This window comes from Cyclopterus lumpus, chromosome 19 (genome assembly GCF_009769545.1).
Source record: "Cyclopterus lumpus isolate fCycLum1 chromosome 19, fCycLum1.pri, whole genome shotgun sequence".
Taxonomy (NCBI): Eukaryota; Metazoa; Chordata; class Actinopteri; order Perciformes; family Cyclopteridae; genus Cyclopterus; species Cyclopterus lumpus.
In genome coordinates, this window is record NC_046984.1 from 5,843,878 (window position 1) to 6,121,358 (window position 277,481).

Genomic DNA, 277,481 nt, shown 5'->3' on the forward strand with positions numbered 1-277,481 from the left:
CTTGCTGCAGAGATAATTGAACAAGGGATGTCTGCATCAATCGATGGAGACGTGTGAATATACGTCTTTGTCTCTATTTGTGTGTTTTTCTATTTATTATTATTTCATCATGGAAACATCAAGCCAATAATTATGTACAATAACTGTGCCTTTGTGTTTTAACCAGATCTGCTGATGTCCATCTTTCATATTAGCATCTACCAATACAATGAATAGATTTAGTCTCATATATCTCATTTGGTATGTGATATGATGAGCTCGGAGCTGAATACACTGTGGCTCAGGTAATACCAACACGGTGAAGAGACCCAGCCGAGTTCCTCCTTTTCTGGTTCAATACGAACCAAACGTATTAAAACCCTTTGGACTCTTGGCCCCTGTGAAATATGGCTGCCGTATTTAGGTTTTAAAGATATGGGTCGCTAAAAAAATGTCCTACAACTAAACAAACAGTCTGTATGAATCTGACCAACGTCCTATCTTTTCTGCCTCATTATACTGTTGTGTTTGCTCTCCTGGTTAGTTCCACTGTCCTTGCCTGTTGTTTTGATTTGTTATTACACCTGAAACATGCTCAGTGTTAGGTGTGTCAGGCTAATTGTTTGTTTTTCCTTGTAAAGCTTTCACTTCTATTCAGTGTATTCTTTGTTTCTAGTGTATTTAATAAGCAGAGTCAATGTTCAAGTGTTCAGTCACTGTTTGCGTCGCCGTCTGTCAGCATGTGAACGTCTGTGTTTGAGTTTATACAAAACCCAAACAGAGAACTGACGACCTAACTTCAGACCCTGGTGTATTGTGTATTGTGTCTGTGTTGCCAGGTTGGGTCAGTGGCTGCCTGTTTCGTCCCAAGGTGTTAAAACTGGAACTATTGTACATTTATAGGTGGTGTGTTGCTTTGACAGGTGTTGATGTCCATTGACTCAGGTGTTCCGGAGTCATGTATTAAACTAGCAAATCATTTGCGCTGGTGTGCCCTCTAATGGTTTCCAGTGAGACAAAACGAGACCTATGTGCCAAAGCAGAAATCCAGCTGTCTGAGACACTTTGTGACAGGGGGCTCTCAAAATAACCGCCCTAGTTATTATAAATCCACTTTGTACCGACGCCAGTGAGGACTAAGACAGGCTAAACTCGAAAAGAGCACAGAACATTATTCGCACTATATTACCAAAATAATGTTTCCACACAGGTCTGTGAATACAGTAGTTTTATTCAAACTTCAACTTAATGACAAAAAGACAATGTTACAGTGATTTGACTAAAACTAAAAGTGCTCGTGAACACAATCAAGCCTGTTTGCCTCGCAGTAAGGAAACCAAACAGATGCTGCGTGTTTCTAATATGTTCATTCACACGCATGGCGACACCTCAAAGATGCATTGAGACGCCTCCAGCCGCGTTCCCGCACGATGAAACAGAATCGACACGTTCTACGTTTAAAAACAATAAATCACGACAAATGGTACAGATTGCCAAAACAACCAAACTGCTTGTTAATTTTCGAACACCACATAGTTATTAAAAATTTGACATAAAATGATGTAGAAATTAGAAACTTGTGTTCGGAATTTTTTTTTCATCAATGATGACATGACAGTAGCAAAGAGATATTAACAGGGTAGTATCATTAGAGTGAGGTGTGCAGTGTATTCAAATAGGCTTAACTTTGCACGCAAGTACTTATAAATGCAGCTTTTAATTACCAAACCCCTGATGGTCTCATAGTTACAAATGAAAATAAATAAGTCAATAAATAAAGTCTTTTTAAACTTACACCAGGAAGCCGTGGTATTTCTCACAGTCGTTTGCTGTAACGTAAGAAACTTACTGAACTTTCCACCTAAAAATCATCAGTTCATCATCCTCAGCTTGACCCTCCTCATCGTATGTGGTCCTTCTTTTTCCCTTCATGGGCTTATTTGACTCTAATCCCGGTGTTCACGATTGCACATGCTTTGTACCATTTCAAATCAAGCTGCATCAGCAATCAAGTACGTCTACAGATAATCACTCCATCCTCCGCCCGTTCCCCCACAGGTCCTCTCGCTCTGCAGTTTTACTTCCCCAACCAAAAACCCTCTGGCCTGGTTTCTCAGTGGCAGGGCCACACTTCATCCAGCTGCTGGTCTCTACCACCAGAACCTAAGACCGTCATAGGAGATGGCTACAATAATACTGGATTTTCTACACTAGCCAAGTAGACAAAATAGAGTAGTGCTACAATACTAAGAAGGAAAATAATTCCTTATTTATAGAGCTTGTCACAGCTCTCAAGGCCGAAACGCATTAAGAGCCATTTGTGTCAGAGTTTCCATGCACTGTAAGTGCATTGATTGTTTCCGTTTGGCCGCCATGTACCAGCAGGCCTTTTGTGGTACCTCAAGCCACCTTAAAATGTTTCTGTTTTCTGAAGGCAGTGAGATGAAGACCGATCTGATCTGAGCAGCTGTCCCTTACACCAGCTAATTAACAAAGGAGACGAAAAATCTCTGAATCTCTGAACCTCTTGATTCTATGTGCTGCTGTGAGGCAACCGTCTCCATTAGTCTTTGTAAACACAACATAATATGACTAAATTGTGCATTTTCTCAATCGGATGTTTGTCACATGACTTTTGGCGGTGCTGCCATGTAATTTACATCTGTCGGTGGCTTATAGAAAGAGGGAAATTAAAAGCGGGAATGAAATTCAGAGCTCCATTGAGTTGGTCCCTTACTTAAACTCTCCTGTCTGGAGTGTGCAAATGGAGCGTCGATGTAGCAGATGAGTCAGATTTGCTCAAAACGTGATTCGGCCTCTCGAGCATTGGCTCATTGATGACATTGCTTCAACAACATCTCAGCGAAACTATATTCCTCGGGTCAAAGTAAAAAACGTACCCACAAGCCCTGAACCCTAACTTTCAAACCCTGTATTGAAACACGTTAACCGTCAAAGGAAAACATTCAAACAAATACATTCAAAGCTTGACTTTCGGACCAAAACCTCAAACAAAACACCAACATACTTCCATAATCCGGCCCCCGCAGGCCGAACTCCGCAGCACACCAAGCTCCGATCCTTCTTCCCAAAACCTTCTCCCAAACCTCCCATCCTGAAATACATAAAACCCCAAACTAAACCCAAATCCTCCTGGTCCTTCGCAGCCTTTGCAGCCTGGAGCGGTGGTCTAGGAGCTGATGATCTGACCTGACCAGGTCTCGTGCTTGGTGACTGGATTCAGGTGAGTGAGCACCACCTCGACAGCCTGGATCTTCTGGTTCTTGGGAGGGATGGGGCACACCTTGTACGTGACCTCGTCCCCTTCCATAGGCACGTACTCTCCATCAATGCTGTCCAGGAAACACACACACAGAATGAACTCATTCATGGGCAATGTTTTCTCATAGCATAGGGGGACAGATTATCAAAAATGATGCAGCAACTATATCCTATTATGGGTCCAGCTTCAGAAAACACTGGATGCAACATCTCCCATAATGCAACTTGATTACAGAGATCCTCCTTGTCTGGTAAAAGCCTGTTTCTTTCCTACCGTCAGATTATGTTTATGTCATTTTATGTTAAACACACTGCTCAATGAGTAAAGGGTTCAATTCTTATATTTAGACTAAGAACCTACACAGCAGGTGAACAAAACTAATTGACTCACTCAGAGATGTGGACGAAGATGTCCTCTCCTCCGTGGGAGGGGCGTATGAATCCATGACCCTGAGACCTGGAGAAGTTTTTACACAGCCCTTTAAATACCGGACCTGATTTGGCTCGCACTGTCCTGCAGAGGTAGAGAGACATAGATGGAATAAGATGGAGAGAGAGGAGCCTTTAGTTTTAAGCTTTTGTATCTCCTTAGTGGAACAGGGACATGACAATCTTTGGGTTCTGGTTGTGGGCATTTATTAACTATTACGCATACTATTAAAAGTGAATACAATTTAACACAATACTGAATTTAAAAAGTATATAATGGCTTGCATCTCTACTCACGCTGAGTATGTGCGGGTGCGCTTGGTGGGCAGTGGGCTGGGCAGCTTCCCGGGCTGCGGCGGTTTCCTCTCCCTCTCCCAAACCCGGCTGCCCTCCCTCAGGAAGGGGAAGGAGAGCTGCAGGGGGGTTCGGGGGGAGGTGAGAGGCAGTATGTGGTCTGCCGTCGAGGAGGCATCAGGGTCTGACATCTTGACTGGTTACAGGTTGGGATTGTATTTGTTTTCTTTTGTAGGTCGAAGAGGAAGGAGGGTTACACCTCCGGCATGGCAAGAGGGTGTCAGAGGGTGAGGAGCCGCTCAGAGAGGAGGACGTAGAGGTGGAGACACAATACCCTGCGATGAAGGTGCAAGGGAGGAAAGGAAAGAAGGATGTTATTAATCATCAGAGGTGACAAAAACAGCAGGTGTCATTTTTGTGGCCAGTCAAGTTGATGTGTTGCAGTTGAAGGGTGCTTGGCGCTTGTCTAATTCCTTAACTTAATATAAAAAACACGACCCTCTTTCCAAATACCTGCGGTAACTCAAAGAGATCCATACATTACTCTACCTGGAAACATAGAAAAAATCGAATCATTTAGTCATGAAAGCTTTCTGTAACTTGCCGACTCTCACACTGTCGGCCCCACTGAAGGTTTAGTGAATGCAAAAAGGGAAACCGGCCCCCTTCAGGTTTTTGGCCAACACACACAAGCAAAATCTCCAAATATGGTGACTTTGAACATTTCAGATAAACAGAAGGATTAAATCCTCCTACGTGAGTTCAGACAAATCTCTTACTTCAGAAGATAAATAGATCATTTAAAAAGCCCACATGTGCACTCTTAAGTGACAAATAATATATATGAAGGATATTGTGAGAAAGGACGACACAAGTATTGCCCAGTTCCGATAAGGTGACCCGTATATTGTATATTGTTGTTGATTCCCACCAGTGTAGAAGTGTTTCGGGGTGTTTCTATTCAACAAAAACAAGCCGTTCAACAGCTCGAAGCTGCCGTGAGAGAAATGAGACTGAAAGCGACTCGATTTCCGAGCGCCAGGCTGTGATCTTACCGGCTTTGAAAAGGTCCCAAGATGATGTGAATAAGAATCCTGCCCCGGAGGCCCTCGGCTCAGCTCGCCTCATCACACCGTATCATTTTAAAATCCCCTCTCGCACAAGACTGACACCCATTACAGGATTGCTCTCTGCTGTGTTCAAACAACAAGCTGCTCTCGGAAGAGACTCATTTCAGGTCGAATGAGCTCCATCACCGGGCCGTTACACAAACCCAATTATCATGTTGTAACTGTGGAGTTGTGATGTGTGACGCGTCATTTTTTGACGCTCACAACTGCAATGAAAGCCTCCGGGACACAGTTCTCCAGAGGTTACACTGAAACCTGCAATCCCGACGCGGGTGGATGTTATTGGGGTTATGTGCAGCCGCCTCCCCGTGAATAGTGTGAGTTAGTATCGGGGTCACATCTACAGGCTGAATGTTTGACAGAGACTGATGAATTTATCGTGTGTCGGACCGAATCCCACATTCAATATCACACTCACAGTCTAAATATAGCAGTGTGTCTGAGGTGGGAGCTGTCTTTCATGCCGGACAGCGGGCTTTAAAGCTTCCTGAGGCCCCTGATGCTTCCTGCATTGGGATGTGAACACACTTCATATCATCTGTGCCGGTCTTCACTTTCTCTCTGTGTTGTTTTCAGCACTGCTCCTTGTCATCATCTAACCCTCATCCGTGTCCTCATCAGTTTTTTGTATTGAAAATAGGATTGATAATAAATGGGTTTCATGTAACAGGTTACATTCATACATAGTCCTTATACTGCAGGTACCATTTCTAATTGTGAGGTAGCATTTATATATTCATCTATTCTCTGTTAATGTTCTGCAAAGCCATTTCAATATACAGTAACCGTACTTACTTATCATTAAGTATTAACTTTAATGAAACAACGTCTACTTGAAATAAACATATTTTCCCAATCAAACGGATCAAAACAGATGATTAGAGGAGGGCACACTGCACTTGAACGTAACATGGGGGAACTATTGAGTTTAGTTTGGCTTCAGGCACGTCTAAATAGTACGAGTGTTCAAAGGTCCCCAATCAGGACCGCAGGAGGGGCTTTATGCCCTCCAGTTTATAGAAGATGGTTCAGAGGAATGATTCTGCAAATGATGAGTAGGGTGTTTATCCTCCTGGTATCATGATGATGATAATAATGATGAACACACACTCACACACACACACACACACACACACACACACCTGTCATGGTGGTGGCACAGGGGAAAGGGTCTTACATCATGACGGATTGATGACAAGACATAAATATGTAGCCTGAATAATTCAGCACCCTGACTGGTTGGGCTCCTATTTCATTGGCCCCTTTTACGAGGGCCTCGCGTAGGCCGGCAAATGGACTTATTTACTGGTCTGCAGTGATTCTGTGTCGGATGAGTTTTTTAAAACATTTAATCGTGAGGGTGGGAGAAAGAAGAGAGAGAAAAAAGAGGTCAGACCGGACTGGGGGAACGGAAGAGAGCGAGAGGAGCTTTGAAAAGACAGACAAAAGGCCAACAGCAGCTCCCTGTGAAACCAGGGCACTGTGGCTGTCTGTACTCCTCTCTGCATCAGCATGGGAGTCACGTCAACACACACACACACACACACACACACACACACACACACACACACACACACACAGCCCCTGTCCTTAAACTTTATATTAGCCCTATTGCTTGCTTTATGGTATAATTAGTTTTGAAAGTGAGGCTGGCAGATGCTAAATAATTCACTCCAAAATAAAAGCCCTTCCGGCGGTTGTTTCCAGAACATTCATTGTGGCAGCTTGAGACAACAAGGAGATGCTCAACTGATGCCAAAAGAAAGGTGACGCCAAAATGCGCCTCGACATAAACATATCTGCTATAACGCATATGAAGGTTCATCTGAGATCACCACCCCGGGGTTTGATCACCATGCTGCCGTGAACCGACACCGTCTGCCCGACCCGCAGAATAAAAGGCTCGGACGTGAGCCACGCTGCCGCTCACACAGGACCCCGATGGGCCGGGCGATCACTTACCTTAAAGGCGGCGATCAGCTGTGAGCCGGACGACGTGCGGCCCCGCGGTGCTTTTTGGAGGGGGTTCCAGCTCAGTTACGTTGTTACATCCGGAGAAAAGCTGCGAGCATCATGTGCAGAACAAGTCCGAGGATCTTGGTATGGATGCAGCGCGCACGGGCGGGATGAGAGAGCAGCAAATGAAAAGGAGGCAGTGGAGATGGGGCGGGGGTTACTACGCTGTACACAACAGCTTCACACTACAGGCTACTCTTTGTTCTCCTGGTGGATGGGAACGTTTCCTAATGTCTTCTTAAGCGCACCAGTGAGATGCAAATCAATGTTGCATGGACTTTATTGGATTTACTTATTGTGTGCTGCATGCTCAATGTCTCTTTTATTAGTTGGAATGCTTCAGCAGTCCAACTATTGTTCTTCACTTCTTTATTAAACTTCTTCCACTATTTCTTTCGTACGTATTTTGGACCTTAACTAGGCCTTCGTATTTTCAGCTATAGAAGCTGTTCAAATATTAAGAAATGCAGCTTCTTCAGGAATCGATGGCTAAGACCTTTCATATTTCTAATTCTTCAAATTGTGTTATTATAAATCTTTTTATGGTTATTATTTTGAAAAGGATCCTATGGAGAAAGTCTTCAACTTAAAAAACATGTCAAATCTTCATACTTTCAGCTAAAGACATCATTTAAATTTTAAAATGTTGACAGAACCAGAGTGGATCATTTTTTTCTTATTATTTTGCCTTCAGTCCCACAGTTTTCACTCCACACTATTTGAGGATCGAAACCTATAATGTGCTTGTCTTTTACACATCTGCTTCTCTGAGCCTGAGAGCGACTTGAACTCCAACCAACTGCTCCATTGGACTTCATGTTAAATCTGTCCATAATTTTCTCTCATTTATTACATTATTAATGTAATTACATTAATACATAAGTATAGAACAATAATTGAATAAATGGAACAATAAGTAGAACAATAAATGGATAAATGGAACTATAATTGAATAAAATGAACAATTGAATACATTGAAAAATAACTTTAAAAATTCAACCATAATTGAATAAATGGAACAAAATAAGAACAATAATTGAGTAAATGGAACTAAAAGTCGAACGATAATTGAATAAATGGAACAATTAGTTAATAAATGGAACAATTTGTAGAACAATAATTGAATAAACTGAACAACAAATAGAACAATAAATTAAAGAATGAAACAATAATTGGATGAATTGAACAATATTTTAATAATTTGAACAATAACTGAATAAATGGAACAATAAGTTGAACAATAATTGAACTTGAATAATTTAATAATTTGACATTTAAAGTATTTGCACTTTACTCTTAACATCCTAATGATGGATTTAAAGTCTTATGTCGTGCATGTGATGGATTATCATTGAGCAAAACACTCATCATACCTGATAATGTGGTCCAGCATTCAACGTCTGCTCTCAACAGGTTCATCTGACTGTGTGTATGTGCTTCATACAGATGTTGTGACAGAGATAATCCGTAGATTGGATATTTTAGAGACATAGAGCAACGTTGAAATCCTGCTGAAATCTTTCATTTCAAAAAACGACATTTCAGTCAGTGAAGACAGGTCACCTCCCCTTGTTTCCCTCATTATGGTCTGTATTCGGAGAAGCTGGTTTCTTCAGGACGTCGTAGCAGACCTCCACCACCAGAGGGCGCTGCAGTACAAGTACATGTCGGGGAGAGGAGTTGAAGCAAAATCATAACAGAAGAGGATGGAGAGCAGATGCATACCGACCATGATGAAGGATTTCAGTGGAATAACCCTTTAATGACCTACTAACATTCATATCTGCAGACCGGATGGCTCGTTGTGAAACTGGAGACTCTTTTTAATGACCTGCTTCACTTTCTAATGAATCAACTTTATGACTATTTTTATGTCAGGAAGGGTTTTTTCTTTAAACAACCGATGTCTATAAACTAATGTGTATAGAACTAATTATAATTAATAACTAATTAATATTAAACTAATGCATTGTATATTTGCCAAGCCATGGTGCGTCACTCACAATGGAGGTATGACAACATTCTTACATGGTCCCGTTGGACCAGGACAACGAAGAGAGGGGCTCTTCAGACTGGCTTCCTATCCACTTCGACTCGCACCAGTTGATGAATGCAAGTCAAACTACTTCAAAGATAAAGCTTAAAAAGAGCAAAAACTCTCATTTTCTCTATACCAGATTTTATAAATCAGAAGCTGTCAAATGCAAACTCCCTCCTCTGTAGGGGCAAGACCGACCTTAATGATTTAATGTTCCTTTTTTCTCCAGACACATTAACCGATTCATATTCTTACATTTATAGACATGATAAACACTTGATTCAAAACACTAATCCACAAGGAACATTAAGCATCACTAGATTTGAGTTGTAATGCGTTTTTCATTTGTTCAGGATTATCTGAGCCACATTGTGCATTACTTAATATGAATGAAGGGATCAGTTCTCCCCATAACTGTATATCTCTACAAATAACCATAGACAGACTGATCACGTCACTGGAACAAAACGTAAATAAATCAGATCTGTGATTGTTTTTATTTTTGAAACCGATTGGCATTTCTGTTTTACAGAAAAACATAATCTTGTAGAAAGAGAACACTTGTACATGAATGGACATGTAACTAAACACGTCACATAGTCGGTTAGAGGAAGATAGTGGTTTAAGCCTTCATCTGAATAACCTCTCGATGCATTTAGTCAGCACGGACTGGGAAGGGAAATAAAACAGTCATAAATACAAAGCACATCTGGTAATGATCACCATGATGAGGTTTCGGTTAGTTACATCCACAGAGTACCAAAGCCGATCTGGGGTTCTCATGAGCTGCCACGTTACTGATCATTTACATTACAGTCTAATGTCAGTTTGACATTTTTCCAGTAACAGACTGTTACTTCCATTTTCTTCAATACAGTTGGATTTCTGTTGAGGTAAAAGTGACATGGTACACTACAAAAAAAAAAAAGGCGACTGAAACCCCACGACGGACAAGGACACTGGTGCATGTTGAACCTGTGCTTGAATGAGAAGGAAGTCTATGGTAAAAGCACGCAGGAAACCACATTATGTTTGACCTTGTAAAGAGGTTCAGGACTGGTCGGGAGGGCAGTTTAAGGAGGTGATGGGCTCAAGAAGAGGGGTGTTAACTGTATTCTCACACAGCATTCAAGCATAGTATTACTGTATATCAGGAAGCGTCAACCTTTTGTAACATTCACATCATGTTTTTGAATCGGCTGAAAGAATATAGATACAAAACCGACCCCTAAATCCTCTCATTAGATGTACAGTAATCGATCTGTGGTGTTCACGTTACACTACGTTAGTTTATTTACTGTTATGTTGGGTCCACTTGCACTCATACTGGCCGATGCGACTTACTACAGTTCCAATAATGCAGAAAAAAACAAAGCGCTGCTTTCAAAACTGTAAACCAGATAACATGATGTCGCTGCTGTGCCTCGTAGACACAACAGTAACTCATCATGGCCACTGGGGGGCAAACAGGTTGACCACAAGTAAATGAGTAAATACACTAATGCATGTTTCCTTTGAATGCAGGTTGAATGAAGAAAAATACAGCTGATTATTGCATATGGCGTGTGCAACACAATCCTTAAGCCAGTGTGTGACCAGCTGGCTGAGCTCCAGAGTGAAGTGGCTTCCACGCTCCACAGACCAGTTTGAACAGCTGCAAAAACAACAGAGGCACCTCAGCTGGCGTGGCTGTATGTCAAAGCTCGCCGTGTTCAATGTTTGTTTACAGACTCCGGCTTCTAGCGTTTGACTTAACCTTAAGTCTTAGCGAAGACCAGCACCTACCGTTGCACCGTCAGCATTAGGCTGCACTCAAACAGTTGAATGTTGAGCAGTTCAGTCTGAGTTATAGAGTCACATTTCTTCAGTCCAAACTGTGCACTAATGCAGAGGATGGAACAGACATTAACAGCATCTTACATTCTTCTTCCACACAATCCTGAATGCCCCGTTTCCCCCCTGGAAATCCTCCTCCTCCACATGTCCTTTCCTCGTTCCACCACCTCACTGCATCTCCTTCATCCTGTTGAGGGCGGAGCCGGCCTGGAACCATTCGATCTGCGTCTCATTAAAGCTGTGGATCAGCTCCAAGGTGTCCTCGCTGCCGTCGCTGTGCTTCACGGCGGCGGAAAGAGGCTAGAGAGAACGAGAGGTTCTCATTACAGACGCCATACGCGAACAGCTGGAGAAAAGTTACCGCGAGCAGGCCCCCTTACCTTTCCTGGAGCGAAGGCTTTGAGTCCTCTGATGGAGATCTTGTCATCGGGACAGATCTTGTCGTAGTCTGATGGGTTGCTAAAGGTCAGTGGCAGCACACCCTGCTTCTTCAAGTTCGTTTCTGAGGATGGGAGGGAGACATGTTTGTTAATTAATTAATGACTGGACAAGTGTAAGATATCACACAGTCCTAACTTCAGATAAAAAAGTATTACTTTACATAAATACAGGAAAAAATAAAATGACTGACCATTGTCCGAATAGGCCATCTAAGACTTCCCTTCACACATTGAATCGTAAGAGAGTAACCCCGCCTCTAGCAGGTGTTGTGCAGTACCATGAATTCTGGCGAAGCTCTTGACAATGATGGCTCTTCCTCCCAGGTGCCTGGGCTCCAGGGCGGCATGCTCTCTGCTGGAGCCCTCACCGTAGTTGTCATCTCCGACCACAACCCAGGACACACCGTTGGCCTACAACCAACAGGAATAAAAAGGTATCAAGCCTGGCTTAATCCTTGGTGCAAAGGGTTAACGGGAGTCCCGCTGTAGGTTGATGTTCAGTGTTCACAGCGTGGTTCACCAGCACCCCTCAACACGTATGATCAGGCTGCATCTGGATTTAATTTTATTCCCCACAGCAACCGTGTTTGCAGTCTTTCATTTACTTTGTGAACTGTTGGTTCTAACATATTATATTTATAATGACGAGGATTAGTAAACGGCAAAGAGCAGCAAATCCTCAAATTCCCTCATGGTTTGAGTTTGTTTTCCCCCTTTATTTGTCTTTAACGCGGCTAATCACAGCCACTGGGAGTTACCACTACACAAGGTAAACATTTCATGTCTAATGGTCCATTTCACAATAACAATGGAGCATTGCATGTAAACACAATGCTATCAAAGTTTTTAAAAAAGTATCATTAGCCAGTATTTTGCGGGTGTTTAAATTATTGTCCAAATCTCTCAACATCATTTCCAGGTGCTTGACTTGTTTTTAAAGCATGAATAAATAGAAGGAAAAAGGGAAGAGATTAACGGAGGCCCACTCCAAGTCTGTGAATCCAAATTTAAAACCAATACAATGCTAACAAACCAGGAAACCGAGGAATGTATTGGTGTGCTGCCAAAGAGCAGCTTTGGCCCAATGATCCAGTACCTGTACCCTTTACCCTCTGGAGTCCTCACCTTGTAGTGACGGGCCACATCGGGGACTCCTCCGTACTCCCCTGTCAGGTAGTTTTTGAGCTTGTTGATGGCATCATTCTCGCTGTTGACTGCACCGATCAGCATGTTGTTGGAGATGTTATCCAGGTGACCGCGGAACTTCAGCCAAGGTCCAGCAGCGCTGATGTGGTCGGTGGTGCATTTGCCCTTCACCTGTGGAGACAGAAAAGGGAAAGTAAAGAAAACACATTTCCATTGTCAACACAGCTGCAGTGAGAAGGTTTAAAGACTAACTGCTACAGGTGTGGGTGCCACTACAAAAGACTTGACCTTGATGAGGACCTTCATGTCCTCGAGATCACTGCCGCTCCATTTGTCAAAGGGCTCGAGCAGCTGTAGCCGGTTGCTCTCGGGGCTGACGTCCACCCTGATGCTGGTGCCGTCAGGGGGCGGGTGCTGGTACGTGTCCTGGCCTGGGTCAAAGTCCATGGCAGGCAGTTCATCCCCATACGGTGGGTCCAGCTTGAACTTCTCACCGTTGGCGGCTGTAAGGTAATCCGTCTCTGGGTTGAAGTTTAACGTGCCGGCGATTGCAAGGGCAGTGACAATCTGAGGGAGAAGAGGGGATGGGAAAGAATGTAGCATCAAAATGCAAATTGCGTGTACATTAACTAGCCAAGTGTGGATTTAGCGAGCATTTACCTCGGGGGAGGTAACAAAGGCGTGTGTTGCAGGGTTAGCATCGTTCCTGGCAGTGAAGTTTCTGTTAAAGGACGTGACGATTGTGTTCTTCTCTCCCTTTTTCACATCTTGCCTGAATGCAACACACATAAAACAAATTACCTCAAAGAAAACACAAGTGGGATTGAACTCTGGATACTAAGTCCTGTTACAAACGCTTACCTGTCCCACTGTCCAATGCATGGTCCGCATGCGTTGGCCAGGACCACCCCTCCTACATCACCAAGGATCTTTGACTACAGGAAGACAGACACATTTTAACTCTCCTCATGTCATCCGGGAATATATCATCAGTTTAGGGGAGGTGTCACTCCCTGCTTTCTTTGTGCTCAAACACTCACGTATCCATCCCTCTCAATGGTGGCACGAATCTGCTCGGAGCCAGGGGTGACTGTGAACTGAGCTTTGCACGTCAGGCCGTTATCCAAAGCCTGCTTGGCCACAGAGGCAGCGCGGCCCATGTCCTCGTAGCTGGAGTTGGTACAGCTGCCGATCAGTCCTAACAAGGGGGAAAGAGCCAGATTAGATGTCAGAGAGCATCTCGCTGAAAACGTGTTCATGCCCATTCTGACATGCAGCGAGGTTTACAGCAGGAGTAAGACCAAAGCTGCGCCGCCTGTCCACCCCTGGTCAATTCTTACCAACTTTAACCTCCAGCGGCCAGCCGTTCTTCTCAGCAACAGCACCTATTTCAGACACTGGGTGAGCGAGGTCCGGGGTGAAGGGCCCGTTAATGTGAGGCTTCAGCTAGAAAAAAGAAGAACACAACATTGACGTTACTCATGTCATTCTCACATAAACCTCTATGTAATTGAAGCCGTCAAGTCTCATTTTGCAGCAATTTACGTCAGTTGTAATGGTGCAATGTGTATTTGGAGATGGAGAAGAACATTCTGATATATCACACCTCTAACTTTACAGAACTAAGTGAAAGATCTCCGTCCAAGTGTTCATACCATTTTCATTTATTCTAACAAGAGTGAAATAATAATAATAATAATAATAATAATAATAATAATAATACAGTCTGGGCTATAAAAATACTTTAGCAAACCTGAAACCTGTCACTCTACATGCATTTCCTGATGCTCTACACTTTGAAGTGCCAACGAAGGCTCAAATAAAAAGTGCATACCTCGTCCAGATTGATCTCGATGAGCTGGTCATACTTGCAGCCTTCATCGGGTACCAACAAGTCTGAGAATTCATCAGCCAGGGCAGCGATCTCTGGGAAGAAACAAGAGTGTTGAGACACTAACAAGACACAAAGCTTTCATTTATGCCAGGCAGGTTTTCCATAAAGATATAAGCATTGACCTACTCACTGTTTAGAATGCCAGTACAGATTATTGCATCCTTCTTTCATTTGTTTATGGCATTTAATTTAATTATCGGCACAAATCTAATGCAAACATTGATAACTTTGTTCTTTTTCTAAGATTAATTCTTCCGGATTAATTGTGTGCAGTTTTGCTGGCGTAGGACAGCTGGAACAAATAGTTTCATGGCGGGATATGAGAAATGATAGTGATCCTGGCCCGGATGCAAATACAGGATATTACCTACTTTATCGGAACAAAACCCTTTTGTGTTCATCGTTTATGGTTTATATAATTGTTTTGTCTTTAATTAATATTGTATGACCAAAAGCTTAAACATACGTCCACGTCCTGTCTTCTCCAGGTACGTCTTCATACGGTGGTTGTAGGGAAACACTGAGGTCGTGGCTCCAATCTCTGCTCCCATGTTGCAAATGGTGGCCATACCTGCACACATTAGTATTACATTTGACACAAACAGCTGTGAGGAAAAAGAAATATCAGCTTGGGGGGGGGGGGGAAGCTTATTTTTTTTCTTTTCTTTTTTAACTGACCAGTGCAGGAAATGGAGTCAACTCCGGGTCCGTGGTATTCTACGATGGCTCCAGTGCCGCCCTTCACCGTCAGGATGCCAGCCACCTTCAAGATGACATCCTTAGGAGACGTCCAGCCTGAGAGGGAACCGGTCAACTTCACACCGATCACCTTTAAGGAAGAGAATGGTGAATTAATTGTGGCAAGAAAGTTTGGCGGTAGAAAGAAACACAACTACGGTTGAGATAGAAAATACAGGAAAAGTGTGACGGTAAGCTTAAGTCAAAAGACGACAGTCCACCGAATGTGTGCAAGATATCGTATTCCTCCAACCTCGGGGCACTTGAGCTCCCAGGCGATTCCTGCCATGACATCTACAGCGTCCGCTCCTCCAACGCCAATGCAGATGGACCCAAGCCCACCGCCGTTTGGTGTGTGGGAATCTGTGCCAATAAGCATCACTCCGGGGTAGGCGTAATTCTCTAGAATTATCTGTTTTTGAGCAAAATCTGAACGTTAGCGAGCTAAATTTACAGTAGCTTGTCATTGCCAGGCCATGCATCCAAACTACAGCTGTGATACCTGATGGATGATTCCAGAGCCTGGTTTCCAGAAGCCAACTCCATATTTGGCCCCAGCACTGGAAAGGAAGTTGTAGACCTCATGGTTGACCTCCTAGGATGAGAACCATGACGAAAATGCACGTCAACAAGTGATTCCTTTCGAGTCATTAGTATAATTACGGTAAACAAATAAGATCACTCACCTTTGCTCTGGCTAGATCCTTCACCCCTCCGGTCTTGGCCTCGATCAAATGGTCACAGTGAATAGTGGAGGGCACGGCCACCTTCGGCAGGCCGCTGCTGATGAACTGGAGCATCGCCATCTGGGCTGTGGCGTCCTGCATGGCCACGCGGTCGGGACGCAGTCGCAGGTAAGTGCGACCGCGGTCGATCTCCTGCTTGTGGGGGTCATCGAGGTGGCCGTACACGATCTTCTCCGACAAGGTGAGCGGCCGGTTGAGTCTGGACAGAAAAATTAACCATTTTATTTGTAGTCCTGCAACATTAGATGAAGATTCAGCAAGGAACAGGTCAGACGATGACAATACAGCTACAACATTAAAATAAATTAAAGAAGAAAACAAGTGAAAAGGTCAGGCTGACCGGCGAGAGTTGGTATATGATGGAAAACTGTGATAAAAGTGTTTGGGAGAAATAGTGCTGTGAGACACAGCAAACAGAGTAGATTAGGAGAACGCTGACCTTTTTCGCACAATGTCAATATTGGACTGGAGCCTCTCATAGTTGACGAAGGAACTGGGCTCAAAGCGGCTCATGGACACGTGGGCTTGGGCTCTGTAGGCTGCCGATACATGCAGGCGCCGTGCACCATGACCCAGAGCCAGCTGGAGACGACAAGGACCAAAACATACAAGAAATCAGAGCTGCAGACAAAAACAGACGCACCGCTGTAACTTCTGCACCGTTTCCCCACTTACAGCGAAAACACTTCAGTATACATTTCATTTTCTTCTTTTGAAAGCCAATTGAGCAGAACGAAAAAAATGTGTGCCTAGAAATCACACTGATATGGAAAACATGACTTTTGAATGCAAGGTTGTTGTCCAGTCCACTCTCCAGTGTCAGATATCAGGGTGATACCAGGTGAACGTGATGTCGTAAACAAAAATAGTGCAAAGATAATGATTCATTGACAGTGACAGATGGTGGTGACCTCACAACCTTTTAAACTACAGTCTCGCAGGTCCTTGAAGGACATAGGCCACTGGGCATTAAAAACAGTAAAATGATCATTTATGGTGGCAGCAGTGGATGTCTATTGACAGTGTAAGACTGATTTACTGTAAGAGTTACAGCCTGCAGGAAGAAACTGTTCTTAAATAACCTTAAACATCTTATGTAATAAAGTTATCAAAGAAGACACACAAGAGAACAAACTGTCATACAACTGAAGGTCTTTAATGATCAGACAGACAATGTGTGTTAAAGATTAGCTGTCAATTAGTAAAAGGAACTGAAGTGAGCAGCTGACTTTTGGTATCAAGTTTCTAGTTGCAAAGAGTTGCTGTCAATCAATTAAGGAGGCCAATTCCATAGTTAATAGTTCAATTGAAATTCTAATTGAGGCTTCAGACATCAATAATAATCAAACGTAAGATGGCCAATATATTACTTATTAGTGACGTATACTAAATGAGGTTATTTTTACGAGTTGAAAAGCACAGAATGTATTACCATTAACGTAACATGTTTCTTCAACCCTTAACAATGCCAGCAGAAAGTGACATCTATTCATGTCATGAACTGAAGAAAGAAAATTACAAGACTACACTGGATTTTCCATTTGACCAAGCCTACATGTACACTGTTGTAAATGTCGGTATCAGAACAAGGTGTTCTGGTTATCTGCGGTTTGAATAAACCTGAATTAGAGCTCACTTTGGGTTTAGATATTAAGAGTTTAGACACCTGGGGGTCTGTTATTATTATTATTATTATTAGGTCAGATGAAAATATCTTGAAAGCACACTGTTGTTATTGGACACATTAGAGAAAACCACCCTGTTCTCTTTAAAATAGGCTGACTTAACTAGTTTCTTTTGAAGCGATAGCGTTTTAAAAAGTGCAAGACTGTGGGTAACACAAATAAATGTTGCTGCTCCACTGTGAGCTCTCACCTTGTGGTTAACCTTGCTGTTAAACCCCAACCTGCCCTTCTAACCTCCCCTTTCAGAAATAACCTAGCTATGTTTATTTAAGGACTGACACAATCTGCCATGAGTGTGTGGTAAACGGAGACATTAGCCGTGTGTTTTAAACCGGTGACACATTAGTTAGTAGTCTCCCACTGGATGCGTCCAGTGCAGTCAGGACACGATGACCTGACCAATGAGCTGTGACCGTTAAACAGCTTTATTATCCTCAGCAACCGCTCTGAGAACTTTAAAATGTCGGTTTGACACTACAATAAACGTATTGAACGCAACACAGTGAATGACATCCTTTACTGTTTTTTTTTTAAATATGGTAGAATTAGCAAATGTTCGTCTCTTACCTGGAGCCGGGCGACAGTGAGACAGTAGGTTGCCATTTTGTTCACTGACAAAGATGTGTCAGACGGTGGTGACGTCACAACCTTTTAAACCGCGGTCTCGCAGGTCCTTGAAGGACAAATATTTACGATAGTTTTACTTTGATCTAGATTGTTAAATACATTTAATCTCAACTGAGATTTATCCATCACCATTTTATGTTTTTCTTTACATTTGACAAAAAAATATATGTACATCAAATTAAAAGTCACCCTTGCAAGCGTTACTATATTATTGACCTTTATAACGCTGAAAGGACACTTTTGAATAACTTTTTATTTGTAAAAAAAAATCTTCACAGCCACAGTTTTTATGATCATCAATTATTATAATGTATTTTTATATTCAAACACAAAACTATGAATATAGGGCATATGGAGCAAGACCAGAGAATCGATATCGTTTCCTTTTTTCTTCCTGTTGGAGACGCCAGGTGGCGGTAACGCGACTCCTCGTCCAACGTTTACAGGTCAAAGGTCACTACTCAACCCATTCTGCAGCGTTCTCCTTACGTTAGCCGACAATGGCTAAACATCACCCAGATTTGATCTTTTGCAGGAAACAAGCCGGTGTTGGTATGTCTAACACTATTTAAGTTCACGCGTTTGTTATTGTTATTATTATTTCTCGTCAGCCGGGTGTCTGTCTTTTACTTTTTGCGCGAGCTCACGTTAGCTGCCATGCTAACGGTGAGAGCATGGATTCATTGAACGAATGTTAGCCATGGTGTTAGCTTAGAAACGTCCACACGGTTATGTCGCCAGCGTGAATAACGTTACAGTTTCACGGGAAGTGACTTCGGTGTATTTAATAATGGGTTTTACTCTCACTATGAGGAAGGTATAGGCTATTAACTAATGTATAAAAGCGATATGAATCAACTGCTAGCCAGCCTGACGGTACTCACTGGGGCTCTGACTGCTTTTGTTTTTGTTCCTCAGCTATCGGGAGACTTTGCGAGAAATGTAAGTGTTTCCTTCTGTGATTAATACCACAAATTGAGCGTGATGTGTTTTCCTTTGAGCTCATAATTATTAAAGTCGGCTGTCTTTATTATTTTTTTCCTCTTCTGCATCTGTAACAGTTACGTTAGTCCTGGACAATTAATGACATATTAGTCATACTAATCTTGTGTATTAATATATTTCCACTGTTATTAAACCTTTGCATTCATACAAGCATCGGATTACATGGCACGGTTTAGAGTCATGCAACAGTGTGCACACAGTATCACAGTGTTATTACTGTTACCTGTTTGCCAGTGAAGCAAGTTGTTCAAAGATATATCCTTATGTTGTCTATAGTTTCAACAATGACTTGTTTTATTAGATACATTTAAAAAGAATCAATCGGTAATGAAAAAGTATGTGGCTACTGTAAATTGACAAACACAATGTGACATTATTGTCGAGTAAAGATTTAGCTCACAGCACAACTTTTTTAGCAAACTAATTTATCCCCAACATTGTTTCAAAGTTAATTTAGTTGCCATGATACACCCTATTTTCTCAATAACTTCTCATCGGTCTTGTCCCCGTCCTCTCAGGTGATGGAAAATGTGTCATCTGTGATTCCTACGTGAGGCCGTGCACTCTGGTGCGCATCTGTGACGAGTGTAACTACGGCTCCTATCAGGGACGCTGTGTCATCTGCGGAGGGCCAGGAGTGTCTGATGCTTACTACTGTAAAGAGTGCACCATCCAGGAGAAAGACGTGAGTGGCCTGAGGCCCACTTCCCTGTATTATCCGTCACTGAAAAGAGACTGTATAAGGATTCAACCAGTTTGTCTCTGAATAGTTTGTCTGGCTTCTATGAGATTGAAAATGACAGGCTCTTTGTTTCCTTTCACAGCGAGATGGCTGTCCTAAGATTGTGAATTTGGGCAGCTCTAAAACGGATCTTTTTTATGAAAGGAAGAAGTATGGCTTCAAGAAGAGGTGAAGACACCACGGTCCGATTCTTGTTTTAGTTGTTCAGCTTTTGCAGATTTTCTTTAAAACCTAAAGAAACATTTTTTTGACTTGTCAATAAAGCTCTGTTTTGTATTTCTCTCTTGTTCCTGTTTTGAATGTTGAAATACTCAATAAGCATATTCATGGAAAAGGCTTGTAACTGATTTGATTTTTATGTTGAAAAACCTACAATAAGACTTTTGGCACAGATGTGGAATAAAAATAGGAAACCAAATATAAGATTAGAGATAGGTCGCTAGAATAAATAGGATAGTATCAATTTCTTCAGGGATGCTGAGTGAGCTTGTTTCTGTTTAAGTACTGAGGAGCTTTATCCAGCTGCTTTTTACAGTCTCCAACTCCCACCAGATGGCAATGTTTCAAAGTGACACGGGTGAAAATATGGGTACAGAATACAATTGCTGTGGACCTATCAAACTAAATTATATGCAATCAGAAAGTGGTCAATATTAATTTGTATATTGTCTCCGCTAATTCCAGCCTAGACTCGAGCAAAGCACAGTACCCCTTCAGTTTATATTGGACATGAGCTATAATTTATTTACATCAGACTTGGGTCTTTTTTTTAATATGAATTGCTCACTGCGAGAACCTAAAGAAACATCTCCGTAAGAAAAGAACTAACACTTCCAGACTCTCAACCAAGCTTTATTTATACATACTGTATTACAAGACAAAGTAGCTGTACTTAAAATGCCATAAAATGTCTTCAAAACAAAGACAGGAAGGTTACACCTCCCTTAATTTTGTTATTAGATCGGCCTGTTCCCGATAGAAGGCAGATGCAATCTTTATTGAAGCAGAAAGCATTACAACATTTATTAATGTAGAAATTGCACTTGTGGAGAAAGTGACTTTTTAAATATTGATGCAGGAAGTCAAATTATTGTAAAAATTAATGTGACTGTCCTGACTAAGTTTTACTCCACAAGATTGCCTTTAGTCTGTTAAATTTAACACAAAAACATGTACTATAATATAAAGATGCCTTTACTGCTGGTAGTAATGTAAAAAAGAAAGACCATCATATTTTATTTATGGTTGAAAAGTATAGTAACCAAAGAACAAAATGGCTATGAGTGTAAAAACTTGTGCGTCACAATTTGAACTAAGGATGTTATTCCGTTAGATAATATGCCCCCCTGTAAACCCACAATACAGTATTACTGAGGCCTCCGGGTTCGTAAAAAATAAATCTGCTGGCAACAGACACTGCCAGCGTTCACACCTCAGACAGAAAAGAAAAAGCAGTTCACACCAACATAAGAAAAGTTGGGTGATAAAAGCCAATAAATGTGTCCAACACAAACTAAAAACTGTTGATACAATCTAAATGCACATTCACCCCAAATAAAACGTTTTTGAGAACCTAGTTTTGAGATCATTTCAAGCAACCCATTGCAAACAATAGGAAAGCATGAGCTGGATTAATTTAATCTGCAGACAACAAACACGCTTCAAACCGAGGTGCACTGTGATGTTTTTACACTGAACGAGTCAAACATTTCCACGCCAGTCGCCGTTAATAAAGACAGCTCGCATTAAACACATCATCAATGCACATGTCCGCTCATTGGAGACAGAGGAATTTACTTGAAATATATCCCAAACTTTGTTTTTAAATGTCCAACAATAATGAAATCGTGGGGGGAAAAAAAAAGTCTAGGAAGTATAATCTTAGGCTACAACTATTTACAGTACATGCATCAGTGGATTGTACACACACACGTATGAAAGGTTACTGACGTGAATGGAGACGAGTCAGCGCTGACAACCTGCCCCCGGGGGCGAAGCAGGCGTCCTACTCTGACAAAAACGGCACAAGAGCGACAGCGAGCGCAGTGCGTGTCTCTTGAGATCCGGTAATGAGCGAAGAGAAAAGTGAACATGGCTGCACTCTTGTTTCTTTTTTTTTTGCAACGCAACTGTAATTACCTGAAGAAGCTTACATTATTGGAAATGTTGCAGTTAAAAAGTGTTTTGTGGGCAAAGAAAAGCCCAGCTCTTCACATAACCTGCCATATTATATACATTTGAAAATAAAACGGTCAGGCAGGTGTGGAACGAATTGGAAACAACCTTCAAATCCCCGTTTCTAGAATACTATTCTAGTCTAAACTATTAAAATGTCTACCCAAGTATCATCTATCATTCACGAAATTAAAAAGCCACAGTTTTTCCAAAATAAACATCACAAATGATCTCTTTTGGCCAAAGGCATACAAAACATGATAAAAGTCCACTTCAAAGTTGTGTACTGAAGAAGCACTTGAATATCTCTCACACTCCTCATTCACATGGATAGTAAATCCAATTCTCAAAAAAACAAAAACTCCAGAAATGAAAAATAGATATCAGGTCTTCACATGCTAATTGCATCTCCATGGCAACGGCAGTCAAATTCCTCCTCTTCGTCATCTGACCGATTCTAGTGTTTGCACGCATCAACTTTGTTGCGTTGATTGATTTTTTTAAATCCAAGAATAAATAAATCAACTGCTTTCTACTGGTCTTCTTCCAGCACCGCACTTGAAAGAGAACAAGGATGACAAGGGGGGGGGGGGACGTTAAACAGCGGCAACATTATTCACACAGTCACATGGTTCGGTCCCTGATAGATAACTTCTGATGCGTGTCGTCTGTCTGACTCCTTTCTAAAAACTAATGCTGACCCAGCTCTGGTCAACAGGAGGGTCTTCTTTTTGAGTTTGACTGCCAACTCAGAGTTAACCCATGTGACTGTGCTGCTCTCAAAAAGGTATCGCCTGTCTTCCTTTTCACCTGTGGCCAACTCCACCCGAACAAAACAGTGACACACCGTCATGTCAGCACTACAAAGGATCTGCCATCTGCTTTATGAGTGCCCAAATAAGGTTTCGAACCAGACCAGTGAAAATAAATAAAAAAAGAGGCTGATACCGTCTTTTAAGATGTACATTAAGAATGTGTGCATTTGCTTTCCATGTTCCCTTACAGTGGTCCATATCTGGCCTCGTAGCGACCCGCTGTGTTCTTGTAGCGGCCGCACTCCTTCCGCAGCTCGCCCACTTCTGTCCGCAGCGCCGCGTTCTCGCGCTCCAGGAAAGCTGCTCGGACAGTGATCTGGTTCTCCTTTAACCTGCGGGCATCACGGGACCGTTTGGCAGCCACGTTGTTCTTCTTCCTTCGGTTCCAGTACCGGTCATCCTGTAGAGTGTAGGGAGAAGATAGAAGCAGCAGGTTGGACCGAGTTAAAGAAACACAACACCAGACCCTACGATGCCTTCTGAGCTCAGTGACCAGGATGACCTGGTTCGACAGCTTTGTGTATCCGATTGTCAACACGTCGACCCAAATGTGCCAAGTGCGTAATATGACCTGCAGCCAGGCTCTTCTGTCTGTCTGTCTGTGTGTGTGTGTGTGTGTGTGTGTGTGTGTGTGAAACCTGTGGTCTCGGGCAGACTCGGGTAGATGGAAAACATCAACTTAGAATATGTCTGACATGGCCATTGCTGCGGTGTCTATTGCTTTCATACCAGTTGTGCATTTAGAAACCAGAGGAGGAAATTTGAAGCCAATAAAACGGTTACATTCCATTTCTTTAAATAAACATTTTTTTAACGAAATCCAATTTGCAAGATGTTTTTCAGCACGTCTTAAAAACATAAATCACTGTGCAGGGACAAACGTTACAGCATTAAGCAGAGACAGTGGGTACCTGTAGCCCTACAATTCATCTTTAAAATATAAATGAAGGTAAGAACATGTGTTCAAACATGTGGTGGGATATTGCTAAGAGTTTCGGGGGGAAAGAAAAAAAGTGTCACACACAAATATTTAATCCTTCAACTGTGCATGTGTTGAATGAGACCTCCAAGCGCACTCCAGAAAGTAGTATAAACACAAGCCCTGCACATCTGTGGTGTCCCCCGCGGTAAAGGGAGTATATATTTATTTATGAACCTTTAGAAGTAAGCTTGGTTGTTCTAGCTCACGGTCATAATTTAATTAATATAAACTGAATTCTGATCAAAACTAACCAATCTATTAGTGTTTTCCATAAATCGAGCTATGCACAAACAGTGAAACAAACTGCGGCCCCCTCCCCAGCATACCTTCCGCTCCTCGGGCACAAGCACTTTCTTGGCCTTCTTGATCATCGGTTGTGGCTTGAGCTCATCTTCAGAGAACTTGTGCTTGCGAGGATTAAACAGCTCGCCTCCAGGCACACTGGACAGGACCAGGTCAGTGGGATCTGGCTCATAGTTGATATCGATCTCAATCTCATCGGGGTCAATGGGCTCGGGGGTCGCCCGGTCACTTTCAGTGGTCACCTCTGAGCAGACAGAAGAGGAGCACAAGAACTGAAATATTGGACGGCTGCTAATTAAAATAAAAAGGGCAGGTACAGTGTCAGCACCATGAAAGCATGCATTTATTTGAAGGAAAAAAACAAAACATTTATTTCCTCCATAACAGACAAACATTCCAACATGAACCGACTGCTAATAGTCTTTTAGTGAACTGTGCTATTTTTGCTATGCAAATCCCTCCATTGCCGCTGCATATCAAGTAATCCTGATATCTGGTTTTATGCCTTGTGAAACACACAATTTGCATCCCTCTAGTCTCTGATCCACCCACCTCCACCACTCACCTGCAGTAACGTCGCAGATGATATCCGAGTCACTCCTGGTGATGATCACCACTTCGCCCTCACACTTGTCCAATTCCTGAATGGGTAGGAGGCCCAGTGGGGACACGCTGGCTGTCTTGGCAACCGTCACCTGTGCCTCTAGTTTCTCCGTCTTCATGGAGTCTCCTTCTGGGCTGCTCTTTAGAGAGTCCACATCGGGCAAGGTGGGGATGCCATTCTCCGTGAGGAACTCCTCAAGGTCCATGTACTCCAGGTGGAAGTTTTCACCATCATAAGGAATGGTTTTCTCCCAGATAGCAGGGGTCAGGGCAGCGGACGGACACACATCGCTACCTCCTCCGCTGAGGTCAACATTACCTCCCAGATACAGCTTTTCCTTGTCGGTGTCTGAAACACAGGGAAGATGCACATTTCGATAAAAGAAAGTCACAGAAATTGGTTAACTTGTTTGTCAAGACCTAGAAGGCCGTTGTGTCTATTTTTCATGGAAGACAACCGGTCAACCCTTGTTTGTTTTTCATCTCCAAAGAAACGCAATACAAAGCGGTCCCTCGGGCACCAAAACTCAACCAACAAACTGTTGTTATAACATGTAGGGACTAGTGGGAACTTTCCACAACTGCTACGGGTGGATAATGGAATTCTCTACGGCAATCTAGTACAAAACAAGCCAACTTTGCGACAAGACAACTTTTTTCTAAGCTTCATCAGTCGGCCTGAATACCGGAGTTGCGTTGTTGATCACATTCAGAGTCAGAGTTCTTATTATTTAATCTAAAACCTTTAATTTGACCAAAAAGTCCTCTGTGTCCTCCTAACAGCTCAGCCCTCATGGAGACCCATGTACAGTGTACAACAATCGAAAGCCCCAGAAAAAGAAAATTGAGGAAATAGGGAAATGTTTCTGCTCAACACAGCTGGGACTCTTCGCCCATTAACGTTGCGCGCGTGTGCGACAAGCGTTGACATGTCAGGCACTTCCCTTGATACATTAACAAACAAAAACAAAAACAAAAAAATTAAAAAATGTTTTAAAAAGTATTGCAACTGGGAAGGGGCTACGTGATATACCCGGACACGGGGACATTCAGGGAGGCCGAAAAGCCTCGCTAGTGAGGAGAGCCCGACGTCAGGCCGACCGGTCCACACAGAACCGACCCGTCAAAGCAGAAGCCTCGCGGCCAGATGAACAATGACAGCGGCGACCCCTGCTTAGTGCCCCCATGTCCGTCTCCGTGTCTTCGCTCTCTGGTCGGCGGAGCTCGTGTTTCTACGTGAGCTCCTTCGGCACTCACCGTCGTCGCTGTCCAGAAGGTTCGGCGGGGGCATTTCCAGGATCTTCTTCAGCACCACGGGGAACGAGCTCGGGGCCCCCGCGGCCGTTTCCAGTGTGAGGATCGCCTCGCCGGACATATTGCTCCCGGGTTTGTTATCCGCGAAATAACTGGCGAAAAAAAACAAACTGTCCTATTGCCCGCCGTCTCGGCAGCTCTCGGTTCGGCCTCTTCCTTCGGAAACTGAGGTCGTTTGGAGTTGGGAACAAACCGCACCTGCTGCACAAACACGTCCACCCAGCCTGGTGTTGATAGGCGGGCCGGGCCCTCGTGGTATGAATATTAGGAGAATTAAAAAAAAAAGGGGGGCGGGAGTATAGCGAGGAACCAATAGCGGTTATTATTTTGCAATTGGCCGAGATCCGATTGGTTGACAGTTATATATCGACGTTACACAGAATAAATTAACACAAAAACGTGCCACGAACAAAAAACCACGAGGTCGTAGGGTTCGCTGAAGAGTTACTAAAGTGTCTCCGCAGTGCCATCACAGTCTTCAGAAATACGCACGTATATTTAACTCGTGTTCTCCCTGTCATCATGCTACCTCGTTCACAAAAAACATCGCCCAGGGAGCTCTGCAACTTATGTCCATGTGTTGCTGCCACATATGTTGTCCCCCCCCCTCCCCTCCCGTGCAGTCACGTGCAGCTGCTGCCCTCACATATCTGCAGGCTGTGTCCAATAGAGCGGCGCTCTGTTTATGTCACTCACGTGCAGACAGGAAGTGCGGCGCAGCAGTAGCCCTACATACGCCTCACCTTGAGGTTTAAGTTGCAGCCCTTGTGGGTGCATTGCTGCAGAGGAGCAGGCAATCTCAAGGGCAAAGATTAGAACAGAAAGTGCAGAACTTCCATTTTTTCTTTTATCAAGGGAAATATTTTTAAAACAGGATGTACTGTACTTGGTTTTCAATGCGTTTCTTTGTCACTGAATGGATGGTTCGGTCCATTTCCACGGATACATCTCTATCATTGGCTGCAAAAGGCAGCTCGGCACACCATCGTGCCCATAGGGTTTTAGTGGTGGTGGGAGGGGTGTTTTTCTGTCCAATGTCACTTGTTTGTATCTCACAGATTCTAAGTCTTCAAGGTCAGTTTCTACAGCACATGAGCGAAGTGAATGTTTCTACATCACTAGTGAAGCACCACGTTGCCTCATTTAAAACCTCTGGCAATACACAAACACAAGAAGGCTATTTCTATTTGTCACATAAATTACAAACGTGAAATTTGAGCTCTGCATTTAACCAATTCTAAGCATGAGAAGCAGTAGCAATGGGCTGTGGTAAAGTCCAACTTGTGGCTGCAGTGTCTCGCTCCAGGACTACAGAAATAAGCATGCATTATATGTAAAAATACCCTGACTTGACCCTAACAACCTGCCATTAAACCTGATATCACAGGCTACTGGCTTCTTTTATTTTGCCAGAAATCTCCTTAGTTTGAGGCAACAAACATACTTGGTTATATGTGTGGGTTCAAAATATCCCTTTCTGGGAGAAAGCCCTAAAGAGGCAAACTTGTGATCATTAGGTGTGATAATGACATTCAAGGTATAGTCCATGTGTGGCTAGACACAGCCACCGAACACTCCCCAATGCCGTCTCGCAAAGTTAATAAAAAGTGAATACATTTTTCTGAAAACAAGCACTATTGTCAGCATTACTGATCAATTCGCACAAAAGGACTATGACGCCATGAATTGAGAGACATGTCACCAAGATCCCCAAGTTCTCATTACTGTGTGTGGCGTTGATGAGTTAAGTCATTGTTTATTATCACACAATTTAAATGCACAGAGTATAGAGCATAACGCAATGTGATGCACACAGGTCATATGTTGAGTTCTTCTCCTCGGGTGCTCCAACACCACAATCTAAAAATAAAGAACACTACAATCTAAAAAACACCACAATCTAAAAATAAAGAAGCCTACATAGCAAATTCTTAACAGCAGCACACTTCCCAATAATGGCATTACTGGACTCTAATCTAATCGAACTAAACATGATCAGAGAAGGCAAACAGGGCCATCTAGTGATTTAATCATGAATCGACAAAGCCCACCAACCCCGTTACGCACACGCACATAAATGCAAGCAACATCAAACAGATCCACTGTCATCTCATTTCATCAACACATTCCAGAAATTTGCCAAGAAACGTGTGTTTTTAGTACTGACTTTTGTATCCCATTATGCATTTCAGATTAATAATAGAGATACTTATTGGCTGACTTTCTCAGTTATTTAGATATTTAGGGGACAATCTAAAAAAATAAACCTAAAATGGTGGCGCAAGTAAGACACTGTTCATCACTTACATCAGCCATAAATACTGTTTATATATATATATATATATATATATATATATATATATATATATATACATATTCATATTAGGTTAAGGTCAATAAAGACAATATTTTAAATAGGCTATATAACAAGATGTTGATCGCCATGCAGAATAACACACTAAACACTGAAACTGTATATATGCACTACTTTCAGTCGGAGCTGTGAGGCACCGTTTCTGTCGTCTTGTTTATTTATTTTATGAATCCCTGTCAGTTTCTGGACGGGAACTAAAGCCAAGACGCTTGCAGCCCATCAGCTGACACTTCCCAGCCAGCTCAGCTACGGGGATTACGCAACAAGCACGCAGTTTGCCGTCATTTCACCCTCGCTGCATGAAACTTGAAAAGACAATTGAAACAAAACACACCTGCGTGTTTGATTTGACAACCACTTACCATTATCGTCAAAGTTCGGGAGAGTAAACGGAAACTCAAAAAGAGCCCTGAACATCTCCGGGATCTCTGTAGTGTCCGAAGTCATGCTGGCTGTTTCTCTAAATGAGGTTGAACCGATATGTCACAGCTGGTCAGCCGCTCACAAAGAAGCTACAATCAAGTGCAACGAGGTCGACTGAGGCTGACACGGGCCTACCAGCTCCCATGAAATGGTGGAACTACTAAAACCTTACCAGGTCATACATTATGAACTCAGAATTTAAGTTACTTAACGCAGTCCGCCCACTCGGCTCCCCCGCAGCCAATCAGCAGCATGCATTCCCCCCGCAACCAATAAGCAGCATGCATTCCCCCCGCAGCCAATAAGCAGCATGCATTCCCCCCACAGCAGAAGACGGTGAGAGCGCCGATTGGCCAGTTAGTGCGTTAATCACAGCGGTGACAACCAATCGTGAGCCTCGTCTGGATTGCCTAAGGTAAAAAAGACCAAACAGAACTTGTATAGCCTGAACATAGCATGCTGTTATGTATGAAGGCAACACAGAATACTACATGGTTAGCATATAGACACCACCTGTAGCTCCTCCCAATTAATCTGTGTGTACTGACCGTGGATGAGAAGTATTACACGTATGTTATTTATGTCATAGGCTATAGGAAAACCAAACATATATGCTACAAGATGCCTAAATTCCTTAAATGTCAAAGTGCACCATTGGGGATTTTAGTATGGGCTGTATAATACACACAAATTTGAAGATAACACACGTGCACTTCACACAGCAGTCCTTTTGTCTGGGGGCAGGGAGAACACAGGTGAATTGATCGTGGCTCGTTTCCAATTGCGTGTGCCTGAAAGACGAGTGAGCTAGTACACTGACACACCAGCGAGGATTATACTTTTTGATAACTTGATAAATCATGTACTCTGAGGAAAAAACAAAATGCACAAAAACCCTACAATTATTTTTGTGTGTAGTCTCAGACTGAGGATTGTTTCATAGGTCACTGAGTGTAGTTAGTACACAAGCAACAGAAGGAAAAGACAGAAGGAAAAGTGAGACACGAATCTCTGCCTGTCTGACTGACATCTCTCAGTGGATGTCCGCACACCACCTGAAAATTAACCCGGACAAGAATGAACTTCTCCTCCTTCCAGGAAAAGGCTCTCCCACCCACGACCTGACTATTAACTTCAACAACTCAGTGTTGGCTCCGACTCTGACTGCCAGGAACCTCGGAGTGACGCTCGACAGTCAACTCTCCCTGACTGCCAACATTGCCGCAATAACACGCTCCTGTAGGTACATGCTGTACAACATCAGGAGAATACGACCTCTTCTCACTCAGAAGGCGGCACAGGTTCTGGTCCAGGCTCTGGTCATCTCACGGCTGGACTATTGTAACTCCCTCCTGGCAGGTCTACCTGCTAATGTCATTCGACTTCTACAGCTCATCCAGAATGCAGCTGCTCGACTGGTCTTCAACCTCCCGAAATTTACCCACACTACTCCGCTCCTCCGCGACCTTCACTGGATACCGGTGGCCGCCCGCATCCGCTTCAAAACATTGGTACTTGCGTACCGTGCTGCGAACAGATCGGGTCCGGTCTACATCCAGGACATGGTCTAACCTCACACCCAGGACATGGTCTAACCTCACATCCAGGACATGGTCAAACCTCACACCCAGGACATGGTCTAACCTCACATCCAGGACATGGTCTAACCTCACACCCCAGCTCGTTCACTTCGCTCGGCTTCTGCCAATCGGCTCGTAGCTCCGTCACTTCGAGCTAAACACTCAACAAAGTCACGACTGTTTGCTGTGCTGGCTCCTCATTGGTGGAACAAGCTCCCCATTGACATCAGGACAGCAGAAAGTCTCTACATCTTCCATCGCAAACTAAAAACACATCTTTTTCGACTATAGGGAAGGTAGAGCCGTAGTAGCACTTTAGTAGCACTTAAATGTCCCTTACCGATAGCACTTTGTAGTTTAACGTTATTGAAGAAATTGTACTTGCTTGATTCTTGTTGTTCTGAGTTTGGACTCATGGTTTAATGCACTTATTGTAAGTCGCTTTGGATAAAAGTGTCAGCTAAATGACATGTAATGTAATCTTTTTGTATTTTCACTCCTGCCCCTTAGACAGCATGTTTCTGTGAACTTCTGAAGGAGCTGTCTGGCCCCAACTACAACCAAATAACACCTTATCGCCCAACTGGATGCCTCTGCTCGACTCTCTGCATCCAAAATCCTGGAGAAAGTCGAGAAGAGTGACGGCCGTTACAGCAGCATTTTTATGTCCATGGTTTTGAAATGAGATGTGAAATATGTATTAATTTTATTCTTTGTGACTGGACCCAAAAAACAACCCTTTGTAGTTGATTAGTTAATTGTTTATTACAATTTGACCAAGCTGTAAATTATGATCTTCAATAAATGGAAAAACACTTCTTTTCTAAAACAATCTGTTTATTAAATGCCTTCAAGAGATTTGGTCCACTTATGAGATCATGAACTTCCAACCAGGGAGGAGAAAAGAGAAAACAAAGTCAAGAAGATAAAACAAAATGTAAAAACACAGTACAAAAGGAGGCCTTGTTTTTCCACTTCTTACAACCCTGGTTTCATCATCAGAGTCGTTGAAAACAATTCAAAGAACCAATATTTTCAAACTAATTGAAACCGATAAATTAAGATTTTTTTTTGTGTGGCTGTGTAGTTGTGTGTTGGTGCTGGGAATCAAGTGACCAACTGTATCAGAGGGCAGGAGCATTACCAAAAGTAACTGTGTCTGCATGCTAAGGCCCACACGCACAGGGAATAATCACTTAATAATAGAACGAACGGCAGTGAAAGGGCCCGCGCGTGTGCTGGAGGTTTCTTGTACTGCAGTCACTGTAAATATCGTAGCTAACAGAAGCTCAACTACTAAGTCTACTGTTATGTGTACGCACAAAGTAGCAGAAACCTGCCTCCCCTTTAGTTTGTGTCATGACTTCCTTCAACTACACACAAACAGAACAAGCAACGCAGGTTCCGCTGTGCAGTTACATCATTAGTACCGTACTCCAACAATGGAAGAGGAGCCCCGCCCCTCACCCTAAATGCTCTGATTCCTTTTCTCCTTCACTATAACTATTTACTCCAATGTCTTTATAGACAGGAAGTCAAATCTGAAAGGACTGTTTTGTTTGTCCACTAGTCCGAGTAGCCATTACATATAGATGCCAGCAATAGTCCTTATTTAATGAAGCCAATTATAAGTTTAAAATAAAATTCCACCATGTGGTTATTTAACCAAAGACATCTTTTTTCAGACAAAATTAAGATTGACCAAGTTTTGGCATGTGGCTGGTGATATTTTTCCATCCCGGCTGCTTTGCAAATATCCTGAACAGACTACTATGGAATGCCAAAGAGCATTTGAGTGTGCGGCCCGCTCCCAAAAACTTTAACAAAAGATGAGAACACATTACTGACCACAGAAAAATCCTCACAGCCACAGAAAAAAAAAAAAAAAACTCCACCATCTCTTATCTAAATTACCTTATATGGGTGTCTAAGTATTATAATAGGTATCAGGTATCATATACTGTATATAGTAAGCAGGAATATACAATAGGGGTATGTATCATCTTATAGGTGTAGTATATTGAATAAGGCGCTACACTGGAGTATATAGGCTACTATGTATGCTTCTGTTTCCATATCAGTCTTTGCTTAGTGAATCAATTTAGACAAAAGCGCACAGCACAGGCAGTGAGCAGCGAGCTCCGTTAGTAGGATCTACACTGAGGACTATCATTCATTCATATTTTTTTTATATATATATATATATATATATATATATATATATATATATATATATATATATATATATATATATATATATATATATAAACTTGAGTCATCAACTATCTTTTTTTTGGGCCAGTGCCTAAATAATGCTAAATCTTTACGAGATCAGACAACATTAATATATAGCAGCTCTACTGTACTGTGTGAAATGTCTTCTACTACTGACAACCCACAGGTAAGATGATAACTGACGTCACCACCTGTAGGAATAAACCTCAAACTCCTTACATTAAAGATCAGAAACTGGACGTTTCCTGCTCACTGCCTCCCAGAGCTGTGCCCTGCTGCATACACAGACGCATATTTACTGTTAATTATTATATTCTTACATGGACACATATATAAAGAGAGTTATACATTGCAATAAACATACATATATCAATAGCATATAGAGAAGAAATAGAAATAGTCAATAGATAGCGATCATTATCATCATATTCATCATAATACTAGGAGTAGTCGTAATATGATCCTTCAAAGAAGTTAATACCTGGGCTGTTCCAGACGAGGGCTCATTATCAACAATCCCCCCCGAAAAAGTGGGTCCAACTGCTCTAATTGACCTTAATGTTCTGCTCGAGTGTAATGTAATTTGGGGAATTGAAACCGTTTTGTTATTTTCTTTTGCACTGAGCCAAAGTCACTCTGGACAGGAAAATTAGATGAATGCTTGAAATATAAAGTACAGCTTTTGACCCACACATTGTCTAGTTTAGTGATACATGTCATATAGCAATACCTCAATAACAAGAAGTTCTTCTATGTAATCAATACAGGTTTTCAGGTTATATATTTATTAAGCTTAACCGCTAAGTTATCAATTATTATTAGTAGTATACCATTATTTGTAAATATGTATAATATGCGTGTATATGTATCTGAATATAGGCATATCTCCATCGTGTCTCCATCCACATTAAAGGCTAGAATAAGATGGCAACAGATATCCTGCCTCTGTGTGTGTGTGTGTGTGTGTGTGTGTGTGTGTGTGTGTGTGTGTGTGTGTGTGTGTGTGTGTGTTGTGTTGTTTAGAGGCACAACATGTGGTGAGAATTGTTTCTCTGTCTCAGGCTAACAGGTTTCCCATAATGAAAGGTTAATATTAGGAGCTCCGGATAGCCATCAGGAACATAACAAACGGATGCATATGAGGAACACTGGTTTCCCTCTGAAGGCCTGTGTTGTTTTTTTTTCCTGTGAAATAATGACACCAATTCAACTGAAGGAGTGGCAACATGCCCTTACTATCAAACCATCTTAAATATTCTCACAATCAACTGTAGAAACGCGTCTTAATTATTATTATCTTTTTTTTCTTTAGTAACTATTACAATACTTTGTGTTAACAACAGTATTTTGACTTTGACCCAGTCCAAGTGAGGTCATTATTTCTTAATGGGCATCTGCGGTCTGAACTGATCTAATGCCGAGAGCAGCTGGAGCTGCAGTCACTTCTCTCTCGCCCTCCTACACCCGCTTCACATCTCTGTCGGCTGCCAGTACATGATGGTGAAAAACCCTTGGTTGCTTTGGCAACAATTGATTTGAGCCATTAGCCACAGGTGGTTAGTTAATCTACACCCACCTCCCTTTTGGGAACCTGAGATGGCCGCTATTCAGTTATGCTTTGATTCACCTGGAGACCGGCTGCCTCCCACGACAAGGTTATTATCTGATGAGTGTGCGTCTCCGTGCTAGTCCCATTCAGGGAAAGTTGGTTTGATTACATAACCAGCTATTAAGAGGCCATCGTATATCTATAGAGGGGAGGGTGGGCTGTCATGTTACACAAGTTTGTTTTGGGGCATTAAAATATACTTGCATACATTCCACAATCACTGCAACATTTTTAAATGACTAATTTCCTAGTTTTAAAGGCCCATGCAGGCATTACATTCATAGCGTTCTACCAATATGGCAGACAATATAACAAGGAAGAGCAACTCCCCATGGAAAAAAAATATGACTCAAAATCAGTAATCTCCAGAAAGCTATTTCGACCCGCTCGTAATACTCCCATGAAGGAAGAAGAGTGGGTTTTGGTTGTTGGGCAGCTTATCGAGGAGCGTCCACTTAGAATCTATTTTTACAATTTTTCATAGTTTTTTAAGTCTCTGCCATTGACAGCATTGTGGGCTTAGCACTCCAAAGTAAAAAAAAATGTTGTTTAACTTTCAGTTTTAAATGATCACAAAGCTAAATTTAAGGGCTGCGGCCAGCGCACCCACCCAAGAATTGTTTCAGTGCTGCGAGGATTTTAACAAAATAAAAAATAAAAAAGTGGCGCCTGGTGGACACAGATTCTCAGTCCAAAGAGCACTAGGGAATACTAGTTTATTATTTTTAGTCAGAGCAAAACTAGGTGTCTGTGGAATTTCTGCAGTATAATCTGCTGGGGGGGAACCTAAAGGTGCCGAGTGTAACTGAAGCTTCATACTAAAACAAAAAGTCCTTTTCCCTCAAAGCTTTCTAAAGAGGTGCCTGTGATTTGAGAGTCATGTGCTGTGTGGACGTGTTTGTATGCGTGCGTGTGTGTGTGTGTGTATATGGGGCTCAACCATTTAGTTGCGTGTCCATCTTCTCCGACATTGCTGGCTAGATGTTATAGGAGGTCAGACTGGCAAGATGGTAGACTGTTTAATTGCAGCTGGTGTGGTCGGCCAGTCTCTCTGTCTTTGTCTGCAGCTCAGCGGCAATCAGCTGCCTCTAGTCGACACAGCAACTCTCAGAGATCGTCCCCATCTGACAACCGCCGGCCTCCCTGAAACAATAAGTATCAACACGGCTCATTTCTCCCACTAACCAACATCATGTAAACTGAGCAAGCTATATTTAGTTTCCAGGCAGAATCGTGAACATTACTATATTTTAAAATCTTTTTTTTAAATTTTCTTTATCAAATTTTCCTGACACCCCAGGAGAAAATCTATGTGCCATATTCACAAGAACAGAGGGGTGGGCCGGTTTAATTGCCGATGATAATGTTATAACCTCTCACCATGCTTTCTGCATAATCCGCTGTTATGGTGACCTGCTTGTCCTCCGGGGGCGGGTTCACAACAGAGCTTTCTGTGCGTCTACTCTGATTGGTGAGCTGCAGCCACAGTTCGTACATCTGTTGCATGTCTCTCACTGCAGTGAGGTGAGGAGGAGAGAAAGAGAAGCCGCCTCAGTAAACAGTGTTACGCAGAACAACAATCAGTGTGAGATAGGTCACTTCAAAATAAGTTACTGTAGTGGTGGTGTGCAAAAGGAGGAACATGTAAGGAGTAACATGATGATTGAATCTAGATCTCAATACACCGCCACTCTTTTGTGTACTATATCCAACCGTTCTAAATTAAGTGTTCTCAAAACACTGTGGTTGAAGCTAGGAGCTTACAGCTGTTGTTCTTCATGTACGTCCAGACGTCCCTCTCCTCCAGGCTGTGAGCAAATGAGCAGTTCCCAATATAGTGGCACTTCTTCTGCTTCATCACATGCACACACATCTGGATGAGACACAGACAAGAGTTACATTTTACAGACCGAGCCCAACAGCATTGCAACAGAGGTTCCTATTCCATTCATTTAGCCCAGTTCATCTCTCAAATAATTTGTACAAATTTCACTTTGTTGTCATTTGTCAATTATAGGTCACGATTGGAAAACTAGTCTTGCAATTGTTATGGTTGCCAGTGAGAGTTGCCTATTGTAATCGTACAATTACTGTGTTATTTAACTCAGTTGATCGTGTCAACATGAACACACTGTCAAAGACACACTGGCAGCAAGAGAAAAACAAGACACAGGTAAGGAGATTTACAACAACATCCCCAGGGAAAAAATGAGAGAGGTGAAGGGGCTTTGAAGAGAAAAGAGTGCAGAAGTACTCACGTCATATTGCTGTGGATAGGTGCGGGAGAAGGGCAGAGGCCGAACAACAACCCACTTCTTCTTCTCAAATGATTTTACCAGCAGGACCCGGCGTTCCTTCGTCCAGCTAAGGAGACAAAGACATGAATTCAACAGCTCTGAGTTTCAGTTTGTCCTTTGGCATACAGCTCTGCCGCTACAGTAACAACCAGTGTTGTAATGGCAGCAGATGATTACACGTCCTAAACACCCAAATCAAAGTCTGTGACGATGCAAAATGGACAGTCAGCCTTAAGGACTAGACTGGAAAACACTGTCTTATTGCATTGCATTGCATCATGGGACACAAATGGTGGCGCTTGAATGTAAATGCTGGAGACAGGCCTCACCTATGCCGTGCTTTGGCAGTGCAGTACTTGAGGTTCTTGTCGGGCTCATTGACCTGTCCTTCTCTCCAGCACTGGCCGCACACAAACTTCATTTTCAGGTTGAGCGGCCGCCCTCTTCCGATCCCCGCGCCCAATCCTCCCATCCCCAACCCACCCACTGGGCCCACACCACCCCCACCGATGCCATCTCCCCCTCCACCTCCCATTCCCCCCACTCCTCCCGCTGTCATGCTGCTGCTTTGATGTGGGATATGGATGGGCTGAAAGAGAAATGAGGAGTTAACATTGACAAAGCAGACTAATCCAATTTAGCTTTACCCATATTTTGCCAGAATTCTATGAAAATACGTTTAGGCTTCTTTCATACATAACTAGAGGATGGTTAAGCAGGATCTTTGAGGGGATAGAATGAACTTCAGTGCTCATTGTGCTCTACGTGTGACGTTCCTCATCAGGTGAAAAGAACTGGCTAGTTGACATGGGTATCAGAGCATGTATGTGTCTGTCCTCACCATACCGGGCTAACAGTACATTTACTAGAGTAATGCAGTACGAGGGAACCGTCATACTTATTTGGCAAGAAGCAAACCAAGATGTCCAACTGTCTCAGTTCCCTTTGCTGTCTCACCTTCTGCTGCTTCTGTGCATTCTGCTCCAGCCTTTGCCAATGTCTCTTGGACTCCTGCACCATCTCTTCGTGGGTGATACCTAAAGGAAAAATTAGGGAGCAGCTCTGGGAAAAGAATCGTCACTTACTTTACTAGAGACGTGTGTTCATAGTCAAATAAAGCATACATTTGGCAGGACCTTATTTTAAGTATTGTCAATATGGCAGACCTCTATTATTAATCTTGGAAAGCTACCCTATGTAGCGGAATATAATTTGCTAGTTAGGGGCTAAATGTTTTTTATTCCATTCACATGATTTTTTTTTTGTTTAAATGTAAAAGACAACCAATGTGTGTGCGCGCTCTACCCACCTGTATCCTGCTGCAGGACCCAGCATTTGAGCTCTATGACTGAATGAGCAAAGGAGCAACTGTCCTCACGCTGGCAGCCGTAGCGAACCTCGTGGCGACACACGTCAAACTGGCAGAGGGGGTGCAGGGGACGCACCTTACTGTAGCGCACGTTGGCTGACCTCACCACGTGCACCAGGCACCTGCAGCAGGTAAACGAGAGCAATCATTGAATTTTTAAGGGCCAACAGACAAAATGAAATGACATTTTGGGTGTATTTATCCCCTCGGTGTTCACACACTATTATCAAACCTCACCAAGGCGTTTTTTGTGTGGAAAAAACGAAGACAGAAACTCACTTGTTGTCGTCAAACGGGTGTCGAGCTGTGAGGTTTGAGCAGACCGACAAGTTTTCTTTGCTGCGCTTGCTGATGATGCGAGGCTTACTGTCAAAACATTCCTGTTGTGAAGAGGAAAGTGATGCACATAAATCCTTGTTCAAAGGCTCCAACAGTGCAGGTCTCAAGTGACCAAAAAGAACAAGAGAAACACCAACCACTGTGGTCTCACCTCACAGAGGAACATGAACATGCCCATGTGGAGCTGCAGCAGTCTGGTGACGCTGAGCGCCCGTCTCTCTGTGCTGCCCAGCGGATCGAACAGCAGCTCTCGGCTCAGCGCACCCTTCCTCTCCTGGGTCCACACGTCAATCTCCTCCTGGCAGTAAGCAAACGTGCAGTTCTCCCCATACTGGCACTCCTGACGCTCCTGCACCTCTGTGCAACCCAAGGAGAGAACATGTTTAACAGAATACAAAAACTTTTTTTGCCACAGTTCAACTCCATTTGGTTGTTGGGGCTTTGTTTACATCTAAAATAGATGTTCCCCATATTCAAGTATCTTCATCATAATAAATACATACCTTTACAGAGTACAAAGGCCCCCAGGAAGTTGTTCCGCGCTGGCCTTGGGCGGATCCTCTTCCAGGTTGGGTCATCTGTGTTTTTAAGGCGGCACAGAAGCACATCCCTTTTACAGCGGTGTGCTGCCTCCGGCTGATACTTGTAGTCCATCACTCGAGGACCTATGAGCAAGAGGAGGAAAGAGTAGTTTAATTACCCCGTAAAAAGAGTAATAACTAGTTACGGTGAGCTACATTCTGTAAATGTTGTTGCAACTGGTCAGGGATAGAGGCTGAGCCTAAAAACAATGTCTAGATATTTCACATAAAATAAACACAGGTGGTGGGCTAATGAAGACGGCAAAGCTAAACATACCACTGTACATTTTTGTTAAGGGGGTGAGGGCGGAGAGAGAGAGTAGCCGGTCAAAGGTTAATAGGAGAGTCAGCTTGAACGAACCTATTCGGCTGTAACAGGCATGACAGGCCTGCCGAAACTCATGTGTGACTGCCAGAGGATTCCTGGAGAGCAGAGACAGGTTGGTTCCTGCTGGACCGTTCTGAAAAAGAAAACACACAGATGTGACATTAAACACAAAGGACACTTAGCAGCATAGTTAGAAATTGCTGTTAATTAATTTTTTTTTTAAAACAACAACACCATTAAAGCAGTTTGCCATGGAAGAGATGATGCCAATGTGTGTGTGTGTGTTACTCACTGCATGTGCAGCATTGTGGTTACGCATTCCAGGGATGAAGCTGTGACACATTCGTCCCCCTGAAGACCACAGACACAATGACACTGATGTCAGACACGATATGTAATGGTGCTGACTCACACTGTGTGCTGCTGATGCACATCTCAGGCCTAGGACCTGTGCTCTGGGAACTACGTGAGAGCAAGCTAACACATTGTACCTGGTCAAAATGTTTGTACTACTTCAGTTATATGTAGATGTATATACATTATAGATGGCATGCTCATAATTCCACACTCTTTTTATTAATAAACAGTACTTGTAGCAAAGTCTACATGCTTTTCAAAGTTTAAGGTGTACTTCGCCATTTATAAATACATGCAACAATGTAGCGAGTCCTATTTTCAATGTAATTCTGGTGTCAACTTTTCCCCCTGTTGACCCATTTGATTTGAACCATCACGTCAACTTGAGCATGCCATGTGTTACTTACATTACCCCTTTCTGGTGATAAAGTCTCATCTTCTTCAACCAACATGCGAGAATGTTTTATTGTATTTTTTGTAACTGGTTTCCCTAAATAAGATAACAAATACATTAAGATATAGACTCTTTGCTCACCAGGAAGAGTATACTCAGACAACGAGTCCAGTCCGCCAGCAGCGATTCCTGCCTTCCCTTCTCCATCCGTGGCCCCTGTGGGAAAGCCTCCCAGTGCGTCCTGCGCCTGGGTGGAGCCCTGGTCCCGCTGGGCTAGCGGCGAGTAGGGCTCCAGTGGGGGCATTTCACTGATAGAGGAGCTAAAGAAGGTTGGGGCAAGCTGGGGTGACAAGGCTGGAAGGTTTGGAGAGTACGGCGGCCGGAGACCCACTGCCGTATTGGGAAGGTTGGTGGGGATAGCACCCTGGACTGGACTCTGTCCCAGGAGACAAACAAAGACTAGCATTACCTCACATAGGGGACCTACCAAGTGAAGTCCCCCCCCTACTAAAAACACACGTGACCCAGTTGGGTACAATTCTACCTTTAAATTCATTTTATCTTGTGATATTTAACTCTGCCATCACACTTTGTTCATAAAAAAAATTAAAATAAATAAAAAGGGGGTATTTTTAAATGTAATCAAGCAAATATTAAACAAAGCATAAGTGTATGTGCTTAAATACATGTGAAAAAAAATATATAAATTCTGGCCCCATACTTGGTTGGTAAATTTCTCCGCTCTTCTGTCCTTCACTCACCTCACTGACTTTCTTGGGGATGCACTCCAGCAGACTGTCCAGCTCGTCCTTGATGACGCTGCTGCTGCATTCATCCATGTGCTCCGACACAGGAACGGAGTACGGCATGGGAGGAAGGCCTTGGCTGCTGGGGCTCTCTGACAGGTCAGTGCATGGGGTCACCTCAGGGGACGCCGGGTCATCACTGACTGGGATGGGCGTGGCCAAAGGAGCAGGGATGCACTGCGCGTTAGACAGGTCCTCTGAGGGGTACGAAAACAGCGATGGTGTTAATAAAATGAATATGGTAAATAGAGAGTAAATAGGGTTGGCGTTAATGTTCAGGGTGTGCAAGTTGGTCCTACCTGGTCCCATGTCACCCAGAGATTCCAGCCCATTGGAGGACATCTGAGAAAAAGAGAGTGAAATAACAGATGTGATTATTCTCTCATTTAGTCGCTAAGTAACTCTATACTGCGACAACAGCACCCACCTCTCCTGTGGGTGGGGAAGTCTCCCCATGACCCTCCCCTTCAGTGGCTGTGGACTCCGTTTGAGAGCTGACGTAGGCCTTGCGGCCCTTCAGGCCCAGTTTACTGGCCAGATCTTGAGCCAGATCATTTACCTGCCGGTCCTGGAAGACGAATTACAAAGAGGTCCAACTTACTAAGAATAACTTTCATTCACTTTAAGGTAAACTATTACAAGGAACACAATGTAGTCCATGAAGTCATAATTCATGACTACACATATATCGACACTGAATTTCACAACTCTATTCCAGATCGGCATGAACTTAAGAGCTCATCAGCTCCTCTACTTAACTTTGAGAGGTAATCTTTCACCTTAAACTAGATCGCTAAAAAGATTTGGGGGAAACGGTCATTTGTATTAATATTTAAGAGTTGATGACATACGTGTGGTGCTGTGAGTAGACATTTAGTTCCACAATCGTAGGCCTCCCGGATTCGGCCCAACTCCCTCAGACAGATCGCTTTGCGGTACAGAGCCCTGCGACTGCCTTCTGACACACACAGTGCACTGTCACAGTCCTGAACACCACGCTCGTACTCCCTCTGAGGCCGACAGACACAGAGATACACAGTAAGAGCTAGAAAGACGTTGGAATTCAAGAGTAATTTTACAGAGAACATAAAGAGACTTGCACAAGCATTAAATCATTACTACAAGAAAAGATCCCTTTAATGCAAAAGAATTTTGAGAGTGCACATCATGAGAGGGACATTCCTAGTGAAAAGCTAGGTGTGGTTTTTAAAAAACATCAATTAAGAATTGTCGAACTGGCAATGATACCTTGATGTAATATCCACAAAGAAGAACAGTCACCGACTTTAAGCCTGGATTTCACCACAGCATTAACACAGATACGGTGCGTCTCAACATTATTCTCAACATTTCCCTATCAACCACACTGTTTGCTGTCAAAAAAGGTTTTGGCTCCTTGCTTCCCAGGCAGATTACTGTAGTGCACACAAAATACAAAAATGAATAGAACCAAATCTATCTTCATTAGAAGTTGTGGGTCTGTGCAACGGAAACTACGCTGTTAAACAAACTATTAATGTAAAAAAGCTGAAGATGATTTCCCAGCTTTAGTACTTTTATTAACAGAACAATACAGAAAATTCCCCCCAGATCAAATGTAGAGAAATCGTTACACATGTGACACAAACATTATTTTAAAAAGTTGACTTTGTTGGTTTGTAACCCATATTTAATCTATAAGTCAAACTGATATACTACTAGTAAACTACTGCCTTTTATATTTGTCCACATGAGCATCTGCCAGTGGCACATTCCCTCGTTCCCCTTCTCCCTCACCGTCTGGTAGCAGGCAGCCGCCCTGTTGACATAAAGGCTCTCCAGCAGCTCGTGAGGGATGACGAGGGCCTCAGCCTGAGCGTAGCGGGCAACACTGATCCCTTCTCCATACTGCTGGCTGGCTTGACGACAGTCTCCGTCTCGAAAGCAAGAATTGCCCTCGTCGAGCAAGTTACATACCAACTGCATCACAAATGCCTGAAGGGAGGCCGTAGAGAAAAGGTCAAAGGGAGAAAATAATGAGAGGAGGGTGAGAGAGGGAGGAACAGGGTGGCAAGAAAAATAAAAGGTGATGGTCAAAAAGACACACAAATGGTAAAAGAGAGAGAGAGAGAGAGAGAGAGAGAGAGAGAGAGAGTTAGCCAATCACAATGTCTGAGCTCAAATCTACATATAGGTGCATGTGATAACAGAACCAAATGTGAGCATGGTGAAGATCACATCTGAGAGTAGGTAATGTAGGAACAAATAGTTGATGATGGGATGAAAAGGATGAATGCAAACCTCATAGCGCTCTGGCTCTGGGAAAGGCAAGGAGGACCTATGGACAGAGAGAATAAGAGGGCCGTCATTGCTCTCCAAAAGGTGTGAACTTTGCTCATTACGTTGTAAAGGAGACATTCAAAATGCGAAAGGTTGACTTGTGTACTTACTGGATAAAGCTCATGGCTTTCTGAATTTCCTCCCTGCGTTTCTGCCGATCAGGATCCATAGCCTGAGGGTTCAAATGCAACTGTTTAAAAACTCAACTTGTTGCACAACAGCGTTGACAGCTACTGATACGGCCAATATGTTCACACGTGTGATGGCTGAGGATTTATTCTGCAAAGGTTGTTGTTTTCTTTACAAACCTGCGAACTACCCAACGAGACGAGCCAAGGCCTGCCACTAAAAAACGCTAAGCAAGCATCGGACTCGCGTAAACAAACCACGGGCACAGCTAACGGTGAAGGCCGCTGGTGGGTGTCGTTATCGTTGACATGTTATGAATCTGTGGGGGACACAGGTCGCCAGTATTCCCCGTATTAACTGTGGGCATTTGAGAGAGGACTACTGGACATTAGCTGCACAGTTTAACCGTGAGCCATAACAGAGTTGGGGAAAGGAAAACGTTAGCCGACGCTGTTGTGCGACATGGAGGCTTATAGACGAGGCACCGACAGCGATAAATATAATTACAAAATATACACCATCTGCATCTGGTTCTCTGCTAATGACATCAGAGTAATTACCGTTGTTTAATCACCGGTAGTTGGGATTAGCGAGCTAACTTCACGTCAACGCCTCTCACTCAGCCAAACATGCTAATCACTCAAATGTAGCTTAGCTAACGTTAAAAGGAATGCAAAATATCATTAAAGAAATGTTGATGTTTTTTCGAAGTCACGGGCGTTGTTTTGTCTTTAACGCTAATGACTGACGAGCTGACATGGATGGCTACACTGCTTATAAACCCGTGTTAACCAGCTACCGGTTAGTTAGCTAGCTAACTAACTTACTAATGGAGCCCAAACCCACCTTACACTCACCGCGAGTCACGGAGGTGTCTTCACACAGAGACAGGACTACCTATCCGTGTAGTGTGCCTGTCATCGGTGTGTGGACGGAGCACGAGTGTCTCTGCGCTACGACTGCTGCTCAACACTGGATCAATATGAGCTAACTGCTAGCTTCTAACTGCTAACTGCTGCTTCGGCGAGTGCAGCATTGCAACAAGTTTTCCGGGAGACGTTTGTCCGCGAGGGGGCAGCAGAGAGCGCGTCACTGCTCTGGTTGGGTTAGTTTGGGAATTTGGAGCAATTAAAGCGGCCATGTACTTTACTACAATTACCCTTATTTAAAATGTAAATGTTGCTTAAATAAAGTGTTTTCACGAAATGAGCAGAGTGACCTTTATGCATACTGGATTATTATTAGTATTATTCCAGATGCAATCATGTGTGAACAGCATTTCAATAGAAGTTGGATGGAGCTAATTTTGCCCACTTGACATATACTACATTGGTCATTGTATATATATTACAATCATATACTGTAAAAAACATTTTTCTACGTACATGTTTTATCAGCAACGGAACAAGTTAGAGAAGAGTAAAACGTTCAGTATTTGATGTATGAGTAGTACTGGAGTAATTATATTGTTATTTCTAAATCATCTTTGAATTTTAAAACATCTCCAAAACACCTTGCTTCGATTACATTGTAAAATAATACAATAATGTGAACAATCCTTGCCTCTTTGTTTTGTTATTGACATGATCATATACGTTAGCAAATAAATAACATGGAATCTTGCCCGTGTCTAATTGTAACTTGTGGACAAAGACCGGCAAACATCTGCGACCCAAACCCAGCAAAGCCATCTATAGCTTCTCGAGCAACTTTTACTAGTTGAGCCATAACCAGGCTGAGTGAGGGCAACAACCTGTCCCAAAACCTCTCCCGGTGGTCCATAAACCCTCTCCTTTCTACTTTGCGAATGTAGTATTAGTCTCCGTGGTGCTTTCCCTCGGCACAATGAAACTAACCCGTGTTCAAGGACACGTGTGCACACATTTAAGCTAATGTAAGCGTTCAGGTAGGCTATTGCGCTAGTTTGAGCATTGATGCCCTTGTTCACAATGACGTCAACCAGTTGCTGCTGATCGGGAATACACGTTGTTAGTTTAATAACGTGTTTGAGTATAAACCCAATTAAAACAAACACGGCAGTTAAACTTACAAAAAATGAAATAAAGAATACATAATTACTAACTTTATTGTATTACTAAAATTAGAAGTAAAATAAATTAAAATGACTTTGAAACAATCTTTACAGAGACAATACATTGTAAATTGACTACACATAATGTTACAGTATATATATATATATACACATACACACACAAATTCCATTCATTATTTAATTAAAATAATAATTAGTTAAAACTATTAGATTGCAGTGAAATTAATCAAAAGCAGTTCGGGATTGTAACAGCAGATGGCGGTAAAAGCGCGCAGATCAATTTGAACTGACGTACACGGAATCGACGAAAAAGAAACCTGGGCAGCATGACGTCACGTGGTTGAGCAACCGGCGCGCGGCACGGAAGAGCGGCGTGTTTTCGCCATCGTTTCCTTGGAAATGACCAATTAGCTACTCTTTGTGGTAAGGTTGATTGCCAGTGAGATGTTTATGACTAACGACACAATGACCGAGAGAACACGAGGTGTTTACAGTGCGGACTCACAGGCGCGTTAGTTTGATTTCAGTTAACTTTTCTGATGTTGCGCACTTCTACTGGCAGGCTAGCACCGACGGGGCTAAATAGCTAACGTTACCATGACTACTGTTGTTGTGGTCTTGTGAGAAAACGATCTGCATATAATGTAACGTTATCTACTGATATGGAATATATCTTTTCTCGATTTCGAGCAAACTACTGTACTTCTGCTGAGTTATGTGTCGATAAAGTTACTAAAATCCGATCCTTGTCTAATGTCTGACTCCTGGATGCTTCCACAGAGTCATTATGGCCTCGGATGACATCGCTCAGCTGGCGGATGTGCTTTCCAAGATCCACGTCGGGGATGGAGAGTTGGGCTTTAAAGGCTCTGGTCTGAAGCTGGACAACGCAGAGTCAGGTGAGATGTCGAGCGGTGTGCAGAGATCTTCTCCTTTGGTCCACCACCGGGTCAGACCTGACACCCTGTTCTCTGCACTTTCAGTGGAGGAGCTGATCCGTGAGATGGAGCAGTACCCGGGCCTGAGAGCGTTGCGCCTGGAGGGGAACACATTGGGGGTGGATGCAGCCCGGGCCATTGCCAAGGCTCTGGAGAGCAAAGACCTGCTCCAGGTGCTCGCTCTGGATTCCCTCCTGTCCCATTGTCGTAGTAAAGAAGGCTCACTTTGCTGTTTTCTATCTCTTAAAACACTCTTTGTGTCTTTCAGAGATGCTATTGGAGTGACATGTTCACCGGAAGGTTGCGCTCTGAAATCCCAACAGCCCTGGTGAGAAGTTCAGACGCTGATTCATGCAGTTGTGGTTTCTGGATTTGCGTCGTGATAAAGTTTAGTGCTAGACTTCTTTGATAGCCACCCTGAGAACATGCCTGCGTCACATGTCGTCTTTCTGTGCGTTCACCAGAGGTGTCTGGGCGGTGCATTAATGAGTTCCGGGGCAAGGCTGACCGATTTGGACCTGAGTGATAATGCCTTTGGGCCAGATGGTCTGAAGGGAATCGAGCAGCTGCTGAAGAGCCCGTCCTGCCACACTTTGCAGGAGCTGAGGCTCAACAATTGTGGCATGGGGATCGGTGGAGGAAAGGTGAGTTCTATAGCACTGTAAATCGCTCAGCCACCTCCAACACATTTCAAATGGTACTTTTAACCTCTCCTCACACAAACTGCAAATTTTCCACACAGGTCAAGTTTTAGTGTGTTGGCATCCCAGTGCAGATCGTTACAGTGCTGTATGCTTTGTGTAGATCCTGGCTGAAGCTCTGATTGAGGGCCACAGTCAGTCATCAGCGTACGGCGCTCCACTCAAACTGAGAGTGTTCATCGCAGGGAGGAACCGTCTGGAAAATGAAGGAGCCAGCGCCCTGGCTAATGCCTTCCAGGTAGAAAGAGCTATTTGACAATCAGTTACATTTTAATAGGGATTTATCAATCATTTCCTAATTCAAGCATCTGAAGGATTTACAATCCTAGACTCCTCTCTTTTTTTCCCCATGTAAGCTGATGGGCAGCCTGGAAGAAGTCCACATGCCCCAGAATGGTATCAACCACGCAGGTGTGGTGGCGTTGGCTTCAGCCATGCAACACAACCCAGAGCTCCGAGTCCTCAACTTCAACGACAACACCTTCACCAAGAGGGGGACGCTGGCCATGGCACAGGTGAGGCCTGTTCTCACATTGCCTCTAAGTAGAGGAGATATGCAGCCGTGCGTTTGAGTCAAATATGTTTCTGCAAAATATGTTTTTCTCGGCCGTGCAGGCTCTGAGGCACCTGAGGAACGTACAGGTGATCAACTTTGGGGACTGTCTGGTCCGCTCAGAAGGAGCCATCGCCCTCGCTGCTGTCCTCAGAGAGGGACTGCCGATCCTCAAGGTCAGTTCACCCTCAAAGTTCAGCCTCTGTCTGCCGCGTCACCCGGCTGATTGCAGTGCTCTGCGGTGTTCCTTGTTTTCAGGAGCTCAATCTGTCTTTTGGTGAGATCACAGAGGCGGCAGCTCTGGTGGTCGCTCAGGCTGCGATGGACAAACCTGACATGGAGAAAGTGGATTTGAACGGTAGGCTGACTGTGGAAGGGCACGCACACACACACGGTTCTCATGGCAGTCTGAAACGTGATGGAATTAGTTTCCAAAGAATTGCCTTTGAAAAATGATTAAATAGAATGAAAATGTTCTGAAAGTTATGTCACATTTAAGTTAAATTTAAGATGTATATCTTTTTTTAACCCTAAAAAAAAGTTTCTCTTCTATGTGACTCTTACAGGTAACAGTTTGGGGGAGGAGGGTTGTGAGGCTTTGAGGGAAGCTATGAAAAACATGAACAAAGGAAGCATGCTGGCATCACTCAGGTAACACACACGTTGGTGGGATGTGAAGTGATCCAGTGAATATCTTTCTGAAGTTCCTTCAGTACAAACAAAACACAACTTGTCTCTGATCAGCTTGTTAAACGAAACAAATGTTATTATCGTGACTTCACTGTAGTGATGATGATGGAGAACCTGATGACGAGGGTGAAGATGCCGCCGATGATGCTGATCATGATGATGCCAGTGACGACTGTAGTGAAGACAATGAAGAGGACAGTGAAATTGTGAAGGAAAATGGAATAACAAGAAAAGACGACAGTCCTGCAAAACCTCAGAGCCCAGTAAGATGCCACGAAATACACGCTGCCTATTGTTCACGTCTAAATAAATGAAGGCGTTGTGTTTTGGATTGTGACTTTGTGTCCACCCTCAGGCAGAGATCATGTCTGTCCTCAGCTGCCCCTCGGCAGAGAGGCTCCTTCAGCTGGGAGAGATGAGGATGAGCCTGCAACAGCAGGTAGGACTCCAAAAATAAAAGATGATAGCGTGTCCCAGCAGATCGTTTGCTGTTCCTACAATCTGATATAACTCTCCCCTTTGGATGTTTAGTCTGCTAGGTTATGTGTACAAACAGAATTTATGTGGATATAATCTGTTCATAAAACTTCCCTTTTCTCACCAGGTGGATGCATCTGACCCACACAAGGCCGCCGACATCCTTCTGAAAATCGCTTCTCTGTACAGCGAGGAACCAGAGACCAAAACGGCTGTCCTCGAAACTATTGGTAAATACGATGCTGCTTCTCATGAAGTGCTCCACTAGTGGTTCAAATGGCGTTGTGGATGGAGCTCAGCCTTTTCTGGAGCCTCATTAAATGACCCGCGTCGCCGTGTCTCACAGATGCCGTGTTGAAGAAGCTCCTCTCCGGCTCAGTTTTCCAGTCATACTGCTTCCTCTCCTCGCTGCTGGTCATGATGGGACTCCTCAAGGTATCACCCCCAACCCCGTCTCTCCAAACAATCTGAAAACAGAACTTATGGGCCCAGGGATTGTTGTTTTTTTAATAGGAAAGTCCAATCACATGAAAGTTTAAAGCTACAACAAGGAACATCGATGTTGGCACTCCCAGTGGATTTAACTGCAGCTGGATCAAACGGTCTCATCACTGTTTGATATGAAATAAAATAATTAATAATACAAAATTATTTTTAAAAATCTGTTCATTTAGGTTTTTACTTTTCCGTTCTGTTTTTCAGGGAGAGGGGAAGATGAAAAAAGTGTCACTGGTCCCAGGTCAGCTGTTGTGTTTGGAGCATGCTATCCAGCAGGAATACTTCCTTCAGCACCACGCCGCGCTGCTGCACACCTTCATGTCCAAGTATAGCATCATTTTTATCTCACATTTCACCTATCAGTCAAATGTGAATAAAAGTAGTTTGTAATCGTAAAAATAAATATGAAAGTCCCACTACATCACTTTGAAGTCTTAGCATTGTGTACGTTTTGTCTTTGTGAATCCGCAGGAACAGTGGAGCTCTGGAGTCCTGCAGCACTGCTAGTGAGCGGCTGAGCTCCACGCTGGAGAAGAAGTGCCACGATCAACACTGATAACCCGCTGCCATCCCCAGCACTGGGACACAGACACACACACACACACACACACAGACACACACACACACACACACACACACTGTACCGACTTTACGGTCTTCAGTAACAACCAACAGGAAGCTTTACACTTAAAGAAGGGACTCAGACAGCTACTTAATGTATCTCCCCTCCTGATATTTTACGAAGGCAAACACTGCAGAATGTCTTAGTTTTTATTTTTCTTCGTATGCTTGGGACATTTGTATTTTTATTTTTTTAAATAGAAATATAACTAATTCACAAGGTAAAGTTTGGGTGAATGTGTAAAAATGGAACTGAGTGGTGGTGCTAACATAAGGCAACATGTTCAATGTTTACAACAAAACGTCTATTTCAAACGGGTTCCCTATAGCTTCCGGAAATGTCCAGGTTTACAGATTATTACAGGTTTTTTTCCAGGTCTTGAGTTTGGATATTGTATAGTACATTTTGTAAAAGTGGCAGATATTGTGATAACACAGCTAGAGATTTTCTGTATATTTTAGATGTATATCTCGGATACTTAACAGATGTGTTGCTGTTATGGAGTGCTCAGACAGGGAGGCCTGTTTATTCATGTAAAAATGTATACAATCTATTAATCCAAATAAATCTGTGAAAGATTACAGGCTGACTTAATAAATATATATATATATATATATATCCAGACTCCAGAGGTGGGAGGTAAAAGGTGTGCGTTTTGTGTCTGAGGGGGGCGTGTCAGTTAATGAAGGGTTAAACGGAGTTTGTTTTGAATGGGGGACAGCCGGGGGAAGAGCGCAGCAGAGGGAGCATAGACCGTGAGAGAATCAGCGGCCAGTAGACGACCAACAGCCGGACGGAACCACGACCAGAGCACGGTGAGTCTGCGTAAAAAGGATTCCTACACTTACTGTAAATAATACGATTTGTGGATCAGAGGAACACGCGGACAATTTTTTTTCGCCTCAAAATAAAAAGGCATATTTTAAAATCGTATCACACTGAATCGAAATCTTCATGTTTTCTTTGTTGTAATAACCTGATTTTAGAAATAATAAAACAAAACATATAAGGCTGGTATTTATTACTTTTTTTTTTTTACAGATTAGACTATATGGTTTTTGGCATTTCCAAAATGTACGCAATTACGCACAGAACAACAACATCATGTTTAATATATATATAGTTAAAACATGTTATGTGTTTTCTGGTAAAAAATAATAATTTAGAGGACATGGAGAGTCGTTTTTACTCACTGTCCCTGGCCGAGGGACGCAGGTTTTTTTCCTTTCAAGGGGAAACGCATTTTGGCACAACACCGGCGGCGAAAGACACTGCGCGTCTTTGTGCGCGGCCGGCGCGGCAGCTCCTCTGAGGTCTGGACTGTTGATCCCGGAGGGACGTGGACAAACAGCTCGGCCGGAGAAAATTCCTCCGTCTCTAATTTCTTGGCCCCTCTCTGCTCTGGGGGTCTTGGGAACAAAGCGTGGTATGCCGCTAATATATCATAAAGGACTACAGTACAGTCAGCGTGATTTCCATGCAACCTTAAAGTTGACTTCAAATGAACATTACAAATCTAACCTGTATGCTGTAATTCACTCAGTCCACTCCGCCAGGTCCATCTCTGACTCAGCAGTTTGGACGGAAAGGTTTCAGCATGGCACCATTTCACCGTGCCAACATTTTGAGACCCCAAATTTCAGAGTGTGGAGCTATTCATGTCCATTCCTGCGGATCAAGACTGTTGATCCGACATGGGAATGTGGTTTTAAGGCATTCCAGTGAGGACTGGGGCAGCGGAGTCTGAGCAAAATAAATCTAATCCCCAAAAGTACAGAATGATGGAGATATTGTTAAATTGAGCTTTAGTGAGGGAATGTCAAACAATGGGACACACGCCTTTCTCTGATATGGAGTTTTTCAGGCGGTGGTAAATCTATAGAATATATGCAGTGTAGGTCTATCCTAGGGGCCCCTGATTGTTTCTGAGCTTGGCATCATCTTTACATTTATTATTTTGTGTGCATGGGTCTTCCTGTTGTTAACAAGTTCCTGTAGTATATGTACCAATAAATACTCAATAGCACCAGTGTTTACGATTCTACTTCAGTATTATCACGTAAAATGTTCTGAAAGTAAAACTACTCGTTCTGCAGAAAAATGTCCCGCTGTAACCGATTATAGATTATACCGTTGCATTGAGTACTGTGTAATGAGCATTTTACGTACATTAAACAGTTCATGTTGGTTGTCCAGTGGTTTTATACATTATAAAAAAAGGATGGCATTCCAGCTTGAAAAAATGTCCCTTCAAAGCATCACCTGAAGTTGGAGACAATACAAAGCAAAGTTCTGTTTCCCAAATCTGTGTTGATTTTTTTGGGACTTTAGAGTGGAAATGTCTCTTTGAAGGAACAACTCTTGATATCTGAAACTTGACAAGTGGCCCCAACCGGACACTGCTTTTTTGAGGGGTCAGAAGCCAACATGGTTGCCTTGTATTTCCGAAGTTGATATCTTTTTTTTTTTTTTTTATGCAAAATATTAATCTGAGCCAGAGGTGGTCTGTGGTCCTGGTCCATCCGTCTCATAGCATTCAACAAATGTATATAGACTACGTTAAATAATTAAGTTTGATGAATATTAGACAGCCCAACAGGTTCTGAAGGTCTAGCAACAGGTTTTTACATTGATCCTTAAAGGGAAGATATTAAAGGACGTTTAATAACAAACTATGCAGGGTCATAGGTGTGAAGCACTGCACACAGTTCAGCAGTGTGCCGAGAGAAGAAGAGTGAATGATGTTGATTCAGTGTTTTTCTCTGTAGTCACTGCCTTGGCCAAATAAGTGAACTGTGAGGCAGTGAATGAACTAATGGGTCAGTCGTGGTACCTCAAATCAAGTCAAAACAGCAGCCAGTTGCTGGTGACTTGTCACTGCGGGTGAAAAAGGAAAACTATTTACCGTGTCTCTGGCCAAGAGGAGCGTCCGTAAAGACCACATGCAATAGCGTGAATGAAGTAAAAGCTGTTATTTCCCCCCTTAGATGTTCTCCCAGCTCTGTCCTGACACCCTCTGGGTCCTGCTGCTCGTCGGCATCCCTGCGGCTCTCACGGCAAAATGTCCTCAGCAGTGTGTCTGTGACCAGATCCAGCTCACGGTGACCTGCGTCAACAGGAACCTGACCCAAGTTCCTCCTGCCGTTGACGAGGTCTCTTACTCACACACACACACACGCGCCGACATATCTACAGTAGGTTTAGTTTCGATCTGGTTCTCATGTGGGATCCGCTTTCTTTATAGATCACAGTGAAATTAGATCTTCGAGGCAACGACATCCAGGAGCTGGCCAGCGGGGCTTTCAAACACACTCCTTATCTGACTCACCTGTCGCTGCAGCGCTGTAACATCCGCAGGGTGAAGGAGGGCGCTTTCCGTGGCCTCGGCCGCCTGGTCTTCCTCAACCTGGCCAACAACAATGTCGACATACTCTACCAGGTCTCACAATTGTCCACAGCCATCATTTATTCCATGGTTTCTTCAAACCCCACCACACCCAAACGCTTTTTCAGTTCAGCAATATGATAATTTCTGTCTTCCTTTGTGAGCCCAGGAGTCATTCGACGGCCTGTCCTCGCTGAAGCAGCTCATGATCGACCGTAATCGCGTGGAAGAGATCCAGCCTGGAGCTTTCTCTCAGCTCGGCTTCCTCAACCTGCTCTCCCTTACGCACAACCAGCTGGTCTACATCCCCAACATGGCCTTCCAGGTAGCAACATGGCAAGCTGAAAAAGGCGGTTTTGAGAACATGCAGACATGTCTCCTGTTGTTGAAATGTGTCAATTAAAATGGCGACATTTTCTCCCTCCAGGGCTTGCAGAATATCAAGTGGCTTCGTCTCAGCCACAACTCTCTGAACTACCTGGACACCGAGGCCTTCGCCGGTCTGTTCACGCTCACCCGTCTCAGTCTGGACCACAACGAGCTGCAGTTCTTCCCCACCGAGCCCATGACCAGGTGGGCTGCTTGGCATGATGACGCTAGTCACTGGCATCTGTGATCTGCCATATCTATACATAACTCTCAGTCTACTTAAGGACACTTTTTCTAATGAAAAGTGCTACATATCGAATAAAAGGCCCAAAAAAAAGACATAGGTTAACATCACAGTTGTTAGTTTCTTGGAGGGGAAATAGATCTCATCGCTCTAATATGTTGTAACATTCGATTGGACTAATAAAGCTGAAACTTCTCTGCCTCGCTATCCAGACTGCCTGAGTTGACTCGCCTCGATATGAGCTACAACCCAATGACTTACCTGGGAGAGGAGGTTGTGTCCATGGCCAAACTGACCCACCTCTTCCTGGACCACATGTCCCTGCAAGACATGGCCAACACAGCTGTATCGAAATGCCCCAGCCTCATCCACCTGGACATCAGCTACAACCAGCTGCGTGTCGTCCAGCCCTTCTCTGAAGGTTCACCAAAGCTGGCACGCCTCAACCTGGCTGGGAACCCCATCTACTGCAACTGCTACTTGCGTCCACTCAGGTACAGCAGACCATTGTGGATCTCAAACTAATGGCAGCCTGACTAGTCCTCAGAGCTTTAAGTCCGTCAACCAAAAGATCCTCTTTGTATTTCTTTACCTCACTCCAGGGAGTGGTCGATCCGGAGCAAGGTAAAGCTGATGGGGACATGTGGAGGACCGGCCCATCTGTCAGGAGAGAACCTGGAGGCTGTTCACCCTCCCGAGCTGCGTTGTCAGAGCCAGGAGGCCATGTTGAAGGCCGAGTATGAGGAGGCAACCAGGATCACGCCACCGCCCACACAAGTGCCAGAGAACAAGATCAAGTGTCCCGTCAACTGCGTCTGCGAGGTACTACATACTGGGCTGTGTGATGTTTTGAGATTTGTTTTGTGTCTGCATAGCATTTTTAATCTCATTCTTTGGACAAACATAAAAAGTTTAGCTTACAGCCTCCTGACTGTAGCTTCATATGTAGACTATAGACGTGAGAGTGGTATTGATTTTGGTAAAAAATGTTGTAGTTCTGTAAGCACATTTCTTAAAATGACGACCTATTCCTTGAACCATCGGTAGCTAATGGTAACACTTTAAACAGAATGTCAATCTCCCTGTCTTCAGGCCGAGACACACCACTCCTCGTGTGAGAACCGCGCTCACTCCAAAGTTCCTCGGGGTTTCTCTTCCAACACGCGTCTCCTCGACCTGCGTGGCAACCACTTCCACTACATCCCCAGCAACAGCTTCCCCGGTGTTGCTCAGGTCGTGTCCCTACATCTGCAGCGCTGCAAGATCACGGAGGTGGAGGGCGGGGCTTTCAGTGGAATGAAGGGACTGATCTACCTGTACCTGTCGGAGAATGACATCACTTCCCTCAGCCCTGACGCCTTTAAAGGTCTTTTCAATGCCAAATTAAATTTGTAGAAATTATTCTCATTCATCTATCAGTACTCAAGTTCAATTTCTATAATCTAAATCTGCAGGCCTCCCTCAGCTGACTTACCTGCACCTGGAAAAGAACCGCTTCACCGGTTTCCCCAAAGGAGCCTTCCAACTGGTTCCCAGCCTGCTGGCGCTTCACCTGGAGAACAACTCCATCCCCAAGCTGGAGCCGGACAGCTTGACCGGAGCTGAGGGCCTCAGAGCCCTCTACCTCACCGGGAACATCATCAATCAAGTGTCACCCAGGGCTCTGGACCAGGCCGGTGACCTTGATACGCTCCACCTGGGAGGAAACAGGCTGAAGGAGGTGCCCACGGAAGCGCTGAGCAAGACGGGAAATCTCAGAGACCTGAGGCTGTCTGGGAATTCAATCCGCTGGGTGGGGCCGGATGCTTTTCGACCACTGGGGAGGTCACTGAAGGAGCTGTATCTGGATAACATGGGACTGGAGAAGGTGAGTGGGCTCTTGACGCGCCGCTACACTTTCCAACAGAAGCCGAGACCTTCCTCTTCTTTTTTCTTTAACCTGCACAGCTTCAGGATCAGCCACAAATTATTTCACAGAAGTTATTCCAGTTGTCTGACCAGATCTCTCGTACTCAGATGTCACAGACCTCCCTGGCAGGTCTGAGTCCAGGGTTGAGGAGTCTCTTCCTGGAAGGCAACCACCTGGAGGAGGTGCCTGACCTTCACCCTTTTACTTCTTTGGAGGTCATCAACCTGGCCGACAATCCTCTGATGTGTGACTGCCCTCTGCTGCCACTACGCATGTAAGAGGATTGCAATATGAGTGGAGTCAGAAATGACTGGGTTTTGAACAGGACTTTTTAAAGCCCGCAATTTTTTATAGGGATGATGCTTTATCTATATATTATTAGTCAACTCCCAATGACCCAATCAAAAAGTATATTTGGAACCCTTGATTACATTCCACTCCGAGTTGTAGCTATGCCCGTGTCATATTGTAGCTTCTAGTACCATCCTTTGTGATGGATAATTTAGTGTTTGGTCATTTTTTTTTACAACATTACTTGATTTTGCCTCTTCATCTAGGTGGATTGAAAAAGTCAACCTGAAGGTACGAGCCACCTGTGCCAATCCCCCTGAGCTGCGTGGTCGCAGGGTCAAGGACGTCCACGTCTTCAAGGCCTGTCCCGGGGGCGAGAGCCTCCCTGCTCCCCCTACCGCCACCCCGAAGCCCGCCAAGGCGCCCAAGGCCACCAAACCCAAACCAATGCACCTCAACAGTCTTCGGCAGGTCAAAATGCTCAGAGCCAAATCCAAACTTCGCAAAAGTCTGAACACAAAACCGTCAGTAGCCAAGAAAACCACCAAGAGAGGCAGCATGGCTTGAACCAGCTGATACTGATGGTTTAAAAATAAAACCTGCTTGAGGTTCAACCATGGATTCAACTCTCTAAAACTGTGACCGTTTCCCCATTTTCCATCAGCAAGTGTAGTTTGTTTTGCAGTACAGTATTTTCTCTTTGCGGTCTAATCAATACCGTTAAAAAGGTAAACAAATATTTTTCTAGTCAAGAAAATAAATAGAAAACCAGTTCATCAAGCTCTGTTTCACTAGATTTAGTTACTAAATGATGCAGCCTTTGGCTTTATGCTCACTACCCTTAACCACTACACCACAACTGCAGAATGTACCGATTTAGATACCTTGAGACAACATACAAAATCAGCAAGTTGAGGAACAGTGTTTTTTCTTTTTTATCAGTTATCTCATATTAACAACAAAAAAGACAACATCTGGATATAAAACAGGAAACAATAAAACATTACAACAAATATTTGTCTGCTATGCCAACCCGACATTCATATTTACAGGTTTGATGTGAGAACTTCAACATGCAGAAAATGAGGTCGCTGGTCCTTGTGAACTACACACAGTGGTCAATTAAGTATTTAAACAAAAAAACTGTTTCTAATACTATTCATGGCCAGTGTATTTTCCATCAATACCTATTCATTGGATCTACAGTCGAAGCCCAATCTCTTCACTCATCCGGTTGTCGTCTTCATTCTTCAACATACTCATCTCATGTCTCCATTCCTGCAGCCTCCCCTGTGGTGTCCTGCTCTGTGTTGCTCTCTAAAATATCAACGTCATCTCCTTGGCTCCGCTTGTTTTCGCTCTGCTCCATGTTGCTCTCACCACTAAAGCTCTCTTCCAATGATTCACTCTCTTCACTTCTTTCTGATGTCGGTTCAATGGGCTTTTCATCTCCTACGTTTTCTATGCTTCTCTGCTCTGGTGACTGATGTCGTCCTGACTTACTCGGCTCCCCTCCCTTCTCCTGTTTCATTATACCAAGAGGGACTTGTTGAGGGTTGTCTGGAGGTTCAATGGGGGTCTCCATCTCCATCTCCTCCACTTTCACCTGCACTGCAAAGACTATGGAGACAGAATTATAATCACCAAATTACCAAAACTGTCTCACAAAAATTAGAAGAAAATGAGCAGCATGTTGTGCACGTCTGTCCACTTACTTTCCTGCTCCTCTGGCTCAGTCTTGGGCTGGATGAGAGACACTTTTGGAGGACGATTGTGGTCTTCTAGCACTGGAGGACCGGCAGTGCTACTGGCCTCAGATTGCTGACCAACATCATCTTTAACTTGGTGCTGAGAGAGCCTCTTCTTTGCATTTTTCTTTCCTATTGAAAACAAAAGGAGATGAATGTTACATAGATAGTGGTATAACAATCAGAGGTAATAAACTACTAAATATGAATCTGTTTTCTGTGTCAAGACACAGTACTCCACAGTCAAAACTTACTCCTTTTCCCATGCATAGGGGCCTTGTATTTCTTATTCTGTGCCGGCTGGTTTTCCAAATCAACTGGAAAACAGAATGAAAACACCTGTCACTTTTATACAGGGTCAAAGTCATCCACACACCGCTAACCACTAGTCACTTCGCTGTGACAGCAAGGACTACAGGTTAGAGAGGCAAACTGGAGTTTTCTGCCCCATTTGGTCTTTGATTTCACCACCTGATGGAAACACCTCAATCCCAGTACACTGGCTCAGATTTCCAGCTGAGGGTATTGTTATTGAATGGGCCTTTTACCGAGTCCTGGGGGAGGCTGGAGCTGGTAGCACATGAGGTCACACCAGCCAACGGGGTAGATGTCTGGGGACTGGTAGTCGATCCACTGGTCAAACTCATCCTCCCAACCGTCAAAGTGGATGAGCAGCAGGCGGCCCACGTAGCGCTTCACGGTGGCCACGCACACCAGGCGCGGCTCCATCAAGTCCACCGCCTCCAACTTCATGTTGGGGGAGAAGCTGTGGCCCGGGTAGTCCTGAAGAAATAGACACACTGGGGGGTTCAAATGCTGTTCGAAGAAGTTTCTTTTTCTATCAAATACAACATTCTGACTACAAACAAATTGTGGATGTGATCACATGTGTATGTTGCTAAACAGAGAGCACAAATGCTACACAAGGTTTGGACTTCCTGTCTTACGGCGTTAAACAGTCGTGCCGGTGAAGCTTTAGCGTTGGTCTTCTTCAGGTATTTATCCCAGGTGAAGGTCTGATAGTCATAGTCTGCCGAGACACAGAGAAACCAGGGCGTATCTTCATTAACAGTGTACTGCTTTAGTTTTTACCCCGACTTAATTAGACAACACTTTTCTAGAAACGGATAATAAAGCAAACTAGTACCAGCAGAAAGTGCACAAGTGTGAGCTGAAGCAGAGACGGAATGGAGAGGCATGTTTGCATTTACCTTGAGGCACTGTGAGAGTGATGTTATTCTTTTTACAGAAGTCTACAGGAAGGATGGCATGAGATGAGGCGTGGTAACAAAACCAATCCGAGCCGTTGTTCGATATGGTGCCATCGATACCCACCATCAGGTAGCCATCCAACAGCACCTGGGAGGAGTGGAGGGCAGCAGAGACACATAAGAAAGAAAGAGCTAACAATATAGGAGTTAGTGTGTCAATGGAATATAATTAATAACCACCTCATTCAATGTTCAGTCTGGTCTTACACAAGATTAGACAAACACAACACACAAAACCAAACCAACCAAAAACAGCAGTCTTACCTTGTGTACAGTGGCCACACAGATGCTTCCCAGGTTAAGAGGGTCAATGGCCTCCAGCTTCATTCCTTCCTCAAAGAAACTTCCTTCCATGTAAACAAACCTGGGCTGCAGGTCACACAGGGGTGAGTGGTTGAGTGATTTGTATTATACATATTCCATTAGTAATAAGTGATAAAAACAAATTACTCTTCTTACTTATTTTACTTCACATGTTCTATTAAAGCTGCATTGTTATTTCTGAATGATGTCTTGAGCAATGACATTGTCCTTACCTTCTTAAAGAGCAGGAATGAGCCATCGCAGGTACCCTTCCAGATGCCGGCTGCAGTTTGCACAGCATTTACTATTTTTTTAAAAGTGTATCGTCATGTAAACACACATCTTAAAGTTAAAAGCTTTAGTTCAAGACAAGTGTGAAATGTGTGTGTTTGGAGGTTTAGTCTTCCTGCATTCTCGAAGTTTAAACTGCTGACTGCTCAGCTGGTTTGTACCACTCTCTTTCCCCAAATCTCCATTTATAAAGTTTTCCTTGCGACTTATTCAAGCACGTTTTTGTTTGTTTACTTTTCTTCTGTGTTTCTGTCTGTACTGCATGTCATCAATCATATGTCTGGAAACAACTAAATCATTGACCTACCAGGTGCTTTAATATCATGACCCACTCTTTTGGACCAGCCTATTGGGTGCAAGAGGGGACTCCACATGTGGCACCAGAAACCAGAGAGTGTATTGTCGGCGGCGTCCATTTGGTCTTCGTACACAAGCCGCAGACGGCCGCCAGTACTGGATTCTACGATGGCCAGGCGAGTCCGACTCACGTGGTTGGGGTCCACCACCTCCACGCGCATACCCGTTTTGAAAGAGTTTCTCATGCTCTCTGCCAACTACAGAGAGGACAGAGCGAGGACGGCAAGGGGACAGAGATTAAGTCCGTTCCATTATCCAAACTCCAGACAGAAAGACCGCCGGGGGATCGGGCCCCTTTTGCTGTGAAGTGGTAGTGGTAGCCACTGCACCACCGTGCAGTCCAGAGATTATTGTGTTTAGTATAATTAAAACACACTTGTGTTGTACAAGACAGATGGGTTATCATGTATCAAATCATTCAGCATTCAGTTATACCTTCATGTAGAAGTCAACAGGTAGAGTGTGGGCCCCCACAAGCGTCACCATCAGATACTCTTTCCAATCTGGGATGTTCTGCTTCACATCTATGGACACAGAGTTTGTCAAAGTAGAGCATGTGCTATTGCTAAATACTCATCACATTTGAATGAATCCCTCCATGTTGTTTTTTTCTAATCCTGAAGTGTGAACCCTCCTCACCTTGTGGTGGCACCAGCAGTTTGCTTGTCATAGCGCACCATCCAATCGGGTTCACCTCCCCCGATACGAGGCTGCACCAAAAATCTCGGCTGCTGTCGTGTTCAAAGCCTTCATATCTCAACAGGGCTTTGTATCCTGGAGATATGGGATGGAAGGAAGACACCAGTCAGTTTCGGACAAACGATGAATTGCAATCAACATGCAGTTCTGAGTTTGGTGGGCTCCATGAATGTTTTGCTCCCAGCCAGCATGACCTAAGGGTGACACCGTAAGTTGGATGTTATGCATGTCCAACACCTTGAACAACAAACTGTTGCAGAGGCTGCCATACGAATCTAATCTAAATGCTCATTCACACCCCAATAGCAAAGACACTTCCACACGCAGACTTGAGGAGCCGGGTATCGAACAGCCCTTCTACCGATTAGTGGATGACCTGCTTTACCTCCTGAACACTTGGCACACTACACTACAATTTGCTGTGGATATATTTACATCAGAGAATGACAGAACAAAGTCTCGTGTCCAGTTTTTGGCCAGCCATTTTCGTATCATGTAATAATAACTTATTAACAAACAAAGGTTCTCTGTTTCTCGGCAGACATTCAGTGTTACTCATCAACACTCATCATTGTGTGTATCCTAGCAAATGTGTTGAATGCATCTCTTTCCTAATAAAACATTTGCACCGCTGAGTTTTATGGTATTTTAAATCCAGGATTATTTACATCCATGGGTCTTCTTCTTCATCTTCTCCTTTTATGCCTTTGCTGGTGCAATGCAGCGTATCGTGGCATGACAGATGCTGTAGAGCAGTGAAATAGTGCGAAACCATTGGCAGGAATGTGTACACATGCATCTACGAGATCAAGAAAGTGGAGGCCAACTTGTGTTAACACAGATCCATAGGAGCCAAAAACTCCACGGAAAAGCTTTCAGATTGGCAACAAATAAGAAAATAAATGCAACAACTGCTCAAATTCATAATCATAAAACAGATAATTCTATGGTGGAAAGGCCTGTCAAAATAAACACTGAGAGACAGATGTACACACCAGCAATCTGGATGACGGTAGCAATCCAGTAGACTTTACTCGGCAGCACTGCGTTTGTGTTCAGGACCTCCACCTTCATCCCCAGAGTGACGTCGTCCCACTGGGCACACAGGGAAGCCTGCAGGTGGGAGGTCAGATGTTTCCTTACAGATCATCAGTGTGGGGACTTTTACACGTTCATACATTACCAAGGGATCTCAAGAGTTATTCTCAAGACTGCTGAGAGTTTACTTCTCATGTTTAACGGATTATTCAGCAATGGATGCTGTTCTTTATATGTTCGACTGGGGTTTTTTCCATGCTGTTGAAAATACTGTTTGAAAGGCTGTTTGTATGCAAGTCTAAGTTTTTACATAAGTTGGCATGATTGTCCCTACTATAACACTAGAGGCAAATCAGGAACATATTTTCCAATTACACATCGCAGCTCAGACTCACATGTCTGAAGCAGGACACTGAAGCAGCCAGAGAGTTTTCCTTCTCCAGGTAGGCGCCCCATTCAAAACCTGCAGCCGATGCTACAAGATGGAGAGAGAACAGAGGAATTCAGATTTTGTGAGATGTTTGCGTACATGTACTCTGTATGCAACTGTTAATGTTCCCAAACAAACACCAAATACCTGTTAAAGTTGTGCTTTGCAGGATAAATAAATGGTCGACTACAAAATCGTATGGCCCAGTTCAGACCTAGTGTCTTGTGTGAAGACATGTTCGAGTACACACCGGACTTCATGTCTCAAATGTAAGATACTTTACTCCTTGAAATCTGACTTTGTACGGCCATGATGTAATTTTGATTCCTTGTGTGTTCAGTGGCCTCACCATTCAGTGCTGGTGGGGCTGGAAGGAGTTTGTTCACCTTGTTCAGCACTGTGGCTTTTTTTGAGGGGGGCCTTCCCTGAAGAGAGGAACACAAAGAAGGATTGAGCAAAGTCGTCTCATCGTCCTCGTTTTTTGTGGTCACTTCTCCACCTGAAGCAAGTTGGACCACATTGACGCATATGCTTGATAAGGAAATTGGGGATTTTCAAAGAGAACACTGGCAAAGAAACACATGCGTCTGTAGTAAGTTGGTTCTGTATTCATAGGTGAACAGCAATATTCTGAAAGTTAAAATGAGGACTACTAGTAGCTTTAAAATGCCAAGATGATTTAGTCAAAAATAAAACTGCTTGGGAGGGAAATTAATTAGCCCTCCTACAAAACTTCTCACAGAAAGAAAGACCTGGCAACATGTTTCCCTTTATTGCAGAATAAACTAAATAACATCCAATAATATCAGAAATCTGTACAATCATGTTTTTCCAGCATTAGAATGGAAGAGACATACAAAACACACACACAATAAATTACTTTTACAGTTACATATAATTACATGATGAGAAGGTTTGGCAAAGGGCTGCAATGAACAATGGTTTTCATTATCAAGCAATCAGCCAACGATGATAAATAAATCAATTCACTGATTTGTCAGAAAATAGCACCAAAAAAAAGACAGCTCAGTAATTTTTAGACAGCCAAAGTTGATGTTTAAAATGCTCAACAACAACAACCACAACAACAACAACTTTAGTCTGCTGTCAAAAAGGACTTCTGTCTCTTTTTCTTCCCCTTTTTTCTCCAATGGGGAGAAGTTGACTTTCTTTTGGTGAAATACTGCCACCATGTGTTCATAACTAAGTTATGAAAATATAAATATACCCAACAAATGCATACATTTGGTGTACTGAATGTCTATCTCACGTTGAATTTTGGGGAAATACTTTTTAAAAAATGTGTATGTCCATTTGATAGATTGGATTGGTGCAGCCATAAAAACATCCAGTCTTGGATCTGAATGCGTCTCTCTGTGAAACATCCCATAGTTTCAACTACAGCTTTTCTTTGTATGATGGGATAGTCTAAGAGTGGAATAAGATGATTTTACAAACAATAAAGCTACTTAAAGAGTAGCTTTTGGCCGAGTATCCTCTTTAACAACTAAGGAAGCAATGGCTATCACAAATACCCCAAACATGGTTTAATCCGGATGCTTTTCAGTACTGAAACAAGAAGTAGCAGACCACACAGACTGCATGTTCCTTTAAGTCAGTGCTGCGGACACTTTGCATGGCTAAAAATAATCAATCATCAATCATCGTTACGACGGTGGGGAAGAAATAGCATTGAAATAATTCCAAAATACAGTTGCTTATACTCTAGAAGGAAGGCTAGGATTATGTTAAAAATCTACCAACATTCTGTATTCAAAATTATTTGTGAAGCAATGCAATTAGAAAACACTCACTCTGGACACGAACATTGTCCCCTATAACTAACTTACTGTCAGATACAGCATTAGTACACACGGCAGACAACCACCGACACAAAGAACATGTTTTTGATGAACACTTCTCTTCGAACAAATGTGTACGCTCACCATAATGCCAAAATTCAGAAAAGTTAGTGTAATTATTTAATTATGCAACATAATTAACTACAACTGCTCCATTGGTGTCAATTCCAGCGCTGTGTGTAAAACTCAACAAATGAATAACTAGAAAAGGTGCACTTGGTAGAGTGTAGATCTCTGCCACATGTGAATGCAACAACCAAAGACAAGCGAGGATGAATGCAGGCAATCGGCTCGGAAGTCGTCGCATGAGACTCGTCACGCAATCCAATCCAGAACTAAATTAAACTCAGCAAGCTGTCTGCGTAGCAGCGGCAAGTGGTGACGATGCACTCCGCTGTGTTATCACTCGTGGCCCCTGCCGGCCAAAGGCCAGCCAAGAGTAGTGGGTGAGGAGTCAGCAGGTAGTCAATGGATGTATGAAACGGGCAATAAAATATCTTTTGAGTTAAGTGTGAATCACCGCAACCACGAGAGCTCCTTGAGCATGCAGCCATAACTAGCCACCGAAAGATATTATGCAGTTTGCATAAAACAAACAAGTACAAACTTTTGCTCTTTGGTAAAAAAAACAATTAAAAAAAAACAGATGAACTAAAATATTTTGTCACCTGCAGTCGTGCCAGTATGGAGGACTTCTTGGAGTTTGATGAATAGGAACGTGAACAGGATAGACTGCAGAAACGCTTGGTCTTCGAAAAGAAGGTGCTAAAACTGCCGGTGGTGCCACACATCTCACAAACCACTGTAAAGATAAATAAATACACGCAGTCATCAAATCTTATCATCAAATCTTATTAGCACTGCCTTGGGAATGTACATATAGGATTTGTATTCATTCAAGTGTTTTGTGGAGAAATTCCATCACTTCTTTTGGCTCTCTTTAAGATTGTTGAAATGTCATTCAAATGAACAGACATTTACTTTTAGACTTTCAACTATTATTCTCTCTTGTTCCTCATTTGCATCTCACCTGGTCGTTCTTCTTTGTTTTTCCCCCCCTGCTTCATCCCTACTCCTGTCAGATGTTCTTTGTACCCTCCTCCATCCGTTTCATCTAACTGTATGGATGCTGTTTCATTATTTTCTGCCTGTGAAGAGAGAGAAAAAAAGCAAAAAAGTGGCAAATAAAATGTTTTAATGTTACTTTACTGCGTAACTGTAAACAACAAGGAGGATTGTTTAAAGCTGTGAGACACTCACTCTCTCTGCAGTGAACCAAGGTAATAACTACTCACAGTTGTGGCACACTCTTTTGGTTCAGCAGTAATCCCTCGACATTGGATGGCGGGTAGGCAGTTACTGCAGCCCACTCCATCACAGGAGAAACAGTGCGGACGGACAAAGACAGTCGGAACAGCTCCAGGCTTCAGAGTCAGAGCTGCTGTTGGTGGTCTGGGCTCAAAGTACTCCTTGCCAAAATGCTCTCTGCAGAGGTGAGAGTTAGGTGTGGCGACCCACTGGGTGCGTGTGCGCTGGACCTGCTTCTCCCACTTGCGAAACTCCTCATGGTCCTTGGGGAATCTAAACAGCCTCACCCCATCTTCTACGGTTTTGCCGCATCCATAAGCCACACAGTGGTACGGCATCCCGTGGTCCGATCACGAGTAGACCACCAATACCTCAGATTACAACCGATGCATCCTTTCTTCTTTTGAGTTACCGGGTGCTGTTCTCTGAGCTCTGCAGAGGAAAGCGATGATTGAGTGTTACAATTAGCAGATAATGTTCAAATTCTACCACCGAAAATACATCTATAACATTGGCTTTCAGGTTAAACCTATTTTAAACGCTAGTCACAAGGAGCAGACACAGGCAGAGCTGGATGACAGATGAGATATCTCTGCTGGTTCTTGATCTAAGATGTCTTTGTCTTACATGCTGCATTAAGTGACACAGGAATTCCTGCTGAAATGATTGATGAATAAAGCTGCTGCCTGGCTATTACATCCATTACATTAGAAAGTCTTTAAATGCTCTACATCTATTCATCTGTCATTATTATCGGCCATAAACAATATGAACATTGTGTTTCATTATTGATATCTAAATTAACTGTTTAAGAATCACAGTCTAACCATCAACATATCTACATGAGACACTGAATCGTCAAACTTCTACAAATCAGAACTGGGAAACATTTGTTAAATACGCGCACACACTGTAACGTCATTACTCCACGTAACATGCGAAATAACACTTTAACATGAATTATGCTGTGAAACTCACTGTTTTGAGCAAATGGTCTGAGCCAACAGGTTAATAAACTAGCTGGTCAAAATGCTACTCTACATGCAAGCTAACGATAACTGCTAATAGTGCTACTAGCACGTTTGTGCTATTATGAAACGTGTTATTACTTTGAGTGGCTACTTAAATATAGAATAATAATCTAGGCCCTCATTTAAATGTTTAATCAACTGCAAAACTATTGGATATAAGTTGTTCAGTTGTATCTTCTTGGTAACGGTAGGTAGGTTCTTTGGTTAGCCCCATCTGTGTTATGGTCGCATACCTCTGACGTCATCATCATCTTACTTCTCGCGCAAGAAGAAAGCATTATGGGAGTTGAGGTTCAAGCAGATTGGAAGCGAACAGTAGTCAGATCTCCTAATCTCAAATAAATGGTGGTGGAAATTAACGATGCACATTTACGATAGAAAGTATTGAAGTAGTATTTTCTACTTGTACTTTCAGTATTTTCTTCTCGTTGTGGGATACTTCACTACTTTTCTGACAGCTAAAGTGTCAATACTTCTCTTATTCACATGTCGGCATGTGTATCAGACGGTATCAGCAATCTTTGTTTCTTATCTATATTTATTTAAGCATGTAATACTGTATCAGTGGTGAATTACAGTTCACAGTTATATTAATATACTTGGGTTATGCAGAAGTTGGCATGTGGTCCTCCAATAATATTATATATGACAGCCTTTGTCTGAACATTTACATCTTCTGAAAATGTTTACCCTGTAAAATAATATTATACAGATCAAAAGAGCAGATACAGAACACTTTAAAATAAGGTTTGATCACTTATATTTGTTCAGAAATAGATTCTAGCACCGTCATTCTCATTACATTTGATGCCAGCAAGACAATGAGGAGTATGATGTTTGCTTTTTCAATACAAACATAATGAGAAAAGAATCGGATAATCCAACAGACATCTTGACTTGAAACCCTTTACTGATTAAAAAGCAGTATAACTCTAAGTAAAAATGTACTTATAGTTCATTTTGGGACTATATTTGTGAGCAAATTCAGAGTTTGGGTAGAGTTTGGCCATAAAATATATAGATATCATTGATATCCAGTAATAACTTTCAATATTGACATAACAATCAATACTAAATTACAATGAGACGTTAGTTACAAAGCATACTTGTGTCCTTTAAGTAAGTATCCAGTTAGGGACCTCTCCATGGTTTCCTTCACCTGCTGCCCAGCATCCTTGTGTCTGTGCCAACACCACAGCAGCTTATTCTCAGAGGATTTTTTTCATGCTGTTTGATGATTATGGAATCTGTGCTGAAATGACTGTGCTGGGGGCAACCCCTGAGGAAAGGAATGTTAGTCAGTGGGCCTGTCCACAACGTTAGTGTGGACCAAAAATATTTTGACAGCTACGTGTAGAATTGCATGGTTTTGATTACTCTTTGTGATTTTGGTGATCTTGTGAACTTTCCATTCACAATATAATATGGTCAAAACATACCCTTGAACAACATGTTTATCCATACCAAACCATCCCTATAATGTAACAGCTGGATTTTGATTCAGTTCAATCTACTGTGGATAATAATGATCCTCAGAAGATGCATCCTAATATTTTTGGTGACCCCCTGACCTTTCCTCCTGTTGCCCCTTAGTCCAACATTTCCCGTAAAATCTAACAAGCAGTAGCCAGAATCAAATCTCAAAACTCGTGCTCACCAGAAGATGAACCCTTTATATTTACAATAAATAACCCAAAGACTTTTAATTTGGTCACCCTCAGGACAAACTTTACATGGTTAGCGTCACTATTAGGTTATAAGAAAAGCAAGAGCAAAATCAAAAACCTGTTGCTTGTTCCATCCAATACTTTCAAACTACAGTGTATAACAAAGACTGCAACTTTTAGCAGTAGATTTGAGGTTTTAGAAGTTTAGTCCTCTGTGCCAGTTTCTGATTACAAGCACAATATACGGTCAAATCGAAGTCCAAAACGCAGAATTGGAAACTGCCATCCAAAGACAGGCCTATCAATACAGAGATCAATACTAGGCAACAGCTGAATTTAATCCAACGATGCACACTTATGTTGTTCAATGCATGTTACCATCAGTAATATTTGTCAAAATAAGAGTTGAACTGTCTCAATTAGGATCAGCTGACAAAAACTGACTTGTCCTTTATTACAGTTAGTAAAGGCTTTTTTTCCCACGCAAAATGTTTGACTTGTTGTAAGAAAAGCACAAGTATTACGAATGACATTAATGATTGTATTCAGTCCTAATATGCCATGACAGTGTGACAGTGAGCCAGCATGCACAATACAAGTACCCTGAAACTGACGCAGCTAAATGGAATTCAGACATCATTAACGTAAGTTATTTACACCTGTGCTTTTCCTGTGACCTCTCAAAATGTCTCCAGTCTTATTTTTTGTTATTTGACAGTGACCCATTGTTGGCTTACCGTGGTAGGCATGGGCCACTTGATTAAAAGAAGTCTTTATGTTTGTATACCATCCAAAAAAGTGTATGTGTGGTTCCTGGTTGTGGCTAGTTTACTGACCTGGTAGAGGTGGCATCTACTGTAGGACATTGAAGGCCTCGGGTTCACAGTGTCCATTGGTCTGTCTGAATTTGCTTGAATGCACAACTGTTTATATTTGGTGATCTATAACCATCTGAAGCTTCACGAATTGTTTCAATCCTTTGCATTCATGGCAATTTCTCTGTCATGTTTCTTTCTGTGCCGCATTGGAAGCCTTTTTCCCCCCATTCTTTATAATGTATGCACAATAACAACTGCAATGGTTGGAATCTTCAGAAGGGCCAGGCATGACTGAATATTAAATATCATCATATTTTTAGACCCTGTACAAACAGGCACTAAATATTTTTCTTCATCATTTCATGAATGTATAAAGTAATGATGATTACTGACAGAGTTGGAGACAGATACGTGTTTTGCCCTGGGGCCCTCTAGTGGGTTAATCTAGCCATGGTCCTGTGACTGGGGCATGATACCCACACTACCTGGGTTTGAGTCTGAGTATAAGGTATGCACCTGGTCTTGTCGCCAAGCAGCATGATTCACTGATGTGCAATGATGCAGGTTTGGTGAAGCCTTCATATCAGTTTTGTTCATGCAGGTGGAATCACACTTTTGAAAGCGGATCATTGGCTGTGACGACTTGAAAAATGTTAAAACCAGCCTAACAGTGCTAATAAATTATCTTGAAGATACATGAGATCTGTTAGCAACTAACGTTTTCATCTTCACCAAGATGGACTTAGGACCTGTGGTGGCCTTGTTGCCATGCCCTGGAAAAAAGGTCAGTTTTTTTTGTTCTTGAAACCGGCAACCTGTTTAATTAGAAGAACATTTATCTCTTGGAAAGATTTGCATTCTTACTTTAAAGTATGTCCATTGGGTGCCCTTATTAAAGATGATGAATGTGTTGTGGTAAGCCAAACTGGGGAGAAAAAGATATAGAAGCCCATGTTTTCCGACCACATTCCTAGGACATTTGATTACTTACATCTCCAAAAGGCCTGAATCCAACAGGTTGAGAAAGACACTTTACATAGTGTGTGTGCGTCCTTTACTCCTCTTCCTGAATCTTTCCCACTTCTGGCAGAAAACACATTTGTTTTTTTAATCTTTTACAAATGGTGCTTGTCCCACTAGAGAAACATTATGAATACTAAGTGGCCAACACACATTTACCAAAACTTTATTCTCAATTGTAGTACAGAGGAAGTTTTGAAATGTAAAATCTTTCTGTATTGCTGAAAAAAAAGGGTTTCAGTTGATCCAATTGTGCAGTAACAACAACGCAATTTCCGTATCCCATTATTGTTTTGTGAATGACACAATGAATGAATGAATGGCTGTGGAGTAGTTACATCTCCAGTATATGTACACTCATGAAGGTTTAGAAGAAAATGTTGGCTTTTCAAAACAGGCCATTGCTTTCTAGTCAGAATTCAGAATTCAGAATCAGAATTCAGAATTCAGAAGCCTACAAGATGATGGGATGATTTTGAACACATGCTGGAGGTTTCATTCAGTGTGAACCATATATAGAAAAAATGAAGTTTTTACTTCATTGCAGCACAATGCAGCACAAAAACTCGACCACAAGTGGCCGAGTAAAGACTGACAGCTGTCTTGTTGCAAGAACAACACATTTCTTTAAACTGAGGGAGCCAATTTACAAGCAGAGTCAACACCGAGATGAGCCGAGAAAAGTGTATGATTTTATGGAGTTGTAAATGTATGCATGGAGTCACCATTTTGCCAAAAAGAAAGCAAACAAATCGAAATAAGGCAGACATGATTGTTTTAAAAAAATAAGTGATTGAATCAGTTATTGAGGTTTGAAGTTCCAACAAGTCTTTCCAGTTATGCATCCAGTTTTCACTGTTGGAATCCATCATGGTCTACTACTCCAATTGTTTATTTGTGCTCTTTATAAAAGTTAACATTACTGGTTGCAAAACTGAGAAACAATTAGATTACTTGGATTTAAAATAACTGTTGAATGTGATCCAACTTTAATCTTTGCTAAACCTTACCAAAAAAGCAGCTGCAAGTTCAGCTTGTTACATGGATGAATTTCATAATAACAACTTTTATAAAAAGAAATGTACATGCAAAGCCCAACGAATAAGCGTAATACGTTATCCAGCATTGCATCTGCATATTTGTCAGCTATATTTTTTTATTTGCATCTTTTCATCCTTACCCGCTGCCACCAGCAGCACAACCATCACTTCGCAGGCAAACAAGCCTTTACTGCCCGACATTGTCTCCATCCAGACTCCGCTGGAAAGGAGGTTGAAATGACGGATACAACCATGGAAGATGGGGGACAGTTTATTTACCTTCAAAGAGGCTGTGTAAGTTAAGAGGGAAGCCGCTGCGTGTGTCTCCCTCTTCACTTTCACCGACCCCCTCCTACTCCGCTGGCAGAAATTTATAAAGAACAAAAAATCCGACGAGGGAGGGGGGTTGATATACGCCGAGGCTGAAATCGAGAGGCGAACCCAGGGAAAGAGGAGTAATTTGTACACGGGACTTTCCCCCTCTTAGTCCCCCAAAAGGAGGGGGAAAAGTCGCAATATTGGAAACGAAAAGGAATGAGCTTCTAAGGGCGTGAAAACGTCTGCAATTGTGGATACTTTATATATTTTTATTTCGAAAAAATATGGCCGAGAACGTTCTGGACTCTGGCCCGCCTTCAGCCAAGAGGCCTAAACTCTCGTCTCCGGCACTTTCCGCCTCCGCCAGCGATGGAAATGGTGAGTATTGTGATAAGATATCATTTGTTACGCTGTTATTCGTTAAGTTAGTTGTTTTTTGGTGGCTTCGGTTAACTTGAGGGAGCACGAAGACGCGGGATTACTCTTCTGTTTTCGTCGTAGCTCGCTAGCGTTAGCTCGCTGGTAGTGAGTGTGTGTCGGACGTGAAGAGGAGCTAGCTTGAATGCTAACAGCCATTTTAACCGGAGGTAGCTGTGTTAGCATTAGGCTAGCTAGCTGAATGCGGGTCCACAACTGACGGTCCCGGGTCTAATGGCTATTGTAGCCGGGTTGATCATAAACTCACTGCCAAGCCAACTTATGATAAAGTTGTTGGTGTCTTATAGTTGTGCCACATTGACAGCCAGCTGCAGCTACCCCCGTTCTGTTATTTTAGTTTTCAAGGCTTCACGCGTCCAAAGCGATCTGTTGTGTTGCCCCATCATAACTCGGACCTTTCCCCAACTAACGTCAGCTATCGTTGATACTGTTCGGCAAAGCAGGGGGTGCGGATGGTGGGGAGGCTTGCCTTGTGTAAGAGATACATTTAGGCCCAAATGTCCGACTGATTGTTAAACTCAGATTGCCATTGTTGGTTTGTTTTTTGGGGATGGCGTGTGACAGCAGCTGGAATAGTGTCCCGAGAGCCAAACTGTGGAGCATGGACAGCGCCATGGCTTTCCACCGCGATATTAACCAGCGAGTCAAGTTAGCAAGCAAATACTGATTCAAACGTACAATAATCAATTTAATCCCTTGATGATTTATTTTGGAAATGAACAGCTGCAGCTTGGGCTGTCAACTAAACTAAAGTTGTCTTTCCTGGCAGTCAGCATCTGTGGAAAGGGACATTTACGGTTAAATAATTCAGACGTGGCTAACATTTATGTTACCTTGCATGATATACTTTGTGCGCTGTCAAGTAAGGAATCTCTTTTATAAGGGGGTGCAATGTATTGCACTTACATTGATTGTCTCCTAATATTATTTGTGACACTGCCATGCAGTGTTCATAGTTAAGTTGAGAAATAAAAGCATATGACAATTTCAGAAGATTGATGTGAGAAATTGTTACTTGCATAGTATTACTCAGTGCTTGTAACTCCAAAAAAGCAGTTTGTAAATAATGTTTGCTGCTGATAACTGATTTTCAGATTTAGCTCATTAATTATTAAGATGGCAACTGCAGATTATAATTATTATTGTAGATAAATCATATGTTAGCTTAGTCACAATTCATTAAAATGAAACAATGGCAAGTGACAATTAAGACTAAATTAGATGTTGTCCTTTAAGAAAGAGAAAAGAGGGGGCAACATCATGTATCTTGTTTGATTGCCTGAGCTGTTTGCTGTTGAACTCTGGATGGAGACTGACACAGTGGTTGTGCATCTCCACCAACATGGCTCCATTTTGTGTCGTTACTTCTACATCCATTCGTCACCTGGTCTGTACAAACCTGTCTTTGCAACATGTTGAATCACTTTACTGCTAAGGGATTCTCTGTGTGAGCAGGCCATGTGGACATGTGTGTTTTCATATATGTTTGTGCATGCAGCTTTACATGCACAAGTTATTCTGAATGTCAATTGAAGTTTAGTGCTCAGTGTGTTACGCTTGATGGTATTGTCGAAACACCTCGAAACGGCTTTTATCTGTTTGTTTTTTTTACATATCAATCATGCTCTGTCATGCTAAACAATTAAGGATTATACAAGTTTAACACATGGCTCTTGCCCATTTTTATCTTCCATTCACCTTTCCCTGCATTGTCTCCCATCTCATTGACTCTCCCCACCTAAACTTTGCTTTTCTTCTCCATTTTAGATTTTGGCTCACTGTTTGACTTGGAGCATGATCTTCCTGACGAGCTTATCAGCTCTAATGAATCAGGCCTGGTTAATGGTGGGGACCTCAGCCAGTTGCACACTCTGGGAGGGGGACCTGCTGGGCTGGGTTCTGGTGGAGTGGCAGGAGGAATGGGACTTGGCCTTGGCGGAGGCCAGGATGCGGTGGCCAAGCACAAACAACTGTCAGAGCTTTTGCGTTCAGGTGCACCCACCTCGACCCAACAAGGGCACCAAGGAGTCATGGGCAGCCCAGGAGGCCCCAGCGCTATGGGGCAACACTTGGCGAACATGAAGGCATCGCCTGGCCAGGGTCCTCCGCAGATGATGGGCCAGGGGCAGCAGCAGCACCTCTCTCCTCAGCAGCAGGCCAACATGATGCAGCAGCAACAGAATGCTGCAGCTGGAATGATGGGTGGCATGAACAGGGCCATGATGGGAGCGCAGCAGAAAGGCAATAATGGACAGCAGCAGCCAGGCATGATTGGGAGCCAGGTGATGAATGGCTCCCCCAGGATGAGCTTTGGGAATCAGGGAATGGGTGGCAACAGCAACCTGTTGGCTGAGACCCTACAGCAGCAGGGAGCTGGGGGCCAGGCTGGGATGAGAGGCCAGCAACCGGGAGCAATGAACAAGGTAGGGACTCTTTCAATTAGGTTTTAAATGGCTTAATACTGCATATAAAACGTTTCATTCACTTTTAAAGTTTTTATGGAGGTTATAGAAAATATGAAAGTTGAAACTGCCATATTGGGTGAAACTGTGTTGTTCTCCTTAATAGTAATTTGTTGAACTCTCATTATCTTCTAGTTTATGCTCAAAACCTTTTATTCTTGCCCAAATGAAAACGTACCTTTTGAAACGGAAACATGGATTAATTCAGGCTTCTGCTTGGAGTTGAAGTGGAAGGAAACTGCTCTCCCTTGATTGACAGTCCCACAGGAGTGACAGTAAAACATTTGCAGTGGAAGGCTGCTGCTTCTGCTGCTGAATAAATGTGGTAGAGACACAGATGTTATCCATAGAGATCAAAAGCAGTGAGAGGGCCATGTTAGGTATAGAAAAGTTTTAAAAAAATGCCGTGGACCCTCTAAAGGGGGAACAACATGAAAGAGACTGGGGTACATCTAAGGAATGAATCAGTGATTTAAACTAAAGTTTCAATAACTCATTCAAAGTGCAGGGAGAAGAGAATAACTATTCATGTCAGATTGCTTTTACACACTGCTTGCTACTACCGTTAATTATGTCGATGTTAAGTTTTGGTTTGCATTTAATTACACATTACTTATTTCAATTCAGTTTATTTTCTATAGCCCAAAATTACAAATTACAAATTTGCCTCAGAGGGCTTTACAATCTGTACACATACGACATCCCTGTCCCAGGACCTCACATCGGATCAGGAAAAAAACCCTCTCCAAAAACCCTTAAACGGGGGGAAAAGGGAAGAAACCTTCAGGAGAGCAACAGAGGAGGATCCCTCTCCCCGGATGGACAGAAGCAATAGATGTAATGTGTACAGATGAACAGCGTCACAGAGTTACAACACATTCAATGAATATGACAGAAATGTATGAATAATTAATAGTAGGCAGAGACCTACTACTTAATAGTAGTTAATGCGGTAACCTGTTTAACTGGTTGAGAAGGACATTTTCACTTTTCATTAGAGGGTAACCCAATTAGACTTGAGCAGTAGAAAGCTCTAGTTCATGTTCTTTTGGGAGATGGAAACTTTGGCTTTTGAAAGTGTCATGGTGTGAAGAAATGTCCACAGGTCCTGCTCAAGATTTGAAATATTTGGGAAACATTGGAAGATTATCTTGCAAACCGCCAGAACGCAAAATACTGTTGCATGTACAGTTACAATGCAGTCACTAATAAGATATGTGAAATGTGGTTGCATCCCACTACACTCTCTTCTACTCTTCATAGCTCTTCATCGTTCTCACTAATTCCCTGTCGCCACGTTTTCCATTTTTATTCCTAGATGGGGATGATGGGGAACCCGGGTGGCCCTTTTGGAGGTCCATATACAGGGCAGGGGAATCAAGGTCTGGGAGGCGCAGGGCTGGGCCCTCAGCTCCAGAACAAAGGTCCTCTGGGCAACAGCCTGGCCCAGTTCAATGTCGACAAGAAGAACCAGCCCATGCAAGGAATGGCCGCCATGGTAGGGAACAAATACAAACTCTGAAAAAACATTTGCGTGTCAGATGCAAGTATGAGTTTTACTATAATTCTTTTACTTTAAGTTGACAAATTTAAGTATCGGCTCAAAATTATTCCCCTGTCTTTCATCTCTTCCATCCTAACTTTCTTCCCACTGCACCACTGTGCTGCTCTGAGTTCCTGGTTTCTTTTCACCCAACTTACTCGCTTCTTATTGAAATTTAAACACCGCTGTTCTTGTACTGTTCTTCCTCTCCCTTCCCTACTCAATGGTACATTATACCATTCCTTTCCCTATGTCTTATCTATTTTCTGCCCTTGTCTCAACCACGTCACCCCTTCTTATTCCCACCTATTTCACTCACCAGGGCTCCCAGCAATCACAAACAGGTGTGGGCGGTCCCTCTGGCGCACCTGTGGGAGTAGCCCCAGGGATGCTGCCCAACACCCAGGCAGGTTTGGTTGGTCCCGGCGCCCAGGTTTCAGCAGCATCTGCTGCTGCCGGAGCACCACCCACGGCTGACCCTGAGAAGCGCAAGCTAATCCAGCAGCAACTGGTACTCCTGCTTCATGCACACAAGTGCCAGCGGCGGGAGCAGGCCAACGGGGAAGTCCGGCAGTGCAATCTGCCCCACTGCCGCACTATGAAGAACGTCCTCAACCACATGACTCACTGCCAGGCTGGCAAGTCCTGTCAGGGTAAGTTGAAGGGATGCTGCATTCCCCTGCATTTAGTGGACAGTTATGATATGTCCCTGTGTTTGACAAGCACGTTGTAACAGAGACATTTGTGTTATGAAGAATAATACAGAGTTATTTAATCTTTTACATTATAATCAAAAAACCCAATCAGCCTACGATTATCCTTTATTCATATAGTTAAGAAATATTGACTGTGTCCAAAAAAAACAACATTCACACTTAAGGAAGACATCTTTTATTGGCTGACATATTCCTTTCCTTATGATTGACATGGCCAGCATAGTTTTATTGTGAAACAGCACTGATTGTTTTGAGTAGCTCTGTCTTGGGCAGATGCCACCGTGCATGCTCAGAGATGAGATTCAGTGTTGACACTGATTGGATTTCTGAGGTTGACGAGCTGAGAGAAATTAACTACACTGGCTCCTCATAATGAAGGAATATGTCACCCAAAGCAAAGGTAAAACTCTTTGGCAAAGAAGGCAGGAGGCATAATCCATATATAAGGTTCTGGCCACACAGACAATACTTGTGTGTATGTTTATAGCTGTGTTTTGGGTAGCACTAAAAAGATAAAATAACAGCATCATTAGATTAACTTGCTAACAGTTTTCTGTGTCAGCAGCTGTTTTAAGGCAGGCATCTCTAGGTTCATTTAATCTCTTTTTCCATGACCTCACTTTCTTTTTGTTTTTCTTCTGCCTCTTCCCCCTCCCTCATATACCTCTGTCTTTCCCAACCCCGCATGTCTTTCTGCCCTTTTTTATCCTCAGTTCCTCATTGTGCATCATCAAGGCAGATCATCTCCCATTGGAAGAACTGCACGCGGCATGATTGTCCTGTCTGCCTGCCACTGAAGAATGCTGGAGACAAGAGGAACCCGCAGTGTGAGTGTCTGTATCTGACCAAATAATGTTATAAATTCCTTTCTTCACACTACAATGTACGCTAAAATCTTGTTATATTGTGGTATTGCTATATCATCATTAATTTTATTCATGTGATTTTGCAAATAAGTTGCTATAAAAAGACAATTCCAATAATATTGTGATGATGATATTGCCTATCTCAGGGGTGGGCAAACCTATTGGCTCAGGGGCCACAATGACTTTTAAAATTTGAGTGCAGTCCCGTGGGTTTGATGTGCGTTCGTTATGCCGAGGAAAAATACTCTGGATTCAGCTGTCAGTTAATTTTACAACTCTAAAACTCTTGTAGTACGAACCCCGTCTCCGGCGACAGAAAGTGACATGCCTAATTCAAATTACCGGAACTCTTCGAAAGTTAACGCTTTCCAGTGGTATGCGGTACATTACGGTAATCGTAAAAAAAAATAATTAAAAAGCCCAACGGGCCGTAGTTTGCCCATTCCTGGCCTAGCCTCACTCTGTCCTGGATTTGAGCTAAACATAATCCATAGTGCACAAAATGACAATAGGATTATTGGCTAAGTTTTTGCATAAATATTCAGTCCCAGGGTTGTCTTATGCTTAGTGTATTTAATATTCTGTGGAGCAGATCAGATGTATTATTAACACTCTCCACTCCTCTTATGTGTACACAGCTCTACTCGGTGCAGCCGCTGCAGGTCTGGGCAGCTCTCTTGGGGCAGTACCCGGTGGCCAACCAAGTACTCCCAACCTCAACCCGCCGAGCCAGATTGACCCCAGCTCCATAGAAAGAGCCTACGCAGCCCTGGGCCTCACCTACCAGGGCAACCAGATCCAGGCTCCGACTGCCCAGCCCAATATGTCCAACCAAGGTTTGCAAGGCCCGGCTGGCATGAGGCCTCTGAACCCAATGGGTCAGTTAATTTGCTTCACTCTGCAGAAAGATTTACTTTTCCCTGATTCTGATAGCATTACATTACATTTCATTTAGCTGACTCTTTTATCCAAAGAGACCTACAATAAGTGCATTCAACCATGAGTACAAACTCAGAACAACAAGAATCAAGAAAGTAACATTTCTTCAAGAAAGCCAAACTACAAAGTTCTCTAAGTAAGTGCCATTAAGGTGCTACTAAAGTGCTACTTTCTTTATTTAAGGTATAGCCAGTAAATATGTGTTTTTAGTTTGCGACGGAAGGTGTAGAGACTTTCTGCTGTCCTGATGTCAATGGGAAGCTCATTCGACCACTGAGGAGCCAGGACAGCAAACATTTGTGACTTTGAGTGTTTAGTTCGCAGTGACGGAGCTACAAGCCGATTAGCAGAAGCCGAGTGGAGTGAACGGGCTGGGGTGTACGGTTTTACCATGTCCTAGATGTCCAGTGATGGCACTGATGGTTTAGCATTTTTCATTCCAGAAAGGAATTTTCAAAAAGACTTGACGGTAGTCAGGTATAGCCAGAAGGAACTCTTATAAATGCCTGCCAAAAGTATCTTTCAAAGGGCTCCAGGTAAAAACATAACGTAGCCCCATAGATGCTGTCTGAACAGCACCTCAAGAATATGCTTTTAATGCCATGTAGCTTGAAAAAAAATGATTGGGTACATGTCCAAGAGCAATATATAGCAGTATATATCTTATCATTGGTAGGGAAACAAAAGGAATGCAGAGTTATAAATCCCATCCTTTCCTGTGTAGGTGCGAATCCTATGGGAGTCAATGGAGGTCTGGGAGCTTCCCCTCAGAGCCAGCAAGCCAGCCTGCTACAGGATACCATGATGCACCTCAATGTGAACAGCCAAGGGTAAGAGGGAACACAAACATCCCATATTGTGGATACCTTAATTGGAAGTACCTATCATGGCTACAACTGACATGGGCACACACATCTATTGTGTTTAGATTTTTGAAGAAGTTAATCATTAAAATGATGCCTTTCTATCTCTGCCAGTCTGTTGAATGATGCCAGTGGGGTCGGGTCCATGCCCACAGCAGGCCCTCCCTCTTCCTCGGGCATGAGAAAAAGCTGGCATGAGGACATCACGCAGGACCTACGGAACCACTTGGTACACAAACTGTAAGTATTAAAGAGGAGCGCCACGCTATTTCTAATCACATTCCGGTTGTCGTATCATTTTTGTACAAGTGTTTTTTTCTTCTTTCATCACACTTTGATATACCTGCATACCATGTTGTAAATTTCTCTATAAATTAGATCCAATTTATTTTGGGCGACAGTGGGATGTATGAGATGCTCGTTGTGGGTTGGGAATGTTGTTCATTTTCCAATTCAACGATGAAATGTAATAAATAGAACTGAAATAAAGATATTTCTTGCTGACTAACAGTAACGTTAAAGTGCCAGGGCTAGAACTATGCACTGCAACTTTGCCAAACGTACGTGCACACTCACCAGGTAATGCCTCATGTAGGAGAGCCACTAGCCCGGCTACCAACATAGGTAACCACACAGAATGAGACTAAAATGGTCTTCTTAGTGTTTAAGCAATACTTTTTACTGAGGCAGGACTTAACAGTTAAATGTTTCACTTCATTTTCTCCTCTTTTTGCTCTCCTTCTCACACCCACAGTGTTCAGGCCATCTTTCCGACTCCAGATCCTGCTGCTCTCAAGGACCGCCGAATGGAGAACCTGGTGGCCTATGCCAGAAAGGTTGAGGGAGACATGTATGAGTCGGCCAACAGTAGAGTAAGTTGCTCTCTCCTCTTTAGATCAGTGTGTTACAGAAAAGAAGGGAGAGACTGCTGGGAAGTTTTCCTGTCATTTTGCAGCTGAAGCCAGCGACTCAAAAGTAAAGAAATTCCCAGTTTTTAGACCTAGGTAAGAAACTCATAGCGTATGAGCTTGACTTGTGAATTACTTCAAGTTTACTGCAGCAGCAAAAGCATCTCCTGTGTGTCTTACTGTTGCTGTCAGAGGTCCTCAAAAACATTTTCTGTAGTGTTATTTCAACAGTAGATTTTCAAAGAACTCCTCCATGTTGGAGAAGTTTATACCCTCGCCACATTTTCATTATTTCGTTGCCCTCTTTTCGACAGGCTGAGTACTATCACCTGCTAGCGGAGAAGATCTATAAGATTCAGAAGGAGTTGGAGGAGAAGAGGAGGACCCGGCTCCAGAAGCAGGGTCTGGGCCTTGGTCCTGCTGGCATGGGCCAGCCCCCCACTGGACTGCCTCCAAGTGAGTGGACATGGAGCATATGTAGACTTTGATGAGCTAATGTTCAGCATGTAACATTTCAGCATCGTTTAAAACAAACCAATGACGAGGGACTGCAGTTTGTCACTGCAGGAATATTTGTATCATATTGTATGACATATTGTCCCAATGTCATCTTTTTACAGCATTTGAAGATATAGGTTGTGTTGTGTATTGGGCCAAGGGTGCCGCCATCAGATTAAAAAAAGTTACACAATGGACTTGATCTTGGCTTGTTTGTTGGACAGTTGTCCTACCTGATTGGAAAATGTTTAACGTGAGAAGGGGAGTTAATGTAAAACACATTTCCACCTTTCCCTCCCTCACATGTTTCTAGAGGACAGCTTGATTTTCAAAATCTAATGTTCCTGTTTTTACAGACGGCCCCCTCCCTGACCCATCAATGGTGCGACCAGCTGGACCAAATCAGATGGTCAACAGGATGCAAGGCCCAGGTAAAGAATCACTGGGAACCAGGAACCTTTTATTTGATGTACCAGAGAACATTTTGTTTTAAGTCAAAGAGACTGAAACAGGAATGCGAGATGTTCAATTTTACAAGTGCTGTTCTTTGTCCTGGAGTTGTAACTGCATTGTGGTTGGGACACTGCTTTCAATTTGTGAACAAAATACCATATGTAGTGTGGTTTCCAAATAAAATGTTATGTGTACCATTAACAGTCTCTGTGCTCTGTCAGGTATGAATCAGTTCAATCAGATGGGAATGCAGTCTATGGGCCAGAGGTCCACGCCCCCTCTCCCCATTGGCGCATCTGGGAACCAGGTCAATACTGAACACACCCGATTTATCACATAGTTTTGTTTTTAACGTGCCCATAAACACAATTGAAGCTCATGTGTCAACACACATACTTCAGACTACGAAACCCTTCAGCACAATTCCATTCTTTACACTCTAATATAAAGTTGATATCCACCAAGACGGAAATCTTACGCATAGCCACTAAATGGACGGAAAACGAATTGTTACAAACAACATTACAAAAATGCTGCTTTTACCAGTCAAATGGTTTGCATAGGCATTTGTTTAACCCCTGTCCATGCCCTTTGGTACCTCCTAGATGGCAATGGTCGCTCCCAGGATGGGGCAGCCTAATGTCAACCAGTTGCAGAACCAGTATCTGTCCCAGGGACAGTTTCCTGGCTCAGGAGTTGGGTCACCTCAGCCCGGGATGGCCCAACCTGGAGCACAGACAGGCATGGCACAGGTAAGGTGGCCTAAAGTTATTTTGTTGCTAATCAGAAGTCCCTTTCACAAAGAGATTCTGCAATATTGCCATAAAGAAGAATACATATTAGAAGGATACAGATGAAGTTACAATTGGTAGATTTGTATCTTTTATATGCAGCATAGTCTTTGATAGTGTACTTTGTAACACTTGTTGGCTCAGGAAATGCATTTAGAAATAAATAAAACGGGGTTAACAGTACCTGCAGTGAAAGATGCCTAAAATTATACAATTGAGGATTGAGTTAAACAACTTCTCCTGTCAAACATGCTTGATACCTTTTTAATGTATTCATTCTCATCTGCGACCCCTCTTCACCCTCGTTCTCTTTATCCCTAAGACGCAGATGGGCACTCCTCCCTCTCTTCCAGTGGCTAGTCCTCTAGCACAGCCAGGTTCTGCCGGTGGACCCAGTGGCGTCTCTTCAGTGGGGCCCATGGGTCCTCAGAGCGTGGGTAGCGGAGGTCCCAACTCAGCTGTTGGAGCCCCTGCTTCCTCGATGACTCCACCTAACACAAGCCAGCAACCCAACTCCATCCCCCACATGCGTGGCTCACCCTCCCCTGCTCACAGTCGATCTCCTACTCCTCACCAAACACCCCCCAGACTAGCTGGGTCCAAGACCCCACAGCCGCACACCCCGAATGCATCACAGCTGGGTCCACCTTCAGCCCCCCAGCAGAACCAGCTTGGCCAGGGCCCCGGCTCCAACAAGCCTCTCCAACAGCAGCACATGGGGTCCTCTGGTTCGACCACTCCATCTCACCCTGGGTTGGCTTCCAGTTCAACGCCGCATGGTGCTCAGCTGCCACGCACTCCGGTCAGTGGGATTTAGCCTTTCTAGATACTTGAATGCTTAAGGACCAGTTCACCTTATTCCACAGATTTCATTGATCATGTAGCTTTAACCAATGGTATATTTTAATCTGCGGCTTCTCGCTCTCTCTCTAGTTGTCCCAAAAGGGTTCATTTCCAACAGACAGTCAGGCCCATACTCCAGCCTCTGTTAGCAGCCTGGACACTTCCTCCCAACAGCCACAGTCAAACGCTTCAACTACCAACCTCGACCCCAAAATGGAGGTCAAACAGCAGGATGACGAGGACGAGAGCGACACCGGCAGCTGCTCCAAAGGAGGAAAGCTCAGTAACATCAAAACAGAGGAAAAGCCAGTGAAATTAGAGTTCAAAAAGGAAGAGTGTTCTGGAGAGGGAGGTAAAGGTGTTCCCATGGATACATCAACGACAATGCCGACAGCGAGTATCAAGATGGAAGACAGGAAACCAGAGGTAAAGAAGGAGGTGAAGGAGGAAGAGGAGACGTCTGACTCGGCTTCAACACAGGCCCCAGTGAAAAAGAAGAGTGAGGATGACTTAAGTTCTTACTTTACTTTTGATCTTATATGCTTCGGGTTAGGCTTCCTTTTTAACATCTACTTGTGTATGAAGCACTGTAAAATGGAGGTGATTATTCTTTCATCCCATTCACCTCTCTGATCTTTGTTTTATCCCAGTCTTCAAGCCAGAGGAGCTTCGTCAGGCCTTGATGCCCACACTTGAATCTCTCTACAGACAAGATCCAGAGTCTCTGCCCTTCAGAATGCCTGTAGACCCCCAACTGCTGTGCATACCTGTATGTATCCCGCCAAGCTTGAGATGTATTTGTTTCTGTGCCTTGAATAAACGGCACTGCCCCTGTCAGTGTTCACCGTGTCACTGCATTCTCCTCACAGGCTTATAGTCTTTACCGTCTTTGGTAGTAGTTCCCTAACTTTGTGAGAATTTGTGTGCAAATCCAACATCTCTTAATCTCTTGAATGCCGTCGCTTGAGCTGTATTTACCATACATCAGGATGTAGTTTTCCATACATCTTGCTTTACTTGTGTACATGATACATAAAACTGTGCAAAACGTTGTAACTGCACAATGTAAAACATGCCCGTTGTGTTCTTTCAGGACTACTTTGATATTGTGAAGAATCCCATGGACTTGTCGACTATCAAACGAAAGCTGGACACAGGTTGGTACAGACAAGACATGCTTTGGTCATTTCTGGGAAATATAATGGACCACAATTAAAGATTAATCAAATTTTGGAGGGCTTTGCAGAAGTTATAAGTGTGTGTGTTTATGTTCAAGTAAGTAATATAAAGACAACCCGTTGTTGTTTTTCCCCATTGCATTGCACCGTTTGTCATGCTGTGTTACAAATGACAGTATTCTGTCAATTGACACGATATACAGATTTCTAGCCTGTTTCTAAGAGATGCTCTAATGAGCCAACTTTGTGTAGTTTGGAAAGTTTTGTTTTTTTCATTCCATCATCCCGCGCTTTGTGTTTTGGTTGTAGGTCAGTACCAGGAGCCCTGGCAGTATGTGGATGACATCTGGCTGATGTTCAACAACGCCTGGCTGTACAACCGCAAAACATCCAGGGTCTACAAGTACTGCGCCAAACTGGCTGAGGTTTTTGAGCAGGAGATTGATCCTGTCATGCAGAGCCTTGGCTACTGTTGTGGGAGGAAGGTGAGAGAGTGCTGGATTAATGACTAGATGGGTTGAATTGGAAATGCATGTTGGTGAGGAACAATGTTATTGTAGAAAATAAAGGAGAACGTCTTTATTTTAAGATGCTCAAGGGTAAGAAGGAATGTTGGCTGAAGTTGAAAGATTACTTTTTGATTTAAATGTTGTTTTATTATTCGACATGAGGCTGATTTGCCTTTTTTATACATGCAATTACACTTGTCAGTTCTTTATTTTGTGGGATCGCTGCTTCTATATTTAGTCTATGCAGCAAAGTGATGCCACCAAACTGTTTCAAACTTGTGAAACAAACCGTGTGTCTGTAAATAAATACGCTTCAGATGTAGAAATTAACTCCCATCATTCATATCTGAAAATGGAAGCAGTGTAGTGGGTTCATAGCTCAATTTGGCTTTGCATACCAACGCCATATCTCATTAGATTCTGCTATTTTGGGGTTTTGCAGGCAAATAACAAAAGTGATATATATATATATATATATATATATATATATATATATATATATATATATATATATATATATATATATATATATATTTGTTTTTATTTCTATGGTCCCAAATATTGTTTAGGATGTGAAGATTTCAATCATTTATTCAGACATCAATAATGTGTAGAATGATAACATGAAAATAATTTTATAACATCACAGTTGCACTTTAAGTCCATCAACTACAATTCTTGTTTGACGTTAAGTTCACTTTAATTGTCTCATATGCAGCACCAGTTAATGTAAACTACCCTTGATCAGCTGAGGTGTGACTGAAGTTACATTGGTGATGGTCAAGTGATTACTATGTTCTTAAATGGGTTTATTTTTGTTTCTGTCCTTCAGCTGGAGTTCTCTCCTCAGACACTGTGCTGCTACGGAAAGCAGCTGTGCACTATTCCCAGAGATGCTGCTTACTTCAGCTACCAGAACAGGTATGGAGGGAGTGACATGCCCATGTCGTAAAGGGTGGAGGGATGACTGGTTGGATGGATGGCTCCGTAAAAGAGGAAGGGATTATAATAGAGATGACTTGGGAAATGAGACTACCAATAACACAATCGTACATTGAACTGAAATCTCCTGAGGCAGATTAGTGTTCATCTGATTAATTTTGTTTCCCCAAACGCCTCCCTCCACTTCATGTTCCCTGTATTTATACCTTCATGTGGTGCCACTGGCATTTTAACAGTCGGTTCTATCGTCTCGCATTCTTTAAGTTGTTTTTGGTGTCATTAAACTGATCTAGAAATAACACCTGAACAATGAATGCTTGATACATTTTTTCTCAAGAAAATATCTTGTTTTGTTAGTGCCATTTGTGCTTTTGCATAACATTGTATGGGCATTTTCTTTGAGGAAGAAGCAGCAATAATGCAAAAATCCTACTTTAAAAAAAAAATTCTTCCCAACATGGTGGTCCGTTCCTTTCAGATTTTTTTTTCTTTTATTCTTCCTGTCGGATTTCACACACCCATAAAAACCTTATTTGAATGTGAAAGGACCGACTTTAAAATGAACTGCTTGTGTGAATGAACAGTTGTCTGTGCTTATTTGTCCAGTGTCTGTATTATGTCCTGTTGCCACATCACAATGAGCTCCTGTTAATTCTGCTCCTGCTCTGTTAGCGGTGATGGTGGCTGTTGTTGCTCATCCTCTTATGTCTAAATTGCTAATCTGTGCGTTGCCTCGCGGCTCTCTGCTGTGTGTCGTCTCGGACGTTCGTCTCGTTCTTGCTCCATTTGACCTGTGTCCGCCCTTCCAATGGCTGTGATATCAACATTGGCTTGCTTTTGTCTTTAACAACCATGCGCTTCCAAACCCACCCCCATCCCCTCACCGCCCTCACCCCTCCAAATCATGACTGGCTGTTGCGATGACGACTTCCTGCTGTCCTGCGCGCCCACTTCCTGCTTGTACCACTTGTGGCACCCTGCCTTGCCCATGTCCTGTACCAATGGGTGACTGCCCTCCCGTGCGCTGTCTATGATTGACTGATGCTGCGGGGAATGGTGTAGTTCACCAAAATTTGGGCTTGTTGCTGACAGGTACCACTTCTGTGAGAAGTGTTTCAACGAGATCCAGGGAGAGACTGTTTCCTTGGGCGACGACCCCACCCAGCCACAGACGTGAGTATTAGTCTATTCAATAAGCTATGTATAAGCAATAATAGCTATGTGTATCTTTTATTTTCTACCTACTCTGCTGTATTTTAGGGAAGCTTCTATTGAGGTTTTTGAATGAAGATCATATCCATATTTTATGAATCAGCCTAATAATCAGCCCACCCAAAAATAACAAAATAGATGTCATTTACTGTGTAGGTTATCGCTGCTACACTTCCCTGTTCAATACAGGTGTGTGGCTCCCTTTGTGTGCAACCGGTACAGCAAACCGTTTGCATCACGTGTATGCAGCCACAACTTGAATCTAATGCTAGAAATAGTGTAATAGTAAGGCTGAGTGTCCATATAGTGTTATTTATTTTGGCAGTGCTACAGTCACAAGTGACGCCGCCAGAGTTCTTTCTGAAAAGTTCAGACATTTTTAACTAGAAGCACACAGTTTTATATTGACTCTCTGTCGACTAGTCTTTATCTGCAACTAAGCAGAAATACTAGAATAATAGAATTTAAATGTTGATGAATGACGCTTTAGACTATTTGGTTCAGTCTTAGCACATAGTGACAATTTCCCTTTGTTCTATAAATGTTCATACTCCTTCTTAATTGATTTCAGATCAATAAACAAGGAACAGTTTGAGAAGAAGAAGAATGACTCACTGGACCCTGAATTGTAAGTTCACTTTCTGTCATTCATTGAATATTAGCATTTGGGAAATAAGATGAAATCAAATTATTTTCAAGGACTTATTTAATTTGTATCTTCATCACTGTCCCTCTCAGGCTTGTTGAATGTACAGACTGTGGGCGCAGGATGCATCAGATCTGTGTCTTGCATCATGAAACAATCTGGCCATCGGGGTGAGCTGCAACTTTTAATTCCAGTCTTTCTCAAGGTTCATGTGAAAGTTCTGGTGTCATTTGCAATTTCTTTTTACAAATGTAATTAAAATGACTCAACCTTTCTCCCCCCTTCCTATAGCTTTGTGTGTGATGGCTGCTTAAAGAAGACAAACAAGACCAGGAAAGAGAACAAGTATTCTGCCAAACGTAAGTGGCGATGCATCTTGTGATTCTATTCCAGTTCATCCAGATGTGTTTTTTTCATTCTTGGATATCTTTTTCACACACTGATGTACTGAATTTGTGTTAATCCCTCACTTGACCTAATCCTATGAAACTGCTGTCACACATTTAGCCCATGACACCATTACTGACTCAATGTAACAAGTAAACCTAAATACATATCTGGATTAAACAGAATACCATATCGGGTTTCTTTTTCTTTTTTTCCTCCCTGCTGTTTTTAGCAGCTAACTAAACTTGAGTAAATAAAAATGTTTTTTGCTCTCCCCAATTCAGGGTTACCCCAGACAAAGTTGGGCAGTTACTTGGAGATGAGAGTGAATGACTTCCTAAAGCGTCAGAGCCACACGGGCGCTGGAGAAGTCTCCATTCGCGTCGTCCACGTCTCTGACAAAGTGGCAGAGGTCAAACCAGGCATGAAGTCCAGGTACAAGACACAGACACAATGCACAGTTTGCTGCTTACAAACACGTGCGTGTGTGCGTGTGTGCGTGTGCGCGTGCGCGTGTGTGCGTGCGCGTGTGCGCGTGCGTGTGTGTGTCATGATTTTTTTTTTATTAAACATCATTTTATTTAATATGTGGAAGAAATGTGTTTAGTATTCAGAATCAAATCAAATATCTTCCATTTGACTTGAAAGTGAGAACCTGGTACAGAATAACTGGCTGATATCTTCTTAATGTGTATATATTTTCTGTTGCTCTATTTTACAATCAGTAAGTTTAGATGTTTCATGTTTTTGTCTACAGATTTGTGGACAGTGGAGAGATGTCCGAGTCTTTTCCATACAGGACAAAAGCCCTTTTTGCATTTGAGGACATTGACGGAGCAGACGTCTGCTTCTTTGGTATGCATGTTCAAGAGTACGGATCCGACTGCCCTCAGCCCAACCAGAGGTAAGGACATCACTATTTCAGAAACAATATAAGTGTCGTCTTTTTTTCTTCTTGTATATGGAATGATCTTTGGAAAGATCAGTTATACATTACAACACATTTCCTCTCTCACCCACACAGGCGAGTATACATCTCCTACCTGGACAGTGTTCACTTCTTCCGGCCTCGCGGCCTAAGAACAGCAGTCTACCACGAAGTCCTCATCGGCTACTTGGAATATGTCAGGAAGTTGGGGTGAGTGCTGCTGCTTACAGAAGATTTATTTTTGGTCATGAGTATGCAAATGTTAATTGATATCTTAATTGTCCCATCACAAAGCTTACTTAAATCTGCAAATGAATTTTGCTTATTGTGTACGGCCTCTCGTGTGTCCTCCTCAGCTACACCACTGGGCACATCTGGGCATGCCCACCAAGTGAAGGGGACGACTACATCTTCCACTGTCACCCTGCAGATCAGAAGATCCCAAAACCCAAACGCCTCCAAGAGTGGTACAAGAGGATGCTCGACAAAGCTGTGGCAGAGCGGATAGTGCACGATTACAAGGTAGAGGGGCAGTATTTATCTTTATCTTCCGCAGGAATTGTATTTAATTTTTTTTTTAGATTGAGGTGTGTGTGGCACAGCAATGAAGATTAACTCCAGTATACATGCATGTAAAGGTAGGGTTGATGGGAATGACTGATTTTGATAGCATCCTTAAAACACTAACTTTATTTTCCAATTTGCCTCAATAGGATGTCTTCAAGCAGGCGACAGAGGATCGTTTGACCAGTGCCAACGAGTTACCGTACTTTGAGGGAGACTTTTGGCCCAATGTGTTGGAAGAGAGCATCAAAGAGCTGGAGCAGGAGGAGGAGGAGAGGAAAAGGGAGGAGAACAGCACGTCCAATGAGAGTATTGATGTGAGAATGCTACGCCTTATTAATGAGTTCATACATTCTGTATTTATTTTGCTGTGTGGGAGAGGTGTGGAGAAAAAAAGTTTGGCGTTATGAAGAACGGTTTCAGCAGTATAAATTCGCCTGAGCTTGTTTTTAGGTGATACTGATATTCCCCTTCTTGCTTGTGCAGGACACAAAAGGTGACAGTAAAAATGCAAAGAAGAAGAACAACAAGAAGACGAGTAAGAACAAGAGCAGCCTGAGCCGAGCCAATAAGAAGAAGCCAGGGATGCCCAATGTCTCCAATGACCTTTCGCAGAAACTCTATGCCACTATGGAAAAACACAAAGAGGTATGACTTTAAAAAATAATAATTATAAATCGCTCATACTTATTTACATGCATGCATCTTATCACTCTTAAGCAATTTACAGAAGCAGAAGAATGCGTAGACTGGAAAAAAAGCTACATTATTGACTAAATTTTCAAGATTTTACTGAATTCTGACACAAAGTGGAATTGGTTTTAAAAGACCACATTTCATATGTCTCTCATCTGTTCCCCCCTCTGTTTCCTGTTCTAGGTGTTCTTTGTGATCCGGCTGATCGCAGCACCCATGGCAAATGCATTGCCCCCTATTTCAGACCCGGATCCCCTGATGGCATGTGACCTCATGGACGGCCGTGATGCTTTCCTGACATTGGCCCGTGACAAACACCTAGAGTTCAGCTCACTGAGGAGGTCCATGTGGAGCTCCATGTGCATGTTGGTGGAGTTGCATAATCAAAGCCAGGACCGCTTCGTCTACACTTGTAATGAGTGCAAGCACCACGTGGAGACTCGTTTCCACTGTACTGTCTGTGAGGTGAGTTGGGGGAAGGTAGTTTGGGTGGTTTGATTTGGGGACAAAAAAATAAATGTTTCATTAGACTTATGTTAATATAAAATCTGCTATGTATCATGTCTAAACGACTCATTCATACCTACCCTCACAGGATTACGACCTCTGCATCACATGTTACAACACTAAGGGTCATGTGCACAAGATGGAGAAGTTAGGCCTTGGTTTAGATGATGAGAGCAGCAACCAGGCTGCCGCAACCACTCAGAGCCCTGGAGACTCTCGCCGTCTCAGCATCCAGCGCTGCATCCAGTCCCTCGTCCACGCCTGCCAGTGTCGAAACGCAAACTGCTCTCTGCCGTCCTGCCAGAAGATGAAGCGCGTTGTTCAGCACACAAAAAGCTGCAAAAGAAAAACCAACGGTGGCTGCCCAATCTGCAAGCAGCTTATCGCCTTGTGTTGCTACCACGCTAAGCACTGTCAGGAGAACAAGTGCCCAGTTCCGTTCTGCCTGAACATCAAGCACAAGCTCCGCCAGCAGCAGCTGCAGCATAGACTCCAGCAAGCCCAGATGCTACGAAGGAGGATGGCCAGCATGCAAAGAGTTGGCCAAACTGCTCCTGGAGGAGCTCCTGGGGGCAATGGCCTGCCTTCTCCAGGAGCCAACAATGGAGGAACTGCTCCTGGTACCCCTACATCTATCGGCACACAACCTCCTACTCCACAGACACCCACCCAGGTGAACATGCCTATCCTTCCTCAGCAGCAAGGAGTTGGGATGGGAGGAATGGGAACACCGGGCCAGCAGCAGCAAGTTCAGCAGCAAGTTGGTACCATGCCTCAACACCATCTGCATCAGTTTCAGACGGTGGGTGGAGCAGGTGGAGGGGGGATGATGACCTCTCCTCAGCAGCAAATGGTGCCTCAGCTCCAGCAGCAACCTCCCAATATCCAGCAGCAGCAGCAGCAGCAGCAGCAGCAGCACCCTGGTAATTTGCCTCCATACAACCCCAGACTGCCTGGGGCTTCTCCTCTCCATCAGTCCATGGGCAAGCCTGGCCTGGGTCCAGCCACTCCACCGCAGCAGCAACAACCAAACCAGGGGCAGGGGTCCATGCCTGTTCAAGGCCAGCAGCAAGGGCCCCCTCTGGCTGCTGTAGAGACGGCCCTAAAAATCCAGCGCCTGGCAGAGACCCAGAGGCAGATGGCTCAGGTCCAGGCTCAAGCCCAGATACGTGGCTTGGGACAGGGAGGCATGATACCCCCACATCCCCACCACCAGAACACCCAGGCCCAGATGGGCATGCCCCACATTGGGGCCCAGGGCATACCCCCCCAGGTTCAAGGAGTTGTTGGCAGGACTATGTTAGACCCACAGCAACAGGGAATGCTGGCTGGAATGCAGCAAGGTGGCCCTCAGTCGCAGTTGCCACCTCAAGTTCAGCAGCAGCTCCAGCAAGTCCAGCAGGGAGGTGTTGGACAACTTCAGCAAGCAAACCAGCAGTGGGGTGCTAGTGGTCCAGCCATGAACCAACAACAAAGGCCAGGCATTTTGGGTCATATGGCACCGCAGCCAGCAGTTGTTCAGCAGCAGCAAATGAATCAGCAGCAGCCGCAACCAGGAAACCGCGGGCTGATGCAAGTAATGGGTGTATCAGGAGGGGCAGCAGGGGCACCTAATTCAATAGCAGCTGCAGCTGCATCAGGAAATCTTCCCCAGGCAGCACTACAAGACCTCCTGAGAACACTGCGCTCTCCAAGCTCACCCCTTCAACAGCAGCAAGTCCTCAACATCCTTCGTTCCAACCCAACCCTTATGGCTGCTTTTATCAGACAGAGAGCAGCCAGATATCAAGGTGGTCAGGGTGGCCCAGGAGGAGCAGGAGGGCTGCCACAAGGGGGCCCTGGAGGTGTGAGGTTCCAAGGGGCTGCTGGAGTACTGCCTGGTGTAGGAGGGCCTGGGGCTAACCAACTTGCTAACATGGATGGACAACAGCAGGTTAATGTGAGTCAGCCAGGGATGAACATGGCTCAAGGTGGAGCAGGGGGAGGGAATATGCCCACTATGGCCCAGCTTCAGCAGTTGCAACAGCAGCAGCAGCAGCAGCAACAACAACAACTGCAACAACAACAACAACAGCGGCCAATGTTGCCTGGCAATCTACAGCAACAGCAAATGGCTGCATTGCAGCAGCAGCAGCAGCAGCAGCAGCAGGGAGCATTGCAAGCAGGACAACAAGGCAACATTAACAATATGACGCCGCAGTTCAGAGAGCTGTTGATGAGAAGACACCTGCAGCAGCAGCAGCAACGACAGCAGCAACAACAACAACAGATGGGAAACCACGGGCAGTTCCAGCAAACTCAAGGACTCCAGCAGCAGCAAGGCCAGCAAGGTTTTATCCAGCCTGGCCAAGGACAGCCAGGGATAGCCCCCGCTTCCCAACCCCAACCTGGAGGTGGAGGGGGTCCCCAGCAGCAGCAGCAAGGAGGACCACAGAGTGGGCCAGGACCGCTAGTCCAGCAGCAAGGCTACTCCAACTCAATGTCACAAGTAGCTGCAGCGCTCCATCAAAGGCTCCAGCATCAGATGCAGATGCAGCAGCAGCAGCAGCAACAGCAGCAAAATTCAATGAGTGGGCTTCAAGGACAAGAGGGAGGGCCAGGTGGAGGCACGGGAGGACCAGGAGGGCCTCCGCTCCAGCCTGGACAAGGCGGACCAGGGCAGGGGCAACAACAACAAGGTGGTGGAGGTGGAGGGCCCCCACTGCCACAGACGTCCCAAGGCATGCTTCACCAGAACATCCACCAGAGGCTCTTGCAGCAGCAGCAGCAGCAGCAGCAGCAGCAGCATCTTGGTGGGGGCTCTCCAGCCCAGCACAGCAATCCCATGAGTCCCCAACAGCAGATGGTGCAGTCCCCCCACCCCCACCTACAAGGACAAGGAGGACTTGGTCCATCAGGGTCGCTCAGCAGTCAGGTCAGGTCGCCTCAACCTTCGCCGCGGCCGCAGTCACAGCCGCCGCACTCCAGCCCATCCCCACGCATGCAGCCCTCCCAAACTCAGCCCTCACCTCACCGGATCTCCCCGCAGACCCAGACTGGCTCACCCCATCCAGGCCATCTAAGTCAACATCCCCCAAGTATGGCTCCACCCCAGCCTCCACAACCCCAACAGCAAGGGTTATCTCAGCAGCAGCCGGGTAGTTCTGTAGATCCTGGTCAGTTCAGCTCAGACCAGAACTCCATCATGTCCCAGCTGAGTGGGATGACAGGGATGCATAGTGGGCAGGGGGCACAGTCGGACATGTTGGGTGGGAATAATAACAGCAGCAACAACAACAACAACAACCAGGAGCTTGGAACGAACATTAACCATAACAGTTTAGACCATATGTAGCCTTGACTCCATACTGTCTCTCTGTCTTGATGCTCTGATCAGTTGCCCCAGATGACAAACTGCCATGAAAGGAGTGAGGCAGGACTACTGCTTTGGGGTTTTAGAAGTTTTTATTTTTTATTTAAATATTTTTGTGATGTATAAATAAGAACTGAAGCTTCCTTCCTATGGGAGATGCAACATAAATCTTAGAAGTCAATAAATGAATAAATTAAAACAATGGTAAGTTATTGCTGTTAATATATATCTATATATTTTTGCCAATTGTGTACAAAAAAGGTGGAAGGGCAGTGTTTCAGGTTGAAGATATTTCTTCATTGGTCTATGAAACAATATTTTTGGGGACTGAGAATTTTGCCTTTTTATGAATATTTTTAAGATTTTAAATGTGGCTAAAAATTAAAGTTGACACAATGTACTTTTTTTATGTTTTGTTTTCCTCAAATACCACCATGTCATAATTGTATCTATATTGCAGAGAGTAAGTATATTTTATTTCTGAATTTATTTGTATTTTTTTGTTTTTCCTTCCTTAATGGATCATCACACAAGCATCAACATATCTTCTGTTACAGGAATGTTTTTCACCTAACTAGGAAAGCTGTCAAAATCAAACTATATATAACCCTAACCCAATATAGTTTGATTTTGACAGCTTTCCTAGTTAGGTGAGTTGTGTTTTTTTGGGGGGGGACCGGGTTTATAGGTTGGAATTAAACCTCAACAGTGTTTTGGGGAGTGGGTGACACTGACGGTGGGTTTGGTCGGGATTTTTTTTCCCCCCCAAAAAAATGGCCAGATCCGCAGAACAAAACCTTGCACCCATGGGCCACCTCTCCACCCTCCATGTCCTATGAATGTGCTCACCTTATCCCGATTTCCCTCCCCCCGGACAAACTGTTGATGTCCAATCGCCTCGCTGTTAGAGGCGTATTGTGCCCCTGTTTGAAGCTGGCCGATATTAAAAGGTTGCCTGTGTACATATATTACAACCTTGTTTATTAACTGTGACGTTGAGAAGAGTGTGTTTTGGGCTGCAGAGGTTTAAGAACACCCTGCCTGTATCCTCAACGGTTCCCTTTGAGTACTTTTCTCTTCTGCTTTTGTTCCTCATCCTCATGGCTGCCCCTCAACCACAAGATTTAATTCAATGTTAGTACTGTACAAAGTAAGAAATGGTGGACTTAGATACTGTTTTTGTAATGAAAGTAAAATATGTATAAAAAAAAAAAAACTGTACATACTTTAAAACCTTATGAGCAGATACATTATTTTCTGCTGCTTGTTTCCCCTCTTGTTTGATTGGATATTTGCTGTATCTGTAAAAAATAAGAAAAAAAAAAACTACAAAAGTACTTCTGAGCTACTGTACAGTATTGAGATTCTTTTCTAAAAGGTACAGTGTAGGGTGTAGTAGGTCACAAGCACCAATGCGCCTTTTCTGTGTATTTTTGACAAGGTTTTAGGGAGGGAGGGGTTATTGCAACAAGTCACACACCTGAACAATCTCAAAACTTAGATGTGAACCTGCACGATGTTAGAGCCGAGACGGGTTGATTTAGAGGTGTGATCTGAAAGTTTAAATTTGGTCATTTAGCTTTTTATGGAGAGGACTGAAGACACAATTCACATGCTCACTATTTTTCTCAAAAGGTTGGGCTTGGTGGGTATGGGGGAGGGGACGCATCAGAACCAGGTGGCAATATATCTTGAGACTTATTTTATAAGAAAAAAAACAAGGAAAAACTGTCTTTTATATATAGATATATTATTTAATTTTATTTTTTGGAAATAAAACTTGAAGCTACAGGAATTATTAGATAAAACATGTTTTGTTTTGTATTAAAGATGTTATGGTGATGCAAAAAGACACTGCAGACGGTCATTCAGTTTGCGCGGGGGGAGGCCGTGGAGTATATTATACCATCCTTTTTCAGAAGTGTTTCATGTACATGAATATAGTTGTAAACATACTGAATCACTGTACAAACTGATGGCAACTGAACAAATAGTTTTGTTTTAATCATTTCTTCTCCTAAAAAGAGACTGGAAATAAGACTATTTAAATATTTGTTTAATATTCAAATGGAATCTTTGACCACTTTTTCGTTCCTCTTAACAATTATTGGTGCTTGCTGAGAGAAGGCAAAAATAACTATTGCTCCATTTTCATTAGTTTCTTTTTTTTAAGTTATTTTGGTGGTCTGATTGTTTTTTTGCCAATAAATTAATTGTACAATAAAGTATGTTTGTACCATTGGAAAAATACTTAACTGTTGCTTTGTTTTTCACTTTTTAGTAAGATATTTTCTGCAGGTGAATAAATGAATATATATAACACACATTTGAGCTTCACTATATTTCAGTTTCTGTAAAAGCAGGACCCCTTCCAGCGCCGCTTTGATGTGTCATAGCAGGATAATTGTTCAAATTAATTACGGTCCCTATTCTATTGAGTGAGTCGGTCATGAGGTCATATACGAGGGCCCTGAATCGCCTCAATGAAACTGGACCGCAATTAATGTTATTAATCACACCTGTGTTTGCCCTGCACTATTTTCAATATTTTTTTTGGCCCTCTTCCCTTGACTTTGTAAAAAAAACATCAAAAATAGCATCACCGTCCCCTAATATCTCAAAGATATATTACTGTACCCAATGTTGACACATCCAACTGCATTAGTAACTAGGAACAAGGCTCTATGGTATGTGAATAAGCAGCCAAACAAGTGATTCAAATAATATTAAACATGAGCAACATTTATTTTAGTATTACCATAGAAATATTCTATACACAATGACACTTGGTAGACTGGAGCAGCTCCACATCACAGTAAAGTGCAAGGCTCTTTGCTCAGTGGTGGACGAAACGGCACAAACGACCACATTTGGCGACGTCAACATCCCAAACCGTATGAAAACTATTCTGTTCAGTCATCGGCGTGACAAATACACAGGTATCTTTTAAAGGATAAATATACATTCAGGTCAATGTAGAAAAATACATGTTTCTGCCCTGAAGTCCACCCCACCCTCTTCCTCCTTTGAAGTCTACTCATATTTCAAGTCTTACTAGCATCAGTGGAGGATCATTCAGACATACAGAAACCAAATAAGCTGGGGGAGTATCAGTGAATGTGTGTGTGCGTGTGTAGAGAGAGAGGGAGAGAGACATTAGCCCTAAAAGCTCCACAGACAGAACAACAAAATGATGCAACATCAGGCACTTCCATTCCCTGCAGCTTCATTGTCACACAGAGACAGTTTCGAGGCGCTGACCCATCATCCTCAGTGCGGAGTAAACAACTTGCGGACCAATGGGACGCCACCGTTCAGGAGATTCAGTGGACATGACGCCTCACTTCAGCTCCTGTGTCCACTGGGCAGGAAGCCAGCAGGGTTAGACCTTCTCTTTTTTATTATTTTATTTGTGATATCGGTCATATCTGAGTTCATCGATGGCCGCAGCTACTTGAGGTCAGTCTGTGAAGCTGAACATGTTTTTAATTCGATGTGTTCTTGGATGTATTTGAATGCTTCTTTGATTGGTAATGTGGTCTTTTATGCACATTAGTCTATTTCCTCGTTGGTGCATTCAAGTGGCTCTGGGAATGTCCCATCCCATGCTTAGTGCAGAGGTTCTTGACTATTTTATTGTATGGATAGGTTCACATGTAACATAATCTCTGAGGATCTCCGGATCTCTTAATTGTCTGAACAGGAAAAATAATCCTGTTTCCCTTATCAATACGGGCACCTTGATTTGAAAAATTTGCGAACCTATCCTTTGTTATCAGGGAATATCTCGTGGCAACCCCTCATCATAGCTTGCATGTCTATAAATTGTGAGCGGATAATTTTTTCAAGGCTTGAATGGTTGTACTAAAGTGTATCGCAATATAAACGCAAACATTGGAGAGGAGTCGAGGTCTTAAAATTACCGATACCAACTGCATTATTACATGATTGATGTAATACAGTTTAATAAGTAAATTGACACACTGTCAGCTGTGTTAAGAAGGCAAGATAACGTAATGAAATGTTCAATGCTATCGATATATATACAGTATATATTGATATCTATTATCAAACAGTGTGGCATTTACCGTGTCGGTCAAACTCTACAAACGGACACAAAAACCCTCATGATGTACAGCAAATACAGAGTTACAGAGTACATGACGATATCGAGTCTCATCTAGTTTCTAGTTACTTTGATGTTGCATGTTGTGAGATGAACTACAGGCCACCGTCTTTGCACTGATGTAACTGCACTGGAGGAGAAAGGCATGCAGGCGGATCACCTCGCCGTAGTCCAGAGTGTGTGCAACACGTTCTGATTGGTTAGTTTAGTGTGGAAGAGAGTAGGAAACAGCGGCCATGTTTACAGACCTCCTTTCCTTCCTTCTGTTCTTCTCGATTCCTCGCTTCACTCGACCTGTATTTTTAATCTCCAACTCTGTGCTACTTCATAATCTTTAACAACTACACTTATCTGATGCATGTAGTTACTACTTTTCTGGGGAGATGCACAATTGAGAGCTCAAATCGGACTCGGCAAATTGTGTCATTTGTGCCAATCGCACAAAATGAGAGCACGAGAGGAGATAATAACGCAAAAATGTTCATGCATTAGGCCGATTCTGTTAACTGCGTTAAAAGGTACCACATGGAGTTTTTGGACCACCAGTAACCCTATGGAGCAATGTTTTGATGAGTGGCTCCCTAGCTGCGTTCACACTATTCCACAGGTCAGAAAGGCACCAAAACAAGTAAGAACGCACCAGCAGAACGTGGACGTATGCAATGCAGGATTCATAAAATAAAAAGAGCTTTACGAAATGTTTTGTGAGGAAGGAAATGCATTAGGCACGTTTGTCAGACCTCGAGAAAAATAAGTTTGTTAAGAAGCAAACTCTACGGGCTACCTTGAAGGTGTCAACAGTTAAGACCCATGACTTATGAAATATCATATACCTGTTATAACCAACATTAACACATCACTAAACTCAGCTACTTTGTCACATTATACACAGATGGACAGTGGGAGATCCAACGATGGCCCTCGGCTGGCCCGAGTGCTGCTAACTGGAAGTGTGCAGCCTGCCAATCGACCTACACCTGGCAGTCATATATGAGCCACAGCTCAGCGTATGTCCAGGTGCATGTAAACGATCCGCCGGCCAGGCTGGAAGTAGCAGGCGAGGGGAAGAATAGAGCGAGAGGGAATACAGACAGCAGCCCCGTCTCCCTCAACCCCCTTTCACACGCTGAGATTAAACCGGTTCGTCTCACTCACAGCGCCCAACCCATTCAGACTTCACACCTACTGGCCCCAGTCTCTGAAGAAGCCTTTGGGCACCCTCGACTCACGGAAAGTCACTGTGAGGGAGTTGAGGGTGACGTCTGTGACTGTCACCTCCCTCGGGTCGAGGACGGGCCTCCAGACGGCGTCCGGCTTCTCTGGCGCAGTGACCTCCTCGTCTGGTCCGAGAGCGGAGCTCCACTCGTCTGCCCTGTCCTGTCCTGAGTGAGACAGGAACACGGAGAGAGGAAGACGGAGGGTAGAGAAGAAGGTAGAGTCGCAGTCGGAAAGTGATCGCATCAAGCCTACTCTGATTGAGTTAACCCGCCTGTCGGGACTGGATGGAATCTCTCTGCTCTGAAAGATGTTCTCACAGAGGCCGATATTTGGCTGCAAGAACAGACGGCTCTAAGTGCTTCTGAGGCGATGCTGAGAACAGGAGTGTCACATTCTGCACTCCACGCCATCATTTTGGGATGAATTAGTGACGTCTCACCTTGAAAATCACTCAAATGTATTTTACGTCTGTCTCGTGTCATTTATCAAAGATTTACATCTGCTGTGGTGTCAAACTTTCAAGCAAAGGGATGCTGCAATACGAGACAGACTGAAAACTTCAAATGCACAGCCTTTAATGAGTCTACCGTATCTCTTTAATCCGCTCAGGATGGAGGACGTTCAGTGTTTTTGGTCGCATGCCTGCTGAACAAAGCCTGTGCACGGCCGTGCCTACAAGGAGGCGCACGCAGAGTCAAGTAAACTGGGTCGCGATGGTGATTAGAGTCTACTGGTTGACCGACTGACACACTTACCATTTAAAGTGCCTCCGCTCTTCTCTGTCTTCTCCTTTAGAGCCTCCTCTTTCTCTTCCTCCTCTCCATCCTCTCCACTTTCTACATTGTCCTCCTCCTCTTCCTCCTCTTCCTCCTCTCCCCGGCCTTCCCAGTCCTCCTGTGTGGGACTTGGAGGGTTTGAGTCCAGGCATGTGTACTGCGACCTCCTGGGTTTGCTCTCTCGATGTGCCAGTTGTGGGGCCTGCTTGCAGGCACTGTCCGGCTGCTCCTCGTCCCCGGGGAGCAGAGAGCGTGCGAGGGAGAGACGCAGGCGAGGCGGAGGTTGCTCTGGAGTTTTGTGAGCACTGCGGAGATCCATGGTGTAGACAGTATCCTGAATAAAGGTCAAAGAGAGGATACATGGACATTGTAACTCTTCAAACAGAAGGATTTCAGTCACACGCTGCGCTGGTTACAGAGGAGAGGGATGAGTTGGTGTAAGGGGAGAATAAAGTTGGATTAACTACATATAGAGTATAATCACTGGACAGGGGCGGACAACATTTTATTTATAAATGTTAAACTTTACCTGCAGAATGAGTCTTTTGGCTTTGGCTCCTTTTCTCCTGTTCCCCAGAGCTCGCTCTCTCTGCTCCCTACAGAGACCAGCACACTGTTAAAATGGCAAAATGTCTCCTGTGCGAATAATCGCTGACCATCTTAAGAGTCGTTCTGAGGCTCTGTTTGAACACTTGCTCTTTCACATGACAAAAGAAGAAAGACAAAAAGCCATATCCAGGGAATGAGCATCCCCATAACAGTGCCCTATGGAGCATTGACGTCAACAATGCAGGTGTATAAATTAAAAATGTTTCGTCAAACAATTCAAGCAACCAGTGGAGTGGAGCCTTACTTCTCTTCATAGGCCTGCACCAAGCGCTGGTCCAGAATGTGCTCCTCAGGCTCCCACGTGCTATACCTGCGAGAGGTTACACAAAAGTGTGCGGTCCATTATCGCAGCATAGTTTGGTTAACATTTTGGTAACAACCCGAACGGATAACCCGTTGCACGTCAATATGCAACGTGAATATGAAACCCGTTTTGTGACTTTTATTAAGCATATTCCGTCCACCCTACGGATGAAGTTCGCACACTTACTTCGGAGGCCACCCTTTCCACTTCAACAGATACTCCACATTCCCCTGTGGAGACACAACGTTTGTGAGTGGTATGAGCCGAGAAATGCATTTAATAAATTACATCACAGAATATACTGGAGCCTTTATGGCTACCTCAATGCATGTATGATGTGTCATTCTCCCAAAGACATCTATCAAATGGGATTTCTTTGCAGATGTCTGACTTTGATGTTAAAAAAAATATGAAAGTGTTTCTTTTTTTAAATCACCTACTGGAGCTGCTTCAATCAACAGACACGCCTATACGACCACGTGTGATATCTCAGACACGATTGGGGTATTCAGGCTGTAACTGCTCCAGCATTGATTTGGATTTCATTGGAACTCGCAGGGTGATGCACCGTGTTGACGATTAGCCCCAGGGTGCCATCGTCCTTCTGTGGGAGGTGACATGTTTGCTGGCTTCCTGTTAAGCCCTTATTAAACCCAAACCAGAGAAGGTTACAGCTCTCACCTCAACCAACGTTTCCATCGTGGATGTCTGCTTTCTTTTCAGCACGGTGTAAGAAAAAAAAAACACCTGCTCACATTTCACCAATTATCAAAATAGAGTTCCCCGAGGCAGATACAAACCATTATGAATTATACATTCATAGTATCATACAATAAATGAAGATATATATGAAAATAGAGTAACTTAAAAAAACATTTTACTCCATCTTCTTAACAATTTGATGTCGATATTCCATCATATTATTGCAGTTGATTGCAGTATGTGTGGCAGGAAGTTCCCATGCCATCAGACAATACTTAACAGATCATTTGAAATGTCACAAATGTTTTCCATATACAAGCCAAGCCACTCATAGTTAGTCATCCGATAATGACATCATCCGATAATGACTTCCAAGGTCTCAAAGTTATTCTCAGCGGGTGAAGTCACCACTTTTCCAGACTTCATTTGACTTCCCCAGCTCCCCTTTTACAGTAAAAGGGCTGTGAGACTCAATATATTCCATAAGCAATGTAGTTTGACCTGTAAAGCATGTAAAGAGCATGCTGTTCTGGGCTGAATAGTGGCCAATATAAATATAAATGTTATTCAAGCAAACATGCCACACCCTTGCTGGATGTGAAGATCTTGAAAGATGTTATATACTTGTTAATTAAATATGTTTGTATTATGGATTGGTGGCAAGATGAAAAACAAAACAAAGAGAAGAATCAATAGTCCAAGTAACCATTACAGTTGCAGCCTGCATATTTTAAGACGTGACATTTTGAGACATTTACTCTCCAATAGAATTAGCTGCTATTTGACAGTTTTCAACTTGGACATTTCTTCAAAATTAGAGTTCCCTTTGTATCATAAGGCACATTTGACTGCCCCAGTCACTTCAAACAAGTCAACGTGAACTTATTCATAGCAGTAAACTATAGAGTTTCAGGGGGGCCCTCGCGCTCGGTCATTTCTAGCTGCGCACCTGCATCTGTCAACACCACATGGCAACTTACTCCTGAGCAAAGGGACCAGGCCCAGAATTAAAGAGTTAATAACAACACATGACATGTCAAAGCCGGATAGAGACATGGCAACACGACACTGAAGGAGCATCCTCCTCTGCCCCTTTGGGTACAGCCTGCAATGAGATAACCAGATTAGTCGCGCAATTCTGTTCATTTAATCGCTCAAGATGTCATTAGCACACACAAAGTAGCAGCACCCATTCGTCCCGAAAAAAAACTAAACACGTGTCACCCACAAACCGTGCCGCTGCTAAACGGAGCGGACCTGTCGGCAACATCTAAAAGGTGACCTTTTTAACTCTTTTCTTGACGATGGACTCCACAGCAAACACTTGCTCTCCCATCGCTGACAGCTCCATCTCCGCGCGCGCCGCCGGTCCTCCGGGCTCGTAGCTGTCAAAGTAAACCGGGCTACCGGGTCCGGGTTGTGACGGCGCGGGGCGTCGGTTCCGTCCTCTTCCTGCCGTTACTCCCCCCCACCCCCACCCCGGTCGCCTGGGTGCTTTCCACCGACAGTTTACCGGCCCGGAGCGACTTCCTCCAGCGGGTTCTTTCCCGTGCGTCCAGTGACTTTACAAAAATCTGCGACACATCTGCACACCGCTTCGCTCGCACCCGATTGCGCGCACGCGCAAGCGCGCCCCCCCTCCCCCCCCCTTTTCGACGAGTCCGCGCTCGCAACCAGCTCCCTAATCATTCAGTGTTATGGATGGATACCGAAACAGAGTTATTAAACAAAATTGAGTTACGATTTGAAAATACTCTGCTGCAAGTAAAAGTCTCGAAGTAAAAGTCAAAGTAGAAGGTAAGAGTTATTATAGCCTGTTATTACATAATTAGATTGGTAACAATAAAGATACCAATAATGATACACGATAAATTAAAAAGTAACATTTCACTGTAGTAGTTGCTATTTGAGTCTGCGCAAGATAAATCCAAGGGGTTGGGAGATTATTCAGAAGATATGAAGAGAAAAAAAATACATCTGCTTCACAATTCTGAATTCACTTTTCGGAAAGAAACCATCTGAAAGGTTCAAAAATGTTGGAAACCACTTTTTATTTTTATTTTTTCAACAATGCATTGTATTTTTTTAATGCTTTCCATGTTTGATTTTCCTCTGAAATGTATTGTGGTAGGAGCATGACATTCTTAAGAAAAATAACCTCACAATTGTATTGTGTACTTGAGTAAATGCACTGAATTACTACTGATGAAAACAGGCTGAAAAGAGACCCTTTCAAAGAGAGTAATGACCCATTTAATACACCCATACTGTAGCTTATACATAAAGTGCCGATAAAAGCATTTTATTTCTATGCAAAAACAAAACAAAAACAGTGACAATCAGGATTCCTTAAGTAGGACGAGCTGGATGGATTGTCATGGCATGAAAAAGCACACATTGAATGTGATTGTGAGACACTCGTCATGATGTGATTGGGTACAAAAATTAACAACAGCCTCTCTGATGTTTCGATGCCAGTTCACTTGGATATATTATGACATTAAAGGTCTAACGGATTGGGCTTGAATCAAAGTGCTTTATTCCTAAATAAGACGTGCACCATTGAACATGTTCTCTTTATAAAATCATACTATTTCAAAAACGTGTAAATTACATAAAGCCCTTGGCAGCAAAAGTTAACAAACTTATACTTGATGAGCTTCAGAGGTTTCTCTTTATGATAAATTGGTGCTTTGGAATAAATCTCTTGAAATGGCATCAAACTGCACAGCCCCAGCGTAATCTTTCAGAGGAACACATTTCTTTTTCATGTAAACAAGTTAAGGCCAATATTGTCTTGGAGAGACAATACACATAGTGTTGACAGTTTCTCTTAAGCTGATAGATTAGACAGTGGAATCTCTCATAAGGCTTATTTTTAAATAATCAACACCACCAGCTGGAGCTGTGCTCACTAGCCAGCCCGGCGACTTTCACTTTTCTTTCCACATTTTCTTCTCTACCCGAGGCACACTGCGCTCCATCTCCCCTCCCACCGCTCTGTCTCAAACTGACAACTTCCCTTCACGCAACCAACCCTCAAAACTTCTCCTCAGACTGAAACCGTAACACATTACAGACCCCCCGCTGACTACTCTCAGAGCAGTGTGAGTCAGGGAGAGGAGGAGGAGCCTGCTCAGCTCCTGTGCTACAGAGGGCTGCAGTGAAGGTGGCCCTTGGGACCAGTGCGAAGCCAGAACATAATGCAACGAATAAATACCACCCCCTGTGGGGCATCCTTATTTTCTCATCTGTGGGGGGATTGGGACAAATTAAAACAGTTTTGGACAGTATCATCCAGTCCTCAGCAGACACTCAAGAGCCAAAGAACCACGGGCTGGAAAGTAAGGTTGTCATTATCGATTAATCTGCCAATCTTTCACGATTAATTACGTCATCAAATACCAGACAATTGTGATAAATGTCCATAACAACTTCTCAGAGCCACGGTTTTCCTATTTAAATGGCATGTTTTGGTAAAAGATATTCCGTTTACTATCATAAAAGGAGAAGTTTGGCATTTGTTTGTGTTTACTTTTTTTAATTTAATTAATCCACTTGCAGTTTTAGCACTACAAGAAAGTTTGAACATCTTAATTTCTCTGGCAACTCGGTCTGCTGATGACAGCCGTGTGATACGGTTGAAAGCTCAGAAAAGGACCGTCTTGGTAATACCAAGTACGGCCAAGTTCTGTAATGTAATGTTTAATTTGTATCAACAATTTAGACAACAGGTTTTCTTATCACCGTAATTTGATTGATATCAAATAATGATCCAGTATTATTCTACTCAGTGATGACAGACGTTAGTATTGCATTATTTCCTCGATGACAAGCACTCTTCATTCCTACCAAGTAATTATTTGAACAATTAAAAAGCTTGATGAATGATGCGGTTACTTTTCCCTTGAAAGGAACCAGAGGCAAGCGTCCACTAGGTGGAGGGCTTGGCCCGGGCGTTGCATTGCTTTGTTGCATATAAAACTGTTATGTCCACACGGCCTTGGTACAGTGCAGGCTCAGACTGTGCCAGAAGTGTTTCGTAAGTGGATGAAATACAAAGTTGGCAGCGTGATAAATCACTGATTATGTAAAAGGTGTCCGATAGGAGGAGTGGGGTGGAGTCACACCGAGGCAAGAAAGGGCACGCTTTGGTGAAAGTGAAGGACGCGGGGGGGAGGGGGGTCAGGGGTCAACGAGACATTCACGACGTGAAGAGAGGGACTGAAACAGTGAACATCATGACTGTAGCAGGGAGGATCACTGAGGGACAGCAGATAAACACAGCATTGAGCTCCCGTGACTTTGGAAACTTGAACAGTAAAAAGAAATTAAAAATAAAAATAAAAACCGACATTGAAAAATAGTCAATATATATATATATATATATGTAAAAACAGAATAGCCGAAACAGAATAGTAACTTCTTAACTGTGTTGTGAGTGCTGTGATCCTCCAGTCCTCCCTGTAAAGTGTTTGCTTCCTTCATTGCTTTGCATCCTCTCCGATAAGAGTCCAGCAATGGCTGTGTAAACAAAACCCCAAAAAGGAGGGGAAATATATCTGCGACTGTGCATCCATGCGATCGGCTGCGCACTACGTTACGTCCTCTCCTGTTCATTCTGTGGCCAAATGGTGAATTCCTTTAGCCATCCGACCGCCACGTTTGGTGGGCCGCCACTTCCTCAGAGACCACCGATAGGAGTTCACAGTTCTTCCCTCGCAGCTGCTGGCTTAGAAACTTCCTGGGTTTTGGTAAAAGACGACAGCAACAGTTATCATGATCACAAGCGAGATGCTTTATATCTATTTATATGAAATTAAAAAACACCCGCAAGATTTTAAAGGGTAGACCTGCTTTTACATGGGGAAGCAACAACTCACTTTCCAAAGCTGCCTAACAGACACTTATTTAGAGGGATGTTAGCTGCCTGATGAATGTAAGACCAATATTTACTCTACTTTTAGCTCTGTTTTGGTCTTCACAGACTCCTCGGGGAAATCTCTTGCTCATTAGCAGTTAAATGCTCCACTATGTTCACAAGCTAGTCACTAACTTTGTCTGTTTGTCGAGCAGGTACTGAAGCATACAGTGGGTTATGCCTGAAAACAGCTGCCTGCTGCTCCTAGAAACAAAGCTTTTTCGGGCTAAAAACACAAAGCAATGAGCTAAAAGATGTTAAAACGCTCCATAGATCTGAGAGGAACTGTACAGTCTGGGGATAATTATCTGTGGGTTTGTCGCTATGAGCGACGACTTTCACACTACACATTATTCCTTTATAAAGACAAATCTGAAGACATACACAAAGTCATTAGGAAACACACCTACCGGTACATAAAAGGAAAACATAGACAATAAAAATATTATTGTGTGGTTCCGCAAGCCACTAGAAATAATTTGGCTATATCTTTTGTTTTTAATGTCTACCTCCAGTTCTGCAGCTCCCATGTAAAGTAGAAATGTAGCATTTGTGGCTCTAGATTATATCAAACTATTTTCTGATCTATTCTCCTTTTCTGTGTTACCACAGCTGTAACGATTTGTGCTACAGTATTTATCTACTGGAAAGTGAACTCTGCACCTCCTGCAGCTGCTTCACAGTAAAGCACCTCCCATCTGTGAACACATCTATTGCTTTCATGTGTGAAATGGCCACAGAAAGTGCTAATTAAGTCACAGAGGTGAGTACCAAACTCAATATCAGTGACATGGCAATCTGGCCAATACTGCAGTTGTAAATAAATCTTACTCTGTACCAAAGTGTAAAAATAAACAGGCCAACATAATCATCCTCATCCCATCACAATCACCACCACCCTGCCGCTAACAAGGGAGCATCAGCTCCTGCATGTGATGGATGAATCCACGATGGCCCAATAGTCCTAATAACAGCAATAGATGTCATAGTCGGGAACACGTGCACGGAAACACACAGCATCCCTCACCTGAACTCATCCGGGTTGCCGATGGGTTGAGGGCTACGCAGCTTGGAGTCCAAGTTGTAGTAGACTCCGCCCACCTCTCTGACTCCTATCCAGTGCTGGCGTTTGAGCGGCAGCCGGAGGGGCCCCCAGCGCAGGTTGGATGGCACGTTCAGAATGAAGCCCGTCACGTTGGACAGCTCGATGCTGCCCACATCCCTGGAGGGAGAAGGGCCATTTATTGTCAGAGTGAATGTTGTCTCAATGTAATGCGGTGCGTTGAGCACGCAATTGCAATTATTTTTTACCGTCATGTAGAAATGGTTATAATCCTTACATTACTGTTGCCCATTTTACACTCACTACTTTAAAGACAACTTTCAATTCCATATGATAACCTTACTCCTGAAACCTACTTGAGATGGTTATCATAAAAAGGTTCAGTCTGTGTAAGATACACTGCTCATGATAGTAAGAGGAGCACAGTAGTGGCAATATATTAAACAGAAGATTACTGCAACACATTATGAACTTGATGTCACTGGAGATGAAAACAAAACTAAAGTAGGTTGATTTTCAAAAAAGGGAGAATTAATCATTTTAAACAAATGCAGCAACATGAAGAAGCTTTCAATCCATTAAATGTTAAACAGACACGTTTATGGCTGAACTGCCACACATCTAAAGATGTAAAGGACTTCACAAATTATACTTCACAAAAAGGTTCTCAGTATAATGAAAATATATTGGAAAAGGGTGTTCCATAATATGTTGCTATATTGATTAGTTTCCCTCCCTTAATCATCACGTAGGCTAATGTTCTTGCTCTTTGGCAAAATGACAATGTATATATATATATATATATATATATATATATATATATAGTGTAACAAGCAAACATGGATGTTGTAGAAGAGGAGCACATGAATTTGGTATCTTGATGTATTCACAAGGTTGTCGTTTGGAAGCTGATTCTAAAATCGCGACTGCCAGAATGTCCCATGAGCACTTGAATGCATCACAAAGAGGTCACAGCTACACCACACACATAACTTTGACCAGAAAACATATCCTTACTGAATATTTACAATGACCAAAATGTAAAAGCTCTAATTACATGCCATCGGTGGAATCACCACTGCCTGCGTCAATCAGCATCAGCGTTGCTGTTTTGGCACTAAATAGCAAGAGAAACCAGAATATGTCTTTTCTGATAACATCATTGTTTGACTGATAAAAGCAAGTCTATGGCAACTGTTGTTACCAACATTCACGTAAGACCGTTAATGAGGGAAACAGGAATGCTGATAAAACGGTCTCTTAGACTTCGTCAACTGACGGAATAGCTGACTAATCACAGAGATCATTCAGACCCTGCTGATTGGGTACAGAAGCAAGGGTGAATCAAAATCTAAAGATAAATAATAACATTACTGTCATTCAGCTCCTTTACAATTCCTAGATTGAGGATCGAGAATAAAGACCACAGAAAAGGACGTTTTCATCACCAGCCCCACATACCTTCTTTTATCCCACCAGACTGCCTCAAACCCTCGGGTCTGCAGGGCTGCCATTATAACGTTCACATCATAGTTTCCGTTTCCCAGCATGCTCTTCTTGTGAGGCGTCACCAGAGTGCCGGGAGAAAGCCTGCAGCATGTTGACAGGATTGATCGAACAGATTAGCCACAACATTTCATGTACACCAGCTAAATAGTGATACGGATTGGTGAGACAGCTTTCCCACCTCTGGTATATCTCCTGCAAGGTGTCCCTACTGAAGGCCGTCCCGTCCTGGAAGACGTTATTGAGCGCGTGCAGGGCGCACAGCTCCCTCCGCTGCTTCTCGTGATAAATGGCTGGAGGTGTCAGAGAGGGTTGAGGAGGCAGTGGGGGGGAGAGGGAGGAAGAGGAGGATGAGAGATCCTGCTGCTGCTGCTGCTGCTGCTGCTGAGAGTCTGTGGGGTCCCTGCACCTCCTCTCATCCGCTCCCACCGCCACCGCCACCGCCACCTCCCCTCCTCCTCCTTTCTGCTTGCTGACCTTCCAGCGCATGCAGCCCAGCTCTTGCAGGCCGCCTCGGCCCTTACCCTTCCACTCACCAGCTGGATACGGAGCGCTTCCCATCCCTGGACGATCACCACCGCCGCCACCACCACCTCCACCTCCTCCAGCTCCACCACTACCTCCACAACTACTACCTTCAGGATGCTACATCGGCATCGTGACAACCATTGCCATAGCAACCTCTCAGCCGTTTGGAAGAGAGGAGCTTGGGAGTCTCTGTGAACGGACGAGGGGGAGGTGGGGGTTGCGGGGTAAATGAGACCTGTGGCTGTTTAACACCTGCTCTCTCTAAAATGATAGAACGGTGCAGAAAAGTCAACAGGAGGCAGGAGGTAAAAACTGGAGCCCACGATGGGATCGGCGACAAACAAAGACACTCCAGATGCTCCCAAACAAAAGATTACTCCTCCCAAACGAAAGATTACTCCTCCAGCAACACCACCACCACCACCACCAGCGGTGTGGTCAATCAAACTGCTGCTGTTCTCTGTGCGTTTCCACTTCCTCCATCTTTATGTGTGTGTGTGTTGACAGCTCTTTCCATCCAGTCACCAAGCCTATAGCTACACAGTTCTTTCCATCACCGGGCCATGACCATGACCATGACGCGTCACTTCCACTGGAACGGAGATGACCAGGATGTGATGCTGAAAGACACCTGAAAGAAAGACAGAGAGAGAGAAAAGCTGTGTTTTCATGATCTGCCTTCTGATTAAAACAAATTCCCAGCCCAAGTCAACAGAGCCCAGAATGACATCTTAAAAACAGCTTACTTAGTCTGAAAAACTTTTGAAAACCCCCCCCAGTTATTGATGATGATAGATAGCTGGGGGTGGGGGGCATTATACGCTTCTCCTCTTGGTCTGCAGACCCCAGAATGAGAAGAAGGTAAACATTTCCAGGAGCCTGGACTGGATAGAGGAAGCACCCTGTTCAGTACGCTAGCAGAAATGTGGCAACAGCTACGAACAAAACAAGGACACACACACACACACACAGACAGACACACACACACACACACACACACACACACACACACACACACACACACACACACACACACACACACATACATACAGACAGACACACAGACACACACACGGCTGTTCTGGTCTGAAACCACACACGGACGGATGCAATTCGTCCTCGATAGTAACAGATATCTGGCGATAATCTTCTGGCTGCTCTACGTGACTGCTGCGTCCACAGCGAAACACAACCACGGCGCTTCCTTTCCCGTCTTATAACTTCGTTTCCTCCGCCCGACCACTCACCTGGTCGCTCCCCGCCGGCGGCGTCACGGCTGGTCGATTACAACCCGCTGTTTAAACTACAACTACTCTTTCCTGGTCCCCTAAAGGCGGTTCAGTCCTTTGTCTTTGCCAATCTTTCCCTAGTATAGCTCTCTCTCTCCCTCTCTCTCTCTCTCCCTCTCTCTCTCTCTCTCTCCCTCTCTCTCACAGTCTGTCTCCGTCCGTGCAGACGCGGACATGCGCAGTGGCGTCTCTCTGGCTCCATATTGCTGTCACCAGCATCACCAGCGCCTGCGTCAGTCGGCTTCGCAGTCCCTCCCCTGAGACCGCGAAGCCCCATATTTTCCACTTTGCGGCCGTGTTTGAAATAAATACAGTTAATAAGTTCTGTTTGCAGCAGCGACGTGAAAGTAATGAACAAAAGAGTTTGACTTTTAGTTAAAGTTGGTGAGTGATTTTAACACGATCGCTTTGTGTCCCCTTTTAGCTCATTGTTTTGGTTTTCTGTTTTTGATCACTCAAAACTCCCAAACTTTCAACACTTTAATACAAAAATGTAGTTGATAGGAAGTAAAACACATTTGTGATTTAAAAGTTTTGTTTGCAATCTAAAAGTTTTGTTTGCTGGTCCGATGCTGAAAAAAGGCCCGTCTCTATTGGCCCGTCTTGATTGGAAGGACATCCATTCTGCGTTCATAACTACATACTATTTATTTTTCTTACTTTTAGCACATGCTTACAAAGTATAGCTGAGGCATGCAGTATGCATTCAATTAGGTCATATTTATTTACTCAAAACATTACATCTTGAACTTTGACCCTCTTGCTCGTGCTCGCTTGCATACTGCAAAATGCAACTGGATGCAGTATGAACATCCTGGTATCTTTGGCATAATGCATGTATTTGGACAAACACAATCTTTTGCTGGCATACTAAATAGTGGTAGTATGGGGGTTGGAACGCACAGCTATGGTAATATGATTATGGACTCTGGATGTGCACGGCCGTGTCAAATACAATCTTTTTCAAATCAAAATGTTCTGTCAAATTGCTTATTTCTTTAGTATGTGGGCATGTAATAGGTGTGATAATGTACAGCGAGCGGGTCAGTATTGTGAAACGAGGGGTCAATAATGTACATTATCCCTCACATGATGTTAAGATGTCACTCTGAACACAACTGTCCAAAAGAGACGTGTTTTACATCTTTCAGCGTAGGTCCCACCAACGACGTTAGGAACAACAGTTAATATTTTTTTTTGATTTGCAAACAAGGTTTTTTGATTTGCAAACAAAGCTTTTTGATTCGCAAAACATTTTTAATTTGATTTGCAAAACAAATGAATTTGTGACTGGTGGAGTCTCAAATTGCATAGTTTATGCACGAGGGAATCACTGGAAACAATGGATTCACACACCGGACATGATGTGGAACACAAAAGATGCAACAAGGGGACACTTTAGATAACCATGACATTGTTAATGGTCCTTTTTAGTCTACTGAAGAGAAACATTATGACACAAGGTTTGCTAACGCTATTAACGGACACAGGAGTTGTTCCTCTTGTGTTGAATGTTACACATTTATACATCATCATGTATGAGGAATGTGATCGGTCTGTTGAAGGTCTTCACTGTTTGGACGAACGCTCTCTGACCAGAGAAACGATCTGCTTTACTCGACGTGGGCAACATGAACGGTTATTAAATAAAAAGGGTTTACACTGCACTACATTGACAACATATACTTGCAAAAAAGAGATAATACTGATAATATGTTATCAAAGTAATGTAAGATTGAGTGATATCATTATACCATACATCGACTTGTTATTGTCATCCGTTGACATACTGATGAAGATATTTTTTCTGATCACAACTTCGTCCTTTATTTCATAAGCAGTTGTTCATTTGCCATTTCAGAGGCCTCTGGAGAAAGCACAGTATACATTCGAACAGTACCGCTGAACTCTAGTCCCAACGTGACTTCGGTTTATTTTCCCTGATCGTCTTTAAAGTTTGATATCTCTTATGAATTATTAAAGATAAGGGAGGGCCAAGCCCTTTGCTTACAACACACCAAACTGGAAAAGAGAAGTGTGATTTCTAACCAAAAGCATCTGCGGCTTGTTGAAAGCCAAAGGCGGTCACAGGTATTAAATTCATCTGGAACAGTGGTAAACCAGCAGAGTGACCAATATACTTCAAGCAAAGAATCCCCCTCACACTAAAGGTCAATATTGCTATTTTAATCCTGCCTCCTTATTGTTTCACTGCCCAGACACACACACACACACACACTTACACACACACACACTTCACCTTCCCCCCTCTCATTTGTGTCCCCCCAGTTTTCCAGCCAGTACGGAGCCCATGTCAGTTAGCAGCTCCTCCCTGATGCGGTCCTCCCTCCTCTGCAGCTCGTGGACGAAATGTCCCCCGTTCATCTCCGTCACCCGCCCCACCAGCTGCCTGCGCATCACGCTCTTTGCCTCTGGGGGGCAGTCTGGCCCGTTGTCCACCAGCTCTGACCTCTGGTTGCACCGAGACAGAGCCCTCTCCAGACCTTCAGAGTCCGCATCCAGCATCTGATCTATCGTATGGTTTCGACCCAGGCAGTCTACATGGGTGAGTACTGGTATTATGTACGTCGCAACCCCGTCTCCAAACAGCTCAAGGGTGGATCGGATCGCCTTAGCCATATCCTGATTGATCCCTGTGCTGGAGCCCCCAGCTGGTATCACCAGCAGGAAGGCGTGTGGTCCAGGACTGGAGAGCTGGAGGCTCCTCAGAGCTTCCCTGGCTCTTTTGTTGTTCCCCATTGACGGCCCTAAAAGATCTGGGGTGTCGATCACTATAACCTCTCTACCACCCATGACTGTCCTTCTCTTGGTGCTCTCCATTAGGGGACCCATGGGTGCCGTTTTCTCGCTGCCGCCCAACAAAGTATCGGCGAGGGAGGTCCGTCCTCCACCTGTGGGCCCCAAGAGGATCAGCCTCAGGCCTGGTTGGTTGGCGCTGCTGGTCGGATCCCTCTCTGACCCCAGTGCTCCATCTCCGGATGACCCTGCAGAGGTGACAGGATTTCTTTAGATAAATGATACAAGCTGAGATTCTCAGCCCAACTGGGTCTGAGTGAACAGATTTTATGTTTTAAATATCTTTAACATTTAACAGGCCAAACAAGAAACAGTAGAAAAAAGAAAAAAAATGTAAAAAGAAGGTGAACTGACCTGTGATGACAGCAACCAGCCACTTAAACTTGGAGGAAGATGCTGACGGAGGAGCAGATTGTAAGGCAGTTGCTTAATTATAGGCCAAAAGTTATTATGCAGCTCTATCACATAAATACCTGAAACATTCAGATACTAGATTGCTCTCTTGTTTCTGCTGAATGTCCGTGGCTCTTCCTCAAACTACCCAAACACATGTTTACCCGCACTTAAAGTCCAGTTGAAGCACTCAATAAAGAGTACACAACAACAAAAATAAATACACGCAGGCGGCACTCACTTCCGACAAACCCCCAAATTCGAGACAGCCATTTACACAGGCTCTGGATTCCTGAGACATAAATAGAAAAGTTAGCATAGGACTTTCGGTGACATGTGACACATTCTTTTGGTTTTATAACCTGTGGGTCAGAAATGAGATATGTATATTTCCTACCACGAAGGGTTCCCACTAGGCGGCTCACCCAGCTCCAAAGAGTTGACAGACCTGAGGCAGAACGCACATGAATTATCTGGTGCTTTTATGTCACATTGTACACAAACATAACCGTGAGGGGGAGGACAAAGTGACCTCTGATATATAACTCACCAGTAAGAGAGCAGAACAGACGAATTGGCCATCGGATCAGAGACGGGAGTGCTGCAGGGGAAACAGACTAGTATCAGTAGCAGTAGTATAGCAGGGGTCATCATTGATTCATTGTTGGTTTTGGACTTCTGATAGGACCGTGTGACAAGTATATAGTATTACCGGCTTTATCCTTTAGAGATGATTGTTTTTGATCATTTAAAGAATGTGCCCAGGAGGCCGGTTGATATTTGCCACTAAACATGCAGGGAGGTAAGGGTCCTCCTCACCGAGGGTGACCCTTACCTCCCTCCATAATTCCTGGCTGAACTCCTGATAAAACCATCAGGGATGTCAGTTCACATAAAAACCATTTGTGCTTTCTTATTTCCAGACTCACTATCTCTGGGGAGGTCAATCAATCAGAGAAACCTGATGGCTAATATTTCAGGGGAACCTTGTGAAATGAATATGAATGTGTTGGTGAGTGACTGACTCTGAGAGAATCTGTAGAGGAGATACCCCACCACAGTAAAGGCTCCCATCTGGGGGCTCATCCACCAGCCTAAACAGAGAGGGGGAGGGAGGAAGGACATTATTAATGCAATGTTTCACAAAATTTATTATGGGGTTTACCTTTCACCAAAATGAGAAATCCAGAAGGAAATACTTTAAATCCCAGGAAAACTATATTGTTGAATTCAGGGTGTGTGTCTTGAGATGGGAGGTTTACATTAATTTTAATCATTTAACTCTTTAGCACAGTTCGAATTTTCTCAAATTGTCAGAACTGGAAAGTTAGGTGCTCTTGATTTATTATATTTATTTTGAAAGACTATCCCGGAAGTCTAAAAGATTTTGCTGCTAACTTGATGTTATAGATTACATACTGCCATGCAACCATGAAGACACGATATTACAATGAGATTTAAGATTAAAATAAGACAATTAAGTGAGAAGTGAACAACTCATTATGGCTATATAAAATGTACTTGCACACAATGGAAGGTAAAATAAAGATAGCGCTATGTACTCTCTGAAGTAGCTCAGACATCTATGTCTTTTAAAGCATGTTCTAAATCTTCCATCTCACCTGTAGCAGCATCAGAGTTGTCCTTTTCACATTGACACTCCATTTCTCTGCAGCTGACAGACTTTCAGCCCGTGTCAAGGTAACGAGAATATGTGACAGCACTTCTGCCCAGAACTGTTAGAAGCACTAAAAGATTACCTCAACACCCGGGTTAACAAATGCAACTATACAACAATTCAAAATAAGACCAGGAACAATATCAGGAATACATCTATTACTATAGCAAAAGTAAGGTGCCTCAATATCAGACAGGGTAAACCAAAACAGAAAACCTAACACAGGAAAAGTCTACATAAACAATATAATGTAGTTTAAATGTCTATTTAAACCTACAGCAATGGCTAAATGATCCTAAAGCTCCATTACATGCGGCGTAGTCAGATAATCCTCCACGGGAATGCTATCTATATTCAGTCTGTTGTCAAAACCTGACGCAACTCACGTAGAGGTCAAAGTTGAGTGTGATCCCTTCTTCCTGCGCAAGCACCGCCTTCAAGAGGAACGTGGCTCTCCTTTTATTGAGCTGTGTTCAGGTATGTTGATGTTTTACTTTGGATGGACACACCTTGTTTCTTTTCGACAAGGAGAACTGGAAGTGCCGCTTAACTTACAGTGTACTGATTCATGCACTGAATGAAATAAAACAAACTGGATGCAGGGCTGGAAAAGGTTTTAGATTTATTACCAAAAATGATCAACAATTGTTTTTACATTCAAACATTATTCATGTAATGTGGGACATTAGCACGGAGCTGTACCGAACCATGCTGCCTTACAAAAAAAGCCTTTTTTCTTTGGACACAGTATCCCGGTCTTACCCAAAATTCACAAGCCACACAGTTGATTTAAAACTTGTTTCCTGCTTTTAATAGATCACTACATTTGGTGCTTTCAAAGTGACTGAAGACATTTCTACACCTGGTACCAAGTGCAACAACAGACACACTGATCTGAACAAGCTGGCCTGCTCTTGAAGGCACGGTGAGTTGTATATTTAACTCCTCATTGGCCCAGCTGGTCCACCAGAGCATCTATCAGCTCCTGCTTCTTAGTCCCGGTGGTGTGAACCCCAAACTTCTTACAGGCCTCCTTCAACACGGGCACCGTCAGCTTTCCCAGGGTGCCGTTCTGCACGTGGGCTCGCAGCTCGTCTTCTGGCACCTCCACTTTGGGCTTCTTCTCAGCTCCGCCTCCGGTGTCAGCTGCCGGTTCATTTATGGAGAAAGCATTCAGTTGAAAGAATGATCGGATTTTGACTGTACTATAACACCAAATGAACACAGCAGCCAGTGACGTATTTCAAAATCCTCAGTGCTGATAGTTATACCAACAAGAAAAACACCTAAGATACAGTACAAAAAACTATTTTGCTCAGCTAGTATCTGTTATGACGAACCTGTTTTGCGTTTGGCAGCTGGTTTGCCTTCAGGGTTGTAGTCGGCAGGGTAGACCAGGTCTTTAAACTCCTGAACCAAGGGACCCAGACGTTGGTCCATCTGGTCCACCTTTGGCACTGAGGCCGAGAAAGAAAGAGAGACAGACAGGTACAGGAAGTGTTAGTCGAAGGAACAAGAAGTCGTTGTAACAGCCGCAAGGGGTTTGTCTGCATCTTACTGATGAGGTCCTCGGTGTCCTCTGGAGCCATCATATCCAGAGCCAAGGCCTCCAGGTTCCTGTACTGCTGCTGGATGACTGGATTCTCAAAAGCATCGCTCCTGCATTCCACGACAAAGAATGAAAACATGTAGCCAAACAAATGAAAAATGACCTTGTTATGAGCAGCGGCCATTTTATAATGTAGTCTACTTTTGTTAATTAAATGTATTTCTCTCAGAAAAATAGCTAAACAAAACACACAAAATACACTTTTTTTCAATCTCCAGAATTTGATATAACACCCTTGTTTATTTCCTGTGTGCAGCTTCCTGTGTGCAGCTACCTGTATTTGAAGCGGAGCTTAGAGACGATCTCCTTCATCTTGTCCACCTGTCTTTGTGAGGCTGTTGGGCACTGGGGAGGATCCAGAGTCCGCATGTCGTCAGCGTATGGCAGATAGATGACGTGGAAACCTGATACAGGCACGAGACACAACATTTTGCCATTAGGCTTCTGTACGCTACAGTGACCTCGACTGTTTTCTTTTAAAGAAAGAAATGCCAAATACAGTGGTAGAAATTGCAAAGGGAGCTAAGGTTTGTTAGCCTCCTTTGTTGAGCCCAGCAGTGTATCACCTGAAGGTGAAATCTGTACTTTCCCCTCGTCGACCTCCTCTTTCTGAGGCACCAGAGCAACAAATCGAGGCGGGTAGTTCCGGCGAGAGACGCAGCGGCACAATGCGAACACGTTCCTCTCGTGACACTTTGTCAACAAGGCAGAGAACAGACACGCGCTGCCTGAGGTGGGAAACACAGGATAGGGTTTGGATGCTGTAACACACTCAATGCTCAGGGTTTAATATTGCTTCATATTAGTTTAGAAGTAAATCGGAGACACAGAGGTGAACAGTGGTACCTTTCACTTCATCCTCCTCAGGATAGATGAAGGCAGCAGGGCGGATGTGGTGGTGACGTTTGAGCCTCTCCATTGGTTTGAATCCGATGAGAAACATTCCAGGATCTTCAAACTTCTTTATGGCGTCCACCTCGTCCTTCTCCATCACTATCTGTTTCTTACCATACACCTATAGCGAGGAACAAACAAGTCAAAAAGAGCAACAACAAAATCACTGACAATCACTGAAAGTTATGGTGATCAGCAGATAAATTCAGATACATTTGAGCTGATAAACTCTTCTGTTCAGATGTTTTAATTTCGGGTGTATTACAGGTTAGCTACTATAAAGCCTGACTCAAAGTGTACGGTTTATATGACAATCTAAGCACAGTTTTATGAAACAACCAAACCACAATGAGCATACATAAAGTGTGCTCTTACCTGGGATTTCTTTATCTCACTGGGCAGCAGCAGGCTGCCAGTCTGAGTGTGGAAGGTCCGGGTTTTGCTGCGGACTGGCTCGTTGGTTTCCCTGTAAAGTCTGATGGGAGCTGGTTTCCGAGCTGTCACAGCAGTTGCATATATTCCCACAGCTACATTTATGCCCTCACCAAGACACAGGTGTAACCTAAAGATGGTAGGGAGGGATGGATGGATGGATGGTGCGAGGAATAGGAGAGTGATTAAAAAGACACAAAGATGAACCACAAAGAACCAAGAAAGCAAATACACAGGGTTGTAAATACAAAAGCAAAAAGAGGTGACTAGACTACACTCGGTCTGGAAATTGAAATGTTCAACTTATCTCTACCTGGCCTGGGCTCTCTTCTTCTGCTCTTTGGCCCGCACCCTCTTCTGGAGGTCCTCCAGTTTGTCACAAGGCTCCAGCTGCAGCCCCAACTCGCTCTCATCCTCAGGTGGACTTATAATGTCACGAAAGAAGGGCGCTACATCGAAGCCGTCTGGTTTCATCAGATGCATTAAATCAATGATGACACCTATGAGAGAAGGGATAAGTCTCACATGTCAATGACATACAGGCTAAACGCATTAAAAGATGATTTGCAGACAAACAGCAAAGTTCCTAAGGGCAGCTTCAAGCTTGAATCTAAAACAGTATAATTACAGATTACAGAAGAGCAGCCTTTGCTGAAGACCTACCGGTCTCTTTGAGGTCACCAGACTTTGTGCGAGCCTGTCGGTCTTTCACACTGTCGCCCTCGTGTGGTTTATCCCTGCAGGTGAAGATCATGAGCCGCTTGTGTGAGAGGCGCAGCTTGATGTCACTGTAGAGGTTGGCGCAGCACCACAGGGCATCCCCTAACGACGTCTCTCCGCTGCCCATGGTCTCTGCCGCTAGTTGGGCACCTTTCCCCCCGCGCAGAGCGTCCACTTCCTGCACTCGCTTTGCACCTGCGGAACATAAGGGAACAGAAAGATGAGGAACAATAGAATGAATAAGGACGTACAAAAGATTTGTTAAGCAATTTGTGGAGTCACCAATACTGTTTTCTGATCCAGAGCCTGATTAAGAGGAATGTCTTAAAGTGCTTATTTATTTGCATGGATTGATAATAATAGCAACTGCAACGCTGCACTGGTATTTTTTAGTGCTCTTGTGTTTGCGTGAAATAACAAGTTAAAAAGTTGAATATGTTTTATCTGAATACAAGCGAGGCATGAAACATGTGCACAAGAACCGTGTCCATGTTTGCAGCAAAACAACAGCAATTCACATTAAGTGATTAAGATCGCTTGTTAGTTCAAAAAGTGCAACGTCTCACCAGGTTCATCAAGGTCGTGGTACACGTAGACATGCTTGAATGACTTGCTGGGATCTTTGCTCTGCTCTGTTCCGTAGAAAACCAACGCCATCAGATCCCTGTGACTGCTAATGATCTTACTGGCGTACACACTGCGCACCACCTACGAGGTCATCATGAGACAGAAGGAAAAACAACCAATGAGGCCTATAACACTGATATTCAGTAGCTGTTTTTCTAGTTGTATATCAAATTCCAACCTCAACCTTTACATACTAATCAAGATAATTCCAGCACGTTTACTTTAATTCCAACAAAGATAAAGCAAAAATAAATAATAAATAGATAGCTGGCCATCTCACCTGCATGGTCATGTCAAAGTTTGAGGGCTGTCCATCTTCTCCTTTGATGAACATTTCCTTGGAGGCATCAACCAAGAAGACCAAACTGTCTCTCCCTGTGATCTTGTAATCTCCTAACAAAGACAGACAGACAGACAGAGTTGAGACAGTGTCTTACTTGTTGGTATCAAATGCTATCTGATAGGTTTAAACTTGAGTTAAATTACATATTAATAGCTATAGATCATAACACTTAACTGCATGACATGCAAGTGTGATCAAATCAAAGTTGTCATAAATAGTTCCTTTAAATGGTGAAATACAAAGTAAACATAAAAGGGTATTGGAGAGGAATAATGACCAAATCAGAATTTTCGATGGTATCTTAGAGTATTGCATTATTTACACTTCAGATGTAGTAAGAAGTTATGAGGAGGCTTTAATCTCACCTCCAGATTGCTCTCCTTCCTCTTGCTCTTCTTCGTCATCTTCATTGCGGTAGTAGGCGTTCCACTCTGCCATTTGTGCTGCTCCTGGTGCTGTCAATAAAACACAACAACAACAACAACAGGAAACATGCAACAGTTTTAATACTGTTAAAACATAGAGGATGTTTAAACTGTTAGATCATGTCTATCTTTGTATCGTTGAGCTCAAATGTTTGTGCTCCATCAACACATAACGTTACAACATAACTGTTGCGTAACGTTACAAGTTCTTAAACAAATACAAATGTGTTGGTAATTTAATCGGATAGCAATAATTAAGCAAATAACAACGCGACCCATTCATTGGGTTTAATTAAGATACACGTAATTAAGCTAGCTAGCTAATGATAGTTAATGTTCATCCAGGCAACGTTAGCTAGTTAGCTTGTAATTAGCCACTGTTAGCTTCATTAGTATTTTGTGTTCGCTTCAACAAATATATCTTTCTACTGATGCACACACATTAAAAGGACTGAACACATTAATACAATAACCTGAAGATACATCAAGTAATTGTGAGCATACAGTCACTCGCCGTGCTCTGCTTCTCTCTGACCACAAGTCCACACAACTTGCAAACGCGTGCGCGTTACAGTACGTGAACGAGCACGCTGTACGGAACGGCTCGTCGTCTATTGGACGCGTGTCTGCCAATCTAAAGTACTGACCAATCCCAGTGAAGTAGGCAGGGGCTTGTTTGTAGCGCGGCTCGATACCGGAAGAAACGCTCCTCTCGCCATGCGAAAGCACTTTGTTTGACAGTCATGTTATTGTTTACAGTTGGACAGTGACGCAGCACTAGCAGTCAGCACCTTTGGCCTGTTATTAGATTATTAGATTTATATTGGCTCCAGTATTATTACTCCTCATGTGAAATAGTGTGTATCGTATGTTTGTGTCCATAACAGTGCCACGACAAACTTTTTATTTAAGTGTTGTTTAGTAGGTAAGCTAGCCAGCCCTCGGTGGATATTGGACTCTGTTAGCTGCACTTGTCGGGTTGAAACAGTCCCTTTGTGCCATCATGGACCAAACTGACTCCTACCCGGTGAAACTGTACATTTACGACATGTCCAGAGGCATGGCCCGACAGCTGAGTCCTCTCATGCTAGGTGAGTTTTTGACGAGCTCACGTTAACTTACCTGTTGCCTGTCCGGTGTTCGAGATTTACTGTTTTTTTTTTTAATGAACTGGTTTTGTTTGCGTGAGACGAGAGAAACCAGGAAAAAACGGGGATGCTACTCTGGCTTCAGCTATGACTTTGTTTTCTGCCAAGTAGTAAGAGTGGAATAACTCAATTTTCATTTAATCTTGTGTATTCTTATTTATTTTTGTATCATCACAGGGAGACAGCTTGACGGGGTATGGTAAGTAGACTTGTTTGGTCAAAGTTCTCACTAAAGATCCTGTTATCTGTGGTCTACTACTTGGTTGTCATTAGAACATGGTGTTTTGGTATTTCATAGGCACACTGCGATTGTGGTCCATGGAAAAGAGTTCTTCTTTGTGGGAGAAGGCGTCAACAATTGTCCACCTGTAAGTTTCAGCATCATCCTTTTCTCAAGTACAAAGCACATCATATATAAACACGTTGGCACTGATGTACAGGGAAACGCAAATACTTAGAAAATTAATGGATCAATAAGTAATTTTTAAAAGGTTTTGTAAAAAGACATACTGAGGTGTATATGTGTGTTGCATACTAGAGTGGCACCCCCTTGGGTGAGCCTGACTCCATCGTGGACCTGGGCTCCACTGAGGTGCCTGCAGATTTATTTATGGAGTACCTGATTTCACTGGCAGAGTCGACATACAGGTAAGGGCACAGGCTCATCACACAGATTCACATTCCAGTAAATTCTTTCATTTTATTTTTGACATTATCTTGAATCCTCTGTACTTTCTCTTCAGTGCATTTAAAGTTGGGTCGAAAATATCTGTAATATACCTAAGCAGCATAATATTACCTTTTGTGATACTGTATAGATTCTCTAAAATGTTCTACTGATATTTTAATTTGTAGTTTACATGTAAAGATGTGGTTCATTTTGTGTTGTGTTTAAACCTTTGACCACTAGATGGTAGTGTTATCTTATATAGACAGGAAGTAGCATAATGCACAGCAAATTTAATTGTATCCTCATGATACTTATTGTATCGCAGGATTCCTGCTAATGCACAGCCCTAATTCCAATTCGCACACTTAGTTCCTCCTGTTATCTCTGAAAATGTGTCTATCTTTTCCTGCTACTCACCCGCCCTGACCTCCACCCTGTTCGGCTTATCTGTCCTCAATTTCTGTCTCTTCTCTCTCTGCTTCCTTCTCTGGGTGCCAGCGGTGACAAGTACAACTTGTTTGAGCACAACTGCAACACTTTCAGCAACGAGGTGGCTCAGTTCCTCACAGGGAAAAAGATCCCATCGTACATTACAGACCTTCCATCTGAAGTTCTATCCACGTGAGTTCTAACTTCTGTTAGGTTTTGTACTGAAATGCAATCTTCCGGACACCCAACCACATTATAAAAAACATAAAACTTGTATGCACACTTTTTGTGTTCATTTTATGAATTGCCACTTTTCTTGTGAATGCCTGGCTGAACATAAATAACAAAACAATGTAAGTGGGCAAAAAAAAAAAAGTCAATTGCATGACATCACCCCAAAATAAAGCCTGAAATGCACTGAACATCCCAGATTGATGATGTCTGGTGTGAGACTGTGTGGTGGTGGATATTTCCTTTGATGGACTGCACTTCTCCCTCAGGAGGCGACACTCTGGCAATATTGCATTATCACAATATCCCGCCTCGCACCATTTCTGAAATATTAGTATTACAGAGCAATCACTTGCAATAGTTCTGAAGTCAAATTTCAATTGGTTATTGTGACCCTGACGTTTGTGTGTTATTTGTCTATTTCTGTCTTGCTGTGTGTGATATTCTCAATTGAAAGACTCTGGTCTTGTGCTCAATTGGTTTACTTTCCCCCTCACCTCGCTCACATACTGTAATTGGTTCAGACTTTCTTTTAGCCTTTTGATTTCAGTGTAACAGAACTGTCTGCTGTGTTTCCCCTTTTAGGCCTTTTGGCCAGGCTCTCCGCCCGTTACTGGATTCCATCGTCATAAATCCTGGAGGCAACAACATAACTGGAAAGCGATAGAGAGCGCTGTGCACATCAAAGAAAAAATACTTTCATATAAGGATTTGGGTGAAAAAGGGACACTCGCCATCAGCCAATAGCTACACCCTGATCACCTCTTTGCCGGTCGTTGACAAGTCGGGCTATGCTCTAAGTCTCTTTTCCAATTAACGAGTCATCATTTGGACTAACTTCTCTGTTCAGTCTCTGTCTGTTCTACACATCAGAGTTTTAAAGGTGTGCCAGCCACTTGAGCCAGGGGGCAGAATATATTGAAATATTTCCTTTCTTGATAAGAAATGTTTCGCAGTTACAAGTTTGTGTGGGTTCACAAAGTGAGAGTACTTAAATCATAATCCTCTTATTATTAGGGTTAGCTTGAGTGTTTTGAAGTGTGGTTGTATGATGTACATACATTTTCAAGTGTGTTACAATCGGATGACCAGTACAGAACTTGATTGATGTGTAAAGAATCAGATATTAGAAGATGACAATAATAATAATAATAAGAATGAGTAATTTAAGCTGCTTAGAGCTATACAGTTTATAAAAGTATTTTTTTTCTTCATATTTGCTCAAACTGTCATATCCTGACAGTGCATGAGACCGATAATCTGGGAACAAATCTGGTTTCCCTGCCTCCTTTTAAACCAACCAATCGGAGCCAAGGAGGCCTGAACTTGGCTCCGTCACGGCAATTTCCATCACTGCTCGCAAAGCTTGTGAACTCTGATCAAACTGTAAAACTAGGAAAGCTGATCAAATATGGATAACGATTTTGGGTCTGTATTGCCTATTTCTGGCATCAAATGTTTTATTTCCCACAGTTTAGCCGTCTCATGTATCACTGTCGGCATATAGAGACAATTTTAGCAAACATGACAAAAAGTTACCAAACTTGACCAACTGTAGCTTTAAAAAGATAACACAACTATATAACCATCTCCTACCTTTCTAGCACTATAGCAGTAAAGCCTGACTAATCCTACCACTGGTTTGTCTTATCACCAAACAACAGTTTGTCATTCCTCTGGTGACAGAACTGCTTGTTTTTTTTACGCTCTGACAAAAGTGACGTTTGCCACCGCAAAATCTCACCTCGCAAGTTTGGTATATACAGATGTTTAGCCCGCTACAACAGTTGCCATGGCAACAGTACACATAAAAGTGTCCGCTGCTCTTAGCATCCTGCTACATTGTCCGTTCTACACCCATTTCTATGGGTGCACCACATTTTCCCTGCAAGCCCTTTAGAGCTGAGTATTTCAGAAAGAAGGTGAATACATGTATGTTCAAATGGACAGTATGAGAAAAATAACGTGTTTTCTTTTTTTAGACTATAAACATGTTTGAGGGGTAACCCAAAAACTAATATGAATCTGAAAATGAAGAATGAGAATGATATGTCCCCTTTCAGGCAATTGTCTTAATTTAGTCTCTTTATTAACTGATTATTTCTCTTCTTTCTGGATCTGTATCAAAATGCACATAATATTACCTGTACTCCTAATAATTCCTCTTTTAACATGTTATTTTCTGTTTTGATTTTTTTGCCAATGGTCATTAATATGTCAGGACTGTACTCCAGGAGCACGGCCAGAGTAAGTGATAATTAAAAGGAAGGAAACCACTCTCAGTAAAATAGTTCCCTATCTTTGTATTCAGTGTTGGAGAAAATATAGTTTGACCAAATGATGATAATGAGTTTTCTTATATAACTTTTGATATGCTTGTTTCAGTCAGGAACATCTAATGGTCACAGAGCATAGGTTTGTGTTTTGTTGTTAATACAGAACCAATCACTTGTACATCATTCAGTTGCTTCACTTGCCCATAATTTGTTCAGTTTCTAAATCCAGCAAAAATAAATTGTGCCTGATAGCACTGAATATTGAAGTTTTGTATGGTCTGTGTTTACAAGGCTAACAAGGCATATCACGTATATTAACAATATGCAAACAGCCACTTACCTGCATTACTGTGGCTCCCTCCTTGAAGTAAAACAAATTCCATTAGTGTCATTATTCTCATTTCAGTTTCCTTGGAATTATTATTTGGGATGTTGAATATATATTAAATACATACTCTTTAAGCTATAATGCTTAAAGGGTGTCTGTAAGTTGTTATAACATATTCAATTGTCTCAGATGTCATTTTACATCTACACGGACTGTCAAGTTTATAATTTTCATAAATTGACTAAAAAGTCTTTAAAAAATAAATCAAAATAGCTGTTCTCACATTCAAAGAGTGCAATATATGTACAGGATAAGAATGTACGTTTTTAATCAGGTTAGGAGCACCCTGCCGTTAGATTGGAGGATTCATATTTCAGGACAATAACTAGAAATGCTTTGGGTTCGTGCAGTTTCAGGAACGGCCACAGGGTGGCACTGTAGGCACACTGCAGTGTGGGCAGCTCGTTAGTGCCTTGATGCACCAATCTGTGTTTCCATTTGAAGAATTAACGGGTGAATTGGTGGTTACTAGGACATGTTTGTGATTGTCGTTGCTTCAAACCCCAGCTGGGGAAAATACTGCAGCAGTTCTGTAACTTCTGGTACCGCCAACTATTCCAGAGGAGCTGTATTAATGTCAGGAGATAACCTTATATTATAGCAGTATTTACTCTTAACGAGAGTTGGTCAAAGTGATCTCAAATTGTCTCTTAAAGCCACATTTAGTAGTTGTGATGTTTCACAGTTAACAAAGAACTAACTACTGGCTGCTGACTAGTTGCCATTTAGTTTGTGGCTGCAGGGAGTTTCAATGTGTTGAGTATTTAGTCGACCCGATTAAGCTTCCTGTTGCTTGTTGCAGTTTTTTGCTCCATAAAACATTTCTATGGTACAAACACAAGTCAAACCAAAAGCATAACTGGATTTCACAATCTTTAATGTTTCATATCATTAAAAGTGGCATTAATTGCTGCACAATCCTCTGGAAAGAACATCTATAGAACATGTTGGGTATAAATTAGCTGTTTTTGTTGCAATAAGAAGTACAGGTACAGTATATACACATTTTTGCCACAAATTGTGTATTACATCAATACACTATGTATTTACTTGGCTATTTGTATTTATACATTTATCAGATCTGTTCTCTTATATATTCTTTTGTTAAACATACTATAACTCCAAGATGATAACCTGAAAGGGTTCATAGTGCCAAAGTATCTGCACACGGCATTAATAATGATAATCTTCTCTGCATGTGCAAACCAGTTTTAACCACACTGCAAATCAGTTCAATTAATTAATCAGATCTAAAACGACTTGTTTTTGGCCCAGTCGTCATTGTGTAATCGCACAAAAGCAACATTATCATTGCTTTAGACAACATGTCTGCTTTATGGTTGCGTTGTCCTAATCTACAGTTAATTTGTGTCACTTTGGTTTTGCCATCCGCTGCCATAATGTGACACGCAGACCTACTTTAAACACCTCCATTGCACATCAACTCAGCTAATGTAGATCTCTCTCTATGTATCATGTTACTAAAATCATTAACATGAAATCAAATATTCTGTTAAATTCTCACGGCAATCATAACAAATACTCTTTGACTTAAAATGACTTAGTTCAGACAGCCCTTATTCAACATAAATATATACTGTATATATATATGTATATATATATATATATATATATATATATATATATAGGAAATTACATTGAACATATTTACACAATATTCATAAATAATAAAAGGAGAACACATGGTTTTTCCAATGAGGTTCGCACTACATAAAACCTACAAAATATTGTGTTTAAAAAGATCAACTCATAATGTACACAAAATGTGAAACATTTATCCGAAATAGATGAAAACAACAGAGGGGCGCCATTGTTTTAGGTGAGGTAAATTCATGATTTCATAACGAGAAAGACATTGGAAGCACATAAAAAAACTGATTTTATGTCTCTAAACCAGCAGAGCTGAGCATTTTTTACTCACAACATCAAGAATTGAGAGAGTGCGGTTCCTTCCCAGGATCCTTTGCTGCACTGGTCATGAGAAAATTACTTTTGCCTCAATCTTGGGGAAACAGAAGGAGGACAAGTTATGCGTTCAGTGTTTGGTTTGTGAGACGCCGTGTGATATTCTGTGTGTGTTTGTGCTCATGAGGACAAACATGGAGTGTAGTCTGTATTCCATTGTCAAAACTTGGATTTTTCAGATACCTCTGTGTAGTTTTTGGGTTCCACCTAATGGCATTCTTCAAATGTACAATAAAAAATACTTGGTGACAACTTTTCAAACGGAATGCACTTTATAGATGCTTTTACCTTCATCTGTTTATTTCTTATTGAATCTTAACACAGCTGACAGTGTTAGTACCTTGCTTTACTCATGGCGCTACATTGGAGGGGATGGTGGGCGTCCAATCCTCCCATGTGGAAAAAAAAACCAAACTATCCATAGGAGGCAAAACTGCAGCAGAGATATAACAGTATAGTTCAAATGTATTGTCACTATGTGTTGCAGCAAAGACCACTTTGTCTTTAATCTATCTTTACTTTCATAATGTTAATCTTAATTGAGGTGTTTTAACATGTTATTTAAAATCCATTATGGACACTTTCCAAAGCTTGAGATTCTCCTGGGAAGAATTTCTTTGAGGCTATAAGACATAATTTTCTAATACCGATGCATCAAAAGATTAGTTTAATCTGAAAGGGGTCACTTGAAGTGATGAATAACCCTATCGAGAATTCTCATCCAACTCTGCAGTTCCCCTCAACTCCCGGCAACTTTATTGTTTTGATTCACTCTCGGGGATATCATTACTTGGTTTTAATGTTTTTTTGTTTGTTTTCTTTGATAGAAAAAGCTTAAAATCCCAATGTACACTCTACCTGTCCAGCAACAAAACCAAACAGGCATAGTTAACGTCCAGCTAGTGAACATCGTTGAGCAATTAGCAGCTAAATAGCTGGATGGATATTTACCCAGGAGTTAGCAGAGAACACACTGCAGCTAAAAGGAAAGTTATTATTGGCCAGAAAACATGAAATGAAAGATAATGTATCTTCTAGATGTGTAAATAAGCAACTGTTCGTTAACAAATTTGCCAAGTCAGTGTGGTTGGCAGATGCCCCAAAGCGGCCATAAAATCAATTACTGCAGGCTTAAAGGACTAGTGTGTATGATTCAGCAACCAATTGAATACCCTCTCACCCCTCCCTTGTCAAACGTGTAGAAGAACATATATCTTTGCCAAAATTCAAGCTGCCACTTCAACGTTGAAATGCAAAAGGCTCTCTTTAAAGCCAATGTTTAATTTGTCCTTTCTGGGCTACCGTAGAAACATGGCGGTAAAACATGGCAGAATATGATGAGGACTAGCTCCCTATGTAAATGTAAAGGGCTCATTCTAAGGTAACGAAAACAGGTGATTATACACTAATAAGAACATTATTATGAATATTCAATTTCTGCCAATGGATCCCCCTAAATCCTACACACTGGTCCCTTAAAAAGGTGTTTGCCAAACTTAATTGACAGCATGTCCTGCATATATTAAGAAGGCTGTTTTCAGATGTTGTACTTCAATATACAGCATGATATAAAAGGAGTTGATGAAGGTTAAAACTGCAGCTCAGGCTTGTACGGGATTGCAAAGTCTATGGCAGCACTTATGTATTTGTGTGTGTGTGTGTGTGTGTGTGTCAAAGCTGGCACCGCATTTATGGTTGGGCTAAACATGGTGAATTTCAATGACGTTAGTGCTTTATGATGCTCTATGTGTGTAGTTTAGAGGCAAAGTGGGGTTTGGACATTTAGAAGTGCTGTGCTTTATACCGTATTGTATGATGTGTCCATGACTTGCGTTTGTTCTTTTTGTTTCGCCTCTTTTTCTTAATTCAGCCGCGACAAAAGCGCTTCACTCTTGAACCAAATACAATGTCCATCATCATAAAAACCTCTCTGCTCTTACGGCACGAATATTAGTACAGTCCCCAATGTAAGCTTTTCTGGACACGCATGCAATCATTGTTCACAGTTCACTTTCGTTTCCTGAGGGTGTTACAGCCATAAACTTTCACCAACAAGTCCGGTGAATGCTTTGCATTAACTGTTGCGAGTTCATAGCAGCAGCTGTGGACACTGTCCTTTGCTGTACAGGCTTCAGAGACAAGATGAGAAATGTCTAACGCTCCAGGCCTGGAAGTGCTTCAGTGAATTCCCCTGCAATGTTGCCCGAGGTTGGAAATCGCAAACAGGCATCCACACACGTCCACACACTCTGAGTTACGACCCAGACAGCTTAGTAGTGGGAGACCCAGATCCACAGTGACTTCTTCCCTTTTCCCATACCCCGGGGAAACAAAACACACGGCCATGTTCATTTGTTTTTCTATTTTTCTCATCTCTCTCCTCCCTTTCTCTTCTTTTCTAAAGAGTCCTAGCCTCTGGCCCTTACACTGTCCCTCTCTCTCCTCCTCTCCCTCTCTCTAGTCGGGATGGAGGCTGATGGGAGCTGACATGATGGTGGCATTGTCCTCACCGTCAAGTTAATGTGACCCCGGGGATGCTGTCCCTGTATGCTTGGCCTGATGGTACAGAATGTAAAGCGCTTCATCGCGGAGAGAGGGTGGGAGAGGCCGAGACGGGTGAAAACAGCTGTGCATGGAGGTAGACCAAGAGATGCAAAATAGTAGACAGGAGGAAACTTATCATAGAACTGCACAAAAAGGCATTTATGGGGCCTGGAAATTACATAAAATTAGTTATTATTGTCAAACGTATCTAAAAAATGAATACTAATTAAAATTTAGGACATACTAGCAACCATAGCAAAATCATATATTGCTCCCCCCCCCCCCCCCCCCCCCCACCTTTTAATCTCATGATTATATTCCAGTATTTATAATAGAGATATATTAACCTTTTCATTTTAAGTTTCTAATAATTAGCTTGCTAATGTACAAGGGTTCAACATTTTGGAAAATATGGTTATTCGCTTTCATGCATGGAGTTAACAGAGAAGATTGACACCACTTTCAGATGCGAGGGCTTTGAAGAATTTTTTACATTCATGCATTTGCAATGTTCAGGTCCATCACCTGATGCCATAGGGCCCAAAAAGACTTTCTCCCAAAGACTTACATTAGAGGAGACGTGTGTAACTCAGTGGATAATTAATTTTTTTAAGTAAATCAACTTCCAATATTTAAATCATTAAGGTACTAAACTCTGTAAAATGCAACAATAGCCAGTCCAGAGTTATTTTCCTACCATCATTCATGTGAATAAGCCTGAGATCGACGCTGGGCTGGGAGGCGGGGTTAAGGGAATAGCAGTAGCAACGCAGCAGTAGCAACGCAGCAGTAGCAACGCAGCAGTAGCAACGCAGCAGTAGCAACGCAGCAGTAGCAACGCAGCAGTAGCAACGCAGCAGTAGCAACGCAGCAGTAGCAACGCAGCAGTAGCAACGCAGCAGTAGCAACAGTAGCAACGCAGCAGTAGCAACAACGCAGCAGCGTTGCAGTAGCAACGCAGCAGTAGCAACGAACTACGGCCCCATGGATGCGGAAGATCCGGGTCATTTTATAAACATTTTTGGCTTCTCATTATACATCCATGCAAGAGAGCTTATAAGTGTCTTTCCCAAATGATTCTCTCTTAAGGGTGAGGGAGTTGAGGGTGGATTTAGAAGTAGGCTACATGCCTACTTGTGTTGCAGTTCCTATTGGTTGCCAATGAAGGTAAAATATTTTCAGCGTCAAGTTTAAGGGAACGTTTCCTGAGTTCTGACTTGCGTAGGTGAACCACAGAAATTAATCTTAAAGGTTATTCACTACATTTACATCAAATGCAGCAAACCTGCCCATTTAATTACCTGGCTAACAAAAACTCATTCTGCATTTTTGCCAAATCTGAAAAATAAAACCTCCTCACAGACAAAATCAAGCTCCCCTGCTCTAAGATCTGGTACACGGAAGAGTTGTTCTATTCCTACAACGCCTGTACAAACCACGATGAAACCACAAAAACTGTTTCGGTTGAGAATTTGTGAAGCATGTGTGTGTGCTAGTCCGAGAGTGCTAGATTTCCTTTCAGGCTCAGTCTATATACTTTATATGATCAATGTAAAAGCCCCCTTGCTGTAGTACAATAATAATCCCTACCTAATGTGTAAAGAGTGGTGGTTCTGCTTCGCTGATTGTCTTCTGAATCTCACTGCTTCCACTCCTTTTCATCTTGTAAATCTGAATGCGTCTCCCGGTTTAATATTCCTCACCTGTTGGGCCAGCTGTCCCAAACTCTGGCATTTAGCTAACACCAAAGCTCTTCGTTAGTATGTTTGACCTGACAGCGGGCCGCTCTCAGACGGTCACCTCAGTGGAACTGTGGGTGGAGATGCTCTTCTGCCTGTTGTGGTGGTGGTAGGAGGGTTGGGATGAGTGTTGCCCCTGTACGTGCTGCCCCTGCCCTGCCCCCCCTCCAGCTCCTTTGTACATCCCTCTGTAGGGCTGGCTAAAGAGGTCCTGTATGTTCTCTATGCTCTGCTGCCTCCGGGTGGAGTAGCCATGTCTCCGGGTGGAGTTGTGCATGGCGGAGGGGGTGTGTCCCGGGTTAGAGGCCTGCCTGTGGACCTGGCGGCCAGTCGACTCCCAGGCTTTGAAGGCCGAGCTGGAGAGCTGCGGGTGCATGGTGGTTTTGGGCAGGCGCGATTGCTCCAGGTGGCTGGAGGGGATGGAGATGGAGAGAGGGGCGTGGAGGTCGTGGTGCCCCGACACGGGCTGGTGGATGTATGATTTCTCTTTGGGCTGTACGTGGACAGGCTGGAAGGCAGGAGGTGCCACAGGCTGGTACTGGGAGAAGTCCATGAGCGGGAAGCTCTTGTAGTAGCTCCGAGATGCACTGTGCGCTGTAACAAAGAAAAGGGCGAGTGAGAAAAGGTAACGTACAGACGTAAGCGTCCGACCTACCATACTTACAGTGGTTTTACTTTAGATAGCGTTCGTCCGACCGCTTCTTTCTGGCTCTGTCATAGTTAATTGTAACAATGTTCCCAAATCTCCGAAGTTACTGTAGTGATTACCGTGCTTCAGAAACGATCACCGAAGATACAAAAATAAAAAGTCCTGATAGTCCTCAACGGCACGCCGGGTTTGAAAATGACCCACGGCCCTTTGCTGCATGTCGTCCACTCTCTCTGTCCTGTCTATCTAATAAAGGCAAAACAACTTTAACAATTAGGCCAGTACAGCAAACACATGCTACATTTGGTCTCCTTAAACTTGTTTACACTTTAGAGTCATTTTCAATTTATCACAGTCTGATGCAGTTCTGAGTCACATGCAGAAGTAGCCTTAAATGAACTGTCAATGTGTAAACACAGAGTGTGTCATTGTAGAAACACTTAATCACACAAGTAATCCATGATGCATTTATGTTTGCACCTCTAGGCTCCGACCTGTCAGCTATGTCGTCTCCTCTGCTCCTCAAAGTATTTTAGAACATTTTAAAGGGACACCATGGAGCTTTGGAAAGAAGAAATCAAACATTCTTCTTCTTACAAATAAAAACTTAAATTCGTGAACGGTCAAACCCTCTCTCAACTTGATACACTCAGGCTTAAGCCTCACTTGGTCTGTTATGACCACTAGCTTATGGTGGCCAATGTTAGCTCATGTACAATATGATAGTTTATAAAGCGGGTTAATGAACAAAATAATAAAATAAAAAGTATAAAGTCAGTGCCTAGCAGGGAGGGGCAGTGCGCACCATCAGAACCACTAACAAGAGATCACGTTTTACTTAATTGGCGTCCAGAAGTGAAATTCAGAAGAAGAAAAAAAAGACTTTAAATGAGTTGAACGATCAGACACAGAGAGAACCAGAGGAGAGCAAAGGATGGTCAGGATGAGGGGAAGGGTTTGAAGAAGATCAAAGGGGAAAGCTGGAGATTTAAGTATTTCCAATTGGTGAATGCCCTCAAGGTGAATTCTATAGCGGTATTCCTCTCTCGCTGGAATACAAGAGGGCAGGGAGAGCGATTGGGGGGGGAGAAACGTAGGAGTGGAGATGATGGAGGTAAAGGTATGTGTGTCAGCGTGTAGGGACATTGGGATGAAGGTTTATAAATACCCTCGCCCTAAGTCCGGAGTGTGCGCTCGTGTATGCATGTGCGTGTTATTGGCTAGCATGAATGTCACTGAGAATTATTTAAATAAACTAACAGCGGAGGTCATCGCCGCTAGCTTCCTGGCTACATTAACAGTAACCTTGTCTCAATGTGTTTATATAATTTCTTTTCAAACACTACTATTTTGTATTTTTTTGGTAAAGTTATACGTCTCGAGCTCACTTTCTATACGTCTGTCTTTTTTTTTCTCAGTCAACCTTCCATAGTTAGGGTTAGAAGGTTAAAACAATCGACCTTGACGAGTAAGGGGTTTGCCTTTGGCTCCCTTTTTAGAGGATTGTTTTGTACACTATTACACCCACGGCTATTCAAGGACGACAGCACATGTGTGCGTGACCTTTGCCCTCAAAAAACGGTGCGTACGATCACCTGGTAAAAACCCTCCAGCCTCTTTTCTGGACTGCAGTTATATAACACATCTCTGTGGGCAGGGACAAACAATATGAATAATGACCAAAAGTACAATGTTAGAAAACATTTAGATGTATTACATTCTGTAAAGTTGTGCATCGAGACAATAATCGGATTCGATAGATTTGTGACCATTTGAGACACTGTGAAGTATCTTTTTAGCCTTTTGCTGTATCCCAGTTCAAACTCAGTGGTTTTCTCAGTAGTGGGAAATAAATTTGGATTTGGGACAGTCATGAACCAACGTTATTGTGTGTCACCAGAGGATGTCCTCTTAACTGGTGTAAGTGCTGCATCAAATATTTGACACATCGATTAAATTAACTCAGCATTGTGACTTTTATTGCCAAAATAGTAACACTTTATAATAAGGGTGCAAATCATATCTGTGCTTAAAGGCCCAGCGTGTATGATGTGATGCATCTGGTGGTGTGGGGCAGGTTGCAACCGACTAAATACCCCTCTGCCCACCCCTCCCTTTCCAAGCGTGTTGGAGAACTACAGTGGCCCTCAGGTCGAGATAGTTATCTTTTCTTTATCTTGTTTATAGAGCAGCAACAGGTATGTTTACAAGTCACTTTATAAAGTCATTAATATCTCACTGGAAACATGTAAAACGTTAATATAATAAATAACCCTTCTTCGTGAAGTTTAACGGTCATTACTCCTGTCCTCTGTCCTCCTGGCTCCTTTGTCTCAGCCAGCAGAGAAGTCTACAACAAAACAGCTTTTGGCCGTCCTGCGTGCTGAGTTTCACTTTAAGGTATTGTCCTTCAACACACACATATTGGACATGTGGAATAAATACCACTGAGTCATGCAGCAACATGTGAACGTTTGCATCTGACGACCAGCTTGATTTTAAAAAAAAGACGAAAAAAAAAAAGCTTCAAATTTCTATTAAAATAGGTATTGTTCTGCTTTTAGAGGGGCTTAGCAAATGCATGGGTCTGAATTCATGATGCATCCTGCAGTAATTCATGCATTAAATCATCATGAGTCATGCATTACCTAAGTATATGATTCATACCCTTTTTATAAAGTGTTTCCCCAAAAAGTAATGTAAATGCTGTGATGTCATGAGAGGAAGTGTCATCAATGGGAGATACATCCCCTCCCAGTGGCTGCAGCAGAGACTACAACCCATCATGGCAGCTGGTTAATGAACTCCAATTCCCATAGTCAGCAGGGCAAAAAAAGTGTTAAAATCATCAGTTTCCATAGGATTCATCACATTTTTCCAAGCCACTGATTTTTCGAGCTTTGCAAAAATATTGTCACACAGTGTTCTTGAATTTAATAAGATCCCAGTGATGTTGATAATTAAAACAAAGACTTCAGACAGTTCCCGAGACTTGTCTGTAGGCCATCATTCGTCAATCAATCAGTCATATTTAATATATCGAATATCTAACCGACCACACCACAGACGGGAACAGCGTGGGCTTCAAGATCAGCTCTGTTTCCCAAGATGCAAACAGTCGTCAGGTGATTGCTCCTGTGCTACCAGCCTACTGTACTTGAAAGGTTACTGTGCCAGTTGGAGTCAGCATCAACGCTGTGTGTGTGTGTGTGTGTGTGTGTGTTTGTGTGTCCGACTTACCCACAGCTTTGAGGGAGGTATACTTGTTGAGTCCCACCGTGCTGTGGTTGCTGTGTGGGTGTGGGAGCCCTTGTCCAAACGGCCCGTAAGCAGAGTTATTCAGATGGTACTGTTCTGTAGGAGACAAGCAGACAGAGAGGCACAGGCAGTTTGTGGAGATCACAGTAGTTCAGAGTGTGTCCTGTCGCATATCAGCAATTTGTGTTTTTTTCCCATCATAACCCCAACCTTCCTTAGTGTTTTAAAGATGACGGAACCATATATGCAGATAATGAAGACTTTTGAAAATGATGGCATTGGTTTGGCTAATTTGATTTATCTCTCCAGGAGGATTTTGGGATTCTTATGCGATAGAAGTCTTCTATTGAGTAATTATTTTTCTGTCAAGATAGCGCATGCTGTGTGTGCATGTTGGCGGCTAGCTGGCCGTCAGCTTGTGTTCAAATGTAATCTTCTTCTTTTTTTAACACTGGTTGCACTGGGAATCTTTCAGGTGGGAATGTGGACTGTGGAAGCGTCACCTAAATGCTGGATTAACACGAGTTATCTCCCCCCAGGCTGGGGACTTTGGGTGAGACAGCAGTCCCAACCCTGACGGCCGGCCAGCCCCGTGCTAAATGAAGTGAGGCTAATGAACAATGGAACTAACTAGCTGAGAGAGTGGAGACCTGGCTCTTAGCATTAATGAAGTCCATTGATGCAGCCAGCACACTTGATCTCAGCCTCAGGGATGGATGAGCACACATGTAGCACTCACGAATGTCCGATGACACACACACACGCACGCACGCACGCACGCACACACACACACTCATGCACGCACGCACGCACACACACGCACACATATGCACAGAGACAAAATGCTTTATCAGGTCATTTGGGTGACTGCAACAAAACCAGTGGTGGCATTATTTTACAGTAACAACATAACTCTGAGCCTCTACTTTATATACACGCACACGCACACGCACACGCACACGCACACACACACACACACACACACACACACACACACACACACACACACACACACACACACACACACACACAGAGGGAAATCATCTTGTGTAATTCAGATGTGCTGGAGAAGGTCCTTTTTATACTGTCATCCCCATCATTACCACCACCATCATCATCATCATCATCATCGTCTACTACCTTCTCGTCGTTGTTGGAGCAACAATAAATGACAGATTAAGACATACTGCTACTGTATATTAACTAGTTGTCATGAGTTCTCACATCTTTCTCCCAGGGTTGTATCAAGTTTTTGCTGATGATTTTAGTATCATAATCTTGAGATTGCTGGCAAACTACAGCTTTATCCTTTATTGATAATCTATAGCCATATGACTTGGCTAGCATGTCAATTAACTGTATTCTGGCTCCCACAGGAGATTTGTAAAACCATTTTGCATTGAGCTTTGGAGGAAATTAGATATTTGCTCTGATTTTCTCCCAAAATCAACTAACTTTATACTATTATGAGCCACATACTCAATGACCTCACTTTACAGGAAGTGGTACATATGATGCCCTTGTTGATGTCCTCATGCCCATCTGCACATACACTCACCCACGCAGAAATACAAACAAGACCAATTAATGAGTCTGTCTGCTTGGCCTGTGTGTGTGTGTGTGTGTGTGTGTGTGTGTGTGTGTGTGTGTGTGTGTGTGTGTGTGTGTGTGTGTGTGTGTGTACGTGTGTACGTGTGTACGTGTGTACGTGTGTACGTGTGTACGTGTGTACACACACACACACACACACACTCCAGCATGGTTGCACATATTATTTCACCATTAGGCACCACCAAGTGAACATCTGGCATTGGGATCAAGAACAAGAGGGCGAGCGAGACTGACAGATCTGAGGGATGAAGAGAACGACTTGGTCCAGAGTGGAGATGGTCGCCTGTGTGTGTGTGTGTGTGTGTGTGTGTGTGTGTGTGTGTGTTAGCCCGGCATGTCAAAGATATTCTGTAAAAGTAGTGATACCACAGTTTAGAAATACCCTGGTACAAGTAAAAGCATTCGGATTTCTACTTGAGGAACTGTACGGACAGCATTACAAGTAAAAGTACTGTCTTTGCAAAATGGTCCCTCTCAGAGTGTTACATTACAGAGCCTTCACAGTCCTGGAAGATCTTTTTATTTTTTAAATCTTATTCACACAAGATAATGTTTTGTACACTCGTGTTATTATTGTGTGCTACAAGATTGTTTCTCACATAAATCCCAGCATAGCAAGCCAGGTCTTTAATCTATACCAACACTTCACGTTTCATAAAATGATCATACATTTGATGTCAAATCAAAGGACCTAGTAATTAACGCTGTCAAATAATTGTATTGGAGTAAAAGGTACAATATTTCCCTAATGGAGTGAAGTAGAAGTACAAAGTATCAATACAGCAAAGTACTTGTCAGAACTCAGCCAGCCGGACTCCCTCCTCAGCCCGTTCACACAGTGACACCCGGTACCTCAGAGCGCGCTGCCAGGGAGCTACGGGCTTGGAGGCGGGGACAAGCCAGGGGCGCTTCAACTCACACCTGAAGCCACTCAGCTCGTCCCACGGCTGCAGCTCGTCAGCTCGTTGTATTCGGGGGGATAAAGATCAGGACTGTCTGTGTTGACGTTGCGAGTTCGTGCCATGATGTCCGTGGACTTTCCTCCTTGTGTCGTCACTGAACTTTCCCTCGTGTCTTTGCTGACTTTTTTGTGTGGAGTATTTTCTTGGATTTTTTGGGGTTTGATGTTCGATCACCCGTGGACTAAGGGGACACTTTGAGTTTTTTGTGTTTCTTTTCTAAGTGACTTGTTGTGCTCAATAAACTACGCCGTGTGTTCGGCTAGAACTAAACCTTGCTGTTGTCGTGCGCTTGGGGTCAGAGACAAACCATAACAGTACTTCAGAATTGTAAACTTAGTACATTGATTTAGTTACTTCCTATCAGTTTTAGAATATGTGGAGAAAGTGATATCCACTTTAAATATATAAACTCTGATATAACTTATATAACTTGTGTTGAAACTTGTGATAGTGGGAGCCAGAATACAGTTAATTGACATGCTAGCCAAGTCATATGATAGTGATAGTCAGTCTTGTTAATGATGACTTTGAGTAACCATGATACCAGTTTACATGTGAATACGCCAATAAGCCATGTTCTCTAAAGTTGGCCATCTTTTCTTTAGAAGAGGTAGAAAAATATATTAAAAGAATTTAAAAAAGGAATGCAATGCGGAGATCAAAACATTCTCTGATTAGCAGGGTTTTTTGGATGAAAAGAAGAATTCATTTTTCTCCCATGTGAACTGCTTGGTTATCAATAAAATAACAGTATTATTTTACACTGGACTGGATATTTTGTTTCCATTCATATTCAGGTCAGCAACTTAAGAAGAGTTTACATTTTTAGGAGTAGTTTAGGAGTTTTTGATGTAATGGGATTCCTTTCTCGCTCTCACGCACACACACACTCACGCACACACACACACACGCCCCTATATAATCTGCCTGCTCTTGGCACTCGCATTCTATTGTGAGTGCTCATGACCGTGAAACACAAAGAAAGCCAGTGAGGTCAACATGTGTTTCTGAACATAATGTGTATCTTGTGTATGAAATGTGCATCTCCGAGCGTGTATTTGTGTGTGCAACTTGTCGTAAGTGCCCTGGGGAAAGTGACAAAGGAGAGAGTGCATTGCGTGGTGTCTGTCATCACCAAGATGAAATATGAACGTCCACGTGTGTTTGTGGGAGAGAGAGAGTGCGATGGTACCAATAAGCAGACTTAAGTGCAGAGAATAAAGCTGGAAAGCAAGAGTGTGTATGCACGCCTGTCGTCAGTGTTATCGTATGTGAAAGTGTGTGTGCATCAATATTTACTGCAGCGGAGTCAGAGCAGAAGAACACAATCCTTTCTAATCCTACGCACTTAATAATCCTCGCTCGGTGGCATCTGATGTGCTGAGTTGGTCGTACGCAAGCCTTTTGTCAGAATAATCAACGTGACACAAACGGGGGAGCAAAGATTCAAACAGAGATAATTAATTCATAAGAATAAGTAGTTTGCCTCCCATGACCTCAGGGAAGAGTTGAGACCAGTGCTCAAAAAGCAACTCTTCTGACAGCCGAGTATAAGAAAAAAAAAAATAGGTGAAATTTGTGTAAGGAAGAGTGATTTGTTACTGGGCCATGCTACTTCTGCAGTCGTCTTTGATAAATAGGTCATCGCTTTTTGCTTCAAGCTTTCTTTCGTCAATGAGTCATGTTTGTTGGAGACTTTTAGGATAAATATTTGCCTCCTTTGATGGCTCATGTAAATATAATAGAAAAATAGGAGCTCTGATTTCTACCTGTTAAAGTCACAGTGAAACAGACGTGAGAGTGTCTTTGTTTTATAATGTACAGTTTCCCCCAGTTTTGTGAAATTAAAACAAAAAACTTTTGTTGAATCACTCAAATGCGACCGTGGCTTCAAGATTGTCCTCAAGAAATATGACTACCTTTTCACAAGGTAAAAAAGAGAAGAAAATTCTGATGTAAACAAACTCACCAGAAATGTTAACACACATTTAGCATCTAACGGGATATAAATGAATAATCAACACAGGCCACAGGGTAGAAATGTCATTTGAAGCATCTTGTAACATCCCCTAAACTAAGGAAGACTCACGAAGGAGGTTAACTGACCCACAACGGTCTAAACTTTAGACTCTAAAGTGTGCTTACATTAGCTTTAGCTAACATTAGCCACCACAAGCTATTGGTCACACCAGACCGAGTTAAGGCCGTAGCAACCAAACCCAAATGGAGTGTGCTGAATGAAGCAACGGTGGGTTTTATTGCTTCTGAATTAAACTTTTCAGGTGTACAAGAAAGACTTTGTCATTTTCTTTTTAATCAAAAGTTACATAGTCTGGTTTTAAAGAGAATGACCGCCACAGAGAGAATGGCAGCAGGCCTTTTAACACTAGCCTCCAACCATTTCAAATGTGTTGCTGTGTGTGAAGAGCATTACTTTTTCCAAAGGCCTTTGTCTGCCATCTTGTCTACTGTGGAAAAACCAATACTGGTCATCTGTTTTCTGCCCAGGCAATCTATTTAGTGTTCCACTTTGTCCCGTGGCTCAATTAGGGAACACTTTGCATTACAGTTTGAATTTGCATACTCATCATACGGAGTCTCTGTGTCTCAGACAAATGAAGCAAAAAGGTTCCTGCCACTCTTGTACCGGTGGGAGGTGGTTCATGATGGGATGCACTGACGTGTTGACCTTCAAATGTCAACCTGTGAGTTTTCTTAAAACCCTGCTTTGAGCAAAAACAATTCAACGTGGAGACAGGACAAAGATTTTTAACTTTTTTTTATTTTCCTTCCAAACAACACCTGTCATAGTGGGTTCAGATGTTATGTGAGGATTTTTGTTTGTTTTAATGGCACAAAGCAGCCCACTTTTCTATCTGTTTTTATGGATCGCAAACAGCCAGTGGACATTTTCCCCCTCTCGGAAGAGGGTTTAATGTGCATGGATGTGGGACTCATTAGCATCAATAGGTATCATCACTGAATCCTCCTGCCAGATCTCCTGCCTTTCGCTACACTGTCACTTCACATTAGGAAGTGGACTCACTCGAGTCCCACGCCAACATTTACTGATTCAGTTGTTATTCTCCACCACATGTTGGCTTCATTGCTAGACTCCAGCATGTGCTTGAAAAACATGCAGTAGTTTTAGGATATCCGGCCCCGCAGAGGCTGCTGGATGATCATGTCATGCCAAGCGGTCGGTGGTTCTCAGCGGTGGGAGATTTCAAACTTCCCAGTACACTGCTGACAACTAAATGTCACTTAAACCTTTTTGAGGGCAGTAACAGGAGGAACAGCTGGAGTGAGCTCAGTTAAAAAAAAAGTGAGAAAATGTGGATCAATGTAGTAATTATTTGGAAAGAGAGAGAGAGAGAAAACCAGAGAAAGTCCAGAGAGTGGGCTATAACGCAGTAATACATTACAGTAATTTAAAAATATATTGTTTTTAGTAATGAGATGAGTAAAGAGTGGGAATTTAGAAAATCAGTAATTAGTTTGAAGGAGGGTTGACATCTGTCTGGTCAAAAAACAAACTTGTCCAATATTGGCAGGGTTAGAGGTGTGTGGAGGCAGCGAGCCTCCAACAAAAGAGGAGAAACACTCTGGTAACTCCAAAGTTGTTGTAATTATATGCTGGCTGGGACATTCTCAAAAAAGAGTTTGTAGTGGTCGAATAGTGTTTCCATTCTTTTCAATTTATAGTCCTCCCCCCTCAAGTCTGGTTGGTTTATATTACATTACATTACATGTCATTTAGCTGACACTTTTATCCAAAGCGACTTACAAAAAGTGCATTTAACCATGAGTACAAACTCAGAACAACAAGAATCATGAAAGTACACTTTGTTCAAGAAAGCCAAACTACAAAGTGCTATAAGTAAGAGCCATTTAGGTGCTACTAAAGTGCTATTTTTGTGCAGTGGAGCAGAAATGCTCCCCCGCGAGGATGCTGTTCTGCTCTCTGCACAGGTTTTGAGACTAGTTTCATGTTTCAAGCTCTTTATTATCATATACTCAACAATCTAAACGAAGAAGTCGTTGGCAATGAAAATATATATATAAAAAAGGAAATTATACATGTAAAAGCAAAATGAGAATTATAATATAGGGATACAATATAAACATAAAAACATATATAAAGTAAAGTAATACATATATTTGTTAGACAGTATTTCAAACGGATAAACGGAATGTAAACAGAAATGTAATGTGTACGCATAATGAGAAGTAACATACAATCACGTATATATAAATATTTATAGTTTAAAATGACCACTAACTAGTTGATTTTAATCTATTTTAACTGAACTTTGAGCTACTTCCTGTGAGGCGTAAACTTGAGCATCACTGTTAATATGTCAGGAATCAACAGAGTTCAGCGATCGTTGTATATGGTCATGATTAATGTTCCTTATCTACTTAGCCATTGTGTAGTACTGTATGAGCAAAATACCCATTCATTTCTCAAATAGTTATGTGTAGTAATGTGCAACTTACCAGGAATCCAAATGGTGCCTGCATAAATCCTCCCATACCACATTTACATTTACAATTGTTCTCTGGACAGCTACATGCTCTGGATTTCATTTGGACTAGCAGCAGTGGTCGTCAGTCATGCCGACATGACACAAAATTCTGTAGATATTCTTTTCAACCGAGCATAACAAGCAGCTAATTTCATCACACTGACAGTAGAGATCATGTTAGCTGAAATCATCCATGTCCATTCACATTTATATATATTTATGATAACTGCAGGGCCATGAAGTTCTGTAGTATCTGAGGATTACAGACCAGCCACCTAACTCAATTCTTCTATTAACTCTGTGAGGTTTTCTTGTGTATACAGTTTGGTTCTTCTAACTCCCTCAGGAGATGAAACAATTAATAAAGCTGCTGCTGGTATGGAACATTTACCCCCAAAACACGTTTCCTTTTCTTTTATTCATATATTGATTCCAACACGTGAATCTGCTGCCCTTTTTTAATATGATCAAAGACACGCTCACTTTAAAGCGTCCGCCACATGCACAATGTCATATCATGTCTTTAGCAGTGTGTGAACTTCTGCATAGCGAGAGCTGAGAGATGCACCCAGCAGGGGGACTCTCATATCAAACACTCCACCCCTCTCCTTCCCTCCGACACTCACATGTTCACATGCATGCCACGAAAGAAGAAAAGAAACGCATACTAATCCATACACACGATGACACACATGCACAGTCAGTTGCTCTTTTGCACAGACCAAATTAAACAACAGTCCAAACATTATAAAATATGATGACTCTTGCTCTGAACTCTACATGTAAAGAGGACCTGGTCATAGAGTTTCATGCAGACTGCTGTATCTACACGTAGAGAGAATGTATGGGAATCAAGCACACGGGGCCTGTAGGGGCGCAGCCTGCATATATTAACATACTAATTAATCAGTGTATGAGTGTTGCACGTGCAGCAAGTATGTGTTCTACTTACAGATGAAGCTCTATTGTTCAGTCGAGTCTCACTCAGCTCGAGCTAAATAAGTTTCAGCAGCCAGTTCCAACCATGTGTATTAAAAGGCTCTGCACTATGTCCTGCGTTGGATCTGAGTGAAGTCGTGTGTGCTTGATGTTGGATAGATGGCCATACAGCCACGGAAAAATCAAACTAATCTAAGATGAAAGGGAAGTCTCGCACAGTTGTCCGCAGCTGCTACAAAAATTATTTCGCAGAAAATAAACTGATTTACTTCAATTGTGAAGGATCTTAAGTAAAGCTGCACAGTAAATGATTGTCAATGTCCTGTTCCTGGAAGCTCCATGTGCTTTTCCAGATTTTAATCAGAAACGTAGTCTGGGGCTCACATACAGTACTAACATGCTGAAATACAGTACTATTCATACTATTTATGTATGTGGATTGTGTGTATGCGGGAAATTCTGCGTATGCATATACGTGATTAGCAAGAATTTCTGAGTATAAGATGTGAGCTTACAGGACACACTCAAATGCATTGACAGACTGAAAGAGCTCTTGTTTTCCAAAGAAAAGTTCTACTTTTAGTCTGAGTAATGTGTGTGTGTGTGTGTGTGTGTGTGTGTGTGTGTGTGTGTGTACCCTTAGTACTCACCACTCCTGCTGCGCAGCATCCGGGCTGAAATGCCGTTGGATCTCTCTCCGTTGGGCGAACTGGCTGCGGCGTTCTCCACTGAGCTCACCTCTCCTGCCTGCTGTTTCAGCAGGTCTGTCAGTGTCCTAGAGACCAACACACACACACACACACACACACACACACACACACACTGAATGTAAATTGGTGTTGTCTGAGCCTTGATTACTTGCACACAAGTGAGGAGGATGGGGATTAAACATCATGAATTCATATCATTTTATCATCTTTCAACTTCAATAGATCAAATATTATGTGTTCACATTGCAGTCGTTGCACAGCTTGATTCTAAAAACTACATCCGTCTGTCACTAACAAACATCATCTGGTAACCAGATGTGTATAGTTGATCCCCTCAGAAACACACACACACACACACACACAAACAGCTGCTAACACACTATCAAGCACTCCATTTACAGTACTCATCCTCTCATCCCAGGGGAAAGGTGTTTAACTTGAGTACAGGTTGCCTGTGTCTGAATGTGTGCGTGTGCATTTTTTAAAGTGATTCCTACCTGCCTGTGTTTGCGTGTGGTTACCAGGTGTGAAATGAGATCTTCGTGTGATGGAGTTTGGGTTAACAGATTGACAGACATCATCACATGCATGTTGCATGCAGTCGAAATGGAACGCCCAGCGAACGTCCAAAGCCTTTTGGATGTTATTGTTTTGCCTTTGTTACATTTACGTCTGGGAATTAACCTTTTTTTCGAGCAGTTAGGGAAAGGGAATCGGGTGAAGCGGTGTGTGAGAGAGTACACGTGTTTATTGCTGTGTGTCCTCTACGATAAATTGCTGTGTTTGACTGGCGGCCTTTCAGCTGAGCGACATACGGGCAAGATTTCCTGCAATATGGTCATGTTTGGACTCGGGGCTTGTTGTGGTTGGATGCAAGAAATGCAAAAGAGTGACAACATCTCGTACACACACACACACACACACACACACACACACGCACGCATACTCATCACTTTGAATAAACACATTTCTGCTCCCTGTGCATTTGCTGAATTTACAGGGTTGATGGTATTCACTCCCTTGATCAATAATTCAAACACTGGTGCCTGTTTCACTAACGAAGCTCATGTGTTTAGCTTCCACCAAACACACACACACAGATATGTACAGGTGCACAAAACACACTTGACCTAGAGTGTGACCGACCTGACAACGACAGCCAGGGGCGGCTTGTTCACACTCAACCTTCCAAATAGGAAAGTGAGCCCCTTTGGCCACTTCTCTGATCATCCACAAAGTGTTTGTGTGCGTGATGATCTCAGCGGTGTGTCTCCTCCAGGGACATTGGAGCTGCTTCAGTGTCCAATATCATAATCATGCTTGTTTTATCAGCCACAGGTATGTCATGTAGACACATGGTGCGTGCGTGTACAGTTTATGTGAGTGTATGCGTGCATGACCTTTTGTATTTGACCCCCAAGACCAGTAGTAAAGGAGTAATCTACTTTTTAAAATGAACGGTGTATTTCTGGCCAGATTTTTGGGTTGTAATAAATGGCGAACTAAAGTATAAAGTTAGTAGATGAGAAATGTCAAAGGAGGGTGAACACCAAAAAGATAAATTACAAAAAGAAATACGACTCAAAAATCAATCGTTTATGAGTTGCACTGGAAAGCTATTTTGTAACAGAATAATTATATTCATTAATTCAAATCAATGCAGATCTTAATCATCTTATTGTGAATCCTTTTAGATGTGCTGCGCATACGTGTGTGTGTGTATTAGATTATGAGGTGAATTTGTCCCCTTCTAAACATATGCAATGGGCAACAAAAAAGGTTTTAAGCGATCTCTATTCCTTTTAATTTTATTTAAATCACTTTTTCTCTTTTTTATTTCTTCACTTACTTTCTTCTTTCTCTCTCTCTCTCTCTGCCCCCCTCCACACCTAAACTCAGCCCTAATTCTGTCTCTTTCTCCTCTCCCCCCCTCTTTAAACCATATCGTTTGTCTTCCTCTCCTCCAGCCTCTCTCTCCGCTCCTCATCCCCTCTCTGACTCATTGGTGTGCAGAGCCTCGGGCCTCCACGCACTCTTCTCTTGGCTCGCCGCTCAAACAACTTGCTGATTTGGACTTTTAATCTTCAACAAAAACGGCACCTGTCTCCGGGCTACGTCGTGCTTATGGAGCGTTGGCTGAGCTTCAGGAGAGTTTCTGCGGATGCCTTTGAAAGAGTGAAGATGGCCGTGCAGCTGGTTACAAGATTAAGACTTGACGGGTGGGATGGATTGACAGAATTAGCTTGTGGTGGCCTCAAACGATGAAGTCTAAATCAGTGATGTTATGAATGAGCAGGTGGTTTGTTAATAAATTGCAGCCTGGATAAATGTTCCATTTGTCGTCACTACCCTCATGATGTCATTACAATTTGTCATCATCCTGTTGCTGTTTTTTGCCATCTTAGGTCTATTTACCTCAAAGTTGTTTCAACAAAATAAAAAGAATGTGCACATTTCTCCAAAGATCACAAAGACAAATACATTAGAAAAATGAGCTTGTTACTTTGTGACCTTTCAGTTGCAAGAATTACTACAACTCCATCAAGTTTTCATCGTACATTAGTTTGCATGCACATTTTTCTTCCAGGCCCCTGAAATATTTTAACAAAACATTGTCAAACTAGACAAAATATTGCAAAGTCACAATTTTCTTCATCAAATGATCCAGTTCATGCTATGAGTCCCAGACGAGTATTATCACAGCTCAACAAACCGTGTAAATTTTTTGAGGGGTCGGCTGTAGCTCTCACGGGGGAGAGTGGTTGTCCGGCAACCACAAGGTACACGGTTCGATCCCCGCTCTCCCCATAGTTGCATGTTGAAGTGTCCTGAACCCCCAGTTGCTCCCCGGGCGCTTCACTGCAGCCCACTGCTCCTTAGTAACTAAGGATGGTTCAAATGCAGAGAAGAATTTCCTCATGGCGATCAATAATAGTGTAAATATCTTTCTTTCTAAATGCCTTTTTTTTTTAAAGGGACTTTGTTGCCCTGAATTGAGATTCTCAGGCCGAGCTCTCTCCGAGACTCTAAATCAATCTTATTTTTCTCTGCTAATGTTCAGGTGTGATTTGAAAAATTAAACTAGACAAAATTAGACAAGTCAAAAAAAATACAAAATGTTGCTATACATTTGAAAATTTGGGCTGCAATTTCTGCAAAAGCATTCATAGAAACCGATTCCTGTTTTTCTCGGACAGAGAATTCTCTGCCGTTGGGAAAACGTGATCAATTATATGATATGTAAATATTACCATGAGTAACCTTCAGGTTACTTCTCCCACAACTTTCAAACATGTTACGCAACAGAGATGTGCCCAAGATCAGTGGGATCATCATCAGTACCTCCATGTTCTCTTATCACATTACAGCCACATTGATATGAGACGTTGCTAATGTCCTGTAACAATCAATTACTCCACCCCCATCAGACACACTGTGATTAGTGCTGATATTACAGAAACTCTCCAAACGGAGAATCCCTCTCTCGGTCTCTCTACAGAGTTCCTTACTGTTATGTAAAGATGTCCTGACTGGATACACACTTCTATACATACATTACATGTTTTCTGTACATCCTATTCATGCATTAATGCACAAATATGCCATTTTATCTCTACCACTCGAATTAGAAATTGTTTGTTCGCTGTCCTTTCTGCAGCTTGTGGAGCTTGAATAAAAAACACACACTAACAGATAAAAGTCACTATTTTGGTGACACACACTATCCGTCACACTCATAAACAAACACACACGGGGACGTCTCCCCCACTGGACTGTTCTGGTCACCCTCCAGATTCCAGACACCATCTTTCATGCGATTCATATATAAAAGCAAAACTTTCAGATAATCCACTGAAAAAGTAAAATGGCCGTGGCAGATATCTCCGTGTCACGGTGTCTTTGTTCCCTCTCTGTTGTCCTTGTCGCTGTCACTCATCTTTTCATCAAAGGTACAGTTAAAGCCAGTTTCGCTGTCGCTGACGATTAATGAGAGAGAGTGAGAAGATGACAGCTTGCATCTTAAACTCTCACACTCTCACACACACGCACACACACACACACACACACACACACACACACACACACACACACACACACAAAAGCCTGCACACATAAGTAGTTTTGTGTTTTTGCAGTGCAACCCACTTCTGCTTCTACTTTTAGATTTTTCTCATGCCATGTCTGCCTGGTCTCATATCATTAGTATTTTAGGTGCTATGATTTTCTCAAAAGTAATGCTGGTAAATGATCAACATAACATTTAAAAGGAGAGTGAATGTGATTAGGAGCTTAACGTTAAATCCAGATGACAGATTATTGAATTTAGACCTTTAGGTTAACGGAAACGCATTCAATTCATTTGTGCACCAAATAAATGTAGCCAAACATTTTTATGCATTTTCTTTTTCATTTCAAACGCTGCAAAAAGCATGGACGCGATGAGGCATATACACTTACATTTACATCTGACCGCTTATTTCATAGCCATGTAGAGAGCTGTGATATAATGTGTGTGACAAACAGGATTAATGGTGACACATATGGTGATCTTTCCGTTTTCAATAAGCCCACATAGCTACAGTATGTGTGTTATTGTTCAACTTTTAGATGCAGGCAGAGTGAGCGGTTTTATTCTAAAAGAGCCAACATGTGAAACTTGTGACTTGAATTGCTCTTGTGTAGTTTATATTATTAATGCTATTCTTATTGCATATGTCTTATCTTATTTATTCTTATGTTCTGTCTTTGTGCTGCTGCGACATCTAAAATCTGAGATCTGATCTAATCTTATCTAATTGTATCTACCGTAACTGGTATTTAGTGGGTTCTGTTGTCAGAAATTAAATATATTATTGATAAGTATGTTTTCTTTAGTGTATAATCACCTGCAAATAGTAATCGTTGTGTTTTCGGGACCTTAGAATGAGCTGTTTATATCTTACATGTGGAGCGGCTCCTCTCCACAGTTCTATGGTATCGTCAGTTTAGAAGTCGCCTACTGTATTTAAATATCTGTGTTGTTCAGTTTTTAGACGCAGACTTTCGAGCGGTTGGGTTTAATGCTAACGAGCTAACTTGTTAATTCCCCCTCCATGTGCTTTTTTTCTTTTCTTTTTGGCCACCTTGAAAATGAAAGAACATGTTCTCTGGGAGATTCTTTCTTTCTAAGTACCCTACATAGTTTCACATAGGTCCTATTCAGCTGTTTGATGTAGGTACCATCTGAGTGGTGTTGTTCTCATGCTAATGAGCTAACTTGTAGCCTTTCCCTCTGGCTGCCAAGTGATTTTTCTTTATTCAGCCAACTTGAAAATGGAATAAATGCAGTTTTGTGCTAAATTAAAAGTTTTCAAGTAGCTTCCACAGTTATCGGGGTTGTTTAGCTGGTTTTCACGCCTATTTGAAGCTGTAGACAGATGGCCCATTATAAGTTTGGGAGAAGGATGAAATGGAGCCACAGGGGCCAACTCGCTGTGTGTACGCTGCTCCTGTGAACTTCACTTTTGACTCATATGAGTTTGACTGTGACCGACAAAATGTTTAACATAAAATCAGCTATTTTATTCAGCCTTAAATATTGAATTGCCACATCAAGGTATGATGGAAAAAAAGCTGCCCATCTTCAACCATTTTGCTTCCCCCATGATAAATAGATAAGCTTTAAAGACAAACACATAGCCAAACCCTTGAGTCAGTGGGCACTGACCCACAATTACGTGTGTTTGGTCCCAGTCAAGCCCACAACAAGAGGAGCAAGAGGAGCAAGAGGAGCAAGAGGAAGGTAAGTCAGCTGGAGGTTGAGAATTGTCACATCTGATACAGCCAGGAAGGTGTTGACTTATGTGTCCTTTCACTTTGGAAGGATTTTTGGTCAGGCAGTGATGACGCAGGAGCATACGGGTGCACACTTTAATACATTTATGAGCAAAAACATATGCATTCAGACATGCTCACATGCACAGTGACAGTGCAACCCTGAGGGTAATCAGAAGGCAGTGGAGATTGAGGAGCACTGAGAAAGTAGAGCAGAGGAGGCAGATACTTTTGGGGAAACTCACTGGTTTCAGAAAAAGGCCTTCAAAAGTTTATAAAATATTTGTGAATTAAAAATAAGTAGGAAACTACTGTTCCCACCAATAGGCTATTACACATAATGTGCACATCATTCATTACATGGTAATGTGATTAAGTTTGACCTCTTATTTACACTTTGTTGGGGCCATTGAAGGCTTTAAACACAATTTCTGAACTGCAGTTCACGTGTCATTAATATATATATTAAAAACAGGTTTAACATTGCCAGGTTGTAAAAAGTCCCTCTGGCTGTTGTATATTATGTTCTTGCATAACCTGCGTTGTTGTTGTTTTTGTCTAAACTCTTTAGGAATTATTCAGAACATTCTGACATTTATTAAGACGTTATTAACATGAACCGCAGCATCCTGCAGATTGTGGTAATGGAATCAATTTATATAACTGCAGATCTAACGTCTAATTTGAAACTCACGACCCTTTAGCAACCTTCTAACAAATCACCAAGTCTGCAGTTATGAATGTCATTATGAAGTGTCACAAGTTTCTCACTTTCTAATAAGCCATCAAGACAGATTAAACAGCAGTCAAAAAGACAAAGCAAGTTGTACTGGATGAGAATGAATACCATGCAGCCAAAGGGATTTCCTAAAACCAAAAGCTGCTCCTAATTTATAAAGCATTTATTAGTTATCTGTTCGAACTTAAACCTTTATAAAGCATGTCTTATTAGAAAGTGGAACCAACATATTACGTGAATACACAGCCTGAGGGTGTAAGAAGTGTTTCTGAATGGTGCTCTGTTTAAGTGATGGATCCCCGCCCTAGTCGATGTGTCCTTGAGCAAGACACTTAACCCTGAATTGCTCCCTGTAGCTGTGTCTATGACTGTAACATGATTGTAAGTCGCTTTGGATAAAAGCGTCAGCTAAATGACATGTAATGTAATGTAATGTAATGTAATGATGGTATGTGCGTTGCAAAAGTCATTTTACAGCTGAATATAATTGCACCAATTGTCACAAGAAATCCCATCAACAGGTCAAACATGCCTTTGAAATATTATCCATGACCCCAAATCCTGGTGTCAGTATACTGTGTGTGTCAAAGCAAGAGGGTGAAATGGAAAAGAGATGCCCGTTGGTGCGTGCGGTTGTGGTCCATATGTTTGCTCACGCTGTATTGAGTATTGCTTATCTGTCTGCTTTAAATCAGGGCAGAGCAGTCAAAGCCTTTAAGTGACAATGCCCTTCATTACATAACATAATGGCTGAAAAGCACACTGTAATGCGAACACACACACACACACACACACACACACACACACACACACATATATATATATATATATATAAGTAATTCGCTCAGGTTAATCATACACACACAAGTATATTTGATTATATTTGCTCTATATTGGAAATACAAGTTATTTTAATCTGTTAACAGTATCTTAAGAGCTTGATCACACAAATGATACATACATGAACACGCACACACTAACGCTCTCTCTCTCTCTCTCTCTCTCTCTCGCGCGCTCTGTTTGAACCATGTGACCTCTGCTGCCCCCATATTGGTCGTCGGCCTCTCACACTTAGGTGTTAGGTGGACATTGTATTGCAGTGCATCTGGCCTCCTGGCTATTCTCACCCCTCACTGTGGTTATCTGAACTGTGCTCACACAAATCTAAATGCCAGGACTATCATTCTTGCTGTTAATTGAACTATAAATCACTGTGAGTACGTGTGTAAATCATGAAGGTCATCTGTGTTTGTTTACTCTCTGGGTGTAAAGCCAGCCTCGCTCCAGTTGAGGCCTTTCATTAGACGTGACACCTATGACCTAAGGCGGCGCTCTCCGTTCCCCTTGTTGTCTGAGGAACAGTGCAGCATGCAAACACAATGATTTGGTTGGGTTCATATATTAGTAAAAGGTGTGCATGTGGGAGGAGAGGAGGATCACTTTGAATTTTAACTTTCAAAGCTGATTTGGGAGAACTGGTGGGATTTCAGTGTTAATCCTCCTCTGCTCGCAGGATGTGGAGCCAAAGTGATAGACAGTGGGAAGAAAAGAAAGAGAAATCCAGGAAGAGCAGGTGCATGGCAGAGTGCAAGAAGTTGCCTTCTGTCCTTCCCACTCTAAAGTGGGTGGGCATATGTACATATTTATGCATTTCACCTCAAAAGGTGCATGCAGTACATGAGTTCTTAGTTGCATGTATGCTTATGGACCTGGGATTTATGTCAGCAGGTTAATAAGTAAATGAGCATGCAGGCAGAGCAGTCCAGAAATGTTAAAGCTGTAATCTTGGTGAAATTTGTTTAATCGCGGCGAGGAGAGGTAATCTGTCGAGATGGGCTCCCTGAGGGAGGGTGTTTATGCAGCTGGAGTGTTTCTATTTCAGAGGGGTGCCACCCTGCAGAAAATATGAATCCTGGCTGTGTGTTATCCGCTGAATGAGTTCTGTCGCTCAGGTTAATCAAACGCACGACGGAGATGCTGGTCGGTGGAGGTTCGATGGGGGCTGCCCCCGTTGTCCACTTTCTCATTGTAAAATGCAAAACACCATTTAAAAAAAGTGAACGCACGGGGAGAAGAGGAAGAGACGAGTGAGATGTCAGACTGACCGTAGAGGAGGGTGATGGTGAGGGATAAGAGAGGAAAGGGAGGAGTGAACAAACGTGTGAGTGGTTGAAGCTGTCCCCTGCCTCAGCTCTCTGGGCCCCCAAAAGAGAAACAAAGGGGATGAAAAGAGAGAGCAAGATTAAAAAAAGAGAGGAAAAGCAAAAAAGAATGGACGATGGGGGCCAGTGAAGAGGACTTTGAGTCCTGTGAACAGTGTGATTTGCGCTCGTAGAAATAATAAGAATTGGAGATGCAGCTAAGAGGGTGAGGTAGTTTGGGATGAAAGGGGGAGATTTGAGCACATGCCGCTGTTTACTGTAATGATATCCTGAGGCGAACAGATTGAACCATGTATTTAGCCCAAATGCAGCGGGAGTGTGTGTGTATACATGTGTGTGTGTGTGCATGCTTGAATGTGTATCAGACTGAAGTATTAAACTGTACATGCTAAATATCTACTTTACACATGTTCATTAAAGTGGGAAATAATCAGTTTGTTCAGCAATTGGAGACAACATTTGATGACATTTCCACAGCCCATTGATTTAAGGAGTGATTTAAATGCGCTCACTGAAACACCGTGCACACGCGAGACACGCTAAAAGAAGGAATTATTGTAGAGAACCGTTAAGACTTTTGTTCTTAAAGAGTGATTTACACCAACTGAACACGACAGCAGCAAAAATGTTTATTTCAAATATAAGTCATGCTAACAAGCAAAGCAAAGGGTGCACAACGGGTGAAATACAAAAGCACATAAAAAAGAAAATGGAAAAGTTGAGAAATAAAGAAACAGGCAAAAATAAAAATGGAAAAATTCAAAATTACAGACATAAAAAAATGATGAGAAAAAGCAAAATAAATGTGTGATATATTCAGTATGTAGGTGTGTAGCACAGGTATGGTCTCTTTCACAAACTGACCAGTGACCCACAGAATGACATGGCTCATAAAGCACAGTGACATGCTTATCTTGAACCACGTCAGTCCTCTCTTTCTGAATCTCCGAATAAGAATTTCCGGTTGATACTAAATTTGCCAAACTTTCCAGTGACAGGGTTAGGTTACGCCTCCCTGACAGACTCACAGGTTTGGTGAGGTCGGGGTGGGCTGGTGAAACTTGGCGATGTGAGAGATCGGTTTGTACACATGCAAAGACATGCACACGTGAGCCTTCATACACATTTAGAGTTGAAAAACTCCAAACATGAAGCTGCATCTTGAAAAGGTTTCTACTTTGTTTGCCTCTTTTCTGCTGGAGTGAAGTCAGAATTTCCAACTTTCAATCATGCCTGCAATGCATCAAAACAACGCATGCAAATACACACACATACGTGCATTCACAAACACACAGAAATACACACACACACACACACACTATATCTGCTTTAATCTATGCTCTATGTGCTGGCAAACAGACCCCCTTCCACATACACACACCGAGACTCAGCCTCAAGCTCCTCACCTGGAGTTGAGGTCACTTTGCCCTGTCGCCACTCCTCCTCCTCCACTTCCTCCGCGGCTCTTCTCCATGCCCAGTTTGGTGAAGATGCCCACCAGCACCATGATGGCCACCACGCCGCAGATGATGTAGACGATGAGGTGCGTGCGGTCCCGGTCCTGGTCCTCTTGGCCCTCGGTGATGGTGGCCACAGGCTTTCCGGTGTTGGCCCAGATGGGCGTGTCGTAGTTGGAGCAGATGCTCTGGTCCAGCCGCTGCTGCCGGAACTGGCAGCAGAAGCGGTAGAAGCAGGTGCCGCAGCAGTACAGAAAGACGCCGGCGTTGCAGTTGAACGGTGGGTCCCATTGGCCCATCACGTCGTAGTAACCCTGGCAACGAGTCCCGCCGGAGGGAAGGGCGTCCTCGTCGTCCGCGTCCCCGCCGCTGCTGGGAGTGGACAGCCCTGTCTCCAGAGGAGAGTTCTGAGTGGTCTCCACGTAGCTCGGAGTCGTCTGGTTGGCCATCGTCGTGGGGACGAGTAACGAGTCACCTTCGGTTACCGTCACCGTGGTGACGGATGGGTCCTGGGTGAGGGCAGGATGAGTTATAATGATGGAGAGGAGGAAGAAGAGGAGAAGGTGGCAGGAGGAAGGGTTGGTGTCCGCCATACTGCTGGGAGAGCCCTACTGTCCCAAAGTCCCGCCTGCAGGTTTTGGAGTGGAAACGAAAAGAAGAGAGAAAGAAAATTTGTTTCAGATGTACTTATTTTACTATTATAAGGTAGAAGTTATTTTATTATGATAATTCAAAACCATCTTTGTTGAGTTTTGGAGATGCAAAGCGAGACTTTTGCCATACATAAGAACGCACTAACAAAAACAACAAACACTTTCCTGCAGAAACTCAGGAGAGAAAATAGATTTTTAGCCAGAATTATTAAACAAATTATGTTTCCATACAGTGAGACATGATCAATACCCAACCTTTTAGATTTAAAAAGAGCAACTCATTGCAAAGGAAATGTTCAGAAACAGCTGTCCTCTAAAACATGAGTAGGTAGATTATTTGCTCTTTAAGTGAGAAACCAAATCATGGAAAAGTAAGCATAAAAAGCTTTTTTACCTTCAAAATAAGTATGCAATACATAAACAACAAATTAAAGCCATTGGGAGTGCCTTCTCACCGTTTTCTCTTTGCAATCTGCACACAGCGGTCCGTCCTCTGCGACTCTTTCCCAAAGTTCAAGGGCTAATAATTCCCTCTAGAAATATCCACAAACTTTACTCAGCAGCATTTTTCCCCTCAGTGCCCCCGCAGATCTCTCTCTCTCTTCCTCATGATCCACGGGGGATTCAACAAACCCAAAACGACACGCTCCTCTTATCCTCTTTTTTTCTTCTTCACTTCTTCTGTAAGCGCTGCTCAGTCTGCGCTGGCACGGACTGTTAGGATCTTCTGCTGCCAAGACCCCTGTGTGCTGTATGTGTGTGTGCGTGCGTGTGTGTGTGTGTGTAGTGTATATGATAGAAATGTTATAAGAGAGTGTGTGTGTGTGTGTGTGTGTGTGTGTGTGTGTGTGTGTGTGTGTGTGTGTGTGTGTATGATAGAAATGTAATAAGAGTGTGCGTGTGTGTTGCTGCACTGAGCGCTGCAACAGTTCAGGAACCAAATGAGATCTCTTCCTCTATTTACCTCTCCCCAGTGCCAGATGAGAGCGAGAGAGAGAGAGAGAGAGAGAGAGAGAGAGAGAGAGGGTGGGGGGGGGGGGGGGGGGGGTATATCCAGCTGCATCTCCCATCATCCCCAGAGGGAAAAAAAAGGGAGGAGAGAGATTGGGGGGGGGGGGGGTTAAGGGAAGGGGTAAAGCTTAATGTGGACTGTAACTGGGTGATTAGTGACACTATTTTGTTCTGTTTCCATCCCTGTTTGTTTGTTTGATTGCATGTGTGTGGGACAGAGATTTATGTCCCCACCCGTGTTGTGGGGACATAAATCGGATAACACAGTCACATTGAGGACTCACCTTCCTTTTTGGGGACAAAATGCACTTCCCCATAACGTATATCGTTACATTTTAGGGTAAAGACTTGGTTTACGGTTAAAGTATGTTAGGATTATGCTGGTAGTGGTTATAGGGTAAAGGTTAGAGTAGGTCTCCAGGAAATAAATGTATGTGTGTGTGTGTGTGTTACTAAGTTAAAAGTGGTTGCGGTGGCGGAGGACAGTCAACAGCTGCTGCGGTCACTCCTGTTCATCATCTACTTATTGCTCTCCCTGTACCGCCTGTTTCCTGCATCTCCTTTCACTGCACACACACACACACACACACACACACACACACACACACACACACACACACGCACACACACAAATCATCATCAACCCTCCCACCCCTTCGCTCTCTCCCCCACCTCCCAATCACTCATCTCCTTCCACACCATCCTTTCTTCCTTTGTCTTTCCCTCCGAATTCTGTGTCGAGTATGGGCACGTATGAGAGTGTGTGTGCGTGTGTGTGTGTGTGTGTGTGCGTCAGAAAGATTCAGGAGTCAGCGGGGTCCAACTCCAGCTTTCCCACCTTCTTTTGTTTCAATCACAACCTGCGCAGGTGATGCCAAAAGCAGTAGGCTGGCACACACACACACACACACACACACACACACACACACACACACACACACACACACACACACACACACACACACACACACACACACACAACAGATGCCACTGCTTATAAGAGCTTTTCTCAAAGTAAACTACCACATGTACACATTTAATGGAATTATAAGCCAGATTGACAAGGAGCTTTTTGTTTTGCTTTCCGCTAATCGCCTCTCCCAAAATCCCCTCCTTTATGTCTTGTCATTCCGGAGTAAATTCAACGCTTCCTCCACTTTCCTCTGATTTTCACTCAATTGCGTGCTGGATATCAGCGAGGAAGAGAGGCAGGGCGAGGGAATGTGTAACAGAGAGAGTGAAAAGAAGAGAGTAAATGTAGGGCAGTGGGGAGGAGGCCTGACAAGAAAAGAAAGAAAGAAGGAGAGAAAGGAAGGAAGTGGGGGAGGGAGAGGTGGAACAGTGGAGGAGAAACCATTGGCCGAGGACCAAAGAGGAGAGAGAGCGAGAGAGCGAGAGAGAGAGTGAAAGAGAGAGAGAGAGAGATGGGTTTAGAGGAAGAAGTAGGAGGGAGAGAGTGATTTTGGGGAGGCAGAGAGGCGACAGGTGAGGGTGGAGGAAGGAGGGGAGAGATGATCGGAAAGAAGGGATGATTTGTAGTTGTGATGAAGGGAAGAGGAAATTAAACAAAATAGGTTATATCTATTTTTCGCCTCTATATGCTGATAAGACTCTCTATGATGTGTAACAGAGTGTACATAGTGTAAACACACAGATGTATGTTATGTAAGGATGAGCAGTGAGTATTGATTGGACCGTTATTAAAACTGGAAACCATCTCGAGCTGAAAGCAGCTGCAAGATGTCATCTAGGTCCTTTCCGTCATCCTTAGAATAACAATTTCAAGTGTGTGAAAATATGAATGGTACAGTATGTCAGTATGCAAGACTTTAACTACGCGTACTCATTAGGTATGGCCAAGAGACGCTGAAGCTGTTTGATTATCTGAAAAATATTGTACATCCTTTCAGACAATCAGAGCCTCTTTAGCCATATGATAAATAAAAAAAACATAATCGCTAATAATTGAAGGCCTTTCTTTTAGTTCCAACTATTACTTCCTTCCTTCCTGAATGGGTGCTAACGTGCTAAAAATTATATTGTGAACTTGCTGAACATCAGCATGTCTTATAGATTATAAAAGAGAGGTGGTCAAAACTGAAACCTGAGCTCCAAAAACACTGGATCCTACATTTCCCAGAATGCACCTTGTGTCTTTCATTAAACCCTCCCTACCTGGTAAACGCCTGTGTCTTTCAAACTTGTCATGCTTTCTGTTTTCAGGAAATGTTCTCAGAGTATTGGTTGTGGGGCGCACTTTGTGGAGAATATGTTTTTTTTCAATTTTACTTTCAAACTTACATGTTTAGTCCTATGACTGGAGGATGTGGAGGTGTGTAAGTGTGTGTGTGTGTGTGTGTGTGTGTGTGTGTTGTCCTCTATCACGCCAGGTGTTTCTATTGATAGTTCACGGGCTATATGTTGCCCTTTATGGAGATATTTGTTTGTGTGTATGTCTCCTGCTCTGACGCAGGTAATATATAGAAAATATAGAAAATAAATTGAGTGTCTGCAATATGAGTGTGCAGATGCTTTGACTTCTTTGCATTTGCTGTCCTCTCTTGATTTAGGGTAGTGTACAATAGCGTGGGAAATTGTCATATAGTTACCTGCACAAATTGCTTTTCTCACTTTCTAAAATGGTACAAAAAAAGATAAGCCTCCAATGAAAATGTCTATGTTGCATTTCTGTTTTCACCCTCGGGGGAAATGGAGGTCGAGGTGTCTAAACGTGGTGAAAAGCATGGTGTGTTTTTGTGTACCATTTAATAGAAACAGGGAAACGAAGAGGATGTGTGAGTGTTGGTTCCCACGCTGTTGTCACCACATGAATTCTAAACAATCCTGTTGAATTATTCTTCATCTTCGACTAGATTCACAAAGTGCCCGCAGGTCTCTGATTTACTAGAGCAGTGTTGGCCCCTTCATTAGGAGACACTTTGAATATCCCGAACGTGTTGAATATTTCATTTGATGATTTCATAGCGTCTATGAATATTCATACTTTGGCTTTGTGTGCTTCCACTGACGGGTGTAAAACACACGTTCACACCAGTGGCGTACTCGGCAGTTTGTGGTCCTTTTTGTGAAACCTTTCTCATTTGCGGGCAAACGGTGCAACGACGGAGTTTAACGGCAGCGATCTGAAACAATAAATGTCTGCCTCTGAAATCAAAGTGCTTTTTTTCGGGAGCCCCCTCTTCAGATCCATCATCGCTGTAGAAGAGGCAGTGCAGCCTTGCAGCGCGTTACTGTACATCATGTGAATGATTAGACACGTCATGGGCAACGTTCTGGGAGTTGCCGTAAATCACTTACTAAAGTCAAAATAGTTGGACAAAAAAAGGAGGACTTACTGTCGCCCGCCCACCTCCCTCACACACACACACGCACACAAACATACACACACACACACACACACACACACACACACACACACACACACACACACACACACACACACACACACACATTTAGCCAGACAGAAGATTTAAGTGTGAGAGGATCAGTCCTAAAAACATTTAAACTCTAGATATTTTTTAATTTAATTAATATTCCCAAGAATTGACTTAATTGTCTTGCAAGTTTTTCTCATATAGAAGAGATTATGCGGATAACTACTTTTCATATACATATATGTGTATATATATATATATATATATATATATATATATATATATATACATATATATATAATGTCTAATTTCAGACATGAGGGCTGAGCAGATTTAAAACAGAGGTACAGCAGTTAGAGAGAAGATTATGCCTCATTTCCTCATTCCTATTAAAAATCCTTTTAAGAGGATGTGATTTTATGATTCTAAATTGGCGCTGTTGAACGCTGGGCTGTACAGTGTGTGTGTGTGTGTGTGTGTGTGTGTGTCTTCTCAGTGTGTGCGTGAGAGAATGAGTACTTGAAGTTGAAGAGCCGAGCAGGGCTGTGATCCGAGGGAAGCCCCTTAATGAGTTGATCCGAGCGTAGCTTTGATGCAGCTCTTCTCAGGGGACTCTGGAAAATAAAAGGGAGGAGGTGGATAACAGAATGACCTTTAAACTTTTTATTTATCAGTAGATAAACTACGCTGCAGGGCTACAATACAAAAAGTCCAGACAATACCTCATGCAGTAGTTTGGCGAAATACCTTTTTGCATTTTGAAGAGCTTCCTGATAAATTATGCATTTCATGCACTGTCTCTTCGAATTAGATTTGTTTTATGCTGTTGTGTGTATAGACATTGTATTGACAACATATTATAAATATCACTTTGAAAAGCAAAAGGTTAATTTTTTAATTGTAAAATTATTATTTTGCAGCTTTTTAACCAGTTAAACATTTGGGAAATACAAATAACTGATGACTTCCAGACATGGATATAGCGGTTAAAAAACAACAACACTATCAGTTACTGTAGCTTTCTAATCTTTATGTTTTATCTTTACGTTTTAAATGAACTCTTAATTAATAAGATGTTGAGAAAGAGTTTCCAGTAGTGACCACCTGCATCTACAACCTCACATCAGTCAATGTCGTCTGCACATTTTAGAGAGCTGTCGTTGGGCCTTAAGGTGTGTGTGCAGGAATATCAAAGGTTATGCAGAGAGTTAGCCAGCATCCTGCACCATGAACTGGTCTTCTGATCTACCGGTACTAGATATCGTCTGACATAAGTCTGACACCTAACAGTAAGACACTAAAAGTAAGCTGTTCTGTTGCTGCACGGTGGCTCCACAACAGAAAAAATACATCTGGAGTACTATGTAGATAAATGTAATTTGGTTCCAGGATTTTGATGAAATTAGCACATTTAGATGTCATCTCCTCCCGCGTCTTGCTTCTCTTGTCTCTACTAACGAGTGTTTGTTGAGGCCATCATGTAAATATATATTCAATGCGTCTGGGATCTTGTATGTGCAGCAAATATCAAGCAACCTGAAACTGAAATTTGAGCAGCAACAAACTGTAGGTCCTAACTATTGTAAAGGCCGTGGTGTTAAGAATGTGTCACATACTGTACACCCAACAAAACACACGCACAAACACACACACACACACACACACTGGTCTGACGGTGCAGGCTTTGGGTCAGGCGATTATAAGATGAGCTCCTCTGGGACCAACAGACTGGTCGCACCATTTAAACAGGAAGACTATGCAACACAAACATTGGCTATTCAATCTCAATGCAACTGCATTGTGACAGGTGCTTTGGATGTGTGTCTGTGTCTGTGCAGACTGTACAGAGGGCTTGTGTTTTTAGAGTGTATCGCATGACGGGATTCAATGAATGAAAATGACAATTGTAAACAAATGCAACCAAAGTAGAGATGTAGCTGGGAATGCTTTCACTTGTTAAGACCCCAGTTCCCACAAACGCTGATAGTTTGGAGGTGACTTTCTTTAACATGGACAAAAAAGAGGCTGTCGGTCTATCTATTTATGTTAAATACAAATATACTGTAATATTTAGTGAATAGTGTGTGCATTAAGCAAAAAGAGGTGCAACCACAAGTCAGAGAGCTCATTTCACTGCTCAGTCAAACCTCAATTCCAATGTTAGTATTCTAATGAACTTAGTTTGATAAAGCCTTTGCTCATGCAAGGGTCTTTTAATGAATACCAATTACATACGTTAATTTAGGCAATTTATCTGGTCACGAGTGCACACTGGGGTCTGTGTTTTTCTTAGGGTGCAGTGTGTGTGTGTGTGTGTGTGTGTGCGTGTGTGCGTGTGCTCTCATTAGTTCAGGTCTCAATGGACCACATTCTAATATAATGCCTTCATACTCCAGGGAGCTAGGAAAAAGTAATTACAAATTATAATCACCTTGTGAGGCAATGTATGTGTGTATTTGTACATGTAAGTGTGTGTGTGTGTGGGTGTGGGTGTGTGTGTTTGTTGTTTGGGGGGCGGGGGTTTGTGACCGCGGTGTGTGTGTGTGCACCTGTATTCACGTGCAAACACACATCCAGAAACAAACTTGGTAGGAGATGAAATAGCATTACTTGCAATGTTGTGGTGATGCGGCGTCATCGTGATGTTTGAGGTTTATTCTCTTATCTCTCACACAGTGAATGCTTGATCTTGAGTCATCAGCTGTCAGCTCTTCGGCTCTTATCTGCTCACAAAGCCTATGTGTTTATGTATATATGAGTGTGTGTGTGTGTGTGTGTGTGTGTGTGTGTGCACACAAAGCTAATGAGCGAGTGTGATGTTTCCGATGCTGCAGGACTGAACTTGTTTGACTCCACACACAAAACAACACAGTGGAGCGTCTGACAGACTGACACAAAGACATTTAGCGCTCCGCATGTTTTGACCAGAGTAGATGCTCTGACTTCACAGCCCTCCTCGGGGTGATGGTCTTTGATTTGTTGATATGAGATGGTACGTCGGGAAATGTTTGCTCTGGTTCCATTTTGTTTGCCTGGAGAATAATTTAAATCTCTCCCTCTGTCGCTGTCTGTTCCCTCATGCATTGACACAGCAGAGAACATGTGAGGTCATGTGTTGGTTGATGCTTTAATAAGGGGACTTGAGGTAAAACATTGCACCAAAAGGAAAAAGATTGTTGCTGTGGGAGTCCATGACAATTAAGCTGTTTGCCAAGATGCACAAGGAAAGATTTTAGGTTGAATTCATACTAGTCTTACAAAAAGCGTGATCTTTCCCAAATGTTCAGTATTTCTGACACTGGGCACTTCTCTGTCCTCAGCAGATGATTATTCAAGGTCAATGTCACCTTCTGTATGTAGCACAATAGTGCCTTCTCAACACAAGAAAGGCAACATTAAAAATGTCCTCGTAATAAACCTTTTTTTTTAAATTTCTATGAATGGTACACAATATGGATATCTGTAACTGTCAACGTAAAAAGCGTAACCACGAAGATCGAGAAGAGGTTGCGCAAAATGTCCACAGCTTTAACTTTTTACACACAATATTTTTTTCAAAATGTGAAATATTTCCATTCGCCACAATTACCACAACACACAAGTTGTGTGATGTTACAAATGATGCTCGTACGTGCACGTCTTGAACACAAATTTAGGGTGAGGTAACAATAAATGAACACAGGGCAGCTGTTGAGACTTAAATCATTATTTGGCTTCATCATCAACATAAAATAGCATGCATATAGTTGTAAACTGAATAATTGAACAATTAATTGGTCCAGAATGACCTTTAAGTTGAGGGTTACCCAGATATGCATATTGATCACTCACTGGCATGTATGTCTGTCCCTTCTTGGTTGATACCAAGTGCCTTTATCCTGGTATTCAAGTTAAGGTTGGTACATGCGTACTGTTTGAAAAGATTAGGATGATCTTTATTTTCAGAAAAGCAGAGTTTAAATGTTTCAGCCACATAACCAGAGTTTGTTGAAACCCAATCCAATGCATGGAAAAATAACCTGCATGAATATGATTGGATGTTAAAAGTCAGCTGGTAGCCACAGAGCCCGTCAGTGCTCTGGCTGAACTATCATTGTGCTTCATTCATAACCTCAGTCCTTACATTAATGAGAAGAGCCCCCATTTAACAACAAAGTCTTCTTTAAAGCTTATCAAGACTTCCACAAGTCTTTATTTCTTTCTCAATAAATTAGTTTCCGGAACTTCACAAGCTAAATGACATAGAAACCTCGACATGCCCTGGAAGACCGAATAGACAGAGAAAAGGTGTTGAATGAGACACAGTGACCGAGATGAAGGGCATCGTTATTAGTCAGTTAGGTGAATGATTAGTGATGTTCCTCTGACTGTTTGGCTGCAGTCAACCAATTAGAAAAACAAAGACAAAGAGGGCAGCAGAGCCCAGAGGGCCTGAATCAGAGAGCAGGACTCCCACCCACAACATTCCCTGACACACACAAAACACTATTGCTGTCTGCTATTTGGAAACCGAAAAGCACAAAGAGGATAAAAGAAAAAGAAGGAAATTGTGTCAGTTTGGATGATTTTTGCAAGGCAAGGAAAGCAAAGAGTACCAGCATTGTCTCCGTGTGTGTGTGTGTGTGTGTGTGTGCGTGTGCGTGTGTGTGTCTCTCTGCACTGTCCCCCCTGGACCTCCCTGTCAGTAGTGACCTTTACCAAGTTAAATGAGATGCAAATATGAAGCTTCATTTGGGCCTATTACAACTCCACACACTGCGACTTATGGGAGGGAATGAGGTCTGCGCAGACATCCAGGGAGAATAGCTGTCAGTCTTCTCGACCGGCTTTGATTAGCAATCTGAAGGTCCTCGGCCCCCAGCTCCGACTCTCCTCAACAGAGACAAATCAGCCCTGACGCTGCCTCCTTCATTACTGCCACCGTTTCTAGAGAGAATTGTAATGGATCTCATTTCCCAACAGTCTTCGGGTCTCTCCGCCCCGTTTCTCTTTCATCGCTCACAGCTTTCACACCACTGTTTTTTGGACCTGATTACTCTTTTCATGGTATGCACTTTCAAAGATAGTGCTGTGACTTTCAAGGTGCCGCTTGCATCGTCAGTCATTCTAATACCTGAAGCCAAAGATTTCAATGATGCGACCTGTTGTATTTACCCGTACTTATACGGGCATACAGTTGTTAAAACACACACACACACAGACACACACACGTTCTCAAAACATCAAACTACCCGTAAGGTTTAATACATAGAGGTATAAGAATCCGGATCTAAATAAGCAGAGTCTGTTTTATAGAGTTTGTATAAGAAGACAACCTTTCGTTTCCTCGACAAAGCAAATCAGTTTAGAAGAAGAGACTAATAACGTTCAACTTTTGAATACTGGACTGAAATAGATGCTATTAGGCATATTATTTGTATTAATGGGACAGATCCAATCGCAGACCTAAATGACAGACCAGTAAACGAAGGGTTAGCTCAGAATAAGTGTTTTGTGTTTGACGCCGCCGCCGCAGACCTTAGTCTAATGACTGTGTCGTAACCAATAGTGTTTGTGTGTGTCAGGCTGTAATTACAGCAGGTAATATCATAACCTTACCTGCAAGTTTGAATTCACCCTAAACATAATACTGTCCTATGAGGCCACAGTCACAATGACCATTGCATCGCACCAGACCTTAAAGTAGCCTATTACACCACCATAAATCTACATAATCAACGCCTGCATCACCACACATTTGAATATGAACACCAAGGATGTGCATAACAACACCCCGTATCATTGACTTTGACAGTGCACAGAGCGTTTTGAGGTGTTTCCTGCACAGTCAAAGTTAAACAGCTTTCCTGTCTAGTATGTTAGGCTACATCATAAAAATAAGCGGGTGTACAGTGAACAATGTCATTTTTCACTTTTGATTGGTGAACAGATTCACAACATCCCGGAGTGTATTCCACATAACGCTGCTTGTTCCCGTTGAAATGTCTCTGTTAGCATGGACGCTAACACCTGTACCGTGCATTTGAGGAGGAATACAATTGTGCATTTCTCGATCACAAAATAAACAAACATCTAAATGTTGGTAATGCTTGTTTATTTTTCAATTTCAACCAAAATGCATAGCCTACATCTTGTTTGAACAAGAATAAGATAAATCAATTTCAAGTTGCATACGCCAAATTCTGCCCCTACTATCTGAATGTTGTCATAGCTGGCAATGTTTTTCCATCCATCCATCCATCCATTATCACCTGCGTATCCAGTAAAGGGGACAGCAGACTGCAGAGGAACTGATGCCTTCGGCTCAAACCAGTCTGTCCATTCTCCGCTGGCCTCTGCCATCAACAAGGCTGCCACTCACTGGTTAATAATAATAATAATTTATCTTAAAATAATCAGCATTAATACAAATAACGCAGAAATTCAGAGGGATCACACAATTCAAACTGCTGGCCAAATACACTGGCTGGTTGATTTACTGCAGTTAGTCATATTTTAGAAGAGGACAGTGAAGCATAACACAACTAAAAGCTTAATTATCCTAACATGCATAATACATACTTTTTTATCACTTTATAGTTATACAAACAAACAATGCTATACCTAGTTGCAGTCAGTCAGAGGGTTACTTTATGCCACTGATTCCCTTCAGATTGTTTTCATTTTAATAATTTTAGAAGCACAAGAAGAGGGAAAAAAATGGTAAAGAAAACTAAAGTTGTGAGGATTAATCAGTGCTAGAAGTGTATGGAGCTATTGTGGAAGTCGGGTGTTGCATTAAAGTTACTTTATTGTTATCACACACACATATTCAATAATGTAATTGAGCTGTGTAGGTCTGTGTGTGTGTGTGTGTGTGTGTGTGTGTGTGTGTGTGTGTGTGTGTGTGAGAGACAGACGGATAAATAAAGTTAGATGCTCCTTAAACCGCTGAGTTTCTCCACACGGATACAAAAAAGATGATTCTTAAATGTCAGAGGGTGAAACAAAATCAACGGTACGACATGAGACAAAAAAATCCATTGATGAAGTCAAGTCATCGATTTCTACTCAGCCAGAAACTTTTCTAACCTGTAGCTGTAAAAGGTCAGGGTGTCAACGATCGCACCGGACGTTCACCGGACAGGGCCGTGTGTCTGTCAGAGACTGGGAAAGCTTGATCTGGTGGGGATATAAAAATGTTATCTTGGATCAGAAATGGAAATATAATACATGATTTAGATGTGCCAATAGTTTTGAGTGCAAATCGTACATTATTGTGATGAGGAGTAACAAAGTGAAGAAGCAGGAAGCTAAGAACCTCCAGAAACTGCAGCTTAGTGTAATAAATACATTAAGTTTACAAACCCAAGAAAGCAGGTAACATGCAGCAGGTCAGTGATCAGGTTCCTCCCCCGACCTCATGCGTTACGGAGCATTTCAGTCCTCACAAAACGAATGCGTTTGAATTATACAAATAGCCAAATATTCAGCAGTGGAATTTTAAACTGCTGCTGTTTCGGTTTTCAGTCCGACTTTTGGGTGGAATTATTCTGAACGTCGCCTCAAGGGAACGAGGAGTGGGCTACAGAGGTCAAACGTATAGTCCTCAGGCCTCAGCTCTCTCCGGAGCCACAACGGCTTTATAACTTCTTCTTTTTTTAACGTCAGCATTAGCCCTCCCCAAGACCTGTAAACAACCCTTAAAAACCCGAATTTTAAAGTTGAGTCATAGTCACTCTGAGGCTGAGTTAGTTCAAATAAAGTGGGTATCTTCAAAAACATCTCTTTCTCAGTGAGAAATCCCACCCCAACTATGGCTCAACCACGATCAGGGGAGACAGTAAGAGGGACGTTTGCACTATAAAGACTCGGCTGCTGGGAGATACCCCCATGATTGGTCTAACTCAGCCTGTTGAAGCACCGAACAAGCTTCAGATGAGCTTTACAAATCATTTCTGCAAAGAACTCGCTTGTATAGGATTCATGTCATGAAGGGATTTCTTCACAGTATGAACAGTGGGACGGATTAGAGCCAGCCCTTTTCCAACCAGCACCAGTGTCTGCTTCTTTCCCCCACTTCTCCGTTAAGCAAGCGATCGGGCCTTTAAGACCACGTTCACACAAACACAGAGGCTCATTAATAGAATCTTTTTGTGTATTTTGTATTATTCACAAAGTGAAAGGCAGCAATAGATAGAGGCCGAACAGCCATAGATGCTAATGACTGGAGATGAGTAGTGAAAAATCACTGTTAATATTCTATAGATATCACCTTTAAACCACAGATAGTGCATGTTCACCTTAGCGTTCCCCACCTCCCTGGAACAAGGACACATTCTTCCTGCACATCGGGCTTCCTATAGATGCTGTGATGTACCGTCTTGTCGTGTACATTTGCAATGCTAAGCAGCAGCCAGGTGAGTGGCAGTCGCAGTAGTTGATTTTAATAGGGAGCAGCTATTTCGGTAAGTCCTCCAGCAGGCTTCTTTCTCTGGAGTTAATCATACTGAACAACACACCACAATGCTGCGGCTCCTTTCTCCTCCTCTCTGGGGTCTCCACCGGCTCCCCCTTTTCTTCTGGCTCCGGTCTCGTCTCCTTCTCAATGCTGCTCCTGGTTTTTATTTATATCTACATCTGTATCGCCTTCCCCCTCTTCTCGTTTACATCTCTCGCTCCTCTACGCTGTTTCCTCTTTACTCACTTGGTCCAGAGTCTCTCAGGGCTGTTGGGATCGGATGTGATTGTGTTGGCTGCTGGGTAACGATACCTGTTAGTTACCCCTCCTCGCTCACAGTGTCATGTCTTTCCTCCACTAATCCTAAAACAATCAGTATTAAACTGCCTCTGCTTCTCTCTATTCATCACCAGTACTTTTGATCCTATTCACACAGCAACCATTTTGAACATCTTTGTATGAAGATGTCTGTCGAAAGCTACAAATATCAGGGATTTAAATATCTATGGTGAAAGATTTTCAATTGGATAATTAAAAAGGAATTTCTAAAGAGAATTGCCCGTCATTTTGTTTTTTGTTGTTGTCGTGGGCATTTTTGCCTTTTTAATAGACAGTTGACAGTGAATGCAACAGAGGCCCCTGGCCAGAACTGAACATTGCGAGGCTGTAACCATCCGGTTACCACGGTGATCCATTTGGCCAATCTTTAACAGTTTTGCACATTTACCAGATTACACACAAAGTCAGACAGAGGCACCACTACTAACAACAGTGTATCCAGATTATCTAAGGCCCCTTGTTTACATGTCCGTACATTATGCGACAATAGACATAAGTATAATGGTATCAGCGAAGTTGAACTAGGGAGTCAATCTGTAGACTGTTCTGGATGTTGATGTTTATGAAGGACTCTGCTTTTGTTTTCCTATTCAAAATAAGTTTGACTGAGCTGGCAATGTGTTTGAAGCCTCTCTGATCATCTCACTGCTCGTGTTTCTTGACCTGTTGGACTTCATGTCTGCGACGCTGCTGCATTCTGAGATCTCAGCAATTCACATTATTATTGTGGTTATTATTATGGTGTTTACATTATTATTACTGAGAGGAATGGTGACCAACTATGGAAACATGAGCCAAAAACAATCTGAACTTTCCTTAAGTATACCATCAATTCAGTGACCACTGTAGATAAATCTGCATTGATGCAATATTATCATAATGGTGTTCTTGATATATTTGTTTACATTTTTAATGTGAAATATATGTGTATTAAAACTATCTTCTCAGAATATTCCTTAGCAAAAATGCTAATTCTACCATCTCACAGTGGCTTGCACTTTGCTCTGCGTGCATTCTCAAAGTTAAAAATAAGACCCAAGTCATCATTAACCAAAATCATCTGTTCAATGTAATTAAATCCTGCTCCTACAATAACACAAACACAGGCACAAAACAAGAAAGATTGTCTAGTGCTGCTACATGTGAGCTTTGCGTTTGAAACATTTGTTATTTTCAGCACTGAAAGTGAAATAGTTCCCTCAGATTTCAGATCCAGTAACCCAGTTACCGGTCCCAGTAATACCACTGCTCTTATTATTGTAACTGATCCCAGTACAATCGTTCTGATCTCGTGTCTGTTCTGTGGCTCTTGTCAAAGCGTCTGAACTAATGCTTCCCTCCAATTAAACTGAGAGCTCAGAGCTGTTTGGGCTGAAGCGATCAATTAATTGATGCTTCCATTGGGATGAACCTACTTTCATGTGCACTCATCATGTCCATGGAGTATTATGCAGAGATCAATGACACGGACACAGAAACAGGAACTACCAAATCTATTCTTTGCAATTAAATGACTTTTTTTTAATGTTATGTTAGTGAAGTTTTCTAAACAAATCTCTTGTCTAATATGCTTCTAATGGATCTACTTGGCTCCAATGGGCCCAATGCTGCATGTCAAACTGTCCCATACCTCTGGTATGCTAATGAGGATTCACGGATCTAGAATGACATCTAACTCGACATTCATGCTTCATAGTCAACATACTTTCTTTTTTTTAACTCTCCTGTTACGTGTCACGTTATGTTTGTACAGCCCAGTATCACAAATCACAGGGCTTTACAACCTGTACAGGACATCCTCTTTTCTTGGACCCTCGCATTGGGTTGTGTTGTTGAGAGCTACAGGAGTAAATGAAAACCATAAAGTTGTGGGCCGTAAAACCCAAACAGTTAGCTGAGACACTAAAATGCTACAAAGACTGAGGGGAATTAACCCATTGACAATATTCCAAATATTGATGAGAGCAGCTTTAAGTTTTATCTAAAACAAATCTCCATCAGTAGCACTGCCACACACTTTTATTGAGTTCTTATTTTTTATTTTGTTAAGCCAGTCTCAAAGAGGTATTGACTCAACTCTATGAAGCGTTGAAGGTGTTATTGTTCTGGAGCTGTTTATTATGGAGCAGGTTGTTCACGGTCTTCCTCCTCCCAACAGTCACATCAGATATGAGCACTATAATTACTGGCTGATATTCAGAGGGTGGATCAATCGTTAGGTTGGTGAGCTCAAAGTGACGATGTCCCCTGCAACTGTCTGGCTTGCTGTCTTTTCTGCCCACTTACTTTCAAACGAACAGGTGTAGAACAAAACACTCCTGCTATTCTCTCAGCGCCCTCCTCGCCCCTTTGCCTCCCTCTTCGCCCCTCCCCCCATCTCCCCATCTCCCCCCTGCCCGTGCAAATGTCAGCCTTCACATCCTCTGCTATCAAAGGCTCCTCAGTCGCAACAGGATCCAACCGAATCCGTCTGCTCTTCTCGCATCATACATACAAAAAACTTCACACAAAGGGGGAGACGGAGGCATGACGAGAAACATTCGCTGTCCCAGAAACACAGACAAACAAAATCCTGCGTGGTCGGGGTTGGTTTTGTGCAACTTTTTGGCTCAATATCAGGTAACAGAGGATCTGATTGATCCCAGTGTACATAAGATACAACGGCTTTGCCTTTGAGACCACTTTCACTGTCGTTACCAACTTCAATTAAATCATCATCAAAATGCACTTCATCGCACCTCGACTTCTATCTGATGGTATCACAACAGGATAATGTCTTGATAATAGATATGAATGATAAGGGAGGGTCTAACGATAACATGGTTTTGAGTTGCATTTCTACTAAGGACTCTCTCCCTCTCTCTCTCTCTTGCAACTAAGCCCCTCAGCTCAATGGAAGTGCAACGCTAAATCACTGAGTCCCCTTCCAATGTTCTGTGTGAAAACACAACTTGTCATTTCTTCATTTCTGTTTGTGTGCACATTTTAAAAACAAGATGCAACATGTTAATTATTAAGCGCCGTAGGTGCTCAGAGAAAGCCAGACGAGTTAGCCCTGTTTCCTGTCTTGAAGCTAAGATGAACACTTCCTGATAGTTACTTTACACACACACGCCACGTGAGGGTGGCATCGATCTTCTCATCTGACTCTCAGCAAGAAAGCAAAATAAGCATCTTTCCCAATCTACTTCAAGGGAAGTAGAAGAAAATCATCCAAAACAAACCTGATTTTAGCAAAGATGGCCGTCTTGTGGGGCGAAACACAATTGTATTTAATTGCCCCACGCAACATTCACATTTTGGTGAGTAAAAGGTTTTCTGAGCATCCGCGTCTGTGGGCTGCAGGGTGGTCAGTGCTGGATGTAGAATACAGAGGAGATCTTTAGACCTTGTGGCCCTTTGGAGCTCACTGTAGTTAATTAGTGGCATGGCTTCGGGACTTATCTGCTCTGTGTATGAGAGCGAGTGAGAGAATGAGAGCGCGAGAAAGAGAGAGAGAGAGATGATGCTGATGCGGCGGCACTGGGGAGCTGCTGCGACCTGTGTGTGTGAAGTGAATCTGTTAGAGCGAACTGAGCTTGCATGCTTGCGTGTTATTAATTGAATATCTGTGTGTGTGTGTGTGTGTGTGTTCTACTGGGGGCTCATCAGGGTCTTTGAGAAAGGATGAGGGGCTGCCTGATTGAGATTTGAAAAGCTGGAAAAAGGGAGTGAGCCAGTCAAACAGGGCATTAGGGCTCGATTCAATGCGGTGTGGCACAGAACAGATAGAGGAGGGGGATGATGAAGGGGATGATGAAGAGGATGATGAAGAGGTCACTTTACCCTCGCTGTTCAAAACAAGAGCTCTCTAATTACTTACACGTCTCCTCTTAATTCTGGTCTGGCAAAGAGTCTCTTTTCATCGAGGGACTTCTCGCTGCAGGAAGATGGTGGTAAAACCTGAACATTCACCTCTGATGTGTCGGATCCCCGACAACCTTTCTATCATTCTCTACGGTGCCTGCAGGAAATATGTAAAGATGACAACCTAGAAAACAAGAAAAAAGAAAGAGAAGACTGGGTGGGTGGATGGGAGGCTTTTTTAATTTAACTCATTTGCTGAGGTCAGGGTTGTGTAACTCTTCTGAAAGAGCAGCAGAGGGTCTGATATGTATGTGTTATGCTGCATTTCTATAGTGATGGGAGGATTCTTGAATATAAACAATGCTTGGGTGGGTTTGGCTTCAGCTCCCCTCCCCGTCTCTTTGATCATGTAAAAAATTCAACAAATGAAATACTCACTCCGACTAAAATAATGAAACAGACTGTTGCCATGTCAAGCTGTATTCAGAATGCATCAGTTTGTGTTAAAATACAATCTTCAGAGTGTATGTGTGAAAAGTCTCAACAGGAACCAGCAGACACTCTTGAGCTGAAGAGTGCAGGTGGAAACAATGAAATAAAAAAAGATGACCAAATAGTGCAACACAACAGCAAAGAGTGAGCAGACCATATGAGCAGGTGCAGACATGTCTGCCACAGGAAATGTTTTGCTTCTGAAAGAGTGTTATACATAACAAAAAATATAAGGGAAAGATATCTCTTGATTCTCTATTGGAAGAGGTTTTAGTTTACTTTACAAGCCATGTATGTTTCTTCGACTGCAGTTCTACACTTCACATCAAAATCACATCCATAATTGAGTATAAACAGAATCATTAAAAGTGAACAACCAGTCAGCAGAGAAGAGAAAGTCAAGCTGAACTTGACTGTAGGCCTCTGACCTAGGCCCTGCTTGAAAATGACTGTAAAACTCACTATCACTATATGTATGAGTTCCACCAAATTACTGGTTTCGGCTTTGTTTTGAAAATTCATTTAATCAGACTATATATGACCCATTATCTTTGGGGACACCTCGTCGAATGCCAATGCCTTCAGTATAAGTGCAGTACCACAATCCATCCACCGGACGGAGACAGACCTTGTTTTTACTTGGGAGGCTGAGGATGCGCCATTCAATGCCGAGGAATGCTGCTTACAACCGATCAGACGGCTGACATGGACTCAAAAATAGAATTGCCGTTAGCACCTTTGATATGCCCTGAAACACAACTTTTGATCACGAAAAAGCGTTTATGTTTATGGCCGTCGTGTTCTCTTCTTTGGCTGCTGATTCAGTGAGTGCGGTCGGCTCACCGCTCTAAAAGTAAAGGTCCGGTGTGTAGGATCTGGAAGCATCTAGCACTGAGGTTGCAGATTGCACATTGGGCCTTGTGTATCAACATTCTTCTTATCTTTACGTTCTCTTCATTTTTTGGTGTGTGCCACATCAGACTCAGCAAACGCGTCTAACTTCAGATAAATGTGCAAATGACCAGCGTAAACATGATGAATGCCACCCGTGTGTGTTTGTTCATAAATGTTTGTAACAGCATTCTTTACGATGGCTCTCTCTTGTGGTCTGATATTACCATAAAGTAACAAAAGCATGTCACCGATGATATTGGAAATAAACAAAGTAGTAATGAATAAAGCAAGCTCAGATGTGCTTCTTTGTGAACTAACTGTTGTTGTTTTTCTCATATGCTACACTTTGTTTTCTATGCCTTCATCTGTTGTGAAAATGTAAAAGAAAAACGGAGACATCTATTGTGATTTTATAATATATTTATTTTTTTTAACTTTTCTTTCTTAAAAAAAATGACGAGGTCCACGTTTTTTGGAAGCCCTGCCTCACCCTACGTTCCCCAGCTAGCTAGCTCGACTCGAAAGCAACCAGCAAAGAAAAATAGTCATATGGACGATTGATAATATACACCCCATATACAGCAATACATAGTGGTCTACCATAATGTTACCAATAATACACAACCTCCTATGAGGCTTCATTTCAAACTGTTGCCACTGATATGGTTCATTTCAAAAGCAACTGCCAACTATACATGGCGGTTGTGGTTTTCGACTAGTGACGATGGGTTTCAGGTTGCCGCAGTGAGGTGACGAGGTCACACTTTTAATGGCTCAGCTGACTAAGGAAGCTTTCACTCAGACAGCATTATGATTCGGCTGTTGACCTGAACACCCCCCTTTAAACCAATCAGATTCAGCATAAGTGCAAAGTTTAGGAGGCACTGACACCACCTGCTATGTGGAGGAGCCCCGAGTAAACACTGGCCCCTCCTCAGCTCCACTCTGTCCAACCGTTTCCAAGGGTTGAAATGTGGTTACAGTGACCTACAGTTTCTAACTCGGTCTCTTTAATCTTGTAATGAAGCAGGTCGGGACGCAGGAAATGGGATTGTATCTGCTGTATGGATCCCCATAGAATTAAATTTCAAAAAGTCCACTTCAGTTCAAGTCCCTCCTATGAATTTAACTTCTACGTTTCTTTTTTTATTTCGCCTCATCCTGCATACAGTAACAGCCAGTGTAAGACAGGGCAAACTGTGTAAAAGAGTGTGTGTTTGCATGTGCCAGTGACCCCCGCAGTGGTGGAGACAGCATAGAAAAGATTTCTATATGTGCATGAAATAAAGACGGCACCTGTACACTGTGTGTGTGAGCAAGTGCGTGTCCGGGGGCCGTGCAGGGCTACAGACACGACTCCCAGTGCAGCTGCAGGTCCGAGCTGTCCAGAAAATCCGTCGAGAAGACGCTTGGTGGAGTGTGCGGCACCAGCGGGGCCAGGCTCGTACCACCGTCTCCGTCACCAGCGCCGCCTCTTCCTCCACCTCCGTTGCCCCCACTCCCACCGCTGGCACTCCCCACCATGGAAATATCCAGCCAGTCCATGCTGTCCAGGGTGGGGTCGCCAAAGTCCAGCCCCGTAGAGTGGGGGGAGAAGCCGAGGTCGGACGTGTCCATTGGGGAGGACCGGTGGTCCAGGATGCTGGGCGTGCTCAGCATCTGGCTGTGGAGGTCGTCGATCAGCGTCAGGCCGCCGTCGGGCTCCACGCCCAGCAGCGGGCCGCCTGTGGTGCTCTCCAGGAAGTCTTCCAGGCGTCCGCTGCCTGTGCAGGGCTCTCCCACAGAAGGCTGCGGGGAGATGAGAGGCTCAGTAGGGGTAGGAGGGGAGAGGTGGAGGGGAGACGGAGGAGAGGGTGGGGAGGGTGGTTCAGAGAGGAGAGGGGCGAGGGAAGGGTCCGGGTTGGCCTTAAAGCCGGGGATTTCTAAAGGAGGACAGAGAGAGAGAGAGAGAGAGAGAAAACGCCATGAGTACAGGAGACAGCAGACTGTATTTCTCTCACTAATGTTTGTAGCAGAGTTTATTACCTCCACTCTTGAGCAGGATGTCAAACAGGTCGTCCATTTGCTGACTGTTGACGCCATTCTCCTGCTAACATATGATTTATTTTTACAGTCAGCCACAATAGATATTCTGGATAGACAAACATGCACTGAAAATGGACACATGCTTTTTGGTTAGTTTCTTTTCTTATTTCTGTGCATTACTTATTTTCTTACAATACTTTTTCTACTCAAATTTCATCCCATATCCCTCACGCACGTCACACGGCATATAAAATTAACTTCAACTTAGTTAAAAATAACTTATGGCAATATCAAGTAAAATAAAATACAGGTCAAGATAGAATTTAATGTTGCTGTGCACATTTCCAGAATGTTAAAAAACAGCCTGCACACATTTTTCAGTCGTCCGCTGCCTCTGACCAGTCAAAGTCCATTTCCTTCTGTTGTACATGCATTACTACAATGATTGCTACGCTCAACACTGAGCCTGAATGCATTATGTGTCGACACAGACAGAGGACTAAGGTTACAGCCACACTAATATGTTTCTGTTTTGAATACAGGATTTTAAAATGAAAACAAAATCCGTCCACACGGGCATTTCAGCATCGTTTTAGAACTGATTTCCATCCATACTAACATGGGGGAAAACGAATATCACATGATTATTCACGTACACTGGGCATGTGGGTGTAAACAGGAAGTACATTGGAGTATTATTGTACTCTTTAGTAATAAAGAGGGCTTGATAGTAGCTTTGCTGGCGGCCGAGGTCCCTGTTGTACTATAGGGAGCATTTGTACTTTTGTTATTTTACAGTACAACAAGGCCAGTATTGACTTTAATCCGTTTATCCATGTTGAAACAAATCCTGGTAGATCTGGCTGTTTGTTTTGAAAAAATATTGTATTGAACCACTTTGGGAACCACTGATCTAAAAGGTTAAAAACAACATCTGTTTGAGTCCGGTTGTCTGGTTTTAGGTTGTTGTGAAGCCTGTATGCAAATGAATAGGGACATGCTTTATGAAGTCTCGACAGACCAGAATACAATGTGTTGTGGTTTGAGCAGCAAGTAGGATTCTCACTTTCTCATTACTTGAAACACTTGACTGACCACCAGTTACTTTTTCTACCTGCAGGTGTCCCGCATCTGAATGCAAGCTTCAATCACTCTCACTCTACATCGACGCGTTTTCCCATAATGCTTTTGGAAGAAAACTAAACCTCAATCCCTGTAGTACCCTAAACATTAAAGGATTTTCCTCTAAGTTAGACACAAATGGAAAACACATTCATACAGTGAATCCCACCCAATACCACTCCAAACTCTCTGCCCAAAACCTTTCCAACTGACTTCAGTTCAGTAACATGAGCACACAGCTCAGTGTGAGAAGCTGAGAGATGGGAAATGGAGGGACAGACAGAGACCGAAAAAAACACTAAAAGACAGGTGGAAAAAAAGATGTTCAGGAAGACATACTTTGCAGCGTTGAGTAGGAAGGGAGGTGTTGGGTTTGGGAGAGGGAGGGGTGAACAGTGTGTGCCGATCATAAGGCGGACACACCTCTCTCTGCAAGAATGAAGTGGTGAAAAGAAAAAGGGAAGAAACAAGGAGAAAAAATTAATGAAGTACCCAACACGCCTGATCAGAAGAGAGGACATGACGACGGGAACTATGGGAGCGAAGGAGTGGATTGTGTTACCTTAAGTGATGAGATTAAGTTGCTTTGGCTTTCACTGTCTGACATGTCTTCAAAAAAAGGCTGCAGATTGGGCGGAGCAGTGACTGACAGGTTGGGTTGAGGTACGCCATTGGTGTTCAGGTGCAGCCCTCCCTTCTGTCCCTGAGCGAAGAGAGGCATAGACATATTTAGTATGCACAACAGCAGAAACCCATATGTTGAATACTAAGTTGTGATTGGCTATTCTAGTCTAAATAACAGGCTGCTGGCTCACATTTCATCAGACTGCAGTCTTATTTGATTGTGAGGATTTTAAACTGTGTCAGTGGTGACACCTTGTGGCAGGAAGATGTTACTGTGTGGAAGATGCATCAATGTATATTATATGTTTATGTTTATGTTTATACAAAGTATCAAGCACTTTGCAATGGAGGCATAAAGAAAATTAAGTAAAAGTGAGAGAAGAATAAAAAAAAAAAAGGAAAAATACATGTATTTTCCCTATACAAATAAATATAAATTAGATAAATAGCTGTACAGTAAGAAAAGTAATTTAAAAATGTGACAGTTAAAAATTGATGAGGTTATATTGTACCTTTTTGATTGGCTCGGCCTCTGGTGGCTCCTTTGATTGGCCGTCAGTGCTGGGGAGTTTACTTGGAGTCGACTGCAACCTCTAAAAGAAGACAAGAGAAAGTCGCAGAAAAACATCAGATAATAATCACAGATTATTAAACCTGTGCAGTCCACCAACGAATAACAGATTTACTGTACCTGCAGTGTGATGCGTCCGTTGGCTTTGGCCAATGAGGACCCTCCGTTCTGTCCGTCTGTGGTGTGACTGGTCAGAGCAATCAGGTAGTGGTTGCCGTTGCTGTCGGTGACTAGTGTCGGTGTGCCGTTTGCCTTGAGGAGGTCTAATGAAAGAGCCTGAGTTTGGATCTGAGTGCCGTTCTGTTGGTTGATAAAGACTGGGGTCACCTGGAAATGGAAACCAAACAATGTGTTCACAGTTGTGATTTTATTTAATTTTTTTAAAACTTAAAACACATTTTATATAAATGAAAAAGTTGGTGTTGAAATTTCAAAAATGTTTCATTAAATATAGCTGCTGGGACATCACCTGTTGTGTGGGGACAGCTGCCGTTTGTTGTCTCTCCTGCTGCCGCTGCTGAGCCCTCAGCTGCTTCCTCTGCTGGGTTTGGCTCACTGCAGGCCTCTGGATCTGCACCTGAACTTGCTTCAGCTGCACCTGGTTCTTCTGTTGGCTTTGTTGAACTTGCCCTTGAGTTTGTTTGAGCTGGCTCTGCTGCACAAGCTTCTGTTGATTGAGTTTCTGCTGTGCTAACTTCTGTTGTGCCTGGAGCTGTTTCTGTTGGGTTTGCTGTATGATAAGTTGCTGCAGTTGCTGCTGCTGCTGGAGCAGGATGTGGGACTCTTTCTGCTGCTGCTGTAGTTTCTGAGGGTTTGACATAGACTCTGCCACTTTCTGCAGTTGGTGCTGTTTGAGCTGCAGCGTCTGTTTCTGCTGCTCAGCTTGTTGGATCTGCAGCCGATGAATCTGCTGCAGCCTGAGTAGAGTCTCCTGAGAGCACTGCATCGGCTGCGCTGCTTTCTTTGCCTGGAGACCCTCTGTTACTCCCTCCATTCCCTCCTCAGGCTCCGCCTCCTTCTTCACCTTCACCACGATGCCGTTGGGGAGAGTGGGGGGCTGAATGGCAGGGGCTTTTATCAGAGTTTGAAGTTTAACCTCGGGGGTTCTACTCTTCTCACTTTCTTCCCTCTTCAACACTATTCCACCAGTCACCTTGCCCTGCTCCAGTTGGGACCTGAGGGTCTCCACCAGCCTCTGCTTCTGCCTCAGCATCCTGGTCAACTCCTCAATCTGTTTGTCCTTCTCCTGGAGCATCTGGTCCTTTTCAGAAGAGGATGTGTCCATGGCAACGCCATACAGGGGCTCTGAAGGCTGACATAAGACGGGTGAAGGCCTGGAAAGGCTGCATGAGCTCTGCATCTCCTCTTTGACCTTGGAGAGCGGAGAAATGTTTGATGGGTGCTGAGGAGAAGGGTGCAGAGTGAGCTGGGTCAGGGGAGAGCTCACCTGGAGGACAACAAAACAAGAAGAGGATGTTAGGGAAAACGTTTCAAGGAAGATGTTCAATTATTTACCAGTGTCCTTAACAAAAAGTCATAATTTAACATAATGTCAACCAATAAACGGGCTACTTGCTAGAGCTCACCATCTCTCCAAACATGTCTCCATTACAGCTCGTCTCATCTGGACTCATCCCGGCCAATGACCTCTCAGAGGGAGTAGGTGACATCGGAGGGCTGGAACTGGTGCTGCCGAATCGCATGACCCGTCCTGGAATCACCTGAGCCAATGATGACAGATCCAACTTAAACCCACTCTCTCCGAATTGGTGGTCAGTTGTGGTAGTTGTGGCTGGAGAGGATGTGATGGTTCCACCAGCTGAGATCCCGCCCTGCAGGTTGCCATTTTTCGAAACCACTGTGGTGCCACCATTTTGCTCCTGGTAGTTGCGGAGCCTCTCGATAAGATCATTCTTGGTGCCCGAGACGGTCAAACTACGCAATTTTAGTTCCTGTTTTAACTCGGCGACCTGGAGGATAAGAAAGCAGACCAGTACTCACTGAGCAGACTTTGACCCAGAAGAAAAGAGAAAAGAATAACTTGATTATGTAAGAGACAACAAGTTGTAACAATAATTTCTGACTTACTTTGAACTCTTCCAGGTTGGCGGGCAGAGCGCCGGGTTTGGCTCCTCCCACTGCAGTTTGACTCTGACGGGCAGTCCCGCTCTGATTGGAGGGGACGGGTGTAGTCGTTGTGGGAACACTGCGGGAGGGGGAGGGGCCAGAGTTTGTTGTAGGATGCTGCTCGGTTGTTGGCCTGAGAAGAGGCAGAAAACATTTTGAATAAAGCCCCTGCAGTCAGTCATCCTCACTTCCACACCACACTGTCATGCTTGACACTCACTTGGGAGGGGCGGGCAGGATGGTGTGGTAGTTATAGTGCTGCTGTTGCTGGTTGAGGATCTGCAGTTGCAGGAAAAGTTGTTGCTGGTGGAGGAGCTTCGCATAGGATGAGTCCATCTCGAGCGGACGCTCTTTATCTGCCTTCTGGTCTGGAGGGATGTACTGGTGGTACTTCAGCTTCTTCACCTACACCCGGGAGACAAAAGGGTTAAGATACAACTCAACTCTTTAATACTTTTACTTAATCTAGCAGTGTGTGACACTCATCCTGCTTCCGCTCAGTCTACATCATTTACTGATTGCTAACATTGAAAAAACATTTTGAAATCTCTGAATAAAGCTTGTGCATTCAGTACATGGAGGTGGAATAATGAACAGTTATGAGACAACTACCGTCAAAGAGCAATTATTTCCAGTTCAGTCTGCATTCTGGTGTATTGAGGATATAGCATATGCTCTACCACTATGGATTTCTTCTCTTATGATTGATAAATGTGAGTCTAGAGAGAAGCCCCGACAACAAACCCACAGGGAGAGCACCTTGATGGACTAGATGAGTGATCAACTCCTTGGTTGAATCTGACAAGCACAATCTTAGCAACAGTTTTGCACTCGACCAAACCGTAACTCCATCCGTGAAAATCAGAATGACATAAAGAGCTTGCTGACCTTGGGTTTGCTGTCCTTTAGTTTCTTAGATCTCTGTGAAGGACGGTCTGAACTCGCCTTAGTCTGAGACTGCTGACCCAAACCGGGAGAAATGGGATTGGGGAGGAGAAAGTAAGGAAATGAAGAGATTAGGGAGAGTTAGCCAGTCATAGCTGCTCCACAAATAGAGATTAAGGTCAGATTTCTTCATCATTAAGTCATCAAATTGGAAGGATGTTCTTGAAACAGGGAAATACTTCATGGGAAGAGAGAAAAATAACCAGCATTACCCGCACCTTGACATGTCCAGTAGAGGAGCGGGAGTTTGTTAAGGTCACCATCGTTCCATTTGTCACTTTTGGGAATGGGGAGGAGTCTGACCCATTCACCCGGGGAGGAGGTGGTGGAGGAGGTGGAGGAGGTGGAGGAGGCGACGGTGCGATGAACTGAGAAGATATTAGTCTGGTTAATGGTGCGATCAAGTTTATCATGACCTGCCATAGTCGGTTTTATGACCGACTATGGCAAGTTCTCTTTGTTTGAATTATTTCAAACAAGTTAAAAAAAATTACATTTTGATTCTCTTGATTTGATTTTAAAATGGCATCCTGCGATGGTACCTGTGTGGAGGACATGTCCCCGTTCTGGGTGAGCCCGTCAGAGGGGGACAGCTGAGGGACGGCACTCAGGGGAGAGTCGTGATTGGTTAGCTGGTCTGGTGACAAAGCATCACTGCTGTCTTCGTCTAAAGACGAGCTCTCTCCCTTCTGAGAATCTGTGAAACATATTTTCAGATTCATTGAAGTTAATCATGGGATCTCATGGTGGTTTATTATACATTTCACTAAAACAGCAAAACATGGCTTATGAACTGTGGCCAGAGGGCAATAATATAAAATTCAAACAGTTATCTCTGTTTATCAGATTGCTGAACAGTGATGACTAATTTTAGAGAAGTTATACAACGCTTTATGTAGCATGTTTCAAAACAGGACTATTTCCAAATGTAGTTATTGTGTAATTTATAAGTTGTCTGGTTTACTTTTAATGGTATCATATCCAGTAGGATGAAGAAGTGTATGTGCGTTTGTACATCACCCTTAAAATACTGTATTACATATGTAGGGGTGAACATACCTGGATGTTGTAATTACAGAGCTACGGTGTGTTCAGAGACAACGTAATTTAGATTTGAGAGGTGGTGCAATTGCATACAAAGTCAGCGGTACAATGGCAATGCAATGACAGAGGTGACCGCGTTTTAGAAATAGACTTTATAATTCTTGACGCCACCCATAAAGCTCAGAGTGAGTGGCTCTGGCCGTCGACACCTGAGCAGTGACAACACAGACCAAACACTTTTTTGTACCAGGCTGTGAATATTTTTATTTCTGCTGTAAAGTTGGGCATTTTAACACGGGTCTATGGGGATTGCCTCGCCTTTGGAGCCGGCCCCATGTGGCCCTAAGCTGTATGGCTCCAACCAATTCAGCACGTTTCTGTCGTTAAGCAAGGTGAAGAACACTCGCTTTGCACTCAGTCTGAATGCGTCTTCAAAAACCTGGCGTTTTGTTTGTGTCATCACCAGTCTTGCAGACGTGTTTGTGACAGCATGCCGTGCAGGTGTGTGTGTGTGTGTGTGTGTGCATCCCCGTGCCTGCATGCTTTTTTTGAAGGTAAAATATCTTAACTAAATTGTTTTGTTTAATCTGTACAACATGCGTCTGTAATCTGGTTGCATTCTATTATGTTTGAATGTGTTTGTATTTGTGTGTATTTATACTGTGCTATGTCTGTATAGTTAATGATCGTTTCTTAGTATCCGTGTGGCTATAATGTGTGTTAATGAAGCGACGAGTGACTGAATGTTCTTAATAAAAAGGGGTGCACATGTTGTACGTTTCTTGAAGACATGTGTGTGTAGTTACCCAGCGGTGAGTGCACTTGGCCGTCGACAGACAGGATGTTCTTGTGAACCAGTTCGATGGGGCCAGGTCTGTGGGAGATCTTGTCGTTGAGGTCGTCGGCCAGTCGCGCTCGCTTCAGCTGCAGCTGCTTGGCCTGCAGGGACGGCTCTGCCGAAGTCTCTGTACAGGTACATGCTATGTAAACACAAGATGCATACTGGCCTACTATCCCTTTAAATATTTTTGCGCTGGCCTATAAAGACAGGAAATTTAATTTTAATGTCAAATTCTAAGAAATTACAGTTTTTAGAAAGTCAGACCAGAGTTCAACTGGTTCCCGTTTTGTTTACTGTATGCTTCCTTTTTTTGCAATACAGTTGAACTTCTTCGAAGGCTAAAAGTGAAGATCTACATAACAACTCACCCTCCAGAATGTGCATCCTGATTAGCTCAGAGCGCTCAGGACGACTCCGGATCTTTCTCTTCAGATAGTCCTCGGTCTGGGGAAAAACACATTATGGACGAGTGGCAGATGTAAGACAGAGGATCACAACCAAAAGGATGAGAGAGAGAGAAGAAAAACGAGGAGGGCAGGAGAGCGGCAACATGGCTGAAATGCTACAAGAGCTTAATGAACACTGCAATAAACTGCTGCTGTCGATCGGATACATCATTTAGATGAAATCGTGTTACATTGCCAAGACTGTGACATCACTCTTATTTATTTGTGGGTGATGTTTCTGCAGTTATTGCTTTTTTCTTTGCATGTTCAGCAAAGATGGTTCTCGTTGCTAATACCAACTATGCTACAACTAATAGCATCAACACAAGTCAGCTTTGTATGAAGGCATCTCGAGATGGCAGATAGGTAGATCTGACCCTGGGTTATGAAAAAAAAAAACATGCTATTAATGCTGAGCAACCCAGTTGCTTTGTGCAGCTCTTTACCTAAAGAGTTCTACCCAACTACTTTGTGTATGATACCTTAAGTTTTGATTTGTCATTATAGTATCAAGTGTCAATAGTGACAGTATAATTCAATTACCAATGTTGCTTTGCTATTCATGCTGTTTATACATACTTTGAAAGTTTTTCCCCGCAACGCTTCAACAAAGCAAGTCCATTGAGAAAGCTCACAGTTCTTTTGACACTCACCCTCGCTCGCTCCAGACTCCTCCGCTGTTCGTGAAAGGCTGCTGGGCTCTTCAGTGCTGCAAGGAGAGAGGGATGAAGGGGAGATGAACGCAGCTCACAAGGACTCTGATGATAGATGCTACACTGGAAGACAGACTCAAAGCAGAAGTGGCTGCAGGACGAGAAGGTCAGGAGTGCAATTCTCCCCACACACACACACACACTCAGTGGGCCGATGGGCCACTGCAGCACGCTGTGTGTGCAGGACTAAGGCACCATTTTCTGCAGTAAAAGCCACCTGAGAAATCACAGAACATTGTACCTGGAATCAATTTCATGAGCCTAAATGTAACCATGCTGCCTTTTGGTAACCTTAGTCCACAGTGTTTCCATGTATTCTTTCTTTTAGTTTGAACGGAGAAAAGAAGTTAGTTTGAATCCATCTCTGAAAAGAGGCACTATTTAATGTTTAGATAAATCTCAAACCCCCCAACACACATAATCTTATCAAGGTAGCAAAACCTTGTGTGCCAAATACCTGTGCATATATTCTGATTAATCTCTTACATACTTTCATAAATCAGCAAAATAGACCTGCTTCGTGATAGTTTTATGGCTATCTTAAACAGAAAACGCTACTGATGTTAATCAAAAGGAGGAGAGTGCTGAGTGATGGATAGACTACTGCGCAAAGAAAATCTACATTCATCACTGCACTCTCAGCCATGACTGTTGGCAATGTACCTATGCACCTAGTATATAGGTGGGAGTGTGTGTGTGGGAGTGTGTGTGTGAGTGAGTGAAGCAAGAGAGAGTTTATCGAACTATGCATGTTCAACAAAAGAAAATCTCAAACTTCAAATACCCGAAGTATAAGTTAAAAGAAAAATTAATGTAAGCAAGTCATATTCCATATACAAAGAAACGTTCAACAGATTTGATTCCATCCCTTAGTCTTACTTACAAATAAAGTCTTGTACGTAACACGGTTTGGTTACATCAAGATATCGGTCCAACAGCACAATTTCCAAATCAATATCATGACTAGCCAAACTCAACAAAGCATTTTAACGAGTACGACTTTTACACCAAGAGAATCCAAACGGGCAAAAACAAAGATGTCAACTGTATTTGGGGAAGGATATTGGGAGGTCAATGGCAGTTACTGTGATGAAACATTTGTATTGGTCAAGAGCTGGTGAAGCTGCCTGCCAATAGATTGTGAGTGTGGACATTCTGGTTACAGTGGGGCGTCAACTGTATGACTGGGTTGGGGTAGGAGGCATTCCTCATGTCACAACTCCTGACGTTTGAAGAAGACCTCTATACCAGTTGTTTACATAAACAACGGTTAAGATCACAACAAAACAGCAGACAAACTGCTCGGCTGATCCTGTAACTTCTGTCTGCTGAAAGTCAACAAAACTCTTGCTCATGAAATATAAGAGGTTGACTGAGAGAAGTTAGTCAATAAATCAAACTCATATTGGCCTTCAGTCACCTTGTTCGCTGACGATGACAGCGGTGCAACGGAAAATGTGACTTCATTTAAAAACAAAATCCTTGGGCAGCAATGAGCCCTGGAGTTGTCCCAGCCGCTGAACAGACTAAATTAATCCCTCTCATAATGTAGCTCTAATTGGCACTTTATTCAGTTTTTAGCAGCACAAATGAAATGCAATTGAATGTCTGCCGAATCAATCACTATGTTATATTCACATAAACAATAAAATATTCAAACATCATCTGCATTGTGTACTTGGCTATACTGAAACGCTGAAGAAACAACAGACTCAAAAGACAACAAAAACAGAGCTTCACCCCGAAGAGCAAGACCAGTAACTGGACACGTTTCTCAAAATGAACTATTGATTAAAAACGCTCCTTACAAGATGGTGCTGCCGACGCAGTTTCTCAGAAAATGATCTGAACATTCAAAAGTTGAACGGAAATCCTTCGGCAAAGACTAGACTAGTACCGAGACTCAGACACTACAATCTATACAAAAATCTCTCAGATGTTGAAAAAGAAACCGTTAACTTTCATTCGGCTCAGACACTCAGATTATTTGTTCCTACATGTAAAAAACACGAGTAACCTCCTCAAGACCCAGGAGCCTCGTTACTGCTTGTTCACCCACATATCTATGTATTTTACCTCTGCTAATCGCTTGTGCTCTCTTGTCCAGAAAAGCTTGACATATTAACAGAGGACAACAACAGCAACTTAAGAGCATCACTGCAGCAAGTAGGAGTTCAAGTGCCTTGCTCGAGAACAGCTGGCAGCGGTTACTGAGGGAGGGTGGAAAGTAACTCATTCACAACTCCTACGTTTGCAAAACCAGTGTGATGATTTGATACCACGGCAACACTGACCCTTCATCATTTCCCAGCACTCACAGTCTCCTCTAGCATGTCATAATAGTGTTAAGAACCATATCCTTATTTACCATTATTATTATACCATTATTGATATAGATCACAATTTGGACATATCATGAAATGCTTATATTGAAAGTCAATAAATGATGCAAGCTTTCTTTAATGAAAACAATTGTTATTTCTCCTCTCTTGACTGGCTTCAGCAAGAGTTTGATTGACAGATGGTTCAACCACTCCCCTGCCAAGTGGTTATTTTTGCCTATTGTAATGTACGGAACTCTGAAACAGGAAGAGGAAAGAAGAGGAAGCTGTCCCATTTGATAACAAAGTGTTGCAAAGCCACCAACAAATGTGACACATGCAGAACGCACGCACACACACATGCCAGTAAATAAGGGCAGACATCTCAACCTTCATAACGGTGTGAACTGAAAATGCGTTGATGTCAACCCCACAGTGAAAAACACCATTCAAACATATCCGGCCTAGCACATGAGGATAATCAGGTAGCACACTTAGCTTGCGAATCAAACGACCACACACAGATATCAATCAGATTACGTATAATTATGTAACAAGCCAAACGATCTCTGACAGGGACTGACAAGATGACTGATACTGGAAAGGGTTAACAATCTGACCTCAGCTCAAAGGCCCAGACACGCTGCCCTATTTGCCCATTTTAGTTTCTATCAAGCATCATAATATTAAGACCCTCCACATGCTAAATACAAAACTAAGTTGATGTACTACATACTCCAATACTAAATATTTAGGTGAGTATTTCAGTTGGAGGTTTTTCTGTAGTGTGTATAGAGCAGGTGCATCCCTGCAAATGACTGTAGATGGAACATTATACCATATGTATCTATATGTTAACAGGGAACTACAATATGGAAATGTGCAGAATACAGTACATTTTAACTCAGAAACTTAAAGCTGAGACTTACGTGGCATGATCCCTTGGCTGACCAGTTCCTCCCTTGTACGTCTCTGCTGGAGTTTGAGCTGGAGGACTGCATGGAGACCGAGAGGTGAGGGAGCAGAAAGAGGAGAAGAGAGAGTCAGTGATGGCCGGTGAGAATAAGAAACTGCAACGATGGAGGTCTGAGCTCTTGAAGCTTCCTTATTGGCGACTGCTCAGAAGTCCATCTGCTACGCTTACATACATAACCATGCACGGGAACCCAAATGCATTTGGACTGACATTAAGAGGACCTGCACTCTGACACCACATTCATCCTCTCATTTCCCCCTTCTTTCATGTTTTTTTTTTTTTATAAAGCTTGGAGGCGGTACAAGTTGCGCTGTGAGCAGCGTTCTACACACTTCCTGTTTCTCAAGTTTAAAAAATAAATATATTCTTTGTGCCAAGTGTGCGCAGATGAAAATGAAAATAAAAAGACTTATTAGTAAGTAATTAGAAGTATTTGTAAAAGGGAATTAGCAAACAAGATGAGATACACCAGAAGGAGGGAGGGAGGAAGGGAACAGTTAGTATGAAGACTGAAACAAGACCAGCCTCCATTAGAGGGAGAGAAGAAAATAAATGGTGCGTATGATCACAACGTCATTTAAAAACAGGAAGCTCTTGTTACATAACACAGATAGTTTTAAGGAACACAGTGGTGGAACCAAAAGAGTAGAACCATGTTTGACCTTCTGCAGACACAAAGTTTCAGTCGTTTTCATCTTGGTACCCGTTAAAGTGAAAGTATTTTTTCCAAATCATCATTTTATGTGAAATCGGAAACCAAACGTTAGTACGACCAGGGCAAGTTGAAGAATTTTAATGAATAACAATTTAAATGTGCACAGTTGAAGTCATTTGGGTACTTATTCACAGATATCCTATTTTTCTCCTCTATGGGTGAACAGGAGAGGAACACCAGGAACACATGATCCTGGGTTTTACGTCATGGGCTGACGGGCCTGAACAAGATAACAAGATATTTGATCATACATGAACACATTCCTTCAAGTATCTGCAGCTTCGAAGGTTATATGGTCAAGTGGTCAAGTATCTTTAATCTATGAACTGCTTAAAACTAAATCAAAGGAGTCCTCAGAGAGAAGGTATAGTTTTGTGGGATACAGAGATAATAAAAGAAGAATGGAATAAAGCCATGAAGCCCATATTCACGGGCTGTATTTGCAATACAAACGGACAACGTTTACCAACATTTACCAATGTGTACCAATGTAACTACGCCCTTATTACACCATGTCTGTGCCCACAATCCAGAACAATGTGTGAAATACAATGCTAATAAGGGAACACCGTTTGAGAATTTTGGAAAGACTGATAATGGACTATGACCACTGGGCTTCTTAGCAACTGCCTGTTTACCAGCTGTCCCTGTTGAAGGGGTATGAGTGTATGAAGTGGAACACACAAGTGAGGCTTTGCAATTTCTGTGTGTCTGCTACACAAAGACACCTGTTCCGTCCGTACAAAGTGACATCATTGTTGCTCGCAGGCGAACCGGCTAGCCGTCCTGCGTAGCTGCTGCAGGAGTTAGCCCTCTGTTGTGACAAACGTTCCAGGCCCGGACAAAAGCGCTGCAAGTCCCATACATTAACGTCAGAGCCTGTGCAACCAAATGTCATTCTTTGGCTCGGAAGCTTCGCTGGTGAGCCCGGCTCCGCTCGATTATATTTACAAGAGTGCATGCTCATCCTGAGGCACTAGAGACTCTCTCTCTGTGACATGTCGGAGGTGTAAACTCAGAGACCTAAACACAGCCAGGCGAGTTCAAGTATATGTTGCACCGGCAGCTGAGAGATCACAAACACACGGGCAAACGCTGAGGAGACTCACGTGTTGCCTGAACCCGCACACAAACACACAAAACAGACACATGGGGCAGAGTTAAGGATAAGATGCCAAGCCACTTGGCACTTCAAGGGAAGAGGTTTATTCTGGGAAAGAGAATCTTACACTTTCACTCTATCCCAGCCTCACGTCTCACATGCTAACTCCTTGTGTTCTTTCACAGACAGGACACTTCAGTTAACTTATTTATTCTCTCCACACTCCCTCTCTTTATTCCTCATATCTGGCAGGAAGTGAACTGGAAGTTGCATTAGTTGTTTAGCCCAGAGGCCATAGTAGCTTGAAATGGATGATATCACCAGTGTATCAACCAAATTAATTGTTAGACAGTCCATACAAAAACTATGAAAATGCCATAATTGTCCTGGTGGTCTGAATGCAGAAGTCTCACAGTGACACCTCATACACTCTCGCGACGGTGCCAAGTGTGAAATGCTGCAGTGGTGATAAAAATGTGGGCTGATGTGGGAAAACCAAATCATAGATAGTGTAGTAACGACTAAAGTATTGACGAATAACATACAAGCAAGGGACCCAAAAAACAAATATGGAGGCCAGAATTTGTTGTTAATATAATCCTTAACAAATAATAAGCTCTGCATTTGTGTCAGAAGAGTACTGTAGACTGTTGTACTGATAGTGAGTGTGTTTACATGCAATTGAGAAAGTAGCTCACAAAATAATCAAAAAGAACCAATAAAGAGTATCAATAAGGAACCGAACCGATAAGCAGTATTGATAAAAGTACTAGTATACGATACTGATCACTACACGGTAGTTGTTTAAATAGTGAGACAATAAAGCAATATTGTATGCAGTTTCCAGACCTACAGTATTAAGACATGGAAGTTAAGGACTTCCGTGTGCATACACCGACACAGATCACATACATGAGCGTGGAAAGAGGAATCCAAGCGTTATATTTAAGGTTAGAGATGCGTCAGCGAGGTAGAGCCAAGTTCTTCCTGCTGTGCTCATTCGTTTGAGTTCGTCACTGTCCCCAAAGACCCCCGGGCTTGGTGCAGCTAAGCCTACACACACGGACCACAGCAGCTCAGGTGAAGGTGGACTGCTCCGTGCCCCCACTGGGTGAAACGGTGGGCACGAGGGTGGAAACATGAGTACGCTACCACACACTCAGCTGACGAACACAAGTCGCACAGACCCTCTGCGCCAACTTTTCGCTCGGCATTGGCGCTGGAAAGCATGTTAATGTTCTTCTGCGTGAACTCATCATTCGCACCATTGCAGTGTGACTGGTTCTGTCCAACAGAACGATGAACGCAGTGGCTTAGCGGAGCAAATGTTTCACACATCAGTGGGAATGGAAAGAGGGGCTGCAGTGAATGCTACTTATCTTAAAAGTTAAATTTAGATAAGATAAGAATGTAGAAAAAAGTTAGCGGTTCGCAAAAGAACCGGGAATAATAACGGACGCCTATAGTGTCATGTATGCAGTGTCACTGCTGTTTTTAATGGTGCTGTATGGTGCTTTTGTATTATTTCCACTCACTTTTCTCCATCTTCCATCACTTGAACCTCATAGGAATGTTTGGTTTCAGCTGTAGTCAGTCGTCTATGACTCCCTGCTTGTAATGCTTGTTATGTTGGCTATAAACAAACTGGAGTTTACTTTACTGCTGCACTGACTGCAAACAATTCCAAATGAAGCTATATTAGGCTTGTATTTGATATTTCACTGTTGGCTGCCTTGAGTTTTCCCTTTCAAAAGGAAAAGTATGTTTTTGTCTCTGCCCTCGGACAGAATTTGTTTTCCTCTCGTTTTTATATATTTCAGATATGTCCAAATCACATTGAAATCCAAAAATGCACAGATTCTTCAAGTCTCAAGGATGCACACAATGAGTTTTGGGGAGTAAACATTAAGATCCACAAGGCAACTTTCAGACTGAAGTAATATGGGATGTGACTTCAACATCACAGAGTCTTTGACACGGTTCCTAAATTCAGTCTATTGAACAGGTTTATCAGAGAGACCAGATAACCACGTCTACTTCCTTCCTTCCTCCACAGGCCACGCTTAACTTTAGAAAAGCCCCTTTAACTATGCATGCGAAACCATGAAGTCCTGATATGAACCTTTAGACTTAATTACATAAACACAAATAATTTCAAATATCTTGTGTCTCTACTGACTATGTGCAGGTCCAGATCCCCCACCTTCTTTCAGGCTGTAATAGACAAGTCTGTCATGGTCCATCATCAGTCCTGCCTTCTCCATGTCGTCTCCCATTGGAGGAGAGCCCGGGGGGGAGGGGTCAAATGACAGGCAATGGTTGGTGTCCAGCATTATCATTCAGAATGGAGATAAATTATTTTGTAAACATTGAATTTCTCATTCAAAAGCTCCGGACCTCCCAAATGTTCACCGTTTTGGCTAAAGAGGGAAGGAAAGAAGAGTCCTTGATGTGTCAAAACTGCAACAGCTGTCCCTTCAACTGGCTCTCCTCTCCTTCTAAGGGAAGGACGTGAATCAAATGCTTCAGATGACCCCTATACAAGCCAAAGAAAATGTCCTCTTAAACCAAAACGTGAAGGAAAAATGCTGCTACCGCCTCTCCTCTTCTCTCCAAATGCCTCCGTATCAGAGGAATCGATCGGTCTGTCTCAGATTCTCTCTCTTTCTCGTCTTCCTCCTGCTCTCTCCTTTTCTTGCAGTGAGAGCCGACAAGTCACGACAGCGTTGCTCTATGAAGGTTTTCCAGAGAGACAGGGACAGAAATCCACAGGGCGAGTCATGGACGAAAAGAATATGGGAGCAGAGGCGAGGAAAATGAAAAGAGGCCAGTGGCGGAGGAAGAGAGGACGGCAGTGAGCGCGGCAGGGAGACAGCTCTGGTTGCAGCTCCTCCTGATATTCTCTCTCTCTCTCTCTCTCTCTCTCTCTCTCTCTCTCACACACACACACACACACACACACACGGAGTGCCGATAAAGTTCTCCTGCTCAGCTGTTGCCATTCATTCACTGTTACAGACTGGGGGGGGCACATGCCAACTCCTCCCTATCAAACACATGCACAGCACAGGGAACAATCACAGCGCTACGGAGGAATCCGTTCTGATCACTTTCTAGACTACACAGGCTGAATGGTGACTTATTAAATCTATGAACACACCTCATACTGGAAACAGCACTAACTGTGTTCAGTGATGACCTCATCCAACATAATCGACCTTTGTCATAGATACTTGGTAAATCTGATACTTGGATGAATCATGCACGCACGCACACACCCACACACTTTTAGAGTGATTGATTGATACCCAATCACCACTGCAATTCCAAAATGTTTTTTTCCAACAGTCTGCCCTTGAGGAAAGGTGTCTCATTCGGACCGGGACTCTATGAGAAGCGTTTGGAGAAGGTATGAGAATCCTATTGGACTGGCGAATCAATGCTGAAGCATCCTAATCCTGTCCCTGGTCCCCCCCCTCCCCGCCTCTCTCTGCTCTGTTTTAAATAGCAAGGCCAGCTGGCCATAAAGGGGCTATATTCAGCTTGGTATCACCTGTGCACTCGCAGGGTAAGGTTACGTTGAGGCACACAAATCCCTGCCTGCAAATACACACACGCGCAAACTTTTAAGCCGCATTTCCCCCGGACTGAATCAATGTTTTATGAGGCGTGACTAAAAAGGATACATTGCTTTCCTACCTTTCAGATTACTATACATACAGCACAGAGAGGAGTCAACCTATTAATAACACAAAGGCCTGAGTATGAATATCAAATATAAAAACTCAGCACACTATGTGACATCGTGGCTGACCAGTACAGAACACCTCCATCACACACATGACCGCACTGCACCTGAAAACACAGACGACACCTTGAACAAACGGTGACTGCTATCTACAATAACTGTCTGGTATGAGTGTGTGATTAAAGTCCACCTGCTGTTATGATTAACAGTCTGGGCAGGAAACAGAGATGACAACACAGGATGTCGCCCCGTGGGTTGAGCCAATCCCAGCGACACACATGCGACACCAAACACCCAGCGATACCAAACATGTCAAACATGTGTGTTTGTTTTCATCCTCGTGGCTCTACTCTGTTTTCCCTTTGCAATAGTTTTCCCGCACGTTTTCTACATGACAAAACACACAGATTCCCGTGGCAACATAAACATTATGAGAAGACAACCATTTACAGCTTAGCAGGAACGTGTACACTCTCTGTTGTGTGATAAGTGTAACCTTGAGTGAAGCAGCAGTTTGCAGGGGAGTTTTATGGTTTTAGGGCTTCGTGGTCATAGTGTGTGGGAACTACAGTTATGTTCTTTCCCATGACTTGACCACACTGAAATTAGTACTTTGTGTGGATGGAGGACTAAGTAACTAGGACCTATTAGAGGAGGAAGTAACTAGGAACTATTAGAGAACTAAGTATCAAGGACCTATTAGAGGAGGAAGTAACTAGGAACTATTAGAGCCTACAGCCGTACCAACATTGGAATCTATAGAGCTGCTGGCATTGGCTAAAAACAGAATAAAGCTTATGAACTATTAAGTATGACTGCCTGATTCCCTGGCGGTCTGCAACATGTTCAAATGTTCTACTGGTATGTGATGTTTTTTTAGCATGCAGTTTGTATTAAGTATTCTGGTCAGGACCACTACACCGGGCGGTTTAGAAAGATAAATTAGCTGTCATAGCTCTGGCTTTGGGAACATTCCAGTGATGCTATTTGGCCTTGGACATCTTTATCTGGGTCTTTCTTCATCCGTCACTGAAAAACATTTCTGGTTATGAAACCAAAAGAAAACACTGCTTATTGGTCAAGCAGGCAGGATATGATTACTGTTTGAATGTCTTGCAGAAATAGTGACTTCCTGTGGATGACTGGAATGACTGGAAAACTCCCCCACAGCTTCCAGTTGGTCAATGTAACCCGGACCACCGGTGGCATGAACATCGAAAACATTGGTGGTTTTCTTCTAAAATGATATCTAATGCTATTGAGATTTTACAACAGTCGCAGATGAAAATCAAGACAGCAGAGTAACATGCACGCAAAAGCCACGGGGTGTTTGTGTAAATGTGTCCGCCCTGGCTGTGTGCATTGCCATTTCTCCAATCAGAACATACTGCAATATATAATAATTTAGGAGTTAATGGAAAAATAAGGGTTGACTGGGATTGTCAGACTTGAAGCCAAGTTAAACTGTGCACAGGGCAGTCATCCCTTTTTTGTTTCAATGCTAGCTGTGGAATCCCAAACATTAGCTGCACAATTAAATAGCCAATCAGCTGCAAAATATGACCTTCAAGTTGTTGTTTTTTTTATATCTTCAAAAATGGCTGAAGTTGAGAGAAAAAAGCGACTGCAGCCTAAATGTTTTCTATTTCCTACCCTTGGCGTGGAACATAATGACCCTCTTGGCACAGCTTCAGCAGGACCTGCCCAAAACAATTGTCCCACACATTCCATTAACCTTCCCACAATAATTAGCAGTTTCCACAAACCTCTCTCACTCATCACTAACAAACAAGACCAGGCCAGCCTGTTTTGTTACATTACATTTCATTTAGCTGACGCTTTTATCCAAAGAGACTTACAATCATAAAGGGAGCAATTCAGGATTAAGTGTCTTGCTCAAGGACGCATCGAACGGGGATCCAACCGCTGATCCTCTAATTGAAAGACGGACCTGCTATCCACTGACCCAAAGTCGCTCTGCATCTGTTTCAGGTGATCTACACATGAGGTGAGCATGATATGAATTTCAGGAATCAAACGGTGTCCGTCCATAATTGGCCCTGGAACTCAACAACATGCTGTATGAACACTATCCAGATCCATGTTGGGCTCCTGTTGACAAATGCCCTGCCCTCAGACCTCCTCGTCTAGTCATAGCTGTGAATGTTTGTGATTAAATATCTCTTTTTTTATTTATCATACTCCAACCTACTTAAATTAGATAACAGAACATGTTAAAAAAAAAAAAAAAGCATTTTGATGTCACTATTCAGTTAAAAGTAAATCTCATTCCATTTCAGCAGAACGGTGCCGAACCTTTTATTTCCTTCATTATATTACTGGCCAACAAACTAGTGTCTAATGATCAAAACCTGATCTGAGGTAATACACTTACAAAGCAGATATTGTGTTTGCTTGCTAAAGGAAGGTTTACCACTGATAGGTCCTGGGCACATATATTTGCCCTTGGCGGTCTACAAAAATCGCCGGTCAATAAATGAAAGTACTTTGGAAAACAGCACTTCTTTCCAAATATGCGGGTGGTCTGACCCAAAGATCTAAAGAGAGTTTGTGTACCACAACATCAGCTTTAAAAGAATAGAAAAACATTACACGTTCACTCTCCTCACTCAGTACGGACCAACATGTTTCAGTAGCATTTGTAATAAGGTGTATCCAAGGTTGAATATTAGGCACGAGTTCTTTGACCACATATGTCCTCATCTAAATGAGAGAGCAGTTTGACATATTATCTTCTGGATTCAAAATATTTGTGTGTCAGGAAAGGTATTGTTTTGTTATCTGTAATTCTGTAGAGTAACATATTGGCAAAACACCCAGCAATACTCCCATATAATATTTAGACTTCCCGGGATATCCTGTGTTTTGACCTTTGAGTAAGACGAATGAAGTATGTGTCGGACTAAAGGAACCAAACAAGACCTGAACTGTCAAAAAACCAGCCAGGCCACGTGCCAGTCTACCACGGGTCAGATCAGCCATTAACAATCCAGCAGGGGAAACCAGAAGTTGTTTTTTTCCTTTACTTTCGGCCCCCCAGCCTTCTGTGGAATGTACATGCAATGTTTGCATTTGCCTGTTACTCAACACTGACATCAGGCCTGTGATTTCTTAGAGTGGACCCACTGAACTGCACAGAGATAGAGCCTGAAGGAATGTAGTCTATAATATCTGAAGCAAGGGGCTCACAACAAGGAGACTGGTATCTGCATGGCAGCCATGTGTGTAATTATAGGGAAAGAAGAAATAAAGAAAGAAGCTTGTAAGACCACTCTGCATGTGTTTACGGCTGAACCAATTGTACAAGTCCTTCTGGGATATCAGATGTATAAACCCTAGCTGCTTGAAGGACGGTGTTCTGTTTTGCAATGGACCTTTTCATTCACTACGACAGTATGTTGTAGAAGGAATGTTCACCTATGCACCAACCTGTACTGCTGTTGGCCATACGGTGGTAACTTGACCTGCCAGATGGTTTGGAAACTGATTATTTTGAACATTTAGAAAAAATACTTGGAAAGTGATTGGATCAACCATCCAATGAATAAATGTCTTACCGAAGGCAGTCGGTAGAAGAGCGAAAGCATCTTCTTCACAAAGAAAAGCCTTCAATAGCATTTTTGCTCTTCTTTCGCAAAACAATACTCTCCAATTCTGATATAACTGATGCTATTGCAGCATCTACGTCAACCTCTTCAGGAGTCGCCATGTTGTTTTGAACGAACAAGTCAGTCCTGTAGCTGCCAGTAGCTCCTCACAGGGCGCATTACTTGAAGCCTCAAAAGATGGATTTTTGTATGATAAGTGATTCCGTGAATACAGCAGCAGTGCAAGGTAAATACTGCGGTTCCTTGGATTTGAATATTCTACTCAATGTATGTATCATTTTACTGCAGTGAAGTGTTGGACCAAGCAGACAGAGTTGGCACTGTTATTTTACTTACTAGAGGGGGAAATAAACCGTGACTATGAGGTTTCACAAAGCTTAAAATAAGCACAACAATAACAACTGAGCCTTCTGCACAACCATATGCAACACCCAGAGCACCATGGGAAATTAAAGCCATATGAATACTGCTAAAAGTTGTTGTGCGTAAAGAAAAAAAAAAAAAGGTAGTCAGCAAAGTCACAGAGTGCTCTCTGCGTGGTCAAAGGGTCTTTGTTGAGTGGCCTTTGACCATGCTGCAGTAGCACCGGTCACCGTGTCACACCTCGTCAATTAAAAGTAGTCCAACTATGGTCCAATTGTATACTGTTGAAGGAGAGAGCATTTAAAAAGGAGCCCAAGTGTTAAATGAAAGGAGAGACATGGACCAGCTGGCAGCTGTTAGCATCTGGTAACATAAACCTTCCTTGTAAACCAGAAAGCACTGAATGGAAGGGGGGGGGGGGGGGGGGGGGGTTGAGCTAGGAATAAATGGTGAGAGAAGGAAAACAGAGTCTGAGAGGGGTGTTTCCTGTCCAGTGATGATGACGACTTTGCACAGACTGTTGCATAACTCGAAAATCTGAAAATATTTTTTTATTGGAACAAACCCCCCTAACCTCCTGCCCCACTTAGAGAGGAAACACTGCTTTCTTTTCTCCTTCACGATGGATTTCTATTTTAGTCCTATAACAACAGACTCCGGGGCAGAAAAAAAAACTACTACCACAACGGAGAGAAAGGACAAATAAAGACAACTACTACCTTCTCCCCATGTACGGGAATCTCCTCAAGTACTGTACACCGTTGTTCCCCATCTCTGCCTCAAAGTATGTGTGGCGCTTGCAGATCTGGTTTATTGCTGATCAAAAATACTCTTTCACTTACTGATGCATCCGACTGACAACTTGTCCTATTTTGTGACAGAATGAAATACACACAACATGGATGTTGACTTGTTTCTACAGAGCTACAGCCACACAGTACAGGCACGTTCAAAACACTTCGGAAAGAGTACGTGAACACGAGAATGAACGAGGTATCGAGTGACTACGAGGCCCCGATGACCACGAGCATTTCAATGTAAGCGCAAACCGCTGTGATCTTAAAGTTTGCGCATCTTCGGGGTCAGGTGACACTGTTGATGCGATCTACTGCCATCAACAAAGTTCCCCCGTTTGTTCCAATAAAAAAGACAGCGCCATTCCCACACGTACTTGGACATCAATCTATTCTACAATGACTTTCTGACATTTGGAATTTTGAATCCTTAAATATGTTTCACACGCAGTCCGATTAAAGTACGACTTGAAAAACGGTAGCACCGCAATGCTTTCGCCTCACGCTGCCATCAACACTGAATTTCCTACTGCACATGGCTTGGCATCCGAGTCACTCTTAAGATACGCAACAGGCTCGCAGTGACCTCTGCTTCAGTCACCAGCTAACGTTAAGAGCGCCTTGCTTGGAGTTAGCAGGTGACTCACTCGCTAATGTCTGTTCTATTATTCAGAAACACCAGACGATGTCGAGTTGGACACGAGGCACAAAGTAAACCAACTGGAGGATGCATGTCTTCTGTTTGTGTTGGTGTGTGCTTGAGAGTTCCCTGCAGCTCCAGGCTTGGACCTGTGACAGAAGGAACTTTTAACTGTGTAAAACTCTTCTTCGCACATTTTATAAGTAGACGGTTTGAAGTGGATAATGTTGGGTTGAGTTGGCCTAAAAGCAATCGTTCTTTGTTAAAAGCAAAAGGCTGTAAACAACTCTAGTACATTTATCAATAAAAATTGTGCTGCGTCACAATGCAATGCAAGACGACTAAAGCATCATGTGGTAGCATGCCGTCTGCACAAGATGCTGCATGAATTTCCACTAAACCCTGATTATGTGTGTGCATATCTGTGTCTGTGCTGCAGCTGTGCCCAAACCACCCACCGAAACATGGGTGATTTTTTATTAGTATACAGGCAGTATATTAAAAGTAGAAATGTATGTATGCGATGTCTGTGGATGCAAATGCGTGTTTGCACAGTTCATGCTGCATGTGTTAAACAATAAGTGGGTGTGCTTGTGTGTGTCTTTAAAGATCACCGAGCTACATGAGTGGGCTTGTACTACCTGTGGGTGGTGCAGGCACCATGTTCCTGTTGCTACTAGCAAACCTACGAAGCTGATAAAGCGCAATTCTTTAGCTTTGGGCTACAGATCTGAGGCTGTTTGATTGTGCTCGCTCACTTCTCATTATCTACCAGCAATTTCCTGGATCACAAATCAAAGATTCAAAAGTCTGTTGGTGCTTGTTGAAATGCCGTGCTGTCAGGGCACACTGTGATAATAGAAGGCTACCAAAGCCTTTGAGTGCATGTCCAGGTCTCAGCGGTGACATGAGCTGTGGAGTGCGTGTCTATGTGCATTGGTGAGTCATTCGTATTCTGTGGGTGTGCGTGTGCAGTGCTGGACACATTTAAGAATTAAGCCTCTCGCAAAACTTGCCTCAGTTGCATAAATATGTTGCGTGGATGTTTATTAGACTGAAAGCCGTTTATATTATCCGAAAACCTATGACATGTTTAGATTCAGCCCGTTTCGTATCGTCATTATATTATCATAAAATACACGTATTGATTCTTTCAACATGTACTGTACATGGTCAAAAATATGCTGCTGCTATTACAACAGTTTTTATTTTTTTGATTGTCTGAGATTATCTAATAGGCGAGGAGACATGCAGCTGGATTATGTTTGCTGCAGCTGCTGTTTTTGGATTAGACTGGAACACACCTCCCATACCCTCCCTTCCCATGCCGTACACTACTTTTGTTATGGTGTCATTCTTCTATTCTCTCTACTTCTATCCTCCTCTTCCTTGCTATCCATCAGTCTCTCCATCTTATTCTTCCCTCTCCCCTCCCCTCCTACTCTCAGCCTGACAGAGTGCTGTTGGGCCTCTGCTGCTGGCAGACTCCCAATCTGTTACATAACCTCCCTGAATCACTGCAGGGCTAGGATCGCCTCGGCCAGCTTAAATATCTGGCTATTGCATCTTAAGTACTGCCCAGCATACAAATCTTCTGTGGGGTTCAGATTCCTTTTGTGTTTTTGATCTCCGATGGCAAACTGATGATGTGTGGCGCCTGTCGAGTAGAGCCAAGTGACACAACAGGGCAGGGAATGCTATGGCCCATCCATTGTAATTATGCAAGGGTGGGGACGAAGAAGATCTTTATCTTTTTATGTTTACAAGTCTGGATGATGTAATCAGACAAATCCCTAAGTCAACTAGCTCCTCACCACCACCATTTAGCCACACATTCTCTGTTAACATGTCCAGTCAATAAACATCACAGCCAGGATCTCGTATTTAGAGTCTGGACCAGTTGATTTTAAACTTGCGTGTGTTTCTGCATCACACGAGTCTGCAGGTTTTTCCAATTCAAGCCACACACTAAAGCAAACAATTTCTTTGATTAGTCCTTTTCACTGCGTGTACAGTAGGTGGAATAATCTGTGAATCAGCTGAAAAACCTGCAGACTCTCAAGCAGCAGTGGCACATGATTAAACATCACGGCACAGGGCTGCCTGGCACGCACCAGAAAAACTGTCTCGTTGCATTTATCATTTACAATCCACTCTCTAGTCTCTGTAGGAGTAGTAGCCGTAGTCCGTGACAGGATCTGGGACAATCTGTCCTGACTGAAATGAGTAGGTCATTTCCACTTCAATCTGGAGCAGAGTGTGTGACTAACGGGGGCTGTGTTCTCTCTTCCTTCTCCCTCAGTTAAACCACTACTCTCCAGCCCAGTCTGGATCGTGGCCCCTGGCCTGCAGTCAGTGCGTGGGGAGTTTCCCTTTCTGAGCAAAGCCAATTTCATCAACCACACCTCTTGACATCTCCTCCACCCTCTTCGGCTCAGGAGTGTTCCCCGCAAATCTGACCTCACTGCCCCGCCTGGTCCCCTTTGTTCTGGGGACCCTTTGAGAAACCCTGAAAACTACATTTACACACTGCATGCTGTTTGGTCAATTTACTACTAACTCAGACATATAAAAAAGGGACTGCTTTTACAGTGCACAGTCTCGACAATATTGATGACATTTGCAGTTCATTATTTTTTTAATAGAAATGTCTTATTGCTGTTGTTAAAATCTACACCTCATAATGCACATTTTTAATAGTAAACTGTGATCAAGGTTTTAAGTTCCCAATATATCTTTATATATATATATGTTATTACGTTCGGTTGAGAGTAATGCTATCTGTCTGCAGAAAAGAATGTTTAAAAGTTAGTAACATCGATGCGGAGCATACAAACAAGAACAGTATGCCAATTCTTAAGGCTGCAGTGTCAATTCACCCAACATCTACTGCTACATGCATGCTCACACCACACGTCTGTAGTAAGCCAAGCTCAACTTAAGGCACACTGCGCACACACACACACACACACACACACACACACACACACACACACACACACACACACACACACACACACACACACACACACACACACACACACACACACACACACACACACACACACACACACACACACACACACACACACACACACACACACACACACACACACACACACACACACACACACACACACTTTACCTGACGTGATAGTCATTTTCCTCTGCACCATGCTGAGGAGAGGCTTCACCCTCCCGGCGAGATTAAAGACTCATATTCCCAAAACAAGCACAATCAATATTGTGGGGGGGAAAAATATTTTTTTTTAAAACAACAGCAGCGGCAGAAGACAAGTCCAGCAAGAGAAAAGCCACATTAAACACACTCTCCTCTCACTGCAGCTGGTACTCCACAGGTAGCAGTGCACCTCACATTCCCTTTCTCTGGATTGTCTGTCTACAAGTGTGTGCACGCCCCGACAGAGAGGGCGTGTGTAGGTCTGTGTGTCTGCCCCTTTGCGCTCCTTTGATAACAACAAGGTCCACCCAAAGGTTTCCAAACTCTCCGTTGCAACACCTTTGTTTCGCTCCTGCTGTACTTAAAAAAAAAAAAAAAAAACACTAAAACAAAAGAAATTCTGGTAAATATTCCGCACTCTCTCAGCCAGAACACAAAATACAAGCTGGTGCCAAGCCTCCCATCCACAAGTACCAGTAACACGCTCCCTTCTTTCTTGCTTTGCGTTTCCCCTCGCTTTCCTTCTGTTCCCTCTCTGAGAAGTTATGCAATACTGCCATTTCAGACATGACCTCCCCCTCCCCTGTTCTTCCCGTTCCTCCTTCTGCTGCGGCCCACACTCCCACTCTCGCTTCTCCGCCTTAAAGTTTCAAGTGATCTCAGTCACTTTAACATAGCACGGTCGCCTTAGTCTTTTACAATTTGGAGGCGAGTGTGTGATGGGAACACATGACGGGTAATGAAAATGCTCTGTTATGTCAGCCTTTAATGTATTGAATCAAAGCTGACTCTTTCTCTCTCTCGTTCTCTCTCTCACACACATTTGTCTCTGATCCTCACGCTGAAAAACATGTAACCTCTCTAAATATACAACCACACACACACACACGTTTATCAGTAAATTTTCCCAGCACTTGTCCGTGACTGAAGAAGGGACCTTCAGTAAACACATACCCTGGTGTCAGAGAAAAGGCTTTGATAAGCTTGATTATGCGAGTATTTCATTCTCTTTCCTGGCACAAATGTATGCCCGTGGAAATGAACATGGTCACATGCAACGCATCTCGCCAGTGCTCTGAAAGCATCTTTGTGTAAGATTAGCTGCAGGAGTGCCTGCAGCAACATGTCTGCTTTTTGCTAGCAGAATGAAATGTGTAGGCCAAGAAGAGCAGGGGTTGTTTCACTTCGGGAGTGGTAGCCTGAGGCTGTGTGGGAGAGTCCTTTGTGTGTCTCCGAGAGGTAAACATGTTCCTGTGACGAGTAGCCACAGGAACATGACAAAATGTTGTCAATGATGTAAACATCACTTGAAATATAATGCCATTGTAGTGTGTGGTAAAGCTAGCTGTGCCCCGACGTCTTTTGTCATCGTTGATTTGAACTGTATATGTCGTGGTGCATTACTCTCTGCCACTGGTGGGTCCCATTAAAGATGGTAAATCATTTACTGGTCCAACCTGGTCCAATGTCCCCCTCCAACAGCAGGTCAACATACTGGAACTCTACAAAACCGTGTGGCCAACGCCCAGCTAGACACAATGGACAATGTGCTGACTATTCTGATAAAGCAAGGTGTGTGTATGTGTGCAAGTAACATTGGGAAGCTTTGTTTTATTGACGTACTTCATATCAATGTATAACTACTTGTATATGCATGCAAAAATATGCCTTAGTTTGGGCTTAAAACTGAGTATTTTTAAATTGGCTACTACATAGCTGCACCAAGTCGACTGAAAGAGCTTTTTTGATCTTTACCAACCGAGTTGTGGTATGTTTTACAGAAACGACAACAGGAAACAACTTTGAAACAGGTTTTATGGATAAAAATAGACAGATATTTACATCTGCATGCCAGCAATTGCTGGTGCTTGGGGGGGAAACACATATTCTGTGTGCTCACGATGTTAGCTTGAAGGAATATATGTTGGCTATAAGCCACCACTGAAGGATGAGACGTACAGTAATCACTTTGCTTGAAGCAAGCGTGTTGGCCTGCAGAGTGGTGGCCCCGTTTCTTGGACATTCACTCAGCAGCTCAGACAAGAACTGGTCCGAAAGCCAGAATAAAATCTTTAAATACAACATGAATTCATCTTCTCATATCTTTGAGAAATAGTATACATAGTGAGTGAATAGACAAAACAACATTTTTTATTTTGTGTATGCGTTTTCTGAATGCCAAAACACTATATAGCACTTATAAAAGGTGTTTTTTTTTTTTTTGCAAAGTGTGATTGCACTATTCGTTTGGTCATTACAATGCTGGACAGAGGTGGTTGAGCTATTCTGCTCCAAAAAATAAGGCCAATGATGGAAAGAGCAAACAGTGTGCATGCACCACAGGCTTACCATTCTTTCTCTCCTGCAGAGGCCACGGGATGAGTCCAGGCTGAAGGGACAGCTCCTGGAGCTCAGTGGTCACTGCCTCGCTCCGAGGGCTCGGGACCAAGACTGGCGCCCCGGCGACTTCCATGCTACCAGAACTTAGCTGCTCCCTTTTCTGTGGGTGTAGCGCTGCCAGGGTGACAGAGACCTGTAGCAAAAATAGGACATTAATTGAAGTTTAGGGACTAAACAAAAACTGTGATATTAAGACAACTGGCAAAAATGAACTAGAATTAGTCATTTTAAAAAGGTGCAAACAGTAATACTTCATTGGTTCTCTGTCAAAAATAAACAATAAAATACAAACATTTTGTTTTGTTTATTTATCCAATATTTACTTTGGGTGCTCTGGGGACTTGAGACTTAGAAAACGTGCGTACTGATGCCGAGTTGGCATTTAATTATCTGTCAGGTAAGCAGCTTATGATCCAGCTATGGAGCACATAAGCCTGCTGGCTAATGTTTGTCTTTGACAAACATTAGCCAGCAGCATCCCACACAGCATCCCACTCAATAATATTTTACAGACATCCTGTGGTATTTTCATTGTGTCTTTCATTTGCAAGTTCACAGGCATATAAATACATGGATGGATGGATGGATCTAGAAAATAAAGCCATAGATTTTACTTTTTGCTTGAAAATGTGATAACGTTTAGGAAATATTTTATATTTTAAAAAAGTCTTAAAATTAAATTAAATAATAAAAGGTACTTGGGGCAAATTACAGGTTGCAACAAGTCTATAAACTAGTCCCAGGAAACTGAGCATGTCTCTTGTCCTCCCCGTCTGCAGGGTTGTAGACTAGGGGAAGAATTTGCATGTTTGAGCTTCTACAACTGTTGCTGTGGCCGCTGCTTTAGAAAGGCAGAACTCTGTTTATGGATTGTTTCATTTCATTTACTTTTTAACAACCTGTGATTTCCATACATTTAAACCGTGTAACAACTTACTCTCAGAGCTGGAGTTTTTTCAATAAAAGGAAGCTATAAAAGATGTGCATGTTTGTGTCTCTGTTCTCTGTTGCATCTACCAAACACATTTCCGCATTGGGAACAACTGAGGTTGCGTTGAAAGTTAAAATGGGGCTTACTGTTCAGACTAACTCAAGTCAAGAGAAAATGTCAATGTTGATCGTCACACAGCAGCAAATTTTTCATAAATATATAAAGACCAAAATATAGAAAGAAATTAACAAAACCACTGCCATAAACAAAGCCATAGTGGATCTTTGGCAGGACATTGTAGACCACTAGTGAGTAGACTCTTAGCGGAGTGTTGCAGCCTTCTTCTTGTAAACACGTCATTCTGGGATCAAGTCCAATATAAGTAATGTGAATTTTCATCTGTGGCCTACATCAATCTACATGTTAAAAGATCCAATATAAAATTAAATAACTTTGAAACCAGACCGCTTCCAATGCAATACATGCTTTCAGCAAACTTGTTTACATTTAGTTTTGCTCAGGCTACTCAGTCTGCAACAGACAGAATAGCCTCCATACACATTATTAACATAAACTCAGGTTCAAGGCAATAAAACTGTTCTCGACTGTTACTAAAAAAGCCACCGATCAAGCTATGTGTACATGTCAAACACAGATTTAAATAACTAAATATTGTTTTTACATAATATCTCTCAGAATAGGCCCGATCACAGCAGATCTTTTTGCTTCATCGTAGCAGGAAAGCACAGGTGTTCCTAAAAACATCAACATTGGCTCCTTCCTATATATCATGACAGACATGTCAACATATCTTCTTGGAGAAAGGCCTGTTATTCATTTGGAGGAAAGGAAACTGCTGAGGAATAATTTGTCTTTAATTTTTAAACGGCCAGCCCTACTTACATAACATGAAAATGACACCAAATGTGTCAAACTTTTGACATGTGTTGCAATGCAGTTTTACACAGAATTTGTTAACAGTACAGCAGTTATGAGTGACTGCCGTAGAAGAATATTGTGTTTCAGACGGGCAGGTATTTTGGAATACAAACTGGTTAAGCATGAAGGGAAACTAAGGCCAAACACAAACCTGTCTGGGCTTAGAATAGTCCGGAGGAAAAAGGTCAGCTGCCTTATAAACAGAGTTGTCTTATTAAATCAGCCATCAGGGAAGAATTTGCATTTTTGAGCTTTTACAACGGTTGCTGTGGCCGCTGCTTTAGAAAGCCAGAACTCTTATGGATTGTTTTTCTTCATTTACTTCTTAGCAACCTGTGATTTCTATACATTTAAACTGTGTAACAACTTACTCTCAGAGCTGGAGGTTTTTCAATAAAGGAAGCTATTATAAAAAAGTGCATGTTTGTGTCTCTGTTGCATCTACGAGACAACCAATTTCCTAATTGGGGACAACTGAGGTTGAGTTGAAAGTAGAGTTTAAAGTTAAAATGGAGCTTACTGTTCAGACTAACTCAATTCAAGAGACAGCGAAGTAAAGAGAAAGTTTGGATGTCCAGAGGAAAAGGGTCCAATTTATTTACACCTACTTAATTAAACAGATTTACTGGAATAAGCCTGGTGTTACTGGTTATCTCCCCGTTTATAATCACTCCCATGTACAGAACAGACCCAGTACCTTGTGCTGCACATTGCTCATTGTTATTTACAAAGGCTTGCAGCTGGGTTGTGTGTGTCAAGCTCTCTCTGCAAATATGTGTTTTCAAGTCATGGGGTTCTGATGGGGATTTGGTCGTTACTGCACAGCGGGCCTGAAAACAATGAGGCAGCATTGTCTGAGATGTCACTCTTCTCTCTCACAATCAACCAGCGCACACATGTCTGAATAGCGGCACACTAGCCACATGACACACTAAATGCACACTTTATGGTGCTGGCCTCAGGATGTCTGCAAGTTGTATGTCACATTTAAGATACTTTTTATTGGCCTGTAGGGTATCATTGAACGTTTTGATACGGGTGCAGTTTTTATTAAAAAACTAAATGATTTTATTCAACAAAAAAGCCAAAGTCAAATGTATTATATAGCCATATATTCACTTTACCCTAAATAATATGCAACTTACAGTTGGAAAATTAGAATTTCAAACAATTCCAGATATCTGATATTGTACCAACTTGACACTATTTTATACTCATTGTTACACAAAGGACAAAACAAGTATTGAGGTTCAATACCCAGCCGTACTGACCTGTGAGTCCCACAATTGTTCTTCCCCAACTAATGAAAGGTGTCAATTTGTCATATGGATTTGAGGGTGATTTGCTATGGAATGAAGGAGATCTTGATAGATCATAAAGATAATATGGTGATATGAAAAATCCTATTTGACAACATGTCATGGAAATCTTTCATCACCCTGACCTGATATTCCTCAAGTCAAAGGCTTTGCAATGGACCTGTCATGACTATGAGCAAATCCTCAGCATGCAGAAATGAATTTTGCCTGCACATTTCAGCCTGATTAGAATTATTACCACCTTAAAAATCCCATGTTACAAATGTTAATAAACCAAAACCAGGCTAGATGAGGGTGTCACAAGCCTTTCCACTCAGACTGAGAAAAACAAACCAGGAAACTGGTTCGGAAAGGAAAGTAAATAACATGACGGTGAAATTCAATGGTACTAAAATCCTGCATTCGATCAAGAATTAAGGGTCAGACCGCTACATTACGGCAAACTATTTCTGCTAAGAAATTAGGCTGGCCAGTACCTTGTCTAACACTGGATAATGCATTACTTGCAACTCCAGTGGGACATACTGAGTGCATATTAGCCGTGCAAGCTACCGTGTCTTGACAGCGAGAAATTGTTTGCACACACGTGATCTCTGTCTCAATGCAACACTTTCCTTTGAGATGCATATTTCCTATCTTAAAAAATTCTGATAGATTTCTTTATCCCACATGGTGTCGGGTCCATTGCTCCAGACATGTTGACAACATAAAATGCACAGTATAAACAATACAATTAAGTCAATTTGAAAAAGAGACAATCCACTTTGAAAGCCACTTCAAAATCAAAATCAGAAGAATAAAAAGCTAAGAGGCCTGTTGATTAAGGTGCATGTTATACAGACTGATGGTTTGAGCAATAACAGAGTTCAACATTATTTTGATTAGATGTAGTATTTTGTACATCAGAATGCATGTGTGATGCTTCAATAATCTATCTAATAACATTACATTACATTACATGTCATTTAGCTGACGATTTTATCCAAAGCGACTTACAATAAGTGCATTAAACCATGAGTCCAAACTTAGAACAACAAGAATCAAGCAAGTAACACTCAGGACTGTACGGTGACCTGGATATCAGGGGTTACACTGTGAAATCAACCGGACTCACTTTAAATACATGGTTTTCCAGAGAAGCTCACTGCAAAATCAGTTGCCTCATCCTTACTTTCCCAGAAAAGGGCTGCTGTTCAAACATGCACCGTGCACTGTTTCGGTGCAATGCCTTTTGGTACACTCCAGCATTCCTCTCTACCTGCCCCCACTAGCTTTTCAGATATGTGTAACAATTTCATAGGTAAACAGAGAGGCACGCTTCCTGACAGACAGGCACAGAAAACTCCTACCAATAATTACCATACCATTTCAGTTAGCAACAGCAAAGGTAAAGGATGTGTTGTTTCGCCACCGTGCCTTAAAGTAGGCTGAATGGGAACTTGGCTTGTTGCTTACCTGTATTACTGAATCTTGAAGGGGTGTTTTCCCATTTCAGCAGAACAGAGCTTTGAATGGTTCTGTTGAAGAAAAATAAGAAAATAATGTATAGAGAATAACTGATATCTGATCTCTTTCCCTGCAAAAATCATTTTCTATATTACGGTCCCTCATTCTAATGATAATGGTTTTGAGTTAGCAGTTGTGTCATCAGTGTAACCAGGGCATGTGCAAACAAGCCCTCGTGGAGTCAATTGGGTTAAAAGATCAAATGCGTAACGTTACTGATAATGGGGGATAGACGAATCCACGTTGCAGGAGGCCTTTCCACAGATGTCATGGGGAAGCAGCCTACAGCTGTCACCTGTCCAAAACACAGACCAGCTAGCTAAGCTATTGTTAGCTTGTCTATTTGGGAGTTTACCTGAACATTCTAAACCCAAGTTAAAGTGAGGCTGCTATTTCAAATTGCACACACACGACATAACGAGCGTGAAGTGTTACAACTACAGAATAATGTCCTTATTATTGGGTCTGGCTACATTTAAAATCTCTTCTGCATCCCCGTTGACTGTAGACAGTCAAACACACCAAGTTAGCTAGCTACCGTTAGCATGAGCACGAGCGTCACCACTAACCAACGGTTAGCTATCCAGCTAGCGTTAGCTAATGTCGTGACGTTATCCATTTGGTGTACTGTGTAGTTCCGCTTACTTTTCATGGTCGCCTCTTGTGTGTGGTGTCTGTAGGGATAAACGGCGTTGGCACACCACCGCCACTTCCGAATCACAAAGGAAACTTTCACCGGAAAACCCTCCTACGTGGGAGGCACAGACCCACTTCCTTTACAACCTGTTTACTAAAACTCTTTAGCAACATGAAATAACACAGCCCCGTTGGGTCAGCATATATCAGACCCAATCCCGTCTCTAATAGAATATGTATAGCGTTTAATTTAAAAAAGAGAATAACAAGTATATGTATGCAGTATGTAAAACTACACACTTCAGTCTTTTTCTCCATCTAGTGTCAAACTAGAGTACTTCAGGAGGCAAGAGCTACAGGTTTGTAAAGCACTGGCTGCAACACCTACGTGTCTGCCTGTATTACTGCTCATCTTTACAAAAGTGCCTTTAATTGCATGACAGGGTATTATAACAAATGACTAGGCCAAACTGCCAATAAAAAGCTAATTCTGGGATGAAAGAAACACAAGTTTGCTGAAGGGCTTTAGGGACAATTATTACTGATTAGGTTCAGTTGTTTGTTTTAAAGTAGAACTGATTTGCTCATTTCAAAATGTCAAACACATTAAACTGCGCTAATTAAACATGCAAAACATTAAATCACAGGTTCAATTGGCCAAATAAAGCCACCTCGGATTAGCATAGTCGTGTAAAGATAGACTGTTATTGCACCTCTACTTAATTATGTGTAAGATACACATATTCACTGTTAAAGTCAAAGTATTACGGTTGTAAAATAAAATTTTACAAATTGATTTCATACCTGCAAAGGACCTTTACATTTGGTACGAATCATAAGAAAAATAAAGACAAAAAACAGATTTCTGCTGGCATTTCTTCAAAAGAACTGGCCATTTTAAGTAAATATTCATTGAGTTGTCATTTGCAGTAATATTGAAAAGCTTAAGCCTCCACATTTGTTGAATTCTATACTTTCTTGTCAAAAGGTTTTAACAATTCAGTTAATTAGCAGGAAACGACGATAGAAATGATGTTGTACACTATGAAACTGTTTCCGGTCTCGTTCTAGCGGTACACCTGACAACAACGAGCCAGTTGCGCCCCCTAGCGGTGACACGCGAGCCCTCCTTTAACTCCTCAGCTGTCAATCAGGCCCTCAGACACAAGGTGGCGCCATCTGGCCGTGAATATTCAGACCCCTGTCCTCTGTGTTTATCGTGCAGAAGCTATATTTTGATTATAAAAATGCTTGAAATGCTTGGAATCATATATGAATCACGGCTGAACAAAAATCTTTAAATTGATTTACGGCAGCTGACCTGTCGTAACAACAATGGGTGTTCCCAAGAAATGTGTCTCTGCCCGCTCAGCCTGGCAGCATTTTTTTTATTTATTCTTTATTCAACAATTGTACATGTACAATTTCATAAAGTGTCAATAAGAAACAACAAAATACATTTAAATACATTTAAACTAACATGGGGTGCCCCTGGCACTTGACTGACGCCTGTCAGTGCGGTGCCAGCTGGCGCTCTCTCTCTCGCTCTGTCTGTCTGACTGTTTCTCTCTCTCTGTCTGTCTGTCTGTCTGTTTCTCTCACTCTCTCTGTCTGACTGTTTCTCTCTCTCTGTCTGTCTGTTTCTCTCTCTCTGTCTGACTGTTTCTCTGTCTGTCTGCTTGTTTGTCTGTTTCTCTCTCTCTCTCTACATCTGACTGTTTCTCTGTCTGTCTGTTTCTCTCTCTCTCTCTCTCTGTCTGACTGTTTCTCTGTCTGTCTGTCTGTTTCTCTCTCTCTCTGTCTGTTTGACTGTTTCTCTGTCTGACTGTTTCTCTCTGCCTGACTGTTTCTCTGTCTGTCTGTCTCTCTCTCTGTGTCTGTCTGACTGTTTCTCTGTCTGTCTCTCTCTCTATGTCTGTCTGACTGTTTCTCTGTCTGTCTGTCTGTCTCTCTCTCTCTGTGTCTGTCTGACTGTTTCTCTGTCTGTCTGTCTCTCTCTCTGTGTCTGTCTGTCTGTTTCTCTGTCTGTCTGACTGTTTCTCTGTTTGTCTGTCTCTCTCTCTGTGTCTGTCTGACTGTTTCTCTGTCTGTCTGTCAGTCTGTCTGTCTGTCTCTCTGTCTGTCTGACTGTTTCTCTGTCTGTCTGTCTCTCTCTCTGTGTCTGTCTGTCTGTTTCTCTGTCTGTCTGACTGTTTCTCTGTTTGTCTGTCTCTCTCTCTGTGTCTGTCTGTCTGTCTCTCTCTCTGTGTCTGTCTGACTGTTTCTCTGTCTGTCTGTCTCTCTCTCTCTGTCTGTCTGACTGTTTCTCTGTCTGTCTGTCTCTCTCTCTGTGTCTGTCTGACTGTTTCTCTGTCTGTCTGTCTCTCTCTCTCTGTCTGTCTGACTGTTTCTCTGTCTGTCTGTCTGTCTCTCTCTCTGTGTCTGTCTGTCTGTTTCTCTGTCTGTCTGTCTCTCTCTCTGTGTATGTATGTCTGTCTCTCTCCCTGTGTGTGTCTGTCTGTCTGTTTCTGTCTGTCTGACTGTTTCTCTGTTTGTCTGTCTCTCTCTCTGTGTCTGTCTGTCTGTCTCTCTCTCTCTGTCTGTCTGACTGTTTCTCTGTCTGTCTGTCTCTCTCTCTCTGTGTATGTCTGTCTGTCTCTCTCCCTGTGTGTGTCTGTCTGTCTGTTTCTGTCTGTCTGACTGTTTCTCTGTTTGTCTGTCTCTCTCTCTGTGTCTGTCTGTCTCTCTCTCTCTGTCTGTCTGACTGTTTCTCTGTCTGTCTGTCTCTCTCTCTGTGTATGTCTGTCTGTCTCTCTCTCTGTGTCTGTCTGTCTGTTTCTCTGTCTGTCTGACTGTTTCTCTGTTTGTTTGTCTCTCTCTCTGTGTATGTCTGTCTGTCTCTCTCTCTCTGTGTATGTCTGTCTGTCTCTCTCTCTATGTCTGTCTGACTGTTTGTCTGTCTGTCTGACTGTTTCTCTGTTTGTTTGTCTGTCTCTCTCTCTGTGTCTGTCTCTCTCTCTCTCTGTCTGTCTGACTGTTTCTCTGTTTGTCTGTCTGTCTGTCTCTCTCTGTGTCTGTCTGTCTGTCTCTCTCTCTGTGTCTGTCTTTGTGCGTCAGTTGGTCAAATCAAGAGAAAGTTTGGTTTAAAGAAATCTTAAAGGGTGAAACCATACATATCATGTCTGTGTATAAATATAATGGGACAGTAGTGACAGAGATGGGGGACATTGACACTGTTCCCTCACTTGCGTTCAATGAGAAGAAGAGTTTGCAACTTTAATGTATTGTTTTGTATTGTTTGTTGGTTAAATGTTAGTTTGTGTTGAAAGTTGAAACTGTGACAAATAATGAATGCAAAAATTACAGGGCTGGCTGTTGTATTTCTAATACGTTATTACATATATAATATAAAGTAATGGGTCTCTTACTATTGTGATTATAGTGTTTCATTGTCAAATCTGCTGGCTATTTCTTTTTTTACAGTGCAATTAATATAAAAAAATAGGAACAATACTTGAGTAACAGTACTTTTTTCCCACCACTGCGAGCTGTTGATTAGTGATGATAGCACCATCCCTACCTTTTCCTGTTTTCTTAACCCTTCTTAACACAGTGACAATTATTTTTAATTTCATGCCATGTAAGTGTTTGCCCCCCAAATATATGTTTGATTGTATATACTGATAATTCCTATATATCCTACATCATATTGCTTGTTCCCCTATGTTTGATATATTTCTAAGTTTGTAAATGTTCCCTTTAGGAACAAAGAAAAAATACCAAATTCCTTGAATGATTAAATTTCCTAGGCAACCTGATGTGATGTCATTCAGAAAATGATGCCTCAAGCTTTTTCTGTTACAGTCCTCAACTCAAGGACCATCTGTGTTCTGCAAATAATGCTATGTCAACATATCAGATAAGCAAAATAAAGCTACCAATAAAAATGTATTGGTCCTAAAAACTGCCAAATGCAAATGTGCATGCAAGTTGGATTTGTATTCATGTTTTTATCTCTGCCTCCATCATTTGACATAACATTGAGGACTTTAAAAGGTTTGTGCTGTGTGTTCTTGCTGCCCTCTAGTGGTTCATTGTGAACAAGGCTAATGACAACTTTTAACAACACTTTTATTCAACTCCTGTTCATAACTGTTCACACCGATTTACAACAACCCATCCACTTTGGTCCTTGACAAATTCAGTCCAGTTCTCTGAGCAGACGTGTGAGCCGAGGTCTGGTTCGGTTCAGTTTAGCTGGTCCAATTCCTCAGTAAAAGTGCCAACTATTGTCTTCTCATAAATAGGGAATACAGAAGTTCAACCTGCTCAGCATACTCAAAACCTGGCCTGTGGGGAAATGTAGCATAACAGTCATGTTCAAACTGAGCCAGTGCAATGGCATCTATAAATAATTTATTGTACTTTAAAAAAGCATACGAGTCAGAACGGACTATGCAGTCTTCTCTATTATATTCAAATGTTTTAATTAAATAAATGTAAAGACCATATCTATTCAGTGTTCACAATAACAGACTCCTTGTCTCTGCAGTTATCTCACTGTCCAGGTGTCTACAGTATCAGAGGGATGTGGTCCAGTCTGGGCTCATTGACGATGTCTCGGAAAGCAGATGTGACCTTTACCAACGTCTTCATGGCGATCAAGGTGGCAGCCTAGTTTACCTGCAAAAAATGTAAAAAGAGAAAAGACAGAACGGACAATGAGAGCTAACAAAGCAGCAAGAGTTGAATTTTCTAAAAGTTACAAAGTCTGTACCGCTCAATAAACTCAATCTAATTTGTGTATGTGATATTTGTGTGTAAAAGTCCTGGTTGTACCTTTGTAGTCATTGCGATGGAGGGCTTTAAAGATAGTGGAGTCCCACTTCCTGATCAAACTCATCAAGCATGGCCTCCGCTGCTCCCTCTGCAGCCACGTCATATCCTACCAAGACAAGAAACAACACTCTCAGCCCTAATGGAAACTTAGATATATAAAAGGCTAGAGGATTTGAAGCAAATTTCAGGTTTACACCATGGAGTTTTTGAGCAAACTATGAACTTGAGGTAAACCGTTTTCCCTTTTTAATTTCTGCTCATTTTGTGGGACAAAAAGATAAACCTATGGTTTCTCTCACCTGCGGCAAAGGCGTGACAGGTATCCAGACACACTCCTACTCTGGTCTGGTCTCTCACTTTGTCTACGATGCTCCTCAGCTCAGAGAACTTACCGCCCAGCGTACTGCCCTGACCGCTCATGTTCTCCAACACTGACCACATGGTCGGCAAAAGAAGGAAAAAAAGGCACTATCAGTTTGCCACACCCTTTCAACTCCAATATTTATCCCCAACCTGCTGCAACGCCTGATACACACCCAAACTGATGATCATTCCTGACGCACAGCCTCAGGGCAAGTTACCGCTTCAGTGTTTAGATTTTAATTTGTTTGCACTTGGTTTGGCAGCTGAGTCCTCTCACTATGCTGAGATTTACAAGACTCACAGCATTGTCTTGCAGTAAATCCAGTGAAGCTCCTGATGTTTTCTGCTGGACAAAGCCACCAAGAGGTCCGGATTAAAGTCACTGTAATTGTGGAGGCTGTAGTGTTACACAGTACCAGTAGGTCAGTGTCATTTTGGTTATCTGAAACTTATTTCCCTATGCTACATGACATCTGTTTGCAGTGTTTGCAGTTGGTGCACTGACACCAGTGACTATCTGCCCTTAGTTTACCTCTGTCTTTCTTGGGAACTATTTTTTTAAATTAAAACTAATTATAAGACTGTTGGTTAACCTGGCAACCACTGCCAGTTTTAACTGAATATGCCTTGTTGGAGTACCAGTTTTACCACAGTGCTACAGCATATCAGTGGCTGTTTTCTTGTAATTTTGTCCACCCACTGTACCTGTAACCACAGCAGGTGTTTGCTTAATGGGCGTGGTTAATGGCTCCTGCCAACTTCTCCACACACTGCTCAGTGGTGATGGAGCCCAGGGACAAGTCAGGGGTGGAAGTTGTAGAGGGTGAGGCCCGGGAGGCTGCAGCAGCTGAACTCATCCACCAGCAGGGCCCGGCTCTTCTCAAACACATCTGGGCGCAACACGGCACACAATACAGAGGATAGGAGGCACGGTTGGAAGGGTATGACAAGGGCGGGTCACTGAGTGGGAGAGAGCAAGGGAGAAAAGTCAAGGACAGAATTTGTAGAAGACATCCATCATTGTCTGACAACCCCTCTTTAGGAGATCCACAGTTCATCAAGTATAGGACCCATGAGGCAGGATGTGAGCTAGTTTACTCCTGTAGAGAACATTGCTCTCTAAACTTGAGAGCAGCTATCTGGTCCAGTGCAGGCCTCTTCCATGACCGCTGGGAGCCCAGAAACACCGCTGCCACCCATCTCTGTGCAGGACTCCACTGCTTTCCATATCCCACCTGGAGGCATAGACATGAGGTGGCACAAGACAATTGTGTGTGCGTGGGTGTTTTCATTACCTAAACCCTAACAAGAAAGCCTACATGAGCTCCAATGTATTTATCATTCCCACGGTACTTCCTCCTGTGTCTCCTCTCCTCGGTGTCCTCTCCCTCCTTTTCGCCTCCCAACGCCTCCTCGGATTTCCTTTTCTTTGATCCTCTCTTTCTCGGACCCATTGCTATTAAGAGGCAGCGCCGTTTATGATTGTGTTAAATTTCGTGAAAGGGGCTTCTGTTTAAGACTGTAGTGGCCAATTTAAAATATGCATTTGTGAAGGCTGTTAACCTATAAGCCCTGGACAGTGGTGCAAAGTTTGACTGTCAAAACTTTATGAAGGTCAAAATGAGTCTTTTATGCATCCCTCCCGGCACGAGCCAGCCAGTCAGAAGGCTTCCACGCAGCTGCTACAGGCTGGCCATTGGAGACGCTTAATGCTCAGCAGCAAAATGGCCGCCCGTCAACCGACTGACTCCACAGCGCTTTGAAATTTAAATTCTTCTGCACATTAGGGTTTACACTATTACAACGTCAGTACTTATTTACAAACAAGTAGCTTAGTCCGCGTGCATTTCTAATCATCTGCCACTCACTTGACTGTTCGCTCAAGCGTCGCTGTTCTTGTAGCCACGACGAATGCCTCAAAAAGCTAGGAAAGAAAATCGCACTTAAGCACTTTAGCTAAGCTAGCTAGCACGCGAGCTTTTCTTCATATGTGATTAAAGAGGTGAGTAACGTGAGCTGGAGGTGTGCGTGGTCGTTCTCATCGTTTTGACATTTCATATTTGCTATGCATGCAAAATGACTGCAACGTATCTGTCAATGGAATGCCACAATACGTGCTCGCCAAGCTAACGCCGTTAGCCCGGCTAGCTACTTGTCGCTTCTGTCAGTCGGTAATTTAGCTCACTGAGCTAACGGTCGATAGCTTTAAGCTAGCCGTGTCTGTGGTTGTGGATGTGCGGCTCAAGGACCGCTGTGTACACAGAGCAAAGCAACGTTAGTTTACACAACTTAACGCCTCGTTAGTTGACAGTTGGTTGCGCTCGTTAACGTCAATTCGATGGTTGACGTGCGCGCTTCTCGGTGTCTGCGTATTTTACAAGTATGAACAGAAACCACTCCTTAATGTTGGCCATCGACGAGACGTTTCACCAGCAGCTGCAGTTTAACTTGTAGCACACAGTGTTTAACACACTTCTGAGTACAGGGATGACTGCGGTTTTAATCACCCGTGTCTTTGATTGTTGGGGAACACTTTAACATGTTTAGCACCCGACAGCTCAGCTCCTCCAAAGCTGTAAGGTTAGCTCTCTTATTGCGGATGAGCTTGTGATACTGTTGACAAGACAACGCAGGTCGGGCACATTAGTCAGCTGGTGTCGTGTAACGTTACATTCCTGATTTTTAAATGGTGGCTGGATAGAGCTGGATGCGCATCTCGTAATAACTTAATGTCCAGGTCTGTCTTTCAAGCGCACCAGGCCTGAGGTCAGAAAGGCTTCAGGAAGGATGTCGGGTTCGTTGTCTGTGCGTCGCCTGTTGAAAGTGTGATGGCACTAAGCAGAAACGAAACCAACTAAAAGTAGACACCGTCAGGGCCTACCACTTTCACGAGTGTTTGCATTTAAATGCTGGAAAATATATAAACGGACTATTTTCAACATGGTATGATGAGGTTTGATATCCTATGGGATGTTGGTTATTGCCTGTATATTCTAGTATACTGGTCTATTGAATTTGTGCTTTTCTTGCTACATCACAGTAGAGTGTCAATGTTAGTTCAACAGTGACTATCATTACCGGTTTGGCAATCTATTATGTTTTTTCTTCAGGGGAAAAACATATCTTTAGGTGTCAAAATCTAACCCTAATAAACCACTGCAGTTATATCAATATAGAGTTATCCAGCTTACTAAAATGTTTAGTTATTTGCATTTTTCCATGTCAGCCTGCTCTATGTTCTTCTATGGAGGATCTTAATCACAGGGCATTAGTTGGTGTGCTTGTATTGCATGCATAACTTGTCTCACGGTTGTTAAAATTAGCCACCTTTTACATGGATGTCTAATCAGTGCTGATGACAAATGTAGACCACTGACAAAATAGCCGTACAAGCTGTGCCTTCATGTACCAGGAAGTGACAATTTTGCTTTGTCTGACAAATAACAAAGGTCTAGAGCACACCTTTTGTCCCAATGAAGAGGACAACTTTTATGCATAGCAATGCGCACACACAGCTCATTCGCACTGGGTTGTCATTGGCATAGGCATCCAACAGAAACTGCCCACGCTGACATTCATTACAGCAGAATTATTCCATTTCTGTTGTATTTGGTGGTTGCTCTCGGCAGCTCAGAATCTGGTGGGTCCCTGCCGGCCATATCCTCCCCGCAGCAGTTACAGCCTCTAGCCTCTTCGGCTGAATACGGATGACTGTCCGAGTCAGCCAAAAACACTAATATCTACACTGTTCAACAGATTTTGCAACTGCGCCCTAGAGTTTTTACACTATATGCCTAACATAGTTGGGTAGAGACAAGGTTGAAAATCAGCAAATGTTCCCTTTTTTAAAGAGACTACATTAAATCTGGAAGATTTGTGCACACACCTATTTAAAAAAAAATTACTGCAAAAGCAGTCTCAAACCTCCAGTTGGTCACTTATTGTTATGGTTTCCATAGCCATATGCAGACTCAGTCAGTCTACTTACAAGATGAGTTGGCTGACTGTCAATCAAGCCCCTTGTAAACTGTCTAAATTGGTTGAACCTACCAGTGTGATCAGCTTACAGCATTCTGCATGCGTATGATGGGGATAATTACTGTTTGTTGCCCACATGTTGAACAGTATTCTTAGCTCTAGCACCTGATGCCTGATTCATCCGATCAAGCATGCAGTCCATTGTCGCTTACACACATGAATGGAATCTCACGTGGCCTCCATCCACAGTGCAACTGTTAAATGTTTTTCTCTTTCTTAATTCTTACTGCAGTCATCATTACATATTGGTCAATGTTTTTTCGCAGGGATTTACTTTACAGTAAAGAGCCAGTGGCACTTTGGAACTTAAAAATCGTTAATGTGTGACACATTTTTGCTCCAGAAGAAAGGAGTATCGGGACATGAGCAGTAGTTCATGGAAGACAAGAAAAGGAAAAAAGACGACAAAAGGAAAAGGGAAGCCTGTCAGAAGGTAAGCAGGTTCAAAATTACTCGCAAGCGCCTTCACATGGGTTGGACACCATTGAACAGACGTGTGGCAGCGTCATGTTGAACAATGGTTAGATATTTTTATTAGTAGTGCTATTTCTGCTCATTTCCGGTTGTGTAATGTATGAAGATTTAGGATTATATTGTTTTCCAATTTACAAAATGTATTTCAGTTTGCATTTACATCAAAAGAAAGTGGTTCCATAGAACTCATGAAAGAACTTTACTTTTAGTGAGTCTTTAATGGCCGATATAATAAAGATTGTTTGGAGCAGGAAAAAGCAGATGGTCAATTAATCAAACATCTTAGTCAATGTAATAATACCTGAATAGATAAATCTAGATATTTTCAGGAAGAGTGGACCTTGTGTGAATGAAGCCTCTATATCGGGTCATGTACGTCTTAGCTCGACTGGTGGCGGCTGCGCATCCATCGGCCACTATTGGAGTCCAGTTCCACGATGGCAGTAGTTTGGTCGATAAATTGGACCACATGGGAGGTCAAGTTTTTATTTGGTGACACAGATGGATAAATTATTGTCAAACCATTGTTGTTTCAGTAAATTGTGTTGTCCTTTTTAAAGGAGCTGTAACATTCTAAACATTATTGAAGCAGAAAACAACTAGCTATGTTAAGATATCGTGGAGTAATGTCTATTTGGGCAGAGAATGAAATGTCTCTCCCTCTGTGTGTTGTTATTTCAGTGTCTCAATGCTTAGTTGACATAGCCAGGCTGGCCGCACAATGTTTTAGTGCTATTGGTGCATGTGAGCGTGACCCACTAGTTAGCTCACGGCTGTTGCACTGCTCTGCTCTCATATGGAGGTCATAGCTGATAACACCGTCCTGACCGACAACATTGTACAGCATTGTCACAGAAGCCTCCCCCACCAGCGCGATTTACTGTACTAAGAGTTTTAAAATAGGAATGAATGGAAAAAAAAAAGTCTCATGCTTTAAAAGAATGATTAAGTAACCAATGTGTTTTTTCTCATCATTTTAGGTTACAGAACAAAAAAACAAAGGTAAGCACTCAGGTGATTGCTATGTTCACCAAAGTGCACTTATCGGTCTTCTGATATTTGATTTTGTTTTGTCCAAATGAACTGTTATTTGTAAATTCCCTTTTAACTGATAACAATCAGTAAAAAAAGTGTTAACAACAATATTTCATGGCTTGTCTTCATTGGCTTTTGCAATACTTGCATGTTTTAGTTTGGACGAAAAGGCTATCAGTGAATGCTTCGTAGAATGTTCCCTTTTCCGTATTTACTTCATACCAATGTATGGTAGTGCTTGTATTTTTAGAAAAGGAATTGTGCACTGTTCTACCAAGATCTACTTGGTTAAATTATGCTAAATTTCATCCTTTTCCATTTCTCTCTCTGCCTTGCTTTTCCTGCAGTGCCAGACTTGACCAAGCCGGTGTCCGCCCAGTCTCCTGCCACTCAGAGCAGCTCTGCCTCCCCCAGCCCTGGACCCACCCCCTCTGCCTCCCTATCCCCAGCCACCTTGGGCCCTGGCAGTGCTGCCACCCCGTCACAGGGCGGCAACAATGCCAAGCGCCTGGCGGTGGCCAACGGACAGCCAACCTCCACCACCATTTCTTCCTCCACTGCTGGCGGCCCCGGTGCTGCTGGAAACGGCAGTACAAGTAGCGGAGGCGGAGCCCAAGCGCCTCAGCAGCAACCGCGCTACATGCCGAGGGAAGTGCCACCGCGATTCCGCTGCCAGCAGGACCATAAAGTGCTACTGAAGAGGGGTCAGCCGCCACTGTCCTCCATGCTGCTGGGGGGAGGAGGAGGAGAAAAAGGAGGAGGAGGGGGGGGGGATGGCCCCAATGCAAACATGGCTGCTGTCTCAGGTAAATGTGTAGGTCGCTGTAGGTCACATTTACGATCGATCCATTTTATGTTAAGATCATTTCTTTAACGTTTCCTTTTGACCCCTTAACGTTTCTCTCTTGTGGGATTTGCCTTTTCAGATTCTGGTGCAGCTGCCTCATCCTCATTGGCCCTCACCTCATCAGTTGCTGCTTCTACTACTACTTCTAATTATGCAAATTCCATGTGGGGGGCAAGCTCAGGCAGCCAGGTCTCCTCTCAGGGCAGGGAGAAGGTGATCGTTGATGGCAACGACCTAGAGGAATGGCCTAGCATCGCTGGCAGTGAAGGGGTAGGAGCTTCTTTCACTGGGTCTGGAGGGGGCAGCAGCAACAACGGAATTCCTGTGAACAGCATTAGTGCCTCTGGCAACCAATCCTCACCCACTTCCTCGTTCTCTTTGCCCAATGAATGTATGCAGTCGTCCAACGGTGTGGCGTGGGGGATGGCTGCCTCCCAGGGTCATCTTGGAGGAGGGAATGCAGTAGCTGCAGCTGGGCCTCTGCTACAACAGCCCTCCTCACTTTCCAAAGCCTCCGCTGTGCCAGGGAGCCATGATGCCAGTGGCCCCGTTGACGGCGGCAGTGGGATTCCAGGTGCCAACTTCAATCCAAATGCCAACCCTTCGGCCTGGCCTGCCCTGGTACAGCAGGATGGGCCCGCTGCTGCAGGGGAAGGAGGTCCGTCTTCCTTCCATCACCAGGGCCCAGGAGGGTCTTTATCTGCCAACAACTCTGCTTCCCTGAGCCTGGCGTTGGGAGGTGGGGTGCTGGGGGGTCCCCCACCTTTATCTGTGAATCAATCAAGCACCCATCAGCGGCAACTTCACCAAATGCAATCCAGAGACAGAGAGATGGGAGGGGGCAAGTGGGACAGCGAATCAGCGGGACCAAAAATCGTAGGGGGGGAAGGGATTGGGGCAGGAATGGACCGTGGTGTGGGAGGGAGCGAGATGAGTGTGGGAGACCACAGCCTTGCCTCCTCATGGAGAGGCCAGTCTTCTTATTCTGCAGCTAACTCCAAATTGGGTGCCTCAAGGACTGATGGATGGGAGGCTGGAGGAGGTGGCACAGGGGGATTTGGAGCTGCTGAAGGAGATAATGGGACCTCGGGTTGGGGGTATCAGAGTTCAACTAGTGGCGTTGGTGCTTGGGGCAGTGCTGGAACTGAGGGAAACAGTAGTCAAACCTCCGGGGTATCTCAGGGAGGGTGGGGGTCATCAGGAGTAGGAGGAGAGAGAGGAGTTTCTGGTGGTGAATGGGGTGGGAGCTCCACCGGTATTGGTGGAGCTAATTCAGGAGGTGAGGGAATTGCTGGAGCATCCAGCAGTAACAGCAGCAGTAGTGGGGGCAGCACAGCTGGCAATCCCCCTGCCACCTCTTCCTCTTCCTCAACAGCCACCACTATGACCAGAGCTTGGGACAATCACAAGGGGGAGAGTGAAACAGGGGAATGGGGTGGGGGAGTAGAACTACAGGGAGCACAGGGAGGATCTTCATCTAGTGGTGGAAATTCGAGAAATGGGGCCGAGCCTAACAGTAGACACAGTCGTCCTCCCCACCCTGAACCTAATGCTGAAGCTGCCTTAGAAAACCTGCTCAGCCGGTCTGATCTGGACCCTCGCGTCTTGTCCAACACAGGCTGGGGCCAAACACAGATCCGACAAAACACGTCCTGGGACTTTGAAGAACATGGACGACAGAGTAAGGGTAGATCATCATCAGCTACATCAAAACACACATCTTCTCTTGGTGGTTCTTCTCAGTATTCTGGTGGACCCAGGACTCTAATCACTGATTCTATGGGTCCAGGGGTCAATCCTTCCCTGGTTCCATCTGCTGGGTCCTCCGGAGAGGGCTGGGAGAGCAGCAGCAACAGTAGCAGTAGTGGGGCCTCTCTCTCTGGGAGAGCCCCACTAACTTCAGGCCCCAACATGAGGAATCTTGGCGTCTCACAATCTGGGCCAGTGACCAAAACGGGACCCGGAATGGGGTCAGGGGTAATGCCAGGACATAGCCAGCAGGGTAAGGCTACAGGCTGGGGTGGAGGAGGAATTGGGGCTGGGGATGCCCAGCAGGCCAAGAGCTGGGGAAATGAGGAATGGAGAGACGGTGGTAGTAGTAGAGGAGGAAATGGAGGAGGATGGGGTGATGCTGGGCAACAGGGTGACTCAGTGAGTGGAGGCTGGGGAGGAAATAAGGAGGAGAAAGGGGCAGGGGGGTGGAAAGAAATGGGAGGGAATGGAGGAGGCAGTGGGTGGGGATCAGGCCAGAAGGCTGGGGCAGGTAGGGACTGGGGAGAGCAACAGTCCAAATCAAATAGCGGAGGAGGGGGATGGGAGGATGACAGGAAGAATGGAGGTGGAAACTCAGGTGGGGATTCAGGTGTGGGTAGTTGGGGGAGCTGGGATGATGGTGCTCCTCGGAGAACCTGGGGAGCAGGTGGCACAGGGGGAGGAGGAGGTAGTGGAGGGGGAGGTGGGGTGGGTGCTGTTGGGGGCATGGGGTCTAAACCTCATCAAAGTTGGAGTGGAGCAAACAAAATACACCAGATGCCAAACAGCCAGACGGGTTCCACAGCTCCGCAGGCACAACTGCAACAGCAACAATCACAGCCCCGCAATCAGCATCCACAGCGACAGCCAGCATTGGACCAAGGGGCTATGCAAGGGGTCGGGGGTCGGAAACCCATCTCTCAAGCCCAGAATCAGAACCAAAGCTCAGGCTGGACCTCGGGGCCCATTCCTGGTAGCTCCGGAGGCGGAGGTGGAAGTGGATCTGAACCAAGCGGCTGGGAGGAACCCTCACCACAGTCTATAAGTCGAAAGAACGAGATAGATGATGGAACATCAGCATGGGGTGACCCAACCCATTACAACTACAAGCCAGTCAACCTATGGGATAAGAACGGCGCCCCTGCTGGACAGCAGACACATGACCAGCAGCCACATAGCCAGGTTCAGCCTCAGCCTCAAGCTCAGCCTCAAGCTCAGGCTCAGGCTCAGGCTCAGGCTCAGGCTCAGGCTCAGGCTCAGGCTCAGGCTCAGGCTAAGCAGCAACAGCAACAGCAACAGCAACAGCAACAGCAACAGCAACAGCAGCAGCAACAGCAGCAGCAGCTGCAGCAGCAGCAGCAGCAGCAACAGCAGCAGCAGCAGCAGCAACAGCAGCAACCTCCAATACAGCAGCAGCAGCCTAGCAGACAAGCTGCAGCGCTTGGAGGTAACAGAGACTTCAACACTGGCCATGGACCTGGAAAAACTTCAGCTATTGGTAAGACCCCACAAACTTTGATTTTAAAGTTGTCATAAAAAAAGAAATTTTTCATAAGTTAATTGAATTTCATGGTGTTTTCTATCCTTTAATTGGGGTAAGATGATAATCTATTGAATAAACATATTTCTTGAATTCTTTACACGCTTTCAGAAAAACTGAAATATGAATTAAAACCAATTTAAAGGTCATGTGTGAATTGGAGTTAGTTTCTGAATCAACTGGCTGTTTGACAGCTTAAGAAGTTGAAGCATTTTGACAAATGTCCCTCATCAATGGTTATTAAAAAAAAAATGCACTTCTATAACTACTGCGTTTACGGGAAAGGTTGATCCGCTGTTTATAGTTTAGCATGGAGGTTTAGCGAAACATAATGACAACTGAGAGACAGTCGTTTTTCAGCTAGCCACTTGCTTGCCATCTTTGCAAAACCACATTAACAGCAGTCATCTACGGTACTGTAGTGGTGCTCCAACCGAGTACAGCTCAGTCAGTGAAAATTCTCTGGGTAATATTGTGACTGTAGAGAAGATGCTTTGATTTTATCTGCCAAAATGACACCAAGCCACGCATCAAAAAACGTGAATTGCAATAGCGGTTTCTTAATCAATTTTAAACCCCTTTGCATGTGCCTTCACTCTAGATGTAAACTACAACTAAAATTGAGAGAAACAATTGTGTCCTCAGTCAAACAGTCTCTACCTGGTTGCTCCAACTTAACTTGTGTTGTCTGTGTGTGATGTAGGTCTGTCAGGTTGGGGTGGTACTTCTCCAACGAGTCCTTCAATAGACAATGGCACAGCAGCTTGGGGAAAGACTACTGAAGCACCTACTGGTTGGGGAGACCCTGACGATGCTGGAGGGAAGACGGCGGGCTGGGGCAACCCTCCTACCTGGGGGGATAAAGAGGGCTCTGTGGCTGCCTCACGTCACCCAAGCTGGGAGGAGGAGGAGGAGGGAGGTGGCGCAGGAGGTGGAGGTGGAGGTGGATGCGGAGGAGGAGGAGGAGGAGGAGGAGGCAGCGGCAGCGGCGGAGGCGGCATGTGGAACAGCCCCGGCTCCCAAGGAAGCAGCTCGTCTTGGGGACAAGGAGGCAATGGGGGCTGGGGGCAGAGCCATCCTGGGAAGAAGCCAATCAACAAGGTGGGTGGGGAAAATAGATCTTGATGGAAAAAAAGCACAAATAAATTAAAAGTTGCAGAATGGTTTCTACCGATTTTGTATGTGATGTTATCTAAATAATAATTTCTTTTTTAAAACCCTTGTAGAACTTGGATTGTGAAATCATAGCCTGCTTGCTTTGTGTTTTTCCTCTCAGGGTTCACTGAAGGTTGGTGGAGGAGACTCGTGGATGAGCCCCATCAACAAACAGTTTTCTAACATGGGGCTAATGGTAAGACACAACATGTCTTTGTATTTTACTCATGAACCTGGGTGTTATTGCGGCAGGGAAATGTCAAAACGTTCCTCCTTTCAGATGCTTTGTTTTGTAGCCTCCCCACATACAAGCCAAAATGTTTTGACGCTTTAGCAGGTTGTGTATTTCCGACATGATGATGATGGTGGTGGCCTTTTTTTGCTGGACAGAATGATGATCCCAGTAGCCCAAACATCGACCTGGCTCCGGGTTCTCTCCAGGAGAAGAAGATGGATATGGAGAAAAGAGGCATGGGGATGGGGATTAATGATTACAATGGAGACATAAGGAAGGGAGGAAGAGGAGGAGGAGGAGGAGCAGGGATGGCTTATCGTCCAGGTTCCAAAGAGGCAGCACCTGGGGATGCTGGGTCCTACTATGACAAGGTAATGTCTCACTGCCACCTTAGCAGTCTTTGTCCTCTATGTTTTTCTCATGTCTAGATAACATTTTGTCCTTTCTTACTATTCGTCTTGTGATTCTACCTTTTTCTTCTTCGTCTGCCCCATTCCTCCCTGTCTCATTCTCTCTCTCTCTCTCTCTCTCTCTCCCCTCACCACCACTCAAATTGGTCTATTGGCTGTCACTGTGACAGACCTTGCCTTTGACTAATCAGGATTGGTGCCTTGGGGAGGAGGGTCCTTGCTCTCTGTACTCACCACCCACTATCTACAAGCCCCAATCCCTCTTCAACCACAATATTCCCTTTAGACAAGTAAGATAACCGCGCCTCTTGTTTCTCTCCTGCCATTTTTTAAATATCGGGTTCTTGAACCTTTTTTCTTTTTTTCTACACTTTTGAAAGATAATCATACAACTATCCCCCCAACTTTTCCTCCTCCAGTCTGTCATGTTCTGTGTGTGTTTTTCATGTATATATCTCCATTGTTATGGGTCCTCTAAGGTTTCATTTTCAAACTACGATCACAGGGCGGTCACAGTATCTTTGGCAGTAGTGGAGGGATGGCTCAGTCAAGACATCAGCCAACTGTCCCTCCCATAAACCCGTCCCCAGGGATACGAGCGCAAGTGCCTCATCAGTTCCTGTCGCCTCAGGTACAAATGCTTTTGCTTTTATTCTGTTGCCGGTATTCTTCACACTAAACACTGACAAAAAGTTCCAATATCCTTAAAATACAGTCGCTGCTTAACAATTAGCTGAGCGATTAGCTTTCATTGATTAGCCTGTTCTTATGATCAAACTCGGTATGGCATTGCAAACGTTACTTGCGGGGAATGAGGACGAATGGCTGCTCGCCAAATGTTGTGATAAATTGCTGGTGTTTCCTCTCTTACTTGTGAAGGTTTCATTACTTTTGATACAAGCACTTTAGCTCGTTTCTGCACTTGAACCCGGAGCAGGAGAGCTACTCCAAGTACTACTTGTCCCATCTTCACCACCTTGGGAGCGTTTAAAAAACGCAGGTATATCGGTTTGCTTTTCATGCAACATATTCAACGCTCTCTGCCGGCTGGTGGGCGTGTGCTCACCTGTGTGCGATACCGAGAGCCGAGGAGAAGTGTTAACGCCACTATGTAGATACAGAAATGACATCAATAGCATACATCTGTTTAGTTTGTTTAATAAAAGAACAAAGACCTGTTCTTTAGGAAAGGGAACCTTAAATTACTTCTGTTGTAATCTGGATAGAGAAAATTACAGTGGGGCGGAGGGTGATTTCAGGGGAGCGGGCCCCCACCCTGTTATAATGGTATAACTGGAGCATGAAAGTGAATTGATGTTAATTGGGGAGAGGCACCAAAGCGTTGCTGTGGTAACAGGTGTTTCTGCCTGCCGTTGTGTCTGCCTCCAGGTGCCAGCCTCCGTGCTGAAGCAGATGCCCCCTCCCAGTGGGAGCGTGGGGGGTGTTGGCGGCGTGGGAGGAGTGGCAGGAGTCGGGGGAGGTGTGTTCCCTCCACAGCTGTCTCCACAGCATATTGCCATGCTCAGCAGCATCTATCCACCTCACATCCAATTTCAGTTGGTGAGAAGAAGCACTATTTATCTTTGAAAATCGCTGCAGGGTTTCATCACAGGTTGGCTTAGTTTGAAAATATGTAAATACATTATTATGAAATGTCTCAATCTTGCACAGTTTGGCGTGTGCGTGTGCATGCTCGTGCGTGTGTGTGTCCCCCTCGATGGTAAATGTCAACAAATTGTGATTTTTTTTTTTTCTCTCCTGGCATCTCTGAATTGGGTGAAAATATGTTTTCTGGAAATTTGTAGGAACAGGTACCCTGTCACCATAAAATGTCTTAAAACATCATTGTTATCGTAGGATCACACTTCAAACCACACATTCTACAAGATTCTGTGATACAAATGTATTTTTGGGAAACAAACCTTTGCTACAGCTCTAACTCACTGCCCAAATTCTTTGCATTTTTGTCTCTGTAGCAGTCTCATTCCTCTTCACTCTCTTAATCTATTTTGTTTTGCCCTTGTTTGTTCAGGCTTGTCAGCTCCTCCTACAGCAGCCGCAACAGCAGCAGCAGCAACTACTGCAAAATCAGAGGAAGTTCCCACCGAATGTGCGGCAGCAGGCTGACCCTCAACAGGTACACATAAATACAACATATCACTCACTCCTTAGTCACTTCTTTACTTCCTCCTCCCAGCTGCTGACTCTTGTTTTGTGTTGCGTCAGCTGGCCAGGATCATGGCAGTGCTCCAGCAGCAGAGGCAGCAGCAGCAGGTCGGGGGTTTATGCGGCAGCTCCAAGCTTTCCCCCTCCCACCATGGTGGAGGTGGCGGAGGGGGTCCCAAACTGCTGGGGGCTGATTCCCTGCCTCATCCAGGCCTGGCGGGATCTGTGGCGGATCTGCACCAGAAAACTCTTGGACCATATTCCGGTGAGCGCTTGTACAGGTTTAAAATAAATAATGCCCAGAGATCACAGGTTAGCAATCAGTATAGCGCTGTGAAATATGTCGTACTTCTATTTTTCTGTTTGTGAATTTGGTATTCTATTTTTATGTGGCACCGGAAGTTTCCTAACAACATAAATGTAAAAAAATGTTTCCCTCTTTTTTTTCTATGCCTCCTCCTTCCTGTGAGAAGGATTTGGATCTGGGGTAAACCTCCCCGGTCTGGACCTGGGTGGCTCTGTTGGAGGGGGGCCTGGAGGCATGAAGGACCTAGGGATTCAGCAGTCCCGTTTTAAATGGATGATGGAAGGACACTCTTCTCCAGACACCTCCTCACCTGAGAACGCATTCCACAAAAACGGTGAGATTTTTTTATTTATTTATACTATTTGTTTTTTGATAAGATGTGAAATGAAAGCTTGTTGAGGCAGCGTGTGTTAATGAGATCAGATGTGAAGTTGCATATTAAGGTGATCAGTGCACCCATCTGGTGTTCAGCGACGTAACAACCATTATCGCCACCTTCCAGGTCCTGTCACCCCCATGAAGATGCCGGGGGGCTCACCCTACTCTCAGTATGACATGATGGTTGGGGACGGGCTGGGAGACAACTGGCATCGCACCCCTGGCACCAAGATGGGTACCAAGCCTACCACCACGCCCAGCTGGCCCCCTGGTCAGTGACACGTTATAGTTGGTGATAACTCGGGGTGGAATCTACACCAGTATGAATTTTGATATACTCTGCTGACCGGTAGAGTAGAGAGATGCATCAATCAATCTGGTTTTCAGCTGATCTGCCAGTCAGTTCCATATCACAACAACCTGAGCTATTAACATGAGACTTAAAGGAAAGAGATCATAACTGTTTTTTTTAATTTACTTTCCAGGAAATTAACTATTTGAGAAAGTGTTCTCAACTTTTTAAACACTGCTTTCAATCAACCACATGTGTGTTTCTTCTCTAGAGTTCCAGCCTGGTGTGCCCTGGAAAGGAATCGACCGCGTCGACCCTGATTCCGACCCTTACATGACCCCAGGGAGCATGATGGGAAACGCAGTGTCCCCCAACCTCAATGATACTGAGCACCAGTTGTTACAAGACAATACAGGTAAGAATTGAACAGCTCCACTGCCTCATTATTCTTAAGATGTGGGGCGACACCATATCCAGCAGTTGGTTAGTTTACCTTCCTTATTTTTAGTTTAGTTTTCATATGTGTTCACTTTACAGAGAGATTAAAGGGAAAGTTCACCACAAAACAAAATACCTATTGTTCTCCCTATCCGTATTGCTATTTTTTTAATCTAGATTATTTTGGTGTGAGTTGCCAAGTGTTGTAGATATTGGCCGTAGAGATGTATGCCGTCTCTCCAATATAATAGAATTCGATATCAATGGGCTTGTGGTGCTCAAAACGCCATATGATGCATTTGAAAAACTCAACAGCAATGTTTCTAACCAGAAATCATAACCAGGTTACTCAAGATAATCCACAGACCTTGTTGGGAGCAGTTTCTTGTAGGAACTATTTTCTTTCTCCGAAACATCACTGCGCAGAAGAAGAGACGACAACATTGTATTTTTAATTTTGTGGTGAATTGTCCTTTTTATAAAGAACAATAAAGCCAATAAACAAGTCTCCTTTCATGTTTATGGATTCTGTTTCATTTTTTCATGAATGAATGATTAATGCAGTTGGTCAATGCCTTTATTTGCAGATTCCACCCCTCCCCTCAACACCATGCTGCCTTCACCTGGTGCCTGGCCCTACAGTGCCTCAGACAGTCCCCTCAACAATGCACACAACTCAGGTAACCACACACTCGCAGCAGCGCATCTCTGGGCCGGTGTGTTGCTTTGTGAGTAGAGCTGAAATTACTCGTCCATCGATTTGAATTACTCAAATTACTTGGCAAACTAATCCCATTGATTATTTGTTGAGTCATTTTTGGCATGTCTGGGCATTAGGAAGTTGCGATTGTGAGAAATTGCGATTTTATTACTATACTCTGACATTTCATGGATGAAACCAATGAATGGATCGATTTGGTTCTTCTTGATTTCAATGTTGGTGTTGTTACATATTGGTATTATATTCAGAAGTGTATTTATCACTCCTCCAGAGCCTCATTCACTTCTCTGTAACGATACAGTAAAGTACACAGACTACAAGACCAGCTGGCCCCCAGAGCCCATCGGACACAAATCCTGGAAAGCTACCCGTGGCAGCAGCCAGAGCCAGCTGTCCCGCCCACCTCCAGGACTAGCCAGTCAAAAGCAGCCATCGCCTTCCCCTTGGTCTGGAGGAGCCCCTCGATTGGCTGGTCGGGGCTGGGGCGGCGGCTCTAGCACCGCTGGTAATGCCCCGACACATTTTTCATGTTTTGTACCCAAAGGTTGCTTTTTATCATCCAGGCGCAGTGCTTGTGGAAATATTCATCTGATTTTAGAACAACAGTCTCTGATTGCTGAGATACAACAAGATATATCTGATTTGGAAGTGTTGTCCAACCTTGGTGGAAGCAACAGGGAAAGATATTCATTGTTTATGACATCTGAGAAGCCGAGGGGGAAAAAACGAGTGCGATTGTGTTTACGTGGAATGAGGAAAACTCTCATTTAGTTTTCCCTGTTTGCTCTCTCTCTGCAGCCTCAACCTGGAGTGATGGCAGCTCTCGGGAAAGCTGCTGGTTGGTGCTCAGCAACCTCACACCACAGGTGAGACACACACACACTGTTTATATTTATTTAGTTAATGTTTTCGTAAAGATCGAGAGCTGTGACTATTGTAATACAGCCACCTCACTTCATGCATGGACTAATCATAAACAAGCACACAGAAGTAATTCCGGATTGAAGCACTGCTCTGAACTTCATACATCAACCCGTCACTCTTCCATTAAAGTTCTCCATCTTGCATATTCCTGCAGATTGATGGCTCCACTCTGAGGACTATCTGCATGCAGCATGGCCCTCTGCTGACCTTTCACCTTGGCCTGACCCAGGGCACCGCTCTGATTCGCTACGGCTCCAAACAGGAGGCAGCCAAGGCCCAGAGCGCACTCCACATGTAAGACTGTTGTTTTGATGGCATACTTTTAATATCACTCGCATTTCTGTATGGTAACATGTAACTGAATCTAGTAGCTTCTTCAATGTTAGTGTCATTTTTACACTTGGAGCACCCTTAGATGTAAATTGAGTTACCTTTAGCCAGCTGTTTCCAGTCTCTATGCAAAGCTAAGCTTTCATATTTCCATATAGGTATAAGAGTGGTATTGATCTTCTAACATTCACTGAGAAAGCAAATGGATATATTTCACAAAGTGGGAAATTATACCTTTTTTAAAGTACACTGACTTGTGGAAGGTACTGTAATTAATATTGAAGTGAATTATTTACTGTTGCACCATTACTCTGTGGGCATGGTAGGAGTCATCTTGTTACTGATAACCTCAGTCAATTCAAGCCTGTGCCAAAATTAAGATTTCTTTTTATCAACACTAAATGTATTAATACTTTTAATATTTTGGCAAATATTACATTATTTAATCTATTAAAAATAGAATGAAAACACTACCACAGGAAAACAAGAATATATATTGCATAGCATGTTTTATAGTATAATATATATTGTACATTTTCCTTCTGTTTATATCAGGTGTGTTCTGGGTAATACCACCATCTTGGCGGAGTTCGTGAGCGAGGAGGATGTGGCTCGCTACATTGCACATTCCCAGGCAGGAGGAGCAGGGAGCGGGGGAACCACAGCCGGCTCTGCAGGCTCCGGGCCAACAGCCTCCTCCGCAGTGGGGTCCAACGGTAACGGAGGGAGCTGCGAGAGAGGCGGAGCGGGAGGCAGCGGAGGAGGAGGAGGAGGAGGAGGAGGAGGAGGAGTAGAAGGAGGCTCCACAGCTGGAGGAGCAGGAAATGGAGTATCCGGGCCTTCCAGCTCCGGGTGGCAGAGTCTGGACAGCACAGGCAGCTCATTGGACCAGTCTGGCACCCAGGGGCCCGGGCTGGGCATCTTCGCCCAGTGGAGCAGCAATGGGACCGGGGTGGGTGGGGCTGGAGGTGTGGAGGGCGGAAGGCAAGGTCTGTGGGGGGGAATGGGTGGGATGAGCGGGGCGGGGTACCCCAGCAGTAGCCTCTGGGGTTCCCCAGCACTTGAGGATCGTCACCAGATGGGCAGCCCCGCCTCGCTGCTGCCCGGGGACCTGCTGGGTGGGGGGGCCGACTGACACACACACACATATTTTACACTCAAGTTGTAATACATATGTCATACTCTATTTATTTACATGTAGAGATGACATGAATTAAAGCTCCATTGGTCACCCAACATGCAGTACATGCACACATGATTTTCACACATACACATTAAACCGCTTAACTTTAAATGAAGACGACAGTAAAACTTGAACCGGGGAAAAAGGTGAAACCATTAAACTTTTGAGGACTCATCTGGATAGCTCCTTGTCTTTTTACTCCAAATCCCACCATCTGCATTCAGAGACCCGATCACTCAGGCATGCACTGTAGACAGGCTCAGCCAGAGTCGTACATGTCAACAAGTTTAGCTATTGCTGTTTTTATGTGCCACAATTTATTTTCTTTTGTATTGCTATTTAAAGGTCGAATCTCAAAATTCAGACTTGCAGACTGAGCCCTCATAGACCTGGCTGGCGTACTTCTAATTTCTCATGTTGGAAGCTTTAGAGCGAGGAAGGATCTGTGTGTCTAAAATGCGGACGGCGCCACACTACTGAGTCAAATGGACGATCGGCAACCTTTGAGATCTGGAAAAGGAGTGTGTTTTTAGTAGGTACCGGCACCTCTACCTTGGTGGAAATATGCCATCAACATGGGACCCAGGGTAAAAGGAAAAAGAAAAATCAAAACCGAAACAACATTAGCCAAACTTGCACTATATGCCTCTGGGTTTGTTGATGACAAATCCTCCACAAATCCCTCCATTTTTTTTGTTTTTGTTTTAACGGCTTCAACACAACTACACAGACCGTACAGGAAGACCTAATGTTACAACAGCAGTGGCCTTGGCTAACAACCAGCGGCCGCACACCCGCCATGTCAGCAGCCTTCACACCTTCTCATCAGTTACACACTGCTCTTATATTTGACAAGCAAAATTGTATCTCCTTGTTGATGTATGTCGGTTGTTTATCATTTGTTTGTTTTAAAAGAAAAGAGAAATGTGTGAAACTTTGTGGAAATTAAGAGATGTCCTTTTTTTTCCCTTCAAAACACTGACCTCGCTATTGTATTTTTTTTTCTTACTCAAGAAATCAAGTTGGTTATTATATATTGTCATGACGTAAATGATGACTATGATCACTATTTACTCGCTGTACAAGGTGCCCTCCTGCCTGCCTGTGTGTGCATGAAAGGAGCGATGACAGTATGACCGACTGGAGGAGGATGTGATGAAGATATTAATGACGATGATATCGAGAGTGTCTGTGTTAATTGCTACAATGTTGAATGTGTTTTTTTTTTCTTGTCCATGAGAAATGTTTTTTGTGTGCGTGTGCGTGTGCGTGTGCGCGTGTGTGTGTGTGTGCGCGCGCTTGCTTTTGAACACTTATCTGCTCCAGTCAGGGAAGTGAAACGATGTTAATCTGACAGCTTATATTTGAGAGAACGGGTGCGTTTGTGGATGTGTGTTTGCGTGCTTGACTGTCTGGATATTGTAATAGCTAAAAAGTTAAAAAACATTGGCACTATTGCATATGTCTCTTAAGTTGTGTTTTTAGCAGCATTTATTTCCCGTTTGTGTTTTTCTTTTCTTTCTTTTTTTGCCAAATGCAATAACAGAATATTTTCTTTTCAAGACGAAGCAACCAACTGAAGGCATTTCTATTAATATGCCAAATCCTACCATACCAAGCTGAGCTGGAACAGTGTTTTACAGACACGTTAAAGACATTACCTGTTATGTTTGTTTCTTTTTGTTATGTATCAATCTAAATTAAGTCAGTCCTTATTATCACTCCTGTTCAGGATGTTTTCATTTATTTCAGATGTTACAAAAAGAAGAGGGAATTAATTTAAAGCAGAAAAGAACAAGATAATAAAGGTTGAATTGAAGTCTTTGTGGTTTGTTTGATGTGTGACCGAGTTGTTAACAGTCGACTACATGCAGGACGGCAGGTATCCACAGCACGTTGAACGACGATGTTATTTCTGTGCCGTGGGACTGACATCAATAGAATTGCCTCCCAATGCGTCATTGTTCCATACGCTGTGAGTGAATCTGGGACTTGGTTTACTGAAGTGTGTTTATTGCACCCCAAAATATTCATATTCAAAATCTCCTCGATACTTGTTGGCAAGTGCTGGAAAAGGTTGCCTAAGGTTGAATGCTTAAAAATTTCTGGAGCAGCCACGGATTTTTCATCCCGTCCCACTGTCGTTTATGCTGTTTTTTAAAGGCAGTGTTTTTAAATGAGTAAGTCATTATAATACAGAAAAAAGAACCTCACGGTTCCAAGTTAAACATAACTGAGCTGGGTTTAGAGGGGATTTCTTTTTATTTAAAAATAAATTTCTCGAAGTAAATTTCAATTGAGAGCTAACAATAAATATAATACACTATTTTATTACAGTGTTATATTATTTTTTTAATAAATGATTAATTGTCATTAAAAATAAATAATGCAAAGGTTCTCTCCCAGCTGGCAACAATAGAGCCATCTTGAATACTGTGGAGAGGTACTTGCAGAAGAAAAACCTATTGAGTACAATGAAAAGCTGTCATCAGGACGGATTAAAATATCCGTTTCTTTGTTTTCATAGTGATGCGTTCTGTATAGCTTTGCAAAAACTAAGATATATCTATATATAGATATAGATATATATCTATATATGCAAACCTGTCTCTGGGCACTGCTTTTTAACTTTCAGTTAGTCATATAAGCTATTTTTTAGTCCCAAATGAGGTGAAACTAATTATCCTGAAGTTAACTTTAGTTCGTGCATGTTTAGCTTATGGAAGCTTAACTTTAAGTCGCTCTTTAGTGAATACATCATCACAGCTTCCAGACATTGTTGCTATACTTTTCTCATGTATTTCCCAATAGGTTATCTTAAGCACCAGGATGTATTTTTTTCAATAGTTTTTGTAATGGGGTTGCAGTTATTTTCTGTATATTGAATAATGTTAAAAGCCTGCAATTCCACTTCAAACAGGCTTATTATAAAAAAATGTTTTTTTTATGTTTGCTATAAAGTAAGACCTTTTTGAAGGATGTACCACTAGAGGGGGCTGACACTTCTCCGAGACACAACACTTAGTGGCACCAACCTACCCGCGCTGTAGTTGTCACATGTTTATTTCTGCAGGAATACATTTGAGAGTGACGTAGTGACGTAGTGACGTGAATGCATGCAGCAGCCTCGAAGGGTGCGCTTCATTCATGCTTCCAAAGTATCAGCGGCGACTTTAAGACAATCCGGGCATCTCTTCAAGTCCACGGATGACATAATTTATATGATCAATGGTGTGAACTGAGGGGGCGGGGGGGGGAGGACCTCAATGTCTGGTTTCAGCGTCCCCCCCCCCACCCCTCCCACCCCTTTCCACCCCAAAAGAAAAATCGTGACAGTGAGAATCTTCCGGAGTCGCGGGGCTCCGCTCGACTCGGATCAGCTGTATATATAGAGACATTTCTTTTTGAGGGGGTGGGGAGTTGTTTTTCGGGGGATCCGGGTCACATCTCCGAGGTGATGAGCCGTCCGAAGCGTCCGCGTGTTGCTGTCCAGGGTCCTGAGTGAGACGGAGCTACACGGGCGGCCACGGAGCCCGACATAACCCGGTGAGGAGGAGGATGGGGGGGGGGGGGGTATGTCGGCGAGCCAAGCCAAGGTGTATGGAGGCGTGTGTGCGCGCGCGCGCGTGCATGTATGCATGTTTGGGGTTTGACAAATAGAGGCCACATAGAGTCGTGTTTGGGCGGGGGCGCGCTTGTTCAGAGGTCCTATACCTGTACGTGCAGGGTGTGGTTATGGGAATTATTACCACGGTGGATGGGCAGTGCGGGGTGAATGGTTCGGTGGTGGGGGGGGGGGGGGGGGGGGGGGGTTGTTCTGTTCCCTCTACTGTGGTAGCTGGGGCAGCTGCATGAAGTATTCTTTCTGAAACCATACATCGTCTCCCCTGTTTGTTTGTTTGTTTGTTTGTTTGTGTTGTTGCAGTCCTTTCGTGGCTCACTGACAGTGTAGCAGCTCTGAGGAGACCTGAGCTAAAGGGTCTGGTAATGTGCAGCAGGGGCTCCTCTGCTGTATTTCCCCTTCACAGTGTGTGTGTGTGTGTGTAGCTCTACAAATTCAACCAAGACCAAAACAACAACAAAGTCAGCGTCAAACTGGCTTAACCTCTACAAGAGGAAGAAGAAAAACAGCCACTTTGAAGTCCCTGTTTCATGGCTGCTCAGACACATGGGGCTCGGCTGAGGAAAACAGGACTCGTTCGGATTTTCTTCAGGGCGCTCCGGTCCCAAATTGAGTTTGTGTAAATCACTTGTACACAGGACCAAGACTCCCTTGGAGTGCTTTGGGTAGAGGGAGTGAGATGCTGATCCACATTGTCGTTTCTCTGAGATGCCAGGATGTATTGCCTCGTCCTCTGAAGGCATAATGTCTCCAATCCTTTGACACGAGGGCCACGGGCATTGAAGACGTTTGGCTTCTGCAGTGGCTTCAGTCACATAAAGTCACTTTGTAACTGCAAGTGAGCAACGTTTTCCTAGTTCCAGTCATTCAGGCTGCACGACGTCACTGCCTTGCATCACTCAGCAAGTCACACTTTTCATTCTTTCTCATCTCCCCCCAAGCTTCCAGTTTCTTTTTCTTTCATGATGCAGCCGCCGCAGGGTTCGGAGCTTTCAGCTTAAAGTCTGCAGTTTGCACCACTGTCCTTGTACTATATTGATCACCACTGATCAATGACAGCTTTGTCTGTGTGTTTGTATCTAATGTGTGTATGTGTGTGTGTGTGTGTGTGTGTTTACTCCCTCAGTGAGTTGAAAAGCTCAGAAGACATGGAGTTGAGGGTGGGAAACAAGTACCGCCTTGGGAGGAAGATAGGGAGCGGATCCTTTGGAGATATTTACCTCGGTGAGAATTTGGATTCTTCCTGTTGTGTTAAACATCCAACATCGGCCCTTATCTTCTTGGATTGCAAATGGGCATAACACATATTCCAGTTCTGATGAACCGTGTTGAATAGTACAACGCTCTTAGGTTTCACAGGTCATGTGTTGGAAATGGCCGATGTGTTGGAACTACATCTCAGACGTTTCTCCCACCAGGTTCTACCATCGCCACAGGAGAGGAAGTCGCCATCAAACTGGAATGTGTGAAAACCAAACATCCACAGCTCCACATCGAGAGCAAATTTTACAAGATGATGCAGGGCGGAGGTGAGATGTGTTTCATGTGTTTTTGAAGCTTTATTAGGAGGCACTGAGACGCAGTGAAGAGTTTAAGGGGAGCTAAGGGGTATTTAGAGCTGCTGAGGGGATTGGTGATGGGGGTGTTGTTTCTGAGCAATTGTAGTGCATTTAGAGAGCTTAAAATGCATATAAGGCAAGTTTATTTATAGAGCACAATTCGTACACAAGGCAATTCAAAGTGCTTTACAGCTACATCAAATTACAAAAAGGCAAATAAAATCATTCCATAAAAACATACAAATAATCATTAATTAATGATATTAAAAGCGAAGAGTGCAGATAAAATACTTTCAGTTGTCAAATATAACTGTTTTCTTCCTGGATTTAAACATTGTCAGAGTTATGGCAGACAGAATACATGTGTAGGTATAAGTATAAATACAATATTAATTCCATATTATAATATCTATATAGCGCATTAATATAAAGTGTTATAAGTGAAATAAAGCAATGTAATATATTGTGTTAGCTATGTTACTATACTTATACTACTATTTCCATAGTGATAATAAAAAAAGTTATATATAATTAGGACAAGGTATAGGTGTGTTGTTGTAATTTGTTTATTATAATGTGCAACATTAAAGCCAAATACATGGGTGCTCTCGGGCTGTGATTCCCTCCCAACCAGAGGTACATGAGCTCAAGTCATTTGATAAGGTAGAACTATTATTGTGTCAAAAATGTTTAAATGCTCCAAATAGATCTACGAAATAGTAGCTCAAATAAATAAATACGGAGTAGAAAAATCTACAGGACCATCTTCGACTGCAGTAGCGGCCGTAATACAAATGCAGACTGCATATTGGTGGATTATAAGCTTTCTTATCGCTGTGTTATGATCATGCCCCCCCCACAGTGGGAATCCCGTCCATTAAGTGGTGCGGCGCGGAAGGCGACTACAATGTTATGGTCATGGAGCTGCTGGGCCCCAGTCTGGAGGACCTGTTCAACTTCTGCTCCCGCAAGTTCAGTCTGAAAACAGTCCTGCTGCTGGCCGACCAGATGGTGAGACGTCCACAATGGTTCTTCAGGGTCTCCCTGAGATCCAGAGCCAATCATTTCCACACAGTCCCTCAGCCATGATTGTTAAAGTTCACGGAGGCTCCATCACGGTCCGGTTTTTAGGAAGCGGCCTCTCGAGGGACCCAAAGAAAAAACTATACACAAACAGTGCAAGTTATCAAAAAGGGAAAGCTACACATTCAATTATGCAATTCCAATCCCACGGGTCAGGGTTGGAACGTGTCAAAGAGCACCTTTGCTTGCACATAATGCACTGAAGTCAACCCGCGGCTGGGAAGTTACACAGATTTCAAGACAAGGGTGCAGCTATTTTAAGGCCGGAACTAAACGGATCATTTCAAAACCGGATAATTCTCATTCAAACCTCTGAGGACCGAGACAAAGCTCATCCCCTCGCTATCTCTGACCATTCAGCTCCTCCATAAAAGTAAATTGCTATCTTGGACACGGTAGCCCCGCAAGACGGCCTAATCCTCGTCCCAGGGGTATCTTTTATGAGTCTCTTTAATCCCTCCTATGTCATTCTTTAAACGAGCACACAATTGTTCTTTCCTCCCATTCTCTCTTTGAAAACTCTTTTCCTAATCTCAATTTCTGCTGTCGTAACTTTTCTCCTCCCCTCTCCTCTAAAGGGGCAATAACTAAGATTGTAACTGTACCATAATACTAAATGGCCTCTCTATGACTACAGAAAGGCTGACAGGCTTCTTGATCAATACCAATGACTCGACTATTATTTCACTGGGCAATGAGACTCTTGGTCTTTAGACCACGCCCTCTTTACCTGTTGGAGTATCAAGAGTCCCAGCATTGCAGCAACTCTACCAAGCAAGTAGTGAAAGTCATTTATTACCTGAAGGAGACAACTGTGCTCACTAATCAGAATTAATAAAGTAAGATAGATTCTAATGTGCTTATTCTCAAACATCAGATCAGTCAGTTGTTCCACAGTGGGTGTTATTTGTCTGTGTTTGATCATGTTTTGTACCGTTATGGTGGAGATCAATCCCTCATCAAATAGATAACTGAAGGGACCAAACCCCACAATGGCTCATACTGAACGAATGCTACCCTCTTCTATAGCGTACCACTTCAAAAGGTAGCCCTAAACTCCACTTCTTTTAACACATTATGGAGATGTGAAAGGTAATCCATTACTGCGAAGATGTCATTTATTTTCTTTTTTTGGGAGGGGTCAATCTGAAGCATTGTGGTTTTTGGTCCGTCTGTCCATCTGGCCGGTCGATCACAGGAACACCTGGAGGGAATTTCTTCACATGTCCACTTGCACTCACGGTTGAATATATATACAGATTTGAATTTGTTGGTCAAAGGTCACTGTGAAACTCACAAAACACGTTTTTGGCCATAACTCAAGCATTTATATGCTAAATATGACAATTTAAAAGAGGATAAAATGATAAAGTGATGACATTTTGGACAGGCATGGATGTAAACTGCAACATAACCGGTTGGCGGAGGCATACAACAGTGAGGCGGTGCTAAATTGCTGGAGTTCCCAGTACCAATGTTGATCGTTCAGGTTCAAGTCTCTGTGAGTGAACTGACCCGAGGGATCCCTGGAAGGTCTAACTAAATCCTGTTCCCCATCTCTACGTTCCAGATCAGCAGGATTGAATATATCCACTCCAAGAACTTCCTCCACAGAGACGTGAAGCCGGACAACTTCCTGATGGGGCTCGGCAAGAAGGGCAACCTGGTCTACATTATCGACTTCGGCCTGGCCAAGAAATACCGAGACGCCCGAACGCACCAACACATCCCCTACCGTGAGAATAAGAACCTCACCGGCACCGCCCGCTATGCCTCCATCAACACCCATCTGGGCATTGGTAAGGCGGCACACACGCAGCGCTCGGCCTCGATGCCTCTGCGGGTGTTAATGTGTGCGTGTGGTTCTCGTGTGGCAGCAGAGCGCCAATTGAATATGTTGCAATGTGCATGTTTATTGACCAGAACTGCATGGCTTCTACAAACTGCAGCCTCCTTCCGTTTCTTCGTCCTTACATCTTCTCCCTCCCTCTCTTTTGTTTTTGTCTCCTCCTCCTCCACAGAGCAGTCGAGGCGAGACGACCTGGAGTCTCTGGGCTACGTCCTCATGTACTTCAACCTGGGCTCTCTGCCCTGGCAGGGGCTCAAGGCTGCCACCAAGAGGCAGAAGTATGAACGCATCAGTGAGAAGAAAATGTCCACGCCCATCGAGGTGCTCTGCAAGGGATACCCATGTGAGTGAAGAGAAAGAGGACCAGTGGAATGGCCCATTTGAAGTAGGACTACTGCAACATGTCGGTCTCATTTCTTCCCGAGAGGCTGGACCCCATCGAATCAAACCTCATGTACAGTACGTGCACACATACTCGGTCAGCTGAGCTCATTCGGATTTCTCTCTTGTGCTTCCCAGCTGAGTTCTCCACGTATCTGAATCTGTGTCGCGCCCTGCGGTTCGACGACAAGCCGGACTACTCGTACCTGAGGCAGCTCTTCAGGAACCTGTTCCACAGACAGGGCTTCTCCTACGACTACGTCTTCGACTGGAACATGCTGAAGTTTGTGAGTGGCTCGTGCAGAATTCAGACCGGTACCCCTCTTCGTCCTCTCCGGCATACGTTCACATCCGTGCTGTTCCTCTGTGTGTCAGGGGGCCAGCAGGACCGCAGAGGATGGAGAGAGGGAGAGGAGGGAGGGGAAAGAGGGGGAGGAGCGAGCAGCTGGAGGCCAAAGAGGAGCCGGAGGTCCCGCTGTGCTGCCCGGTCCGAACCCTTCGGCAGCCCACAGAGTCAGGAACGAGGCCGAAGCCGCTCCCTCGAACCCGGCCACGCGCGGGGCCCAGCAGTCAGGTCAGGGTGCAGTCCGCGGTGTTGGAGATGCAAGATGTATAACGGTCCTCAATTCCAGCGGTGCGTTTGTCTGTGTTCGTCCAGGTAACCGCTCTCCTCAGGTGGGGAGAGCAGAGCGGGCCGAGCGAGAGAGGAAGGTGGCCATGAGGCTCCATCGCGGGGCCCCCGCCAACGTCCCCTCCGCCGACGTCGCCGTGCGCCTCGACCAATCGCGCATCGCCGCATCACAGGTGGGAAGCTCGTGGCTGGGTTGATGCATATTTTATGGGCACCTGTTGCTTCAGTATCGAGCACACGGTGCACAGAAGGATTTGTCTCTTGAACTGAATGTTGACGTTGTTGGATTCTCCGTCTTAGTGGATGCTAATTCATAATTTGTAATGGCAAATTGCAAATATTGGAGCTAGAAAAAAAACAAAAAAACATAATCGACTAATTACCAGCATCAATATATTGATGTGAAAGGTTGTTGTTGCTGTGTAGTTTAAGTCTGACATGATACAAACAGAGTAGACCAATCCACCACGGCGGGTCTGTGTCCCAAAAAAATTTAGAATTTGCAATTAAACTCTCTCCATCGCTCTTTCATTTATTATGGATCATTCTTCAGGTTTCTCTCTTCTCCTCTTTCCCTCCTCACTCAGGTCAGTGTGCCATTTGAACATCTGGCAAAGTGAGTTATCAGCGGCAGGTACGAACCTCTCTCTCTCTCTCTCTCTCTCTCTCTCTCTCTCACACTACATGCTTGAAAAGCTATCCATTTATTTTGTCCTTAATGACCTCTGACCCCCTTACCCTTCATATACAGTACATCCAAAAACAATTGTTGATACCAAGCTAAAATAGTTTTGTAACTGCAGTTATTCAAAGCGATGACAACTGATAAAATATTTTTTTTTTTAAATGTTTCTAAAATTTAAAAAGCTATTGCAGTCTATGATGCATGTTGCAACATGACCGGTTGGAAGAGGCAATCAACAACAAGGTTTAAAGTGGTTTAAAGGAAAATTCTAGAATATCTTTTAAAAAGTAATTACAACTGGTCCATATCTCAATGGTCTGTATTTACAGGATAGGTCTGGTGATATTCTATTTTGTTCTTATTGTCGATAAATAAACAGCAACAATGATCCTGCGAACAAGTGAGTAAGCCTAATATATCGTATTCATCTGTGCCATGGAGCTCCATTGTTGTCCAAAAACTATTGAAAACATGAATGTTGACATGTTTATTGTGAGTCGATCCCACAGAGACAGCCCTGCAGCTGGAAATATGAAAATATATGTATGAATATAAATAGATTCAGGCATCTAATGTGCTGATGAAAACAGTAACCTACAGATGCACTAGTTCCTCCTGTTTGAGTGATGTTTGCTAAAAAAACAACCAACATGATTTATTTGTGGCCTGGTTTTTAAAGATGAATATCTTCAATAGGAGCTAATGGGCTTTGGGCTGAGTGCCACAGGAAAGTCAGAATGTATCGAGAGACAAGAACAATGCATTGTTTGTATCATTGCATGGGATTTGTTACACCAAACAAATAGAATATTTCCAGTCACGTACCCACTAAAGTGATATTTCTCTTCCTTGTTTTGTTTATTTGCGGTTCAGCAGCAGCAGGGTATCAAATAGCCCTTACTTTTCAAATGGATGAATGAAAACATGAGTGAGTGGAGGAGGACAAGAGGAGCAGGAGGAGGCCTTGCAGGCCCTCAAAGGGGGGATGGAGGCCATCCGCGAGTCTGTCAGTGTGCCGTGTGAACAGTGGTGACCGAGAGGAGCCGAGGGAACATTGAGATGACAGAAACCAGCGTGACAAACAAACTCTTGGCTGCAACTTTTTGGTACTGCTTTCCAGGATGTGGCCGGAGGGGGACGTGTGGCCAGACAACACACAGGTCCCGCCCCTTCTTTACTAATATTCACCTGCACATCGACTCAGAGGCTCAACTTGCAACAACAAAACACTCCCATCAAAGTGCACAAACTGGACTAAATGTCACTAATTCTGTGGTTTACCATGTGATAAAATTTTTTTGTTTTTTTTAAATCACCTATTAACCTGCTACGAGCTAAATCCGCTGTTTATGGTGTTCTTGATTCTGAGTAAATATGTAAACAACTATGAAGACAAACAGATGAGACAGGGAGATGGATCAAAGGTAGGATCAGAGGTGGGGAATACATGTGAGAGTGTCTGCGTTGCATTTGTGGATGGGAGCGCGGCTGCTTTTTGTCAGTATGTGTCAGTGTCCGTCTGCGTGCTACTGTCTTAAGTGTTCGTTTTGCCTTTTAGATTTGCTTTAGAGAGCCTGAGGGATGGAGGAGGGGAAGGTGACTGTTGGATGAATTACCCATGAATCATAACAGAAGACCCCAATTAAAACATCCTTTTTCTTCAGCACACTTGGTAATGTCTTGCCTATGAGAGCCCGACGAGGGGAACACGCTCAGTGAACGTGGAAAGGGAAGGAGGAGGAGGACTGCTGTGAGTTAAGAACAGAATAAGACATGAGGATGATACGATAACGCCTTAGTCCAGCTTCTAACTCCGGGTATGAAAAGACTTGAGAAAGTTAGAAGATCTTGGTGGTGAACTAGTCTGTTGTTGTATTTTTGTTCATTACTTTTTTTGTTTTATAATAGTACATGTAAGATGTGTAGATAACCTTTTGCCAGAATGTGACGAGGGGGCTGGAGAGTAGAGTACTGTTTACTTCCTGACAACCCTGGGCGAAATGTGAAAAGGACATTTGTTCCGCTAACCTTTAGAGTCCGCCAGAGGTGTGTGTTTTGGTTTCCACTGTGGCGGGCAATGACAGAAAGGTTCTTGTTCATATTTCAAGGAGTGGTTTGACCCAGACCTGTCAGAATGGGCTGATGCCACTGATGGTAATGAGCTGTCTGACGTCCTGTACATTTCTGTACCATGCTTCAACTTTATTACTATATATAATATTTGTGCATATTTTCCGAATCAATAAAAATATACACAGCTTATACAAACTTCTATTCTATTGTGTGTTGAGCACACCACAATTCACCAAATGTAACTTTATGCTGTTATTTTATGCTGTAGTTAATTTGAATAGTACCTTTCAACAACAAGGTGCAACAAATGACTGAGAGACACTATGCAAGATAAGAAGACAATACAACAATTCAAGTGAATCCAAATAGATAAAGGGAGACTCAAATAGGATAAGACAAATGAGACAGTGATACAAAGTACAGTGCAAGAGATGAATAGAAAGTCCCAAGTTGAACTTAAAAGGCAGATATGTGGTGTATGAAGCCTGAATGCTGCTTCTTGTTTTAATTGTTTTATATTGACTCTGGGGACAGAAATCAGAAGACCTGCCCCAGACAATCTGAGAGTCGATTGTTAGGATTTTAGAAAAAGCTGAAACTGGGAACCCCACTCACCTAAGAAATGTCTGACTAACCACCAACAAAACTCTTTAAAATATTCCTACTATTTTAAAAGAAAAATCCCCAAAATGTTAAATCCGATTAATGTTCTACAAATTCTATCAACCTAAAATTTTTATTTAAACGTATCTTGTGAGTGCCCCATTTCAAAGAAGTACAATAAAATGATCAAAAAACCCCAAATTGTCCTCAAAAGTAGGCAGTGAATGTTCTTGGGAAATAAAAAACACATCTTAAAAAGGACAGTTAACATAACAAATAACCAATTATTATTATGGGGTGTATTTCTTTCCCCCACACTCTGACTACACAGTTAGGACAGGAAGTAATAACTTAATAACTCTTCTTCGTTCATCACCCACATTCACGACGCCGCCGGGCTGGACGGCAGGACCGAGAATAGACCCGCGCATGCTCAGTGTTCGGTGAACAAACTCCGCCCTGTTCCGGGTTGATAATGGTTAATGTTGTGTGATTGGCTGAACAGGCTCGTCCTCGCGGTGTGGGCGGAGCTTCTCTGACCCGCAGTTAATCCAACAGGGATTGGTTTGAAATCAGCGGAGTGGAGAAAGGAAAGAGGAATGACGGAGCCCACTGTTTAAACTTCAGAAACACGGACATTAGACAACGCTAATGCACAGAGGAGTAACAACAGGATAATATAGAAGTTGTTTAACATGAGACTCTAACTTTGGAGCTGAGTTTTGTTGGGGGAGACGCAGAGGTATACGGGACAGTCCGTCGAGGGCTCAACATGGATGTTCGGGGAGCAGCGGTGCGGCTCTGAGGCTGTTTTCAGGGTCGTTTCTGGTCGTGAGTTTGGAGACGGAGCCGAGGAGCATTTCCAAGCAGGAGGCTGTTTGCAAGGTGAGCCTCTAAAACGGGACAGGAGATCCTCTCCTTAACTCAACACCGTTTGGTACCCGACTAATAACGCGTCTCTTTTTTTTTTGTTTCAATTTCCAGGATAAGAAAAATCCAAGTCTGTGAATTGTTGAAGGCTATAATTAGCTACGGTAAGTCATTTCACACTTTGCTGTTTGTATTGGCCATACTATTCCAACTTGTTAATTCAAGTTTACCCGCAGCATTAATTCACAGAAGTACAATAAATCACTTTTATTGAAGTAAAGTTAAAGCAAAGACAGATGTGACAAATGTTTCTGATGAATAAATCCCAGTGGTGGTGGTTGTTGCTTCAGCCAGTATTCTAATCCAGTCTGGCTGTCACCCATACCATTACTTGCAATAAATTATCCCCCCTTCCCCTTTCCATCTGTTGCGTAGCTTTATTCCTGACCCCTAGCCTCTCTAATATATTATTCCTCTGCGTGTGACCTTTTTTTGCTTTTCAAACACACAGATGTCCTTGTGCTTCAGCTCGGCATCATTTTACTGTCACCTGCATTGTGCTCGTGTGTTGCTGCTGATGCCTTGTTCTCCTTGTTGACATGCGGATGTGCTGATGCCTGGCAAACCAATACAAATGTCACACACACTCGTGCACACACATCGCAGCTCCTCTCAGTCTAACGCACAAGAGTGTGAAAGTGGCCTAACTCATTTATCAAACCACCAAATGAAATCTCTTGATTTTAACGCAATTAGTGTTGTCAATGGTGTGTGTGTGTGTGTGTGTGTGTGTGTGTGTGTGTGTGTGTGTGTGTGTGTGTGTGTGTGTGTGTGTGTGTGTGTGTGTGTGTGTGTGTGTGTGTGTGTGTGTGTGTGTGTGTGTGTGTGTGTGTGTGTGTGTGTGTGTGTGTGTGTGTGTGTGTGTGTGTGTGTGTGTGTGTGTGTGTGTGTGGCATCATGTCAGCCTGTCTTTGTCCACGCTGCTTGATGAGAGGGCTTTGTGGCCTTTGGTTGCCATGCTTCTCTGGCAGATGAGCATGATAGGTCAACAATGAAGGATACCCTCTTTCTCATTCACTGACCGTTTTCTAGCATTCATGTCCTCTCTTTTATCATTTGTTTTTCGTTATTTATATTTGAAAGTATGTATGGGTGTATTTGCGTCAGCCCCCTGCTCCGACTCGCATAAACATCGAGGTCTACGCTCTGTATGACAGCCGTCTGTCAGTGTAGAAGAACAAACTTTACCCTGAGAACATTACTGTGTCGCCTCGGAGACGGTGACAAGCTGCTGCTTACGTAACATGTCATCTTCTGGAGCTGCAGTGGATGTGGCAGCATATGTATCTTCATATTCGCTTAAATCTGGTCAGGCTGGAGGCAGTTGTTCGACTCGCTCGTTAGATATGGAAAGATATCTGAATCTCAGAGGTGGGAATTGCAGGTCTTTGAAGCTGTTACGAAACATTTTTAGGTCCATTATGTTTTTTTCAGAGTATTTTACAGAGCATATGAAATGCAGTTTGATTGCAGAAACAATTCAGTGATTGAGAACATCAGCTTTAAATGCTGTTTGTTTTCTTTCAGCCCTGCACATTGTCTTATACATCGCACCATTCTCCCCCGAATGTTAAATTATCATATACGGAGGAATCAGTGAAGCCTTAAAATACCAGAATGCCTTGCAGGTTAATGTTGCATCTCTTAATTTGGAGAAGAAAAAAACAGTGCTATCAAGCTCACACACTCCACCTAAAGCACAGCTGATTCGTTGATGTTTGGGCATGTTATCTGGCAGGGGTCAAATGGCATTCTGGGAGATATAGGAACTAACACAAATATATGTTCTCTTCCCAGAAAGTCCAACACAAATACCATTGTACAAATGCCACACACACATGCTTGCCTCATGGCGAAATGGTGACCTGTAGTGTTTATCCTATATCTGTCTTCCGATCTCAGATTACACATGATGTTGATAACAGAGTGTGAGATCTATATTCCAGGTTGATGATTACAAGTGGAATCTTCATACTTAATGAATTGTGTCACAGCATAGTTTGAAAAGAGTTTCTGTGGTTTCCATATGTATTTACAGAGACCTCATCTGTGTTCCGTGTCACTTTCAGATGTTGAAGCTGTGGAGGCGAGACGTGCCGCTCTCAGAGAGGCTGGGGGAGGACTCTGTCCTGGCGGCAGTACCAGCCCCCCCACCAACAGCAGCCCCAGTGGGCCCCAACATTTCATGGCTCCCTGAAGCCCCATTGCTGAGCCCAGACCAGCCCATCTTCCTCATGACTCCCGCAGCGCAGGCTGTGTCTGGCTTCTTTGTCTGGACCGCACTCATCCTCACCTGTCACCAGGTAACCGTTTCCAAACAGCATAAGGAGTTTGGAGGGGTTAAATCCTCCTCTCTAAATGGTTTGAATTACTCGATGGAGATACAGATGCTGTGATTTGACTGAGCAGATTGGCTGTGTGTGTGCGCGTGCGTTTGTGCGTGTGTGTGTGTGAGAGTCGATGCACAAATTATGTGGTCCTGCAAACACACACATCTGCTCATGCCCAGAGAAGGGCAATGTTGCTTGGCAACATCCCTCAGCAGGTGTTTGTGATACAGAGCATGAATGCGCTCACACATCTCACACACACACACACACACACACACACACACACACACACACACAAAGGTGAAACTTGATCCAGGAGGATGAAAAGCTGAATAGAGTCTGTGTTTTTGTCTTCCACACATTCCTGAGCGAAGATATAGGAGAGGTGACGTATATATTGATTAAAATCAGTGAGAGACACACTGATAAGATGGCAAAGAAACGTTAATGATAGACATAATAATCTGAATATTCTTAGGAATCTGTGTTTTTTACAACTCTAACTTTTTATAAAGCTCACAGAAGCTCTGTTCAAGCCTAACTTGTAGACTTGCGGTCTTATCTCCCTGCACACACTTTTAAAGCCTTCAAATCGGGCTTATGAGCTTACAAGCCAAAGTAAGAATAGGGAAGCAGCTTTTCACACTAGAAAATCTTACTTCTAATCTAGACTGCACTGCACCTTAAACTGGATTTCATTGCACCGCTGATGTTTTATACTTGCATTTCCCTCCTGTCTCTCCCAGATCTACATGCACCTACGTTTCTACAGCTCACCCCGGGAGCAGCGCCACATCGTACGCATCCTCTTCATCGTTCCTATCTACGCCTTTGACTCCTGGCTCAGCCTCCTCTTCTTCACCAACGACCAGTACTACGTGTACTTTGACACCGTCAGGGACTGCTACGAGGGTAAGGACATGCTTTTGTTTGAGGTTGCAGTTTTGTTAATGCCACCAATTCAGCAGACAACAAGGGCGGCGGGGGCACAAAAATCGATGAACTGCTTCGACAGTCCAGAGAGAACGGCTCTCGCCTCGAGCTTGTTTGTTGGAATGCTTGTCTGGGAGTGATTATGGTTGCACCGGGGGGGGCAAAAAGGCCAAAGCCACTCCACGTTTGGTCAAAATGGCAGTAACATCGCCACGTGTAGAAGCTTGCATTCCCACCCAGGGTTCATCTAGGCTAAAAATCTGAACTTTCATGATACGCTAAGTTGTGAAGATGCATTTAATGGCATTTTGTTTGATCCCATTGATGGTTAGAAATTTCAGATTTTCAAATCCTTCCCGGCATCTTTTCCAGTTAATTTGCTGAAACGCATTGTGATCAAATCTGTCCGTCCATCCTTTTACAGATGATTCCACCCACTCAGTAAATGTTTATTTTGCAAAGTGCCCTCTCACCTTTTATTAGAATCCGGTCTTTTCTGTCGTAGACCTGTATTCATTTATCTGTTTACTACATTTTGAATTGTAGCAGACTAATCCTTTAAACACATACTTTTGGCAACACGTGTAAAAATGACCAACTCTACACATGGAAGAATAAAAAAAGAATGAACTATTATGTATTTTTTATTTAAACTACAGTACTCTTCTCTTTGACTGAGAACTTGAAATGGGTGGCATGGCAATTGGTGTGACTTTTTAATTATGATGGTCAAACTCTTTGTTTTGTAATTCCTTGTCTTAATGTTCATATATTACTGCAATATTTCAAACACCACAGTCCCAATAACAGGGCCTCCACTAAGTGGAATACAACCATCATTTAATGCCATTAAATACAGCGGTGCTTTTTGTTGTCGTCTGTGTGTGTGTGCTTGTTCAGAGTTTTCACAGTAACGGAAGTTGGAGCCTTTTTAGCTTCTGTACGTATTCCCCAGTGAAGCACATATCAGAATCAGAAACTTTTAATAGCCAAGTAGGTTTAAACCTACAAGGAACTTAGCGTGGTGGATGGTGCAACATAGGACATCAGACATAACAAGCAACAACAAGCAACAGACAACAAATAAACAATCAACAAAGTGCAGACGAGACATAGAATAAAAATGTCAAATGTACAGTGTAAGATAAAGTGCAATTATAAAGTGTATGTAATGTTTAAGTTAAAGTGACGTGTGTTATTTAAGTGTGCTGGTATGTGCAGAGGAGTGACCGGTGGAAAATGGTCCAAGGGATGAAAGAGATGAAAGAGTTCAGGGGTAGTAAGTAAATAGTCTGGGGGTGTTAAATAGACCAGGGGATGGAAGAGACACAGTCAGTGAGCGGTGTCCATTTACAAGAATGATTTAAATCAAATCCTTTACATTTAATTGGGCGGCTAAACAGTGGACGGGGATATCATTAAAGTTGCAGATTGATTGATGGAAAGTTGTCATGTTGTTGTTGTTGAAATTGGTCGCAGATGGCGTATGTAAGCACACTTTACAAAAATGTTTTTTTTAAAGACAATTTTTGTAAATATTTTGCCTATTTTATTAAATATACTATACAATACGACCGACGGTGTGATCTCAAAAGGTTGAAAGGGCATTTTTCATTCCAACTGGACTTTAATGCGCACTGATTCATGTATTTGGATAGAAGCACTTCTTCATTCCCAAGTTGTTTTTAGTTTATCAGCTGAGGGCTTTTCAGTTATCCACACATTTAGTTTATTCATATAAATTTAGTTTTGATATTACTTTAAATTGAATTGGTGCGACTATAATCTAGTGAAACTGGGATGTAAACATGGATCAATGGCTGACTGTTCAAGGTATAATATGGAGTTTATTTGTGTGCGGTCGGAAAAGTCGATGGGGAGCTGGCAGCTCCGCTGAGCGGAAGGATGACGCAACCAAAACAAATGCTGTCCAGTGCTTCCAATCTCTGACGGCTCTTAACTGTTTGAGTTGGCAGACAGGCGGCCGACTGCTCCTCATTCTCCATAGTCAGTTGTGACGTTCAGGATAGCAATAGTCCACTCGCTGTGAGTGACGCGGGTGTCAGTTCCTGTATCCGCAAATTGATGATGTCACATGCTTTTGAATGTGAAGGGGACGGACGGTTCTGCTTTTGGCAGGAAGCGCCATCAGTATTGTGGTCGTCATATTGCTCTCTCGTACAGATGGCTCTCCTCTCTTTGTCTTCCCTCCCTTCGTTTTTTTTCTCTCAACCAAATCTTTTTCAGCACCTTTCCAACTTTTCCTCCTGTTGTTGTCCTCTCCTCCTCTCTTCCTCCCGTTTGTCTTTCCTTCCCACAATGCTGCTGAGCCCTGCCCAGATATTTTTCCTGAGCAAGGAAGGCCAACCTGTTGCATGGCAACCGCGCTTGCAAATCTTCCTCATCAACCAGAATGGCTGCATCGCTTAATGACTTTCTCTCAACCAAACTTGCTGCAAAGTTCAGATTCTCATTGTAAGTCGACCTACTGTATCACCGTGGCAACTGGCCCGGCGAACGGGGGGGGGGGGGGGTGGTCCTTGGAGAGAAGTGAAAGAGCACAATGGTGAACAGCTGAGACGCAGAGAGCTACGCAGATCAACCTCATCGCTCGGCTTGGTGCGTTTGCTTCTCTCGGCATTTACGGCATCTTATCACACAAGTATTGTCTGACGTACGGCAGCAGACCACACAATGACTGACTGTGTGTGTGTGTGTGTGTGTGTGTGTGTGTGTGTGTGTGTGTTTGTGGGTGGAGTAGAGCTAGAGTCAGAGTGAGAGAAGGAAACTATCTTAACTCATATCATAACCCCTTCTGAACCCTCCCCCCCTCCCACACACACATACACACACACACCCAACATGGCACACACCCAAGATGTATCACATTTTCTCCGCAGTAAGCTGATATACACCCCTACCCGCTCACCATATCTGTACCTCACATGCACAGTCATGAGACTAGAGTGTGTTAACAGGATTAGCCTGGCTGTGTTTTTATGAGCCCCGCGGTCGTCATCACCCTCTCAGAGGAGCGATAATCCACTGGTCACAAGAGACAGTCAGGTGAAGATCAGTCACGTGTTGACGTTGCAGCTTGAGGCCAGAAGCAAATTCCTGCCATAATTTAGTGGAAAGGTTCTGAAGTCAGAAGAAGTTTGAGTCTGAGTGTGTACAGCAGACACAAAGTCTGTCAGTTTGACTTTGAGAGACAAAGTTAAAGCTCATATCATCGTTGTCGATTTAAAAAACATTCCACAATGTTTTATAGTTTCTGGATCCAGACAACTTCCTCTCTTCCCCGTGGTACAATGTCTTGATTCTTGTTAACCTTTTACAGCGATGGTGTGTGAACCTGGTTTAGAGTCACGGTCATGTCCATTTCTTCACACCGTTGGTGTGAAATCTTTAAGAAACGACATGTCATGTCTTACTGTCCCGCTGAAATCATATTAAATCTAACATTTTACGGCTGCAGGGCGTGTTATCCACTACAATCGGCAGTCTTTTAGAACTTTACATATCAATCACACATGATTCTGCGATATGTTTGCTTGCAGATGTCCAAATAGGTGGGACAGGAAGTGATGTGTGTTGTGTTGGTGTGACTGCGTGGGGGTGGGGCACTGAGTGATTCACTCTGCTGTACGGTTTAGTTTGTGGCATTTCAGTGAGAGCAGTTTGCTCACAGTTGCTGTTTGAAGTGGATGCCGTTCAAAGTCTTTCAAGTGCAGCATATTGATACGTAACACATGCTGCGACATAAAGTAAACCTTTACTTTATGTCAAGTTGAAGATTGTATCTTAAAGCAGAAGTACAGTGAACAGGCGCCAGTCGTGGAGGAAGACATTGTGACATGTCACAGTAGATAAAAAGCCATGAAACATCATGCTGGCTTGTGAAGGACTACCATGATTATTAATATAAGTAAATGCATAGAGACAATAACAACTTTTCTCTCCTTATTTGTCCCCAGCATTTGTGATTTACAACTTCCTGAGTCTGTGCTATGAATACCTGGGAGGAGAGAGCGCCATCATGGCGGAAATCAGAGGAAAACCCATCGAGTAAGTCTCAGATAGTCTCTGGTGAAGCATTAGATTCTGAAAGGCTATTAAACCCAGCATGAAACTCGGGTGTTTGATTAGGAGATTTTGGTTGTTTTTTTACAGCTATTGTTGTGCATATTCTCAGTTGTATTTATTTCCCATCAGGTCCAGCTGTATGTACGGTACCTGCTGTCTAAGGGGAAAGGCCTACTCCATCGGCTTCCTGCGGTTCTGTAAGCAGGCCACTCTGCAGTTCTGCGTGGTCAAACCACTTATGGCCGCCATCACCGTCATCCTTCAGGCCTTCGGCAAATACAAGGACGGAGACTTCAAGTAAGTGCAGGAAGTCTATCCGCTCGGCCTGGATCGCCTGTTGGGTTCACATGTTGCTTCTGATTGGTGGAGCTGGAAATACAAGTAGATACGAAAACAGCTGCTTTGCAAAATAATTTAATATAATAATAATAAAATAATTTATGGATTACTCTTTTTTTTTTCTTCTTCTTTTTAACAAAAAAATAAATATATATATATATTAATTGAATGACCCAGACTGATCATCACCTCGTCCATTAATCGTTCCACTTTGGGGCAATAATCTCTAATGGGATATTTTGGGCTTTTAGCACGAACAAAACCAACCTCTAAATCATCTGCACAACTAACGCCGTTCTCTCCGGCTTCTTCTCTCTTGACAGTGTTGCCGGCGGCTACCTCTACGTGACCATCATCTACAACATCTCCGTGAGCTTGTCTTTGTACGCCCTCTTCCTCTTTTACTTCTCCACCAGGGAGCTGCTCAGCCCGTACAGCCCCATGCTCAAGTTTCTCATGGTCAAGTCCGTCATCTTCCTCTCCTTCTGGCAGGGTAGGGTACCTTCGCAAGACGCAGCATGCCTCATTTCTTCATACGTGTGCAAACCAAGCATCTTATCATTTGTGGTCAGGCATGCTGCTCGCCATCCTGGAGAAGTGTGGGGCCATCCCTCAGATCAACTCGCTGGAGGTGTCTGTCGGCGAGGGGACGGTCGCTGCCGGCTACCAGAACTTTATCATTTGCATTGAGATGTTCTTCGCGGCGCTGGCTCTGCGCCACGCTTTCACATACAATGTCTACATGGACAAGAGTCTCGATTCCCAAGGTGAGGAGGGAAGAAAGAAGGACCCTTCCAGTAAGAGTTGTATCACCACACCAGAGTTTACTGTTCCAAAAGGAAACATCTAGATATTATTAAATAGCCTTTTGTCTCTTTCATTGCCATCAATGTGGATATTTATTTTTTTCTTCCTTCATCTCCCTCCTTTTGATCACACCTTGATTTACTTTGTCCCCTTTATTTGTTTCTGTTCCATCATCTCACTTACTTCCTGTTTCTACACATCCATCTTGATGTGTCTCTTTTCTTCTCTGCTGTGCCATAAAGGACCTGTTCCTACTTATGGAGAGTTTGGTAGGTTCAACACTGACAATCAACCCCCCCCCCCTCTCTCTCTCTCTTTTGGTTCATGCTGCTACTGTTTTTAGATAGTCCTGACCAGCTGAGTTAGTTTCTATTTCTTGTTCCTCCAAGGTGTTGATTGTGTTTTGGTTCTGTTTACCTGCCACTCTTTTTGTTCTGCTTCTTATGTCGTCTTCCTCTTCCTAAATTGATCACATTTTACTTTCCCCTTTGTCTTGTTTTGCTTTTCCCTTTTCTTTTCCCTCTCTAAATCACATCCACTGTCCCGTTACAATTCTTCCTTTTTCGCCCATTTCGTCCTTCTGTCCTGCTGTTTAGTACCCTCTAAATCACTGATGCCCCGTTCTTCTGTCTTTTCCTCTCCCACCCTTCTCCTCTTCCACTAAATCACTTCTCTTCTCACTCTCCTCTGACTCTATTCTCACTTCTCCCTTTTTCACCCTCCCTTTTTTGATTTGCTCCCACATCCCTGCTTAAATCACCATACATCCACCCTCCCATTATGTTCTCCCCACTTTTTTTTCTTTCAGTCCTTTCCTCCCTCTTCTTACTTTTCTCTCCCCTAAATCACCCCTATGTCCTTTTATTTTCCTCTTTTCTACCCCCCTTCTCCTGACCTCTAACTCTCTGGTCCGCCTCCCGCAGGCCGCTGTGCCCCCATGAAGAGCATCTCCAGCAGCCTGAAGGAGACCATGAACCCGGGCGACATGGTGCAGGACGCCATCCACAACTTCTCCCCGGCCTACCAGCAGTACACCCAGCAGTCCACACTGGAGCAGGGGGCCCCGGCGGCCGCCTCCCGCGCACACAGTGCCGTCGGCGGCCGCGGGGACACAGAGAAGACCCTCCTGCTCAGCTCCGACGACGAGTTCTAGCGCCGAATCTGATTCGGAGCGTTTTCTGTGCTTCATCCTTTTCGTTGTGTGAGTGATTAGAGAGATGTGCGTCTGACGTTTCTGATTTTGAGACTGATCACGAATGCGAGGACCTTCCCGCAGCAACATTTATGTACCCACATTTACTAAGGGTGTCTTTTCGTTGGTACACTTTAAGCCAATTTTTTGTTTTTTCAAAGTTGGCCAGGAAATGAAAAGGGTTGTGTTGAGTTTGGAAAGTTTGTGAGTCACACTCTTGCATACTGAGTCATACTTGACTCTTGGAATGAAAGTTTTCTGGCTTTGATGAATTTCCCATTTCCGCTCATTCTTGTGGCAATGCAATCGTCCCAATGGATTTTTATTAATTTCTTTTAAGGACCTGAATTGGTTTGTAGTTTTGAAGATTGTTATTGGCTGTGTTTAACAAGCCATAAAAATCCTTAAAGTTTAATTTTAATTATTTTCTCCATGACTGGAAATACAAAATATCATTACGGTTTTGATCTTTTAGTTTTGTGAACTTATTAATTTGCAACTATTTAACAAATTATGTAGTCTGCAAATACATTTTTGTGCTTCAAACAGAAGCTGTTTTCAGTATCGTAGCAGTCTTTTTGTACAGTTATTACAAAATACAAGGGGAATGTATGTCTAGATGAATTGTAAAAGAGCTTGGGGGGGACCCTGGTGCATTGTGGGATTTTAAGGGGCATCCTTCACTGCATTGTGGGGATGGATTTAAAGGGAAACCAATTCAGAAACATGAGTTTGTCAATTGTATGGATCAATGTTGTTATTGATATTTGTGGAGCAGATTATAGATTATACAGTACATCTGCTGCATAACTGAAGGGCCACAGCAGAGTGGGTCAGGATTACAGTACACTGGTGTAATTCAATGGCTGGGATTAAAGCTTGCGCCTGTTCACTCAGAGTGGACCGCTGCAGACCACAATGTAGGTTAACTGGATTGAGGGATAAACAAGAGAGGAATATAGGTTAAAAATAACTGTAGGTGCTTGTTCTCAGTCGAGGAGCGCTATGAAAGGAATTAAATATTTTCTCTGTTCATATATGTACGCTATTCCAAATATTTATGTCAAAGTGAAATTCTAATTGTCTCACTTGTGTGTGCGTGAAAGGAATTGATAGCGCTATTGTGCATACTTTTCTGGTATTCAGAAGGGAAGCCTTTGCAGCAAACAACCGAGGACCAATCGGATTACCAGCAAATGTTGGGTCAGTCGCTACCCAACATTTTAATATTCATGCCAACTGGAGAACTCTAATGTAACTTTTATATATTTTTTTTCTTTGATAACTAGAAGATTGATCAAAGTACTAGTTAAAAATAAGTTTTTTTTAAATTTATTTTTTTATCTTTTCATCTTTACAATATAGTAAATATTCCCTGTTCAAACAATAACGTGTAATACGTAAACATATTGCATTTCTTTGACTCCAATGCTCTTCCAGGCATTCTTGTCTTGTAAATTTGCACCGCAGGCAGAGCTGGTTATTTTTAAAAAAAGACACAAATTGAAGTCCTTGAGTCATCTGAATGAGTCACACGGAGTCTGCCACCGTGTTTATTTACTGTCCCCACTGTCACTGCGCCGCTGTAGCTGCGCATGAACACCAGGGGGCCGCGTGGAAACGACGTGGACTCCTTCTCACTCTTTATCTGAGGGCAGACAGGCAGTTATCTCACACGTTAAGCTTGGTGCACATGCAACTGCTTTGTCTGAGCACCAGTCTGTCACTTCTTTTAATCCTCCCGTCGCTCTGCGTGTTGCCATCACAGGAAAGAAGCCAGCCTCAGACGATGGTCGTGGGTCTTTTTTTCATTTTTATTTCTGCTTCTGCCTGACAGAATATTGGTTTTAAATAGGACAGAAGCCACGTCTGTGCACAGGCGCAGGGTGCTATTTTTAGACGGTGCTCAGTGTTGTCTGGATAATTGGGCTCCTATACATGTTGACATGAACACACACTGACGGAGCTTTATCCAGATACACACTGTGTGTTAACTATGTGCAGTTTCTTGTCCATATAAATGCATTTTTAATGCAGAGCTGCCAAACGACAGTGCCGATATTTCTGGGTTGAAGAATACTTTTTTTTATTTTTTTGCAACGTTGGTGTGCTTCTTTAAATTGTGACATTTGGACACACTTTGAAAGCTTCATCCTCTTTCTCTTAAGCGTAAAGATGTATATGAATCTAGCTGCAGACTAATGTTGTACATTAGAGGTTAAAGTCTTCAGGAGGACAAGTAGTGATGAGTGTTGAAAGTCATACAAGCTCTAAAGAGAAGGGAAAAATACATAGTTTTGTAATTTTACTTTGTCTTTTTTATTTCTTTGTATATGATAAAGCTGCTCATGATGCTGTTATTTCATGTCAAATGGAGAATATATAATAAAAGATATTTAGACTAAGTCAACCGCTTGTTTGTTTTGTTTAAAGCCTCAGTGGGTAAACTGTTTAAAGAGCCTCTTCAAACAGATGCACTGCTTCAAATAACAACTTGTCTGAAAGTATCTTTCGATACAAAAAAAAGGATGGAAAGAACACAGCCTGAATTAAAGATTGAGGGTTCATATCACAACATCTCAGCATTACCAGCTGGATGCTGCTTGGACAGGTTTTAGAAGAGGCATTTCAAATGAAATACAACCGGCTTTGTTTGTTTTTTGTAAACGGCCCATGCTTGTTTTGAAGGCCAATGCACTTCTACGATTCATCCGCCAGCGGAATGAAAACCCATTCATCTATTTTCTCTGATGCTCCACTGCCGTCAGTCAGTGTTCCTCATGTGTGATGTCCGGCTACATCCGCAGAGTCAGCATTATTTTTGCATTGCACAGAAGGTAACGTGAGGTTTTATGTAAAGTGTATTTGAACATTATTTACAGATTTATTTTTAATCTAATCTTTTTAAAAAAAATAAAAAAACACGTAAGCACTAGTTTCAACATTTCATCCTCGGTCAAAAGAAACAATACTCTGCTTCTACTTTTTAACCTAGAGGTTATCTTCTGATCCAGAGCGATAACTTGTGCAACACTTCCTGCAGATCCACTTCCTTGTGCATCTAACCCACAACCACAAAAGCACCATTTTATGTACAATATGTACAACATTTATTATAATTAATATATAAAATAGACAATGTACTTAAATTTTCACAATAGAAAAAATACAAGTAATAAATACAAAAAACATTTTTTTGTTTTGCAAGTATTACAAAACATCCAGCACAGTTTGACAGATGTGAGACGTTAAAATATTGGGATAAATGCTTTGCCACACAGATATTCATATAGCTAAATATATGCCTCATATCTTGGTCAACACAGTCTATTGTGTTACGATGCCTGCTTATAAATGATATTGCTAGCACTACTCAGTGGCCTAGACTCTGACACCCGGGCCCGTTTGAGCACATCTGGGCTGAAACCGGCCCGTGACTGATGGCGGTTTTCAAGTGAATTAAAGCGCCACCTCTTTCAACCTCCTCTCCCAGTCCGCCTTGCCTACTTTCGTTATCCATCGTTCCAACAACTCCCTCCACCTTCCAGTCTTCTCCTCATCTCCATCGCTCTTTCCACATTTACCGTTTTCCTTTAACATCCCCGTGGATCTGCCCGACCGGCCAATACAGAAGTGACCTCAATTTTTCACACATAAAACATACAAATCATCATAGAAAAATAATATCCCTCCAAGAATCCACTAGGACAAGCCAGTACAGACATGGCAGAAAACAAAAAAAACACACGCAAAAATATCATCATACAGCAATATGGCCATTGGCTTTGAGCATATTTCTACATAGCTAATAATTAACATTTTGTAAAGTAATCATCGTTGCCACACAACACAATAATTAGACATGAGAATATCCCCGGACTAGTCATAAGTACTTCTGAACACACAGAACATCACAGCACTCGTTAGCTTGTCTTTTCATAACATCTACCTTTAAATACAAATAAAATATAGAATATATCTCTGATAAATGTCACTCAACATTTTCGTCACTCAACATTTTCGTCTCTCAACGGCACATACAAACATTACAAATAAGAACACAAGACGGGAATGTATGCAGAGGATTTGCATCGGCTTCAACGTAATTCCTACCAGATGCGACTCCGCTATTACACGTTCGTAGCAAAATGACCAACATCTGTTGTTGGGAGTCTACCAGATATGAAAAAAAAAAAAAAAGCAGACTGTAGCACATTTACTGCACAGTAGGGATTGTGAATTGAGCAACGAGGGATTACAGCTCAGAAAACAGGAGAATTCAGAGAGCCTGAATAAAGAAATGTGCGGTCAACAATGAGCGATTACAGTCTGGTTTTTTTACCCTTTCCCCTCTTAGGTTTGCATTCTTCTCACTCCGACATACACTGAAGGCACTGCATTAATGTGAGAAATGTGTACACAAGCAGTACAAAACTACTTTCGTAGAACAGGTAGGAAGTAGTGGCAGACACATCCAAAAAGAAATGTCACTGAATGAACAGGAAGGAATTCATTGACTCACAAATTCAGCGTTTCTCAACCACCTCTGAACTGCATGGACATTTTTTTTGCTTGCAGAAATCCGTGTGACCCCCCAAACAGTTATTAGTCTCCCCCCGCCCTCCTCCCACCCACCTGCATATCAAGTGAAACCAAGGTTGAGAAACTCTGCATTAATGACAAACACGAGTGAATGAATCAGACTTTGGGACAGTTTCTCGCACAGTAGCAGAGACACACGGGCCCGGGCTGGTATGAGAGGCAGCGAGTAACTTCAGACTACGACCGGAACAGGAATGCGAGCCGTGGAGCTGGAGGGAGCCGCACACGTGTCCGCTCCACCCTGGCATTTCGCTGTCGGTCAGGTGGCACGGCCGGAAGCAGAGAGAAGCCCCGGCCACGCGGCAGCACAAATCGGGAGAGCACCAGCGTCGGAGCCGGGTCTGTTGAGCAGTGAACATGTACAGTAACTCTGGTTGGGTGGGCCTGGCTTCAGTCAGAGTCCAGTTCGTCAATGTCTACGCCCCGGGTGGACCGGGGGACTGAGTGTGAGGGTTTTTGTGCAAGCGTGTGGACTGCGAGTGCGTCGGTGCTCGACGCCTCGTTCACATTAAGCCTGCTGCATCTTTCTGGACATACCTTGGAAAACAAATGCACTGAAGTAAGTATCTGAGCCGCGGTGTCCTAAACCAGCGTAAGTGGAGGACACCTCGGTCCTTGGTGGGGTTTTTTGGCAGCTCCTGGCCCGTAGCTTTGGAAAACTACGCGTAGCCTCTGTGGGGACGGCGCGTTGCACTTTGCCGACACGGCGTCACACAGGCATGAAGGACTCCTGCGGACGTAAATCCTATGGAATTTCAAAAATGTGAACGAGGCGTAATGCAGACAAGTGCTTAGTATTTTCCTACTAAAATTGTTTTCCTGTTCTTCGGCGTGTGTGTGTGTATAGCGTGTGTATATATATGCCTGTGTGTGTTTGCATTGCAGGTTGTGCATCCCCCCCCCCCCCCCCTCCCCTCCCCTCCCCTCCCCTTCCCACCCAGTCCAGCAACTCCTTCTAGGATGGCTCCTGATCTCTCTGTGGCTGAGGCTGTGGCGGACTCTTCACGATGGTGATGACTGACGCGGTGTTGAGGCGCGGGGCCGTGGCTAGTAGGTTGCCTCCCCCGGCCTCCAGGCCCCTGGCGAACCTCTGCAGTGCGGCCAGTCGCGCACCGAGCCCCTCCAGCTCTTTCCTCATGCCGGCGTTCTCCGCCCCGAGCCTCTCCACCTCTCTCTGGAGTTCTGTTTTCTGCAGTTCCAGGGCTTCACGCTGGGACACACGCTTGACTCGGCAGCTGGCGGCGTAGCCCCGGTTCTTCAAGGTGCGCCGGCGCTGCTTCAGCTTCTGGATCTCGTCGCGGGACATGCCGCGCAGGTGCAGGTTCAACTCTCGTACTGTGAGGGACATGAGCTCGTTGTCCGACAGGACTGGCACATTCTCACCACATTCCTGCTTCACCTGAAGGAAAAAGCAGGATGGGAGTAAACGTGGAGAAGGGAGAAAAGACAAAAAAAAATACGACCAATGGCATTAAAGAATTGCAAAAATAGACAAACAACACTGAGTTGTATTTCAGGCTGTGTGTTACTACCTTCAGGGCTTTGCTGTTTCTTTCTGATGTCATGATCCGACGGTCTTCAGCCTCTCCAAGCACCAGTCCACACAGATACAGACACTGTGGACGAACAGAAGCGGGACACAGAAAACATTTATGTTGTGACATGTGACTCTTGTGAATCATGCTGTTTTGGTTCAGATCTGGCCTGACATTTACCATCCGCTCACAAGACAGCCAGTCATGCACGCTAACGAAAAGGAGAACCCACAGATCTTTCATGCTTCTCCAAACGCGCTCCCTCATTAAACCCTGTGGTTTGATATTAAAGGAAGAGGAGGTTTTGAAAGCGACACGCCGTCCTCAGTTAGCTGAAATAGTGAGGAGGAAGTTATCGTGCGTCTGCCCTTTGGTTGCTCAAAGCAGGTGTCCTAACCAATTCCCTCAACACTTCCTCTTGTCAACACAACACCAACGGTTCAAAGCTTTCTTTGTGGAAAAAGATTTCTCACTGTTTCAAGAGACATTTAAAGTGACAGAGAACACAACATTGCAATAACAAGTTTAATAGAAACCAGCTGAAACTTTTCTGTAACGCTAATTATTTTTTCCCACGAAACCAATAAATCATGACAATAAAAATCTGAGTCTAGACACCAACATCAGGTAACTTTGCACACACTTTAATTGCCGCTTCCAATAACAACCAGCAATGACAGACGGAAGAGTTTTTGTTTAAGTCTGTACTGTCTCCGCATTTGGAAATACATGCTGAACGGTTAATACAGTGCAGGGACTTCCTACACTGGTCTTAAGGTTAGATCGCAGGTGTTGTTGTGTGGGAAAACATGTTAACTGGGACAAGCGAGTCACTTCTTGGTTGATTTGCTGGTTGTTTGTTTTCAGATCACTGTCATGTTGATTAAATGAAAAAGACCCTGTACTTGAACTTGAAGCTGTTTAAGCAATATCAATCGCTGACCAGAGCATACCGGATAGAAACGGCCACATGGTATGTTGGCAAGAAGCTACAATGCATTTGACTGTATTAACATTAAATCAAAGTGTTACTTTGACATCGAACCACAGGGTGTTTCCCCTCCACATGGCATTTGGAGAGTGAAAGTGTGAACTTTCTCATTTTTTGCAACAATGGTTTTCTTTTTGACTGGGCTTCTGTCTCTTTGTAGCCCAGAAGTGTGAGAAAGAAATCTACAAAAAAAAAGTTACAAGCATGGTTGTGCATGGAGCTTTGAGGGTGCTGATTAGCTTTTGACAGCTTCACAAATGAGCTAACTCATTTTTTCAGACAGATCCTGACAAGATCATGCTGGAGCTGAAATCCACTCCTTCTTTATTGTAGTCTTTGCTGGGTACCAGTGTGTTGTATGATTATTGTTGTTGTTACATATTGAAGATTTTGTTGTCAATAGAAATCTATCAGATGTGAAAATCTTGAAGATGCGGTCAGGCCCTTTGGTTTAAAAGCGGTATGTGACAGAACCTTCGGGGAGATCTGTTGTGAATCTGCGAAATATTTGTGTGTGAATTATTCAAGACAATTTTAAGTTAAATAAATAGTAAAGTATTTTAAGTAAATAGATTTTCTCCTTGCTTCATTACAAGTGCACACTATGTTACACTTCTATAAGTGAGGCATTTTCATTCTCTATCACTACTAATTGATGGCATCTTGTTCCAGGACTCAAAACTATCAAATCTAAAAGGGTGTAAAGCATCTGTGTAGAGAGAGTAGCCCCATTCAACATGTCAGAAAACAAACTGGACCCCCAACAAGTTGACCATGCTGCCGAGCAGGAGGACGCAAAGAGTCATCCAAGTGTCACATTTCGTCGGTTTCATTCTTAGGGCCCCATGGGCTCAGATTCAAAAGCCAAAAATAAATACAATTTCCATAAAGAAACTTGACTTCATAACAGTATAATGGGCGTTAACGGTACATGTAGGCCTAAAGCTCGTGGACAGTAGGCGTTGCTCCACATGAGCTTAAATAAAAGACGGTCTGGTCTGTAGTTTGCTGACATTTAACTGCCTTTTCCCGACATGCGTGGGACGTGGAGGTGGCCGGAACAGCGGCCGGCTGGAAAGCCCTCAGACCGCCGTTTCGTAAAGTCAGGGTGATTCAGCAATAAAGCGCCTGCTCAGCTCCACAAAGACCGCCCGTCAGTCCAAACCAGGAACACCAGCTGCGACCGCGTCTTCCCCGGGTCCGTCCAAACGGCACCGGATCTCCACGATGGTGCCTCCCTATAAATATCACTTAAGACGACGTACTTTTCTGCTCCCAAAGTGGGACGCAACAAGTGAACGCAGCACTGCCAAACGTAGGCTACGACTGACGCTAGTTAGCGGGGTTTGTAAAGTAAAACACCTCGAGATATGCTCAGTTTGGGACCTAAATGACTACAAAAACAAACTGGGAACAGGGAGACAGCCTCTGGATATATGTCCGTAGCTTCGCTCCATCCAGAATCCACCCGTATCCTTATAGGGAGAGGAGCTGGAGGTGAAGGCGCTGCTGCTATAGTAAACAGCCATCACGAGTGCCCTCGACATCCATTTTAGTAAGACTTTAAATAATCAATTTAAATTGTTGTATAACATATAGTTAAAAAAGAACAGTGGGAACATCGTTTGGCTGTCAGGTGTTACAAATATTGAGGCATAAATGTGAAGCGCGGGGCCACATGACCAGCATCATCTTAAACATGCTAGTAACGTTAACTGTTAGCACCTAGCATCAACGGCTCCGGACGAGCTAACCTAAAGGAGATTAAAGCAAACAGCTGCCTGCTCACTCGTCCTTGGTTGGTTGGCGAGTCCCCGGCAGAAAGAAGTCCCCTAGTGTTTGTCTATTTCCATCAGATCCCAGCTAAATATTTGAAGGTTTAATATTTAGTAAAACATATCATTTACCTGCTGGGTCGACGCGACGCTCGCGACAAAATGTCAGTCCGCCTTTTCCCGGAATTACTCCGCTGCTCTCTGAGGTTGGATTCTTTCATTCACAAAAAACACAAGCGACAATGACGTCAGGTCTAAAGAATGAGGGCGGAGCCAACTCCGCCCTCGCGGCGTACTCCGGGAGGATGTAAACAAGGAATCCCTGCGTCCCAGAACTTTTCCATGACCAGCCTCCCTTTTTATTCCCAGCAACAACAACTTCTCTGAACAAATTAAAGGATTTAGAGTCACACTTTGCTGACACAAGCGTTAGAAGCTATAAGGTGGGGAAGTTAAAAATCAGGCAGAATGTAACAACAAAAACAAGTACGAAAGATAAAATGCACACTTCGCACAAACATACTCATAGTTTAACATAAGTGTTGCATTTGATGACAAGCGGCGTTTTATAGGAAAATATATTTCCAGACAAACATGTTGTCTTTTGTCCATATGTGTATCTATATATAATGTAATGTTTTAATGCACCTGCAGTTGGAAATGTATGTTGAACATCGGGTTTAGGACCAATGGTTCTACTCTGAACTGTTTTCCAGTCCCACCGAGTTGCAAAACGGTGACAACTTTGGTCATATCAAACATATATTAGACCTCAAAACAAAAGCCAATAATGTGATACCCGTTTTTTGGGTGTTCTTCCAATCCTCAAGAAGTGTTATAAGCATGTACTAGTGCTCTAAAAATCTATATTACTTATATATTTGAAAGAATGCAATTGTATCCTATTTAAACAAGGTGTATACATCGAAGGTTAGATAAACTGTCGATTTGTCTTTTGATGACTACTTGAAAAGTCGTGGACTCACTGCGAGACAAAATGAACATGCGCCACCAGCGGCTGCTGTCGGACAGCCGCAACGACAGGGGGCGCAGTTTATTTCCGGGTGACGTACAAACTGACCCCTTCCCCGCTGTCGTAATGCGTCCCTGACAAACCTCACGTTTTTTCCCACTGTGACCTCGGACTGTCGTATGCACGCCTCTTAGCATTAGCTTTGATGAAAGTCCGTGGGAAGCCTTCAGAAACGCACTGAACGCACTGTCGGCTTCACGGGGTTTTTCAGCGACCTTTTCCCCGCAGCGCGCACAACTGCTGATCCAGGGCCGACAGAGAGGAGCGGTCGAGCAGGAAACATGCCCGTAATTGAAGAGCTTTCCCCCGCTTCGGGCCCGGTGTCCACCCGGCCCCCCGAGGACGAGATTGACGACGACGAAGATGAAGATGTTAGTGGCTAATCATTATGGGGTACTTCGGAAATGTGAACGAGAACCCCCCCCCCCCTAAAAAAAACTAACTAACAGAGTCGCGCTGTTCTTTCTCGTCTAAGCGATGCTAGCTAACACGGCTATTCCAATGCTAATTATATGATTAGCACCTGAGGTGTTCTGGCGGTGACAAACCTCTACGAGTCCACGGTCTGTTGCAAGCGTATGCACATGTTAAATGGTTAAAACATTGTTTAATCGAACTACCAGTGATTTCGCTGCCGTGTCATGACAGTCGCAGTAATGCATCGGCGTTAACACCAGCAGAACCAGCCGGCCGCAAACTTCCGGATGGGCCACAGGGAACTATATTTACCAAGTTTATGAATGGATGCGGGTTTATTTTGTTCTGCATGTCTTTTATTCATATGAGCTGCTGCTTGGGTGCTTACTCAATTTTTTTTGTCTCCAAGAGTAGTGTCTGATGTTCGTATTTGTCTCCTTCAGCTGGATGAGACGCTGATGGAGAGGTTGTGGGGCCTGACGGAGATGTTCCCCGACACGATTCGCACTGCTGCTGAGTTGTCTGCATCATGCTCTGTCTCACTGGCCAAGACGTTTTACAGGTAGATCTGATGTCTCACTTTGTCCCTGCATCAAGTTATACATAGTGTTATGTTTGCCCAGTGGATCAAGTGATTAACTACTAATTCGTCGGCCTGATCCCAGCAGCCGCCGGTGGTCCTGTATTTGTTTTCTGAAGTCAGACTCCCATCTTCCAAACAGTTACGCATATTAATTACTGGAGGCTAATTCTAGAAACAAGTCCTTATTCAATACCTTGGACTGGCACATCTTAAACATCCAAAACTAATCAGGTTGTTAACTTGTTTCAGTTTTTCCCGCTCGGCACTCTGGGTCGGTACTACCTCCTTCATGATCTTGGTGCTGCCTGTTGTATTTGAGACAGAGAGACTACAGCTGGAGCAGCAGCAGCTACAACAGCAGAGACAGGTGAGCAATCATGTGCACGCACACACGGTAACCAGTCGCTGGGAGACGGCCTCAAACACTTACAGTTTTACAGATGTGGGGAAGCAACCGTTGACTCAAACTGAGGCGTAAACGTCGCATGAATGGAGTTTATAAATTCAAATGGGATAATGTGTCGTCTGAGTACGTTGATGAGCAACCTGAACGATTGACTCTTTCGCTTTCAGATCCTGTTGGGGCCCAACACTGGAATGTCCGGTGGGATGCCGGGCATGATGCCTCCTGCGCCTGGCAAGATGTGAGACACGGAAAGGGCCGACATGAACCTGAGATCTGCTGCTAAGCGATACAGCGGGGCCGGTCAAAAGGAGAGACAGAGAGACCGTGGAGAAGGGCAAAGAGCTGCAGTTTAAAAGAAAAGGGAAGCAAAAGCCGGCATGAAAGACCCACTCCAACATATTGGATTGGCTGATGGGATTGGAGGAGGGTGTGATGCGTTTTCTAACACTTCTCTCTCGCTGTCTCTCCTTACTCCAACATCACGCAGAGACTTATTTCCAGGAGCACAGCTTCTATTTTCATTTTCATTTTTTAAATAAATCGGCAATCGACATGAATAATTTGTTCTTTAGGGCATAGCAGGTATAAGTGGATAAATTGAAAGCAGAAAGGTTACCAATTGTATGTCTTGGTGTTTGCAGCCTGAAGAACATTGCTATATTTGCAGTATTTTAGCAGTTTTGTCCACCATCATCTAACAGAGGTCTAATGCATTGTGAACCACACTGTAAACGCTATTATAGATATGTGGTCTACTGGACGGCCTCTTGAAGTTCAACAAGCTAAATCTCACTATTTTCTATGTGGCCCATTCCTATTGGTACATATGTCACAGTTCAAAGTTGGGCGATCTACAGTGTGTATGTCAGAGTGCAATGTCTCTCACTTCAGTTATTGGATTGAATATATTGCTCGAGAGTTTTAAGCAACAGATTGTATAATGCAGCAACACCAGATTCCATGGTGTTAAATTATTCAAAGATTGTTGGGTCCTTTTTTCTTTTGATAGTATGTGAAGAGTGAAATTATATTATCATTGAAGAGACACATGTCATACGGTTTTTGACAAATGTTATGGTGGTGGACGGAAGTTTTATGCTAAATATCTCAATACTGTCCCGACATGTCCTTTTCTCTTCTCTTTTGCCATCCATGTGAATTTACAATCTCTTTCCTCTTTTCAGTAAGCAAGCACATTCATGACTGGTAATTAAAACACCAAATAAAATGGGAAGCTAAGTGTTTACTTTCAACTTGTTGGTTATGTCATAAAATGGCATGAAGTAGGGATTTATGAATGAAAGACCAGACTAAATTATATTAAAGACATTAACAAATAAGTAATTAAAGTGTTCTAAAATTAAAATGACTGAATGAATGCTTATACTGTTTTATTTTAGGAAAACCACATTAATGAAATACATTGTTGGGATTACATGGGAGCTCAAATATGCTGCCATAATTGATGTTGCCATGAACACGTGTGCTTGTCCTACTGTGTCCTACAAGTCTGCAGTGAAAATGGTCCATTATTGTAGTCATGATGCTCTAGTTTGTACTATTGTGTCATGCATACAACTATGCCCAGTCCCTGTTATAGAGACCCCCAAATAGTATTGCATCACATGCATTTTCAAACACTATGTACACATTTTTAATGTCTCCAATGCTGCATTCACTGCTCGTTTTAAGCTCCAAGTCTTGTGAGAATTAATGGGAACGTGTTCTCTTTTGGCTCAGATCAGTGACTAATGAGCATTTATGAAAAATCACTATAATTCATAAACACTTATAAATCCCGTCTTGAAGGTGGGCATTATCGCACCTAAAAGCAATAATTGTTACCAATGTCGCGATAGTCAGGTTATGTTCGTTCAACTGAGAAGTCTATCATTTCCCACTGCCAGTGAACAGAACTAAATCACGAATTCCCGCCAGTTGTCTCACGCGAGCTCCTTCAAGAGTGGAAGAGCTCTGTCCTCTAACACTTGTTTTAGTCAGTATCTCTTTAAACGTCATTTAATGAGCAAGTGTCCTGGTTTTGATAGTTTTACGGACCGACGTGTTGATGTTGAGAGCAGCTGAAAGACCAGAGTAACTACAGCTCGATAAGATATAACGTTACGTTTATATCGACAGGTTAGCTACATTAACTTAGCTTAGCCGATCTTGGCTAACTGAATCAGCAAAAATCAATTTAGTCTTCAACCCATCCTACATTGAACATGAAAGCTGCTGAGGACCAGGTTGTCGAAGAGGATACTAGTTTTCAGGATGAAGAGGTGAGACAGTATTATAATTAAGCATTACCATTTATCTTCGCTAACTTACTTGGCCTTCACTGACTAGAAAAATCCCCCACAGCTATACAACATCTGAAATGACTAAGCTGACCAGAATCCATTTATAGATATAAGCTATGTAATTGTAATAACAATAATGAAAACACAGTGTGACAACCTAATTAATATAATATATATATATATTAGTAAGTTATATTACACAGTGTGACAACCTAATTAATATATAATACATTAGTAAGTTATATTACACATTGTAAGTTGTATTACAAATGTTTTTTATGGTAAACTTTCTCAATTCTAAAGTTTACTTCTCAGCAACTAACTCAGATTTTATTTGTTTTCAAACCTAACAGGAAGTCTTCTTCCAAGACATTGACCTCCTCCAGAAACATGGGATTGTGAGTAAATAGCAGAGCTGTGACATAGCCAGGGTTTCCCATCAGATCAAAAGTCAGTTGTCTCTGTACATATGTATATCTGTCCTTCCCACCTGTGACCACAGAATGTGGCAGACATTAAAAAGATGAAGTTAGTGGGTATCTGCACTGTAAAGGGGATCCAGATGACGACTCGAAAGGCTTTGTGCAACATCAAGGGTCTGTCAGAGGCAAAGGTGGAAAAGATCAAGGAGGCTGCTGGTAAAATGCTGGTAAAAGGAGTTTTCTATTGTTAATTTAATGTCATTCTTCAGCAAGTATTACTTTATTAATTTAAAATAATGTACACTTTATTGATCCTACACTGGGGACTGACTAAATTTCTCAAGAATATTTTGCTTTATTAGATCATTTTCTTTACATTGTAGAATGTTGGTTTCCAGACCGCCTTTGAGTACAGTACGAAGAGGAAGCAGGTGTTCAACATCACAACCGGCAGCCAGGAGTTTGAGTTAAGATTTGCTCTTAATGTTGATTCCACGTAGACTCTATGATTTACACTGCTGAATATATATATATTTGTTTGTTTGTATTTTTTGCATTCAAAATGACCTATTCCATATACTGTAAGTAGGAGATATAGTGATGTAATACAGAGAATCATCCTTGATTCAACTAGTTCTGATATAATGATGCAGCTGAAAGTTGTCTTATCATGGTCTGAAAGGCAACATTACAGTACATGCTTTTGTAATTTGTTAATCTTCTCCAGCAAAGCGAAATGAACAATAAAAAGTTCCATTTGCTGAGTTATTTAATCCACTTCTCTAACTACTCTGATACTTAAAATTGATGTTTGGAAGTTTGGTTTTACTGTATTATGTAATTGTCTGGTATGGTAAAGTTAAAAAAATGACAAGTTAGTTTCTCTGATTGTGAATGTATTAAAAGTTTACTGATTGTGAAAAAAGACGTTACAACTTGTGTCTTTTATCTCTACAGTAAACTTTTGGGTGGAGGTATAGAGAGTATGGCTATCACGGAGGCCTTTGGAGGTGAGGGGATGTCTTTCAATAGCTAAACTTAATGTGTGTGGTTATATTGTTTTAATATCACTCAGTTTTCAGCACTGGCTCAACACTATTACTCCACTATTTCATCCTACAGAGTTCCGCACAGGGAAAACCCAGCTGTCTCACACGTTCTGTGGTAAGTAAGGGTCCTGTTTGGAAAATGGCTGCCCTGAAGGGAATTCAAAGTCAAATAAAACAGATGTTGTTTTGTTTAGTCACGGCTCAGCTGCCAGGCGAGGATGGCTACTCTGGCGGAAAAGTGATCTTCATTGACACAGAGAACACCTTGTATCCTCACAATGATTGGAACATTGATTGGAACATTTGATGTGCAGTTTGGTGTGTCAATCCACCGTCTCGCTTAACTGAAGTATCAGGTGTTTGTTATTTGTTGTACCAGGAAAAATCCTGGCTATAGATAGCACTTCATTGCCTCATACATATCACCCTACCATGTGCTGATTTAGAAAACATGTTTATGAGAGATGTTTCTCCAGTAGTTGTCCTCATGTGACTATACTATGACTTGTTGTTCTGTTTCACTTACATCCTTGACTCTGGTCCAAGTCGTCCAGACAGACTGAGAGACATCGCTGACAGGTTTAATGTGGACCACGGTGCTGTGCTGGACAACGTGCTATACGCCCGGGCCTATACCAGTACAAACATGCACTTTATTTCGATCTGTGGTGTGCAAAGGAAGAGAAGTTTGTAATATTTGGTTGTATTCAACTTTTGTCTTTTTGCCGCTTTTTAGGTGAACACCAGATGGAGCTGTTGGACTTTGTAGCTGCCAAATTCCATGAAGAAGGAGGAGTGTTCAAACTTTTGGTGAGTATCAGAATGAACTAGAGGAACTTCTTCACATATTCATAATGTCTGTGCATTTACTTTCCCCCTCTGTTTTAGTAATTCTCTGTAGCTACGCATGAGTTCTGATATTCTGCTCCTCCCTGTCGTCAGATCATCGACTCCATCATGGCTCTGTTCAGAGTAGACTTTTCTGGTCGAGGCGAGCTGGCTGAGCGGCAGCAGAAACTGGCCCAGATGCTTTCCAGGCTGCAGAAGATCTCTGAAGGTCTGAACCAGGACTGTGCTTATGTACAAATATGTAAAATCACAAATATCAGACATATTTATTAACTAGCATTGCAGGGAATATCTGAAATTAATATAGCTTTTTGTTGACTAATTGAGCTTTGGTGTCTCTCACATGGGGGCCTCAACTATTCATAAAGGAGTATTTATGTTTTTCTTAGAGTACAACGTAGCTGTGTTTATCACCAACCAAATGACAGCTGATCCCGGTGCAGGAATGTCGTAAGTCATTGTGAACAAATCCGACACAGTTTGTGTATGAAAATCAGTTTTCTGTCATTGTTTGAAGCTTTGATGAGATGTTGTTTTTCTGTCCTCGTCTTAGATTTCAAGCTGATCCCAAGAAGCCAATTGGTGGGCACATCCTGGCCCACGCCTCCACCACACGGATCAGCTTGAGGAAAGGGCGTGCAGAGATGAGAATTGCCAAAATATTTGACAGGTAGATTTTTGGGATTCAGTAAACTATGATGCAATAGTATAAAGGGAAACTGCTTCATCAAGACTAGACATCACAATAAAACACATATAATAAGAACACCTGTGCAAACATCAGACATAAATCTCAAAACATAAACTTTTAAATAAATGTCTCATTTGACATGTTTACAACCCACAATCTGTAAACTTAAAAAACAACAACAACAAAGCAATTAGTACGTTTTCACCCATAACAATGTTATTAAATACTTGAGAATGTATGCTACAGTCCAGTTGAAGTTTCACTTCCCCTTACTGTGATGGCAGGTGACATCCATACCCTGATAGATGGTGTGTATCACAACAAGGTCTTCTGCATATCATGTTAAAGTTCCAGGCCTGAAAGGGTCTTAGACTTTATTTAACATTACTTTTTGTGTCTCCTAAAGTAATATCCCACCCCAAAATGTATCTTGTGATTTTAAGTATTCGTTTTTATTATTTATTTTCAAGATGAGCTTATCTTTGTACCTGCTCGTCATCAGCATAGTCCTAATATGAAAATGTACCTTTAAAGACACCTTTGGTGGTTCTAGCGTGGTCTGAATGAATTAAAAGGGGTTGCTTCGACGTGATCCTTAAGAGCTTTCATCTGGCCTGAGAAATGACCTCAGACCTCCATAATAGTTTTATTTGAACAGTGAAATCATTTGCTCTTCTCGTGTATCTCTCCTTGATGTCCTCTAGTCCCGATATGCCTGAGAACGAGGCCACATTTGCCATCTCTGCTGGAGGAGTTACTGATGCCAAAGAGTGACGGATGAAAGGAAGAGAGACACACGTGTTCACATAGTGCCCTGTTACCACCAGTTTAAAGTTATTTCAGGTATTTGTAATGGATTTATTTATTGAGCTTTATACTTTTTATATAATATATTAACTTCTTAAAGTTACACCGACAATCTAGTACCATGGTACTTTTGATGTATTTATTCTACACTTTGTAGTATGTTTTTCCTGTGTTTTGATGCTGGAATAAATACAAAAAAAGACAAGACTCCGTGTTGCTCATTCCTGAGATTGCTCAACTTCCCTCCAGAGATAAAGAGACCAGTAAAAAGGTGACACCCCGGTACAGTCAGGCCGGTGCTGGCCTCTAGCGGTGTTTGCAGGACGCGCAGCAGCTGTACGCCACTTCTCGTCGGCTACGGGATCCATATGCTTGCGAAAGCAAGGCTTAACAAAGCAATGGGAACTTCACCAAACGTGCTCCTGAGAGTCTGAAACACACCGGCAACTAAACGCGTTTTCACGGAACTGTCAACAGCGCCCACCTCGCCGGTAGCCGAGAGCTTGTCAACTCTGGCCAAGGGAGCGATGGACCCGAGAGACACAGCCCCGGATTCGTGGGAGTTGGAGGAGGATGCCGAGGCCCCGACTGCCGCGGCGGAGCTCCCGTCCGCCTTCGCTGCCCTCAACGTCAACGCCAGGCCGTTTGTCCCCAACGTGAACGCCCCGGCGTTCATACCGAGCTTCCTTCAAGCCGTGGAAGTGCCGCCTTCAGACGGTGGGTGGACGCCAGACAGCTGGCTGGAAGTTAGCTTAACTGGCTAGCTTGCGTGCTAACCCGGCTACGTTAGCCTGGCGCTCCGCTCCGTGCACACGGCGCCACGCTTCTCGCATTCCAAGAACTCACCAAACAAGTCGGCTCGAGTGGTAGTCGCGTGTTTGAACGGTTACATAAAGCGTTATAACTGAAGTCAACAGCCGCAACAAGAGGTCTAATGAAAACACGTGTCAAATTAATATTTATGAAAGTTTGACACTCTTTGTTTTTCTCTCTTCAAAGGTGCCCCTGATCCAGTTGCCAGCATGGAGGTGGCAGAAACAGCCGGTATGCATGGTCCACGGTGTGCTCATGGCTCTGGGTGTTATCAAGTTACTGGTCAGGTTGTTTTCCCACAGCACAGGTGTGGTTATTGGCTCCGAGGTGTACATTTACCTGCAGCCAGATTGGAAATCTCAACAAACAAACCTCATGTAAACTGTGAGCGCTCGTGTGCTCCAGTCTTGTAGGGTTCACTGACTGAGCCATATTTGGATTGCTGGCAGAGGGAAACCAATGTGTACGGGCCTACAACTAATATGATGCATCCTCACTTGTCCATTCCCAAAATAGACAACCCATTGGCACGTGTTCGAGGTCTGCTGCTGTTCGACATTTGTCTTAGTCCGGTTCATTCACATTTTTGCACTGACACAAGATGGTGCGCCTCTACTCAAGTTGCAGGAAGCTGGTGGTGTTTTTGTTTCGTAAGAGTGGCTGAGCACTGCAGCTGGAGCAGCGTGAGGGACAAGGGGCAGACAGGGAGTGTGAGAAACCTCTCTCTCTTTTTATTGCCTTTCCTCCAGGCATGTTCACAGAAAAATCACAATTACAGCGTAATGAGACAAAGTCAGGCCACAAATGGCTTTTCTGAGTTCCCAGCAGCAACATCTCGCTGGCTGATAATGAATGAGGAGGGTTGAGAGGAAAATAAGCTTTGTGAATGACTGCTGGGCTGCATGATTTCATAGTTACGAAAACGGGAAGCTTATTTGTTGCCATGGAAAGATGGCTTTTCTGCAGGGCTCAGCCGATTTTCAGCGTACCATTGTCACCGTTTATTTAGCTTCTTTTAGTTGTACATGTTTACTCAGCAGAACTTTGCATCGATTGTGTTTCTAACAAGTGGACAGGATTAATGAATGATTAACTGCAGACCACAAACAGTGAAGTCCTGGAACTCTTTAAACAATCTGTGAAGGCAAACGCTCAATAATTGTATGAGCATGTGCTATCCTTGAGGTCTTTATGACTTTTAAGGCACAGGTCCAATAGTAGTTGGTGCACCTGGAAATCAAATGCCAGGTCATAGTTTAGCTTTTGATAAGATTTTAAGATTATAATAACCCAACAATATCCAACAGGTGACCTTGTGGTTGGGCAGCTGTTGTGAAAGCAACATTCTTTATTTCGCTCTAAAGTGATTCGTTAGAATTAACATTTGTAAATAGTGTCCACCATTATTTTCCCTGAGGTTACTGTTGGTGAAGGCAGTTTTACAGCAGGTCCCCTGGAATCAGGATACATTTAGACTGGATATACATAATTACACCTGCATAACACCCAACAATTACCATATAATTACACTCAAAGAAACACAATGTCAAAAATGGTGGAAATACAAGGGAATAAAACTAAGTTTTCTCTACATGCTCAATGTGTGCAACAAAGGGGATCTTGTTCCACATTTTTGTGCAACTGTGATGGTTCCAGCTCCAGTGGAGAATGGAGGCACAGAGGCAGACATGACCACAGAGGAAGAGACGTGGGAGCAGAAGGAGGAGCCGGGGGGAGAAGAAGAAGAAGAAGAAGAAGGAGGAGGAGGAGGCGGCGGTGGCGGTGGCGGACAAGAGGACCTGGGTTCAGGGGGAACCTGTGCTGAGGGTACCGCGAGGAACAAGGATGAGGAGAGGATGGAGGAGGAAGAGGAGGAGATGCCCATGCCCAAGGTTGCACCGGCACCGCCGGATGCCCCCAAAAAGGAACATGTCAATGTGGTCTTCATCGGTCATGTGGGTGCGTCTCGTTTGTGTATTCATTCATCTTAGAAGGATTGTGGAGCGTTTGATTCACCTCATGATGTTTATACTTGTTTATGCCTGATAGATGCTGGTAAATCAACGATTGGAGGACAGATCATGTGAGTAATCCTTTTTTCCATGACTGTCTGCTACAATGCAACAGGTGGCCTCTTACGCAACAGTGTTTTCCGGTTTCAGCCTCAGTTTCACCTTTTGCCTCCATAATGACAAAGATATATAATTAATGAGGCTTTAACAACTTTCTTGGTTTTCTCCCTTCTAGGTACTTAACTGGAATGGTGGAGAAGCGAACCCTGGAAAAGTATGAAAGAGAAGCGAAAGAAAAGAACAGGGAGACATGGTGAGAAAGGCAATCCTCATGTTCTTGTGTCTAAAAACAGCATGCGTTTGATTCGGGTGTTAAGTGTTGGTCGTTACAGGTACCTGTCGTGGGCGCTGGACACAAACCAGGAGGAGAGGGACAAAGGCAAGACGGTCGAGGTCGGGAGAGCTTACTTTGAGACCGAGAAAAAACATTTCACGATCCTGGATGCCCCCGGACACAAGAGCTTTGTCCCCAACATGATTGGTGGAGCGTCACAAGCCGACATGGCAGTCCTGGTGAGATGGACCGGGACATAAAACGAATGCTAACTTGCCCTAAATCTCTGACACACAGAGACCATGTGTAAAGTGATTCATATACATCTTGTACATTTATTCCTACATTATTCCACTGTTAAGATGCTCCGTGTACAGTCTTGAGATGCTCAGGAAAAAAGTATAGACGTCCATGGAAACTTCTCAAACCACCTCAGACGCAGAATCCATTTTCCTCTTTATTATACATTTTCCAACTAGGTTCTTTAAATGTCACTAAATGCTGGTATTACCTTTTGTGTCAGGTGATTTCAGCTAGAAAGGGGGAGTTTGAGACCGGCTTTGAGAAGGGTGGACAGACACGGGAACATGCCATGCTGGCTAAAACAGCAGGAGTCAAGCATCTCATTGTCCTGGTCAACAAGATGGATGACCCCACAGTCAACTGGAGCCTAGACAGGTGGAGTAGGACTTTTGGGTTTTATGTTGTCATTAATGCACCGCCAGTGGCCTTTCCACACTATGTGTTTTTAAAACAATCACTTACAGAGATACAAATTGGTCTTGACTTTCTGTTTTATTCAGATGTTACTTCCATACCTCACACAAGACTTCTGACTCCATTTTTTAAAAGATTCATGATGTCATGCAT

At 43.1% G+C, this 277,481-nt stretch overlaps 24 protein-coding genes across 47 annotated transcripts in view; 11 read left to right on the top strand and 13 right to left on the bottom strand.

Moving 5' to 3' along the window:
* Positions 1 to 2,608: 2,608 nt before the first annotated feature.
* csdc2a (cold shock domain containing C2, RNA binding a) lies at positions 2,609 to 4,175 on the bottom strand. Its single transcript, XM_034559004.1, has 3 exons — positions 3,988 to 4,175; positions 3,653 to 3,775; positions 2,609 to 3,332 (listed from the first exon to the last, which is right to left on the bottom strand). The coding sequence occupies exons 1-3, from the start codon at positions 4,173 to 4,175 to the stop codon at positions 3,170 to 3,172; spliced, it is 474 nt and encodes a 157-aa protein (XP_034414895.1). The 3' UTR covers positions 2,609 to 3,169.
* Positions 4,176 to 9,646: 5,471 nt separating this feature from the next.
* aco2 (aconitase 2, mitochondrial) lies at positions 9,647 to 18,290 on the bottom strand. 2 transcript variants are annotated; one of them, XM_034558986.1, is made up of 17 exons: positions 18,221 to 18,290; positions 16,408 to 16,550; positions 15,909 to 16,167; positions 15,725 to 15,817; positions 15,476 to 15,634; positions 15,163 to 15,313; positions 14,951 to 15,055; positions 14,425 to 14,516; positions 13,931 to 14,036; positions 13,631 to 13,788; positions 13,452 to 13,525; positions 13,251 to 13,362; positions 12,879 to 13,157; positions 12,570 to 12,761; positions 11,723 to 11,855; positions 11,385 to 11,506; positions 9,647 to 11,304 (listed from the first exon to the last, which is right to left on the bottom strand). In XM_034558986.1, exons 1-17 carry the CDS (start codon positions 18,254 to 18,256, stop codon positions 11,173 to 11,175), a joined length of 2,346 nt encoding a protein of 781 aa, XP_034414877.1. In that variant the 5' UTR covers positions 18,257 to 18,290; the 3' UTR covers positions 9,647 to 11,172. The 2 variants fall into 2 exon arrangements, with proteins under 2 accessions (XP_034414877.1, XP_034414878.1); XM_034558987.1 differs by having other exon boundaries at positions 10,677 to 11,304; positions 16,408 to 16,589; positions 18,221 to 18,260.
* Positions 18,291 to 18,705: 415 nt separating this feature from the next.
* phf5a (PHD finger protein 5A) lies at positions 18,706 to 20,307 on the top strand. Its single transcript, XM_034558863.1, has 4 exons — positions 18,706 to 18,832; positions 19,199 to 19,222; positions 19,804 to 19,970; positions 20,110 to 20,307. The coding sequence occupies exons 1-4, from the start codon at positions 18,781 to 18,783 to the stop codon at positions 20,197 to 20,199; spliced, it is 333 nt and encodes a 110-aa protein (XP_034414754.1). The 5' UTR covers positions 18,706 to 18,780; the 3' UTR covers positions 20,200 to 20,307.
* A 556-nt stretch (positions 20,308 to 20,863) lies between these two features.
* tefa (TEF transcription factor, PAR bZIP family member a) lies at positions 20,864 to 29,262 on the bottom strand. Of its 3 annotated transcripts, none has more exons than XM_034558382.1 (5): positions 28,956 to 29,232; positions 24,868 to 25,254; positions 24,326 to 24,546; positions 23,206 to 23,417; positions 20,864 to 22,759 (listed from the first exon to the last, which is right to left on the bottom strand). In XM_034558382.1, the coding sequence occupies exons 1-5, from the start codon at positions 29,038 to 29,040 to the stop codon at positions 22,735 to 22,737; spliced, it is 930 nt and encodes a 309-aa protein (XP_034414273.1). In that variant the 5' UTR covers positions 29,041 to 29,232; the 3' UTR covers positions 20,864 to 22,734. The 3 variants fall into 3 exon arrangements, with proteins under 3 accessions (XP_034414273.1, XP_034414272.1, XP_034414274.1); XM_034558381.1 differs by lacking the exon at positions 28,956 to 29,232 and adding an exon at positions 26,163 to 26,732; XM_034558383.1 differs by having other exon boundaries at positions 20,864 to 23,417; positions 28,956 to 29,262.
* A 4,272-nt stretch (positions 29,263 to 33,534) lies between these two features.
* Positions 33,535 to 44,419, bottom strand: zc3h7bb (zinc finger CCCH-type containing 7Bb). 2 transcript variants are annotated; one of them, XM_034558373.1, is made up of 21 exons: positions 44,217 to 44,419; positions 43,341 to 43,402; positions 43,192 to 43,228; positions 42,688 to 42,885; positions 41,763 to 41,921; positions 41,339 to 41,479; positions 41,211 to 41,253; positions 40,867 to 41,108; positions 40,247 to 40,541; positions 39,647 to 39,705; positions 39,388 to 39,487; positions 38,949 to 39,110; positions 38,597 to 38,802; positions 38,386 to 38,486; positions 38,047 to 38,228; positions 37,695 to 37,774; positions 37,067 to 37,326; positions 36,699 to 36,804; positions 36,205 to 36,313; positions 35,821 to 35,954; positions 33,535 to 35,583 (listed from the first exon to the last, which is right to left on the bottom strand). In XM_034558373.1, exons 2-21 carry the CDS (start codon positions 43,397 to 43,399, stop codon positions 35,548 to 35,550), a joined length of 2,709 nt encoding a protein of 902 aa, XP_034414264.1. In that variant the 5' UTR covers positions 43,400 to 43,402; positions 44,217 to 44,419; the 3' UTR covers positions 33,535 to 35,547. The 2 variants fall into 2 exon arrangements, with proteins under 2 accessions (XP_034414264.1, XP_034414265.1); XM_034558374.1 differs by having other exon boundaries at positions 44,206 to 44,419.
* A 1,299-nt stretch (positions 44,420 to 45,718) lies between these two features.
* Positions 45,719 to 50,473, top strand: rangap1b (Ran GTPase activating protein 1b). Of its 3 annotated transcripts, none has more exons than XM_034559397.1 (16): positions 45,719 to 45,835; positions 46,193 to 46,311; positions 46,396 to 46,523; positions 46,619 to 46,678; positions 46,815 to 46,994; positions 47,155 to 47,289; positions 47,408 to 47,566; positions 47,667 to 47,780; positions 47,863 to 47,962; positions 48,171 to 48,255; positions 48,392 to 48,557; positions 48,650 to 48,733; positions 48,899 to 49,001; positions 49,118 to 49,206; positions 49,474 to 49,595; positions 49,741 to 50,472. In XM_034559397.1, the coding sequence occupies exons 2-16, from the start codon at positions 46,200 to 46,202 to the stop codon at positions 49,823 to 49,825; spliced, it is 1,722 nt and encodes a 573-aa protein (XP_034415288.1). In that variant the 5' UTR covers positions 45,719 to 45,835; positions 46,193 to 46,199; the 3' UTR covers positions 49,826 to 50,472. The 3 variants fall into 3 exon arrangements, with proteins under 3 accessions (XP_034415288.1, XP_034415289.1, XP_034415291.1); XM_034559398.1 differs by lacking the exon at positions 45,719 to 45,835 and adding an exon at positions 45,871 to 45,919 and having other exon boundaries at positions 49,741 to 50,473; XM_034559400.1 differs by lacking the exon at positions 45,719 to 45,835 and adding an exon at positions 45,939 to 46,056 and having other exon boundaries at positions 49,741 to 50,473.
* A 150-nt stretch (positions 50,474 to 50,623) lies between these two features.
* On the top strand, positions 50,624 to 56,656 carry chadlb (chondroadherin-like b). The gene is made up of 12 exons (XM_034559073.1): positions 50,624 to 50,706; positions 51,107 to 51,317; positions 52,879 to 53,043; positions 53,136 to 53,330; positions 53,446 to 53,601; positions 53,704 to 53,849; positions 54,102 to 54,383; positions 54,492 to 54,711; positions 54,982 to 55,255; positions 55,344 to 55,756; positions 55,906 to 56,072; positions 56,356 to 56,656. The coding sequence occupies exons 3-12, from the start codon at positions 52,879 to 52,881 to the stop codon at positions 56,654 to 56,656; spliced, it is 2,319 nt and encodes a 772-aa protein (XP_034414964.1). The 5' UTR covers positions 50,624 to 50,706; positions 51,107 to 51,317.
* Positions 56,657 to 57,002: 346 nt separating this feature from the next.
* Positions 57,003 to 66,681, bottom strand: l3mbtl2 (L3MBTL histone methyl-lysine binding protein 2). Of its 2 annotated transcripts, none has more exons than XM_034559075.1 (18): positions 66,375 to 66,681; positions 65,384 to 65,828; positions 65,119 to 65,236; positions 64,757 to 64,890; positions 62,576 to 62,651; positions 62,192 to 62,271; positions 61,754 to 61,871; positions 60,699 to 60,833; positions 60,495 to 60,583; positions 60,010 to 60,256; positions 59,645 to 59,694; positions 59,373 to 59,477; positions 59,049 to 59,196; positions 58,785 to 58,867; positions 58,386 to 58,620; positions 58,092 to 58,154; positions 57,805 to 57,969; positions 57,003 to 57,709 (listed from the first exon to the last, which is right to left on the bottom strand). In XM_034559075.1, the coding sequence occupies exons 2-18, from the start codon at positions 65,732 to 65,734 to the stop codon at positions 57,354 to 57,356; spliced, it is 2,553 nt and encodes an 850-aa protein (XP_034414966.1). In that variant the 5' UTR covers positions 65,735 to 65,828; positions 66,375 to 66,681; the 3' UTR covers positions 57,003 to 57,353. The 2 variants fall into 2 exon arrangements, with proteins under 2 accessions (XP_034414966.1, XP_034414965.1); XM_034559074.1 differs by having other exon boundaries at positions 59,645 to 59,715; positions 66,375 to 66,670.
* A 4,447-nt stretch (positions 66,682 to 71,128) lies between these two features.
* On the top strand, positions 71,129 to 95,781 carry ep300a (E1A binding protein p300 a). 3 transcript variants are annotated; one of them, XM_034559474.1, is made up of 31 exons: positions 71,129 to 71,668; positions 73,496 to 74,151; positions 75,509 to 75,688; positions 76,056 to 76,386; positions 77,163 to 77,282; positions 77,954 to 78,193; positions 78,979 to 79,084; positions 79,232 to 79,357; positions 79,872 to 79,989; positions 80,340 to 80,481; positions 80,880 to 80,954; positions 81,198 to 81,283; positions 81,582 to 81,728; positions 82,090 to 82,569; positions 82,701 to 83,109; positions 83,261 to 83,379; positions 83,704 to 83,767; positions 84,098 to 84,273; positions 85,130 to 85,218; positions 86,332 to 86,412; positions 87,023 to 87,079; positions 87,190 to 87,267; positions 87,389 to 87,456; positions 87,769 to 87,919; positions 88,242 to 88,388; positions 88,509 to 88,622; positions 88,769 to 88,934; positions 89,126 to 89,293; positions 89,463 to 89,624; positions 89,856 to 90,137; positions 90,268 to 95,781. In XM_034559474.1, exons 1-31 carry the CDS (start codon positions 71,575 to 71,577, stop codon positions 93,511 to 93,513), a joined length of 8,478 nt encoding a protein of 2,825 aa, XP_034415365.1. In that variant the 5' UTR covers positions 71,129 to 71,574; the 3' UTR covers positions 93,514 to 95,781. The 3 variants fall into 3 exon arrangements, with proteins under 3 accessions (XP_034415365.1, XP_034415367.1, XP_034415366.1); XM_034559476.1 differs by having other exon boundaries at positions 77,954 to 78,151; XM_034559475.1 differs by having other exon boundaries at positions 77,163 to 77,276.
* Positions 95,782 to 96,252: 471 nt separating this feature from the next.
* Positions 96,253 to 102,909, bottom strand: cbx7b (chromobox homolog 7b). Of its 2 annotated transcripts, none has more exons than XM_034559045.1 (6): positions 102,549 to 102,909; positions 100,751 to 100,794; positions 100,505 to 100,570; positions 100,181 to 100,247; positions 99,631 to 99,985; positions 96,253 to 99,039 (listed from the first exon to the last, which is right to left on the bottom strand). In XM_034559045.1, the coding sequence occupies exons 1-6, from the start codon at positions 102,615 to 102,617 to the stop codon at positions 98,840 to 98,842; spliced, it is 801 nt and encodes a 266-aa protein (XP_034414936.1). In that variant the 5' UTR covers positions 102,618 to 102,909; the 3' UTR covers positions 96,253 to 98,839. The 2 variants fall into 2 exon arrangements, with proteins under 2 accessions (XP_034414936.1, XP_034414937.1); XM_034559046.1 differs by having other exon boundaries at positions 101,246 to 102,861.
* Positions 102,910 to 103,300: 391 nt separating this feature from the next.
* On the bottom strand, positions 103,301 to 110,754 carry josd1 (Josephin domain containing 1). 2 transcript variants are annotated; one of them, XM_034559052.1, is made up of 6 exons: positions 110,532 to 110,754; positions 110,031 to 110,168; positions 108,938 to 109,915; positions 108,712 to 108,840; positions 107,215 to 107,409; positions 103,301 to 106,010 (listed from the first exon to the last, which is right to left on the bottom strand). In XM_034559052.1, the coding sequence occupies exons 3-6, from the start codon at positions 109,315 to 109,317 to the stop codon at positions 105,911 to 105,913; spliced, it is 804 nt and encodes a 267-aa protein (XP_034414943.1). In that variant the 5' UTR covers positions 109,318 to 109,915; positions 110,031 to 110,168; positions 110,532 to 110,754; the 3' UTR covers positions 103,301 to 105,910. The 2 variants fall into 2 exon arrangements, with proteins under 2 accessions (XP_034414943.1, XP_034414941.1); XM_034559050.1 differs by lacking the exon at positions 110,031 to 110,168.
* Positions 110,755 to 111,899: 1,145 nt separating this feature from the next.
* LOC117748787 (GTPase IMAP family member 4-like) lies at positions 111,900 to 115,876 on the bottom strand. Of its 2 annotated transcripts, none has more exons than XM_034558857.1 (7): positions 115,739 to 115,876; positions 115,406 to 115,519; positions 114,809 to 114,877; positions 114,334 to 114,384; positions 114,025 to 114,231; positions 113,745 to 113,786; positions 111,900 to 113,578 (listed from the first exon to the last, which is right to left on the bottom strand). In XM_034558857.1, exons 2-7 carry the CDS (start codon positions 115,446 to 115,448, stop codon positions 112,845 to 112,847), a joined length of 1,146 nt encoding a protein of 381 aa, XP_034414748.1. In that variant the 5' UTR covers positions 115,449 to 115,519; positions 115,739 to 115,876; the 3' UTR covers positions 111,900 to 112,844. The 2 variants fall into 2 exon arrangements, with proteins under 2 accessions (XP_034414748.1, XP_034414749.1); XM_034558858.1 differs by having other exon boundaries at positions 114,025 to 114,075; positions 114,181 to 114,231; positions 115,406 to 115,872.
* A 190-nt stretch (positions 115,877 to 116,066) lies between these two features.
* Positions 116,067 to 121,121, bottom strand: xrcc6 (X-ray repair complementing defective repair in Chinese hamster cells 6). Its single transcript, XM_034559457.1, has 13 exons — positions 121,016 to 121,121; positions 120,452 to 120,541; positions 120,024 to 120,136; positions 119,683 to 119,824; positions 119,060 to 119,311; positions 118,710 to 118,896; positions 118,340 to 118,526; positions 117,917 to 118,085; positions 117,637 to 117,798; positions 117,345 to 117,474; positions 117,020 to 117,120; positions 116,802 to 116,918; positions 116,067 to 116,607 (listed from the first exon to the last, which is right to left on the bottom strand). The coding sequence occupies exons 2-13, from the start codon at positions 120,522 to 120,524 to the stop codon at positions 116,408 to 116,410; spliced, it is 1,833 nt and encodes a 610-aa protein (XP_034415348.1). The 5' UTR covers positions 120,525 to 120,541; positions 121,016 to 121,121; the 3' UTR covers positions 116,067 to 116,407.
* Positions 121,122 to 121,185: 64 nt separating this feature from the next.
* desi1b (desumoylating isopeptidase 1b) lies at positions 121,186 to 125,531 on the top strand. The gene is made up of 6 exons (XM_034559131.1): positions 121,186 to 121,602; positions 121,837 to 121,858; positions 121,958 to 122,027; positions 122,198 to 122,307; positions 122,828 to 122,950; positions 123,575 to 125,531. The coding sequence occupies exons 1-6, from the start codon at positions 121,515 to 121,517 to the stop codon at positions 123,654 to 123,656; spliced, it is 495 nt and encodes a 164-aa protein (XP_034415022.1). The 5' UTR covers positions 121,186 to 121,514; the 3' UTR covers positions 123,657 to 125,531.
* Positions 125,532 to 131,971: 6,440 nt separating this feature from the next.
* On the bottom strand, positions 131,972 to 155,950 carry shisa8b (shisa family member 8b). The gene is made up of 5 exons (XM_034558951.1): positions 155,861 to 155,950; positions 154,702 to 155,380; positions 144,521 to 144,645; positions 135,812 to 135,925; positions 131,972 to 132,516 (listed from the first exon to the last, which is right to left on the bottom strand). Exons 2-5 carry the CDS (start codon positions 155,343 to 155,345, stop codon positions 131,972 to 131,974), a joined length of 1,428 nt encoding a protein of 475 aa, XP_034414842.1. The 5' UTR covers positions 155,346 to 155,380; positions 155,861 to 155,950.
* An 18,274-nt stretch (positions 155,951 to 174,224) lies between these two features.
* mrtfab (myocardin related transcription factor Ab) lies at positions 174,225 to 191,616 on the bottom strand. Of its 3 annotated transcripts, none has more exons than XM_034558150.1 (17): positions 191,598 to 191,616; positions 187,531 to 187,596; positions 184,221 to 184,276; positions 183,490 to 183,565; positions 183,087 to 183,260; positions 181,779 to 181,933; positions 181,449 to 181,604; positions 181,180 to 181,248; positions 180,512 to 180,696; positions 180,253 to 180,424; positions 179,751 to 180,134; positions 178,634 to 179,611; positions 178,285 to 178,491; positions 178,106 to 178,186; positions 177,532 to 177,672; positions 175,848 to 175,908; positions 174,225 to 175,744 (listed from the first exon to the last, which is right to left on the bottom strand). In XM_034558150.1, exons 2-17 carry the CDS (start codon positions 187,535 to 187,537, stop codon positions 175,167 to 175,169), a joined length of 3,480 nt encoding a protein of 1,159 aa, XP_034414041.1. In that variant the 5' UTR covers positions 187,538 to 187,596; positions 191,598 to 191,616; the 3' UTR covers positions 174,225 to 175,166. The 3 variants fall into 3 exon arrangements, with proteins under 3 accessions (XP_034414041.1, XP_034414040.1, XP_034414042.1); XM_034558149.1 differs by having other exon boundaries at positions 175,848 to 175,911; XM_034558151.1 differs by lacking the exons at positions 174,225 to 175,744; positions 175,848 to 175,908 and adding an exon at positions 175,912 to 177,398.
* A 21,998-nt stretch (positions 191,617 to 213,614) lies between these two features.
* Positions 213,615 to 216,204, bottom strand: si:ch211-141o9.10 (probable endonuclease 4). The gene is given in 12 exon segments (XM_034559140.1): positions 213,615 to 213,809; positions 214,021 to 214,092; positions 214,094 to 214,142; positions 214,299 to 214,326; positions 214,328 to 214,404; positions 214,598 to 214,729; positions 215,367 to 215,391; positions 215,393 to 215,467; positions 215,469 to 215,553; positions 215,697 to 215,852; positions 215,854 to 215,901; positions 215,973 to 216,204. Coding segments are annotated over 12 exon segments (954 nt in total). The 5' UTR covers positions 216,116 to 216,204; the 3' UTR covers positions 213,615 to 213,745.
* A 139-nt stretch (positions 216,205 to 216,343) lies between these two features.
* Positions 216,344 to 234,705, top strand: tnrc6b (trinucleotide repeat containing adaptor 6B). 4 transcript variants are annotated; one of them, XM_034558138.1, is made up of 21 exons: positions 216,344 to 216,663; positions 219,043 to 219,132; positions 220,154 to 220,175; positions 220,556 to 221,014; positions 221,135 to 224,305; positions 225,051 to 225,448; positions 225,624 to 225,698; positions 225,893 to 226,108; positions 226,318 to 226,437; positions 226,653 to 226,778; positions 227,537 to 227,707; positions 228,180 to 228,284; positions 228,374 to 228,578; positions 228,787 to 228,954; positions 229,123 to 229,269; positions 229,562 to 229,705; positions 230,316 to 230,408; positions 230,721 to 230,954; positions 231,248 to 231,315; positions 231,528 to 231,667; positions 232,259 to 234,705. In XM_034558138.1, the coding sequence occupies exons 2-21, from the start codon at positions 219,076 to 219,078 to the stop codon at positions 232,836 to 232,838; spliced, it is 6,699 nt and encodes a 2,232-aa protein (XP_034414029.1). In that variant the 5' UTR covers positions 216,344 to 216,663; positions 219,043 to 219,075; the 3' UTR covers positions 232,839 to 234,705. The 4 variants fall into 4 exon arrangements, with proteins under 4 accessions (XP_034414029.1, XP_034414031.1, XP_034414030.1 ...); XM_034558140.1 differs by having other exon boundaries at positions 230,751 to 230,954; XM_034558139.1 differs by having other exon boundaries at positions 219,046 to 219,132.
* Positions 234,706 to 235,887: 1,182 nt separating this feature from the next.
* csnk1e (casein kinase 1, epsilon) lies at positions 235,888 to 244,964 on the top strand. Of its 5 annotated transcripts, none has more exons than XM_034559163.1 (11): positions 235,888 to 236,432; positions 237,635 to 237,732; positions 237,927 to 238,037; positions 238,930 to 239,078; positions 240,721 to 240,949; positions 241,172 to 241,342; positions 241,519 to 241,667; positions 241,756 to 241,954; positions 242,039 to 242,184; positions 242,599 to 242,645; positions 243,570 to 244,959. In XM_034559163.1, the coding sequence occupies exons 2-10, from the start codon at positions 237,657 to 237,659 to the stop codon at positions 242,629 to 242,631; spliced, it is 1,263 nt and encodes a 420-aa protein (XP_034415054.1). In that variant the 5' UTR covers positions 235,888 to 236,432; positions 237,635 to 237,656; the 3' UTR covers positions 242,632 to 242,645; positions 243,570 to 244,959. The 5 variants fall into 5 exon arrangements, with proteins under 5 accessions (XP_034415054.1, XP_034415055.1, XP_034415056.1 ...); XM_034559164.1 differs by having other exon boundaries at positions 236,208 to 236,432; positions 243,026 to 244,964; XM_034559165.1 differs by having other exon boundaries at positions 236,208 to 236,432; positions 243,573 to 244,964.
* Positions 244,965 to 245,882: 918 nt separating this feature from the next.
* On the top strand, positions 245,883 to 258,394 carry tmem184ba (transmembrane protein 184ba). The gene is made up of 9 exons (XM_034558327.1): positions 245,883 to 246,257; positions 246,357 to 246,406; positions 248,372 to 248,605; positions 249,379 to 249,544; positions 253,543 to 253,633; positions 253,781 to 253,948; positions 254,314 to 254,483; positions 254,563 to 254,757; positions 255,721 to 258,394. Exons 3-9 carry the CDS (start codon positions 248,372 to 248,374, stop codon positions 255,948 to 255,950), a joined length of 1,254 nt encoding a protein of 417 aa, XP_034414218.1. The 5' UTR covers positions 245,883 to 246,257; positions 246,357 to 246,406; the 3' UTR covers positions 255,951 to 258,394.
* Positions 258,395 to 261,523: 3,129 nt separating this feature from the next.
* maff (v-maf avian musculoaponeurotic fibrosarcoma oncogene homolog F) lies at positions 261,524 to 265,106 on the bottom strand. The gene is made up of 3 exons (XM_034558877.1): positions 265,025 to 265,106; positions 262,124 to 262,207; positions 261,524 to 261,990 (listed from the first exon to the last, which is right to left on the bottom strand). Exons 2-3 carry the CDS (start codon positions 262,154 to 262,156, stop codon positions 261,547 to 261,549), a joined length of 477 nt encoding a protein of 158 aa, XP_034414768.1. The 5' UTR covers positions 262,157 to 262,207; positions 265,025 to 265,106; the 3' UTR covers positions 261,524 to 261,546.
* Positions 265,107 to 265,964: 858 nt separating this feature from the next.
* Positions 265,965 to 268,584, top strand: tomm22 (translocase of outer mitochondrial membrane 22 homolog (yeast)). The gene is made up of 4 exons (XM_034558878.1): positions 265,965 to 266,296; positions 266,786 to 266,904; positions 267,175 to 267,292; positions 267,499 to 268,584. The coding sequence occupies exons 1-4, from the start codon at positions 266,207 to 266,209 to the stop codon at positions 267,571 to 267,573; spliced, it is 402 nt and encodes a 133-aa protein (XP_034414769.1). The 5' UTR covers positions 265,965 to 266,206; the 3' UTR covers positions 267,574 to 268,584.
* A 687-nt stretch (positions 268,585 to 269,271) lies between these two features.
* dmc1 (DNA meiotic recombinase 1) lies at positions 269,272 to 273,652 on the top strand. 3 transcript variants are annotated; one of them, XM_034558632.1, is made up of 13 exons: positions 269,272 to 269,613; positions 269,988 to 270,032; positions 270,137 to 270,283; positions 270,455 to 270,522; positions 271,014 to 271,066; positions 271,179 to 271,220; positions 271,300 to 271,372; positions 271,652 to 271,743; positions 271,842 to 271,915; positions 272,048 to 272,162; positions 272,344 to 272,404; positions 272,508 to 272,624; positions 273,350 to 273,652. In XM_034558632.1, exons 1-13 carry the CDS (start codon positions 269,557 to 269,559, stop codon positions 273,417 to 273,419), a joined length of 1,014 nt encoding a protein of 337 aa, XP_034414523.1. In that variant the 5' UTR covers positions 269,272 to 269,556; the 3' UTR covers positions 273,420 to 273,652. The 3 variants fall into 3 exon arrangements, with proteins under 3 accessions (XP_034414523.1, XP_034414522.1, XP_034414524.1); XM_034558631.1 differs by having other exon boundaries at positions 269,277 to 269,613; positions 270,440 to 270,522; XM_034558633.1 differs by having other exon boundaries at positions 269,292 to 269,613; positions 270,188 to 270,283; positions 270,440 to 270,522.
* A 105-nt stretch (positions 273,653 to 273,757) lies between these two features.
* gspt1 (G1 to S phase transition 1) overlaps positions 273,758 to 277,481 on the top strand; it is an 8,191-nt gene continuing 4,467 nt past the window's right edge. The window contains exons 1-7 of the mRNA XM_034558969.1: positions 273,758 to 274,169; positions 274,452 to 274,496; positions 275,922 to 276,224; positions 276,315 to 276,348; positions 276,513 to 276,590; positions 276,670 to 276,850; positions 277,135 to 277,289. Of these exons, the coding sequence (XP_034414860.1) occupies positions 273,980 to 274,169; positions 274,452 to 274,496; positions 275,922 to 276,224; positions 276,315 to 276,348; positions 276,513 to 276,590; positions 276,670 to 276,850; positions 277,135 to 277,289 (986 nt within the window). The 5' untranslated portion in view covers positions 273,758 to 273,979. The remainder of the gene's footprint in view (positions 274,170 to 274,451; positions 274,497 to 275,921; positions 276,225 to 276,314; positions 276,349 to 276,512; positions 276,591 to 276,669; positions 276,851 to 277,134; positions 277,290 to 277,481) is intronic.

Excerpts from the sequence above, each read along its gene's own strand:
- maff (XM_034558877.1), bottom strand. The coding sequence starts at position 262,156 with ATGACATCAGAAAGAAACAGCAAAGCCCTGAAG. Across the intron at positions 261,991-262,123 it reads GAAACAGCAAAGCCCTGAAG|GTGAAGCAGGAATGTGGTGA; the intron begins GTAGTAACACAC and ends TTTTTCCTTCAG.
- shisa8b (XM_034558951.1), bottom strand. The coding sequence starts at position 155,345 with ATGGCGGACACCAACCCTTCCTCCTGCCACCTTCTCCTCTTCTTCCTC. Across the intron at positions 135,926-144,520 it reads GATGCTGCGCAGCAGGAGTG|AACAGTACCATCTGAATAAC; the intron begins GTGAGTACTAAG and ends TGTCTCCTACAG. Across the intron at positions 132,517-135,811 it reads TACCTCCCTCAAAGCTGTGG|CGCACAGTGCATCTCGGAGC; the intron begins GTAAGTCGGACA and ends TCTTTGTTACAG.
- csdc2a (XM_034559004.1), bottom strand. The coding sequence starts at position 4,175 with ATGTCAGACCCTGATGCCTCCTCGACGGCAGACCACATACTGCCTCTC. Across the intron at positions 3,776-3,987 it reads CGCACCCGCACATACTCAGC|GACAGTGCGAGCCAAATCAG; the intron begins GTGAGTAGAGAT and ends CTACCTCTGCAG. Across the intron at positions 3,333-3,652 it reads ATCTTCGTCCACATCTCTGA|CATTGATGGAGAGTACGTGC; the intron begins GTGAGTCAATTA and ends TTTCCTGGACAG.
- josd1 (XM_034559050.1), bottom strand. The coding sequence starts at position 109,317 with ATGGGAAGCGCTCCGTATCCAGCTGGTGAGTGGAAGGGTAAGGGCCGA. Across the intron at positions 107,410-108,711 it reads GTCTGGTGGGATAAAAGAAG|GGATGTGGGCAGCATCGAGC; the intron begins GTATGTGGGGCT and ends TTCTCCCTCCAG. Across the intron at positions 106,011-107,214 it reads GGCAACCCGGATGAGTTCAG|GAAGTTTCTAAGCCAGCAGC; the intron begins GTGAGGGATGCT and ends ACCAAAACCCAG.
- cbx7b (XM_034559045.1), bottom strand. The coding sequence starts at position 102,617 with ATGGAGCTGTCAGCGATGGGAGAGCAAGTGTTTGCTGTGGAGTCCATC. Across the intron at positions 100,571-100,750 it reads TGGAAAGGGTGGCCTCCGAA|GTATAGCACGTGGGAGCCTG; the intron begins GTAAGTGTGCGA and ends AACCTCTCGCAG. Across the intron at positions 99,040-99,630 it reads GAGCGGAGGCACTTTAAATG|GACAGGACAGGGCAGACGAG; the intron begins GTAAGTGTGTCA and ends TGTCTCACTCAG.
- tomm22 (XM_034558878.1), top strand. The coding sequence starts at position 266,207 with ATGCCCGTAATTGAAGAGCTTTCCCCCGCTTCGGGCCCGGTGTCCACC. Across the intron at positions 266,905-267,174 it reads CTGGCCAAGACGTTTTACAG|TTTTTCCCGCTCGGCACTCT; the intron begins GTAGATCTGATG and ends AACTTGTTTCAG. Across the intron at positions 267,293-267,498 it reads AGCTACAACAGCAGAGACAG|ATCCTGTTGGGGCCCAACAC; the intron begins GTGAGCAATCAT and ends TTTCGCTTTCAG.
- phf5a (XM_034558863.1), top strand. The coding sequence starts at position 18,781 with ATGGCTAAACATCACCCAGATTTGATCTTTTGCAGGAAACAAGCCGGT. Across the intron at positions 18,833-19,198 it reads CAGGAAACAAGCCGGTGTTG|CTATCGGGAGACTTTGCGAG; the intron begins GTATGTCTAACA and ends TTTGTTCCTCAG. Across the intron at positions 19,223-19,803 it reads CGGGAGACTTTGCGAGAAAT|GTGATGGAAAATGTGTCATC; the intron begins GTAAGTGTTTCC and ends CCGTCCTCTCAG.
- tefa (XM_034558381.1), bottom strand. The coding sequence starts at position 26,280 with ATGTCCGGCGAGGCGATCCTCACACTGGAAACGGCCGCGGGGGCCCCG. Across the intron at positions 23,418-24,325 it reads TTGTGCCCGAGGAGCGGAAG|GATGACCGGTACTGGAACCG; the intron begins GTATGCTGGGGA and ends TACACTCTACAG. Across the intron at positions 22,760-23,205 it reads GAGGCCAGATATGGACCACT|TGCGGTGCTGGAAGAAGACC; the intron begins GTAAGGGAACAT and ends TTCTCTTTCAAG.
- aco2 (XM_034558986.1), bottom strand. The coding sequence starts at position 18,256 with ATGGCAACCTACTGTCTCACTGTCGCCCGGCTCCAG. Across the intron at positions 13,789-13,930 it reads GCCGCTGGAGGTTAAAGTTG|GACTGATCGGCAGCTGTACC; the intron begins GTAAGAATTGAC and ends CCCCCTTGTTAG. Across the intron at positions 13,363-13,451 it reads TGCATTGGACAGTGGGACAG|GCAAGATGTGAAAAAGGGAG; the intron begins GTAAGCGTTTGT and ends TGTTGCATTCAG.
- tmem184ba (XM_034558327.1), top strand. The coding sequence starts at position 248,372 with ATGTTGAAGCTGTGGAGGCGAGACGTGCCGCTCTCAGAGAGGCTGGGG. Across the intron at positions 249,545-253,542 it reads CGTCAGGGACTGCTACGAGG|CATTTGTGATTTACAACTTC; the intron begins GTAAGGACATGC and ends ATTTGTCCCCAG. Across the intron at positions 253,949-254,313 it reads TACAAGGACGGAGACTTCAA|TGTTGCCGGCGGCTACCTCT; the intron begins GTAAGTGCAGGA and ends CTCTCTTGACAG.
- mrtfab (XM_034558149.1), bottom strand. Across the intron at positions 180,425-180,511 it reads ATCCTGCCCGCCCCTCCCAA|GCCAACAACCGAGCAGCATC; the intron begins GTGAGTGTCAAG and ends GCCTCTTCTCAG. Across the intron at positions 179,612-179,750 it reads GAGACATGTTTGGAGAGATG|GTGAGCTCTCCCCTGACCCA; the intron begins GTGAGCTCTAGC and ends GTTGTCCTCCAG.
- ep300a (XM_034559474.1), top strand. The coding sequence starts at position 71,575 with ATGGCCGAGAACGTTCTGGACTCTGGCCCGCCTTCAGCCAAGAGGCCT. Across the intron at positions 74,152-75,508 it reads AACCGGGAGCAATGAACAAG|ATGGGGATGATGGGGAACCC; the intron begins GTAGGGACTCTT and ends TTTTATTCCTAG. Across the intron at positions 89,625-89,855 it reads CTATGGAAAAACACAAAGAG|GTGTTCTTTGTGATCCGGCT; the intron begins GTATGACTTTAA and ends TTCCTGTTCTAG.
- dmc1 (XM_034558631.1), top strand. The coding sequence starts at position 269,557 with ATGAAAGCTGCTGAGGACCAGGTTGTCGAAGAGGATACTAGTTTTCAG. Across the intron at positions 271,221-271,299 it reads GCTGTCTCACACGTTCTGTG|TCACGGCTCAGCTGCCAGGC; the intron begins GTAAGTAAGGGT and ends TGTTTTGTTTAG. Across the intron at positions 271,916-272,047 it reads GAGGAGTGTTCAAACTTTTG|ATCATCGACTCCATCATGGC; the intron begins GTGAGTATCAGA and ends CCCTGTCGTCAG.
- tnrc6b (XM_034558138.1), top strand. The coding sequence starts at position 219,076 with ATGGAAGACAAGAAAAGGAAAAAAGACGACAAAAGGAAAAGGGAAGCC. Across the intron at positions 225,449-225,623 it reads GGAAGAAGCCAATCAACAAG|GGTTCACTGAAGGTTGGTGG; the intron begins GTGGGTGGGGAA and ends TTTTCCTCTCAG. Across the intron at positions 228,285-228,373 it reads AGCAGGCTGACCCTCAACAG|CTGGCCAGGATCATGGCAGT; the intron begins GTACACATAAAT and ends GTGTTGCGTCAG.
- desi1b (XM_034559131.1), top strand. The coding sequence starts at position 121,515 with ATGGACCAAACTGACTCCTACCCGGTGAAACTGTACATTTACGACATG. Across the intron at positions 121,859-121,957 it reads AGACAGCTTGACGGGGTATG|GCACACTGCGATTGTGGTCC; the intron begins GTAAGTAGACTT and ends GGTATTTCATAG. Across the intron at positions 122,951-123,574 it reads CCATCTGAAGTTCTATCCAC|GCCTTTTGGCCAGGCTCTCC; the intron begins GTGAGTTCTAAC and ends TTCCCCTTTTAG.
- zc3h7bb (XM_034558373.1), bottom strand. The coding sequence starts at position 43,399 with ATGGATCCTGATCGGCAGAAACGCAGGGAGGAAATTCAGAAAGCCATG. Across the intron at positions 41,254-41,338 it reads CTTCCCCACCCACAGGAGAG|ATGTCCTCCAATGGGCTGGA; the intron begins GTGGGTGCTGTT and ends TCTTTTTCTCAG. Across the intron at positions 38,229-38,385 it reads CACCCGTTTGACGACAACAA|GTGCCTGGTGCACGTGGTGA; the intron begins GTGAGTTTCTGT and ends TACCTGCTGCAG.
- chadlb (XM_034559073.1), top strand. The coding sequence starts at position 52,879 with ATGTTCTCCCAGCTCTGTCCTGACACCCTCTGGGTCCTGCTGCTCGTC. Across the intron at positions 54,384-54,491 it reads TGCTACTTGCGTCCACTCAG|GGAGTGGTCGATCCGGAGCA; the intron begins GTACAGCAGACC and ends ACCTCACTCCAG. Across the intron at positions 54,712-54,981 it reads CCGTCAACTGCGTCTGCGAG|GCCGAGACACACCACTCCTC; the intron begins GTACTACATACT and ends CCCTGTCTTCAG.
- l3mbtl2 (XM_034559074.1), bottom strand. The coding sequence starts at position 65,734 with ATGCCGTACCACTGTGTGGCTTATGGATGCGGCAAAACCGTAGAAGAT. Across the intron at positions 64,891-65,118 it reads AAACAAAGAAGAACGACCAG|TGGTTTGTGAGATGTGTGGC; the intron begins GTGAGATGCAAA and ends TTATCTTTACAG. Across the intron at positions 59,716-60,009 it reads TCATGATATTAAAGCACCTG|TAAATGCTGTGCAAACTGCA; the intron begins GTAGGTCAATGA and ends TTAAAAAAATAG.
- xrcc6 (XM_034559457.1), bottom strand. The coding sequence starts at position 120,524 with ATGGCAGAGTGGAACGCCTACTACCGCAATGAAGATGACGAAGAAGAG. Across the intron at positions 120,137-120,451 it reads GGAAGGAGAGCAATCTGGAG|GAGATTACAAGATCACAGGG; the intron begins GTGAGATTAAAG and ends TGTCTTTGTTAG. Across the intron at positions 118,527-118,709 it reads AAGAAGAGAGCCCAGGCCAG|GTTACACCTGTGTCTTGGTG; the intron begins GTAGAGATAAGT and ends TACCATCTTTAG.
- LOC117748787 (XM_034558857.1), bottom strand. The coding sequence starts at position 115,448 with ATGGAGTGTCAATGTGAAAAGGACAACTCTGATGCTGCTACAG. Across the intron at positions 113,787-114,024 it reads AATTTGGGGGTTTGTCGGAA|CATCTTCCTCCAAGTTTAAG; the intron begins GTGAGTGCCGCC and ends CTCCTCCGTCAG. Across the intron at positions 113,579-113,744 it reads GCTGGTTGCTGTCATCACAG|GGTCATCCGGAGATGGAGCA; the intron begins GTCAGTTCACCT and ends TCACCTCTGCAG.
- csnk1e (XM_034559162.1), top strand. The coding sequence starts at position 237,657 with ATGGAGTTGAGGGTGGGAAACAAGTACCGCCTTGGGAGGAAGATAGGG. Across the intron at positions 240,950-241,171 it reads CAACACCCATCTGGGCATTG|AGCAGTCGAGGCGAGACGAC; the intron begins GTAAGGCGGCAC and ends CCTCCTCCACAG. Across the intron at positions 241,343-241,518 it reads GCTCTGCAAGGGATACCCAT|CTGAGTTCTCCACGTATCTG; the intron begins GTGAGTGAAGAG and ends TGTGCTTCCCAG.
- rangap1b (XM_034559397.1), top strand. The coding sequence starts at position 46,200 with ATGGCCTCGGATGACATCGCTCAGCTGGCGGATGTGCTTTCCAAGATC. Across the intron at positions 48,558-48,649 it reads CTGCAAAACCTCAGAGCCCA|GCAGAGATCATGTCTGTCCT; the intron begins GTAAGATGCCAC and ends GTCCACCCTCAG. Across the intron at positions 49,002-49,117 it reads GGCTGTCCTCGAAACTATTG|ATGCCGTGTTGAAGAAGCTC; the intron begins GTAAATACGATG and ends CGTGTCTCACAG.